The sequence below is a fragment of the Typopeltis vanoorti genome, chromosome 22 (assembly GCF_054136105.1).
Source record: "Typopeltis vanoorti isolate ZY-2024b chromosome 22, IOZ_Tvanoo_1.0, whole genome shotgun sequence".
Classification (NCBI taxonomy): domain Eukaryota; kingdom Metazoa; phylum Arthropoda; class Arachnida; order Uropygi; family Thelyphonidae; genus Typopeltis; species Typopeltis vanoorti.
In genome coordinates this window covers 45,973,338-46,261,695 of record NC_143570.1, presented here as the reverse complement: position 1 = coordinate 46,261,695, position 288,358 = coordinate 45,973,338, and the positions used below count along the sequence as shown (strand labels likewise).

The 288,358-nt window shown below is 34.6% G+C and overlaps 1 long non-coding RNA gene across 1 annotated transcript; it reads right to left on the bottom strand.

The window, feature by feature from the left end:
- Positions 1-122,017: 122,017 nt before the first annotated feature.
- LOC150094394 (uncharacterized) lies at positions 122,018-285,254 on the bottom strand. The gene is made up of 3 exons (XR_016550272.1): positions 285,100-285,254; positions 197,581-197,730; positions 122,018-122,075 (listed from the first exon to the last, which is right to left on the bottom strand). It is a non-coding gene; the product is annotated as an uncharacterized LOC150094394 (long non-coding RNA).
- Between the last annotated feature and the right edge of the window lie 3,104 nt (positions 285,255-288,358).

Here is a 288,358-nt window from a genome sequence, read left to right as displayed (position 1 = left end):
TATATTAAAATGCAATAAAGGGAACATCATTCTCTTTGAATTCACCATCAAATATCTATAAGTGCTTTTCCAAGATCCAAAGAATATTTATTATAAGAAATATTTCGAAAGATATTCAGTGATATATTCTTAAAAATAACTGCAAAAATAGTTTTGAGAGTGGAAACAATTCATATATTTTTAGCTTTGAATACACTGCTGTAACCTGTTTAGCTTTGTAGGTAGTACGTCAGCTAAAATCATTTATGCATCATTTATGAGAGCATCATCTTACATTTCTAAGAATAAGAAATAATTCTGTGCTAATTAGACAAGTATATGTTTTCAGTGAAACTACGTTTTCGGTAGTATGAGAAAACTAACTTCTGACATGAGCATCATTCACACTTCAAAATGACACTTACTTTGCCGATACTCCGTATATTATTTTTTATTAATATTTGCATTGTATTCCAGACTGCTAGGGTATCTGAACCTTAGGCAACTTGAAAAATTCGTGTCAAATTTATGTCTCTATGAATGAAATAATTAACGGTATGGGAATCTGAATAGAAAACAAGTATCTTAAAGATTTTGAAATTGTTATTTCGCATTATACATATTTAGAATTAAATTCTCCTAATCAACATATGTAATATGTGATAAGGTTTATTCCCAGTAGAAGTAATATATGTTGGTAGATCAGTCATATCTAACAATAACTTCCATTGTATTTAGTTAATCATCAGAACTATTTTGGAAAACACACACAAAACATCATCCACAACCATCTTCAGCAAACCGTATAGAAATATTCCTTTTGTTTTAGTTAATGCTTTTACTAGGCAGATTTAATGATCACATGACATGATTTCATCAAAAATGAATTCATTTCTAGAAACAGACGGATTTTATACAACATACCATGTTCCAATATTCGGGAACAATCCTCTTATATGTTCTGTCATGACTTAAGAATTCTAGAAAATATCCAAAAGCGATGCAGTTGAAGAATTGCTAGCTTTGAATTTTAGTATTTTTTCGAGTGAGAGAATTTCTGATTAGACTATCTCCATATAATTACTACTTTCTCTAATTTGTTGCAGGAAAGATTGATTTCTTAGAGTTTTTTAGCAGTTTTTTTCCTTTGAAATATAAATTTTCAAAGTGCAATACCTTACTTCAGGTTTTGTTTATCAACATTTCTCAACTAGAGTAGCGTGTAATTACTTATTTTTCCAAGACATTTCTATTCCCTTCACAAGATCTACAAGTGAATCTCATCCAAGTTATATAAGAAATGTATAATTCAAGAGTAGTGACACACCACAAATCCCTGGTGTAATCCCCTATAAGAAAAATTGAAGCTCTCAAAAACCCTAAATGTATACCCACTGTAGCACTATACTGCTAAGGAGAAATTAATTTATTTTCGACAAACTTCATGGTGGCACGCTCTCCGAAACAGTGCACTGCTTTTGTCATCTATATCCGTTATCTATACCGGGTTACTTGATACAAGCCTCCATATTCTCAAGGTAGTCTCAACAATAACAACATTCGGACCATTCACTCACGCAACAACAGGTTGTTTATAAACAGCAGATATTAAATTCTAAACAGAGATAGAATGGACATTCCGAAAACTTAAAAATACAATGCAGAAAGAAATTTGAGACTGTGGTAGCTAAGAATCTAATAAGTAAAGGAACTAATAGCAGTGTGTGAATTTCTTTTTGGTAGTAAAAATGAAGCCAACGGAATGAAATTTTAATGGACTTTCCTTATTTTTGTTCAAGATTAACATCTCTAAACTTCGAAATGTAAAAGAATAGTATGATAGAAATAGAATTTCATTAATCAGAAAATATTGAGCTCTTATCTGAAATTATGCGGAAAATGTATTATTTCCGTTACCACAGCAAATATCACGCATGTGTAACTAGCAAATGAGGTAATAAAGTAAATAGAAGCGTGCAAACGAAGAATTCATTGACATTGGCCGGTTTATTAAGTTTAAAATGATGAAGAGCTCCGGATTAATATCAGAACGTTTAAAGGTGGGGAAAATTAAGCATGTTTTTTATTTATTGCATGTAAATTACATACAATAAATAAAATTTATTAATTATTACATGCAATTACCGGTAAAAATATAATTTACCGATAATCTCATGTAAATTACATGCAATTTACATTTATAACGTGCTTTGGGACGTATGAATACCAACTGCGTTTAGGTGCTCTTATTTCCTTTAAATATACATTACAGTACCATGGGAGCAATATCAATAATTATAGAGCTTAATCTATTCGCTATGACTCATTTCTAATAAATTTGTCATCTGTCGGTACTTGAAAATTTGTGTACGATTGACCCATCTGTTTATGAGGTCCATAATGTTCGCGATAAACGAATATCTGTGTAAATGTTTAGTCCTTTCAGCTGCTATTCTTCATATTTACATAATTTGTATTATTAAATGATAAATATTACCCTTCTATACAAGTAGACTCAGGAAATATGTCAAAACAAGAAACTAACCCGGACATCTTTGTGGGAGGATGAAATGGTTGATTGACATACGCTAAGAAATCTGTAGATAAAAAATAGAAAAACGTATTTCAATAATGCATATACTACTTTCTTAAGCTACTTCCGAGGAGAAATTTTGAAAATTTCTTATCTCGTAGACCATGATGGCATGAATAATGCTGCCTTTGATGGAGTATTTATATGCAATTATATTTTAAAAAACGTCCAAAGAACAATAATTGCTGTTCTGAGCAAGACTATAAAAGAATAATTGTAATAGTTTTGCTGTCATACAACGAACAGTGGCCATTTTAAATATTAAGACAGAATCAAAGTCCCTCCTCAATTGATTTAAAAAATAACTAAACCAATAAAGTAGTATTGAAACATGACTATTAATCCACATAATAATGACGCATATCATGCTACGATGGTTATAATTAAGCACTTGATCTTAGTGGGTACGTTTTTCAAGAGCATACTCATATTAAATAAGAACTTTCTATGTAGGTCTGTTTAATGTTTTTTTTTTCCCCCTCGCTCAACAACATCCTGCTACACATACATTCACATCTATTGTTGTGATAGAAAGCTTTAAACCTACCAACGAGGCAAATAATTAACATCAGAATCACGTTCTTCAGTTGAACGCGACTATCTAACTAATCTCCAAGAGCGCGGCACGAACACAACAATCGAAGCAAGAGTATTGTTGAAGTGATCGAATAAGCTTCTGTAGTCTCACGCTTATGAGGTTCTGCCGTCTCGAAATGAGAAAACTGTGCAACCACCCCGAAAGATTTAGAATTAAGTAGTGACAAGTTCATAAATCAGTATACTTTCCCCCTTTTACAGGCGCCCTTTTGTCCTCCTCGCAGACATCCGTAAGCCTCTTATTCGTGATTGAAACTAATCATGAAGAATAAGGAGAGAATATACGATAACAACAATAACATGGCGTAACTATGCTTCAGCTGTTTGGAGATGAATCCGTGTTTGCCAAAAATCTTAAAGTCTGAGAAATACTTGGGCATAGTATTTACATTTCTTTATCGTAAATGCGCGCTTGCAGTGAAATGCATACAATAAAGTGGAATCCACATAGAGAGATGCTTTATGCTCTCTTATTACTGTCATGTTTATCCCTGGATACGCCATTTCAGGAAAAGATTTATTTATGGGTTTTATTCAAAACTATAAACTTACTCGATGGGAAAACAATGCAGCAATAAACTTTTGTATTACTTATGTTATCACTACAATATTCCAGGTAGTCTTCAAATCTGTGACTAGATATAACAGCTCAAGATTGGAACTATTTGCCATAGGTTTCAGTTAATGGTTCAGTGATAAGTTTTGGATCTGATTGGATTTTACCATTAACTTGCGAAAATATGCCTTTTTACGTATGATCATTATAGAAATTTAAAGCACTTTTGAATTGAGAGAAATACTTAATACCGCAGTGAAAGAAATTTAAATACGGTTTATCACAAGCATTGATATTACACTAAAAAATAATTGTCTGTGAGTATGAGCATATCAATGATGAAGGAGAAGGGGGTGAGTAAATTAGGTTCGTAATGCTTTAATAAAAATCCATTGGATGCAAAATAAATGCATCTTTTGTTTTAAAGAATGTTTAATTTAGCTAGTTTTTATATTTCTAGGAATATATCGTTCTCGATATATATTTCTTATTGTTGCCTATTTACACTAAGAAATCACTGCTCGCAAACAGAAGATATTAAACTGGTATCGGCGTTAGTGAGGCGAAAACTTGCTCCAGAAAAGTGATTCAGTTATTAATAAGGTAACTCTCAAAATATTTTGGAATCAAATTTCTTGGATCGCTTCAATTATCAAGTACTGAATTCAGTGTTTACAGATATCGTGAAAGCGCAAACTAGGAGTAGCAAAAAACACTTTACTTTAGGAGCATATTCCACTCGGTAGCGACGATATAAGGAAATATACATTAAGAAAAGCTCAAGTAAATCTAAGTCTACTTTGAAGACAGGAAGTTTAGCTTAAAGATCCAAAATGCAATTAGAAAGATATCATTTTAATGACGTTCTTGACAGTAATATGCCATGTTGGAATAAATAATTGAACCTGAATGCACTTAAGAAACTTCACATATTTAACTATGCAGTCATTTAGACTTAATTACCTCTTTTATACGCATACCCTCATTCAGTTTGATAACTGTATTTTAAATCTCTTTAATGTGTACACAAGTCCATTCATCGTTGTTGGATGTACTAGCCGCACACGCGATTGCTGTTCATACCAAAGGATGTCTCATCGGGTAAGGATTGGGATCTAGGACAGTCAAGTCACTAGGTCATAACAAAGAGCAACAAAGGTCATAGAAATCTCTTGACTAAGAGTTTTTACATCGTATTACATATATTTTATACTACTTTTCACACTGTATCACTTAACGTTTGAATATTCTATGCATTTCCTGATTGAAAATCTTCTCATTACTCACTAGGCGGTTGTTTCTGCAGATGATTTGAATAATGTAGCCTTTAATCAATATGAGAACCTCCTACGATAGGACAGTACAAAGCCCACTAGACGTATATCTGTTTGCTTTATACAGCTGTATATGAGTGCAAGGAAAAGAATATATATATTTAGTTTATTTTAAAAACAGGGCTATCCATACGAATTTTTAGGTAGGTTATATCATAAATGATCTTACTTGCATATTGTCTGTTTACAGTACCCGGAACGAAGGTTCGCTGCATTCTAATTAATCTGAAAATAGGATATATTACTGTCGTCTGTCTATTGACTAATCTAGGAATGAAGCTGCTATTTGTCTTTCAGGGGATGATTAACGATCATGCGCAAGTAATCCTCTGTTTGACAGAATCACATTCTAGCAAATCAATTTTCGAAGTAGAATGAAGAATAATAAAAAAGTCTTTGCAAGAATAAGCTAATCCATCCAGATACTACTTCCATTTAATGGTGGTCAGTAGAGTAGAATAAACTTCAGTTTAGATTCAGTTTATTAATCGCCTAAGAAGTAAAAAAATTCAGTCGCTAAACAAACAAGTTTCGCATTAAACAGTGGAAATTTAAAAAAGTCAGAATACTAATTTTTGATATATAACTTAAAACATTCTGTAATCTTAAATGGATTTAGAAAGTATGTATTAATCTTAAAAAAAAGTATATCTTTCAGTTTCATTTGAACTATAGTAAGCTACCATTCTGAATGTCAAAGTAAATATAATTAGGATAACAATTAAATATGCCATTTGGTCAGCTCTAAGAAACAAAATATTTAATATACAATAAAATAAAATATAAATATCTATAATAATAAATATACGAATGCCATATGTAATGCCTCACCTGATACCTATAGAGAAATAAACGACGACTGCGGATTTATATTTTTATGCGATAATAATGCGATTTGGTCAGCACGAACAACTATGAAAATCTCAAGTGACTTATGGTCAATCACAATTAAAAATATTCTGCTGAAATTATTTGTTAACTACGGAGTACGCAAGGATTTCTTTAAAAACTTTTCTTGTGTTAGCTTTGTATTTGCATTATCTTTGAAGTAGAAATGAGCGTCGTCAGTCAACCAGAATCGGTGAATATCAAATGCCAGAATATCATTTCAGAAATTCAATTTTTATGGTGCTGGCCCTCAGACACCACTCCTAGTGATCAGATGTCGTTAGAGAGCAGAACACAGCGAATAGGTCAAAAGATATTCATTATTTATTCCTATTTTACTCTTGTTGCCGTGCTTATAGCAATAACATGCTTTCTTTATTATGATCTTTCGGTTGAATCTAGTTTTTTGTTTATATGCATCTGGCTTTTCTATTTGATCAATGTTCTCTGTCAACATCTAGAGATTCGGTTCGAAATTATATTGGCTAATATGTTTATTGTTCCTCGTATAGTTTCATACTTCCTAAAGCTCTTAAATGCACAAAATGCTTATAAAGTTTGTATTACGTTTAATCTAGGCAACGCTAAAACCTCACTTATTTTGAATGCAACGCAATGCACACCAGCGGATAAGATATATTTCAAAAATAAACGTTTCACAAATATATGCAATGAACAGTTATCTTCCTGTAAATGTCAGAATTTGTTAGTTGAGGAAACATGGTTTTTAGAGCATTCGCATGCGCATTAGCTTGCGCATTCCCAGCTAATTATGGACACATCTAAACGTTATGCAATTGTATATACACAACGTAATTGAGGAACAGTTGCAGTAGTTGCTGGTTTTTTCAAAATGAAAGAGTTGCATATTTGCGTTTTTTAAAAAGCAATAGTCGCACATTTGCTTTTTTTTAATGCAATAATCGCACATTTTTCCTGCAGTTCGCTATTTTTTATCATGTTGAAATTAACAGTGCGATATGAATTTAAGGAAACAAAAATAGAAAAGTAATTGAAATATATTGTTAAGAAACCTACATGCTCGCTCAAGTGATATGACGACATTGCGTTCAATTCCTCAGCTGATGGATTTCAAGAGGGTTTAAGAAAACAGAAAAATGTTAAATTATCTGGGAAAGTCAATGCCTGTTTTGGTTAGTCAAGATACAGATTTTGTAGTCGCACACCTCTAGCTGCTATAGAGTTATTCTAAAGGATACCGAGTTTTTTGTTTCCTAGTTAATAGACCCCACATATCTGTATTTCCTGGTAATAGAGAGAAATATGTATAGCATATAATAGATGTACAGGGATGCGAAAAATGTTTATCAAATGGCACATTACTCTGTATAATATAAAGTAGCTTAGCTTGTTAATGACAAGGATGGATGTGACAATGCTTAAATTATCTTATGTCCTTAAAACTGAAGGCTTTCCTTCAGTTTTAAGGAGATAAGAGGGCTAAGGGCTAATATTATGGTCAAGTGTTATTCTAAATTGAGAATAGAAGGCATTTTAAACACTATTTGATTATATAAATTAATTTTAATTAAACTCACCGAAGTTAAGACACTTCGAACAGAGTTCGCATTTTGCACATTCTCGCGGGTTGCACATTTATCAAATGTGCAACCTGCGAGAGTTGAAATGCCTGCAGAATTGAATCGGGTCTACTTGATCGAGTTTTTCCAACAATAAATAGCTCTACAGTATGGGAAAAAGGAACAGTAGCTGTCAAGATGCGATTATTTCGTATAAAGTGACTAAAAGGTTTCCACAAAGTTGGCATAACCTGAAAGACAGCATTATTTATAGAATATCTTAAGTATGCATTCTATCGAACAGTTAATGTCTTTTGAATATGATCCCGCAATAAGCTGCAGCAAGTCGTGTAGGCTAAATAAAACAGAAGAAAGTGCACTAAAAGAGCATTAGGAGCATGGAAGAATTCAAGTCGAAAAATTAGCAAAAAAAACAGCCTCAAATTTCTTCATTTGAAGAGATATTTGACCTTTTAAAGTGATCTTGAAATCCAAGAAAAGATACAATTTTCATTTATGCGACTACATAAACCTCGCATCTTTTCTTTTGATTCTTTTGTGCATTTATCTATGCTGTGCTGTCTTAAGTTGAATTAGCTTTACGATTTGATGAAACACTTTAACAAAAATACTTTCGTTTTAAAACAAAAAAATGAAATATTATAGTCTAATATCAATTAATCAACTGTGAATAGTATAGAAGGAGTTTTTACAGCTTATCTTCCCGTTAGTCGTACTGGAAGGCCAATAAAATTGTTAGCTATAACAGAACATCTTCTGATTAAGAACATTGGATTTTATCCTAAATATGACTATCTCTTCATAACAATGAGAGAGAAGATGCGTGCAGAATATGATGAACATAATAGTCCGGATATTAACTACATCGTCGTATTTGTTAAATGAACTGTACTAATCTCTGATTTGTCCATAAAGAACAAATGACTACAGTACATCTATGCTTGAATGTTGTTGATGAAAATCTGCAAGAGGATTTTGGATAGTTTTGTCTATTACTTGTTTCACTCAGTTAATATTTTTCTGCTTTTACACTCTATTTTTCTAGAACTATATCAACATTGAACTGAGTGAAATAATATAAACATTATTCGAAAAAGCATTTCAGTACCTAATATTCCTGAATAAAGAAACTGATCAATAATAACGAGACGGCATACAAATGATCGACTGACCGAAATAATTAAAGAAAATCCTTGTTTTTGTTATTTTTACAATTCCATCAGCAATATTTTATTGAAAAGCATTCCTGATGACAGAAATATTCAAAAATAATGCTGCACAATGATGCACGCAAGAAGTTGAATTTATATTGGACTAGCGTCTGAATAATGGCGAAATCATTTTAATACTTTATACGCATACGTGCCTTAAATGGAATCATGTTAAAACAAGCATACTTGGATGATAGAAGAATCTCCATTACAATAAAAACCTTATCGCAATCTTTTAACATTCCTACACCATTCAAGAATCCTCAAGAAAATGAATATGCAGAGAACGATAAATCTACCAGAAAAAAATTGATTAATATGGATTGGTTTGCTGTCTTCTGCTTTCACATGCATAACGTTTTTTTTTTCTTGAAAGCTTTTCGTCCTAATATCGTCTCGAGAGTTCGCTATAAGAACGTGACGATAATATCTCTAGTGTCTCACGACTATGTCTACACATCTTATTTTCCCAGGAAACTGCAAGGTGTGGGACGATATGTGCCTGTCAGAAATGTCATCTGCAAATGCTATCGTCGATCCAAGCTGTTCTGCCAATACGGAGTCGAATATCAATACAACATACGGAAAACCAGACAAGTTTATCTGCCTCCATCGCAAAAAACAGCTAGAAAAATGTTTTGCGTTCGAGTCAGCAAAACGTTTGAAAAAGAAAAATGAATAATCTTTGCTGCCTTGCCTTGTAGGGAACAATGTTAAAAACTTCATTGATGACGTGTTGCTGTAAAGTGACGAGGTAGATAAGCTGGTGTACTTGGTGATGAATTTTGGAAAATGATGCTGTAAAAGTGTTACAAATATCGCACAGGTTCCTTTTAAAGTAAGAAATAATTGTTTTTTCTTTTCATTGATGAAATAAATACCATATCTGTTGTAACGTGTTAGACATACAACTCTAATTACATATGGTATTAATTTAGTCCATGTATGTTGCTAGTTTTTCCAGGTTACTTTTCTGGAAATATAAAAGTAAATATATTAATGGGGTATTTTTCACTCAGGTTTTTACGCTTCTTTATTTCCTTTCATTTTGAAAAGATCAACTATCTTTTCTGTTCATTAAAATAGTTCTATTCATTAAATTTAAATACTCGTTTAGTTATATAAATCGCTCACTTGAAGAAGCAGTTCATAATCATAGATGAAGTTTAGTTGCGTAATTTTGATAGATGATTATCCGTTTCGGTAATCTTTCTTTGCAATGATAATTAATTTACAGATATGACTATATACATTATAAAAAAGCAAGACAAACTTTAATTTTCAGGATAGGAATGATTCGAAAAAGAAAACCGAAAGGTTAAATTGGGAAAAAAAATGTCAAAATATGAAATACTTGAGAAACTAGAGAGAAGATAAGTTTATATAACACAAAGATAAGAGAGGAAGGATTCGAAAGAAATCCTCAGTGTTACTGAGAAGAATAAATTGCAATTGGCATTACCGTTATCAAAGCTTAACAATACTCAAGTATTACGAACAGTATCAACAACATTGAACACTATACTCTATAAAAGGGGTGGCCACAACGTAGCTCGCGAGCCGCACGCGGCTCTTCATGCTCTACCAGGAAAAAAGAAAAAGAAAAAGGGGAGGACACAACAAAATGGAGGAACAAAATTAAAAAAAATTGAAGAGGGAGAGAAAAACAGGGTTGATAAAAATTACCAATAAAAAAGTTTAATTCTAAGCATATCAAATGAAGTTTACTTTGACCAATTAGACTAATTTTAAAATAAGTAACAATAATTTTAGTTACTTATTTACTACTAAAGGCCTTCCTTGTATCCATTTCCTTAGTAAACTCCTTAAAGTTAGGTGTGTAACTAGTCAAAGCAGTTCTTACAAGTTCGTTGAAATATTCATCATTTAAACGATCTATATTTAGATTTAATAAATTGTAACGTATTGTAGCAGGCAGGCATAGCTTCTGCATCTCCACCTTGCCATGCGCATACTCACTTTTCCGTACAATCTCATCGGTCAAAGGTCGTGGCTCTTCAAAGTCTTACCTGAATTATTTTGGCTCCAAAACGTAGCTGGCCACCCCTGCTCTACAAGTTACTTACTGGGTGAATATCAGATTAGATTTGTGTGATTAATTCAATGAATTATCTCCGTTTACATGGTATTTTGTAGGGCTGACTAATAGTCTAATCTAAATATTGAACTTCATATTAGGCTTACGTTTTGTGTGTTATTTACTGATTTTAGAGTTGGCAAGTTTGTCATTTACCAGTAGTGAGAAAAAAGAATATTCTCATTCGATTTAGCAGAGATTTAAAATTTATATTTTCTTGGAAATAGAGTTGTACCTATACAATGCTTATTTGTAACAGGTACAAATTTGCTGATTTTTATTATTTTAACGAAATATCAAAGTGCTTGTTAATTAGTGAAACTCAAATCGACCGGAACAACAACAACACTACGGCTGTTGGTGTTCAAGAGCAATTACTTCAATGTGGTGGCATAACATTTTTTTAAAATCAAAATGTGTTTTTTTTTATATTTTGGCAAAACGTTAGTATATCAAATGGAATTCTTATGGTATGCAAGATAGATCACAGAAAAGAGGGAGTCAATTTATGTTAAAAACATCGTTTGATTACTTCTAATTAATATACACCAATCGCATTTTATTCAGGCATTTATAATAGTTGTTGCCAGACATTTTACTAACTAAGTAAACTGTGTAAAATTACCAACGTTTCCACCTATACATTCAAAAATTTGAGCAGGCATTTGAATTTGGGTGAATAATTCAAATTTTTAAAAAGGTCCAACAAGATAATGTACGAAAGTAAGGATGTGAATTCTGAAATTGGTTAATTCATTTTAAACCGCAATATTTTTAATTTTCAGTTATTGTTTAGAATGAGAAATACTGACGTCTTCTAGAATGATTTGAATGATATTTTAAATATCGTTATAGTGTTGCCAAATGAAAATTACTAAAAACAGCTAAATCTTAAAAACAAAGAGCTAAAAAGGAGTTAAAAATAAAAATTTGAAGCTAAAATTTTAAAAGTAGTAGCTGATACTTTTAAGTTACTTTATTCACGTTGAAGTGATACTTGCATATAAGTAGCAATACATCTTCCACGTGGTCTTCTGCGCTTAATTCACCTTCTTTTTCACTTGGATTTTCAGCTTTATTATGTGTGGCCATCGTTCCAATATTACGCAGTGTAGATGCTGGTAAATGATAGTCTGTACAGCACTTGTTGTTACGCCTGAGCCCACACTTGACTGACAAAATAGATGTCAGCATGGGCAATTCCATCTTGTTTCTTAATTTCGTTTTAACTACATTCTTGGAACTAAAAATTCCTTCAATTTCCGCATTAGAATTTGGCAGTATTAATAAATTTAATACACACTGAGCAATTTCTTTAAATGGATTCATTCCAAATGCATCTTTATATTCTCCTACTTCAGTCCAGAATAGCTCAGTGTTTTCTATATTTGTCCATTTATTTAAGTGGATATTATTGTACTAGTATTCAGCAGCAACATCTTTTTCTGTTTTCAGCATTATTTCTAAGAGAGATTCTTTTATAAGTTTTAGGATATTGTCAACATAAAAAGAAGACATCATTCTTAAAATATTCAAGTTTTCAGGCAATCGTTGGTTAAGCTGTTTGAAGAGACCAAGAAGAAACTGTCTTGCTCTACTTCTAAGATTTCGCTCATCATTTTGCATTATTTTCTTTTGTATCATCAACTCTGAAATTTTTCTTTCAAATCTGTAACCAAGAATTGGACTGCGATTCAAATAGGCATCAATCTCTGACTGTAGAGGGTCGACTGTGGATGATGGTAGCACTAACATATTAGCAATAGAGCGAATCAAACTAGAAAGGTCTTTATCCGCACTGTTAGATGAGAAAAGTTTGTTGATGAGAAAACTTGCTGAACTTTAACTGGAACAGGATGTAAAAATAAACGTTACAACAGATTCCTTTCATCTTTGTGCATCTCCCACAAAAATTGAGCTTTGTAACATTTCTCAGTCACACTCACGACTTCGAAGTGAGTTTTTAATTCCAACCACTGGCTGAGAATTCTGTCTACTGCAGGTTCAATGGAGAGCCACCTTATTGCACAATTGCTTACAAATTTCAGAGGAGTGTCATTTTCGTTGATAGTTTGATACAGCTCTTTGTATGCTGCTTGTCTTGAAGAAGAATGTGAAAACCACTTATACGTTTCTGCAACTAAAAATTCTAATTTTCTTGGGAGAGATTCTGCACAAGTGTGAGACATTGCCAGTTGTAATGAATGGCATAGACATCTAATTAAAATTAAGGAGAGAATATATGCCTTCAGTTGTCCATAAACGCCATTATTGACACCAACCATAACACTTGCATTGTCTGTACCGATTACAATGAGATTTTTAATGTCCATTTTCTTGCTCAAAAGCTCTTTTTTCAGTGCAGCCACAATACCAATAGCGTCACACTTTTCTAGAATCACCATGCTCAGATATGTATGCATAATTTTGTTGAATTTCTGCTATAATAAATGATGGCCATTCCTAAAATCTTATTCACTGTGATATCATTCGATTCGTCAATTAGCAAGCTGAAATTTCCATCTCCAATGTCCGCAATTAGATCATCTTCAAAATCTCACTTAGAATATTCTTTACAATTGCAGGGCACTTAGTTCGGTGCATTTTTACCTTTGGCATAATTTGACTGTCTGGGATGATATTTTTTGCAAAGATCTACTAAGTGATCGCAACTGTTGAATGATGAGTGACAACAACTAAATAATGCTAACCAACCATCAAAGTTCGCGGTCTCATCAGACATTTTTTTACAAGCATATTTGTAATAGGAACAGCCCTATATGGAACTGCAGCAAGATGTTTCTTAGTTTCGCTATGCTTTACAAGCTGACAATATTTAGCAGCTATATCACATCTGTAAAACTTACAGTGGCCTTTTGTAGCGTTACCAGGAAATTCACACAGCTATTTACTAAACATTCCCATTTGTAATCACTCCCTCCTAAATTTTTGCTTGTAAGCTTGATTTTTCTCTTTGCTCATTTTTGAAGAAGGGTATACAACTATTTACTGCAACGAATTACGATCAGTCTTTGAAAACTTTCCTATCGCTATCGCTAACCAGAACACTGTGCAAAGACTAACTTGTAGCGGTGCTATCAACTTTAAAACAAGAAAATGGCAGACTGTTGGGCCACGTGACTGACTAACGTCATCATGCATTTGAAACGTGTACGATGCTCGTACCAAACTTACCATACAATTCCTTATCAAATGCGAACATCTAGAAAACCTTTAAAACAATTTCTTTAACGGTAAGTTATAAAAACAACTAAAATGAGCTGAAACTAGTTCTAAAGGAGCTAGATTTGGAGCTAGGTACTAGATTAACATTTTTGGAGCTAGGGAAGAAAAAAAAAAGAGCTAGATCTAGCTCCAAAAGAGTGGCAACACTAGTTATTTAACAATGAACTTTCCCCATTCTGCTTATTGTTTTTCAGAAGATAAAAAACGGTGAATATTTTCGGGAAAAATGTCCATTTTAGGAATTATTTCATTGTTCACAAGTTTCCTTAATCATGAATACAAAATATATTTTATATAATGTTCTATTATATGAAATTTCCCTCTATATTATAATCTACTGTAAGCATAATTCACATAAGTAGAAACAGATTCACTTATCTTAGCAACTATGATACAAATTTATTAATTTCTGCTTTAAAAATCGAATACTTCGAGAAATAAATATATACACACACACAAGAGTACATTCCTGAATCAAACATTTTATTGTACTGCTGGTGATCTTCTATTACTCTAGAAATGGATCTTAAAGAAATTCATTGTAAAATATTGACGTTATCTAAGGAATTGAAAGAATGAAATTCAGAGGGAAATTAGAATGGCCAAAAAATTACAAGGGAAATCCAAATGATTAAAAAAAAAATTCGATGCACTCTTAATTTCAGCATGAATAATGTAACTGATGTAACATTAGACAACATTGGTATTCTCATTTTTCAGTTAAAAAACTTTCGCGTAATAATTTTTAGTAACTTAATATGTGTATTAATTACATGTAAATTATCTAAGTAGAAATATGATATTTCCATAGAAAATAAAAAAAATATTGAATTATTCATCGATGGCCCAATAACATAATTATGAAAGTGACTTCTGCAATTGATTAATGTATTTAATGTATTAAATACATTTAGAATTTTTGTATACATTACGTTCATTGTATACATTAATGCACGTAATGTATACAATGTTAATGGATATAATTACATGTAAATTATCTAAGTAGAAATATGATATCTAATACCGTGTATAATCTGCAACGAGTGAGATCGCTCGAATAGTCCCCTAAGATGCTATTCCATCAAGAGTATGTACGTGTGTGTGTGTGTGTGTGTATTAAAAAAGAATTGAATGACTTAAACTGAGAGAATTGGAAATAAAGTTTATTAGTACTACACAACTAGTTTCAGATTTTTGATAACCTTCTTAAGGTGCACATTATAAAAGAAATAACCATTAAACATGGAAGAAAAACTGTAAACATCACGGAAAGTAAATGTATATATTTAACGTTAAACCGTTGAAGTCAATCTATTCAAAGCTGTTGGCCACATTGTTAGACGTGTGCGTGAGTATAGCATCTCGTGAGGCCAGTATTTGATCACAGCAGAATGACACATATATATATATATATATATATATATATATATATATATATATATATATATATATATATATATTAACTTTTTTTCGAACCAACTAACTGTTGTTACGGTATGGCACGTGCATTAATCTAGTTGTGAAATTTTTTTCGCCTTAAAAAGTTTGAATCTATTCACTCATTTGACATTCCATTGTATACGAAATGTCTAACCCTTATTATATAATCGCACGATTTTCATAACGTTCCCTCTTCCTCTAAATTTTAAGGCTTTATTACTGCACGTCTGTAAATCAATCAAATCCTGACATGTCATCCGTTCTAACTATTAAATCGGCAGGTTGTTTCTGGTAAAAATTCAAATGAAGACCTTCATGCATCATTGTCATCAGGCTTATAGTACTGTAAAAATACGTCAAAAGAGAATAAAACTCATCTTCACCAAGAGTTTGCTTTATTTGTTCGTTTCTGTATACTATTCCAATGCTTTCCAATACTCATGCAAATTTTTGGAAGTGTTTAGCCTACGTTTTTCAGTGTGATAGTTAAGACAACTGCAATCTTTAGTTGAATGAGTTTCTAAATCATTCTATAAACGTGTCAAGTATAATCGCAGCCATTTCCTTCCACTGTAAGCTTCACTCCAGTAGAAACAGAAAAGTCTTCTCATTATAAGATTGTAGTTTTAAGTATATCATGCTTACAACTTTGACTCAAATAAGGCATTAATAAAAAAAACCCAGATTATAAAAAATTCTCGTAGTGAAATTTTATTCTAATATATCTTTTTCGTTATATGGTACATAATAATATATTAATGTCTTCGAAAGAAAAGCACAAAATATTTCCAGTTAAATTCTTATTTTTACTGTAAATTAACGTGAAAAAGGCAGATTCAATGAAGGTATGCTTATTAAAGTTATTTAAAAATAGTTAATCCTCTAGACTGGTCGTATTGCATTGTTGGCAAAAGGGTTAGAGTTATCAGGAAACAATTGAAGAGATATGGTCACATTAAGACAGACCAGGAGATGAAATATTATAAAAGACATCAAATGACTAGAGAAAACAATAATATAAGCTTATAGATGCAGCTAAATCTGGATTAAAAGGTTACATTTATCTTTAATGTTCTCTAATGTGTATTTGAGAACAATAAATGGAAAGATAACATTGGAAGGAAATTGATATAAATTAGTCATTACTCTCACAACAGTGACATGACTCCTATTAATTACAACATCATACTGTCATTGTCAGGAAACGATTACGGCAATGCATTTAGCTACCTCCACTAAATAAATGTCAAAACGTGAAACGACGAGTAAAAATATCGTCTCGTGAGAGAAAATTTTTATTCGCGTTATTTTTAATCAATGCTGCCTGGAAATTTTTCGAAATACAATTCAATGCTGTTAGTTCCATTAAATTCTGCATACGTAATTTGCTTATTTGCAGTGATGCTCTTATGGCAAATAAAGATTCACGTCCGAGTTAGATATTCCTATGAATCTCTATAGTACACAAATGTATATTTTATTACTATAGAAATCAAAAGGATGGATTCTGTTTTTCTATTCTAAGCCAACCGTTTTGAAATAATTCTGGAATACTTGTAAGAGGGGTTTTTGAAACCACAATTTTGCTTTCGCTGTATTTCTAATAATGATTAACTATATAGTGATGGACGTATTTAATAGTATGAATAAATGTATAATAGAAAACTTAATTCCATAGAGATCGTTGTACGCTAACTGAGGGAAACTGAACTTTATAGAAAATAAACGTAATTAATATGATGATCAGTTCAATTCGAAATATATTAGAATAGAAGTTTTGCTAACAGCAACTTCACCAAGTGTATTGAAATCAAATGTCTATAAATTTTCTTTATTGCACTCTTTCATTGAAATTGAACTGCAATAGACATGATGTATTGCTTTGGATAAGAAACGTTATAAACCGGAAAGTAAATAGTCTTCCGTTCAATCGATCAAATAGTTCTGGTTATAGCATTCCACAATAACAAACATTTCTAAATTAATTAGATCGAACCGAACTCGTGGTTCGGTTCGATCTAATTTATTTAACGTTAATTATCTAAGGATTAGATAATTAACGTTAAAGAACTGAATTCACAAGTATTCTCTCTCAAGTAAAGTCAAACATTAAGTTCCTAATATTGTCAGATCCTCGCGTACACAAAGTGACTGTACAGTACATTTCTATAGAACACACTGTCTCTGAGAATATTGCAAATTTTTTTTCTAACCATTTCTGGAGATCCTCAAGTAAACCCATTAATTTCACGTTTCTACCCAAAGTCAGTTTTCATCCGGTCTCGTGCTTTTAAATATTCCCATCAAAACCTACTTTTTATTACTGAATCACAGACCCGATTTAGTAGCCTCTGGCAATGTAACATCTTCTCAAAACGCATCAAGATCGGATAAAATACGCTTCGTTTGAGGTTGTCAGTTCTCGAGTGCAGTGCAATGTTAAGGTTACTAGCGCACTTTTACCTATTTCGCAAGTAATCCACAAGAGATATGTCGTATCCACTTTATCTAAAAATATATATAAATATGAACAATAATTTTTTACTTGATAAATTGACGAGGGTTCTGTTTAAAAAATCAGTTATGCAATAAACAGCTATGAAAATAGAAATTTTAATTAACTTTGTGTATTAATTTTTTCATATTTAATCCACTCTTTCACTCTTAAGTAGTTAATGTAGCTCATATTTTTAAGTGTTATATATTAATTACATATTAACTCTTAAAGTGGGATACTCAATGAAGAAATTGAAACTGCTTGTGTTTTTTTTTCCCTCAGGCAAACTATGCATATTTACTAGATAACTTTCATGTACCGAAACATTTAAAGCAGATTTGCTAAACCTGTGATTCTCACCCTATGGGGGGGGGGGGGAGCAAAGACAGTGGAAATGAAAGCAAAATCTGAAAAACTACTTTACTGAAACAAAAGCATTTAAGTAAATTATTTATTGACACAAAAACAATATAAAAAACCCATAAAAATGCACTCCGAAAATAAATAAGTATGTATAAAATAAACTGTATTGAATACACTTGTTACTCTTACGGGAACATATCAATATTGCAAAATATACCGAGCAACAAATTAAAACTAAACAATAACAATGAATCTAAAAATTAATAGCTTGCTTTGGCCTGTGTTATATCTGTCTTATATATCGCTAATTCGCCGAGCAACAGTGTCATTTGATAGAGGTATGCACTGTAGTTGTTTAGTAAAACTTTATCCAAACATAGTTTCCACATATTAATCGCAGCTGACAGAATTAAGTCTTCTCCGATAGTGTGGGGTTTTGCACCTAGCTATTTTATATGCAACTTTGCAAGAAGCTAGTAATGCTTTTTCATTTCCAGACAAAGCTTTTTAATGCTAGATTTTTGCTTTTCAAAACATTTCAGTTTGGCAGCAAAGATCTCTCGAGATTTAACACTCCTTATGAAGTGTTTCCTATTCGGTTTTCATGCTATCAGCCCAAACGTTTTGATCGAATAACACACTTTTTGTAAAACCGAACTCTAAATATTCTGCTGCATACTTTCGGTGTGATATACTGTGAACCTGAGTCTGTTGAGTCGACCCTCCACAATCGTCAGATCCCCGCTTACGTCCAATTAAAACTTATCAACTTTTCTACACTATAAAATACTGCTTTTATACTGTGTATCACAGTAGTTGCGAATAGGAGTAAAATAACGCCGACCATCAACTTCTCACTGTTTCTGCTATCTTTCCATTTCAAGCCTTATTTATACTCGCAGAGACATTTTCAGAACATTCGAGACTTCCCATGATGAAATCTCGAATGTTTTCAAATGGCTGATGCGATTCAATACGATTCTGTGGAGTGATGCCAGATTTATACAATTTTTGAAATATTTTATGACGTATTTAAATTTCTATGAATATTTAAAAAAATTATTAATTCCTAGTTTTTTGTTTTGCTCATTTTTGTAATGAACAAAAGAAGGTTTCTCAACCTTCTTTCACATATGAAAGAAGTTGAGAAACACTGTACTAAACTAATTTTTACCAATGAAACAGCAGAATCATTTAACTAGATTTTGGTAGTTAATTTTCTCATATGCAGTGGGTGGAGTGAAATCTCACTACGTTTGAATAAATCTCGCAAACAAAATTATATATACTTTTATATTTTTCCTTAATATTCGGTAATTATGTTTCCACTATAACACAACAGAGATTGACAAGTTGTGTGTGCATTATGTATAAACAGATTCCAGGTTGCACTTGGAAAAAGAGCAAACCAAAGCGAAAGCGATTCTGAAGATAATCTACAAGTGTGATTAAACCGACATAATCGAAATTATGAAACTAGCAGAAAGGAAAAAAATAGGGGTGTAGTAGGATCCTTTTCTGAAGGAATATTCGGTGCAGAACGATATTTGAATCTGTTTTAGGTATTGTTTGTTCAAGCTCATCGATAAGAAAAACTTTATTTTATATAAACTTTGTAAAACAAAAATAAAAATTTGGTATCTAGTTTAAACAGTTTCGAAATTAAATAAAAATCAGCTGTTTTGGCAAGAAACTCCGAAGAATAATTAGAGTCAGCAACGTGTCCAATGCTTTGTATTTCGAATCATGTTCTTCGCGTTAATGCTACTGGAAAATTCTTCTGTTCCTTTCAGGAACAATAGTTTGGATAATTGTCATGCTCACCCAATATTCCATACTTTAGAGGTGGAAATGGGTGCCTCCCGTTCCATGTTGAAGTCTACCGCGAGCTTCGTTTAATGTTTGTTGTCAACAGGCGTCGCCTGGGAGGAAGTCGTTTCTAAACCTATAAGCTCGTCTACGGGGAAAAAATGGAGACGTATGGAATTCGGTAGACAATATTTTGTTTTTTATATTAAGAGCAGGCTACTCGTGAATGAGCTAGTGGGGGAGTGTAAAAAAAAAAAGGGGGGTGAGCTAACACTCACTTCAGAAAATATATCAGAGGTTTTAGGGTTTATATAAAATGGTTTTTTTTTTTTTATATAAACAAAATTTTATATATACAAAATTTTTTTTTCTGTGAATCAGCTTATATTTGGGATGAATTGGCTATCATAAAAGATATTTTCTTTGTCCATGTGTTTCATAAAATTAATGCTCGAATCCTTAAGAGGATTTGGCTTACCAAATTTTATGCATAATATTGAAGCCTTCTTATTTTTTCATATGCCATATTTTTAGCTGATTTGGAACAGTTATTCATTTGCCAGTTTACATTCACTAAAATAAAACATGACATGTTATTAAGATGAAAAGGCAAATGGCTATTTTTTTCTGGCGAGGTTGATATTTGGCTTTTCATCTTAGTTATAATATGTTATAATATAATATAGTGACACACCTTTCTGGTAATCGTATAGCAAAAGTATGTAAGTTCTTTTCACTTAAACTCTGATATTCTAGGTCTTGCTACTCACTGATGAGACCTCAAAAAAAAAAAAGGTTGAAACCGGTCTGGGTAGTGACCTCTCCTCATAATGTAAAGCACTACTACATCTCGTAGGAGCTGTGTGTTTTTACATTATGAGAAAATATCAAGAATAGTGAGGGAACTTGCTCCACCTTTGCAACGAGTTGCCTGGTGTGGCACTACCAAGTGGTCACGTACTCTTGGATCCGCCGACAGTTCGTCGGCATGAAACGTTCAGATCGTAGTTTTCGATCTTAGTTTTCCTTACTGGCTGAAAAACAATAAGGGATTTTTATCCCCTTAACTCATGACATGTTATTCATGTCATTTACGTTAACCACGCTACCGGCCAAGACATCTATAGACGTCGAGGTTATCATGGATGCGAAGTGCATATTAAAATTGTAATACCATTGATATTACATTGAAATATAAGATGGATACGAAGCGTATGAGGATGCGTATTTGATCCATAATGTCCGCGAAGGTGGTTTTAACACGTGTATGTCGCATAGAAAAAATGGGTTTGACTGCTGTTTAGAAACGGTTACTTAGTTGCCAGTTTTCATTGGTGAGAATGTATGTAACGGAACAAATAGGCTTTAGTGTGGATAGGCAACAATTTCATCCAAATAACCTCAGTTAGTTGCTTGCACTTCAGAACTGCAAACAACTCACCTTAATATTTGGCTGCATTTTTTGCAGACAGATATTTTTCGGATACAGTACATACTCATACGACACATTAGTACTTCAGATGTACATTCTTCATATCGAAGATTCACGTAGTATCTTTATTCCAAGAAGAGAAGCCTCATTCGTGTAGGATTACACCGCAGATCAGACTATTTTTTGAAAGAGTAACAAATCAGGATTTGGAGAAAATGAAGTGGGCTAATTTCTTTTTTCCAGCCTGTTGCACTTTACATAGTTCATGATTTCTGTAATTATAAGGTAAAATAATTAGCAAAACTATAAATCAGGTTTTCAATCTGTAAGATAATAGTATTAATGAACGGAAGAATTCGCCAATGTGGAACTTCAAATAAACTAGCAGCGATATTCTTGTATTCCCTCCTAAAGAAAGGATGGTTGTTTATAAGATTTGTGTTCAAAACTAAATCAGATGCCATGGAAATACTACGAATAACTTTAGATATGCGCTTTTCTGTACGTTGTCAAGAGAGCGTTATAGTCAATTTCGCCTGTTGAAAGATTGCGTCGGAATCTATACTAATATCGCTGATCTAACGCAAATTCAGAAGTGTTGATAATAAATATCTCCACTATTTTAGAAAAAAATGAAATGATAACAATTATGCATAATACATACGAGCTTGGTTCATTTTAAGAAATAATAAGCGATATCTGGAATGGAGATTATAAGTGGATGGTAACCATTTTAATGAAGCAAATTTGCATAAGTAACTCTTTTCGTAAGAGAATTTCCTCATAACTTCATGAATTACTCCAAGCAATCCAGTCATGTATGATGATTTATGACTTGCTATTCCTCAGTTATTAAAAATAAAACCATATTATTGTTGAAGATATAAATGCTGAGATACTTATGTTTAATGTTTTGTCTGTAGATAATTTATTTTCATGATTTGTTAACTGAGAAGTGAAGCATGGTCCTATCACCCTAAGGACGTCATTATTAAGAACATAAAAAAAATAGGACTGAAAAATCAACGTTTATATTTTATCAAGAATAAAGATCTGCTGTATGTAGACAGAAATATTGATTACCCAAATGCGAAGTCAGGAAGTCCAAGAGAGAGATCTTCCATAGCAGATAACCAATTCCATTATAAACTTTAAAGTTTATAAACAATTGCCTACATTTATTGAGAATTTTCTAGAGTAAAATATTCCCCATCTAGGAATAAAGATGTATTTACTGTGAAATCTATAGTTAATAAAATATACCAAGACAAAGAACGCTTGCAAAATATTACCTTACTTTCCAGGTTAGTGCCTCAATAAATACACGTAATGGAAGTGTGTGAAAAATAAAACCCGCGGGTCCCGCATGAATATAAATTCAATGTATGGCAGAAAACATCGGTTGATCATATCAGAAAATAAACTTATTCCAGTGTGCAATACTAAATATCTAAAAAGAAAGATTAAAATCAAACAAAGGTTAACGTGAAGAACATTATGCATTTCAAAACTGTTTAGATTATTCAAGAAATAACCTAGATTGTGGCTAATTCAGTAAAAATCCAGAGAACAATTTCACATAAAAAAGATCCGAAATGTTTAAAAAAATTTCGAAGTGTTAAAAATGTTGCTATAATTTATGGCCTTTCTCTCGAGAACTCACGAACATTACAGTTGGAATACCTCAGTCTGCGGAAGAGTTATTGAGTGCTCGCTGATTATGTCCACAAATATTGCAGCTAAGACTATTTATGGAATTAACTAACGAGAGTATGAAATGATATAAAAAATGGTCAGTTGACTGAATTTATGATTTGCCCTACTACTAAATTTAAGAAGTGAGTATAGTTTTTCTGTGACCGAGTTCTGATAGATTTGTCTGTGGTGCTGAGAGAAAAACTAGTTTGGGGGAAGGATAAAATGGGCAAATACGAACTATTTTATTCACGATTTCAACTGGTCATGAAAACAGATACAGAAATACTAAAGATCAGCGATATTTGTCATTCGTAGACTTAAGGCTAAGAATAACTGTAGGGACCGAAACGGTATTCTCAATTCGTATCTTTTAGTGGTTAATGTTATCTTTCAAAGATGCTTTGTTAGGTGGTTTTTCATTCTGTTACAATAAACTCACTATTATTTTTGAACTAATTTCGTATATTTGCTAATAACTACTGTTTCACACTCAAAGTTAGTATGGAAAAAATATTTTAATTAAATTTTAAAAAAATTATAATTGGTGTATTACATTTGCACTTAAAACATTGAAACTCATGCAATGAAATATTGAGAAATTCGAATGAGAAACCCGCCATTAAAAAATAAACCAGAAAGAAACAATGTGTGTAGATACACTGCTGCGTTTAATTATTCGTGTGTGTATCTGAGAGTGAGAGAGAAAAAGAAATGGGTTAATAGCTACAGTGCAAATATATTGTTAGCATTCTTGTGTTTGGGTTTTAACAATGGGAAAATACCGTGAATTTGTGTTATTACGTGACCAAACGAATACCAGAAACAGGTTCCCTCGTCTGAAAAATAATCAGTGGAATGACGTAGTCTATTGCAATGAATTCAAGTTCGAACAGAAAGGTTCGTGCAATCACAAGAGAAAAAGCCTATCAAAGGTTCTTCTTTAATTCAACTATTCCGCTATCCGTTAATCAAAGCAAGCTTTACGTTGTCAACTTATGGAACTAATATTATACGAGTTGTATAGATACAGACCTTTACGTACTAACTAGTTTAATAAATGAAATAGTTTACTTCTGTCTAATAATTTGTTTGGTATGCATTTCTTGTTGTACCAGTTAGGGAAAAAACTGCAGTACTACATTATCAAGCAACAGTGCACATTTAAATTTGACTTATGTCAAATTTAAGATATTAAAGTATTATATTACAGAGGAGGAAACCTTTCCATCTCCATATGTTATCTCGGGTTTAACCGAGAAGCATTTTAAAGGTTCCTTGAAGTCTTAAAAGGGATTCGAACTTAAATCTTTCCGAAAAAAGGAATGTGGATTATTCAACTATTCTGCAAAGTGGGAGCAGAAGGGATCTGCAGATTCATATTTGAATTTTCCCATTACATCATCCTTTGCATAAAACAGGAACGACAATTCCTTTCAAATTAATCCGTAGAGCTTTACCTAGTCTCCAACAAGCCTCTCAACGACTGCTGTATTTTCACGGCTTAGCAATCTGTTGGCAGCCCATCTGACCATCGATGTAACCTTTCAGTATCCACGTACTGCAGTAGCGTGCACTCTGATGTGACGTCATGATTTTCTTCTTACTCAATTGCTAATTTTAGTTAAGTATCAAAAGTGGAGTCAACCATTCTAGACACTTCATTAAGCAAATATTATCCATTAATTCAACTTATTTGAAAATACGTAAAATGACTTTATTTCACGTGAGTATTCATCCCTGATACTAGTCTTACAGCCAATGCATTGCAGTATTCCATGCGAGAATTTCTCGCCATAAACTCCTGAACACTCCTAGAAATTTCAGACATAACACTTGTTATTCATTTAATAAAACGATAAAATGAACAGCTTTAACTTATTTAACTAAATCTGTTAATCAGCATTATAAATCCTGTTGTTGTTTACGATGGACAATCCTAACCACATAAATATAGCAACTTATGGTATCCAACCTCGGCACTATACATAATACCGCCACCACTCCGATGTGATCAAGTTACGTAAGAAAATTACAGAGAAAATCCAGCTATAGAGAAGGTTCTTTTCATGCCAGTGAGAGTTGAAAGGGTGCTTACGGTAAAGCACAGATACATGATATATGGTACACGACGTTTCAGACTTTTAAATTTTCATTCAGATATATTCAAAGTATTCTTAAAGTGAACATTCTTAGTATTCGCTTCAATGTTTAATTCTCTGGAAGCTTATTTTTGTGCTATTATATAATTCCTTTAATTCTTAAGTATTTCATCTTCATCCATAATATCACCACCAAAATAAATTACTCAACTACAACAATCTCATCTGCTGTCAAGAAATTTGCATAAAATCAGCTCAGTTTTCTTTATCACTATTATTCGGTTCACTTCCTCTTTTTATTTATTCAAAATTTTATCTTTTTATCTTTGGACAATTCCATTGTAGTTTTCGCAAACTATTTTAGTTCACAGAGAATCCTATATTATTCACTGACAGCTTCTTTTTTTTTTCACATTTATCTTCAAGATGTTTAACCGTTTTAGGGAGATGGGGGACTATAATAGCGGCCCTTAATCTTGTATTTCCTATTTCTTTGATTTATGTTTCTTTTAGTAAACAACCAGCAGAAGGCAGTTTATTTCCATTCATCGAAACATTTCTTCTTACCTTTCTTTATATACGTCAGACATCTTTGAAAAATAATATTTCTAGACTCTGTTTAACGAAATCTGTGTTTTTCTTCATTGTTTTAGTATGAAGGAATAGATAGATAGATAGATATTCAGGTTCATTATGACGACATATTGCTGTTGCTTATAAAATAAAACCAATGCGGGGCATTTTATAATGCAATCAACTTGAAAACAAAAAAGAAAGAAAAACTGATTTGCTAGGCTCCGAGCTTGAACATCACTGACATTCCGTTACAATTACCATATTCACTCATTGCATATTCTCAAAAATAACATTCATTGAAAACTTTCAACAATATATTGTTTTCATGCTGGAAGATGACAATCGTCTACTCCCTAAATTGTGTTTTTGAAGCATTTACGTCTACTGCGTAAATGCTTAAATGGGGTTCGGATGCAGATTTATTTCATTTGAAAGTGGAGATGCTATCCGTTATGCTAACTAGAAATATAACGATAATATGAGCGAGCATTTTGTCAATTCTTAATGTATTATTCGGGAAGAGAATAATACATTAAGATAAAATACATTATTTTATTTATTTATTTATTTATTTATTAAATAAAATAATAAAATGTATTATTTTATTTCTTTTTTATTTAAGAAGTACAGCTGAGAATAATGAAAAAGTCATGGATATTTTAATTTTCTATTAAATGTTATTAATATGAGCAATATTTACTTATTTACTGAAGAAAAAGAAACCATCTTTATTTCAATCTGATCTCTAGAAATCAAATGCTTCTAAGTGCTAGACACATTTACTGATATTTTTATCTTTAAAACAGACTCTTCTATTTCAATTTAACCAGAACATATTCCAAGTCAATTGAAAACATACAATTTTTGGTGGCGTTATTAGAACAAAAAGCAATTAGCGAAAGTAGTACAATGCGCAGCTGTAAGATATATCGAGTAATGTTCGCCATGAGTTCAAAGACATGACGTATGAAGCAAAGCAGTCCATTAGCGGATGTTAAGCGTAGTTCCAGCAAAAAAGAGCAGGAAATTAATGTGGTGTGAAATGCTACTATAGGCGAAGGAGGAAGCATAGTGAGAAAGTTCAGATGGATTCGATGTGCATAGATTTTCATTCAGCTCTTAATATATTTTGTTTGTTTACGAGTTTCCTTGACAATGTCAGAGCCGACAGAAAGCTTACGATAATGGAAGAAATACTCATGTTTCTTCTTAATTCAAAAGCACGTCAACGGCATTAAAAAAAAAAACAGGTATACGTTTATCTTTTATAAGAAATAAGACAACTTTCCGCTACGATGATTTCTTGAAAAACACGTTACTCTAAAAAATGTTTCGTAAACTAGAAAAGCGGCACAGAAATCAAAACTTCTGCCAATTAAACATGTATTGAGTTGTAAGGAAGTTTGATCGAAACAGAGTTATTCATACTATTTTATACTTTTTTTTATAGATACATCATTTTTCTTGAAATTACGTTAACTTACATTTAAATAATAAGTAAAGTAAAATATACAATTAAATGTTTTCTAATATATTGAAAATATCAATTCCGCCTTTAATTATTTAAATCATGATATTATATTAATAAATGTGCTGTGAATATGAAATCAAAATGCCAATGACTGTGACTTTTTCAATATCTGGATTGTCATTTGGATTCTACAGGGTCCTCCAGGATTATTAAAGCTTGAAAATTTCAGAATGTTGCAAAGACAATATTAAGATTATCGTTGGTTATTGTGAATAAGCTCAACCAATTCTCATAAGAATTAATTTTTTGCTGAATGATATACCTAACAAAGTTCAAAATGGATTATAAAATACTCTGAAGACATTAAAAAATGGGAAGGACGTACAAACGCAAAATATTATTTCAGACTACATTTAGAGGATAGGGGAACATATATTAATCATTTTTATATCAATTGCCAATCCACAGAAGCTCCGTGGGTTGGCAACGTAATATTGTGGATAACTATAACCTTCCTAAAACTTCATTCTGTTTTGCAATAAGAAACATTTTATAAATAAAATTGGAGAATTTTATATTTTTTTGTTTTTGTCCATTAGATATTCATTGTTATACCACTATGAACAATGACAAGGAGATAACAATTCATCTGTAATAACGGATTAATTAAGCTTCTCTAATGTAAATTTGAAGTGAAATTCACAAGGTATTAAAATACGTCATTTTCCATATATTCCAGTAATAATGTTTTGTATAACGTGTTACTGAATTAACTAAGGATAATTGGATTTTAATGATTACTTATATTTATGATTAATTGTACATGACTAAACGAAAGCAAAACTGAGGAGCAAGAGAGAGATGTTAGAAACGAGTCTCTCTTATAATGTTATCTTCAGCTCTAGGACAAGTCAACGAGTAGCCAAGAAGTTTATACCAACTGGTTTCCATTCAACCAGGAATTAACTGCAGTAGGCAATTCTCTTAAATTATCTTTTGTGGTTGCTCACTGGAATAAACATAATTTAGATCATGCTCTATTTCGAGTCTGAAAGAATTTCCTAATACTCCTAACGCATGCACACAAAGGCGAACTGTAGTTCATATCAAAAGCGAAAGACAGTTTGATAAACAGCATGTTTAGGACTGCATAAATTTAAGTTTTGAAATATTATATTAGTCTTAATAATTGCTCTGAAAGCCAATTATAGATAAGCTGCATAAAATACAATTAAAAAAATTCGAATAAAATTTGGCACCTAATAAAAATGAAAATGAATTTGACATTAAGCCAAACTCTTCATACGTACAGTTATAGTTTCATCAAAAAAGTCTTCCACATTTCTTTACGTAGTTCTGTTAAAACGTTTTTCAAATCATTCTCGGCATATTCCTAAAGTACTTAACGTTTAACACATTTCAAAGAATATAAACAAACCATCTTTCCCAAGACAGTTATCGAACATTATGCCAATGCGAAGCTGACAGCAAAGGGACGAAGAGCAGTCAAGTATGTAGAATGCGTTAGGAGATGATGGAAGAAAAAAAACTGATTTTCTTCATGTATCATTTCCTGCAAAATAACTTTAAGCTGATTAAATAATTAAGTTATTAATTAAATAATTAATACAGAAAATGATTATAACCCTTCAATGTCAATAAATATAGCTGGAATAAATTATTAGTTCAATACTTTTACTATTTAACTTAATATATATTTTGATTTGTTGGATTGACAATCGAAGGAATATATATATATATATATATATATTGTTGAAATTAGGATTTACTCGGGATGTATACATTTATAAAAATAAATTTAACTGACTAGAACCCGAGAAAGTATAACAAAAACCTTTAATACATCACAACTAGTTTCATCGGTGATCCGACTTCTTCAGGTGAGAAATAAAAACATAAGACATAAAATAACACGGTAAAAAATGAACTTTACAGCTTAATAAAAAGCAGAATAATAACAGTCATATTTGAATAGGTGACCGCGTGCTACCGTTGGCATGAGTAGAATGTGTGCGACAGCTAATTTTTGAGCGCCAGTACTGGATTACTGCGCTATGGGAATCGGGTAAATTGTAGCTAAGATTATTGTTTAAATGTGAAGGGTCCAGAACTATTTCTTTTGATTCGATGATTCTTCTTTCGAATTCATCCTTGCAAATATATAAATTAGTAGTGCGTTCCCAATCAACTTGATGTGGCTGTTCTTCAAGGTTAGAGTTTGCCGAGAAAAGGACATGACTGGAAAGGGCGCTCGCTCGTGCTCTACTGTAGGAGATGTCACGTCTATGTTCCTCAAGACGAAGTGAAACAGATTTGTCTGTCTGGCCAAAATAAGGTCGACCACAGTTGCACAAAACTTCCCATAGCGCAGTAATCCAGTACTGGCGCTCAAAAATTAGCTGTCGCACACATTCTACTCATGCCAACGGTAGCACGCGGTCACCTATTCAAATATGACTGTTATTATTCTGCTTTTTATTAAGCTGTAAAGTTCATTTTTTACCGTGTTATTTTATGTCTTATGTTTTTATTTCTCACCTGAAGAAGTCGGATCACCGATGAAACTAGTTGTGATGTATTAAAGGTTTTTGTTATACTTTCTCGGGTTCTAGTCAGTTAAATTTATTTTTATAAATATATATATATATATATATAAATATTCGATTTAAACTGAATATTCAACAGGAAAACTGAATTGACAAGTAAATGAACATTCAACTAAACGTTAATTTTTACATATAAAATTTCTTCCGGTGAGTTCGATAAGAAATGCTCAATCATTACGTTACTTTAAATGACTATAATCAACTCGCCACCTGTTTCCTGTTTAAGGCTGTGCAATCACTTTCGCGTTGACAACAATCGAAATGCTCTTTTGTCTCGAGGGAAATCCTGCACGCTAATACTTGCAAAAATTCAATTGTCTTTTGGTCGATGCAGCGACTTCTGCTAGAAGGGTGTGTTTAATTCAATATTAAGGCCGTCAGCCTTTCTTTTCCTCCCCCCCCTTTTTTTTTTGTCTTCCATAGCAAAAATGTTTCGGGAAATTACTTGCCTGCAAGTGATCAACGACTTTGCCTCCGGCAAAGAATTTTTACAAGTGTAACATAGGAATTGGACAAATATCAAGAAGAAAATAACGATTGCTAATGCTAGTGTGCATCCTAAATTCTTAAGAATTTTACCTTAAGACAACTAAAACATTTCCTGTTTTTATTTAGGGAAAAATGCACAACTTTTTGAGAGTAAGGATTTAAAGAGAAAAATACAAAGATAGCGAAGTGCAGTTAGTGTGAGATATGACGCAAATGCTAGGAAAGATTGCGGGGTGTGTATATATATATAACAACATCAATAAATGCTGTGCGAAGAATTTCCAGACTAGCCAAAATGAATAATTTGAAATTTACGTTAGACCGAGAATGATTGGCAAAATGCCACTTAGTAACAAGTATGCCTGAGGGATGTTTTGTGATTATATTTCTCCTCGTCTATAATTTATTGCAAGAGTTTGAAATAAAACTGAATAATACATGTATTTTACATTTGCAAATATTTCCGTTAAACATACTTCGAGAAGAGTTACCTGGAAATCGAAGTTAAATTACTTTTACAACTGATTTGTTCTTAAAATTCTACTCCATAAATGCAATTTGGGAAGTTATGCATTCAGCTTCTAGTACTTCTGCCTATTCTTCGAACTTTAGCTAACATCCAGTTTGTATTAATTCTCTAACTGAACTCTCCAACGTAAAAGGCTATCTATTTAAGATGAAAATGCTACTCACAGTGAAACTGACGCAAATGTATTGAACATGCATTTGCACAATAATATTTGAATTTATTTTGAATTTGAAATCATTTGCACAAACACAAAGCAGACAAACATTGTTATCTACCCTATATATATAAAATGTTTTTGTGACAGGTTTTTTGTCAAGTTATTTGAAACGTTTTGAAACTCAGGGGCTACCCTGATTGTCGAGTCTTCAAAATTCGAGTCATCAGAATTCAAGGAGAACCGGGCTACCAGTCCGGAACACAGGGGGTTGGGCGCCATAGGCGCCAAGCCCCCTAGTTCAACTATGAATTTTTGACGCTTAGAGAAATATATGTGCGCCACATTGTTTAAAAGAAGCGCGTGAAAAACAGAGATCTAACAGCAAGCGGAAAAATTATGTGGCTTCGAAAAATGGTAAGGAATTCTTAACAGCCCGATATGCAAACAAACAGTCTAGTTTGACTTGAGTTATAGGACACTAAAGAGCAGCATAGGTGATTTCTACAGCAGGGCTGCTGCACATCAGCAACGTCAAATATTGGTTCAGAATGCACTGTGTAAAGAACATTGAGATTGGTCTGTAGAGAGTAAGCAGTTCAATTGAAAATTATTGTACACCCTTTTTAAGCGTATCAATTATAAATTATTCTACCCTTTTTTATGCAGTTCAATTACAAATTATTCTATACCCTTTTACCCAATCTCATGGCAAGTATGGGTATTACTGATACGATGCCTAAAAAACCGTATGTCAAAGTGTGGTATCCTATGTATGAAGCTGACCTACCGATAATGGTCTGGAGCTTTCTTCTTGAATGAACTCGGATGTTTGTTGTAGTATTTGTAAGGATGAATAGTTACAGATATGTAGTACTGCTAGATAATGCAATCCCAACTTAAAGCAGTTTTACTGAACAGACTTCGCTATGTGTCCTTCAACATGACAAGGTATCAGTTGGAGCTATTATGACAAAATTAATCTGGCCTGTGCAGAATGGGCTGAACTGGAATTTCGGGTGCATGTGGGCTCTGCAGTAGTAGTCACACTGTAGAACGAACCTTCCAAAATAACTTTTAAAAAGGAACTTCAAAAGAACGTTACGTACGTTCTGCTTCTTGTGGATTCGTCATAGAAAAAACTTCTGAACAGTCTATCTTCCCACTACAAGAACAAATTATTGTTGAAAAAAATTAATGGGTCAGTGAACCCATTAATTTTTCTTCCTAAAACATTTCCTTCGGATATGTCTACTGTGCATACAGTAGACTTGTGTGATATGTCACAGATTGGACACTGTATAGATATTAATCCCCGACAAATGTTTGTTTTCCTGCCACTTGAAAAAAAAAATCGTTTCACTATAACTCTAGTGAAACGATTTTTTAACGCGCAAACAGCCATTTTGGAGTGGCAGTAGTTGCTATCCCTCCAATTGGTCATTGTCGGAGCTAAATGAACAACGTTGCGTATATTTCCATTTGTCTGTGTCTAGTAAGCAAACACACACGCAGGGTTGAACCATCTTTATTTTGTATGAATTCGAACAGTCATTCGTTTAGAGGTCAAGGTCTTAATTAGATAATTCCAGAATTTATGTGTTTCCATTATCATGATATTTTTTCATTGATTTCATTGATTCAGTGTCCATTGAATAGTTTCTACTATGTTCTCATTTACTGTCCGGAGAAAAAATACCCGGAGTATGTTTTCTGAATGAAATTTAAATGGAAATTTAAATAACACAATATTAAAATTCTTTTCCATCACATGAAATAACATGTAAAAGAATTATAAATTACTTCGGTACACTGTTCGTGTTGATTGAAGAATAAAATTGTTTGCAAGCAGTGGAATAATATTGACTTAAAAGATGATTGTCCTGGGATGACTAAGAATTTAAGTTCAACTAATTGATTTATTGATTCTTAATTTCGATTTTAAGGGCATTTTAAATAAACATGACTTATAATTTTTAATTTAGCTTGTATGACATTTCCTGCTCAAACTTTTTCCTGAGTATTTGTCATTTTTTTTAAGAATAAGATTCCGAAGACGATTAAAACATCGTCAAACTGACTTTTTCCCAATTTTCTTGACTTCATTGAAAATAATTCACGAAGTAAGGAGAAAAAAACATGCTTCGTAAATACTTCTTAATAATATAAGCCATTCCCCTTTATAAATATGCCTTAGAGGCGGCGAGAGTCAAGTATAGCCATCAATCTTAAAGCGTGTGACATTCTTAAAAATGTTGATGGAACAGATTCCCCTCCAACAAGATACCTATCGGAATTCAATATTTGTGGTCATACAAACAGAAGTCCGAGGTCAAACCAGGATCATGCACACAACACTATCTTAGCATTTCATGGTTCGGGTTACGCACTGTGGAAAGAGATTCATCAGCAATCCGCCACACTCGTCCATCTACTCAGTACAGGGTGTAGCGTCATTTCTCGTTCCATAACACAGCTTTCACCTCGCACAGTACATGCTATTTGTACCACTGAAGACGACGTTTCATGTTGGTTCGGGTAATGTGGAGCTTGCATGTTGCAGTCCTCCCATGGAAACTCATTTTGTGAAGATTCGTATTCCATCCGTATTCGTTGAGTGTGGTGAGTCATGCACGCCTCTTTCAGTTCCCTTCTCGTTGTCATTTAATCCGGACACAGCTGCACTGACTTGGGTGTATCGTATTACCTCAATTTATACCGCCTATACATACGTGCAGCCGGTATAAATACGTGGCTCGTTAAATGTCACGATGCACCTTGTTCATAGGGTGTCGGTGGACTCCTTTCCAAGCAGTATACGTAAATAGCGAATTTAAGTGATCAGTTAGTAGAATTTTTTCCTGATACATTCGAGTGCTAATTGTTTCAAATGATAACTTCTTAAACATTAATATCTCTACTAAACAAATTTTATTCGTAACGAATAAAAATAATATATTAGTATGCGAGATCATTTACAGCCTGTTAACAGAATATACGCAATTAGGGAATATGATCGCTATTGCCACTCCCTGATGCGTACCTCTGTTTCCTAATGCTGCTATCATTAGGAAACAGAGGTACGCATCAGGGAGTAATTAAGTCTTTAATCTGAAGTAATTGTGCAGTGTGGATAGTGGTAAATGATACATTTGCTCCTATTAAAGGAGAAAAAATATCCTTAGTGTTCAATATTAGAATCTGTTTAAGAAATGTAAGAGAAGCAACAAGTTTAAGAATTTCATCTCTTTAGAAACAAAATGGGGCTACACAATAATGAAAAAAAATCAACGATGAAAATATCAATTTATTACAATTAAGGTGATATGGTGATTGTTACCAAACAACAATTAAAAAATCATTTTACGCACTTTCGTAAGCATAATTAAGTGAAACAATAAGTTGCCCTCTGTCAGTCCGTAAGCTTAAACCAGTATGTTGTGTTTATTTTTTTTCTTTTATTCATCGATTTCATTACGAAAAGAATGAAACTTTGAAAAAGAAAACCATATTTGCAACAAAAAAAGGTTTTGTCCATTTTGAGAGGGTTTTAATTCTCTTCCCAAGTGTGCACACCGCTTGTCGCAATGCTGCGAAGTAAGCGACTCCTCATATAACTGCTTTTGAAGTTCATTTGTCTATACAAAACACAGTAAAAACTGTGGAAGTATCACTAGATCATTTTTCCAAAATATTATTTAAAAACATTCTTAAGATTTTCCCTTAAAATTACTCGAATTTCGATACTGTCAGTGTATGTATGTAGAACACACCATGCAGCACGAGATGCCAAAGTTTTCGTTTTGAGATTTTTCATTCAAAATAACTTAAAAGCGACAACGATATTATGACAAGAGACTAATATAGTTAAGAACCGCTTTTAACCAAGAACCTAAATGATAATACCAATCCTAATATTTAATTGGATAATACTTATTCACACTGTCAACGATTGTTGACATAAAAAGTAAAATGAGATTCGCAATTCGCTTCATATATTTTTTCTGTTATATTTATTTCCGTTTAAAGCATAACACATTTACCACTGTTTTCCAAACGTAAGCTGAGTCGAACTGCGCATTGTGTAACGATTAAATAGTTCGTTATCCTGATTTTTTTCCGATCCAGAACTTACGATTTTTTTCACTTTTTCTAGTTCATGAAGATGTTCCTCCATACAACCAAATACAGTACATACAACCAGTGTAAATATGGCATAACGTTTATGTCATCTGTATTCCAGCGTTAAGTGCATGTTAAACAGCCCTATATATATATATATATATATATATATATATATATATATATATATATATATAGTCTACACTTAGCTGTTTTTTCACTACACTTGCTTATTCACGAAATAAAAAATATTGCGCTAAATATTTTTACATCAAAATCAAATCAGAAACACATGCAAATTTCGATTATAAATAATACATTTGTAAAGAGCTTATTCGGGGAGTATTGATCTTTAACATGACCTTCACATACAACCAACACCTTAAATTGAATTCGAGGGTTTTTTCACCTTTCTCTTGAGAAGGTGGGAATTTTATTTTAAGCTCCTTTAAGTTCTCTGCCCCTCCTTGAATCCTTAGGGACACCAAAGCTTTAGTAGGAGTGATGGTTATCAGACTTGTCGAACTGGCCTATTACTGAAGGTCAAGTTTCCGTCACTATCGAACACAGCCTTTAACATTGCACTTGCCAGATTTTCTTTTTCACTGCTAGGCGATCACTTGTCATTTATAGCGAGAAGCTACATGTCAGCATCCATCACATTGACAGTGGAACTGGTAATCTAAGATGCACATTTGCTAAGATTTCACGCGGAAATGGGATGATGTCGTTTATCTTGTTCCTGAATACTGATAACGTTAGGGACGACTGAAGAGAAGGCAATCCATTTAGGTCCATTAATACATCCACTCCCGGATGGCCGAAAGTGTTGTGTGATGAACTACATCTTACTTCCCTTTCTGGATTTGAAATCGATGAATTGAGTGGCAAGAATATAGGTTTTTTTGACGATTGAACGCAGTGAGTGGCCATTAAAATACCCTCGTTATCAAGGGGTAGAATTCCTGAATTACAGTCTAGACTCCATCCGCTGAAGCTGTTATTTCCCCTTAGTACTAAAAGTTACAATTATTTTCCTAAATTTAAAATTATTCAATTTCATTCCTTTGGCTCAAAAAACTCCAGATTCATAGTGAAAGTATCATCCGAAGAAGATCGTACTTCTTTCCTGTTTTTCCTATGTTTATTTAGAGAGTATATGTATCGTTGAATTTTAGCACACACTATCCTCTTTAATCTTGGCTGGCTGGTAGAGAAGGTGTGGTGTATTCAAGAGACCGGTTAACATGTTCGCAAGAGGAAAAAAATATGGGAAGGAATACTTCATGGCTTCATATAAAACTGTAATACTGTGTTATTTTATTAGAAAAGATCTCGTAAAAGTTGTTTTAATACCGCCAAGGGAATCTTATACTCTCTTCTCAGTCTTCAATCGAAGAAATCACAAAGGCCAGCAATTATCAAACTTTATTAAACTATTATTTTAAACTGTTTCATTTTTTTTAACTGAAGAACTCTAGTTCATTAGTATTCTGCTCAAAAATAGTCGTTATAGTTGCTTCAACTATTTCGTTCTTACTTTGAATCTGCATTGTCATCGTGGAACTTTTAATTTTCCTTACTGCACTATAATCTAGTCTATCAGCTATTCTGTACTGGATTCTGGTATATGGACAAGTATGCCTGTAGCACCATTGCACGTAATGGATCCTCAGTCCATGTATTTTTCGTTCTTATAAGATTCGAGTTGCTGCTCGTAAAATGGAATTTAATACTGAGTACAAGGCAGTGCACACATCACACTTTCATTCAACGAACACAAACAAGCAAATTACAAGAGATATACGATTAGAAGTTCGGAAGGAAAAGAGGCTTAAAGGGACAAGAGACAATAGAATGTAATTGATTCTGCTTCCAATTTAGCTAATCATTGATGTCGTGAGCATCCACCCCCCAAACACACACACACACACACACACACACACACACACACACACAGTGGAAGAACACAACATGAATAATTGGTGACATTTAGCATGATATGCTGGAGGAAGAGTGGGGCACGCTCTGCTAACAATGGACACACAGTAGTCAATTGTTTGAGTTTTCTCTTACGGAGGTTTCAAAAATCTAACAATTAATAGCAGTCTGATATATTTGACCTCTACGCTTAAATCTGACCTAATATTCATTTCGACTTTGAATCCTGCACTAATTCTGACATATTGAACTTCCTACTTAGCAAATTCAATCATAATTATAAAAAGATAAGGTTTCCTGAAAGCTCTATCGAGAATGGAATGTTAATTGGATGTGATTGAATAGATTATCAAATGCTTATAACGGGATATCCAATATTCATCTCTCTCTCTATCTTAGTTTGTAGACTACTTCAATAAATCAAATCACGTCTCAAGACATTCTGAAAATTTTGAGTATTTTAATACTTAGGCAAACGGTTAATTCCTTATCAACTACGCAATATTAAACTTGACATTAATAATGTTGAGCGATATGCTAATGCTCTTTATGCAGTCTCTAAAGCTTTACAGTTCTGATGATTTATACAGAAAGTAGGAAAATCAAAAGAAGGTTCGCATCACTGATAGTTAATTCTTCACATATTGTAAAAATGCAATGCACTAAAGTTTAGTTCAAGCTTAGTTAGGAGCTGGAAAGGGTAAACTTTTGGGAGAACTGAAAGGATGAGCAAACTATTATCATATAATTAATCTTAAGAAATATGAAATTGATTATTTCTTCAATAGAGTGGGGATCATTATTTATAGTAATACTAGCATCATAAGCGTGTTAGATTTGGTAAGAAAGCTTACTGACATTTATCTTAAATAACCAACTATTGTGTCCTTCAGGAAGTATTGAACAGAAAGAACTTTTCAGAATCATAACACACACAATATATATACATATATATGGGGACTACATTTGGATATTAATTGGATTTCATCAGACGTTTTCATCTCGAAAATGCTTACTGGTCAGTATACTAGCTGCGTAACCATCAGACGTAGTTTGAATTCCGCCACATAGATGATTCTGATGGTCTTTAGATGAGCGACGAATTTCGTTGCCGGGTGCGAGTTCATGCGAAGATAATATTTCCATAAGATATAACTAAACGGTTTATCCCCTCCCCAGGCTCTTCCGATAAAGATGAGCAAGTCCGTATTTAAGACACATTATTGGGAAATTCTGACAGCATTGATTTTTGAGCACTGGAAAACTGTTACAAATAAGACGTAGTTCGTATTTTGATTAACGAAACCAGCTACGAGTTTCCATTATTTACGGCATTAGTCTGTTAAGACATGGTATAGTTCTTATCTAGTGGATAAAGTGCTGCAGAAGATGAGAATAATATTGAATAATCGTTGCTTCATAATACAAATAATTAACTAATAATTAGCAATAGCGAAATGAATAAAGAATGTATTAGTTGACATAAATGGCAGCAAATAAATGGGACACGAAAATAAGAAAAAACCGAAAGAGATGAAAAGTTAAAATATCTTCTATAACTAAAAGAAAAACATCCCCACTACGGAATTTCATGCGTCAGAAGTCCTTTCACAGTCTGTTTATTCGTGATTTACTAAACTGTCGAGGAGAATACCTCGACAATTTAGTACATGGCACAGTCCATTTGTTTGATTCGGGCATATTAAATTACCAGAATATCTTTAATCTACGCTTCAAGCTACAGTTGTTTTCTACCAAAACCTTCTCGATAATTAGCGTTTTCCAGAAAGTGCTAAGATGAAGAAATGTCACTTCTGTAAGAGGATGAATTGCCTTAGCAATTACTGCAGACGAGACTGATTTATATTTAATTAAAGGATGACATGGAAGAAACAAAAGAATTAAAAGTCCCACTAAATTTATTCTACATTTTCCATAATGATTTCAGAAAGAATAACCAATTTAAATGCGAAGCTAGCAATCTGTTGCACAATATCAGGTGGCTGTCACCTTGGCAACCGCTTAGATTACAATTAAGCGAAGGCAGTGAAGCATTAGAAACAAGTCGATATATTAGCTTAGAGGGAAAAATCATCGCTCTGAGCTAATATATCGGGATATTTATCTGGGTATTTATTCTACATTTATGAGGATTTATATACGTTTAGCTAGATTTCCCTGTGCTATTCACCGATAAAATTGGCTTTGTCTTTATAAAACGTAACAGCTTTCTTTTTATGAGTTATTCTCGATTTATAAGTCTATACTTTAATAGTTTGGTGACGGTACAGAAATCCATGTACATTAAAGCATTTCTTAAGTGAAGAGCTGACTGCATAAACAAAGCGCACCATCCTGTAAAGAAAGATAAGAGACAATTAGCAGTGGATTATAAAAGACGGATTAAAAAGGACAGATTAAAGAGGATCATAACACACTTTCACTCTTAAATAAAGAGCCATATTGTTCGATGAACGTTAGAATTTTTTGTAGACTGGAAAATTGTTAAAAAATGATTTTCTATTAAAAAGAAATTTATTAACGTTTAATTATGCTTTAATTTGAACCCTGATATTAAAAACGTGAGGCGGTGCAGTCTACGGTAAAACAAAAACTAACGCGTAATTACGCGTCTAGAAATAGCTTCTCCAATGATTAAGTAAAAAAAAAAAAAAAATCAACGATTTTTTTTAACCATGCACAGCCTTGTGGCATGTCACCATGTAATGTGATCATCCTCTTGGTTGTATGCAGCGGGATTAACTTATCCAAGATGGCTGATGCGGGAAGACTGTTCAAAGTAATGATAACTGCTATGGCTCGTTGGGCAGGGCACTAAGGAGCTTTTGGAGACTAACTGGCAAGCGTGACACTTTCTGATTTAGCGCATTTTGTCCACATCAAAAGTTTTCTAAAAGTTGCTCAAAATAATATTATCGCTATAATATAATATATTCTCTGATGGCAGACATGTTGCTTACAAATTTTAATGATAACATGGTACTTTTTTCTACGAAGGTACATATTACCCTTTGCTTCTTATTTTCAGAATCAGTCGCTGTATCGGTTTAAAAAAGCAATATGATTCATTTGTGCAAATACACACACAGCCTGTTGGCATTATTGATTTATCGATCTTTTCCCCTGTAAATATTGCGTGTGGGTCTTCTTCCTCATAAGTTACTCTTCTAAGCAAAAGCGCACGTCAGAAACATCTTAAAATATTACAGAAGGATAAGCTTTTCTTCATGTATGCTAATAGCTTGAAGATTATAATTAAGTACGTTGGAGTTTTTTTTTTTTTTTTTATCCCCTTCAGAAAGCATTTTTGTTGTCTTAAAAGTAAAGCATGAAGGATTCTTTTAATTAAAGAAAATTACAGTACAGAAAACGAATGAATTATGAAATGTAAATTTGGTAGAATAATTGCAATTAGGAAAAAGAATATACGACACAATGTAAAAGTCATGAGCTTTCCAACTAATTGTTACGTAGTTTGTTTTCATATCAGTGTTTGAAAGGTAAAATAACGTTTCGCCTGCTGTCAAGATAATTTATGGAATAATTAATCAGGATGTGAAGCTGTCCATATAAACATCTGAAGCAGAATGACATCTAATGTTCTATGTATTTTTCAAGGAAACAAAACGTCTAAAGTAAAACTATGTTGTTTGTCAGGCTGAAAGTTTTGAATTGTTACCCATATGTAGTAATATTCTTACAATAAAAAAGCAAAAGCACTTCTGCATATTTACGCGCAATATTAACGGAAATGGTAATGCTCTTTTGAAATTACGAACTTCATTTTCTCAATGAGAAGTGACAATATTTTAATAACAGAGTACCATACGTTATTCCATCAAGATTAGGTTATCGTAGATGTAAATTACATGCACAATGTAAATATGTAAATTCTGATCGCATTTTCTCTTGAATACAAAAATATACTAAAATGTTCTATTTCTTCATATTCTTCATACTAAAAATTAAATATATATAAAAATATGTATAGTGATTAATTATTATTAAAGATATTCTAGACTACATCGCTACATCTTTTTTTTTTTTTTTTTTCCAAAAGCATTCGATAATATCAGGTCAATATATTCTGCTAAACTTCCCACCGCCCAGGATACCTAACTCTAAGAGAGCGTAAATAGATTATCCAGGACGTTATCTGATTAAAAATAAGAGAAGAACAGTAAATAAATAATGACAAGAATTTTCACTGTTTTTAAAAACTCTGTTTGCAGAAGCTGATGGAATGTTCCAAAATCTGTTCGATAGTATTGGATTCCTGTAGCAGATGTCAAAAGAGTGCGAAAGAAGAAAATAAAATTACTGACAAGGGGGTTATTAGCGATACGAAGCTAATAACCCTTGAGGAGGAATCAACGATGGAAATTTTAAAACAAACAGTAATTCCATTTTTGGGAATCTACACCATTACATGGCTTAGAGCTGATCTTGAGAAAATGTATGGATTTTATTGGAAAACTTCGCCAGCTTTCTGAACTTCCTATTTGATTAGTTGTTTTTTTTTTGGGGGGGGGGGGACAGTATTTTTAGCACTGCTTTCTTAGAAAGAAAATTGCGCGTGATGTGTGTGCTAATCGATACAATGCAATCTTCTCCAGCAGAAATGCTGGAGGTGTTGCCGGATTTTTCAAAAAAGAAAGAAAACATTATTATTCGTGAAATCCGAAAGAAAAGTCCGACTTTTATGCTAAAAGGACGAATACGTTTCAATAATGCACTTTGCCGCATCAACTGTGTACACTTTTCCGGAGAAAAGATTAATACAAAAATTAGCAAAAAAAAAAAACACAACGTTAGATAAGCGTTTTTTTGAATAGAATGTTCATACAAGAAAAGCTAATCTTCCAATGTAATAATAAACAAACCCCATCGCACAACACTGATTACCTATTATCGGAATGGATTCTCCTTTTTCTACCATGCGCAAAAGTGTCGAGGGGTCCCGCATCTGTAGTCAAACTATACCAAGCATCTGAGATATGAATGATTAACTGCTCGGAACCGAATTTTCTTATTTCAAATGTACAAAAAAAACGGGTTTGTTAACATTATTGAAGAAATATAATTTCTCCAACAGTCTCTGGGAATTACAGAGGAAATGTTTGCTATTAAAGTAATCGCTTTATAAAACAATAAAATGATCGATAAAATAGTATAGTCGAAACGGACCGCACCCCGTCAACCCGGCCCCTCTAAAAATCAGTCGCTGTTTTCAACCCCTTTCACCCTTTCCCCAACACCCAGTAAAAATGCTCCGCCCATCCCTAACAATATAATATATATGTACATCTATACATCTACAATGCCCGAAGAATACGTAACTAAAAAGCCAATGACATTTAAACGTGGGCACTTCTAAACAGAAGCAGGCAAAATAGCCGTAAATATAATAGTTTGTTAAGAGGAGTAACATGGGAGTGTTCCCAGAAATAATATCCATAATAAAATGATCTATATCCGAAAGTGTTGAGACATAAGGCTAAAATTCACAATGTTATTTATGATATGCTAAGTCAAATGCAGAGAAATGTTTTCATATTTATTGGACACCCAGTAGGGATCTTCAAAATTTTATATTTGTTTTAATTTTGCACTATAGTTATTCTTCACCAAAACTGTATCTTCGACTAGCAAAGAGGCATTTAACACAGAGTTTTTTGAATGCATGTATGTCTAGAAATCAGTATATCTAGAAATCATTCAAGAACAAAGTAGCCGTTATTCAATGCAATTCTTAAGCATTTGCTATGAAAGTTGATGGTACACAGAGAAGTAAATTTTAGAATACTCACCCATAATTTAGGCAGCACCCTTATTATATATGCAGTATGTAATGTGAAACTTATCGAGAATTATTTTGTCCTCTTTCCACCGCCTTGGAACTCCAGAGCTGAATCATATTAAAGAGCCCACTCAAAGGCACTGCCAGTACCTTTGCACATTCTCGCAAAACGCGCGCTGATATCCCATCTAATCCCAAGCTCTATTTACATTAAGATTTCTGCAATATCCTAAGACCCTCCAGTTCATCCACCTCTGTTCCCAAATTAGTATTTGTCACATGTTAATGCGTAATCTCACTAGGATTATGTACCCTTGCGAAGTGGTCACTCAGTAAGTTGACTATTTTATCTGCTTCTCTCAATTCGTGACCATCATCACGCATTAAGTTGATCTTCCATAATTATTCCTCTTACTTTTCCACATAACGAAAGAACTCTTTGGGATTTTCTTTGGCCTGCTTGGCTAGATTCTTCTCATAATCTTCTTTTGCCTTGCTGGTCACTTTCTTGCCTGAGCCATATACTGTTAATGAATTTGCTGGTCACATTTCTCTTTATATAACCTACACAGCATTTTCTTCTTCAGCAGCTCGTGCTTAATGAAACTGCTCATCCATCTAACTCCTACCTGATTAACTTTCCTTACTTTAGATATACAATTTAATACTGCTTCCTCTAGATTAGTGGTTCCCAACCTTTTTCCACTTGTGTACCCCTTTTCAACCCATTTCTATAAATTGTACCCCTTGATGTTAAATACTGACACTTTTGTTCAGTGCCTATTTTAATATAAAATCCTGGAAATGATGTAATGAGTTGGGAAAGGAAAATTACTACATAAAAGCGCAAACGGTGGTAAGCGTACCCCCGGGGGTACGCTTACCACCGCTTGGGAACCGATGCTCTAAATATCCCTGCACTACTAACATCCTTACCCTGCAGTTCCTTATGCCATGGCACAGATTTGAGTTTCTTCCTAAGCTTGTCCTAATCACCTGCCTTGTAGTTTCACATATCCCCCTTCTTGAAGAAATATTCTTCATGTTTTACAACTCCCAACTCAGGACTGCATAATTACTTTCCCTAATCTGAAACAATGTGGCGACCTTAGTTATGGATAGCTCTTCTGATCCTATGACAAGGTACAATACTCCTGCCCCTAGTCCACTCCATCCCATGCTGCCATAAGTAATTATCTCTTTGCGAGGTATATAAATTCTACATCCTTCCTGCCGTATGATCGTTCTTCTTTCCAGTCTATATCTCCATATTTGAAGTCCGCAATAACAATCACTCGACCTGTAGTAATTTGCGATGCATGTCTTCCAGATCATCCGCAGAACACTCTGGCCTATATCAATTGTATATTGTGTCTCACTGGCCTTATTTTCGCACTATATTACTTAAAATTAACAGCCACCCTCCCGCCTATCTTTTTTCGTTTTGTCTGCAATTCATCCGCTATACCCCTTCCCCATCCTATCTCCTCTGAAAATACTAAACTCTTTACATTCTAACCTTGTAATTTCATCTATTGTTAGCCAAGCCCCACTAATGCCTATAACTTTTGGTGTGGGTTCAATAAACTCCTGTATCTTGTTCCTGATACTACACACATTAGTACATAGAAACTGCAGCATATCCTTGTGGACCTCACCCACTTTTACTCCCTTAATTGACTATCCTATTAAATATTTTTACTTGATATTGGATTCTGCACTTGATCATTCTCACACTCACTATCTTCATGGATGCCTTCCCACAAACTCACCTGCTTCCACCATAATTGCTTACGTTTTCTGAATTTGCGCTTCAACATCTACACGCCTAACACAAAAACCATTTAGATGCAGTCCATCAGCAATGTGCAAATCTTTCTTTTCGTGAAATACCCACTACAGATCTACAAATCCTACATCATTCTTTCTGCAAAAATATTTCGCTGATGTTTGCAGATTCAATTTTATGTATTATCTTTAATTTTAATGGTGTCAAAAATCTATTTCTATGTGATCAGAGTATTATTCCACTTTTTTCAGGATAAAATGATAAAATTAAAATATAGTTCCTCTTAGCATTACGAGTTTTATGTTTCATAAAACTGTAACTTTCATTACTGCTGTAACTTTTTTAAAAGACGATACAGCAATGATATTTCCTGCAGTAATACCTGACAGTCTATCTCTCATTGTCCACTTCTGGGCAATGAGAGATAGAAAGTGAAAAGGGGGGGGGGCTTACTTTTCGTCATAAAGGAAAACTTATTTTGGTTACTGATTAATAGCTTTTAGGAGTAAAAATTCCCAGCTAATAAATATGCGAAAACTTTTAAGACTACAAAGTTTTGATGTAACTCAATAAATAATACATTTCACTAAAAACGATAAAATTGGGAAGATATTCGCACGAACACTACTTTGAAGTAGGTAAGTTTGGCGTGCAATAAAGAAGCACTTGGATACAAAATAGGTTTTCAACTACAGAAAACACTGCAGTTATTTTTTTAAGATTCCTTTGCAGCAGTGACGGCACGCACGTACACGATGGAGACACAAAAAAGAGCATTCAAATGAAAAAAAAAAATTCTCTTCACATGAATTCTAGCACGTCAACATAATTTATTTTGATCATGACAGGTTTCAGTCTTTTAGATCCTGTAATCTAATTCTTAAAAGGAAACTTATCATTCTGAAATAAGGCTTCTGAGTAACGTATTTCTTCTAGTTTATATTCCACTCCAATAAATGATACCTAAAAACTTCATAGCGAAACAAAGATTTCAGTGTGGTACGAAATGTGTGTCTGGACATATCTCCACTTAGATAGAAAAACTCCTTGTAATTCTCTCAGATATGGTGAGTGAAAAGAATGACTAATCCTTTACCGTCATTTATGTCTGAAGATAGCCACGAACCTCTTCAGAAATCTTCCGAAAACAACCACAAAACAGTCTTCATGATGACACTGCATTGAATTTCTTCTTTGCATCTTTTTTTCTTAGGCAAATTGATAATAAATGTGAAGATAAGTTTATTTCTACACTGTTGATCTGTGAAATCGAAAATTGCTGAAATGAGCAGGACAATCACCTTTCACAGGATAGGCCTTCGTATATGATACCTTTCATACATCATTTGTAATGTTTTTTCACGTATAGGTCAATGCAATGCACTAGGCACCCACAACATCCAATCGTAGAAAACGGCAGATCAGATTGAAAAGTTCAAAGACCGATACTACAATACTCTGTGCAATATCATTGGTATGACATCCATAACCAGTTGAATATTTGAATGATTTATTTTCCTTCCATGGTTATTACTAATTTACTCTGTGAATGTGTCCTTTTGGCTTTTATATTTCCAGGAAGAAATCCCCTAAAATCTTGTAAAAAAAAAGGTTCTTCGTGTCGTAGAAAGTATACACATACGCCATTTCCTCTAGAATATCTATGATCTGAGACAATTCAGTAAATAATCAACAGTCACAGTTAAAATATGAGAACGAAGATTAATGTATTATCTCATGGCTCGAGTTTAACACATCCTAATAAATTAAAATGCAGCTGTCTGAATTAAAACGAAAGGCCAATCGCTGTCTATTAAGAAAGCAAACTGTAGATCAGTTCAAATATTTCCTAATTCAGTTAATATTTCAAATATTCATCACTTTTCGTTTAACAATTACCAACCTGAGTCTTTCCCCTTGTCAACTTCAATCTCAGAATGAGAATCACGTAGAAGCTATTGCAAATTAAAAAAAAAATTATAAAAATAAATAAATACTACGTTACAATTACGGCAGCGAAGGTAATATATATTTTTATGAGATACGGAAAAAAAGTTGTTTTTTTGCTTTCGTAATGTTTGTGTGCTTTAAACTTGTTTTATGATCATCTCCGCTATGCTTTCAACGTCCCGTGTCTTTTTTATTTATTTATTTTGAAAGTACTGCAACGATTACACGTAATTCTTGGGCTTCTCTTGAAATCCTGAAGGCTATTTGATCTGAATAATTTACGGTAGGGCAAATACACTTCGAAAAATACACATGTGCCTGCTAAATAATGAATGTTAAGAGTGAATAGCGAATGGGGTGAGCCCGTTTGATTTTTATGTTGCTTAAATCAATCCAATCGAGACATTTTTATTAGCAGAGGAGGCGAGTTGTCTCGCAGTGTACGTCAGATTTTTTCCCCTTTGAATACGAAGATATAATACATTGCCAAAGCGAGTTCAAAAGGAAGATGTTGTTCAAAGAGTGTTATTGAAATAATATGAAGTTAGTTCGAATATGAATGCGAAGAAATACAGAATTTCGTAAGTTGAACTGACCATGAACGTAAAATATATAGGAAAGCGATAGCAATTTAAAATTAATGTTTAAATTGTTTTAAAGAGCTTAGTCATTAAAAATGGTGACTTAAGATAGATCCAGCAACTGATGTCTAGCTAAATTCCCGAGTTCAAGATGTGTATTAGCATCACAGCCGTGCATGAAGGTGTTTATTCATCCTCAAAAATTTTAAATTTGGCTGGTTATTATTATGAAAAGAAGAAATCGAGCTTTCTAATACAATTTAAAGAATTATCCGAAAAAAGCAGAGCTTAGTAGCAAACAGAACTTCCTCAATCTGCGTTTAGAAAGTTTTGTTTGAAGCCGCTGATAGAATGTTTTCCGATAGATAATTTAAGGTTAAGTATACTCTAACACTTCTAAATGTCCTTCAAGTATAAAATTTTTAAAATAAATAAAATATATAATTGGAGATAATTTTTCGGGTTTCACATATCAGTGCTAGTTCTTTATAAGTAGTTTACATTTAAAATAGGTCATTCGTAATCAGTTTTGAAATCAGATTGTATGTTATTTAATACATGACGAATACATAGCACATACTTAAATTATTTAAGAATAAATATGCGATGCGTTCGGTCCCCCGGAGTTTGTAGAAGCTGACTGGTTGAGTTTTGACTGCGCTGAAAGCTAGGTCCTGGCCAAATATTTACTCCACCAAAACGGTCAATTTGAAGAAAGCTAGGTCCTGGCCAAATATTTACTCCACCAAAACGGTCAATTTGAAAACTAAATATGTCTCAACCTACTTTAGCAGTCATTCCAACCAGTAGCGATTTATAGGGGGATGTAATGGTTCCTTCATTCGTTGGTTTGGATTTCAGAAGCAACCGAGTCTATGAATTATGTATAGAATGTGAGTAAATTCTTTGCGTTCTTCTAGTGGATTTGCCTGGTTTGCGATCATGAAAATACGGATATATTCGGAGAGGACCACCTTACACTCCTGTGTGAATGGGCTGACGATTTTCAGATGAAAATCCCTTATAAGATTTCTTCTTGTCAACTTCCTGAATAAAATATATAATAAATCATGCAAAAATGAAAAATGATATAATTAATAAAAATGTTTAGACAATCCAAGGCGCGAATTCAGCGTAAGTTAACACCTTTTTGTGTATGATAGTTCCATCAATATACTAGGTAAAAACCTCATGCTGGGATTGAAATCTCCTTATGAAAAGTAACACTACCTAGCAGCGATTGAGCAAACTGGCTCATATAACCTCTACAGATTACTCACCTTTCCTGAAAAGAAGCTGTAGGAGCATGTCTGGATGGATTAATATCATTAGTATAAACTTAATTTTTCTTAGTTAATTTTATACTAATAGGATTATTAAGAAATTATTTGCGTTAATGTGTTCGACCCTACTGCATTTATAATTTCATTTTCTCTAATACTCGTTCATTGTTCATAATTTTATTATTTCTTCAATTTTTATTGAAGATGACATTTACTGGAGATATTTTATTGTTGATATCAGATTAACTATTTCACTAAATTTTATGGTGCTGCTGCTTTGATAAACACGCTGTGAATTATTTCATTTGAATGTAATAAACGTGATTTCATGGTAGCATTTTAATTTTCTGTTTAATGATACAAACTCAACAGGAATTTAACAGTTTTAAATATTCCTTAAACGCTCACATTATGTACAGACATTAGCGCATTCACACCGTTCGCCCTCAAACAAAAGGAAAAACTTACATTTTATGACTTAATTTGTAATTTACGTTATACTGTTTAATGCTAAATGTTTTCTGATTTCTGTATAAGATGATATACGTTGAATAAAAAACCACATTTAACGACAGTTTTATCACTTTTAGATAGAAAGGAGGGAAGATGAGGAAACGAAGAAAAAGAATTACGAAAGTAGCATAGCTTGCAATATTTTCAGAAAAGGAAGCAAAAAATATATATCCATCTCGCAATACGGCATTAAAGTTAAATACATCGTCAGCGAGCTTTTAGTTATATAAACGAGAGACTGCTTTTTCAATTAATGTTGACATTAATGTTGATATCTATGCAAAAAAAAATAATAATAAACAGCCAGTTGGCGTTCTTACTCACATAAGTTTACTTTGTTTAATGCTATATAAAACAACGTAACGAGAGGGGAAAAAAATCAGTCTGTCTTCTTCAATGAGAGCTATACCAAAGTTGGGATAGAAATTTCATTGGAATATTTTTCGAATTTTTCTCCAATTTTCTCATTCGTTGTCCAAACAATGCTTTTGTCTTATAACTTTCTAAGATCAAGTCATTGGCTTTCTTAAGTTAATTTTTTAAAGAATTGCTTTTGAGTTATTATAATAAAGCAATATTTTATCCTAATTAAGATAAAATATTTATCACAGAAATATAAAAATGTGAGTTATGTTAAATGAGCAACTGCGCTTAAATTTAAATTACTTTGAAACTAAAGGCATGGTTTGAGAAAAAAAAAATCTTAAATACAAACTGTTATGAAAGATTTTTTTTCATGTAGGGCATGCTGACTTCACGGTTATGTCCAAGTTTTCTCATTTTATATAAGCAATCATAGGGCAGCTGGGAGGTTTCAACTGCACACTTCTTTTAATAATAAGTACGGAAATTTAATATTCAGAAGTCGTGGTAGAAAGCCAAACAGAAGAGCATGGACATAGGATTTGGGAATTCTTCCCTTTAAAAATTATATTAAGAGTAACGGTAAGTGTGTATGTGTGATATACCGTATATAATAGAGGCTGTTTACTGAAGACTTCCATTATGCTAACAAATGTTTTTGTGGTGCTAACAAATGAAATACTGAATTTAAACAGAGTCAGTGCTTAGAGAAGTTTAATAATCATCCTAACAAAACACAAGTCCTTGAGTTGTTTAAAATAAAACTAAGAAACACACCAAATTTAGCTGAACGCTAGATTTGATAGGTCCAGTTCGTTTCAGGATGAGTTTATCAATACAAATAAGAAAATATTAAAGACAATCAAAAATTATACACTCCAAAACATTGATGGAATACCAAACAATTCTTTCTTCTGCCTTTATAGTGCTTTCAGATTTAATCACTTAACCAAACATAGATAAAATTAAGCCAAAGAGTTCTCTTTAAATATTCTTATTTCACGTAAAGAAATCTCTACTTTACAAAAATGCCATATTTGATAGTTTATCATGAAATGCTTACATATTTGCCATCTTTCGCTAATTAACTTTAATTCAAAATATATAAAAGAAATTCACAACGATAGTTCTTTCCATTGCGTCATCAAAAATCAAGTGTAGAAGTGAAGTTGGAAAAGTCCAAAAATGATATTTAATTTTAGAATGAAAATTTCCAAATGCAGTGTGAAGTGGAAATGCGAAGTAAAGAGGCTTAATGAAACCTCGCTAGTCTTCTGAATAACAAATTAACCCACCTTCGCCCATAGGAATAGAAAAGTTTGCGAAAGTCCAAAGATAAATTATGATTTAACCATTCAAAACGATGTCCCTAAGTCTATGGAAATTTACTTTGCATATTTGTTTATTTTAGCAAGGATGTTTCTTTTGTTATCCTCGAGGTACGTGGAGCGTGAGCAGCAGTCTTTATACAATATTCAAAAGACGCCGAACATATTCATATTTCTTCATAATGTCCCAGTTACTTTCTTTTCTAAAGCATGTTTGGAACAGCAGACTAAAATGAAAAAAAATATATAAATTTAATTAAAATTTGTGCTTCTAAAAGCAAGTCTCTTTGAACCTTTTGATGAATGTCTACTCCAATGATGAATAAGAAATTATATTTCATCAACGATAAATTTCTGGTAGGTTTTAACGTCTCGTCCGAACACATAAAACTGCCATAATACTATTTCTTAATGATATTAAGGTTTGTTCTGGTAGCTACAGGATATGGCATCTGTAACAAAGCATATATATATCTGATGCACAACTAAAACAAACATTCTCGCAGATGGCTTCCAATAATGCTTTCCTAGATGGTTAAATATGGCAGTTAGCAGCGAAATAATATTCTACATTTCCGTTCTCAAATGATGTAATAAGGTAGACGTTTATGTCCAGATTTTCCACTACTGCTTTGAGTTTGGTGATCAGCGCAGGAACCCAATGAATACATACAAAACACTGATAATATAAATACGATTTAGGGGGAATAAATGTGTACTCACAACCATTCTTTTGAACATTAAATAATGAAAACTGGAAGTACACAATAATAATCCAATAGAAAACGGAAATGTCTTAATATTCGATTATTTTGGCGCTAAAATCAACTGTTCGTCTGAAATTACAACTTTGTAACAATTATTGCTATATTTATAAATGCTTATATATAAAGAGTAGGCTCATAGGAATCATCCATCCTCTGCATAACTACAAAGAAAATAAATCAAGAAGTTCTCTGCTTAAACCCCTTAAACCGGAGCGAACCTCAATCTTGTTTCCCCAACAGAAGTAATTTTAGCCACTTATCAATTCACTTGTAAAGAAAAATAGTTAAAACAACCAGAAATTAATAGTGCGCAAAGGCTTTATTAGATAGTTAAAAATTAAGTTAAAGTTACTATTGTTGCCAGCACTATGCCTGGCAACAATAGTAACAGTCGATTCAAAAACTTTAAACCAAAAGGACCGATTGAGGGTAAGAATCAGGGCAATGAAACATTTAGAATCTTCCATTTGAGAATATAAATATTTTTTTCATTTACATTTAAACAATAAATGTAAATTTACATTTTATTGTAAAATGAATTGACACATCCTTTTTACGCGTAATAACATGGCATTCTCGCCCTAAGCAAATAAGTAAATAAATTGACAAGGGATATTTATCATTCTAATTTTTTTCTTATTACTAAATAAAATTTATCTAATACAAAAAATAAAACCTAATCGAATTACATATTCTACAATAAGAAATTAAATAGATTTTAATGATGCCGATTATAGATTAAATTACATGGGCAAAGTTGATTTTCAAATGAACTCTCTAATATCAACACAACGATGTATTATGGCAAAACTCTGGAAAAAATGGTGAATTCTCCGTAACGAAGAAATCGTAAATAGAGTTGGGAGAAATAAAAAGAAAACAAATGTTTTTTTTTTTTTTGGAGGTGGGGCTCTTGACTGGGGTTCTGACATTCATGAGATGGAAAGGCATAATTGCTAGCTACGCTGATCAACCGACTGAAAGTAGTAGTCTGTAGACAAAAACAGCTCCATGAAATGCAGTGATTTTCTTGCATAAAAAACTTGGATGGTATGAATCAGCTATTCTGTAATATTCTGTAAATGGGGTATAAATAAATGAAATTCGAATGATTAAATCATCAACTTTAGATCGGAAACAATATTGCAATTCATTCTTTAAATTTCGTACAGGTTGATTATTAAAACTGGCATAATAAAAGTTCAAAAAAATGCAATGCTTCTCTAAAATAACGTTTTTTTCCTGATTTCATGGATGATGAAAATCTTAAATTAGTAACGTAATATTGCCATACAGAAGTGGATTTGCAATTAGTTAAAGAGAAAATGCTTTAATATTCTTCGTAATGTTTTTTTTTTTTTGGAGAAGAATTTATGAAATTAATTAATGTTTACTTTTTTGAAAAATAATATTGATCCCTATATTCATTTTCACTGTCTAAAAACCGTCTTCGAAAGAAAGCTATGCTTGAGTTACGAGCACAAAAATTCCAAATTTAATAGTTTTATGTTAGCACTAAGCGTTCAAACTTATGGCGATAATTTACGGTACAAGTTTGCACATGGAAATACACGCAGAAATGTAAACTACGACAGTACCCTAATTTAGGGCAAAAGTGTAGGCAATCCGTTTCAGGCGGAGCAAAGTCGGGGCACGATTAATTCTAAAATTTACTAACAAAACATAAAAGCACGTCAGGTAGTTATACTCCCGTAACATGTTATCGTCAAATTCGTGTCAAGACCAAGAAATCCGACTTATTAGCCCAATTAATGTTCTCATAAGTCACGTAATCCCTATGTACGTTATTTTTGTTAACTGCATATATTAACAACCAAATTTGTGGGTATAATACATCCTATTGCTTTCGTATAAAAGCTGCTAACTCCCTTCAAGTTGGGGGGAAAAAAGCTGTTCTTTCTGTAGAAAAGCCCTTATAGAGTTCGCTAAAGTTCAAGATGGATTTGAACCTAATTAAGATTCTAATAGGACATCGTTGATAGTGAGCGAGTTAAAAATTAAAAAAAAAGGTTAAGTTTAAACGTAACCTTTTTTAGTTTTTAAATATTACTAAAATTGTTCTAAATAGTTTCTCTGATTACGTTGGCTTGTTTAACTTATTAATTTAAAATTATAAAAAAAATAAATGTAAATGAGTATATTTTATTCAAAAATGCACGAAACTAAAACCATAGCTCACAGTTCTTCAAGATTAGTCGTTTTTCTGTATTAAAACAGAGAAAGAACTACCACAACTATTATAATGGTTCAAAAAATTCGATATATTTTTAGCCGAGGGATGTATTTCTGTATAAAATTACTATTCTTAAAAAAAGCTGAATCGAAGGCATCTGGCATGTGATAAATTCATGCCGCCTTAAAAAGAAATGCTTCCTTTTTAGTTTTCGTGTTTTCAATGAATTGGTCTCAGCTGGGATGAGCTTCTGTGGTACGATATTTAATGCAATTTTCAGTTTCAACGAAAAAAAAAAAAAAAAGGTCGGATGGCTTAATTAGGTTGGATTGGGTAGAAGGCTTATAGGGCTATTCGTCTTGCGATTCTTTCGATAGTATCCAGATCACGCAACTTACGAGACAAACCCCGCTGAAGTGGTTTATTGCTACTACATCGCTTTCGTATTCTGACACTGGTTTGGTGAAAAGACGCTCCAGTTTCCTTGATAGCCTCTGGACAATTTATGGCACAACACTTCGGCGCGGCCTTCTTCGATGTACATTTTGAAGCAAGGCATCAATTTTAGCTCTAAAAAAAAGTGTCTGAGAGGAGCTTTCAGGGTATGATAGCTTTCTCTTGCTGTCTTACCCTTTACTTCATCTTTGATCACTCAAGTATTATGCAGAATCTACACAATAAGACGCCGAATCTTGAGGGAATGTATAGATATGTAAATGATGTATTTTTTCTACAACTATTCTCCTTATTCTCCCTGAAAAAAATACTACAGCGTTTCAGATCTTCCATAATCGTTTTCCTCATTTAAATAAAGTGAGGAATATGACAAAGTTCTAAAGTTCTGAGTTTCCGGGAGAAGAAACCCCTCCACCTCCATATGAGACCGGTTAACAAACCTTTAGTCGAAAGAGACCAGATAATTGCAGCACATAACTAAATAAGGACGCAATATTTTTAGTTAAGGGAGGCGTGCTAGGGTGAATTTTCTTAAGATATTGGATTTAATGTTATTTTCTTCCGGTCTAGAATAAAGTAATTTTATCTTTTAGATATTTCATGAGTGCGCTACAAAGCCTATTGACCATCGCGGAAAAATTCCTCTCATATATTACTTAACTTCATAAATTAATTACTATGATCAATACTATTATGGTTCGTGTCATATTTCAGTCCAGTATTAGCGTTGAAACTTAGTGACAAAGAAGTCGTTTTTTTTTTTTTTTTTTTTTTAGTGTGCTGAATAACGTGTGAGTTGTGAAGAAACTATTTTATACTATCTCGCTCTCTTCACCCCAGTGGTTTATAAATCTCTACTGGGCACTGTATCTGAAGTTTCAACGAGTGCCTATGATAGAAATTTTAACAAAACTACACAACTGAAATTCAGTAGTGTTGGATGACAATACGATTTTCATTCCAAAACATAACAGTATGGCTAAAGCTTTTGTTTGAGGAGAAGGTTAAGACTAAAAGAGATTAGTTAATGTTGATGTATTAAAATTTTACTTTTAGGATCTTATTTTTTTTTTTATTTCACTGACTTCAGAATAAACAATGGAAATAAGAACAATTGATAATAGAAATAGAGGGAAGAATTAAAAAGCAGTTTAAAAGATTATTAATCCATTTATAATATTAAAAACTACAAATCAGATTTGTTTTAATCCACACTTGTGCAAATTAAATATCCACATTATTCAGAAATAAAAAATCAGTTTGTGTTGTTTTTTTTAAATACACGTAAGCAGTTTTTAAAATACAACTGTTACACAAATTACTTTTTTTTATTAAACTTCTGTACTAAATACCATTAATAAAAAGACGATAGTTTTGAAGTTTAGACCTTAAATATAGTTTTAGAAAGGAACAGTAGAAATGAATTCTTTTGCTGTTAACAGGAAATGCCACTTAAATAGCTGGTTGGTATGTACATTAGATAACATGAGCAATGCGTTCTCTACAATCAAAAATTTCACTAGAAAAGGCAAGACCTTAACAATGGGGCACGAGTATTACAAAGATATCAATTGCATTGATCACCGTTTGTATCACGAGCAACTTCATGTCACGTGTATTCCATTATTGGATATTCTGCAATAGCGTATACTTCGAATGATACAATTTTTAATGGAAACAAAAAAGCAGTCATTTTCATTGACGTGTTTTACACGAGTAAATAAACGATACCATATGTTGTTTATTTCTACTGGAAGGTAACTCAACTAAAATTTTTCAAGGAGGATTTAATAATTTTAGCAGTTGAAATGTACTAAATATTCAATGATGTTGATAACTATTCATGTATTTTCTGTAATATTCAGAGCCTTCCATCTAAAATTTACTTTCTGATATTTTTCACATTTTATGAGCATGTGTTGGAAGGCATCGAATGTTTCCTTAGATTATTTTAATTGCCATATAATCGGATATCAAGGTATGCTTCTTACAGTGCGTTTCTAACTGACTGAAGCAACTTTCCCAAACATGAATGAACCTTTAATATTTAATCAGTTCTTTGAAGGAAATGCTATTGTACAAATAAAGAAGCGACATTAACCTTTGGTGTTTAAACAATAAATTATAATTGTGGCTTTCTTTAGTTGTCAATGAGGTGGATGTTAAAAGACTAAAACACATTCAATTAGGCAATAATTCTATCCAGTTGACACCGTACAAATCCACGGGGTTAAATTCTACTTTTCTTAAAAGGGAAAATACTTCTCAAATCCTTTCATATAAATTATTCACTAACCTGCCCATACACAACTACGATTAGACAAGCATAATCCTCATGGAAATTTATGTTACTTTCTGCACAGTAAATTTATCAGTCTTGTTCTTCTGACACATAAATGTCACACTTTCGCACACAAATTTAGCAAATGCGTTTACTGTCGTACATTCAAACACAGCAGCTGCGCTAGTTCATCCCAGCATGCAACTTGACAATTCGTATTTGCTCCTGCTGACAGGATTCTTCCCTTTGTTTACCCATTCTACATCGTGTATGATTCAACTAAGTATGTGTGCTAATACTTTTTTCCCTTACCTATTATATTTCTGACATATAGATCATTAATATTGAAAAATTGTAATTAAGATATACACCATGTACAAAACCAAACAATGAACACTATTTCTAAAGATTACAACCGAAAATTTAGACAAGTCAGCGTGTGGAAATTTGCATAACTGACAATTTCTAGTGAAAGCGCATGCTCATTCAAATTTTCGAATCGCGCGCAAAGGAATCATGTGGTAGCACTCACCAGGACAAAAGGCTGCACTAAGCGCATTGCTTGAATGAATAAAGATAAAGACTTAGACATACTGTAATGCCCGAAAAACACCATGTAGAGGAGAAGCATTGCATCTAGGCGGCTCTGGGCAGCGTATCAAACTAATGGAATATCCCAGATGTTTACTAAGAGATTGCTTTCGCTCTAGCCCAGAGCATGAAGGTGGATTTTGGTTATAAAAGCAAAACTTAATCGACACCCACCACGGCAGGCCAACTTAGAAGTCGGCCTCATATAAGTACACTGTAACTAGATAACTCTAGCAAGACGTCTGCGACAAAGAGGCCAAGGGTCTGTTGTCTGCGTCCCTTGATCCAGAGCTCATCGTAGGAAACGTTCTCAATGCTGTTGTATCCATATAAAAAAAAAAAAACGGACAAGACGCCAATAGGACTAATCTTCTCTTTAGAGATGAGTCGTTTCAGTCTGCAGATTCTGCTGACGGTTGCTCTGGCGTGAAAGGTGGTACTACGAGAATATGTTCTTGAGATAGATACAGCGGCCCTAGGGTCACGGTCGGGGAAGAAATGATGCTTAACGGACGCACCGAGCTACAAGTGCTGGGAAAAAGGGACTGACTGACGAACGATATTGCAACGAAGTTCGATATTAGTTTCGATTGTTCCTACAGTGGTACTGTAGGTGAATAATTCATTTTAATGGATGACAATGCCTTACCACATCGTGCAAGAACACTAAAAAAAAACTTGCGGACGGAGGATGTTAAGTGAGTCGTGTGGCCAGCACGCTCCGTAGATCGTGCACAACTCCATAGAACGTTTCGGACGCAATAGGAATGCATTGCTGCTCGAAATTCCCCTACAGGAAGGCTTTATCGTTCCTGTGAAGGAGGTATGGGACAAGTTTCTTCCAAGACTCCTAAATCACTTGGTGCTAAACATGCTACGATCTCAGTTCAGGCTCAATATATTCCATGTTGAAATGTCTCTCCGCATAATTTTCTGCAAGAACTATACTCTATTCCTTAACTGATTCTTAGGAAATTTGTAACTTTTGTCAAAACGCGTATTGGAATTTGATTTGTACGAAATTTATGACTTGTGTAATAACTTATGCTGGCAATAAATTTGTCCACATCCGGCTGTAGTCAGGATTTTGTTTTCCATATGCAGGTAAGTGTTAACTTAGAATTGTTTCTGAGAGGAACAAAACGTTTTTAAACCGCAGTTCTTGGTCGGTTGTTGTTTGCATGTCCTCTCTGCAGCCAAGAGGCTGCAGATAAAAATTCCGTCAGACATGGATGTATGGAATTGGTATCTACGACTTGACCATTTCTTCTAGCATAAAGTCTACTCCCAAGAGATCCCCTCCCCCCCGATGTACTGGACTACTTTACGGCGTCTTGTGCCATCACATGTGATAGCACTAGGTGCTATTACATTTTATGTACAGCTTTCGTCGGTACATTTTTCCTTCACAAAATGAATTGCAATATCCTCTTGACGATTTTTTGACTTTGGTGTATTTTATTTATATTTACCTATTTTTCCTGTAGATAGAAAAACTAACTCATTGAGAAATATGTGACATACGTATTCTATTTACTGTAAGGATTGGCTCGCTACTTTCTATTTCGTATAACGAAGTCTCAACCTTTATCCTTAAAGGCTGAGACTTCCCTATAGTCGCCAAAAAGATAATGTTGGCACTCAAACACCACGATGAATATATCAGCCAGTCACTAATGGTACTGTATACATATCTCGCTACATAAAGTATTAAGAAACCAAGTCTTAAAAGATTTTAGAGATACTTTGTGCCCTATAATGAATTTGCGTCTAATCTCTCTATTGATTGATACTAGGAGACATAAAATTATTAAAAGCTTACAAAACCATTAAATAAAATTATCCAAATGCCCAACATTAAAAGCTTACAAAACCAATAAAGAAGCATAAGCGCGTAGATCTTTTATCCCCCATGGAGTTGAATGTATTCCATTCTGCTGTGTTGAAAAAATTCAATATATAATTTCCTAACATCCCATTAGTCAAACAACGCTTTTTTTTTCGCGAAGAGGGTTTAAGATAACCTGTAAAAATATCTTGGCTACTTAGAAGAAATATGCTTAAGATATTAAATGGAAGTATTTCTATCTCCGATTATGTTGTATTAGCTTTTCCTGGTCTTCCAAATGTTGGTGCATTTAGAATGTCTAATAATGAAACGTATCCTGTCGATTTATCAGATGTGTGAATAGTTAACAAAATCTTCTTTTCAGATCAGATATATAACTGGTGCGGATTCTCATGAGGACATTAAACGTGGCTCATTTCCAAAGCTAGTTAAAACATAAATTGATTTAATTTCCTAGCTACAGTGTATTTAAAGTGTTGCATTTGTGTAATGCATCGAAGCATCTCGAGCTTCAATATAGCTTAAATGCCTGTTTATATATATAGAGAGAGAGAGATCAAAGTGTAATATTCCTGGGTTTCATTGATATAGTACGGAAAAGATGCTGACTAATCTGAAGGTCAAGTGTACGTATTGTAACGGTAGACGAATCTGATTCTATGGGTATGGCTCAAAAAAAAAAAAAAAAAAAACTTCGACACCTCCTCGTGTAGAGTGTCGGCCGAGCTTACGATATATTGGAGCAGTTTGTTTTCCGTAAACTTGACCCCAGTAATAGTATCATTGCCTTAATTCGTTCTCATTTTTTAACACAAATTAGAATCATGGGGGAGGGGGGGGTCTGTCTGACCGCAGTCAACACCGAACAGCGGTAAAACCTGGGATACCGATTCAGCATATAATTTAACCATCTTCCTAGAATATATTCTTGAAAATAGTTTACAAACATCCCATTTAGTTATATTGTCAGAAGCTTTAATGGCGCAGACGGCCATAGATCTGAACTTCGAAGTATCAAAAATAACGAATATTCTCTCCAGCTGGCGTGGGAAACTGTATCCTGGCCATAGTAGAATGATCGTTTTGCACTAATCGTGGTGCCATGATCCTGAAAGTTCATTAAGAATGCGAGATTGGATCTGACCAATCTCGCATTCAGTCTCAATCCAGTCTAAGTGGTTCGCGTATACGCTCAACCAATAGGACGTGAGTTGAAAATTTACAGTGGGCATGGATGTTTGCGAATGTTTTAGGTATGAGAAAACTTTTATCTCCAGGTGTGAGACCGCGACTACGCTTATAAAATAAACGAAATGGCTTGAAAAAGTTAAGATTGACCTCTAGGGAATTCCTGATTAACTAATGCTTAGTCAGATTGCGATACTGACCTACCACAGGCTAAAAATCTTTGGTGAGTTGGATTCATAGAAAAGGAAATAGTATTATTATTTGAAGTAATGTAAACTTCTAACATTTTATTCTCACTGGGACTTCTCTAGAGTAAATAAAAATTGGAATCTTTTTATTCCTGGATTTTGTAATAGATAAGAAACCAGCCTTTGAACATGCCGTTGTTGAATGGGTTTTAGGTCAGGTGCTAGATTGAAGATTGAGGAAATACTAAAACTATCAAGTTCGAGGGCTTAATTTTGATTAGTATTAAGGGTATTTATTTATTTATATCCGATTGTTCGTGGGTAGATTTTTGAGAGAAAGCGGGGTCGTTGATAAACCTGTTTCTGGATTAATTTTCATTCAGGAAACGTCTAAAGGAGTTTTAATTCAAACACCTTTAGTTATTTAGTCATCAATGTTATTGGTGACTCATTTAGTCATCAATGTTTTTGGTTAAAACGTCTTTAGGACCTTTAACCCATATACGAATTATATTGCAGTTCTTCAAGAGAGAAGTTATGTTTGAAACAAAGAATATAAATTTATCGCTAGTAAAACCGAAATCGAAGAATGATGGCAAAGTTTTAAATTCGGAAAGCAAGTCATATTATTTATTCAATACGAAGCGAAAATGTGAAGAAATTCTTCAAAGGAAGCAGGGTCATGTGGATCTCAAAGTATTTCATGCGCAGTTTTTTCTTGAAAAACCTTGGGGAAAAATGAACGATTGGAGTTATTTCTTTATATACTGTGTTTATATATATATATATATATATATATATATTAACGCACAATATCGGATAGATGGATAAAAATTAATAATTAAAACTATATTAACGCACAATATCGGATAGATGGATAAAAATTAATAATTAATTAAAACTAGCAATCGTGATTCCCAAGCGACTAAAAAAAGGAGAAAAAAGAGACTGGGGAGGGATTGGCAAACAGTGAAGGAGGATGGAGTTTATAACGCCTTTCCCTCTTATTTATATATTTTGTTTCTGTTATTAATAAACTAAATTACTCTATTAAAATGTGAATTTCTAGGGAAAAAGGGTGTAAACTATGGCAACAGAGAAATTAATTTCTAGGAAAAAAAGACAAAGATATTTAGTAGTGTAAAGAAAAGGTCTACTACGGTCTCAATTTTCAGGAGACGGAAGTTAGTATGAACAGCATCTTTGCTCTCCCAATACCTTCCATCGCCTACTGTGGACAAGAAAATCATCCTCCTCATGGGAAGGCTTAAAGTAGCTTAGAGAAGTTTGATTTCCAGAACTGGATCGCAGATTATTTAACTCTCATCTTTCATTCCCCACGTTAACAAATGTGATTCAGATGACCAATCTTTCGTTGATGAAATCGACATAAAATGAAACTAAAATAGTCACAATACATTAAAACAAGACATACGTAGTTATTGCAGCAAGGTCGTGATAATTCAGTATCGTGATGATAACAATGTATAGAAATGTCATTGGCTATATTAACAGAAAAATTAATATTGAAATATAGTTCGAAGTAAACTTTTCATTATGATATAAAATTAACTCCTTTGTCCTCTTACATCACACCGTGGATATCGGATATCGTGATTGTTGAGAAAATAGAGGCTTACTTCACCATTATAAAATGATATTCTCATTAATTACTAGAAGTGAGACAGATGCTCTTTTCTACAGCTTCCAGTACTCTATTCCTCGAAGTATTCCGAAAGAATTACAACTTGACGCTCTCCAAGAGAAGAAAATAAAACTTCAATAAACTTCTATCTCAGTCCTCATCTGCACCCCAAAAGCAAGTGATATGAAGTCATTAGCCTCTATGTACAAGTAGCTCAGACGTGAATATATTTCACGCGCAAAACTTTGTTTTGCTGACTTGGGAAAATGATTAAAACCAAGTATAAAATTTCTTGGTGTGTATATATATATATATATATATATATATATATATATATACACACACACACACAGACATAAACATACCATTTTTCCACTTCTTTTGTTCTCTTTAGTTGCCTTTAAAGAAAACAGGCATGCTGAAGTCATCAAATACCGTCGCCTAAGTAGCACTTTTTATGTCATTGAGATAAGCCAATAAAAATTTAAGAATACCTCTATAATGAAAACAGGCATGATTGGTTACGTCATATTCCAACAATCACTTCGAGCAAAGAACTAACCAATTCTCGTCACACATATTTACGGGTTAATTAAAAAAAATCCTATCTGGGTAGGAAAATGCAGCAATAATCCACACACTGGTGTTTGGATAATTACTTCCATTCCTTCCGCTTCAGTTTTCAATAATTACTTTACAACTTAAGTAAAGCATATACACACAATGATTCAAGAGCCTTAATATAAAGCTCCTGTGACAGCGGGTGGAAAGGTTCCATTAATGAATTACCTCTGAACCAAAAGAAAACTTATTTTCAAATATAAAATGGTTTTCCGACCATTTTCGTACAGTTTATTAAGTCTTGCATTGTCATCTATTTTCGTGTTGTGTTTCGTGAGATTTTTTCTTCTTTTTTCTTACTTTTTTTTCATATAAACAAGCAACAACAACAACAAAAAGACATTCCCACTTCAAAGAATTTAGTCATCATATTGGTATAGATAGTCTTTGAAATGAAATAATTAAGTATTTACAATAAATGCAGAGTAGCTTATTATATAACGTTTTAATCTCCAAGTTCCTATATTGTTATGGTTTGCAATAATCGACTTTAGAGAAATGAAAATATAAAACCACTTCAATACAGTCATTCTGCTGTTAGAAGAAGCTATAACTGATGTTTTTAAAACAAATGAATTATTTACGTAGTAATTAAAATGTCTGATTCAAGTAAATATTTAAAGAAATATTATTACACGGGAACAGGTAAGTTTAAAGTTAATTAGCATAATATTTTCGCACAAAGTATCAAAAGCATCTTCAGAAATATGAATTCAAAATTTATAACAGAACAATTAACAATAAGAACGCGTCAATCAAGTAGAGTTGCACGTTTCAAACTTAACTCTTAACAATGTATTTATATATGTTTAAAAATTAACTAGCGTGAGCTATATGAATAAGAACAATTTTCCACAATGGGGATAACTTGACGTAATCAGAACTAATCAGACTGGGACGCTGTAACAAGTTTCACAGTTTTCTTTATACAATCGCTCCATAATAAAACGGTGTAAGTCACTGCAAATATGCCATATTGGCAGGACATACAAAAGACTATCTGAGAAGAATATTTTAATAGAGTATATTTCTTGTGCTAGTAAAACCTCTAGTTTTACTGACCATAAAACCTTTTATGCTCAGTACAGCATAAAAGACCCGGATGATCAGGGCATATTTTTGACAGGGATAGCGAAGGATGAAGTGACAGAGCGGAGATATATGGCCTAGTGTAAGTTTTCTTTATTTTTGTAGACAGAATACTGACGTCTTCAGTCTGTATGACGAAGAGTAATCTGGCCTAGGAAGAAAATAGGTTGATTATTTCAATTTTAAGAGTAAATTGTATCCGAAGGTGGATAACAGCAAACGTTCAATGTCCTTCACGTTCAAATGGGGAATTCTTCCCTATTGCAAAATACCACTCAAATATATGTACCGTAAGGCGGGTCTTATTCCGAATGATACTTTAATTATTCTCAACATTTTCTATCTTAAAAATAATATTTTTTGTGAATGAGACAACAGTTACTCCGACGAGACCTTCCTGCAGATATTTTTCCTGTTTTCCATTTTGACATCTCTTCGGCTACTTCGCATGTCAGAATAAATTTACCCACAAATGTTGTATACTACCATAAGATCCTTGATCTCTTACTGAACAGTTTGAAGCGACTTCTATATAAGATTTTTTAAATAAAGGTGGGTTAGCTCGTTTTATATGATATGGCAGAGGATAGCTTTTTCCCTGCAAAAACTTCGATTTCTCCTTCACCAAAACTAGAAAAGTCTGTAAACACGCTTAAATAACATTGGGAACTCTGTTCGATTCTTTGTTATGGTTTTTATTTTCACCGAGACTACTAGAAACAGCGCGATAATCAACAAGACACCATAAAATACATGTAAACTGTTTTCTTGCCAATTCCTGATCACATCGTCTGCTTAAACGCACACAGGATATCTTAGATGTCAGTATTGACATCTAAGACAGATTATGTCGCCTATTCTCTCTTTCGCCTCATGTGTTCAGCAGATATTTACCGATATACTGTATTACGAACAGTATGCATTGCTATTGACAAAGGAAAAATATAAAACTAAGAAAACATATGTTGCGAACACTTAAAATGCTAATAAGAAATTAAATTTTTCCATTTTCATTCTTAGTTTATCTACCAAAATATTTTTTGTACTAAACATTTTTTCAAAATTAAATGATATTGATAGAATCGATATCGTAAGCAAATATATCATGTAAGTAGCAAAGCACGCAAATAGAAAGAATACACTTTATTTACGCTATTTTCGCAATAACGTCACTACTTAGGAATATCTATATGTACAAATACCTATCGATAACACATCATCCCATAGTTTTCGTTTACCTAACACAAACAAATTAGATTACATTCATGCATTCAATCTTCATGGTAGCCTCAATGCGGTAATAAAATTGGTTGGTGAAACGAATATAACTCAAATTTAGATGCTGCTTAAGAGCTTGGAACTAGGAAGGAGTCTGCATTGAATAGAAGACTAGTTAGTTATTAAAGCAACTAACAAATGCACAATGAATTTTATGTTCTTTGGAAGACAAAAATATCTGGATAGGAAATTTATTGCAATAAATAATTAAGCCAACCAAAACATTGCGCAAAATACGTCTTCTGAGAGAAATATTTCGCATTATGTCTGAAACTTTGGTATTAGTGTTGTCCCATATGGCCCACTAATGCATTCCGATCGAAATTAAAGTATAAAACACAAAGAGAATAGGAAAAAAGGAAAGAAGAGAACGTGAATTACACACAAATATGCAACAAATATTATGAACTGCTAATGGAGTCGTGAACAAATCTTTAATCTGGATGGGGAGACAGGGAAACAACACATTCATGTTTCTTTGCGCATTAAGTAATCTTAAGTAACTTTTAAAGAACTTCGCATCTCAATGTTTTATATTTTAATAGGAGATAATGTATCGCAAAACATAGGAAATATTATGCTCACTCTCGTGTCATTTCTTGCTTTTTATAAAAACTTAGGTGGAATAAACTCATTCTGGAAAAAAAAATCTTGTGAAAGTTGAAATCATTTATATAGACGTGTTTCAATTTCTCAAAGAAACACTTATTAACAAATGATCAATGTGACCAGCACATAAGCTACCAGACTATATGCTGGTAGTCATAAGAAGTATATTGGTTTATTTTCCTGTCACTTATACGCACTGTAGTTTGTTTTAAATAAATAATTTTAAGGTTTGATTTAACGTTAATTCTTTAATACAACAAAGGATTGTGATAATAATTTTTATCTTTATCTTGATAGATACTATTATTACGCAACAGTATCTTCATGCAGTCCAATGACTTATCAATCATTGACATATATATATGATTTTGACAATGTTTTTTCAAAGAATTACAATACGTCTGGAGAATTATGAAAATAAAGATGTTTCAGCACATCATCAGTTAACCGAATGCAGAAGGATATAATTCCTTGAAAGTACATGAGATGGAAATGTATTAGTATTATTATTATTTTGCTTTTAATTAAATTTCCTACCTTTGGTGGTTAAAATTGGAAGATCCATTTTGCATCTTACAGTTGACCGCTGTTTGTAGAATTAATAATCCTACTATTAACAAGTACCAGCATAAATATTTGTTATCCTTTCGCGATATTATTGTGCTATAGGTTTGCAATTTTTCATGGATGAGAGACACATAAAAGAAATCGAAATGAAAAACAGGCCGACGAAAAGCTACGGGTCCGATATGTTAAATGTCTGATATTCACAGATTCCATTAAAATTCTAGATCGTGAATACATAAATAAAAGAAATAAAACGAAAGAATAAAATTTTCTTTGGCATCCTATTTATAATAAAAGAAAGTAAAAATTCTGATAATGAAAGAAATGAATGTCGAAAAAAAAATGTTAAAACATTTTAAATCACATGAACAACACCGAGATTGCAACATTAAGTGCCAGTTGAAAAGATTAAATTAAAACTTCTTCAGAGGACAGATTTGATTTGCTTTACTAAGACAACTCGATTTCTTTTTTCAAAATAGAAATCTCCAAAATTGCTTATTACTTCAATAAACTATTTCTTGATATTGTAATGTGAGAATAATTAGCCGCTCTTTTTTGGTCTTCTTAGATCTTCGATGTCGCATGGGCGTTTTATCAGTCGATTATCCCCCGGGAGGTTATATGATTATCAACATCAGAATGAGTTTCTTGGTTCACTGCGAATCAGAGAGATAATGTTATTACCCTTGCTTGAGACATCATGAGAAGTTAAAGAGGAAATTGCAAGAGTATGTATTGTCTATGGTAAACATCGTTTCCGTTCAGGGTAGGCGTCGTTTTTTCGAATTTGATTTCGTTGTACTATGAGAGTGTAAAAGTCAGCAATAAATGCAGCCATGCGAGATTACTTTCAATGCACAAGCAACATCGTAGAGAAGAATAAATTAAAAAGAACTTAATACGATTACTTTACTCCTCCCATGTGAAGGAAATGGTACAGGAAGAAACTAGATTAGGAGCACCTAAGCACATGTTTGCAATGTTCTGCGAGGATTATGGCATATCTGGATTGCACATAACGCGCGATCTTTTATAGGAACAATTAATTCCTATACAAATAATTTTGTAAGAATTTCGCTCATTAGTTTGAGTATAGTTTTGCATCAATGACGTTTACTTCACACATCAACAATATTTATTCTTTCTGGATGATATTTAACAGCAATCGAACATATGTTCTCAACATGTGCAAGGTCCTCGATTCCAAGGAGAAAACATTTTTTTTTCTCTCTCCTTTATGCGAATGATCCATTAAAACAAATTCTAGAAATATTTATAATTTGTGGGCAGAAATCATGCAGAATGGGTTTAGCACTAAAACGTGCAGGAACGTGTTTCATTATAATTTAGAAAAATTCTTTTGGTTCTTCTTTCATTATTATTATTATTATTATTATATTATATAACTGATTGAATAAAATATAAATGCAGATTTCAAACTTTCTCTGTTTTTTTTTTTTTTTTTTTTTTTTTTTTCATGTGTGTGTTTTGAATTGGTGGAACTTTACATGCGCCGACAATGATAGAGAAAATTAACTTTTAAAGAATGGATCTAGAGCTATAAAAATTAATTTCAAGAATTAACTACAGTTAATAATGGGAATTACTAGATGTATAAAATTATTCTCCTTTGATTATTGAGCGACGGCACTTCCTTCCAAAATGTAGTGTATGTTGTCTAATTAATGAACCAATTTTCATACAATTAATTATTTTTGTTGTTAATTTTAGCTCTTAAAAGGCAAAAGTTAATTCCGCTACTTCTAATTTAGTTACGTTCATCAGAGCTATTCTTTTCCTACTAATGGAAAATTCAATTACTTCATGCATTCTCACAATAGACAACAGAAAATATTCCCCTCTTTTGAATTTTCCTTCTTCTGTCCTCCAACGTGTCGCGTGGACTGAATTTTAATGTTATCTTAATAATAAAACAAATAAATCATGTAAGTTAAAATATGAGTCAACTGGATTCTCCAGTCTGTATAGCATATTCGCAAATCAAAAACGATTTTATAGGATTTCATTCCAATACATAGAAGTATCAGCATTTTCTACGATCATCTATTTTGGTGAAGTGATACAGTTAATCTGATCCTTCGGGAGGGTCACGCATAGCTACTAACTGATTAATTAGCGGAGAAGAGTCGGAAGAATTTGTTCTAAATTCATCGATGCAAACTCCATATTGCTCTTCCGTGGTTATCTGCGTTGTGTGAAAGCGGTTTAATTAATTATTTTGTTCTTCTGCTATAATATAAACCATTTATATAAACCATATATAAAAATCACTATATTAAGTTGTATATAAATCATTTCTTTGTTTCTTCATTAAATACAATCCTAATAGCTGTCAAAAATTACTGTTGCTTTTATTAATGACTCGCAGAATCTTTCTAAAGTGGCAACCCAGGAAACCACAAAGAGAGAGAGAGAGAGAGAGAAAGAGTTTGTGTGTGTGTGTGTGTGTGTGTGTGTGTGTGTGTGTTTCTTTAAAAGTAAATGAGTCTTATTTTTTATTTCATCAATTTTTTATTTGATCTCTTAATTTTTAACTCATCACCCTATTATTTATATAGAAGTAGATTATTTACTTATTTACTTCTTTCTTTATAGCAAATGGCACAGCAGGTAAAATGTCATGGATAATTAAGGAGATTACGCTGCTGAGAAGTTACGCGCTTGGAAGATGATAGAGATCTAAATACCGTCAGCAAACAATTATTTTAAGCGTAATCAAACGTTTTCCAGTTCCTCTAATTAACTGACATCATGTAATGTTGAAACCCAAACTCTAATGAATAGGATAATAGTCTGCTTTCATCCATAAGTTAGTTTAGTTATTTATTGCAAAAACCTAAATCACACAAGCGTATATAAGATAGTGATGTTTGTTGTAAACATCTCAATAAACTATTCCTCCTACCCAACCCAAGAATTTATTCTATACAGGTTGCATTGTTCTAATTTTTCTTAAATTAGCTATAAATAGAACGACTTCACTCTAACGGAAACTGTGAAACAGAAAATTTCAGAATTTATTTATCCAAATGCTAGATGTATGGATACAGAGAATAGGACAACTGATTTCTCTCCCAACAGTTGCATTTTACATTTAATTTCAGTTCATAAATTCTCTCTAAAAGTTACCAAAACACAGATTCTGTGCTGGAGTTTTACATAATGTGTTAAGGTTCAAACTGCGTGTTTTCTAGAATAGCACCTAACAGACTTCGTGGTCACGCCGTATTTGTTATTAAGTTGTTTGGAATCCAGCTTATCAGAAATCTACATCTGCAATCGAAGCATCTAAAACCTGTTTGATAAAGAGTAATCTAGATGTCTGTATCTCAAACTAATATTATAATTGCTATCTAACGAACTCTATATTACATTTTCTCAACTAGATTTTAAAATGTTCATTATAAAATATTCAATTAGATAAGTAGAAATATTTTATAATTCAACGAATGCAATAATCAATATTATAAACTTATACTTACAATGAAATCCGACATTGATACCATTTCTTTATTTTCCTCTACGAGTACTAATTATAGTCAAATTACTTTTCTTTTAAACTTTAAAGAGAAACTGTAATATAATCTTCCGTATTCAACGAATACGGAATAGGTTGCGTGCACTTTTAATAACTTAAATTGCGCTTGTAAACTGAATTTAAAAAGAAGTAAAATTATAACAACTTATCCAGATCAAAGAACTACATGTCATCATTGTTTTATATAAAGCATTGAATTTGGTTTGAACATCATTATTTTTTGCAGTTCAAAACTGCTTAAATATAGGGATACATGATAGTCTATTGCGACTAGATCCGAGCTGTTTTCATTATTTAAATTCTCCCTCTCTCAATCATAAACACACACACACGTGGCGCATCACAAACACGTGGCGCATCTCAAAAGAAAATGTTATCCAAATATCAACAATGGTTTGATACCATAAATGTGAATTATATAAGCTAGCTCACATTATATTTCAAAGATAAAAAAAAATAAAAAGCCTACATTTTAATTGCATCAAACGTATAGAATTTATAAAACATTTTTAAGGAGCCCAAGTTTAGAGGCTACCTTAAGAGCTAATATAAAGTGATTTCTCTACAGCGAGCACATAGCCTAGGGTCTCCGCTTTTAAGTTTTATAAACAGGAATTTATTTATATTATATATATCTAAATGTTTGAATTCAACAACACTCTTGAAGTTTGCAAAGGCATATTTCTTTTTTTCATATGATCCTCGTCTCTGATTGCTACATCGTACACGGACAGCCTTTTTATGTACCATAGTGTTTTTTTTTTTCGCTCAGTTTCATTAAACACACGCTGTATGTCACTGCATAACTATTTTCTTTTCAAGAGGGCACTTATGTCTTTCAAAAAGCAAAAATCGAGGAAAACGTAAACTCCTGGTAACTATTTTTAGACGTAATTTTTCTTTTTTTTAAAAGAGAATTAAATCACCCTATCTTTAGTTTAACCTTTCAACTATTTTTAAGTAACATGTAATATCTTTAGCATGTTTAAGTAAAACATTTTGTCTAAATCGAAGAATAAGAACGAAATAAATTTTCATTAACTTAAGTATATTCTTATTGCGCATTACTGAATTAATTTCCATCTAATAATAGAATAATCATACCAGCAGGACACTAAACAATCTTTAGACATTTGATAAGTCAAACAAATATCTGACAGTGCAAGAGAGTATATTTTATTAGTCATTTTCCAGGAATACGGGATGATATGCTTCAACGATTTCAATAAAGCGAATTTATCAGAATACAACGATTTTTGTTTACCTTTTCTAGACTCTTTCAATAGAAATGGAAATTGAAACATGCACTCCTATAATTCCTCTCCCCCTGTGTTTCTATCTTTCCTTATTTTCCCTTCTACCTCATAACGTAGTTTCAAAATTTCTATTGTCCCATCTCTCCAAAGCACACAACGTTATGTACGCATTCAAACAATCTGCGAGAAAATCAACAAAAAAAGTAACCCTTATCTCCAGATAAGTTTTCTGTTTGTGCCCTCTGCTTCAATATATAACATGATTATATTTCTTCGGAACCAGTCATTCGCCAAGAATATGAAAACGAAGACTAAAATAAGACAGACAGAAACAAAGAACATAACTGAATCTATAGTTGACCCACCAGCGAAAAGGCGTTATGTATTTCGGCTATTTCATTTTCAAATTGGTCCACTCCTGCTAAATGTTTATTTTCTCTATCATTTTATCTTGATGTGTCGTGAAACAATTCTTAGTAGACTTCCCGAATTTTTTTCTTTCTTGATTAAAGATGAATAACTGTTCTTTGCAAAACCCTATATAGATATATAGGAAGTTATTCAAGTTTAGGATTTACTGTTATATAATGCAACGATGGATATAATGGAGAAAGGATTAATAGCCGTTGTTTTCGTTAAATATACGTGTTAAGGCTGCACATATTGGATAACAAATACGTAATGTTTGGATCGTATTAGAGTCAGTTGTTGCTCATCAACTTTAACTAAAGTTAGAGAGTTTACTACATTGAAATGAAAATAGTCAAAGACTTCTTCTTTCTTCATTTATAGTTGGTGAGCGTGTATTTAGACAGATTTCTTCTATTTTGAGAAAAAAAATCACCATGAAATATAAATATAGATGCATAATCCTTAACAAGTATTCATCATATGATTACGAAAGGACAATGTAAATGAAGAATACTAACTGACAGATGAAGAAAGGTCTACTGCATTGTTTACTTATATAAATAACTAATTATTTTAACATTTATTTGAGACACGTTGAGATGAACTAATGGACGCAGCTCCGCCTATAAGAACATCTCCAAATTTATAAAATATCTGGTAGCAAATACCTGAATCACAGTAGATGTATAAAATACTTGGTATTTATCTATTTGTATGTATGAATTCCATCCTTGAAATGTTATAATAGTATAGTATATTTATAACATGTGTGAGTGATCTAAGAATATTTTTTGTATTTTTATTAATTTTATATCTCTATTTATTATTATATAATAATCCAGAAATCCTGCTCGTTAGCAATACATGAACGTTTAAAACAAAAACTCAATAAGCGGGCAGTTTTTAAATTGACCTGTTTTATATCAACATTCCTCTCAGAGAAAAAATACTAGTCATTTTGAATTGATCCATTTCTCTTAGAAATACAAGAAGTTTTTTTTTAATACAATTTCCTGCAATTAAGCCGTGTCCGGTGCCCTAAGTCTAAACAAGCACGTATGAAGTGCCGAGTTCTTTAATATCACTTGTAGTGATGCCTCATTTTATCATTAATTCTGGAAACGTGCAAACACCGCACAACAATTTAACCTTCATGAACTGACGGCTGTTGTGTCATCTCTCTTTCTTTCTTTGTGGCGGCGTGTAATTTGAAGGTTCCATATCGTGGATGGAAGCTGATTGCAGGTGCGTTAAGTTGTGTCAGCTTAGCTAAGCGTCAGTGTGCGACTTCATATGCTAGTCAGCACTGATCTCTCTGCTAATGAGTGGTGTCACTCTAACAACCCACATGCAAAGCTACTCGGAGAAAATGGAACAGTTGATGCAGGTGCCAAAATTTCTAAGAAATGGTATTCGGCTGCTCTCGTTCCATGCGCTGTAATAAAAAACAAACAAAAAAGATGGCGTCAGAGTGCAGTATTAATGTAGTGGAACGCATAGTTGTTTAAACAAGTATTATATTATTTGTGTAATGATTTCATATGGTGAAACCTGACATTTATTACTGGGGAATATTAATTATCAACAGTAAAGCAAACTTTGCATTTGTGGTGCAGAGGTGCTCTTTAGTTGTACATGGATCGATATTTTTGCCGGGCAATGAAGAATATAAATTCCTTGAAAAACATCGATGGTCTATGGTGATAAACTTCGCGAATCGCGTGTTCTATTTTCTCTTCATCATGCAAAAAATTTAAAATATATCTTAATGTATTCTTCTTTATGGATTAACAAGGGGAAGAGGGGTTTATATATATATATACATATATATATATATATATATATATATATATATATATATATATATATATATATATATAATGTGTGTGTGTGTGTGTGTGTGTGTGTGTGTGTGTGTGTAGAAAATATTTCACCTTGGGTATAATAAATGTTAAAGATACCAAGCTATTTTAAACCTGGTTTTTACTCCATTTCCCAAGTAAGCAAACAGACAAACAAGTCAAGTTTGCGCCCGCATGTATTGGAAGTCTAGCTAATCCTCAAAGTAGTGCAAGTCAAGGTAACTCATGGTAAAAGTAGAATAAGCTCTGATCACTATTCTTAATATTTACCCTTAATGTACAGTAATGAGGAGATGTATGATGCTATATATTAAAGGCAAGGGGCCACTATCCAGACCTGTTTCGACCTTATGAATAAATAAATAAAGCCGTCTCTAAAAATTCGGACGATCCCTAGGCCACTAGATTGTGCGCCAAAGACCGTCCATCTCAGCGTTGGCTCGACTTAGTGATGGCCTTCCACCCACACACCACCACCGAGCAGAACCGCTCATATTCCGAAGAAAAGCATTCACCGACAAAGCCCCTCAGCGGGCCGTGCCGGAGAACACTTTCCCCGGAGACTCAAATTGCTCCCTTAAGGCAAAAACCTTAAGAGAGCGAACTCATAATAGTCACGCACCGGTTTCGACCTTTATTGAGTTGTATTTAAGTAAAGACCTCTCTAAAAATTAGGACGTTCCCTAGACCACTCCATAGTGGCCAAAAGACCGTCCAACTCAGCGTTGTTCTACTCAGTGACAGGCTCAATCCGTCACCGAGAAGAACTTCTCAGCGTTGGCTCAACCCAGTGGTAGGCTCACCTCCACCACCACCACCACCAGCCAGAGCTATAATCTCAGCGGTGGCCCTACTCTAAGACAGGCAAAAACCTATCCCCAAGCAGAGCCTCTCAAAGCCAGCCCCCACCAGTTCCGACCCCTATCGAGGTGGGTGAGAGTAAAGAATAAACCCATCATCGGCCTATTGAAAAATAAAGGGATCAGAGTATCTCCGAAGAGAAGTAAAAGAGGGGTAAGGAAGTGACAGAAAGGTCAAGGTGGGGTACTGGGGAGGGGGAGAAGAGGAGAGGAAGTGGAATAGGATGGGAAGGGCAGGTGGGGAGGTAGGGAAAAAGAAGAAAAATAGGCCTCAGCTCATTATTCGCATCTTGCTAGCTTAAAGATATCAAATGATATCTCTTCACCCTCCTCGAAGATCTGCCTCAAGAAATCAAAAGGACCACGGAGGTAGCCGGTGTCCAGGTGACTCGCCCCTTCAGGGCAGCCCGCCTCGAGTAGGCCTGGGCTGCCTGGGTTTTTCCTCCGAACTACCTCCGTGGGAGACCAGGGAACAAAACAGACCTCGGGGGGGGGACGCAGAGACCAAGGAAATGACTCGGAGTGGAGCTGCTGCTGCAGATGGAGAACTTAATGCAGCAGCAGGCAGAACTTGATGGTGTTGTTTCTGACATTACACAGGATTGGAGGTGGACACCACTTGTTGTTAAATCTGGTGTCACCCAAAATCTCTCTCTCGAGATGTAAATACCTCCTTAAGGAACCATAGAACATGTAGAAGACGATCCGAGAGAGATCCAACAGACTTTGAGGATTAGCATAGTTGGAAAATTTTTTTCTAACCTTCTAGATGTGATATTTAAATTCGTTGATGATAAATATTAGTAACTTCTGCCTGTTGGTGGCTGGTGGAGCGAACTGCAGGAAGATCACTTGATCCTGCAGTAGGAGGGGGGATGCGGAGCACGTCGCTTAGCCTCCTCCAGATGAAGATGGAAATGGGACACACGTAGAAAGCGTGCTTTACGGTGTCCGGGCTCCGGCAGAAGCTACATAATGGGTTCCAGTTGTTGTTGAACCACCACTTATTCACAATGACTGGAAAGTGTCCATAGGCTATCCTCCAGGCTAGGTCCTTTCTCGACGGGTAACCTCGATGTTTAGAGAGGTGGCCGAAGAGGATGTCGTTGTTGTTGATTCCTAGATCCGAAACGTCAGATGTTAAGGAGATGATCGTACCATATCTTGCTGTTCCGGATCCCGGCAGTGTTGACACCCGACGAGCGGAGTTGTTGTACTAGCTGCCAAAGTATGTTGTAATCCTCTGGAACAATATCCGCCTTGGGACCCTGGTGGGCTGGGATCCCAAAAAGGGAAAGCTTAAAGCCTAAGAAATACCGCACAGGATAGCTGCAGGGATGGTTGGTCTGTAGTATCCTGCTAAGATGGAAGGCGGTATTGCTTAGGTATTTGATGTTAAGGACGGGGAGGCCAAAGCCCCCCAGCTTCTTCGGAAGTTGAAGGATCTTCATGTCAACCTCCTGGCGTAGACTACCACAGAAGAACTTCAAGGGTTTCCTGTAAATCCGGAGTTCTTGATCCTCGCTGATGTTTGTTATATTCACGACGTGCTGGTACATAGGGCACAAGATGGTCTTGATGACAGTAGCCCTGGAGGAGAGCGACAGCTGTCCGTTTGTCCAGTCCTTGACACGCTCGACTGTGGTGTTGATAAGTTGTTGAACGTCGAGCACGGCCTCTGCTACAAATGGGACCTCCAGGATGGCGAGGGGTCTCCTGTAGGGACGAGACCCATGGGGATGTTGTTTAGGTCCCAGACTCCATACGTCTTGATCTTAGTTTTGTCGGGGTTGGGTGTTAACCCCGACACTTTGAACCTCTCTAAGATGTTGAAGAAGTTCTCTGTGGAGTCATTGTCCCTGAGGGTGCACACCACGTCGTCCGATTATGCAATTACTTTGGAGTCATCCGTGGTGAGCGGTAGTGGAATCCCTCTCACAGCACGTGAGCTGTTGACTGCCCGTAGAAATGGCTCAAGGGCTAGTGCAAAGAGCAGCGGATTGAGGGGACACCCTTGTTTGACCCCTTTCTGGATGTTGGTGGGGTTAGAAAGGTGTCCGTTGACGAGGAGGCAGATGGAGCTGTTCATGTAGCTTCCTCTGATGATGGAAAGCAGTCCACTGCTGACCCCGACTTTCTGCAGGATGTTAAACAGAAAGGAGTGCTGCACGCTGTCGAACGCTCGGTTGAGATCGATGTCAACAGTGCCATTGAGTACATCTTAAGGTTGACCCGACGTAGCATTTCTCGGATTAGGATGAGATTAAACTCCATCGATCGGCCAGGAACACCATACACTTGTGTGCTGTTGATGATGTACCTCATCTCCAGCTTCAGTCTGTCACTGAGAACACGGGCGAGGATCTTGTAGTCCGTGTTCGACAGACTGATGGGCCTCCAGTTTTTGGATGTTGGCTGGATCCCTGTTGGCTTTGGGGATGAATACTGTGTGGCATTCCACGAATTCTCGAGGCACGTTCTCTGTGTTGAGAAAGTTGTTGAATAGTGCCACGAGAATGGGGAGGATGTAGTCCCACGCTTCTCCATAGAGTTCTGTGCTTAGTCCGTCTGGCCCAGGCGCTTTCTTCGTACGGCACTGTTTGAAGGCTGATGTTATTTCGGTCGCTGTTATAGGTTGATCCGACCCTGCTTGGATGTGCACAGGGAAGGGGTCAATATTCAAACAGGAGTAATCCTGGGGGGGGTACTATTGTCCTGGTAGAGGTTGTTGTAGTACCCCCCAGAAGGCTTTCAGGATGTCGGGTGTTGTGGTGTAGGTACACCCGCCTTCAGTGATGGTTCGCTCCTGTCGAAAATTGATGTAGCGCCTGTTGTAGAAAGCAGCCGATTTCCTGTCTTCCGAGCGGAGGTGGAGTCGGATCTTGGTGTTCTTTTCTTCCACCTGCTTCTGCCTCTCCGCTTCAATGTCGAGATTAATGTTACGGATAGCGTTGTGACATGGAAAGCCTTGGCGTTGGCTGGCCACGAACCAGCTTCTTTCCTTGTATAGATCACGAAGCCGAGATCTTCTGAGGAAGGCACGTTCTAGGCCCCATTTTATGATGTTTTCTTTGATGTTAGATTTTAGTTGTGCACACGCGTCCCGGTCCCAGCCAGCGGTGCTCCAAGTGGAGCACAGTTGATTAAGCTTACCCGAGAACAAGGACGGGAAGTCTGGTGGTAACTTCCAGGGGCCCGGACCAACTTCTTCTAGTGGACGATACGTGAGCACAACCATTTTGTGGTGCGAGATGGTATAATTAATTTGAACGTGCCTTATAGCTTCGGATCTGGAGACAAGGGAGGGTGACAAGTAGAACCGGTCGAGCCGTATGCCGATACCTTGGCCTGTCCACGTATAATCCCGACAGTAGGGGTTCTGAGCCCTCCAGATATCCGTCAGCTTGAGATTCCTGAGGTGAATTCCCAGTTGCCTGTAGCCAGCAGTACCTGTGTTGGGATTACTCCCCACTTTATCGTAGGCCAGGTCCGCCACACAGTTAAAGTCCCCTATCAGGATGACGTGATGGGCGCCATATAAGTAAGTGTAAAGTGACTGGAAGAAAGTCGATCCTGATGTTGGATCTGCCGGGGCGTAGATGTTAATATACCTAGTAGTACAGCCTCGGTACTTCCAGTTGATGGCGAGAACTCTCCCTTCTGCGTTCCTCTGGATGTTATGGAAGGCTCCGAGGAGGGGGGCTAGCATAAGTACCCCGACCCCGGCGCTGTTTCTGTTTCCGAAGCTCCAAAATTATGTTACGGGGTACTTATGGCTTAGTTCCTGCATGTCCTTGTAATGGAAAAAGTGTGTTTCCTGCAGGAACAAAAGCCGGATGTTGAAGGCTAGCATGCGCTTCCACACCTCCTCTTGTTTAGATGGTGAGCGGAGCCCTCTGATGTTGAGCGAGGCAACACAAAAAGGGGGTGGCGGCATTATGATGTTTTACGTTATTATACCCGGCCTAGATCCTTGATTCGCAGTTGCTTGACATATTTTCTTAAGGCTTCAATTTGTGGGGGGGTAGTATATCCCGCACCCTGCACACTGGCTTCCGGTTCTGCACACGAGCTCGAGAGGACCTCGAACTTGTGAGGACTGTTCTTAATCTTGAAGCTTGCTAATTGATTGTTCACTATTTGATGGTCAAAGCAGTTGAACTGGGAGCCGGTGTGTTTGCTAATTTTAAAGTTAATGCTCTCCTGATGGAGGGATGGGGTTTCCACCTCCATTTTGGACTCAGATGTTGTTGAGTCCGTGCTTTTTCTGGAGCGGCTTCGGTGTTTTTTCCCCATTTTAGGGGAAGCCTGCTCCTTCCTTTTCTTAGGAGATTCTTTGGGTGGTGGAAGTTGGTGATTCCCTTCCTCTGTCTTCTGCAGGGTGGACGCTGACTATTACAGGGGAAATCTTAGAAGCGTCTACAGACGAAGCCTCCTCCGATGTTGTTGAGGGGGGGGGATAGCTGGTGGAGTGTTATCCTTGGCTTCATCTGTACCCTCGGTTGTTCGTTGTTCCTCCGTCGCTTGAAGTGGTATGGTGGAAACGACCGAGGGGGGACTGTTTCCTCAGCTGATGTTGTTGCTGGGGGGGACAGTATCTTCTGCTGTTGATGGTGTAGGACGTTTCTTAATTTTCCCTAGAACTGTTTGAGAGAATGTTTTCTCCCCGATGGTGTTGGGGAGTACCGGAAATTCACCGGCGTCTCGAGCAGGCTGCGGATTAATAGGTTCAATTGGCGCCCCTGCCCTCTCTGCAAATGTGCGCAGAGAGTATGATGTTATGGTGTGTTCTGTACTTGCGCACTTTCGGCAGGGGTGTGGGCACTGGTTGGAGATGTGCCCGACGCCAACGCAGTTGAAACACTTGGCTCGGGGGCAGTCACTACCCAGATGTTCATTCGAGCCATCGCAGATACTGTCTTTGTACCCCGGGATAATTAACCATGACACGCGACGTGCCGATGGTAACGAGGTTGGGCACTGGCTGTCGCATGTCCATGGTAAAGGTGACCTCGCCGGAGTACCAGGCGGGGTCCTCTTTAGAGACGCTCTTCTTTATATTACTCACTTTCCCCCATTTACTGAAAGTTTGTACGAGCACGTCATCTCCGCCTTCTAAATATTCCATAGGGAAGCGGTCGATCTTAATTTGACGTACTTGCGACCTCACCATGGTAGGGGTCACCTGCTTCCCTTGGACGGGGAAACCCTTCAGAAGTTGATCTCTCGAAGCTAAGTTGTTTACCACAATAAGAAATCCTCCTCCTCCATACGGGGTGAAGAAGTAGATGTTAGAAACTCCTATTAGCTCCTTAAGGGCTGTAGTTAAGACTCTAGGATTCTCCATTCCTGGAATCTCCATTCCTAATGTCCGGGTCCTGGGGGGGACGGGAATTACTCTGCTCATGATTGGTCTCTGCGTTCTAAAAAAAAGAGAAAAATTAAGAGTCCTAAGACTCTGAAAGAAAATCCCGTAGAGGGTATAAACGCACTACTAGCAAGTTAGTAGAGTTAGTACTAAAAATGCAAAAGGTTAGTACAACAAACTAAATAACAAATACAAATAACAAAATATTAGTAACAAATCCAACAATGAATAAATATTATCCGGGGTGAAAGTGAGGGGAATCCCATCATTGGCCTACGAAAAAAGGCGGGGTCAGAGTGCCCCTAGTAGGAAAGAAAAAGAAGGGAGGGGAAGTGACAGTGAAGTTGAGGTGGGGAAATGAGGGGGATGGGAGAGGGGAAAAGGAGAGGAGAGGGAATAGGATAGGAAGGGCGGGTGGGGAGGTAGGGAGTAGGAATAAGGAAATGTAGGCCTCAGCTCATGTCTCACATCTATCTAGTTCCTCACTATTAGATGACAACTTTTCACCTCGGACGGTTTCCTGGCTCACAAGATGGAATGGACCACGGAGGTAGCCGGTGCCCAGGTGACCTGCCCCTTCAGGGCAGCCCGCCTTGAGTAAGCCTTCGCTGCCTGGGTTTTTCCTCCGAACTACCTCCGTGGGAGACCAGGGAACAGAACAGACCTCAGGGGGGACGCAGAGACCAAGGAAATGACTCAGAGTGGAGCCGCTGCTGCAGATGGAGATGTTAAAGCAGGCAGAACTTGATGTTGTTGTGTCTGACATTACACAGATGGGCAGGTGGGGAGGTAGGGAAAAAGAAGAAAAATAGGCCTCAGCTCATTATTCGCATCTTGCTAGCTTAAAGATATCAAATGATATCTCTTCACCCTCCTCGAAGATCTGCCTCAAGAAATCAAAAGGACCACGGAGGTAGCCGGTGTCCAGGTGACTCGCCCCTTCAGGGCAGCCCGCCTCGAGTAGGCCTGGGCTGCCTGGGTTTTTCCTCCGAACTACCTCCGTGGGAGACCAGGGAACAAAACAGACCTCGGGGGGGGGGGACGCAGAGACCAAGGAAATGACTCGGAGTGGAGCTGCTGCTGCAGATGGAGAACTTAAAGCAGCAGCAGGCAGAACTTGATGTTGTTGTGTCTGACATTACACAGGATTGGAAGTGAACACCACTTGATCTTAAATGTGGTGTCCCCCAGAGCCTCTCTTTCAAGATGTAAGAATCTCCTTAAGGAACCGTAGAACATGTAAAGAACGATCCGGGAGAGAGCCAACAAACTGGGAGGATTAGTCGGATTAGAAAATTTCTTTCTTACCTTCCAGATGTGGTATTTGAGCTCGTTAATAATGAATACCACTAACTTCTGCTTGTTGTTGGCTGGGGGAGCGAACTGCAGGAAGATGACTTGCTCCTGCAGCAGGAGGGGGATGCGGAGCTCGACGCTTAACCTCCTCCAGATGTTGATGGAAATGGGACACCGGTAGAAGGCGTGCTCCACGGTGTCCAGGCTCCCGCAGAAGTCACACATGGGGTTCCGGGTGGTGTTGAACCGCCAGATGTTGCTGTTGACTGGAAGGTGTCCGTACGCAATCCTCCATGCCAGGTCCTTTCTCGACGGGTAGCCTCGATGTTTGGAGAGGTGGCCGAAGAGGATCTCGTTGTGTTTGGGGTTGATCCCCAGATCCGGAACATCGGTATGAAGGATGTTGAAGAGGTGTTCGTACCAGGTGGAACTGTTCCGGATCGCGGCGATGTTCACACCCGACGAGCGGAGTTGTTGCATTAGCTGGCACAGTCTGTTGTATTCCTCTGGAACAATGTCCGCCTTGGGACGCTGATGGACTGGGATCCCAAAAAGGGGAAGCTTGTGACCTAAGAAATACCGCACAGGGTAACTACAGGGATGTGTAGTCTGCAGCACCCTGTTTAGATGGAACGCGGTATTACTTAGGTACCTGATGTGAAAGGAGGGGAGGCCAAAGCCCCCCCCGCTTCTCCGGAAGTTGAAAGATGTTAAGACCAACTTCCTGGCGTAGATTGCCCCAGAAGAACTTCAGGGGCTTCCTGTAGAGCCGGCTTTCCTGATCCTCGCTGATGTTTGTGTTATTCAGGACGTGCTGGAGCTCAGGGCAAATGATGGTCTTGATGACGGTGGCCCTGGAGGAGAGTGACAGCTGTCCATTTTTCCAGTCCTTGGGTTTCTCGACGGTGTTGTTGTCGAGATGTTCGATGTTTAGCACGGGCTGTTCTTCAAACAGGACCCCAAGGATGGTGAGGGGGTCGGCAGTAGGGACGAGACCTGCAGGGATGTTGTGCAGATCCCAGACCCCGTACAACTTGATCTTGGTTTTGTCGGGGTTAAATGTTAGCCCCGACACTTTAAACTTCTTATGGATGTTGAAGTTCAGTAAGGAGTCGTTGTCCCTGAGAGTGCCCACCACGTCATCCGCGTAGGTGATCACCTTGGAATCATCCGTGGTGAGAGGAAGTGGAATTCCTCTAACCATTTGAGAGTTGTTCACAGCCCGCAGGAACGGTTCAAGGACTAGAGCAAAGAGCAGCGGACTGAGGGGACACCCTTGTTTGACCCCTTTCTGGATGGTAATGGGGTCAGATAGGTGTCCGTTGATGAGGCGAGTAGTGCTGTTGTTGTAGCCTCCTCTGATGATGTTAAGAAGTCCACTGCTGACCCCGACTTTCTCTAGGATGTTGAAGAGAAAGCAATGCCGGACGCTGTCGAACGTTTGGTTGAGATCAATTGTCAACAATGCCATAGAGTACTGTTTGATGTTAACCAGACGTAGCACTTCTCTGATGAGGATTGAACTCCATCGATCGACCAGGAACACCATACACTTGTGTACTTTTGATGATATACCTCATCCCGATTTTCAGTCTGTTGTTGAGAACACGGGCGAGGATCTTGTAGTCCGTGTTCAGACTGATGGGGCGCCAGTTTTTGATGACCGAAGGATCCCTGTTGGTTTTCGGGATGAAGGCGGTATGGCATTCCAGAAATTCTCGCGGCAGGTTCCCGGTAGTAAGGAAGATGTTGAAGACTGCCACGAGAATGGGGAGGATGTGGTCCCAGGCCTCTCGGTAGAGTTCCGTGCTAAGGCCGTCTGGCCCAGGCGCTTTCTTATTACGGCACTGTTTGAAGGCTGATGTAATTTCGGCCGCTGTAAATGGTGCATCCAACCCTGCTTGGATGTGCGCAGGGAAGGAGTCAATGTTCCAACAGGAGTAATCCTGGGGGGTACTGTTGTCTGAGTAGAGTTGACTGTAGTACCCCCAAAAGGCGTTCATGATGTCAGGTGTTGTGGTGTGATCACACCCGCCTTCACTGATGGTGGTGATGGTTCACTCCTGCCGGAAGTTGACGTAACGCCTTTTATAAAAAGCGGCCGATTGCCTGTCTTCCGAGCGGAGGTGGAGACGGATCTTGATGTTCTTTTCTTCCACCTGTTTTTGCTTCTCCAAATCAATGTCGAGATTAATGTCACGGATGGTGTTGTGACATGGAAAGCCTTGGTGTTGGCTGGCCACGAACCAGCTCCTCTCCTTGTAGAGGTCACGGAGCCGAGCTCTTCTGAGGAAGACACGTTCCTGGCCCCATTTTTTCATGTCTTCTTTGATGTTGTTCTTGAGTCGTGCCCAGGCGTCCCAGTCAGCGGTGCTCCAGGTGGAGGACAGTTGGTTAAGCTTGGCCGAGAACAGGGACGGGAAGTTTGATGGTAACTTCCAGGGGCCCGGACCAACATCTACAGCTTCTAAGGAATGGTACCTGAGCACGACTAATTCGTGGTCCGAGATGGAATTGTTAACTGGAACGTGCCTTATTGTCTCGGCTCTGGAGACAAGGGATGATGTTAAGTAGAGGCGGTCGATCCGTGTGCCGATGCCTCTGCCCATCCAAGTGTAATCCGGACGGTAGGGGTTATGAGCCCTCCAGATATCCGTCGTCTGGAGATTCTTGAGGTGAATTTCCAAGTCTTTATAGCCAGCTGTACCTGAGTTTGGATTTCCCCCTACTTTATCGTAGGCCGGGTCCGCCACACAGTTGAAGTCCCCCATCAAGATGAAGTAGTTGTGAAGCGACTGGAAGAAAGCAGGCCTAGATGGTCGGTCTGCCTTGGCGTAGATGTTAATGTACCTGGTGGTACAGCCCCTGTACTTCCAGTCGAAGGCAAGGACTCTCCCTTCTGTATCCCTCTGGATGTTATGGAAGGCTCCGAGGAGGGGGGGGCTAGCATAAGTACCCCGACCCCGGCACGTTGACTTGTGCCGAAGCTCCAGAATGATGTAACGGGGTACTTATGGCTCAGTTCCTGCATGTCCCGGAAGTGGAAAAAGTGGGTCTCCTGCAGGAACAAGAGCCGGATGTTATGGGCTAACATCAGATTCCACACCTCCTGTTGTTTTGATGGTGAACGGAGCCCTCGGATGTTAAGAGAGGCGACACCAACGTGGGTTGGCGACACTACGATGTTTTCGGTTATTAAACCCGGCCTAGATCTTTGATGCGTAGCCTCTTCACATACTTGCTGAGGTCGTCGATCTGTAGGGATGAGGTAGTGTATCCCGCGTCCTGCAGACCGGCTTCCAGTTTGAGCGCGAGTTCGAAAGGACCTCGAACTCGTGCTGGGTGTTAGAGATCTTGAAGCTTGTGATCTTGTTGTCTTTGATTTTATAGCTGTAAAGATTAAACTGGGAGCAGGATAGTCTTTGGATCTTGGAGTTGATACTTTCCCTACGGGAAGAGGAGGTTTCTACCTCCATCTCGGACTCCGATGTTGTGGAGTCCAAACCTCCCTTGGGGCGACTTCGGTGGTGTTTTTTCTCTATTTTAGGGGAAGCCGCCTCTTTCCTCTTCTTAGGGAGGTCTTGTGGGGGTAGAAGGTGTTGGTCCCCCTCTTCGGTGGTCAACTCTACTGCAGGGGGGATGCTGGCTGCTGCAGGGGTGTCTTGTGGAGCGTCCACAGACGACGCTTCCTCTGATGTTGTTGAGGGGGGGGATAGCTGTTGTTGTGCTATCCATTGCGTCGTCTGTTCCCTCGGCTGTGTGGTTTTCTGCTTCCGACGGTGGTGGAGGAATGTCGGAAGTGGCCGAGGGGGGAACTGGTTCCTCAGTAGATGTTATCACTGGGGGGGGGGAAACCGTCTCTTCTGCTGATGTTGTTGCAGTAACTGGACGCTTCTTTATTTTCCCTAAGATGGTCTGGGAAAATGTTTTGTCCCCTGCGGCGGTGGTGGTGGTGGTGAGGTAGGTGGTGCTGGAAACTCACCCGCGTCTATTACAGGCTGCGGGTTCAACGGTTCTATGGGCGCCCCTGCCCTCTCTGCAAATGTGCGCAGAGAGCATGATGTCACTGTGTGTTCAGTGCTTGCGCACTTACGGCAGGGGTGTGTGCACTGATGGGAAATGTGCCCAACGCCGGAACAGTTGAAACACCTGGCTCGGGGGAAGTCACTACCCAGATGTTCCACCGAGCCACATCGCAGACACTGTCTTTGAACTCCAGGATAATTCACTAGTACACGCGCTGTGCCGATGTTAACCAGATTAGGCACTGGTTGGCGCATGTCCATGGTGAAGGTGACTTCTCCAGAGTACCAGGCGGGGTCTTCCTGGGAGACGCTCTTTTTGATGTTGCTCACTTTTCCCCATTTTGAAAATGTCTGTATCAGCACGTCATTGCCGGCTTCTAAGTACTCCATGGGGAAGCGGCTGATGGTCAACTGGCGCACTTAGGACCCAACCATGGAAGGGGTCACCTGCTTCCCTTGGACTAGGAAGCCTTCTAACAGTCTATCTCTCGTTGAAACGTTCTTCACAACTATCAGAAATCTTCCCCCTCCATAGAAGGTGAAGGAGAAGATGTTCTGAGCTCCTACTAGCTCCTTTAGGACTTTAGAAAGAATCCGGGGGTCCTCCAGCCCTGGTATCTCCACTCCTAGAGTCCGGGTCCTGGGGGGGGACGAGGATCGTTTTACTCATCTTGATCTCTGCGTTCTAGAAAGAAAAAAAAAGAAAAGAATTAGAGTCCGTAGACTCTGAATTAATCCCGTAGTGCGTTAAACGCACTACCAGCAAGTTAGTACAGTTAGTAAATAAAGCAAAATGTTAGTACAACAAAATAAATAAATAGCAAACACTATATTAGTAAAAAATCCAACAATAAGAAAGGATATCCGGATCTCGCAAGGGCTTCTGAGAAGTAGAAAAATCTCGTCAGTGGGAGCCAGGCTAGAAATATCAAGATTTTAGTAATATAGAGCTTATAAGTATTTTACCAGAACAAGTTACCATAAGGTGTTTTAACCTTATTAAATAAAAATCTCTGGATGAGATATAAATGTAGAAAATATTTTACCTTGGGTATAATAAATGTTAAAGACACAAAGCTATTTTAAACCTGGTTTTTACTCTATTTCCCTAGTAAGCAAACAGACAAACAGGTCAAGTTTGCGCCTGCACGAATAAGTATTATGCAGTGATATACATGACATGCATTAGCATTCGATGCTAATACACGTTATTATTCTGGACGTCTTACAAACTGACGTCCAAAATTGTTCGATTCTCTGCATATGTTAAAATATGCAGAAATCTTATTTCATAATAATAATAATATGGAATAAAACATTACTTACTAAATTAATATATTAGCAAATAGAAAATTTAATTAGTATACCGATATTGTTAGTAAGCTACATGTCGCAGACATCCTTTACTAAACTTAATCTAATCTCGTAATTACATCCCTAAGTTAAACCTGACATCTCTCGAGAGGTTTCATATCTTTTGCCAGTTCTGAAAAGTTGATTAACGAGTATGTGCTTAAGGGGAAGAAGCTATGAGAGGGTATTAGATACAGTGCTCGGAAAGTCTTTGATTGAAGAACATCCTATGTCTATTAATCATACTATTAATAATCCGTCTTGGCCAAATTAATGACCAGCTATCGGAGATCTGTCATAAACACTTCGATCGGAGACCTCATATGTTTATGAAATTTTACAAAAAAAAAAAAGAAATTTTGGAATTTAAAGGAACAAATTAATTACTTACCTCAGCTGCATTTCTAGACAAATGAAAGCGAATTGATATCGGTAAGCTAACTCCCGTTTAAGAGACCAGAGTACAGTCCATATCTCATGAGCACACTTAGAGTACGTGAAAGAAAAAATCTTCAACACTACTTCACAATCTTAAACAGTACGTGCAGAGCATTATGCAAATAGCATTAATAACGAAAACAAACAAAAACAAATTTGACTTTTACTGCATATTTAAACCATAATACATACATAATAAATAAGGTGATTAAATTATTTTGTCAAAACACCTATTAGCATGCGGCAAGAACAATGTCCAAGTGAATGTACAACATATATAAATCTCCTCCCACATACTTCCCCCTCCTACATGCTCAGACTAAATTTTACTTGGAAGCGGTCCACCAGCAAACTGAAAACACCCAACTTATTATGTTATCGGGAGGGAGGGGTGTCACAGGTGAAAACAGATGAATTTCTTTTGCATAAGCTAATATCTACTTGCATTGACGATTTGCACACTGAAAAGGAGTCGCAGAGGTTCCACACAGTTTAAACGAAATTCTTTAATCACAAAGCCGCAAACAATTTGATTGATTAGTTTCCTTTCATCCATACGGATGGTAGGGGCAGCTATGCTACCATACTAGGGAAATTATTATGAGCAAGGTGGTTTCCCGTTGCCTTCCTTGCCGTATTATATGCTATGGCTGTAGCCTGTGTGTTCACCGGTCCCGTTTGCTTGTTTGTGGGATGAAAACCCCCAGGATAAACTGGGGAAAAACCCTACTGTCCACGCCCAAGACCGGCTAACTTAGCTATGGCTGAGAAAGATCCTTTAGCTCCTCGCGTCGTCGACGGGAATCGAACCTAGGACACTCCTTCCCCACGTTGCGAAGCGCACAGTCACTAGGCTAACCGCGCGGACCGCAAACACTTAAAAGTGACAAATCAACAGAAGGATTTGTTGACAAATCAACAAAGCGAATGCATTATTTAGGAGTATTCCTAAATACAGTCATCCATCATTTTTTTTTCTAAATCTTGTAAGGATGTTTTATGAAAAGATGCCCCACTTAAATTATTCAGCTGGAATCGCGTAGTGTGAGTTAGTTTCCACCGTCTGCAAAATAAATACAAATGTTATAATAATGTAAAATGTTCATGTAGTATTATCATAGTATTCTATATTTCATTAAGATGAAAAATTTTATTAAAATGAAAAAATAAAATTGCTGTCCTTACATGGATCTCGAACGTAGTTATTTTGCAAGGAATGTTTTTTTTTTGTTTGTTTAATTAATCTCTGTATTCCTTATCATTTTAAGAGATCGTAATTGTTGAGCATAGTGGAAATAATATGAACATATGTAATATTTACTACTAGCCAATATTTACTACTTTGCCAGCGACTCCTGTGTAATTCAATGGTGTTAGAGAAACTATACGCGGCAATACTCAAAGTTCAAATTTCGCTTCATTTCATAGCAGATAATCGGTTTTAAGAACGCACATTAAATAAATACAGACCGTTTAAGTTAGCCAATATATTCCTATGTGACTAAATAACCGTATATCCACTGCTGTTAATTTACATGGCTTAATTATGAATGTTATCGTATAATTTAACTAAATATTTAAGTATCCGTTTCAATGATTACCAGCAATGTCGTAGTTTCTTCAATACTTACAAAAATTGATTGAAATGTCCCGGCTGTTCGATTAGCCTCTTTGCAGATTTTTTCATGCGGAGTGCTTCAGTATGCTTATTATTTAATCTCTAACGAGGCAAGTAGTAGACATATTTCTCTCCATAAGAACATAACTTTCTAATTCAACTCCTTGCTTTAAAAATAAAAAATTGTTTCATTTATTTTTGCCGGAACACAGGCACCTCAACTACTTTTATGTCGTTTACTGATAGCTGCCAGTTGTGTTAAGCCTGTCGTAGAGCAACGGAACATATTTTGTAAGCATGTCTTATCTTATTACCTCAAGACATTCCAGGCACTTCCATTATCTTATTTTCTCTTCGGAGCAGATTCTGAGAACTTCTTGCGCTACCTTGGTGGTGATGGTGAGAGAGAGAGAGAGAGAGAGAGATGAGGCTTCCGCAGGTAGCGAAATACTTATGAACTGTCGTTTGAAGTGGTTTTGACATCTGATGAGAATGAAAGAAAGAATACCCAGAAAATGGTATGAAATAAATTTCGCGGAAGAGAACAAGACCTGCCTACTCTGGGAAGACCTCGGAAAAGGTTAGGAGACAAGAATAAAGGAAGACTGAGAAAAGAGAAACCTGCACTGACGGTCTTTTCTTGTTTGTGTCCATCTTTCTAAAGTTCCATGTCTCCATAAGTTAAAATATACATTCGTATTACGTTTTGAGTAACCTTTGTTAATTAAAAGCTTGCACTTGAGTGGGATTATACTCATTTTCCATATCCATTTTCCTTTCGAATGTATGTGATCATGGATCAGTTTACATATATTGATTGGGTTCCCATGTGTCCTCTCTCTCTTTTTTTGATCAGAGAGAATGCACGTTATGAGAAACTGAAATTTCATTTACCCTCGCTATCTGCTCTCTGAATATTTTTCATTCATAACAACAAAGATTTTCACAGATGAATCTAATCATGGTCGGCTTCATATCTAGAAAAAGAAGATTTAAATATAGATAATTTTTAAATTCCGGTATCAAATAATTTCCAATGTTGTTAGGAATCATTCATATTTATCTTTAAGTTCCACTTTTTTTCGAATTCATCATGTGGTTTTTAAAAGTGATTTGGAAAGATTTTAGACATTTATATGCCTGATAGTCAGATGACCACATGAATTTTCACAAAATATAAAAGGAAAGTATTCTAAATTAACACCGGATAGTTTAGAATTCAAGAATAAACAGCGAAAGTGAACAACATAAAAACGTGAGACCAGTTCGTTTCCTATAGCAGGAACAAAATAATCAATTTTTATTCATAAAAATATTTGCAATGCACTTCAAAAGCACCGGATGCATCCTGACATCTCTGAGTAGAAGTGCATGTTTATATACTAGCTATGTTAGTACCCTGTTTCTGCAGAATATAAAACTTCTGTAGTATGCGATGTAAAATTCTAATTTAAAAATTGAGAAGCCTAAGAATATTAAATGCATCCGGTTTAAACTCTTTTTACAGAAGAAACTACGGATAGTGTACTATGTTGCATTTTAAATGAACTTTCGTATTTTTCTAGCTCTTAATATGTAAAGACAATATTTTAAACATATATACTGTATTCTTGTTTTTTTTTTCTATTAAATCGATTAAGCCTCAAACTGACCTCAGACTTTCTTTTTTAAACTTTTTCAAACTTTTTTAAAATCTTTACTTATTCTATTATTAATTATATTTTTTACTATAAAGAGTAATCCCTAATTGCAACTTACGTATGCGTAAACATTTGACAATTTCACATTCTTCATGCTTTCGAAATGCAATTATTACATAATGCAAAACACTGCTCAATGATCATAGCTTTCAACTATACTTTCAAGTGTATCACTAGAAGTCCACGACGTTTAATAGTTACAAGTCTGACGGTCGTTTTAATGCGTCATTTTTTTCAAAAACATGACTTTTGTTATCTTCTTTGGGTCTTCATTATTCATGATGTTCTCTTAGCCTTTCACAATTGACAGTTTCCTCCACCACAGAAATTAATATATTGTATAAATCCTCATATCTAAAGTGTAAATATCTGCTTTCCGAAAATCCCATGATATCCACATATGAAAAACACGTGGTTTTCATTGCTTACTACATAAAAATATACAGTATATCTGCTGAACTAGATACATTCGTATCTAGTTCAGCGTATTTTGTAAATTTAAAAGGTGAACACCTTTTAAATTTACCTAGTATGGAAGAATGAAGATTAGGGTGATTTCTCAAATTCTATTAATGTATATCTAAACCAGTTTTTTTTTTTTTTTTGCATATATGTTTTCTTCCAATGCGATTTTGGAAGGTAACTTGCTCAGTTGTAGTGATGTATTCACTTCCGCTGACCATATCCCGAACAACGTACATTGTCGTGTTACAATCCTAATGGATATCTCTTCCCATTCAAGGAATATACTTAATTAAAAAAAAGGAAAATAATAGCTGCAGTAATATCTTAAAATAACTGACTCTTAATGACCGACTCATAGCTATGAAAGGCATCTGGAGAACTAATAATCTTCGCTCCTCTTAGTCCCCAGATTGTCAGTTTTCTCTGCTTGAAGGAAATAGTTTTTTAATGGAATCATGGAAGAAGCAGCATCCATGGCATCAACCTTTGCGTGTTCTTTCCGCATAATAAAAATGATTCTCGCTTCTGTCACGAAAGCAATTGCGCTGTAAGAAGTGCAATAGTGCAATAATACGACAGTGCAATAGCAGCATCACATCACTTATGCACTGCTATTTATACTTGTCACATCTGGAAGTTTTATGACGTCTGCGTTTTTACTTATTCCTGCTTTGTATATGTGTAAGTACAAAGTATCTGCATTTCTAAGCGCTTAGTGTTTGCTTTCCATTTTGATTTCCAAAAATGCAATGAAAGGACTCATCCATTTGCTCTTGTTACATTTGATGACTTTAGAACTGAGTGGGTCAACAATACCAGCTCTCTCTCTCACGCACGATCTGTCTGCATGTGCATGTAAAGTGTGAGAACACCTAACGAGGTGGTACTCTTGATAAACCTTAGTACCGTTCCTTTCTGATTGAAGAAACAATTTCGCTGTATAATTCCTCTCATTATTACTGGTTTAGAATCTAGATTTCAAATCTGGCTGTGTTCTGTCTCTTAACTGAGTTTTGAGTATACGATGATGCGATAATCAAATAATATTAATGTTCTTAGAGGACATAAGTGCCTAATGAATCCCTACACTAAATGCAAACGTATCGAGGTCGATTGATATTCCCTTCCAAACGATTCTTGACTAAGCCGTTTACATACAATTTTAAAGCATTTGCCAGTTTCCTTTAAGATCAACGACAGTATTGAATCAGCATATGGACAGATTCAGCCGAAAAGGTCACTGTGAAAACAGAAGTTAATAAAAATGGGGTTTACCCTATGACGATTATTTTAATACAACTTAAAAAGTTAATGTAAGAAGAATGACTAATTTATTTTATCTTTCCAGCGACTCTGATATCTCCAAAATTTTCCATTAGGAACGCATTACAACATGATGATGACTGAACAACAGAACACTACATTGGAGTTTGGTTTAAATATCGTGAGTTTTATCTGTGATCATTGTTTATAGAACGTTGACATGAAACTCCTCTAGATCTCAATTTATTTGTGATATAACCCATTTAAGGAGAAAGATTACGGAAAGATGGATACCCTTAGTACAGGTGAAGGACCATTGTAAAGTTTTGATTCTAAAAATTAGAATGTTTAATAACCATTTATATTTTCAGAACGCATCAAATGTAGTTTGTGTGTATATAACAACTATGTTTTGACTTGGCTCATTTTGACATGTGTAGTTTGCGATCGTCATTGAAATCGAGTTCTTTCAATTTAAATTATAATATTCTTATATAATTAGAACTTGCTATTATAAATCGTGAAGAAAACTTTTTATTGAACAATTTTATATTTTTCATATAAAATTGTTCAATAAAAGTTTTTTATTGAACAATTTTTTGAATAGAATATGACAAAATTCGTCATCTGATTCATAGTGTTATCTTGTTCGAGAGTTTCGCATCGGTAATCAACAGAATCAGTAATGAAAAATATTAATATTAATTATAAACGTATTTACACACATGAACTGGAGGAAATATCATCCTAACTTAGGACTAAGGAAAGCAATTTAAGGAAGAAATAATCGGATCAACCTTATTAATGTAGTTTGGACCATAATTTTATAACAATGAATAATCACACAACTTAGAAATTATCCCAGGAGAACTATGTTCTATAATTACATAGTGTATGTCCACAACTATGTTCAGCCAAGATATCCATCTGACTGCGCCTGGAATGACAAAACTATAACTGAATTAAATATTTCGATTAATTGTATTTTGCAGCTATTTCAGTGACACAGAACCCCGCCAATAATTGCAATATGCTTAGGTAATGAAGACAAATGTATTTAAAGCAACTGTTAATAAGTTACTTTACTAATTCATCGCGATTGTTTCATCAGTGGAAGTTAAAGACCTTCTAATTGTGTTATTTATACTGCTCTGAAATATTGTTAATCTATAAACTGTTAAGGTTCTAGCGAGAGAACACAATGATTCTATAAGATTAGGGTGATTAGTTTACAGTCCTTGACAAATTATCATTGTTCTTACACCTGAAACACTTTACCGTTTTGCTCAGCCTCATTCTTGGTGAAACTAAACACTTCATAAAACCAGATCCTCGCAAACTCGGCTTCAATCTTTGTCAACATGCACCAATTATGTAGGCTCAACCTCATTCTTGAGCAGTTGAATGCAAGATTCATATGAGTTAATTCTTTCGCACCACTTAAAACGTCCATAAGACATAGGTTTTCCTAGGTAGTTGGATTTCCTTTTAAAAAGTTATGCAAGAAAGATTTTCCGAGTCATCCCATTTCTTAAACTATGCTGTTCAAATTGAAGGTATCACTACTAAAGACTCTGCCACTACTAAAGATATTCAACGAAGGTGATATAAATTGGTCTGTTACGTGGGTGTTCTGAAATGTTTTCGGTCTCGACCATAGATGGCAAGCATCCATGGCAAAATGCAAGTCATTGTATCAAGTAGTTTGTTTTATACAGCTGTCGAAAGGTAAATTGTCTGTATCCCTTGAAATGGATAAAATTGAGTATCGTGCCTTATAAAATTCTTTCTAAAAGAAGATTTAACGCCAAAAGAAATTCACTCGAAGTTCACAAAAGTTTATGGGCACTCTTCTCCTTCGTTTTCGACAATTACGAAATGGGCTGCCGAGTTTAAATGCGGCCGTACCAGCCTTGAAGATGAGCTACGTGAAGGACGTCCAAAAAGTGTAACAACACCAGAAATCGTTGATCGGTGCATGATATGGTGTTAAATGATCGGTGATTCAAAGTGCGTTTGATTCAATGTGCTATCAATGCGCTTCAAAATATCTGAAGCGCATTGATAGCACATTGTTTCCATTGCAAGGAGAGACTGAAACATAATGTTGTATGCATCTTAGTCGGAATCAATAATCCGAACTGTTTTGTCAAAGATTGAGACAGAAATCTGTTCCATTTTAAATGTTTTAAAAAATAAACAAAACCAGTAAAATCGTATTGATGGATCAAAATATTCTAATCCACGTAACAGTAATGCCTGTCATACCATAGTGATTGTGACATCAATCACCTGATACCAGCTAAGCAAGGTTTCCAACACACATTTTAAAATTATTCGTTTTATTCTTAACATTTCTTCCCTTAGTTCCTTCGGTAACTAAGCTAATATATTTATTCATACTCGATTTATATAGCTTCATTTATATGCTATTCATATTTATAAGCTTCATTTATTCATGTAACTGCTTTATGTGCAGGTCTCCTTTATGCCAACTGTATTTATCTGTTTGTTTGTTTTTTTTCACTCGCTCAACGACATGCTGCTACTCGCGCGCACGCACACTTCTTCTGCTGTCGTTGTTGTGACCGAACGCGGTGTTCCGCTTAGGCAAATAATTAACATGAGAATCGCGTTCTTTGGTTGCATGCAACTATCTCACTAATCTCCAAGCGCAGCACGATCGCAGACTTCCTTATGAAGTCTGCCGTCTCCAAATGGGAAAATAAACTGCGCAACCAAGACGAAAGATTTAAAATACAATTGGGTAGCGACAACTTCATAAATCACTATACTTGATCTGTTTTGCGGGCGTCCTTTTGTCCTTCTTACAGACATCCGTAAACCTCTTTATTCGTGATCAAACTCATCCCGTACTGGAGAATAAGGAGTGAATATACACGATAATAGCGCCTACTAGAGACGTCAGTCTGCTTTAGCTGTTTTGAGTGACGTCCCTTTGCGAAAAATCATTGAACTAAAAGTCTGGCAATACATTGACATTTTATCTACACTTTTTTATCGTAAGTGTTCATTTTTTGTGAACTTAATACAAAGAATGGAACGCGAAAAATATTTTAAGACCTCATATTAATCATATTACTTTCCATCGACACCCCACTTCTAGAGAACCACTGGCGATGATATTTTAATGGACTTAGAACTGTAAAGTTACCCGATGGAAATAAAATGCAGCAATAAACTTTCATTTTACCTTTGTTCTCTATTCACGGTCTTCAAATCTGTGAGCGAACGTGATAACTCGATATCTTCGCTATTTATTAAATACTTAATAATGTAGTTAAATCATTTAAATACGTTTTATGGTAAGTATTGGTATAACAGTTAAAAAATAGAAAAAAAAATTAAGGTTACTTTGCTTAAGCAATATACTCATATCAATGAGTGAAAATTAAAAATGAGGTTCGTAATGCTTTAATAGAACTTAAAAAAAATTATTGAATTCAAATATAAATGCATGTTTTGATTTAATTTGTTCAAAACACGGTTTCGCAATAAGCTGCAGCCAAGACAAGAACGCTAAGCAAAAGTGAATAACTTGAACAGGAAGAATAAAAGGCGTAGATTATCTAAGTAGGAAAAACGATTGCAAATAAATCTCAAAACGTCTTCATTTAAAGAAATAATTGACCTTTGAAAAGTGATCTATGAAATAAAACAAAATTTTGATTTCACTGATTAAGTTAATACAATCTAAATCCCTAAAATAGTCGCCAGTTTTAAGCAACAAATATCAGTTTTAATTTCCAATTTAATGAATTTATATCACGAATCTCAACTAACTTCAGCTGCGTTGTTGCGGTTCGAGGTTAACAATTAGTATGAATAACTCAAAAAGGTGGTAATATTAGTAAATTCAGTTTATAGTTTTATGTGAAATATCGTTATGCAGACTATAACTGAAATAAGCAGAAAATAGAAATGAACATACTAATCCATTTATAAGAAATGGATTAGTATGTTCATTTATATGAAAGAAAATATCCGTGAATTTGATCACTTGTTCCATTTCCATAAAAATATTCTGCTAATTATTAATTTGGAGGAGGCAAAGAAAGGATCGGTACCCCGCAGTAAAAGAAAGTAAATGAATTTATTGGATTTAATCTGGTATCAGTATCATTTTGTGGAAAAGAATTCCTAATGACATAAAACACCCATAAATATTTTAAAAAAAGGCTGTAGGAAAGAACGTAAATTCTTTTTACATCCATATGAAGGCGGACTAGCGTCTAAATAATGAACTATTGAAATCAGCAACACACAATCATGGATCCAGAACTATTACATACAAACTATTAAAATTACTTTCAGAATCGAAGTAATTTTAATCATTTACACGCATACGCCACATTAGCTATATTGTTATATTCATGTTAAAAATAAATAGATGTGCTCGGTTGGCAGAATAATTTCCATTACAATAAAAGTATTATCATAAAAATGCGATACTCTTAAAATTGAAAGTTGCAGCTAGAAAAAGAATAAGAAAAGACCAATAAATCTATCGGTGGAAGCTGTTTAATATGGGATGGCTTGCATATTTTCTATTCACACATACGTATCACTTTATTCTTTAAAGCTTTTTTCGTAACATCTTTTCGAGAGTTTGGTATAAGCACGTGACTAGTACATCTGTCTCACGAGGATGTTTACACGCCTTATTCTCCCTGTATTCTGCAAAGGGGGGAAAAAGCTGATATTCCCAGTCAAGTAATGTCACCTGCAAATGTTCTCCCAGATCCAAGAAATTCTGTCAATACGAAGTTGAATTTCAATGCAAAATATTTAAGACTAGGTGAGTTTCTCTGCCTCCCTCGCAGAAAACATAATACTTCGAAAGATATTTTGCGTTTAAGTAAACAAATCCTTTGAAAAATCTGTACTTCCTGCGAGGAGAAAGAAAATGTTTAAAGATTGGATACTTTTACACTTATTCGCCCATTCAATTATCTAGATTGGCATGTCTCTAACGGTAGGGTGGTGCTGAAAGGTGATAACCGGCAAAGCTTGTTGATTTGGTGTCAGGATTTAGCAAATGTTATCGTTCAAGTGTTGCAAATATCACATAATCTCTGTTTAAAATTGCGAATGACGAAAGTACAATTTGCAGTGTGAGATAAATAATGGTGTCAGGTGTTACTAATATACGTTATATGTATTATGTGTGTCATATATGTATTTTATATACTGTATTTTATCCATTTCTGTTGTTGAATTGTATAGGCTACTTTTCCCGGAATTGTAATCCAAGACACCAATAGATGATTTTTCACTCAAGGTTTTCACCTTCATTTTCTTTTACTTCTGAAAAAATTCGCTGCGTGTTCCATATACAGATAAATTATCCTTTTCCATAAAAAATGGCTCTGTTTGAATTTGTATATCGGATTAAGTAGAAAGATACACTGCTTACAGAAGTACTGATTAATCACATATTAACCGAAGTAGTTACAATAGTTTGGATAAATCATCAATTTTCACCATCTTTCTAATGATAATATAATTATCTAATAAGGATAATTATTTATAGACACTTTATCAAAAAGAAAGGTGAACTTAGATTGTCAGGATAGCGTTACACGAAAGAAAAGTAACAAGAGGTAATACCTGAGAAAGTAATCGGAAGACAAAAGTTTATATAACACGGATAGGGTGAAGGAATAATTGTCAGATCCTATGTTACAGCGAAGAATAACAAACTGAAATCGACATTACATTGAAGGCCAATAGAATAAACTAAAGCTACATCAACCATCATGGAATACCACATTTAGCTGAAGAAAATCATACGTGAATCTATCATAAAGTAATATGATTTTTCGAGTAATTTTCTGAATGAGAGTGGCATTCATAGTAACTGAAATGCTTATAACAGAAACATCACATCCCTCAGAGACCAATTCGGCACATATTTTACAAGGTGTTTGCTTTTCAATCTGCTTCATTGAAATCTTAACATTAAGATTTCGTGATGGATCTCCACATTCCACTTATTATCACTAATTAAAGAACTCATTTAGATCAAACTATCGGGGATATCATTGTCTACGTTTATATCAATTTATGCCCAGTTTTGGAATAATACAGTTAATGCATCGAGAGAAGAAAGCGAATATCAATAACGATTTTTTTCTTATTCCCTTGCTCTTCAGAAATGGAAAATATCTAGCGAAAGTAGGAAATATGTCAATATTTCTCAACCATAAAATTGATATTTGATTATTAAAATATCTTTTTAAAAATACTCCTTTAAAGGCTACTTCTTTACAAAATTTACTTTTTTAAATTTTACTTTCTCTCCCTTCCAATACATCAACCGTACATTTAGATAAGAGAGAGAAAGAGAGAAGTGGCTTGAACAGGGAATATAAACAAGAGATATATAATGGTATCCCCCTCCTCCCATTGTGGAATTTCAATTCCAAATACCTTGGGATATGACGTGTGTCACAGGGACCCATTGGCAACAAATTTGATGCAACGTAAGCAACAATTTCTATCCATTCAAAGATGTTTCATTTTATTATGACATTGCGTTGATTTTCGTAGTTATCTGAACCGAAGCGATTTATATGTGAGGTTTATCGTTCCAGTTCACAGAGAATCTTAAGCGAGGGTATTTTATAAATTTAGTTAAATGTACCCAACGTATTGTTCACATTTTCTAGCTCATCATGAATGCAATATGATTAATATAGCAAACGTTTTTAAGATATTCAGCAACAGCATCTTGTATTTGTACGAAATAGATATCCAACATATCCTTAATAAATCTCTACATGGCTATCGAAGTGAACTTTAATTACATCACCTGTAACACCAGATTTTAGTTATGATCTCATCTTAAACTCACCTTCTACCTCCTTATTACAGTGGAAAACGATCAGGTTCATAACTCAGTGTAGCCTCTTCCTAATAGAATGAAATGAGCGAATTTCTGATATCAACTAAAGATTTATGTTATTAATTCAGTGGATGATCTCTAATTAATAATCTTACCTACATAATAGGTAACTATGTTTAAGGTTAACTAACGAACTTGTGGCATAATATTTAAAGCAAACTATCTTCGGAATTGTTGCAGAATGCTAGTTTATTCAAATGGAATTCTTGCAATACGAGAGAAATAACTGGAGAAAGAGAGAGACTATTTTATTACCCACACAAGTCTCATAAGAATAAAAGGATTTATTATATTAAAAAATAATATAAAATATATTTTGTCTAATATTCTGTCATGTAAAATAAAATGACAAACAATAATCAGAACCCAATTTTCCATTTGAAAATATCTATTTGCATTAGCAACTGGAACCTATTTTTCAATATGCTTGGTTTACTGAACAAAACATTCAACTGTCAACTGGTTGTATTCTGTCACGCTAGTACTCGGTTTCAAAGAATTTCAATACGTACGTGTTGAAGTTTACTAAGCAATGGGATTCTAAGGAACTGAAAGAATGAATGTCAGAGAGAAATGAGTACGAGATAAAATACAGAAGGTAAATTTACCTTAATTCTTTCGATGCACTGAGTGTCATTACAGTAACTGGCATGACATAACATTATTCTGTTACGAATATCTCAAGCTATATTTCCCCATTTTTCATGGATGCTGTGTTTGTGTTTGACTTCCTGTTATTATTTATGCTAATTTTATATCTGGGTGTAATTTTTAAGTAAATTATTGAACTGGCAGAATTCGTTCTCTTATGGTTTGTTATAATCTGCAATGTATCAGATGCATCACGCAAGAAATGAATATATTCTAACGTACAATTAGTGTTACGGGCGAAAAAAAGGTTTTTGCATTATAATTTTGGATCCACTCATACGCCAGGCACTTCACATGCGAACCGTCGGTTCTTGTTATATATTCAAACGGTCTTGATAGATTTCTGGCGCCTAAATTTTAAGGCCTTATTACTGCACGTCCGTCAATATAATCTTGACATGTCATGTCGTTCATTCTAACTCGAGAATTAAATCTCATGGTTATGTTTGGCAAAAAATCAAATGAAGACGTATCACTTTCATCTAGATTAGAATTATAAAAACCCCAGCATGTCAAATAAATTGGAATTCATCTCGGTGGACATTCTGCTTAATTTGTTTCCATGTACTCTTTCAATGATTCCTAATACTCATGCAAATTTTTGTACGTGTTTAGCGTACTTTTGTCGCAGTGTGACAGTTGAGATAAGTGGAATCTTTACTTGTACGAGTTCCTAAATTTCTCTCCCTAAACATGTCATAGTTACGATCCCGTACGTCGCTCTCCAAGTAAGCAACACAGGAGAGGATTCGTTTCTACCTAAGATTCTATCTTCTTTCTTCATAAAATGCGTACGAAACAAATAACACAGATTTCTCATAATAATAATAATAATAATAACAAGTTGGTGACATTTTATTCCAATGCATTAATTATATGGTATATGAACCCTATATTAACCTATTTAAAAGAAAATAATTTATAGAAATATAAATTAACCATTACGAATATAATTGGATTTAATATAACTTGTTTAAATAGCTGACGTTCTAGAAATCTGAATTTAATATATTTAAAAGTGAAGGTAGATTTTTTCCATATCAGGTTACTAAAATTATTCAAATTAAGTACAAAATTTTAATTGGAAATTGTCAATAGGTAGTTGTAACAAGTCATGATTGTTTTCTAGTAGATTGTTTTTTTTAGGTCTCTCTTTCTCTCTCACTCAAAACTCTTAGTTTACAAAGAATCATTTGTCGCTTTACCTAACTACACGACATTATTGAATAGTAATTGTCCAAGGATTTAATTTAATATTTTTCTTCTTTTTCGTTTTGTTAAGTTAAACATCTAAATGAAAATACGACTTGGTTACTCCATAAACGGATAGTAGACTGATGGGGTATTTAGAATTGTGTTAAAAGTACGAGAATACTTCCAGCAGTTTTTGCTTTTTCTATATATTTTCATAGAAAATTACAATAATAATAAACTGATTCCAAGATCGTCTACTTAAGACCAGTTATCGGGTTACTACATCAGAGCTTGTATAACTAAGAGGATGAATGCATGCCTTTTAATTCTCGATCGCAATAAATCATAAAAATAAATCATAAATATTTATAAATAGCTGCTTTTAATGAATATGAGTAAAATAAGTACAAAATAGATATCGGGAATGGCAAGAATAATATGATAGGAATTAAATAAAATTAAATAAATTACAGGTTACCCCAAAAGTAAGCCAATATATACTGTACTTAATCTTATAGAATTAGTTAATTTGAAGATGGATTTTATTTTTCTATTCTAAGCAAAAAAAATTCTTAAGTAAGATCATTCTGAACTAAACGATTTTGCTCGTAGTAGTTGGGTATTTCAGAATGACCATTTTACTTGCAAGGCATTACAGGCTCTGAACAAATGCAAATAGAAAATGTCATTCAGTCAAGAAATCGAAGTTTACTGAGGAGTATATTCTTAACGGCAAACTTTAGACCGATTTTGATGAAACAATATTCAGTAATCTGAAAATATTAGCTCATTCCATTGACGGAAGCTTTGATGCATATTTTTAAAGAAAAAAACTTGGATAATGAGATAAATATTAGTTCCAAACACAATTGAGAAACTTTGCTTATAGCATCTTCAAAAGGGTATTCAAATTAAATGAACTATAGATGGTATTTCATTCTTTAACAGGAAATTAAATGCTGCAACTGATGCAATATACTACTGTGAAAACATAGCAGTATGAAACGGAAGGCAACCGTTTTGCATAAATCGATCTGATGGCTCTCGTTACAGCATTCCACAACAAACTTTCCAAATATTTCTAAATTAACTTCGTCGAACAGAACGCGTGGCATCTTAACAGGAGGAGGAAATTACATGTAATTGTTCATTGAACAGACTTCACTCATCTCCTGATATAAATTGCAAGTGCTTTCTCTCTCAAGTAAATTGAAACATTAATAAGCCTATGTGCTATCGTCAATATGTATATTACTTCTGTACAAACCCGCTCGACCGAGCATTTCAACACCTTTTCTGTTCGATAATACACATTTCTGGAAATCCGCAGTAGTAGCTATTCCATTAACTTCGCGTTTTCAACCAAAATTAGCTTTCAGCATAGCCTCGTGCTTTTATTTATTCCTATCAAAACTTTCTATCACTGTCGTCGTGGCAGATTTGTACATGAGGATTCTATTTAGTAGCTTTTCCCACTGTAACATTATTTCGCCAAACGAACATTCTGGTGTTCCTTTCAATATAATAACAGTCTCCAAATCAACATGAGAGTAACATCAAATTTAACTTTTGTTACCAAATTTAATGAGTTTTAATATAACATGAAAAAATAAATAAGAAAACAAGAGCGATGTTTTAATATGTACTAAAATGTAATTGATATTTTATGAATATCGTGTGTTACTTTTCCGGATTACGGTTGATTTGTTTGTACTAAAATAAAAGAATCTGTAAAGTCTTAAAATCATGATAAGAGAAAATAGTCATAAATGAAGAAATTGGCTTCGGATAAATAAGAATTCCTATAAGATCGTAAATGAAATTTAAAAAAAAAAGTAAAATTAATTCAACTATCAAAGATTTAAATCTTACCCCGACACACATTTAAAGAAAATCGAAACACCAGTTTTATTTATATAATAACGTGATCTCTATGAATGCTTATAATAGCAAACCAAAAAAATTTCATTTTTTGGTTATATTTTTAAAACATTTGTTTTTAAAAATATATCGTTTTATTTCTGTTTAAAAAAGACATAAAATTCAACCAATTTATTTAAAAGAGTGTAGTTAACAGTCGGATTTTTAGAATAAAAGTACATGCGAAAACTACTGTTCTCTTTAACACAATGCGCAGTGGCAAGATAGTATATCGAGTAATGTTAGTATATGTTCTAAGAAAAGAGGTATGAAGCAAAGAAGACTGTCTTTTCTAACCCGAGGAATGAAACAAAGAAGGAAGTAAATTAATGGGATGCTTACTTCAAGCAAAGAGTAAGAAATTAATGTGACGTCAAATGCTACTATAGGCGCAGGCCAATGAGAAAGTGCAGATGATTCATTCATTGTGGGAAACATCTATCATACCTTGCAAGAGCGACGACTAACAAGGCTGCTGAATAGATTTTTGTCCAGCATTTAATACGTTTTTACTATTTCTTTGAGAATCTTCGACAACGTTTCATGATAATGCAAGAATCACTTATATCGTTTTCATAATTCAGAAAGATGTCAATGATACTAAAGAGAAAACAATAGATTTCTGATTACCTTTCATTAAAATACATTTCCATTACTTCAGATTCTTGAAGAAATAAAAGACTACTCTAAAAAGTTACCTAAAATTGAAATGACGAAAAGCATAGTTATCCACGCTCCTGTTCATTAAGAAAAGTATTTTAAGTCGTAAGGTATTTGATTGAAAATAAAGTTATTCAATATTATTGCTATACATTTTCTTATATAGTTATAAAATTAATTATATGTTATCACTAATTTTATAGAATAATATAACTTAATTAAATAATAAATTATTCCAAATAATGAAGAAATTAACTGCTTCGATGCTTCAAAAAACTACAAACCCACTTCAACTTTATTCGCGGGTTATTGCGAATAATTGAGCTTCCGTAGCTCAGTCAGTATCGACGAAGCCCTTTGGTTGGAAAGACTTGGGTTCGATTCGCGGCAGTGCCGTGAGGAACCACGAAGGTAGGGAGTGGGAGTGTTCACCCGGAAACTCGAGTTTTCCGTCCACCAGAACAGGTAAACCGGCCCCTTAACACACATGGATTACAGTCATGAATGCGTCCCAGCCATATGCCGGTCCTGAGCCTTGATAAAACTAAGGGGTTGGAAAAAAGCAATGGTGAACTACCTTGTAAAAATCTCACCAGGAATACTTTATTAGGAATGCCTACAAATTTATCTACTGTCGTAAAACGACTGAAAGGAAATCGCTACCACCACATTGTGAATCTTCTTCTACAGCTTCTCCCACTTAAGTGGGGTCACAGTTTGTTATGGGTCTCCTCCGCACCTTCCCGTCTTGGGCTGTCACCACATCCAAGTTCTTCATCTTCAAGTCCTCTTCTACCAGCTCCCTCCATCTCTTCTTTGGCCGCCCACGCTGCTGCCTTCCTTGCACATCCATCTGCATGACCCTTCTTCCCACATATTCGTCCTCCCTCCTCATCACATGACCAAACCATCTCAACCTTGCCTCCTGTATTTTCGCTCCTAAGTTCGTAACTTTCACTGTTCCCCTGACATAGTCATTTCTCAGATGATCCTTTCTGGTCACACCGCACATCCACCTAAGCATTCTCATCTCTGCTACTTCCATCCTTCTGATGTTATTTTTCCTCAGGGCCACAGTTTCTATAGCATATGTCATAGCTGGCCTCACTACTGTCCTATACATTTTGCCTTTCAGATTGATCGGCACCCTCTTATCGCATAACACTCCAGCCATCTCCCTCCAGTTCCTCCAACCCACTTGTATCCTGCATCCCACTTCCTTCTCAGCTCCTCCATCTTCTTCCACTGTTGAACCTAAGTATCTAAAGTCTCTCACCTTCCTGATGACATTTCTTTCCAGCTCCAGATCTGTTTCCTGGCCACCGCCCACTGCGCAACACATATACTCTGTCTTACTTCTGCTCAGTCTCATACCTCTCTCTTCCAGTACTTTTCTCCATCTTTCCAGTTTAGTTTCCGCTTCTTCTCTTGAATCTACACACAGCAAGATGTCATCTGCATACAACATTGTCCAAGGTGCATCTTCTCTCACCTCCTCTGTTACCACCTCCATCACAATATTAAACAGAAACGGACTTAATGCTGACCCTTGATGCAAGCCAACTGTTACTTGAAAACTTTCTGTCTGTCCCAAACAGGTCCGAACACTTGTCTTCACATGTCTGTACATTTCCCGCACCAACCTGACATATTTCTCCGGCACCTTCTTCTCCCTCAGACACCTCCAGACTTCTTGCCTTGGCACTCTATCGTATGCTTTCTCCAGATCAATAAATACCAGATGTAGCTCCCTTTGTTTCTCTCGATATTTTTCCATCATCTGTCGTAACCCAAAGATAGCATCTGTTGTTCATCTACCAGGCATGAAGCGAAATTGTTCCTTTGCAATCTCCACCTCCTCCCTCAATCTACCAACAAGAACCCTTTCTAGGATCTTCATTGTATGGAACATCAACTTTATTCCTCTGTAATTTTTACAGTCTTGTGCATCCCCTTTACCCTTGTAGATGGGAACAAGAGTACTCTCCCTCCATTCCGCGGGTATATTTTCCTGTTGGCAAACTTTCATGAACAGGTCCCACAGCAGGTCAATTCCCTCTTCCCCCAGTGCCTTCCATGCCTCCACTGGAATTCTGTCGGGGCCCACCGCTTTTCCATTCCTCATCCTCTTCATGGCCTCCGTCACTTCCACATTGTGAATAACTAGGTGAAATAATTCTCAAAGAATATATGTATTATCATTTCTGTGAAAATCACTTTTTCTTATGAATGATATAACCGTCATTCATAAGAAAAAGTCAAAATGGAATGTGAAATGTTCTCAAGACATCCCAAAAAGTAGCATAATAAAAATCACGCATAGGAAGGACATGTAAACGTAAACTATTATTTCATGATTAGAGGGAGAGGAGAAAAGATTTTAACTGTTTTGGATCACGTCCATATATGAAAGGCTAGAAAACCTACACATAACTCAGTAGTGCCGCGATTGGGAAACTCAGTTGAAAACTTAATTGTTCTGTAATAATAAATATTTAAAAACTTAAGTCACCGATTTTTATTTATCATAAGATATTGATTATTGCACTATATTCACTGTAACAACGAGATAATAAATCATCTGTAATAATGCATAGGTTACTTGAAGCCCTTTCTCATTTGTTCATGTTGACGTGAAATTCACGAAGGTATCACGTACGTGATTTACAATCTATTCTAGTAAGAACGTGCTCTAAGGCAAATACATGTTGTTGAATTAGCTATTCCTAACTGGAGTTCGATAATTACTTTAATTATACAATACTTAATGAAAGAAACTGGAGAGATGTTAGAAGCGATGAGTACTATATCATAAGGTCTAAGATAAGGAGCAGCAATGATTATGATTGATGAGTCGTAATTATTTGAAGGAAGTCAAAAGTCTGAAAGTTATACCAACAGGTAAAACTCCAGATAGGAATTAAGTGGAGTAAGCAATTCTCTTAAATTATCTTTCATGGTTGCTCGTTGGGATAAACATATTTTAGAGAATGATCCATTTCGAATCTGAAAGAACTTCCTGGTATTCCTTTCGCATGCGCACAAAAGTGAACTGTAGAAATTTATTTCTGAAAATTTATAGTATTCGTTATCATTGCTCTGAATCCCAATTTTTGGTAAGCAACACGAAATAAAAATTGGAACCTAAGAAAAATAACGAGGACTTTTGGAATCAAGCCAAAAGAGTGACACTTATGGTTATGTTTGTCAAAAAAGGCTTTCAGTAACTTCTTTATGCAGATCTGTTAAAATCAGTTTTCAAAGCATTCTCCGAATACTCTTAATACACTTGAAACTTCAACGCATTCAGAAGAATAAAAATAGCCCGAGGATAGTCACCGAACATTAGGACAATCACAAAGATTTATGAGTGACCAGCGTTTGAAAGTCTCATGACAAATGTCCCTCATTCAAGGCGATTGATGGTTCACACTCTGAATTTCAGTTCTCACACTGTGCTGCCTTCCAGACGAAAAAATTCGCAATTAGTTATATGCGATTTAATTCGACACGAAAATAAAACAAGAAATTGGAATTCCTAGCATAATTATATAAAACACAAACACACCCTGCTGATCAAGCGATAATAAATTTTAAAAAATAAGATAAAATACCCCTAGATACTTTCGCTGCCACCAGTAAAACTGTGTAATATTTAAATTAGAGTAATAGTTTTATGATGAAATAAAAATACTAATATATATATTCTATTTGAGATTCTAGAATTAGCTTATGAATATAAGTAACTTTTGCTTTCACAGACGTTAATACCATAGAATAAAATACACTATACAAAATTTCCGCTCATTGAATATAAATGAATATTATATTAGTACATTGCAGTTTCTCCAAGATTATTAACTTAAAGACCTGCCGGTACAAAAGTTGTAAGGAATAAAAAGCGATGCAAAAAGAATGTACTTTAATGTATCTCAATTCCACATATAAAAGGTTGTAGCCCAGCATATTTTGCAATTAGAAAGTGTGTAAAATTCCTGGTACGGTAGTGGCATCCTTAAGAAATAAACAAACATAATAAAAAACGAATACACGGAGATCATTTTTTGGTCGTGCAGTATTAGGATTACGTACGTTGAGTCTTAAGTGGTTCTAGTTTCCGGAATAAAAAAAACAAATTGTTAGAATCGTATGAGAATGACTAACTGACCTGATTAGAAATGTTTTTCGCTTCTTAAAATGAGATTTGAATCCACGTCTTACTTACAACCAAAGAAGGCACCGTTAATTTATTATAGACTTTTTTCAGTCAGGTAAGCTTATCCATGTAAATAAACCCACGTATGGTGGGTTTATTTATATGGATTTACCATGCTTCTGTGTTTCCATCATGGATGAATGGTACATGGGTTTTCTAGAAAGTGACAGTTTACATACAGTAGACCGAATCAAACTGGCGACATTCCTTACCTCAGTGGAAACACAGAGCCTTCTACTATTTCAAGTTTCATGTTCAAGTCCAACATTACTAACCACGGGAGGTAAAGTTCCTCGTTTTAGACAGCAAACCGAAAGCATATTAATTCGGGGGTGCCAAACCCAGAGTTATCCCTCCCTGTTTAAACGGCGAATTCTGAATTAATTCATAGTAAATATTCCAGCTCGTGGTTAAATAAAGAAGAAAATCTTGTGTATTTAATACTTATATTTAGCCACTTGATCCCAAGCATTACTTTCGCCATAGAGCATCTCAGTTTTGTGTATACTTGAAATTTTATAGTTAAGCTGGGTTGTGAGCAACCCGTCTTCTTTAAGAAGCATTTAATGAGATTGGACAACGCAATTTATAATCTTCTTAAGTCAACGAATAGAATTGACTAAATCAAAACGCTCACAAATGGTACATCGTCTCATCTATTAGCTTGTTGATCCTTAGAGGCACCAATTATGTTATGTTTGCATATTGGTTGTCTAATATGATGACCTTAACCTGAGTTGGATATAAGTTATTCCAACTTATCAATTACTCAATGGCTACGTATGTAGCTAGTGAACTAATTTCGTACATAGTGCGAGCGTATGAAAGGAATAATGAAGGCTTCAAACTCAACTAATAAGAGTCACTTATTCCCATTGTCTCGCTCTCTCAATAGTTATTGGGCTTGAGTATTGTCCTCGGACATCCAAATGTTAGGCGTGCGGCATACTGATCAAACAATTAGCCTTTTCAGAGCACTGTTACTGCCATTGTTACCTGTTTTCTATGTGCGAGGCCACGGATGTATTACTTAGTCTAATCACGTTCTTTCAGACTGTTCTCTCTGGCAATTGAGCCAGTTCCTCGCATGTTAATTGCGTAAATATCGGCACGTATCTATTAATGACCCTGCTGTTCTTTGTTAATGTAGAAACCTTTACCTGTTTTCTTTATCATTCGATGCACTGCGCCTATTTTGATGTTCTTTTACGCTATTGTTAGTTTGTGTTTGTCATGTTGCTAAGCATTAGAAGGAACAGTTTTAATTTAATTGGACTCCTCAGGGCCACTAACTAGAGATTAATAGATCACGAATACAGAAATATCAATGCCATAAATAATATCAATCATAGTACGGTATTGAAGAATAATTAATTCAGAAAATAATGCCTAATTTTAGTAAAACACATTTGCTGCAGAGGCTCTTAGCTCTGATAATCCCAACTAACAATGCTGTTCACGACAAAACTCAACAGTTCCACAACCAATTTTTCAAGCCCATAATAAGCTTCGAAGTTCAAGAAAATTTAGCTTAACGAATCTCATAGTGAATTTAGTAGGGATACTCTTAGCACGTTTGTTCACAAGTTGTAATTAACGTTGCTGAATAAAGTGACAGAAACCTTTCATTCTGGCTAAATAGGAACTAATTAGTTATTTCCTAAGCACTGCTACATATTTTCACAAATAACAAATGAAACATAATTCTGCGCAGTATCAGTTAAACAGATATTCGGTTCTTTCCAGGCATGTAAGGACAACTTATACTTATTATAGCCTATATTTACTATGAGCCATAATAGATTTAAGTATAGAAAATAGTCATTTGCTGACTTATATATCCGATGTATAAGAAATAACGTATATCTTTAGTTAAATTTTTCTTTAAGTTACTTTCCCCATACCATAATACTGCATTATTCAAAGACTTGTGGTTTTATGAGGGGTGTAATTTATTTATGAGGATTAGAAAAATCATATGTCGAATAAATTTTTCTTTTTGTGTCAAAGCAAGTAAAGGATATGCGACTAGTAATCTCCGTTTTCATCCTATAAAATGCAAACTATTGAAGAACACAAAAACGTATTCTTCAGCAGTTATTGTTTAAAATAAACAATATTTAGATATCAAGGACAGCTCAATCCCTTGGACTTTCTATTGAAAAGGAATTTATGAAATTACGATTTGTCTTTATTTAAGCAAAGTTCTTTCAGATAACAAGCATGCATCAAAGATTTAAAATATTAAGGTTGCTAATTTTAAACTAATTTTGGAGGTGGTGAAACTCACACTTACGATCATGTAGTTCGTATAGTCGTTTTAAAAAGTCAACAAATTTTACTCAAAATAAAAAAAAAGGAATTTTATGATTTACTTGTTATATTGGTATGATTTCATCTTTAAAAGATGTCCACTTCAATTGCAGTATATTGAATATAGTTTGATATAAGAAATTGCTTTTAGCATAGCATTTCGCCTATGGAATTTTGGTCAGAACTTTTCATTGATTTGTTAGAGTGATTGCATGTTTTGTTGTGAATACTGACTGTGTATATAATAAGTAGTTTCTGGAGCAGGAATGGAGATATACATACGCATACTTTTTTTTGAATGATTTTTTTTACTGATGTGTTTATATAAGCGATGTGTTTGTATCACAAAAGGTTATAGTCGTTTCAAAAAGTCTAAACATTCTACTCAAAATAAAAAAAAGGAATTTTAAGATTTACTCGTTATATTAGCATGTTCTGCATGTTTTTATCTTTATAAGACCGCTTCAGTTGTAGTATTTTATATAGTCATCAAAAGTCATTATTTCTTCCTAGTTACTAGATATAAATAGTTTATTAACGGGAAGAAATAAGCGAGACAATCGGGTTTTAAAATTTAAATTACAAATTAAATAAGTTTTAAAAATTATTTATTTATTTTTTTTTTATTATTTTTTATTTTTTTTTGAAAATAGTCAGTTCACTTAGTGTTTTCCTGGGGTAGAAAATGATATTATAGAATATCAATATTCTCAGAGGTTTTAAGAATTATAATAAAAAATATATCTTTAGTAAGTAGATGATTAATTGATGCTGAGAAGTTCCATTTGGTCTCTAAAGGCATCCGGATCTTTTATAATTTAATGTTGAGTCCATTTGATATGCAATACACTATGTGCACTTCCAACCTTTTGTGGGTGGACCATAGAAATTATGATGCACTTGATTAATATGATACCTTCTTCTTCTTAAGCTTTCGCGAATCATTAAGGTTCTTAGCTGTGGACTTCTTAACCGAGACCGTCTCGAGGATAAGGTTGTTGGTCCTATGCCTCCCGGTGTCCTACGTCTGTAGATGCGTGTGTTACGGGGCCGTTTCGCCTGTTCTGTGGGATGAAAAAACCGAGTTGCCTGGTGAAAAAAAGGTTCCTCAAGGATAAAGGTTCCTCACGTCTTGGACGGGAATTGAACCCAGGTCTTTCCCACCAAAGGGATTCGACTATATCGACTGAGGCTCGATTAACAGGATATACAGAATAAAAATTGTCAGTGTAGAATATTGATGAAGTAATAGGTCTAAAGTAACTATGACAATCTGCTACCTATTATAAAAATTCAAATCAACTCAATTATAGCATTAATTAATCAACGAATGAAAATATCACGGATTTCAAGAATTATATGGGCAGTACATCTTATTAAACTAACATACTGGTATTGGTAGTAATATAATGTGGTTTGGTCTGTAAATCGCGTGCATCTGTACTCTCTGGTCGGGTTGTATTTTTGGGGACAAATCAACTGAAAATCCCTAAAGATTCTTGCATCCTAGATGAGATTCAGATTCAGGCCTTTCAAAACCAAAGGGCATTATTTTTACCTACTCGACTACTGAGGATCAGAGCATTACTGCTGGTGACTCATTTACACATTTCACTGGTGAACTACAATTGCATCTGAAGTACAAAAATATATGTTTACGAAGACCATTAGTAGGTGGAGATATATTTCACAGCAATGCATATTTAATGAGAAACAGGCATAAAAACTACTAATTGAAATCCATAAACCAAACGCGCAGATACTTTTAATGAAAATTAAATTCATGGATTGTCGATGCATTTCACGTGACAATGTTTCAAATTCTTTGCATTTCAGTGTGCCTTCTTTCCCTTCGTACGATTGATGTTTCCTAAAAGATGATAAACCTTTAAGGAAACTTACTTATAACTTACTTCTTTTTTTTAATATTAGCTATTCTTGGACATCCTTACTTTTCTGCATACAACACATAGAAGAATACAATTATATTTAATGGAAAAGGTTCTACAGAAGTCTGAACAATTCTTTCTACAACATAAAAAAATTGGTAAGCAAACTTCCACCAGAAGAGTAACAAAGGAATTGGACAAAAGCCAAGAAACGAATAAAGATTGCTAATGTTAGAGAATATCTAAAATTCTTAAGAAATAACCATCAACATTTTTTCTTATTTTCTTTTTCTGAAAAAGATCTTACAATAGGATAACTAAACATGTTTTCTCACTGTTATTAAATAAAAAAGAACATAGGTTCTACAGTAATTACTGGACACACTCTGAAGGATAAAAAAATGATGTACACAGCAAAAAAAACATTTGTTTTAAGAATCTTTCAGATCAGAAACTACTAGACAAATGTATCATTTGGAAGGTATAATCGATCCCCGAGTTTGAAATAGATATGAATAATATATCTCTTATTTTCCTATAGATTTCCGTTAGCACTCCGGGACAGCATTGTAAATTAACTTTGCTAAATGAAATTCATTGAAGAAATTATATATTACAGTTGCAGTATTTCAGCCTACTCTTTGTACCTTGCGACGTTTAATATGATCTATTTAAAATAAAAGTGCGACGTCCATGGAAACGTTGCAAATAATATATTGTATAATACCGCATATTTTAGATCACATAAATACAAAAAATCCTATTTCAGACAAAGTAATTTTCTACTCTTTCGTTTTATTTCTTTTTTTTTTCCCTTCATCTTTTTCCGCAAAAATCCTCTCAGTGAAGAAATATTCTGATTTTCCTAATTTATCTATGAGCAGAGAAATCTCCTAGCTTCAAGAGTACAAACAGTGTGTACAGAGAACAATGAATCTATTGTTGATTTTTTTTCAATCTTCTCCATTAGACTTAAATTGGTTCAAATCATAGTTCACATAAGCTATGTTTCGCCTTCAAATGTGCTTCGAGACGACAACATTTTTTCATTGATTCGTTGGTTAAACAGTGTTCGTATAATATACAGAATGGTGACCTTTCAAACCGAACTTCAAATACTCATCTGAATACTGATGAACTTTTCTTTCTTACACTACTCATTTTATGCATGGGGTTAGCAACTGAGAGGAAACAAAATAGGTTTATAAAGTATACTGTACGCAAATGTGGATTACACAAGGAAATAAATGGCGTATAACATGTATTTATACTACTTCAACAAATATAATAACAACAGCATATGACAACAAATATAATAAATAAAAAGTTAAAATAATAAAGTAATATTTATTATTTTAACTTTTTATTTACAGAAATATTACTTTACAGAAATATTATTTTAAATTTATTATTACAGAAAAAAAGAAAGAAAAAAATATGAGAGATTATGTTTATGTTTTCAACTTTAAACGAACATAATACAATTGTGGCAAAGTGTTAATTTTATTTAAATTGATTGAAGTGCAAGTTTTGGGTAACCAGAAAACTAACATGTAAAAATGTTACATAAAAAAACGCCTGCTAGCATTGGCAGTACATAACAAATTAAACAAACTTGCCTCGTTTCTACAACAGAAACTGCACAAAGTTAAATTGACACTGCTTACTTTTCAAAAGTGAAAGATGCTTTGATCTAACCTTAACAAACATACGACGCCAAGTATCTATATTGACTGCTGTACTAGTGTTGCCAGCTTTTTTTTCCTTGGGAAGTGAGGGTTGCAACATCGAAAATTTTCGTCGACAATGCGACAATGGTGATTTTTTTTCATTACATCAGTGATGAGGTGACGAATGCAACATCATTTTCTAATTGCCCCTTAAAACATTCAAACCTCCCCCTACCCTGTTGGGCTTACTCCCGACGTTGGGAAACACTGCTATAAAGAAATAAAAAGGTTAACGTTAGCTGATTTTTAAACAAACGGCTGGGGGGGGAGGGAACCGTGTAGTTCAGTGGAAGTGGCATTTATTTCCTCAGTGCTAGGCTGCCCAGAGAAAATCATAAGATTAATTCTAGTCTACTACTGGAATAACTTTTTTTATATACCGATCTTGGACCGGTTCCCAAGTTAGTCGATCCCTTGCATGTGCAAGCTGGTTTTTTTTCTCCAGTAAACTCTGATTTTTTGTCCCGTAAACTCAAGAAAATCGACAGTAAAACCCATACCATTTCAGAAAATAAGATATCATGTTAGGGTCACGAGATGGTAACACTTGTTTGAGAGTCTCTTAACACGATGTAGCTTAAAGTAGTGATAGCCTTGAAAAGCTATCTCTGAGTGACTACCAGTGGAGACTGAACTGCCCACTTTGTCTCTAAAAGTCGGATAGGGCTAAACATCCTCATATTCCCTATCAAGGGAATAAAAGGCTTTAGCTGATTTTTATTTTTCTTGAAAATCTAATATTAAATGTTCATCAAATTCGATTCATCTGTGATCGAGTTTCACGAGGGAGTATAGTGGGACAGAAATTACAGTGCCAACAGGTGTTTTTCTGTGGACAAGAATGTTTTGATGACAAGACAACATTTGACCGCGTAAACTTCCCGATAGTTACTATCTCCAGAAAATTTTAAGACGTACAAATGTCACCGCTGTAAAAGAATGATTTTAAGTTATCTAAAATTGCAGCCCACACAGAGGGGAGAGTGATTTATAATTAACTAAAGGACGAAAGGGGAAAAACAATAGAAGCAAAATCCTCAATAAATTTGTGCGTCGCTTGTCATAATGAGTTCAGAAAGAATAAAGTATTTTAAGTGAAGCTTTGCACGATATTAGATGGAAGTTTCCTTGGTAACCGTTTAGATCACAATTAAGTGAAGGTAGTGAAGTATTAAAAAGTAAGTCGATATAATATTAGATTACATTGAAAATAAAAAAACATTTTAATCAACATTTCTTGAGCCCGATATTTGTTCTAAATTTGTTATAGATGTTCATCTCTGTTTTCATGTAGGACTACATTGTTTTCTATGTTACTTAAAAATGGTTTGCATTTAGAAAACGTACCTACTTCATTTACCCTCGACCTATAGGGAATATTTTAATATATACTCTGGTAATGCTACTGAAGAAATCCCGTAATTGAAGAGCTGATAGCATAAACAAATAACCCATTATGAAGTGAAAGATAGGAGACAACTAGGAATCTTGGGAAAGGGATTATAAAGTAGGATTAAAACTAAACCTATCACACCTATCACTGTTAAATGAAGCCCCAATTGTGTCATTTAATCTTCGAAACTGTTTATAAATTATAAAGTATAAAGAAAGTAATTTCCTCTAAATAGAATGGTATTAGCATCGAAACCCACTATTAAATTAAAACGATGAACACGATGAGAAAATTGAACACGGTACAGTGTATTCTGGGATAAAACAAAAGCGCAGACTTTAGCGTGTAGCAATAGCTTGTCGAATGATAAAAAAGGGAACGGGTATTTTTAAGTAACGGGTATTTTTAAGGTATCCACAACCTTGCAGTATTTCTTCATGGTTGTGTGCAGGCGGAATGATCACCTTATGCAAGATGGCTAATGCGGGAAGCCTGTTCACCACCATTGCCAAGTAATGGTGACCGCTACGGCTGTTTGGTTAGAGTACTAAGAGGAACTGGAGGAGTAACAAGCGTAACATTCTGATTAAGCCAAATGTTGCCCATATCAGAAGTATTCCAAAAGTCATTTAAGATTACCATTGTAATGTGTTCTCCGAGATGGCAGACATCCCCCCCCCCCTACCAAATGTCGCTTAAAATTTTTAATGATATGGGCAACTTCCTTTTCCGAAAAGTATTACCTGCCTTCTTTCGTAATTTTTTTTATTATTTTTGATAATTCGTTGCTGGTTCTGTTAGAAAAAGCTTCATGTGCATACACATCTATTATCGCTTTATCGATTTTTTCCATTCTATGCATTGCATGCGAGTCCTCTTCTTCGGTAATTTACTCTTCATACTAAGCATAAGCGCTCTTCATAAACATCTTAAAATGTTACAGAAAGCTAAAAACATTCCTTGGTGTAGGCTATAGCTTGATTATTATTTAATTACGATTGCGTGTCTTTCACCTCATTCAAAAATGCATTTGCTATCTTCCACAGAGATACTGGTGTTGTGTCTGAATGGAACGAAATTATGAACGAATTACTTTGAATATGGGTTTAACTTAAAACTGAAGTAATCCTGCATATTTGCATGCAACTTTTGCAAAAGAAAGGCTTTTGATTGAGATTCACAAATAAGTTGCAAATAATCCATAAGTTACTCCTGAGTTCCTCCACATTAGGATTACATTATCGTGAATGAAAATATGCACCATGTAGTAAATGGCCGTATTTTCGCCAACAATATAAAAACATACCAAAATGTTCCATTTCTTCATATTTACTGTGGGAATCAGACGGTTAGAGCTCATACTTGGAAAATGTATTAATTTTATTGAAAAACTAATTTTGTGAATTTCCTGTTTGATTATTTCGACGACATCATTTTTAACAGTGCATTGTTAGGAAAGAGAGTTTGATGTGTTTTCTAATTAATACAATGCAATCTTTGCCAACAGAAATGCGGAAGGTTTTGCCAAAAAGATGTTTCAAAAGAGGAAGAAGATATTATTCAGAAAATCTTAAAAAAATAAAAGCTTGAGTATCATACAAAAAAGTATCAAGTTTTAGTAACGCACATTTTCACGACAATCGTCTACAATGAACGTTGGAAGAAGAATTTAAACGAATACAAACAATCCTAAAATCAGATTTCAATATTAAGTTAGTATAAAATTAGCAGAAACTGCTAATCAAATATTGAAGACGGCAATGTATGTCATTATTACGAAGTTATTTTCTCCTGTGTTAAATCACTGTTTCACTTCGATTCTCGGTGGGAACAAACAAGGAAATGAAATAAGCTGAAATGACAATCCAGAACTGAAAATTCTTATTCCGTTTGTTCACAAAAAATGTTTGTTAGTACTAATGAAAAATATTTTCTCAATAGCCCTTTGGTATTAGTATCAGTTATCAGAGTATTTTGTGATCATTTTACAAAGCATAAAAAATAAAATGGTGCATTCATAGAATTTCAATATATTCTAGAAACCTCACAATAGCTAGAATGGTTTTGAAAAAATTACGAGTGTAATTAGTATTGAACAAATAACTGTATTATTTGTTCTAGCAAACTATCTTCTAGCATCAATATTGTTCAAACCATATCTAGAGATCAGTCATTTTACTGATGTGATCTCGATAAATGATTTACTCCTGGAAGCGACTATGATGCAAGCCGGTGCGTAATTTCTAAGCAAAATATATCTGTATTCAATGCAACACAATCATAGTGAAAATTTTCTTACGAAATTTGATTGTACAAGTATTTTTAGAATACCAATTTTATATACTCAACGAATAATTGGAAAAGGTGTAGAGTGAAATAAAACTTTATTCCTATTAATGTTTGTACTAAGAAAAATGTTTATTTTTAAATATAAATTCGAATTGAATTTATACTGGGAATTCTAGAGAGCCCAATCAAAAGGATATCAGCAAACCCTCATTTGCTACAAATGACTCGTTTGCTACAAAAAATTATTACTAAACAAAAGAGGGAGAAACAAAAGCCAATTATATCCTATTAAAACGGGCTTTTGTCCGGTTATTTAAAAAAAATCATTTCGCACTTTTTTATTGCTGCTTCAAATGAAGTTTTTTTTCCCCAACATAAAATTCCCGTCAGCTTCTTTCGCAGTGTAAATGGGTATATATCTTTATAAAATGTAGCTAACCCAGCTTCTTTAATTACAAGAATAAACGGAAAAGAGCACCTGTACATGCCTGAAGATTATCTCAGATACCACTGCCCTTACACCTATTAACTTGAGTAGTTTGTAGACGATGCTGCTGTGATCGACTTATTTTAAATTCTCCATTACCAAGACTAAAAATCCTTTAAGTACACTTCGCGTTTCTAATAATCCATTACTTCCTATAACCCACACATAAAGACACCGAAGTTCTCTATAATATCGTATATATACCTAAAACATTAACGTCTATTCTGTTTCCATATATTCTGCGATTAAAATCGTGTTTTCATGCAAGTAAAAAGCAATTAATCCAGTCTGATTCGTCGAGGTGTCGGGGCACTATCAACGGAAATGTCTTTTCCTACTTGGACGTGCCACTTATGCCGACTTTTTAATGTTTTGTAGGAGAAAAAAAAATAGCCTTATTTTTTAACCTTATTTTATAATTTAGAAACAGATTTCTCTCAGCTGTCTAAAGTTTTTTCAAATTATAAAAGAAATAAAATTATTTTATTTCATAAGATAACCACATTTCTAGTAGAAATGTGGTTATCTTATGTGCTGTCATATTTCTACTAGAAATATGACAGCACATTTTCACTTGAAAAACAGGAATGTTATTGATATTGTAATCGATCAACAAAAAGGTACACTGCTGCCATTTAGGGTAATTTTTTTAATTATATATTTAATATTTCATAAACGATACATGGTGTGGGAAGTAAAGTGAAAGAGTCTTCGAAGAAAATTGCTGATATTTAGAAAGGCATATGAAAATATTTATTTTACATGTTCACTGAAAATACGGATCAATTTATTTTTAAGAAAACTTGAAGTTAGTTACAATAGTAACAAATAGCTCAAATCGTAGGTGTTATTTAGAAGAGATCGTTGAATTAAAATATGAATTTAAAATCCAAATAAAACCAAACAAAAAAAACAGGGGAACTCCACGAAAGTTTGTAAACCTATAGCAATTTAGTACCGTGGGGAGGGCTAAAGTTTTTATTTGATAAGGCTTTCTACATTTTTAAATAATTCAGAAATATTATTGTATAGACCAAATATGGACGTTTGTGAAGCCACGTCAGGAATCCCATAAGCGAGATGGTTGATATTCATGAACATTCTATGGGAAAACTAACTAAGGAGCATAACGCAGAAGGAATTATACAAAAGTATAAGTACAACAGCACATCATAAGAATTACCGAACAAAAGATTAAAACAGTTAAATAGGAGGGGTTTCCGAAATGAAGGCAACAAGCGTTTTCTTTCTTCTCTCGAGAATGTTTAATAATAGGAAAGTTGAAATAAGTGAAGCAAGAAATAAGTGAACATGCGATATTTCTCCACAAAATCTACAAATTTATTCATGCAATTGTCTCAAAGTTAGATCGGTTTATCAACACCAGTACTGAAGAAATAAGTGAACATGCAATATTTCTTCACAAAATCTACAAATTTATTCATGCAACTGTCTCAAAGTTAGATCGGTTTATCAACACCAGTACTGAAGGAGCCTTGCCCACACACTGTAACCAACATCGCACCGTATGATGATCTTCCTTATTTGTAGTGAAATGCTTTCCTGAAAACATTTTGAGGGAGCCGAACACATGAAATTCTAAAGCGTTAAGGGGATATTGGGGAAGATATCACGCCGCTTGTCAGAAGTCCTGATTGTTTGCATCGAATGATGGCTTTCAGTTACTTCAATGTTGCAGAGTAAAGTTCTACAATGATTGTTGCTTCCTTCAGCAAGAAGTCCAACAGTACGCTTTAGCATTTCCGGAACACTGTGGCCATGGATGTTTTTGACAGTGGGAACATTTTTGAATTTCTTGAGCACAGGAGATTGTGAATGCTTCCAGGACATGGAGTCTTGTTTGCTTTTTAAGATAAAGTGATTAACCCATGTTTTACCTCCTACGAGCGAGAAAATACTCGCTTTTGTCGCTGTATCGTGAAAAATTCTTCAGACATCCTTATGATGCGTGTTGTCGTGTGCTCCTCTGTCGGGCACTCAGTGGCCATCGTGAACAATTTCGTAAATAGTGGACTTTCTGAAGTCACCATTTACGCAGTTTCATTGGCTGGTCTTCAAGACCGATGCGAGAAATGTCTTGCTTAATGAAAGCCTGCCAGTCCGATGTTGATCTTCAATGTCCCACTGCCAGCTTTAAATTCATTGCGCCAAAAAAAAAAAACCCACCAGCTTCCTTGACATCCCTTTTCGGCACAAACAGCAACCACTTCACAGTGAATGTCACCTTAAGCCCCTTTTACTTAGAAAAAAAAACGAATAACTTCATGGACAACACCTATTTGGGACTCACATGGTACCGCCTTCTTGTAACTGGAATTAGCTATGAGGCGACAGTAGGGCTACACAGCAATGGCGGTCTTTTTGAACAGTATTAAGGGTTTGTCTGTCCACCGTGTTTTATTTCATACCCTTCCATCATTAGGGAAAAAATGTGTTAACTTTACTTTTCGGAAACTCCTCGTTAAAGCTGTTGCTCAATAAATACAAATTTTATTCACACACACGCACACACCATGAAATACTTGATTAGATAAAAAAGAAAAAAATTGGTCGTTTAGATAAAAACATTGAAATTTGGAGATTGCAGAAATGAGTTCTTGAAAAAGAGAATTCAGAGCATTAAAGCCAAGCACGAAACACTTAGTCAAAACATGACTATTTCCCAATCGGCTCTTATATCCCGCCTTTCTACCTTTGTCATGGTGAGGCATACTGTTACCTCGAAGTTGTAAATCGATGTGAGGAAGAGATCTGATCTGATGGACTTCTGGGCGAGTGATTATAGAATAATAGCTAAAGGGGATGGGTATACAATATTGTAGGATATGCGCGGAGCGTTGTATTTCACGTGTTCTAGAGGTAGAAGATGCTGGGCAGAAGCAGTTGTTGGGCGAATACCACGCCTTATCAATTGCTCGTGATGAAATAGAGGGTGAACGATAATGTTTTCCACAGCACTGTCTTCCAACATAGCCTTCTTATGGGCCTCCGAGGTAGACGCCCTGTTAAGATACTGAGAACTTACACCTAATCATCAATGACTAGGTCTAAAGTTGGAAACTAACAGACGTCATATGGACCACCTCTTTGGCTAAAACTCGCTTTCAGCTATGCTATGGAAGGTTTAGGTGAAAATCTACGGAGATTATTCACAGAGTTATGGCAGCGGAAATATAGGAGGAAGACGTGTTAGGATGCGGGATATTTTTCTTGAGAATCTCTCTGAGAATTGGCACCTGTAGATCACTATACAGTAAATTCCAAAAAAGTGCCTACCGACTGTGGCTGATAAGGTACACCTCCCCATTCTCCTTTATGGAGACCGTCTTGCAAATGATGCAAGTGTGTTCTAGCGGTATAATACGTCGATATCATTGGAGAGCTATTTGCCGAACAGACTACTAGGTATTACCATGATGCCAAATTCTCTGGAATTGAATCCCGTAGAATATCTGTAGGTATTCAGGTAACGTCTCCTCGATTTGGAAGTTTGAAAATAATTCTTGTCTACATGGTATAAAATTAATGGTGCTAGAAAACTATTTCAATGTTATCTGCATATTATTCCAGTTTGTTTTTCAGGAGAAATTGTATAAAATAGTGATGTTCCTTCTAAGTGTTTAATAGTTAACATCCCTGTCTTATTTTTCATAGACTATAAAGACACATTCTCTAAAGACACAGTTGAAAGCATTTTCATAGTCTCTGTATATACCGATACTGTATACACATATTGAGAGCAACGTGTGATACAATCAACGTATACACATATTGAGAGCAACGTGTGATACAATTCACGTATACACATATTGAGAGCACGACATCACACCTTAAGGAAATAAAGGTGACGTACGTCATTTCCTAGCCATAGAATAAAAATAAAAAATAATCCGCAATCGTCTAGGCATTACCAGTTTACTACATTAAATCCGTTTAAAATTCTTTCTTTAATAAACATGAAAGAAATACTAAGGCCAGAGATTTAAAACAGTAATAATTTCACACAAAAACAGTATTGAAAGACGCAGAAAAACTGCATTCCATAGGACGATTAGAGCACCTCTTGAGCAGGAAAACAGATCTTTCGATTGGGACATACTCTTTGTAGTAAAAACTGAAATTTCTTGGTCATATTTCAGAATACCCGTAGATGTACTTATATCGGACGGAGAAATTTCATTTGCTACTACAGACAGCTGTGACGCATACAGCAAAAATGCTGGAGAGTTCACTTTTAGATTGATATAGCATCGAGAGAGAGAGCTTATTTGTTTACTATAATGAAAAGTTTATTTGGTTATGTCATTAACACTAGCAGCTTACGACAGGAATTCAGATTACCCAGGCAAGAAATGCAAGAACTATGAAAGAGCGTACTGTCTTTATGAATAAATTGGAGAAGAGAAGATCATGACACATACCACTTATTAGTCGCGAACATCCGTCCGGGAAATTACACTCATCAAAGACTATCGGTCTTGAATATATCCGATATAGATCGTTTCAAAAATCATTAAAATTAAATTGACAAAGAAAAATAAATGATTACATGATTATGCAAGTGTCAACAGTTATTTAACAAAAACTTTAACTTACTTTTGTTTTGTTTTCATGGCTTTTTTTATGATTCTTTAAACAGAATGAACTAAAAAAAAAGGGATATGCACATTAGTCTGAATTAAACATAGAAATTAAAAAATATAAGATTCGTTTGAAAAAAAAAGGAAATCTATTTTAAAATTAAATTAAACTTTGAGTGATATAATGTGTTTTACTATAAACGATATGAGCCTCTGTAGCTCAGTCAGTATTGACGATGCCCTTTGGTCGGAAAGACCTGGGTTCAATTCCAGTCAGTGACTTGAGGAACCTTTATCTGCTCTCTTTCGACAAAAGATGAGTTAGCCACTCTCATACGGAGAAAGAGGGATTTTTTTCGTCCCCCATAACAGGTAAACCAGCCCGTGAACACACGCATCTACAGACATAGGACACACAGGGAAGCATAGGGCTAACCGCCTTATCCTCGATACGGTTGCAGTAAAATGTAGAAAACAAATCCTCGACACCGCAAGGTAAAAGAGGAGGGAAGGAATAATAATAAAAAATAATACATTATTATTGACGGGAACCTCCATGGAGTGGAAAACTCATCGAGGGAGACCAAAACTATCCACACAATCTATCATAACCCTCCGTGAATCCATTAACAGATATATAAATCGCTCACAGCTGACTGCCAATACATTCCTCTCATTCAGAACTCTCCAAACAAAAGGCTAGTCCTCATCACCCTACTAACTACTCCTTTATTCAGCTTCCACTATGACTCCTTGTTTTGGCCTCTCCATGCCAAGTGCTAAAACATTTTCCCTGCAGCAATCCTACACCGAAACTTATAAATGGAGGAAAGAGTACTGTAAATGGATATCAAAGATAATAAAGGTGAACTATCAACTTTAAACAACTTAAATGTTCTATCATATCCCTTTTTGTTTTCTGATATCGACAAACTTCTGCAATCCACACGCACCCACAATCTATCTTCATAGAGAACATTCAATAGATCATTCACCATCTTGGTCTCTCGACTCTGATTATTCACACTTTCACATCCCCAAGAAATCCAGAAGACCAGATTTGAGCGCAGTAATCCAGATGTGGACGTATAAAGGCTCTGTAAAGAATAACTTCCTAGTAGAGAGATGAGGAATTACTTCTTTTATTTCTACTTATTAGTGTGTTCTTCAATAGTCATGCTGTATATATCATTGCTGGCACTGTACTCCACGAAATAGATAAAGACAGATTTAGGGTTGGTGGTAAACAGTTAGAAATATGTCCTTTAAATTTTCACCCTCTCTACTACCACCCTAAATCTCTAGCTTCATCTATAAGTATCTACATCATCATCTATATCTCATATTTCGTGTAGAAATAGATATACAGTTGTATATCTATTAGCTAAATAGATATACAGTTGTAATCTATTTAGCTAAAACGCATATCTTTACATTTTTCTACAATGAACTGATACTATTATCTTTTGCCCATACTTACAGCCTATTTAAAAGACTTGGAAGCGTGCCACAACGCCTTGAATAACTATTACTCTACCTAATTTCTCGTCGTCAAACTGAATATTTCGTTTCAGATTATTTCCTATATCATTCATGTACAAATTAAACAGCAATGGTCCCAGCACCGAACCTTGCAGCACACCATTAGTCACCTGTTTTCGCTTCAATTCTGCCCCTTCATATACCATTTTTTGTTATCTCTCAAGTAGGCAGGTTCTTATCCACTACCAGCATCATATCCATCCCAGTTGTTCTAATTTGCATAAGAGTTTTGTGTGGTATTCTGTCGAATGCCTTTGCAAAATCATCGTATAGCCATTTCCTTTACCCAATTCAGCTGTTACTCTATAACAAAAGTTAGTAAATTACTGAGGCATGATTAAATCTTCACAAAGCCATGTTAACCCTCATGAAGTATCATAATTTTTATCCATACATTCTCGAATTCTTATTTTGAATAATTTTTCCAGTACTTTTACCACCATGCCTGAAATACGGATTGGTCTAATTTTCTACTGCAGTCTTAGAACCTATCTTATGCAAGAAAACCCATTTTCTTGCATAATGGAGGTTCTTATGTTCGCGTGCATAAGAAAACATAAGAACCCTTATGCAAAGACTCTTTCTACTCCTTTGGAACTGCTAGTTCCCTTGAATTAGAGTTCCAAGCATTTTCTTCTTCTGCAGCTCGTGCTTAATGCTATTACTCATTCAATTCCTACCTGATTAACCCTCCTTCCTTTAGGTATAACATTTAGTATTGCTTCATCTAGATGAACTTTATATCTCCCATACACTACTAATATCCTTATTCTGAAGGGTTTTATGGCATGGCACAAATTTAAGCGTCTTACTAAGCTCGTCATAATGACCTGCCTTGTACTTCCACATATACCCCTTCTTGACCAAGTATTCCACGTGACTTACAATCTCCAATTCAAGACCGCATGCTCACTTTCACCAATTGGAGAAAATATGGTCAACTTGGTTACGAGTAGCTCTTCTTTTCCTATGGACTAAGTCCAGTACTCTCCCACACCGAGTCCCTTCCATTACATCCAAGACTTTATACACCCTTAATAGGTGTATAAAGTCCATTTCCTTCCTGGCATGTGATCTTTCTTGCTTCCAATATACACCTCCTTAGTTGAAGCCTCCCATAATAATCACTCGACTTCTCGTAATTTGCCGATACATGTCCTCCAGATCATCCATGCCCCCCTCCCTCCGGTTTATAGTAACAACTAACTGTACATTGTCGTAATTACTGGCCTTGATCTCACACTAGACAGCTTCAAATGAACAGCCACCCTCCCGTCTATCTCATTCTTTTTGGCTGCAATTTATTTTTCCCTATCATCAATAGTGTCCGCATCATCTTGTCTTCTCTATCTTCCCTGAAAATACTAAACCTTTCACAATCCCTGAAACTACATCATCTGCTCTTATCTAAATCTCACTAATACCTATAATGTTTGGCGAGGTTGCACTAATCAATGCTAAAAACAGCTCGCTCATCCTGATGCTTCTAGCATAAGTATTTGACCACACCCACCATTAGTATATAGACCGCTACAGGCCCCCGACCCACTTTTACTTCCTGGACGTATAAATTCCATTTCCTTCCTACCATGTGGGCGTTCTTCTACCCATATAGAAGAAATATAGTGTATATTCTATAGTCTATATATCCGTATCTGAAGTCTCCCATAATAATCACTCGACCTGTATACTCATTTAATGCTACATCGTAAAGCCAATGAGTTTAAGAGACGACCTCCTTATCAAGTTTTTAATACTGTTATCTAGAAAAAGTGCCTGCGTAGCTCAGTCGGTACAAACGAAACGGGTTTGATTCCTGTTCATGAGGTGAGGAACATTTATCTGGTCTTATACGGAGGTAGGGAGGCTCGGGTTTTCTGTCCCTCAGAAGAGGCAAATCGGCCCCGTGAGCACACCTATTTACAGCTATGAATACTTACGACAGTGTGTGGAAGAGATTGGATCCTTACACACGTCGTTACGCCGTAGTTAAAAGTCACATCATGATGGTCATCCTCCTAGATAGGGGACAGCACATGAATCGCATCTAGAAAAGTCATTTAAGTATACATTCTAAGAGGTTATAAACATTGAGCATAAAATCCGCATTTTACGACAGTTTTTATCATCACTTTTTATAAAGAAAAAAAATGGTAAGAAAATGAGTAACGAGGAAGAGTTGTGGAAACTAACATGGCTTGCACCATTTTCACAAAAGAAAAAAGGCAAAAAAGAAAACTGATCTCACAATAAAGAATCGTCAGCAAGTTTATAGCTGTAAAAACGAGCGACAGCACTTTTTTTTTCAATTAACACTGATAACATTTATGACAAAAAGCCAGATATCCTTCTCAGTCACGTCATAAGATCACTTAATGTTACATCATGCAAGTAATGCAACAATTGAAAAAATTTCAAAAAAAAAAAAAGTATTTTCTTTATATCTGCGATACCAAAATTAAGATAAAAATATAGTTTAAATAAGTTGCTCTACTTTTCTCAATCATTTTTAATAAAAAGAAAACCTTTATTTTTTAGTATTGAAAAAACTTCTTGGATCAAGTTCTTTGCTTTCTTACATTTAAAAAAGAATGTTTTGTTTGTTTTTATCATCCGAACACTGATATAAAAGAATTAATTATACTTTTTAACGACCTAATGTGCATTAGTCTGGCTTAAGTGATGAAGTAAGCACAAAAAAAATTAACAGACACATTAAAGGAAAAAAATTCTATGTTGAGAGGCAAAAGATACTTTACTTGGCTGTTTTGTAGTCTAGTGTTTTATTATTAGGTGGACTATCGAACCTCTTTGTTTCGGACCAACTAGGGTACACTAATAAAAACGATTCTTTAGAAAATAATAATAATCAACTGACCGAAATCGTTTACAGTAATTCAGTAATGACAAACCTAATAAAATTAAAGTCCTACGTTGTTTACAATTATATAGCTAAGAGTGGGCCTAGTTTGTATCGAACATGAGCTTATCAAGATAAATGATCGAAAATTAAATACTAATTAAAATTTAAAACAGTAAAAAAAATGGAATACTTGAACATTGTTAGTTACTTCCAGTAGAGTTTTTGTTTGCAATTTAGTAAATAAATTTTAACCAGTTTTAGTTGGAATATTCGTATTTTACCTTTATGTAAATAAATTTCTATTTTGCAAAAGTTTCATATATTTAAAATAATGTCGGTGTGAAGTGGAAATACGAAGTAAATAGATTTAATAAAACCTTCTTTAGTCTATGAATAACAAATTAACCCACCTTCCCTCATTGGAATACAAAAGTTCACGAAAGAGAAATTATCATTTAAATATTTCAAACATTGTTTTAGTCTATGAAATTCAGTTTGCATAATATTTATTTATTTATTTATTTTTTGCAGCAGCAGCATGTGTCTTGTTCGGTTCGTGAACAGCAGTCTTTATACAATATTCAAATGACGCTGAGAATTGTTAAGTCATATCTTGTTCTTCCCAATGGCTCAGTTTTTTTTTTTTTTTTTTTTTTTTTTTTTTTTTTTAATCAGGCCTTTGTTTGGAACATCACACCAACCAAAAGAGTGGAAAATGCAAATTTAATCGATTCTCTCCTTCAAAAACAGGTCTGCTCGCATCTTTTGATGACTTTCTCCTACAAACGATGAATAAAGATAAATATTTCTTGACTATAAATTTCTGGCCTCATTTTTGTTCTTTGTCTCTTGGCAGCATGCAAATTATAATTCTTCTTTGAAATATAATTTATTTTTCTTTCTGCATTGTTATATATCAATGAGATTGTTAATATTCAATTTGTTCCTATAGCTACGGAGATAGGGTATATGTAAGACTATATATATTTACTGCAAATCGGAAACAAACATTCTAGCAATTAGCCTCCGATACAGCGTTCCTACACGGCGAAAAACAGTGGACTAAATACTTCCGTTCATAAACGACGTGATATTGTAAGTTTCGGCCCGCACTTCCGCACTAAGGATTAGAATTTGGTTATTAGAGCGATAAACTAATGAATGCTGAGGAAGAATTCGATAAGTTAAATACGATGCTTATTAAAATGCATACATAATTTACACTGTTACTTTCTTTGTATTAAGAAAGAAAACTAAAAAAGACTCAAACGCTTGAATTGAGTTCTAGAATATTTATTCTAGCGCCGAGACACCGATTGCCGAAAATTGCTGTTTTTTCTTTCGTTTTTTTTTTTTACGTGTTATGCTTTGATTAAGAGCACATTCGAAACTGAAGTACAGTAATAAGTGACGTAATCCATATTCGATACAAGATATAAAAAAAACAGAAAGAAAACTAAAGTTTATAGGAATTTCCTAATCTTAGATTACGCAATTTTTTTTCCCCAAAAATTCATCTTCATCTAAAGACTATGACTCTTGCAAATGAACCTCGAAGGCAAAAATACTTTCAGTAACACCCTGTCGTTTTATTACTCTTAAAATATCTAAAGCGCTTATTTTTATTGCACTTCATCCTCTGCATAATTCTTAAGGAAGAAAGGCAAGCAGTTCCCAGCTTACACAACCAAAACGATATTTGGAGTAAGTTGCCACTGCATCCTTTTTAGTCAAAATATGCAATTTCAGCCACTTGTGAAAAAAAAGGAAAAGAAATTCGAAAACAAAAATCCTAAATGAATCGCTCTTCAAGATTTTATTACTCGTTAATTAAATGCTATGGTTGTTATTTTATTGGTGCAGCACTTGGGACAACCGATTTTAGAATATTAAAAAAGGGTAGGGTTAAGTTGTTTCAATACAGTAAGAAACTGCACCTCCTTATGAGGAGCTGTAAGGAGAATATGAAATAAGACTGCTGGGAAATAATTCAGTTTAGTAAGATCAATTATTATTCGATCTATTAAGCGAAAGAACTCGAGTTAAACTGGTGAATTTCTCTTACTGCAAAAACTCGTAAACTATAATTGATGGAAATATTAAGGGAGACTTCCACGAAGTCAGGGACTCATCGAGAGAATCTATACTATATGCACCAGCTATCATATTTATTCTTAAATTCATTCATGCTGCTTGCACGCACAACATCCAATAACAATCCCCAATCCCGCACCACTCAGAGAAAAATACCTCACCTCCTAACCCCTTTCTCAGTGGCATTCATTCTCAGCTTCCAAGGATGCCCTCTTGTCCTTTCCCCACCCTCCATAAAATTCCATCAACTGAAATCCTGTGTGACTCTTTCAAAAGTTTATAAGTTTCAATCATATCATTATTTCTTCTTCTTCTTCTTTGTAAGCTAACGCGGAGTCTTCATAATCAGTATTCCACAATCCAGATATCATTTTTACCAGACCTGGGCACAATATTCCAAGTGAGGTCTTATCAAGGCCTTGTAAAGAGACAAAATGACTTATCTTTACACTTCAACGTTCGTTTCTGCATTGCAATTAATTTTTAGTATTTGCAATCATTGCAACATGGCCTGCGATCTTCAACTTCCTATCTACTTACACTCCAAGATCCCTAGCAAGATTAGTTTCCTCCTGCATAATCCTACCACTATAATACGACATTGGATATCTAATTAAACCAAAATGATTTAACACCACAATTTCAGCCTATTCAAATCATTCTGCAAGTATTATGAGCCGCATTCTCGATTATTCTAACTATATTTGCGTCATCAGAAAATAACTATCTGCCGCCTTCAAATCCTTTCCAATGTCATTAATGTACACATTGACTAACAGTGGACCGATGACCGATCGTTATGGTACACCAGAGGTTACCTTAAATCTTACACTCACCATCCCCCATAGAGCGCATTTTAAAATGTCACTCAGCCATCCTCTTATCCACGTTAATATTTTATAATCCAATCTCATATTCTCCAAGTTATGCAAAAGTATTCCATGTTGTATTCTGTCAAAAGCCTAAGAAAAATTCAAAAGTATATTTTTTCCGTATAAACCTTGACTCTTCTATCCTGCTGCATATAATTTTCATAACGGACATCATACTTCTCCACACAGTATTCCTTCTACCTCAACAGTTTCTTACGAATCTCTTGCTTGATTACACATCCATTTATCTCCTACCCTATTTGTTTTTCGAACTCTATGAACACATTCTGTTATCGCATCATTGAAGTATTTTTAAATACTTCACACGCACTGTCCATATCCTTCCCATCCAATAACTGATACCATGGCACAGAACCCTCTCAGATGGTCATAATTTCCTGCTTCGTAGTTCAGCATGACCGCCTCGACACTTCAAGTGAGTACCGCATAATCGCTGTTACCAACTGGAGACAGAATAGTTACGTCCTCAACTGAACCCCCCCCCTCTGACACTATAATTAGACTTAACGCTCTTTGATCTTCTGTCACATGCTGCTAGATGAAGTTTTCTCGCAACAGCTCAATAAATTCAGTCTCATTCTTCTTATGCGATTTCACAGCTACCCAAACAATATTTGGAGAATTAAAGTCCACTATTATGATTACTCTTTTTTCATTCTCGCATTTATTTGTTGATGCATTTCTTCGTCCTTCGCACGGATCCCCCCGGTCTGTAAAAACATCCCATTGTGTGTTTAATCTTGTTAGCTTCCACTATATGGCTTCAAACTCACTGTCACCTGAAAAATTGCTACCAGTATTACAATCATAGGTCTCAACACTAACTGAATTCAAGTCATCCGATATCGTTAGTAGGAAGCCCTCCTTTCTCTGCTGTCTCTTCATCTTAAAAATGCTCTACCCTTTACACCCGATACCAGTTAGTATGGTTCTGACAGCTAGTCTCACTAATGCCTAAAATCTGAGGTCACAACGTATTGACCAAGACAAAAATTGTACCCTTTTGTCTCTGATACTCCTAGCATTCGTATGCAGATGGAAGCTACCTGAATGTACTTTGGTATACTTTTCTCTGTAGTCTGCGTGAAAAAGTTGGAAAACGTGCAGATCTGTTCTTCTCTAACACACACACACACACACACACACACACACACACACACACACACACACACACACACACACACACACACACAGGGTCGCCTGAAGGTTCTCGGCCTCGATCATAGACGACAACATGGCAACTTAAAAAAAATCTAGCCGATTTTTCTCTAAGTTGGTACATCTGTCATAAGCATCCATGTGAAATTGCAAGTCATTCTGTCTGAAGCAAACGCGTTGTCTACATTCCTTGAAATGGATAAAATTGAGTATCATGCGGTTATAAAATTCTTTATAAAATGTTTAATGTCAAAAGAAATTCTTTCGAACTTCATAAAATTTTATTGGCACTCTTCTCCTTCGTTTTCGCCAATTACGAAATGGGCTGCCGAGTTTAAACGTGGCCGTACTAGCCTTGAAGATGATCCACAAGAAGGACGTCCAAAACGTGAAACACCAGAAATCATTGATCAAGTGCACGATGTGGTATTGGATAACCGGCGAGTCAAATAGCGTAAAATTGTTGAGACTATAGGCATTTCAAAAGAACGTGTAGGATATATTTTGCATGAAGAATTGTAAATGAAAAAGTTTTGCGCAGAATGTGTGCCGCGCTTTCTCTATCGATCAGACTTGGATTCATCATTACATACTAGAATCCAAACAGTGGACAGAAGCTGGTTCCATCAGCTGGAAAGGTCATAGCATCGGTGCTTTGGGATGCTAAAGCATTTTGTTTATTAATTATCTTGAAAAGGGTAAAACGATAACCGGGGAATATTATTCCGATCTTTTAACCAGACTAGACGAAAAAATTCGTCGGCAGAAGAAAAGTATCATCTTTCATCAGTATTTTTACTTTCTTACAATTTTTACTTTCTCGCTCTCTTCACTCACGTTTCTTGCAATGATCTTTTCATATTCTCTCTCTCTTTCGTATTCAAGGTATCGCTAAATAAGTCGTTAGTACATACTAGAATTACGATCGCGTTTACTTTTCTGTTTTTGAATTGGTGCTATATTTTTAATTTTTGCTAAGGAAAAACGTTTTCCCTTAGCAAAAATTCTCCGTTACTTAATACCTTACCTAATTCCGTGCTTTGGTTCTTATTTTGCTGCTTAATTTACTATTTCTCTCTTTGTTCATTCAAACACTGCTAGTTTTTCTGCAATTCCCGCTTATTAGTCTAATAACCTGCTTTAACCTCGCAATTTTGGCGGTTAATTCATTTTCAATAGCCTCCATAGCTGCAAGCCTTCTTAATCTCAACTTCGCTGGTCTTCTTAGCATTAGGTTTTTGTGCGTTTTTCATGTCAATTTAAACTATATTTAATGCTGCAATATCGTAATACAAATATGTTTAAAACATTAAATACACTAAAATCTACTAAAAAACACCAATTTTTTTAAAGGAGGAAACTAATAAAAGAGATAAAAATCACCACTTTTACAAGAGCTCTGAATTCAAAGATATAAAGAGACGATCATTACATGCTAACTATAGGTCACGGAATTCACTAACGGAGGCGTGTTCCTACGCACGAAAGAAATTTAGTGAATTCAAGAAACGATGTATCTGTAAGAAGAAGCGTGACACGCTTTTTTTTTGAAAAGTAAACATTTAATGGAATTTACAGAAAATGGCATTAAAGCAACATATGATAAAAATATGAAAAAGGAAAAATATAAATCAATTAAAAAAATAAACCTTCACAACGTCTTGAAAAGGAAGATGGAAATAGAAAAATAAGAATGAGGAGAAGAACGAAAATGAAATTCCTGCAAGGTGAATACTGGTCTTCAAAAGTGAAACAAGCAAAAGGGATCTTCTCGGAGATTTTCAGAGGCAGCAGCTGAGAAGAGTGAATGATTTCCTTAAAAAGGATTTTCATATGTCGGAAATGTTGGCAGGTTAGAGGAATGGCGAGGCATTAATTGTTAGCCACGCTGATTAAAATACTAAATAAATGCAACTGTCTCTTGACAATAGAATAATACGCCTATAGATGCAAGACCCTTCGACACTTCTGCGCATGTCAAAAGAAAGAGAATACATTCAGATAATAGGGTAATCAATCCGTATTGTGGGATGAATGTTTATTATTACACGTCGGAAAATTAACTTCTCTTTTATGATCATTATAGTGTTTAAAGTGGTAACTATTTCGCTTGTATAACAGTTGGAAATTTTACGAATAAAGCACGTGATTTCGCGTGTCGGTGACCGATTTGTACATCGCCTTATTTCTTTCTCCCCTTCATCATAAATTCACTGTTCTTGGCAGTCTGCCAACGACAGCTCTCGCTTCTGTGGTCGGACTATAGTTGTTAATTATTTTTTAAAAAAAAATAATAATTATGTAAAACAAGATGGAAAGTTTGAATTAACTACTGTGACAAATTTCGTAAATATAGTATAAATAACTGAAATGAATGTGATCAAGATTTAAGCTCAGAAACAGTCAACTGCAATTCAGTCTTCTTTGAGTTTTGTTCGGGTTGTTTATTCTTATAGCAAACACTCATAGCAAAAATATGCAGTTCGTTCTTTGTAATGTCAGTTTATTTCATCATTATGACAAATGCTAAAATATTATTGAAGATCTAGAAGATTCGAACCCAGAGCTTTCGAATCAAATGATATCGTCTATCATTTATAATACCGAATGAACATCAACGATGATACTGAGTTATCAAATAATCGTTTTTGGTCAAAAAAAATTTTAAATAAAAGTTTTAAAGCGTTACCTCTACAAACCTACCATTTCCGATTTAAATAATAATAATATTATTATTATTATTATCATTATTACTACTACTACTACTACTACTACTTCGGGCAACTCCAAGGAGTCGACAGACTCATCGATGGAGGCCCTAACATCATGTCAAGAACAGCTATTCGTCTTTCACACAGTATCTATCATACCTCGCCTTAAAATCATTCATGGTCATAGCACCCACAACAGACTCTGGCAGCTTATTCCACTCATTGACCATTCTCCAAGTAAAAAACCTAGCTCTAACACCCTTGTTAACCACATTCTTGCCCAGCTTCCATGTATGCCACTAGTCCTCCCACCACTAGTCCTATTCTCAAAAATATCTTCTGGATTGATCTTATAGAAACCCTTCAGTAATTTGAATGTCTCAATCACATCACCCCTTTTCTGCTTATCAACCAATTTTTGCAACATACAAATCTTCAATCTGTTCTCATAAGGTTCATTCCATAGACCTGCTATCATCTTGGTCACTCGTCTCTGGATCCTCTCCACCTCCTCCCCATCAAGAAGAAACCCTGGCTCCCATATCTGGGCACAGTAGTCCAGATGGGGTCTTATCAGGGCTCGATATAGGGGAACAATAACTTGTTTGTCTCTGCTTGTTAAAGTATTTTTCAGTAACCAAGTGATTTGATGAGATGATTTAGCCACTTTTGCAATGTGCCCCCTAAACTTCAACTCTCTATCCACCAACACTCCCAAATCCCTGGCCTCATCAATCTCCTGGAGTACGGTTCGACCAATGTGATATACTGTTGCTAATCTTTTCACTCCAAAATGCATAACATTATACTTTGCAACATTAAATTGACATTCATTTTCCCCAGACCATTCCTCCAAACTATCCAAATCATCCTGCAATATTTGGACATCCTGTGCACGCACAATTGCTCTACCGAGCTTTGCATCATCAGCAAACAAATGAACAGTCAGTTCCTCTCAGATCCTCTCCTATACCGTTATTGAACAAATTAAATAGTAGTGGTCCAAGAACAGAACCCTGCTGCACACCAGTAGTCACAAGCCGTCTTTTGGACTACACTCCTGAATAAACCACTCTCTGGTATCCCTCCATCTACCACCCTCCTATCCATCTCACCAACCCTATATCCATCCCCATTTGCTCCAAGTTACTGATTCGAGTTCCATGTGGTATCCTGTCAAATGCCCTGGCAAGGTCCAGTAGAATCGCTGTAAACCGATTACCCTTATCCAGTTCATCTGTTTCTGTGTTATAAAATGAGCAAGTTACTGTGGCATGATCTACCCTTCACAAAACCATGTTAACTCCCGTACAGTATCCCATTTTCATCTATCCAATTCTGTATTCTTCTCTTGACTAATTTCTCCAAGACCTTGACAACGATTCCTGATATGCTAATTGGTCGGTAATTTACAACAGCAGTCTTGGAACCTCCTTTATGCAGTGGAACTATTTTCCCCCTCTTTCCACCCCCTCGGGACTAACCCAGACCCGAGACTCAGATTAGAAAAAATAAAAAACGCGTTTTTTTATTTTTTTTTCCGAAAAAGTTATCAGTATCAGTTGGAGGTGACATCACTAAAAGATATCCTCAAATTATGAGCTCGCTCATCTTCACGAGGCTGAGCAGACATCTTCTGGATTAGAGGGGGAGTATTGCAGGGAAAATCTCTGTCACTCTCTTGACTATGCTTTCACTTCCACCACCTAATGCTATTTTTTTTCCTCCAAAGTTATCAGTATCAGTTGGAAGTGACATCACTAAAAGATATCTGCAAAAGATGAGCTCTATCATCTCCACTAGGCTGAGCAGACATCTTCTGGAGGAGAGGGGGGAGAATAGGGAGTGATGGGGTTAGGTGGGAGAGCATTGCAGGGAAGACATCTGTCACCCTCTTGACGACCTTTTGACTTCCACCACCTAATGCTTTTTTTTTTCTCATCCCAACAATTTCAGACATATGAGTGAGAGCAATAGTCACATGGTCTAACATCAAAAACACTTTTTGAGGATAAAATACTTAACAAAATAAGGACAAATAATATAGAATACCCTTTAAACCACAGAGATAAGATTTTCCCCATGATGTCTCAAAGTAAGATAATCTCATATCAACATCATATCCAACAGCATGTAGAAACATGTCCATGAATCATCTGCACAAAAGTTTCATTTTGGAAGGAACGGTCAGGGTTAAGGGTCAGGTAAACAGTACTATAAGGAAAAACAAACGAGTCAAGTGTCTTTGCAGTTACGGCATTTCGTTCATCCTGTGTTGTGGCGATTGGTATCCAGGACAGTAAAGTAAAATAATGGTTGAGCCACAAAAGTCATTGAAATTTTCTTTCTTCAGGAAACTAGCACGAGACAAAACTCTTCACCTAGCTCTAAAAGGATGGAAACCACTTATTATTTTAGAAGAAACATACATTGTGATGTATTTATCCAGGACCACTTGGGAAGAGTTACGCAGGAAGTGGTCTGATATCCTCGGCTACTTGCAAAGAAGAGTCGACTATGAAATGGACCTCGGTGAGTGTTATATTCTGAAATACCAAGTTGGGGAACTAATACTTGATGATACAGGAGCTGATGGAAGTAAAGTTTTTTCTATTAGTTGTGAAGAAGCTGAGAGATTTTCACCAAAAATGTAGGACATTAATAATCATTTACTATTTTTGGAAACTGAATTACCATCTGTTCATATCATGGGGAAAATTATTGCTGATCATTTAAATTCATCAATGTAAAATTAGACTTTCAAGATTTTATCTAATTCGATAAAGATTCTTTATTTTGGGACATTTACAAACATTTTACAAAAACTGTTTGTGGATATTTGCTGACAAAAGAATACACAAAATGTTTAGGGAGGCATGGTGTCATTTCCAGACTGATACAGTATCAAATGTATGGAAGTGTGGTTACCATGGTATCTGATTTAAAAATTCTTTTGCGTGACCAGCTATTTTGATGTAATGTAACCAAGAAACAGTGAGTAACAAAACTTCATTGAACTCTTTGGAAAATGTTAAGAACCTAAACTAAATATTGTGAAATATTTTTAGGTAATTACATGTTTCAAATTTTTCTCAGTGAATATACTTGTAAATAGTATTTCAGCAAAATAAAATATGCATTTGTAAACTTAAATGAACAGAGATGTGGGCTTTAGTTGTTGTGTTTTTCCACAGTGAATTTTTTACCGAGTTATTCTGATTAGAACTTGATATTTAAATCCGCAACTTTATATCTTAATGCAATTCTGTTTAATTATTTTAAAAAAATCACAACTGTGAAATTAATGCCACGATGGGAGGAAAAAAAGTGTTGAAAACTAATATCCATGTATTGATTATTTTAGAAATTGTCTAATGCTACCTATTGACATTATTTGAGTTCTCAAAACAATTCGTTCACATAATCAAAAATCCGGACTGTTAGAATTTGGTTGTTTTACAGACAGAGAGAGAGAGCAGCTAATTAACCCAGAACATGACTTTAACTCTTAAAGTTTGGTATAGAAAAATGTTTGTACTCTCCAGATAACACATATACAAATTTTACCTTTCCCCACACAAAGTACGATAAAAACACACCGACAGTATATCCAACAGCATGCAAAAACTTGTTTTTGAGTCATCTGAGCAAAAGGTTCATTTTTGAAGGAACGGTCAGGATATGGCATATAGTAAGGGTAAACAGTACTATAAGAAAAAACCATAGAGTCGAGTGACTTTGGACTTAAGGTAATCGTTCATCCACTGCAGCAGCTGCTGTTTTGTGTTGTGGTGTTTTTTGTTTGGTAATGTAAAAATAACAAGTGAGCCGCAAAATTCTTTTAAAGTTTCTTTGTGAAAAGTTCTAATTGTTTATAATTTTGTAACAGAAAGTTAACATAAAATATAAGATCAGAGCTAATAAGCAGAAATAATAATAATAATAAATAACTATTTATTTGTGGTGCCATATGAAGTAATCTAAGAAGAAGAAGAATGAAGGGAAACGATTATAAAATATCGACAGTGGGTCAAAAAATACGAATTTGCCAATTTCTTTTGAATTAGACTTCAAATCTATTTCCTAAAGAAATTTGTATTTCTGATGGAATTATTGTAAGATATGCATTGACAAAATAACCCTGTAATTGGAAAGAATTACCTGAAAGAGTTAAAAAAAATACAGAATTCTTAGTTAATAAAATATATCGATCAGCTGAAGTGGGAAATTTGTTCACTATCTTTGGACAGACTAAGAAATTGGATGATAGAATCAACACGGAAATATCACATATTACTCGCCAAAGGAAGAGAAAAATCAAGAACATTAATGAGGTTAATAGGCAGGCCTGTTCTTGATTTAAATGAAATTGGATGCCCAAAACATGAAAACATTACACGTACTTTTAAATGCTTTTGGAAACATAACGAAAGATTCTGTGCTTTCAATAATTCTCAGAAGTATATGTATTGGTTTCAAGAAAATAAATATGCAACCCTTAATTTTACTACAGTAATAAATTCCGAACGATCACCAAATGAAAAATTAACTTTCAGATGAGAGTCACATTGCCAAAAACCACATGATGGCAATTCCACAAGCATTGGAAGAACCTTTGATGTATTTTTCAATTTATTTATTTATTTTCTGTATTGTCAGATTCAGTAAATACAATTTGTATATAATATTTCATTCAAATAAGATATGTAAATTTAAATGAAAAAATTGGGTGTCGTTGATGTGTTATACAAATTTAAGAAAGACGATAACATTTTTTTTTGACTCACTGAATTAAAAGTCTTATTTGTTCAAGTAAGCCCTCAAATATTTCAAGAAAATGTGAACTCTTGGAAGCAAAAGGTATAATCGGGTATTAAATTAATAGCCAGAAGTGTAGAAGATTTCACCTGAAAAGTTACAATACTGTAAGAATTTGGCTATTTTACAGAGCCATTTGTTAATAATATTACAGTAAAATAAAAGGTAATATATAAATTAACAAAGTATATATATTACAGCGCTAATATTCATTTGAAATATTCAACTCTTGGAAGCAAAAGGAATAATTGGGTATTAAATTAATACTCAATATTGGTTTTTAAAAAAATACATAAATGTAAGCATTAATTTACTACATCAATAATTTCCAACGGCAACGAAGAGTTCCAAAAACTAAACACATGATTGCTCTCCTACGTACAACAAATTGTCGACCGGATAAGAGAGATATCTTAAGATAACACTTAATGAGAAGTCTACAGTGTTGGAAAATAAATTCACATACACTTTATATATTTATTAATTTTGCTCAGTTATTCTGTTAGAATATGACCTTTAAAAGTAAAATACAGAAAATAACCAATCAATTTGAAAAAAAAATCAATAATAATTTCACTTGTCAGAATTCCATACTCTAACAGCAATCGGAATTCTAAACCGAAAATAGCACTTACCTTAAACTAAACAGTGCATAGACTTTCCCACCAAGCTTGGGAAATCATAGCATGAGCAACAGTGGGAAAGAATTAATACAAAGAACCAATCGGATAGTAATCTAAATTAAGCTTTTCTACTAGCTTTTCTGGTTATTTACAGAAATATCTTTCAACTCCTATGTTTTGTGTGTTTTGTGGTGTGAATATATGTTAGCCACAGTAACCTATAATGAAAAAGTGAACTGCATTTTCAGACTTGTGTTTGTGTTCTGTGAATATATATTAATAATCAAAAATGTGGAATATTCAGAAAATCTAGATAGTACCAAGATGTTCCCATTCTGGAAAGAAATGTAAGTTAATTTTTTTTTAACTTGAACATAACAATTGATAATTGCAATTTCAATAATCCCTGCTCGTATGTTTTTGGTAAGCGTAATTCTAATACTGAATAGTTTTTTTCCATAAGAATAATCATAGGGTACATATTAGAGTATCGACATGGATACATTAGCGACTTTTCATGTCTAATGTGTGTGTGTCCTTAAACACATACACACATAAATTATTCAGAAAACCTGATTACACCCGCCATCACGACATACTCTAAGAATTCCCACCCTTTAACAGGAAAGAAATACCCCATAATGTATTGGAAATTAGTACACCCATCATTAGACAACCAAACAAAACATGATGACAATGACGGATGTGTGTCACCCTGGGAAAATTCCAAGATATCTTATCTCAAAAACATCGCCCACAATTCCATAGCCAAACCAAAATACCATGCGATATCACAGAGAGATATATGTTCCCCAGAAATTTCCAAACACATAACGTAACGATTCTTATCTCTAAATATCACCAAACACACCACGTGATGTCCCCGACAGACAAGGGCCCCAGCGAAATTCCAAACTCTATAACAACCAACATTCACGTCACGATTCCTTATCTTATCTTCATCTCGATCTGGTCAGAAGTGTCCCACCAATCATGACACGATTCCTTATTCACTAATATATCTCACTTTTCCATTTAAAACAATAACGTCACTTATTTACAAATAACAAATGATGTCAATTATCTACATATCATAACAACAAACATTCACATCACGATTCCTTATCTTATCTTGATCTGGTCACAAGTGTCCCACCAATCACGACACGATTCCTTATACCCTAATATATCTCCCTTTCCATTCAACACAACAACGTCACTTATTTACAAATAACGTCACTTATCTTCGTCTGAAAACAACACACTCACGACACGATTCCTTATCTTATCTTGATCTTCATCTGATCACTAGTGTCCCACCAATCACAACACGAATCCTTATCTCTACCCTCACCCATAATTCCATATGCGAACCAAAACACAAGAACTGAAGCCATTGACACATATGCCCACAGGGAAATTCCAAACATTCCAAACTGATGACGTCACCCACAATGACATCAACCAGTGATGTCATGATTCCTTATCTTATCTTGATCTGGTCACTAGTGGCTACCCTACTACTAATCTCCTAAGCTTGTCATACTTACCAGGCCGATAATTCCACATGTACCCTGTCTTAATTTTAAATTCCACACCTTTAGCCACCTCCCAAGTCAAGACCCATGATCACTCTCACCAATTGGTGGCAACGTGGTCATATTCGTTACAGTCAAATTCTCAGATGCAATTACCAGGTCAAGCACTCTCCGACCCCTAGTATTTTCCATTAGATGCTGTCGCAGATAGTTATCCCTTAATAACCGCATAAAATCCAATTCCTTCCTCCCAATCAATGTTACCATAGTTGAAATCTCCCATAATAATTACCCTCCTTCCATTCATTTCTTCTATTTGCTTATACATACTATCTCCACCATCTATTCGATCACCTGGTTTATAGCAGCACCCAACTGTATATTTTGTTCTGCTAGTTTCAATCTCATAACAAATAGCCTCAAATGTGCTCTTTTCTCTATCCTGCAGTTCCACTTGTATTCTCCTTGGCTGTAGCTCATCCGCTATCATCAATAACACACCTTCCCCCCCCATTTTATTCTCCCTGTCTCTCCTGAACACAGTATACCCTCACATTCAATCCCACTAGTTGTGTCATCTTCTGTCAGCCATGTTTCACTAATGTCAATAACCTGTGGTCTAAAAGTGCCAACCAAGGCCAAAAATTCTTCCCTCTTGTTCTTAATACTTCTGGCATTTGTATACATGAATTGCAGAAGCCGATTTGTCCCATCCCTATTTTGATGCCTTATACTAACTATCCCATTCTGATTCGTGGTCTTTCCTACTCGCTTGGGCATATTACACACATTCACACACTGAACTGTCTCCCTAAAATCTGCATACTACTCCCCCCCCTTAATTACTCTAGTTTCCCTGGTTCTGTACATTCACTTCCACTACATTCGACAACACCTTTTCAAGTCTCCGTACACCAAATCCATTCAAATGTAAACCATCCATTTTATTTAAATCCTTTCGCCCATCGAACTCATTCCACACATCCACAAATTCCACACCACTCAAGCATAATTCACGCATAAAGTCATTGGCAATTATGGCTCTCCTATACTCTTCACTGTCATACCTCGGAAACAGACTCACCATCCTAACTCTCTCTCTCACTCTTTTCTTTTTCTACCTCAAGCAATTCCTTGACATCCTCACTCATAGCCTTTTTGTTTCCTTTCAAATCATTTGTACCCGCAACCACTATCGATTCCTTCACCCGCTGTTTTTGCATTCTAATTGACTCGCTTACATTCTTTACGTTCGCACCGGGTTGGTGCGATTTTGTTAAACTCTCAACTAACACACCTCTTACTAAGGAATCCCCATACAACACACGCTCTTTCATTTTGTTTACACTCATTTTCATACCCTTATTTTTTCTTATATATATTCTTATATATAAGATATTTTTTCTTATATTATCATACTTTTGCTGATTATTAGTTGGTACGCTTGTTAAAGATTTTTGCCAACGCTCCAGCTGCTGATTTACTTTATGTATCGCTCTGCATAATAGTGCTATTTCACTCATTGCGTCAGTGTCATCATTTTTATTCTCCGATGATTCATTCAATCGTTCTGTATGCTTAACTTCATTCTCTCTTTCAACGCCACTCTCACAGCTATCAGGTACTGCCTCGCAAATATCATCATTCTTACCTAGAATATCGCTGTTATCTAGATTCTCACTTTCGACAACGATATTACTCACATGACCTGAAACACTCTTTAAATCCTCACATTCTTTTTGCACACATTCACTCCACTGTCGTTATTTAACCAGACTCAAACCGCTCTCCGCAATGCATACATTTCGCAAACGGTACACTGAATCAAGTCTTTTTAAGTTAAGATTTTCAGTCAAATATGGCAACATGGACGCCATCTTTGTATTCCTCTTTATGGGAGCCATGTGCACAGATAATCGTATCTATCAATTTATTTATTAAAATACTCGAAAAACACACAAAAATCACGCAGACAAGTTAAAATAATAAAAGTAAACAATACTATGCAAATTCATCAATTTTTACTCAAAATATCACTTATCTGGTCAGGAGCTATCTATCCTCAGACACTACATACCATATAGCCCTCTAGTGGATATATGTTAATAACATTGATCTGAATAATTTTTCGATTACTCTGATCCTTTGTTCAGAGGTTAATTGGTTATACCAAGTCCGAATCGGATTTCTTATCCTTCAAGATATTTAAATAATTAAGTTGTCAGTTCACAATGCTTCCGAAGCAAGCTTAGTAGTTCTACCTTATGAAATCAGAGCATGAGAGAGGGCCACAACTAAGTTAACAATATTGACAAACCAATCCATATTTTTAGTAAAGTTGTGTATTTGGGTTAGGAAGTTGCCATTCTTAGCAAAAAATAGCTTCGCTCGAAGATATGTGATAAACTCATAACGTGAAAGATTTATACTGCCTTAGAAGTTTCCTTTTTTTTTTTGGTTAAAGTTTTCAGTAAATTGTTCATTCAGAACTGGAGTAAAGGTTCTGTTTACGATATTTACTGCAATTTCAAACGAACATCAGATGGATTAAGTCCTAGTTTGATGAATAGATGCGCCAGTTTCCTAGATACACACTGGAGCAATTTATGGCACAACAGTCAACCGTTCGCAGTAGAGGCCACCGCCTCCTTCGAGACAGAAGTCGAAACAAGGCATTAATTTAGTTCTCTACGGAAATACTGTTCCTGAGAGAAGCTTTCCCCCTGTCCTTCCCCCTTTACTTCAATGCATTCCTTCAAGCATTCAGCAGTATCTATGAAATAAGACGTCCAATCTTGAAGAAATGCGGAGACGGTAGTCTGTAAATGATGTCCAAACGTTTTGCGAAACTTCTTCTACAGTATTTCAGAGCCGACTCATATCAACCTTACCCCCAGTTATTTAAATCCAAGAGACAATTTTTGTTTCTTTAGAAAGTTTAAAATGTATAGTAAATAATGCTCACTCTTGTATATTAGGCGATCATGATTTCGACAACAGTTTTAACTGGTTTGTTTTAAAAATAAGAAATATTCAAGGCAATCTATAGTCAAAATTTCATCCTATCGAAATAACTGAAGGTCGTATCGTACAAAAGTTTTCTCCCTTTGGAAAAAAAGAAGAAAGATTAAAACCAATTCTAACAATTATTAATCTCAAGGATAGATCCATAATATTCAACCTCCTGAATGGAGATGACACTTGACAGGACAGGACGTGCTCCAAATATGCATTTTTCCATTTAGGTAAAAGGCATAAAAATGACAATAAATGCAAAATTGAATGAAAAAAAAATATTTAAATTCAAAATTTAACTCAGTATCCCCTCAGAAATAAGCACTAACACAGTTTTAAAGTGCGATTCTCCATCCATATTAATTAAAGACAGCACGGTTGTAAACGCATTACTTAAATTAAAATGGCCATTTAAGTGGTAAGTTATGATTCACTAGGAAATTAAATTTAGATAATTGGTAATAAATGTATCTTTCTGGTTGACATAATTCTGAATGATTTGTTTATATAATATTTACAAAATTGTTCTCTGAATTCTGATCTCACTTGACTTAGCAATAAACTTTTATCACAGCGTGTTTATAAATCACGTATTTCTTTAAGGTATTTAACTTTATGATCTTACAAGTGTGTCTTACAAACATAACTCATGCAATGATAGGATACTGTATCTTAGGCAAAAAACAATCCTAAAGATCGTATAAGCCTCTTATGAGATCGACTGTTTCATTATCCGCTGAATAGATTAATAAGTGTTCCTACTTCCTGTACTTAAACCGAGGTCTTTCAAACCGAAAATTATGATCATTATCAAACCGATAAATCAGTAATTCGTCGTCGTTTTTGCACAACGAGTCAATCAACTCTCGCTAGCGTTATGAAAACAGGGAACATGGCGGATGGTGGAGTTCTTAAACGATTAAAGTAGGCCAATATAATTAAAGGATAGAGTTGAAAAAATATGTAGTCTAGTTCATATTTTGTGAGTGCTCGTATAATATTGTCTACTATCGTATTGCAATCCTTAGAATTGCAATGCATTAAGGTTGCAGTTTATCTTCAATAGATTCTGAAAAGTACTAACAAAGCCTAGTTCTTTTTTTTACCCATAAAAATAGGACAAGTTCCTTGAAACACTAGAAGTAAGAAAGAGTTCTGATTAGCAGAGTGGATGGCGCCTCTGCTGGTTTATCAACCGGTTATGGGTTCATGTCCCACGGCTGGTATGGATGCGTGTTAATATCATATGGTTGTGTTGATTTTTATTCCCTACTTTGAGACTATCACCATGTGATTATCAATGTCTAGCTTGAACACCTGTTCATTGGGATTACGGCCGAATCAATCAATTAAGGCTATGATACCTGTGTATTATGTCTTAATTATACGAGTACTTGTAGAAAGAATCCTGCTATTACTATATTCAACAAGCTAACTTAGTTTTAGTAGGAATAAAAAGTTTTTCTCGTCTCATGATGTAGGATTTACAAGTTTCATGTGTTGTTCCTGGAGCAGGTTAAGATTGTCTTCCGTTTATTACACCACGATGCTTATACTGTATGATGCATTTACTACCTTTCGTGGGTTTCGATTCTTTTCGAAAATAGACAATCTACACGATAAGATTATTTCATTTGTTTGCCGCCTTTTCAGGACGCATGAAACTCATTTACACGGCTTTCATTATATCCACTGCTTTTTAATACAAAATCAAATCCATTATCCGGTTTGATTGGTGTGCACAGCACTAGGAATCTAGAAGGGCAACTTTTTACTTCGAAAACACGATGGAAATATTTCCCTAAATCCATTTTCGGAATGTACAAAATTTTTTAATGGTCACAATGCTCTTATTTAAATTTTAAAAAAGATCTTGCTACTCTCCAAACTCCTACTATCTGCCATTACATCGTATAAATATTTATAAACACAGTTTCAGTGCTGAACAGTACAAATGACTCTCCCTGTTATGATTACAATTCTTACACGCTTCAGCTAATGCATATTTCTTTACAACAATAATCATTATATACACAAACTCCAACAAATCCTGTCCATAATCCAAGATTACATACTGTACAGTATACTTATTGTCGAATATTTATACTCAATTATCCGAAACTATGGATTATGAAGAAAACCCAGAAACCATTCCGGGAACATTAATGAAGATTAACATCACGGAATCTTCATGTTTTTTTTTTTTTTTTCATGGTGATACAAGTTAGTCTTTGATAATTGTTTTTCTGACCTGTTTTAAAATTAGACTTCGAGTCTGTTATCAGAAATGTTAAGATCCAGTACTGTAGTAAAAATACTTCGGATATACAGTACTGTATATCCGATTCGGAACTGAACGTCAGTTATCTGAACATGAAGCAAATAAATTATGCTCATTAACTAGGGCTGTTTGGGCATGCGTGTTCAGTTGGATTGCGTATTTTGAAGGAGCAAAAAACTATTTTCGGGTATAAAATTTCATTCCATTCAAAAACCCTAAACTTCTTAATGAAGTTGTGTTGAATTCTATTATCATTTCCCTTTAATTGATAATTAAGTAGTCATCCAATTCTTTGCTTACGTTACTATAAAATAACTAGCACGAGACAACATTTTCTCTCTGATCGTAGGAATAACGCTTGCCTTTCATGGTCATGTGAGACCATTTAATTCGCACTGAGATGAAATTAAGTATCTTATCAATATGTTTCGCATCTCAAACTAGATCGAGGCTTTTCAGCTAAAATAAATAAGCTGCACGTACACACACTCATATATATATATATATATATATATATCAATGTTACGTTTTTGTATTACCATCAAAAGAAAAACTACTCAAGGTGTGACAACACTATCACAAGTAATGTGTTAAGAACCATTATGTCGATGTGGGGGATGCACAAAGACAAAAATATTGAAAGGCAATAAAGATGAATACAAGAGATATTTCTTATTCATGACTAAAGGCCCCTTTCAATGCGCTCTCTTGTGCAATGAAAACCAACTACCTTTCATTCTTAAGCTGTTTCTTCAGCAACGATGTACTTTGTATTAAAATAATAATGTAATTTGCTTCGAATACATACGCGTAGGAATCTCATCTTTGAAATGTATACGGGACAATAAATCGGAATAGTAAACACAGTTATGCCTACTGGTTCTACATGAGCAGAAGATCGGCGAATCCGAAGAACTGCACGCTCTCTCAATCACTCTCTCTAAAGACGATGTAGGTTTAACATCTGCAGAAATTTATTTACTGAATTTATTTACGTACTGAACCGCTACGAAATAATTGAAGAATTTCCCTCAGAGTGTATGTATGTATGTATATATATATATATATATATATATATACATACATACACTCTGAGGGAAATTCTTCAATTATTTCGTAGCGGTTCAGTACGTAAATAAATTCAGTAAATAAATTTCTGCAGATGTTAAACCTACATGTTTAGTTTATGCTAGTTTTAGGTATTTAGGTTTAAATAATGCTAAAACTACATGCTAGTTTTAGGTCAGAAAAAATACACCTAAACAATAATACAATGGTGCCAAAAAGTAAATTAAAATATAACAGCAATAGCATCTTTGGTATATATCGTTAAGTATTACGCTGCAACCAAACTGAATAGTTGCGTTAAACTACTACACGTTTAAATAATTAGTATATAATCAATCATTGTTTTAAAATATCTGAGGGTGATCAATTCTTCCAAAATGCTATGTTAGAAATAATACACTTCTCTAGAATATTTTAATTACTCACGTCCACCAAAGTATAGCAACCTGTAGTACATCAGGTTGAATTAGAGTTCAGTAATTCGCAAATTTTGCTCTAATTTTTTTTCAAGCAGTTTACGACCTCTCTGCTTTGCTTGCAGCCTAAGGATATTTACAAAATCACTGTCAACATGGGAATCGAACAGTAGCCAGTTACGTGCGCACAGTAGAGATAATACTCACTTACTATTAAGTCAAAGTGTATTACTTTTTCTATAATTTTGTGAACTCCAGACATTTTACATTGGTAGCACCAACATGCATAATAAAAAAAAAATAGAGCAAAATTTGCGAATTACTGAACTCTAATTCAGTAAATGGGTAAAGCATTTGTTTGAAGGTATCTTCAAACAAATGCTTTACCCATCTTTCTCTCTGGGCGTATTAACATGCAACACTTCTCGTAATTTTAGCTTTGTTGTTAAAATTGCTTGCATAAGCTACTAGTTGAAACTATATGCAGTGCTTAGTTGTAGGCTCGCACGCCTATTGAAACATTGCTAATGAAGGCAGAAATGTACTGCTACTATTCGTGAAGCTTTTACCAAGAGATACCTTCAAGGTTAAAGGGGTTGTTTAGTGTAGACGTATTCAGTTAATACATTTACACTGAAGTTTTTACTTTTAGGATCTTCAATTGAAATTACTGGGGTTGTCTGAATTGGAACAAAGTATTATTCACCCACAAATTTGGTTTCTTTGTTAACGAACATTGTATTGACTTTATTATATTTTAGTGAATCTTTAGAAAGAAATAAGGGAAATGAATTATGGCTGTGCTTGCATTCACAAACTGGCAAAATGTGTTCATTGAGAGGTGATACCATACCAGTCCTTAATGGAAGAAATGGAGAACAAAATAGAAAATGGGGAGGGTTATTGGTTTAATTAATCCCCAACTAAAAGTAGTTTTCAACTTTATAAGATGGCCATATTAACAATGCTATTCAAGGTGTTATTTAAAAGATACGCATATAATTCTGAGGTCTACCAATTTACGTTTTGATTACATAGATTTGTGTGTTTTTCAAATAGAGCGGTTAAGCCTTTCTTTTAGGCTTACACGGTGATCAGAATACATTTTGGAACATTATGGAGACAACTACCGGATTTGACGTTTCGACCTTCATATCAAGGTCATCTTCTGGAGCATATACACTATATACAGAGAAACAAGCTGCACTACAATCTATATGGTTTGCTAAAGTTACTGACCAACCGTTACAACAATTATTGGCCTGAGGAATTACATTCCTCACAGTTAGCATGCACCACTTCAGTCATCTGATTTTGTTTTATTTTTCGTAATGCCGTATAATTCCAAATGTCTTTGAGACTCATAATTTTGAACTGAGATAAAATAAAGAAAAATTGGTCATTTTATAGACATATTGCACATGAATTAAGTAATGCTGTTCGCTTATTTCAACTGGAAAGTAAGAGAACAACTAAAATCATCTTTGATGGAAGCAGAGAGGAAGGAATTTGGCAATTCTAGTGAACTTCGAAATATTCTTCGACTATTTCAGAGAACTTATGTAATATTTACTAAACTTACCTTTGCAGTTTACTTTATGTCTTTCGCGTGTTATTTGTGCATTTTCTGATTATGTTTGGAGTGGGGGATTGAATGATTCCTTCGATTATTTTGATTGCCTATTTACAGGATATCAAAGTTGTTTTCTGTACGGTTCTAACATACTTTCTAACTCACTTCCCCATTTGTTAATTTTAACTTAAAGTGTTATCGTCATGACTAAATACAGTGCATTAAAATTATAAATTTCTTCGGTTGTTTGAAGGGAAAACAAACAGCATATGTAATTATCCAATAATTCTATCTAGTAACGTAAAAACATTGTAAAATTCTATATTCTTAAGCATAAAGCTGGTGAAGCAAAATCCTTTTCAAATAACATAATTATTCTCTACATATACTGTATCTGTAGTATTCAAAATTATTCACTATCCTGTCCATATATGAACACATAACACATGAATTGACTTTATGACAATTTGTGTTCCATTCTGAAAAGTAAATCCGTCATCACCTAAACGTCACAGTTCATTCGAACTCGTCCCATATTTCAGACAGCGCTTTAGCAAATGCATTTGCTCTCGTAAATTCAATCACACCTTTGAATGTCAATCCCATCATGCACCTTGACCACTATTTTGGCCCGCTGACAGAATTTTTTCTTTTCTTCCCGCGAACACTCCAATATGTGTTAGTTATTTCTTTAGCTTATTTTATACTACTTCTGACACAAAGATCGATTTGTTCCACTAATGATATTTTCTATATAATTCCAAGAGGCTATAGAGAGAGAATTAAATACTCGTTATTCGCCAGAAAGCTAAACCCACCTGTCAAAGTTAGGAGTGACCTATACTCTCATGCGAGTATACAGAATAATTGAAGAAGGGAGGAAATGGGATTCTCAGTAACTGATAAATGCGCCGTAATTTTTTTAGCAAACTAACAGAAGGAGGGGGGTGTAGTGTAATGTTGATGGGAAATCAATTTCCATGAAGTATTTTCGATATACAGGATGAAGGCTTCATTTTTCATCGTCAGCTGCTTATGTAAAATTATCATCACTAGCTTTCCGTTTGTGCTTTTCCCTTCATGTCTCGAACTTAACGAAATCCAGCGGTTGGAATTAAATTTACGGTGCGGAAATGTACAGGTCAGATGATGTACATGCTTTTCCTCTTACACTTGATTATTATAATTTTCCACGATCAAAAATTATTGTGTTATTATTATTATTATTGCTAACTGATGTGCGTTTTCAGCCAGGTTTGTGAACACAGGGGAAAATGTCACTGCCTCCTACGAAATTAGCTCAGTCACATTCATTTGAAAAGTCGCCTATAAATCGCCTTCGATTCATGCAGTTTGAACTAGGTCACAAAATAGGCTAGGCCTATTTTGTGACAAGCAGTGACAAAAAATATGTTTAGTCATAAGTTTCTATGATCAATAGATTGGATTTGAAATAAATGTGGCCAATTGGTTAGCGTAAACGCTCTCCAACCAACACGCTGCGGATTTGATTTCCGCAGTGGGCATGTTTGTGATTGTTTTTAAGTGGGAAATGAATTTCATTTCCCGGTGTGAGATCACTACTCCCGCTAATGTATTCAAGGCATGATGGCTCTTGAAAAAGTTCCATGTTTGGACTCTAGAGTAGAGTTTCCGGACTAAGAAATAAAAATGCATAATAGGTGTACAAAAACCTTTCGTGGGTGGGAAGTTTCATGTTCTTTTTTTCTCGACACTATTTATTCCCCCTTCCCCCACTGACGTTCTCTTCCAGTCTAACATCTCCTTGGAATATGCCAGTACATGAAGTATCAGCTTTATTTAATTGTTTGCAATGCAAATGATTGCATGACTTATGTGAAAGAAAAGAGTTCTTTAGGAATAGTCACTACCATATGGGAACGATAATTCTTACTTGTTGATTACTCGCCTGAAATAAACCGCCTACTATGTAAAATACATTGCATATTGCTAAAGATATTTCTATCCTTGATTTGGATCCATTCCAAGAAATATCTAGCACAGATATATATAAATGATTTCTTGTATAAGCTAGATTGTATTGTCATATGACACTAAAATTTGTTTTCCAAGTCCTAAAACTCCCCCTCGGAGATTCCTGCTGTAAACATGTAGACATAACAGTCTGCACGCAATTGGAATGTGACGCCATTCAATAGACGAATGACAGAAGCAATAAACGTTACTCGCGTGATTAAAATCTAAATCGTTCCTTCGGGTTGTTGGATGAAGTACGACTGTGACTCCCGTCTCCTTTAAATTATGACAAGATATGCAGTTTGCATTTAATTACTTAATTAGCTGATATCAGTCTCAACCCTTCACTCCAATTTTATATATATATATGATAATTACTTAATCTGTTAATCACACAATTTCCTAGCTGAATAGTAATCTATAGCATGCTCACTATGCTATGTAATGGACATTGCATAATGCCACTTGAAGTTTAACTATATTTTAGTGCATAATACCACTTGAACTCGAATAGAAAAATGCCTAGAAACTTCAAGACGTATGAGATTAAATATATGCATTTTTATACGTCATGAAATTGCTAAAATATATTTTATGTTGATGTTTTTTTTTTATTTTTAGTAAGTAAATAACCCAACACTTCATCTATCCTGAGTTTAAAACATCAAAGTTCCTCACTATAAACACGTCCTTATTACACCCCCAGGGGGAAAACGTAAGGGTGTAAGACATTCATTCTGCGAGTTGATATGCTTGCTTTGCACCTTAAGAGCAATTCATTTGATAAGACTACTCGTCCCAGAGAGATAATGCTTCACTTTCTTTCTTTTTTTTTTTTTAATTTAGTTCTGTGCAGTAACGAAGGGAATGATCTCGTGCTTCCAGATTTAGTAGGAAAGGGCAGAAGAAAGATGCTGCCAAGATAAGAAACAACAGACTGCTATTCATCCAGTTGTTTTCTTCTGTATAAGTTCAAGTGTTTGTGCATGCGTGTATAAAGTAATGCTAAATGATGTTTAAGTTAAGGGAATTGGTAGTCTAGTTTCACGAAAGGCTTACAGGATAAACTTCCGGGTTATTTTATATGCTTATTACCGTATTAAGAATGAGAACAAGGATAATTAAAATATATTATATGTCTTAGTTCATTTACTTCTAAAGACGAAAATATACGCATGTTTGAATGTATTACTTCTTGAACTATAATATATATATATATATCTACCCTATAATATAAAATGATAAGATTTTTTTGTAACGTTTTTTGTCAAGTTATTTGAAACGTTTTGAAACTCAGGGGCTACTCTGAATGTCCAGTCATCAGAATTCAAGGAGAACCGGCCTACCAGTCCGGAACTCGGGGGTTGGGAGCAATGGGGGCGGAACCTCCTCTTTTGAGTCTTCCAAATTCTAGTCATAAGAATTCAAGGAGAACCGGCTTACCAGTCTGGGGGGGGGCTAGTATATATATATATATATATATATATATATATAACTTATCTAGTTAATTGGTTTTGTGCTGTGGTTCATTTCCTCCGGGTGCTACTGTAATCAGGAATACTGACGAAATGTGTCAGTATTCTTGATTTTACGGTATTTCGTCAGGAATACTGACGAAATACCGTATATAGACTAATTTGGTTCTGAAATTTCGCATATTACAGTTACAAAATGATGTTGAAAAATTCAGGGTGTGTGTTTTGGGAATGTATGATTAAAACATAAAACTCATTCACATAAATACTCACCCCTTGCTGAACGAATGGTGCTATGTTTCAATAAAAGAAGAAGAAAAAGATACATCATTCCAATATCATATCCATGCAAATACATGATTTACAATTGCAAATTGTAAATCAGAGAACTTTAGTTATATGCCTGATGCAAGCTTCAATATATGTGAAATGTTTGATACCCTAAAGGTATCAAAAATTTCAAAGTTCTATGAAAAAAACTGGAGCAGGAGTAAAAGCTATATCCTCGTCATGGTAGAAGTGCCCAACGTTTTGCATGTTTCGTCATTATTCTGATCCTGAAAGTTTCATTAAGAGTTGGATAGGACCAAACTTTCCGGTCTGGTTGGCCAAGTGACTAGCGTTTATCTTTTCCAACCGATACAGCGTACATTCAAATTGGTCATGAATGTTTCTGAATATCTTTAAGTGGGATGTGAAGTTCATCGCCCATTGTGAGGCCGACCACCATCCCGCTTATAAGAATACTAAAAGAGCTTGAAAAGGTTTCATAATATTTGGCCTCTAGAGCGGGCTTCACGTTTATATAACTACGATAGTGATACTAATCTACTTTAGTATAATAATCTTTGGGGAATTGGATTCACATTAAAACATCATACGAATTAATTAAAAATTAAATTAAATTAATTTAATTAAATTTTAAAAATTCGTCCTGGTAGAAGCACAACTGACCAAATCTGCACTTTAAGGCAAGTCTTTGAGAAATCTTAGGAATATGCCAAGAATGTCTACACATGTTTTGTGGAACTTGGAGAAGGCATATGACCGGGTTCCTCGGGATAGGCTTTGGCAAGTAGTACAGGAGTATGGAGTGGATGGCCAACTATTAGCTGCCATCAAGTCCCTGTATGAATGCCCAGAGTTTTGTGTCAGGGTAAACAGCACAAAGTCTGAACCTTTCACAGTCTCCGTTGGCCTCCGCCAAGGGTGTGTTCTGTCACCCCTCCTTTTCATAATATTTATGGACTGGATTGATAGGCACAGCCGAGGCAGTGAGTGTGTCAAAACTGAAAGATGTAGCATTGGACGTCTGTTTTTTGCAGATGACCTAGTTCTGCTTAGATGACTTCCAGCGGACCCTGGATAGGTTTGTAGCTGTGCAGATGCCGGAATGAAGATCAGTGTGGCCAAAACTGAAACATTTGTGGTCTTAAGACAACCATTCCAGTGCACTCTACATGTAAGTGAAGTCCCAATGAGGCAGGTGGAGAAGTTTAAATACCTTGGGTCCATATTCACGAATGATGAAAAATGGGACGTAGAGCTAGATACTAGAATTGGCTTAGCAAGCTCAATATTGCGGGAGCTTGGCCGTACCGTAGTATTTAAGCGGGAGTTAAGCGAGAAGACAAAGCTGGCTGTCTTCAATACAGTCTATGTCCCCATCCTCACCTATGATCATGAGAGTTCGATAATGAGCGAGAGAATGCGGACACGAATCCAAGCGGCTGAAATTAGGTTCCTTCGAGGGGTTGCGGGGCTGACAAGACTCGACAGAGTCAGAAGCTCTGCAATTCGGGAAGCCCTCAATACTCAACTGCTGCTTCTCCGTGTTGAGAAATCACAGTTACGTTGGTACGGGCACCTGGTCAGAATGCCACAAGAGAGGTCCTCTTTGCAAAGTCAGAGGGTGGGAGGCCACGTGGAAGGCCAAGGACTCGCTGGTTAGATTATATCCAAAACCTAGGGTGGACACGTTTGGGAATCCCACCAGAACATCTGAGCTTGGTGGCAGAGGATCGTGAACATTCGAAGTTCCTGTTGCAGCTGTTGCCCCCCCACAACCCAATTAGGAAAGGTGGGCCTTGAAGATGTATGTATGTATGTATTTAAAAATTAATTTAAATTAATTTTAAATAGATTTAATTTTTTTAAATTAATTTTTTAATTTAATTTTATTTAAATTAATTTTTTAATTTAATTTTATTTAAATTAATTTTTAAATAAATTTAAATTAATTTAAATAAAATAAAATTAAATTAATTTAAATAAAATTAATTTAAATTAATTTAAATAAAATTAATTTAAATTAATTTAAATAAAATTAATTTAAATTAATTTAAATAAAATTAATTTAAATTAATTTAAATAAAATTAATTTAAATTAATTTTAAAATAATATATATATATATATACACACACACATATACACACACTCACTCACTCTAGTAAATTGAGAACTTCAAGAGAAATTGGAAAAAAAGAATGACAATAAATAGGCCGTTCTAATTCCAAAATTTGCAAGGATATTGTTTCTCTTGTCAACCGAAGATTTATTAACTACCTCAATTTGGTGGGTCGTTTAGTAGGGTAAACAGCATCTCTGTTCTACAAATAGATTGAGTCCCATAGTAGTATAAATATTTGTAGTGGATGAATTTGAATTTCATCGTCCACTATGAGTGAGACAATAGTCCTGCTTCTTAGTCGGCCAGAAGCAGCATGCAAAATTTCGTTTCTATTAGAGGGTTCTAGATTCTCTAGCGCTTATATCCTATCCCTACCAGTTAATAATGGTAGCATGAATTAATTCATTCATTTCGTATGGTGATTCAATGGCCGTGAGCACCTTTTACGGAGAGGTTCGGCACCACCTCAATCCCCCTTATTTTTTATCGGGATGATCGGGACCGGCCAATGACATTTCAGACCTATGGCTGGAGGGAATCTTAAGTATTCCTGACTGTATCCGTGCGTGTGTTCACGGGGCCGGTTAGCCTGCTTTCAGGATGCAAAACTCCAGATTAACTGAGGGTAAAACCCTGCTGTCCACGCCCAATACCGACTAACTTGGCTATGGCTGAGGAAAATCCTTAAGCTCCTCATTTCGTCGACGGGAATCGAATCATCCATGAAAGGCAGGTAGACATTAAACGACGACGAACAATCACACTTCCAACCATATACTTAAAAATCAAGTACGAGATGGTCCAAGAAGGGGTATAAACATTTAATAACTTACTGACCATTTTTTGGTATAATAAAATACAGAACCTGGAGATTTTTTATTAGTCATGAATAAAACGACATCACATAAATGCCTTCTATTTTTGTCATCATAAAGATGAGCCCTTTCTACTTCATATTCCATGATAAGTATTAATGTTTCTAGCTGCAGTGCCCTTATTTCTGTACGAATGTTCTCCTTCAGCTATTGGATTGTCTGAGACTTGTTCGCATACACCCTTTCTTTCAAGTAACCACAGAGGAGAACATTCGTTCAGAATTTAGGACTCTGCAGCCAAAAACATTAAGTGTTGTCCAGCAATACGCAGTAGAAAGGGCCAGTTTTTATAAAGCTGAAAATGGACGGCATTTACATGATGTAGTTTTTATGACTAATAAAAAATTCTCCAGGTTCGCTATTTCAGCATACAAAGAAAATACAATAAAAATAAATTAATTAATAAATAAAATAAAAATAATTAGTTAAATATGATTAAATGTTTAAACTCCTTCGTGATTTATGGACCACCCTTTATACGTAGTTAATGCGCCATGGTCTTACATGTTACATGGTATTACAATAGTGACAAAATTTCATTGGCCATAATAATAGACAAATACCCATTACGGTACAGTTCAGATCAAAGTAAAGCTGTCAGTGAAATGTAACATAAACGTTCTATGCTTGTTCTCCTACATCATGAATATGATGATTCTCTCCCCTCCACCTTCTATAAGAAAGTAAAGCCTACTGGACAATGTTACAAGTAATCGCCTCATTAATGAGTATTAATCAAAGTCCTATAGTTTAAAGCAAAGGAGTATGACCAAGATGCTCTTCTCTCCATCCTGAATTCCAGTTATGTCGAGCCTCCTGGTGGGATAATCAGAGCATATATATAAATTAGTGTTCAAGTTCTGTGCTGTGCCCAGCTGATTTTTCTATCAAATGTCTCTGTATGATTGTGATATCACAGTACTCACCACACGAAAAACTAAATTAATGTAAAACAATAATTAACCATTTTAGTTAGTTGTTGGATGGGGGGAGAAGAACTGATAAACACGGAAACATTAACGAAACTTTCTTTGCTTATTTCAATAACGACAAGTCCATTGCTCGCGTTTCAGAGGGTCCTACTACATAGGTTGAACGAATCACCTCTAAACCATCTGATCCCACATAATGGTTATTTAAAGCGAATATTCAAGTTGTTCAACATATTATTGCCGTCATATATTATGGGGCATTTTTCACTTTCTACCAGATAAGAAGCTACATAAGATACTAGAAGGCGATTGTCTTCTATGCATGGAAAGATAGCTTCAAACTCAACTGGCAAAACAGACAGAAGATAAAGTTTAACGATGGTAACTTACCAAACATATTAGGGAAAGCAGCATATCGAAATGTAGTATACACCCGGAGAGTTCTTACATATTTCAATCATCTTTGTTTGTGCTCTCATCACAGGTAATATAAATCCCCCTACGAAGCTGTCATACAATTTAGTACTACGAAGAGTTAAATGTTTTATTAAGTTATTTCCTCAGCTCTAGAGGTCAAAATATTGTGTTTTCTTCAAGCTACTTCCGACGACCTTCAATCAGTAGGGCTGCTGACGAATGACGTCAAAAATAAGCCACTACCTAAAATGTTCATAAGCATATATGCCGTAAAAATTGGAACCGACAGCCTCATAGAAATTACAGACAGTATCTACTCCGCCTACAAAATTTATGGTTCCACTGAAACTTCCTATTACTGAGTTTAGGTTTCACTTATGCGAGGTCAGGAAAGATCAGTGTTTTCGAACAAGGAAAAACGATGCCGATGATTTCTTTTCAACAGTGCTCGTGTGGTTTTTAATACTCATAACAACAACTTACCAAAATTAGAAGTGGAAACGTTTGATGCATTTGGAGTCGAAGAAGATTTTTTGCTTTCCTTGAAACAGCCCAGTGAGTCTTAAAATCTAGACTACTTGGTAAAAAATCACTAATCCTCTTACGATCCGCAATCGAACGTAAGGGGAATGCTAGTACGTGAGAAGGCTTCATCTTTTCCTTTATAACTACATTAATTACTTACCCACTTTTTTAAAATTACAATTAAATACAGTTTAGATGAATATGTTAACAGCATTTCTTAATTCATTGGAAACCATTCGGATCTAGACGGTATGTATCGGATTGATTCTATATTATATTCGATAGCCATTCAGTTGAATTTTACTTTATTAAAGCAGCGTATTTCAATAAAAAAGAAGCTATATTATGTTAAAATAATCCCAAATTACTCCATTTATCAAAAGGAATGCACATAATGCAGGAACTTCTTGATTTTTAATGCAAGTCATATCTCTTTGATTGTGACCGACTTTATTCGACATTTTTAAAATATTTTTCAAAGAAAAAAATTGCGTCCTCATTTTGCACCTCTTATAAATATCAGCAACAAAGAACTGACTAAAGGTATGATTAGATATGTGTGAATTGTGTTCCGTGGACATATCCTTCCAGAGAAGGCTTCATACCTTTCTTTGTTTACACGTTCAGAAATCTAGAATGCTTGTGGAGCTGACATTTTATTATTGTAGTTCCGTGGGCCAAATATACATCATTGAACTTTGCCATCTGCATCTTCATGGTTCTAATTCTATCCTACGGTGACATTAAACTAAACTTCTTTCACTACGCGTTATTCCCGCTTCCTATGCAGGGTCAGCATGTTACTTAGATACGACTTCTTGTTAGTACCACTCCCAACCGACCTGTCGCCTAGCCTGCCGCTGGGGGGGGGGGGTGTATTTTTGACTGTAGCAGCGTATGTTCAGGGGACAGGTTTGCCTGCTTGCGGGATGAAAAACGCCAAATAAACTGGCGGAAGAAACCCCATTGCCCACTCCCAGGACTGGCTAACTTGGCTATGGCTGAGGAAGATCCTCAAATTCCTCACGTCTCCGACGAGAATCGACCTAGGAACACCCCTTTCCAAGGCATATGGTTGAGAAGTGCAAAGCCACTAGGTTAACCGCGCGGACGGTGACAGTGAACTAAACACTTCAAGAAAAAAAAAAATCAGATGCTCTGTTTCTGCCCTCGCGCTTTATTATATGTATATTTTTATTCACAGCAATGTTCTACCATCGTTCGTTCCCTTTCCTGTAAGCATGTAAAAACACAAACAGCTGCTAGCTAACAGCCGTAAACAGTTCAGCCTCAGACTTACATAAACACGCTTATTCTCATAAACACGATATCACAAGTGCTATAAAAACGTATTAAATATCACAAGGATTATAACAAGATGTGGTAAATATAAATTTAACTAAAACCTTTTTTTTTTAGTTAAATTGTTAAAATTCAAGCTAGTCACGTACCTTACATACAGATGCTAGTTGTACGTACATGTTCCTTGAGGAATATATTTTATACAACTGCAGGATTATTAAGTTTATTTACTTATTTATTTACCACTTATTCCCCCTCCCGCTTTTGATCGCAGATGGCTATTCAATAAAAGGATATAAATGTGATTCACCCACTGTTTTCTTTTCGTTTCTGTAATTTACGCCCGCAAAGATTACAAGCGATTACTACATGAAATGCCTTTGATAATTTTTGATGTGTGTATGTGTGTGAGAGAGAGAAAGTTTGGCTTTATCAGTGGCATTTAACCTTTAGCTTGGAAATGGGCCAACGAGTCCACACTCATTGTATTCCAAAGTAGAGGAAAAGCAAATGTATTTCATCCAGCGATCGTTCTGGCTCTCACTCTAAATCTTTATAAAATAATATAGAAAACTAGTAACAATTAACTGCTAAACTAAAACGTCTAAATTTCAAACTTGCATATATCTCTCCAGTTTGGACGAAGGTAAGCTGAAAATCTCATCTCAAGCAGTGGCTTTTGCTATTTCCACAGCATGTAATCAACTTTAACTAAAATGTCGCCTACGTTCTTACAAGGAAATGAATATCATTTTATTATTAATAACAAATATCAATTAAAATAAGCCATCGTCGACATTTGAGTTACAAGTAAGGTATCGGTATACACATAAATCATATGGTCTGAAAAATATTAATATTAATTACTTTCAAAGGACATGAATTTGACCTATCTGAATATATGTGTGTGGATGTTTCCGCGAAGTCAGTACCAAATTGGCATGGCCTGAAAGCTTAAGGAGAAGACATAGATAAATAACAAGAAACTTCATCCGAAGAGAAGTGCTTAGGGAAGTGATATTTAGTGATATTACTATTAGTAACTAGTTGGGGAGACAGCAGCGATAATCATTGGGAAATCAAAACAGGATGTGGTTACTGTCGAAAGGAACAACGCTATATATGTTTCTTGCACCTGTGTTGAGTTACATTATTATTTAGGATATTGCTAGTCAGCAAACGACATAAGACGAGTGTTCCTTTGCTATGTGTTTAATGCCAAATTTAACTGTTTGTGTAAATTTTATTTCGGGGGACTTAGTTTTTACTGTCAGTTTTTCCTGCTGAAAACCCTACATTGGGTAGCCTAGTCTAAGGAGACTAGGCTACATTGAGAACACGCTGATATCGAGTTAGTGATCAATTGTGGAAGTTAGGGTAATTCGAACTAATCCATGTTGCTTCAAATAATTCTGGACTAGTATAAATCATGGTTGTTTATTTTAAAACAATCAACAATATGCCATTAATTCCTTATGCGTTTATTAAAGGAACACCTGAATAAATCTTAGGGCATAGATAAATCGCCTTATTTATAAATAAATGTTCGTACCTGCTGTTTGATAACCGTAATTTAAATATGTGATCAACTATTTATTATTTTGAGGTAAATATTGCAACAATAGAATAGTCGTTAAAAGAGTAACACGTTAATTGACCATAAAATAAAATAAAACATTAAAGAAATAAGTATCTCAAGTTAAATTAATATTGCCTTTTATTAAAGTAATTACTTTGTTCTCCATTGCTGGAGGACGGAGGTTATTCTTCTAATCCAACAGCATCAATTCTACCAGACGGTTCCTGAATTTCCTTCTACGAAGTGTTGTAATGAATTCAGTTTTAGAAATAGATATCAAATACATTAATGAAAATAAAAACTCTAGTATTCACCAATTACAGATGTTTATTCATTTTAATATTTTGTTAGGAAGCGCATCAAATATACATAGTAAGTTAGAAGGAATTCATAATGCGCTTATTAATATTAGAATACCAGTAATGAAGAATGGAATACAGTCCTGTATAGGCTTCGTCAGGGGAGGGCACACAATCTTCACATGCCCGATGATTCCATTTATGCTGGAAAAATAATGTATTTGACAAAAAACAAAACAAAACAAAACTGCGATTTATCTGCAGGTTATTTGTCAATTGAACAATACTTATACCCTTTTGTCGAGAATATGTTTGCGAGCTTTTTTTATTTCAATATTCTGATCAATCGGCATTGTGAATGGCGTCATGGTTGTTCTTCCTCAGTAACTCTTGTTCGTCCATTTACAAACTTGCTATTCTACTTGCATATGATACGATGCAAATCATATCGGTGTCCATACTTGGTTAATAAGTCCACAGTGAATGAATTTCTCTGCCTACTATATCTTGCAAAAATATCTGATCAATACACCATATTCTTTCGCACATGTGGTCAGCAGAGAGCCCATATATATATATATATATATATATATATATATATATATATGCAAGTATAATTCAGCAACATTTTGATTAGTTAGAAACAACAATAAAGAATAACAATTTACGGTTGCACACGCCATAACACCGTCGTTAATTAAAAAATAATAAATAAAAGGAAATAGAATAATATTTATAGAGGATTCCCTTTACTTCGTGAAGAACTATATCTTTCTTAAGTTGAAGGTGCCTTCAGATGAAAAGCCAGTTTTCTGTACATGTACGATAGAAAGATAGGTTTCACTGCCATCCTGATTTTGAGAAACAAGATGGATATCTTACTTCTCATAAGCAAGATTGCCAACAATAAGCAAGATACAACAATAATCATAAGAGAAGCAATCTTGCAAGATGAAAAGCCTAAACTAACTTAGAAATGCTCAGGGTAATAATGTGCAATAGGTTTCGAAGGGGGGGGGGATAAAATTATTAAAAAAAATACAGTCATCACTCGGCTTACGTCCGTTCGAAAATATGACCGTGATCCCATAAGGAAATAAATAATATTTTGGGCTATATATAGAGGACCTGAACCAAAAGTGCATACCCCTTAGCACTGTGACTATAACCGCTAAGGCACTGAGTCTCTTCAACATATTGAAGGAGAAAGCAGAACCCGATTATGACTACGAATTCAACGCTTCTTCCGGTTGGTTCATGAGATTCAAGCAGAATTTTGCGCTGCATAACGTGAAAATGCATGGGATTCTGCAAGTGCTAAGAAGGCTGCCAAGGAGTTTGTGGAAAAATTGGATAAAATTATTACGGAGGAAACTTATTTGCCACATCAATTATTTAATATGGATGAGACGTCCTTGTTTCGGAAATAAATACCTGAGCAGACATTCATCCACAAAATGCTGAAATCTATACTTAGTTTCAAAGCTCTTAATGCCCGTATTACGATTCTGTTACTGGTAATGTGGCTAGATATAAACTGAAACCATTTGTAATATGGCACAGTGAGAATCCACGAATCTTCAAAAACATTAGGGAGCATACTCCCAGTTCATTATCGGAGCAATGGGAAGTCGTGGATGACTCAAAAATTGTGTAGAATTTAAAATTTTATTAACTATAGATAACGCTCCAGGTCATCCATCTTGTAAGTCTTATTGCAGTGATCTTCATCAGGTTGAAGGTCATGTTTCTCCCTCCAAACACTACTACTTTGATCGAACTGATGGATCAGGGAGTTCTTGCATTGTTTAAGGCTTATTATCTACGACAACTTTTTCACAAGCCATTTTTGCTACTGAAGGAAATGACCAGACTCTCATGCAATTCTGGAAAACATCCAATATTTATCATGCTATGAACAATATTGCTGTGGCTTGGGACGAAGGGACCTCTTCATGTATGAGCGGCATATGGGAAAAGACATGAAAGAGGTTTGTGCATGATTTTGGAAGTTTGTAGTAGTGGGTCTAGCAAACAATCTGAATCTCGAAGTGAATGATGACCTAATTCAACTCATAGAAAGTTCCCCTGAAGAGTTGACCAACTGTTGCAGAAGAGGAAAAACGTGAAAAGGACGAGTGAAAAGAGAAACAAGGAGAGGTAGTTAAACAGTTCACAATGAAGGGTCTAGAAATGGTCTCTGCAGTTAGCTATGTGCTCAAAATGGTTGAAGACATGGACCCTAAAGTTTCAACATTGGGTTTCATGCTACTTATTAGTAGAAACGAAGGTACATACCGCGTTAGCTTGTATGAACAAATTTATGATGAAAAGAAGGAGAGGAATAAGAAAAGCACATTGGAATAGTGGCAATAACACACAGTACAGTTTTATAATAAGGTTTAATAATTAAAATGGCAGTATACTTATTACGGTTAAGTCCCTAACCCCTATAGCTCTGTTGATTTAATGTATCGACTTACGTCCAGCCGGATGGAACGGAACCCAGATGTAAGTCGAGGGATGACTATATAACAATAAGAGTCTTGCTTTTAATAACCAGTTTTTGAACAGTTTTATTATGCTTTATAATATATTAAAGCGCCACAAAACCTTGTGTTACATTTCAAATACACCGGCGTTTCTTAATCTTTTTTTATTTTAAAGAGAACAATTTTTAGTAATATTTAGAATTTAAATCAAATTAAAAGAACTTTAAATTCAATCAAATCCAATTGAAGGACTTAGATCAAATAAGGATGAACCATAACCATTCACGTTTAGTGTAGGATTTCACAAACTCTATTGTTTTAGAACACATTAGATATTTATAATAAGAAAAAAACGTTTTATATATTTTTGTAAATGTATGGAAATCTTTATTTTCAATTAAAGATTTCTACTTCTACCATTTTCTTATAATTCAATGTTAGAAATGGTCTTACGCATGACGAACAGGCAATTCATGAAAGTAGTTCCCATTATGTTTGTTCACATTGTTAGATGATGGAAAAATTAATATTATTTTCACATTTCTTCAAATTTTCGTACCCTTATTCACTGGTAAATTTTTCTCCTGAGTGTCAATCATTGTATAATAGATTTTCAAAAACAGTCTCAATGATACCGACAGCAATTGCTTGCGATTGATGGCGTATGATAGCCAGGATGATCCTGCTAAACATCAGGTGATAAAATAATCATGACTGAAATAATTATTTAGCTGCAGCTATTTTGGATTTCCAATTCTTACCTAACTTCTCCAGAACAGATAAACACGATTCGATTTTAGAGTTACCTCACTTTTGCTTGTTTAGAATTGCTACTTAATTGAAAAGCAATGATTAGGTCCGTTTACTAAAACTGTTTAGCAATACTTATTGTGGATTGTGGATAAAAGTAAATGATTATTCTAAGATGCAATGCAAATAACAATAAAAATTCAGATTGAAATAATTTCATTTAAAGGTTTTTAAAATGTGTGAACATGAAGTTTCCATTTCTTCCTTGATTATTGAAGTAGATGTTGCTACTTTCATGAAAAATTACAAATTTCAAATATAAAAGAATGTAGCAATGATATTACATTGCGCGTTTCGCATATATTTTCAGATTTTTCAGAGAGAGAGAGAGAGAGCGTGACATGTTAAAGTAAAAAATAGTATGCTTTACCAAAGCACACATTTGAAACGAACGCAAATATTGATTTGATACGACATACTCCAACAATCCCTTCAAGAAAAGAGCTAACGAATTAACCAAATCAATAATGTTTTAAGTAGCAAAATAAAGTATATCGTATCCGGATAGAAAAATACAAACAATATTCCAGACATGGATCTTTGCATAATTACTTCCGTTCCTCCTACATCAGGTTTTCTTTAATTACTTTGCAAACGTAGAAGCACAACACACTGTCTTCATTAATTGCCTATAATTAATTGCACTTATGCCAACTACACCATCGCAACCCAGTGATTAAAGAGCCATCTAACAAACCGCACATGGCCGCGTGAGAAAAGGTTCTATTAATTAATTGCAGTTAAACCAGAATAAAACTTCTTTTTTTTAAATATAATGGTTTTCGACATTCCAAAATCAGCAGCTGTACTCTATTACGTTTTGCATTGTGACTTATATCAAGACATGTTATTTTTGTTATTTATGCATATCTGCACAGATCAATAAAGTAAAATATAAATAACATACTTAGAAGAACTGCAAGCATAATTGATATATAGAGTTAGTGAAAATAAATTAATCAATCGTGAGCTATTTTAAAAGAATTGCAAAGTATCTTATTATATAATATCCGATATTGTGATTACTGTTAGATTGTTATAATGGAGTTTAAAAAATAGAGGTGAAAATATAATACATTAATAATGCATTATCTGTTTCTGTTCGAACAGAATAAAATCTATTTAAAAAAATCCCAAATGAAATAACTTTGAATTATTTATAAAATAATTAAAACATCCACGAACTGAAATGTAAGTAGGCATTTCAAAATGCAAGTAAAACAATAGGACACTTACATTAGAAGTTTAATTATATATTCGCATCACATTTCGGCCAAAGTATCAATGATATCTATAGTATGAATTCAAAAATGAAACAGATAAATTAGAGTATTATGGTCTTAACTGTTCTACAGTCATATAGATCGTTATATATATGTTTAAAAACTAACTAAGCAGAGGTATGTGAAGTAGAAGAATTTACCATGAATGGGACCTAAATTCATCAGATGTATTCAGACCGGGACGATGTAGTAAGATTTCACAGCTTTTTTTTTTATATAACCGCTGCTGAAGAAAACGAATTTTATTATGGACCGGTCCAGATCGTTTCGTGTAGTCGAATTTATTATAGTTTCGATGTTTCTTACGAAGAACAGCAGCAGATCTGAAGATTTGGTGAAAGTGTGGTATACCACAGACGCGATAATTAGATTGACACCAGGGTAGAAGAAAAGGGGTGATAAAAGCACTTTGCTGAAAAACCTATTGGAAGCAGAAGAAAAGAAAGAATTTTTCGAAAAAAATCTATTATTGTTTTACTAATGCCTCTGTAGAGCGCGGGGAGCGAATAAGAATTCTAAATGTATCACACCTTTAATAAGGATGGTGGTGGTGAACTGGCAGAGCAAGTATATAAAGTTCGGTTTGGTTTTCTTTCGATAAAGAAAACTGAAGGCTCCCATCTGAATGACTTAGAATAAGAAGGTGTAGGAAAGAACATTTTCATCATTTTTAAATTCTAGAGTAAATTTTATCCAATGATGAATAACTCAATATATGAAGTTCCTGGAGTCTCGATATATATGTTTTTTTTTTCGAGAACTCCGATTTATTCTACTCATCAAAGCAGGTTAATTACGTTATCTGCTTCCATACACGCATAATTAACATCGCGTCTTACTGCACACTTATGTACCCCCTCGCTCTGTGAAGTAAAAATAGTAGAAAATCCAGGAGAATGCAATTAGCTTAATTCATCCCATCTTTATGAGTTTCAGTCTTGGGTGAAAAGTTTAGTCTACACTGAACTATCGAAATCATATCACTCTTAACAAAAAAGGGTGAAAAAAAGAATAAAATGCATTTTAGGAATTTATGCCTCATATTCAGTAAACATTAATTTCTCTACTCTTTTTCTATCATGTTTTATGTTTCATCTTTCCTTAAATAGAACAAATTATTATTTCAATAGAAATCTTGCCGAGTCCCTCTTGGGAAAGGCGATCACATAATAAATAAACTATTCTTTCAGTTTTTAGATTTTTATTGGTACTTCTCAAAACAGCGTGATTATCAACAAGACACCATAAAAATATATGTTCGTGTTTCCATGCCTATTCCCAAAACATCTTTTCTGCTTAAGCGCATACAAGACACTTGGGAACTCACTAGACCATGACAGTAAGATAATAAATTTTTTGGCATATTATCTCTTCATTCCCCCCTCACTCCCATTTCTTCTTTCTCTGAAAGTTATGGTCTTCAGATATTTACTAGCAATACGTTTTTATTGAAAGGTAATATCATAGTAACAGTTTCCAGGGAGAGTTTACTGATACTAGTAAGTCGTTACTGGGAGGAGAACAAATACATTATCAGCTGTCGTGTGTGGCTTACATGACGACGGTGTGAGATAAATTCATCCATGTTAATGACTAATTATTATATTTCACATTGCAGTTCCTATTGAGAAAGTAAGAAGTGAATACTAGAGACTGGTTCCAAAGAGGATGGCTGAAATTGTCGCAAATAAACATACGGAAAGAAAGAGCGATGTCCATGACGGAGAGGACAAATGATAGTACTTGATTTCGCGTGTTGTAATTTGCATCTCACGTTACAGGAGGAAAACGAACACATGAAATGGAAAGAAAAGAAACAAAAAGATGCGAATCTTTTTGTTTCTTTTAGTTGCGGCTACAAACAGTAATGAAACCTCTAATGCCATATTTAAATAGAATAACATTACCGCATGGAACTAACAGTATTAAAGTTGTTGTCACTCTTAGATCAAAAGATCCCTGACAATTAAGGCATAATTGAACAAGAAGCCCGTTAACTAAATGTTTTTGCCGATGTGATTTTGTTGAGCTATCGGTTTTGGTTGAAATAAAACTATTTTGGCAAAAATGAATCAAAACTATACATCAAATTATAAGTTGCAGTGGCAAATAAATAGCTGAATTCAAACCACACTTGCCACACGTATTAACGATTTTATTTAATCATTTCCTTAGCCGCCGACTAGAGCATCCGTAGCTTAGTCGATACAGGCGAAGTCCTTTCGTCGGAAAGACCTGAGTTCGATTTCCGTCCATGACGTGATGAACCTTTAACTGACCACTTTCGACTAAAGATGAGTTAGGTGGTCTCATACGGATTAATGGGTTTGTTACCCCGAAACTCGAGTTTTTCGTCACTCAGAACAGGCACCGTGAACACACACCGATCTATCGTCATCAAATATATATACTTAGTCCCTCATTAGGTGGGCTCTACCCGTTCTAAGGGATTGGGAAGGAAGGGCGAAACCCATACGAAAGTATACTTTTTGTATCAGTTTGGTAGTTTTGAGTACTTTGGCCATTAAAATTGTTTCCGTAGTGGCCTGATTGTAGGAATTTAATTGGAAGATCAAACTTCATTTTAGACTCTGCTTAAAGCGTGGAACTATGGATGAAGTGACAATGAATTGAAGTGATCAAATAAAAGTCAAATCTGAATTTTATATGTGTGTGTCTGTGTGCGCGTGCCAAGCTGATTGGCTGCATGATTAGCATATTCGCTCTCTAATCATCGGGCTGCGGATTTGAATCCTGTCGTTGGCATGAATAGCTGCGATTGTCTTTATGTATGAAATGAATATCATCGCCCAGTGTGAGAGCAATGCTCATCGAAGATCTAATTGGTTACTTTTGAAGATTAATTATGAAACTGTCTAGAAATAAATAGAGAATGAATCCTCTGTTCTTTAGAAAACAAGAAATCGGAATATAAAAATCACCGAAAGTTAATGATGATATAAATGAATAAATGCAATAATTTAATTACAAATGCACAGCGTGCGTATTCTAAGAGAAAATTTGAAAATTACACAAGGGGCAAAACTACATTGATGTTTCTTTACCCCTTGCATAATGTTCGGATTTCTTTCATTTATTTTTATTCCTATGCTACTATCTTATGTAACTTTTAAAGCACTTCGCACATCTTCAATATGTTTCATATTTTAGAAAAAGGGAATGTATTGCAGTAAAAATGACACCGTAGAACATTGTACGTATCATTTGGTGTTATTTGAAAGGGTTGAGTAGAACATGCACACTGAGAAGAAGAAAACGTCCGTGCGAAAGTGGAAATCAGTTTCATAGAAATGTGTTTGATATTCTCGTATTTAATTATTTAATTTCATAATAATATGCATAGAAATAAGCATTTAATAATTTGATGAAAATTAAAAGTCAACACGAAATAAAAAAGTTGTATCAGCGACTCATCCACGTGCATCAGGATATTTTTCCATAGGAAAATCGGTTTTTCTTAATACTAATCATTGTATTTAAACCAAGGAGCGTCTGAAATGAGTGGTCGGAAATGAGTTTGTCGTAAACTCATTTCCGACCACTAATATTTACGAAAGTGCGATAGGAAAATAGAAACTGACGAAGAAAGTGTAAAAGGAAATCAATGACAAGGTGCTGTAGAAGGAAAGATCTTTTATCTGAGCACCACTCACGAAAGGTTGGTAGCATATAATACATTAGTATTAGTGTCATGGATGGCAAAGGAGTTAGATAATCCTGATATCCTTCTCTTTTCTAGTGATCAAACATAGACATTTATCTTTGGTAAGCGAAACAGAGCAGAGTAGTAGTGTTTTCACACAGCGCGATGAAATTTAGCTCCCACCGAAAGTCATTCACAAAATGTGGAAGCCTAAAATGGGATTCGACTCAGAGCCTGGTAACTTGGAGACAGGACAGGCTAACCATTTGAACAACTATGTTTTGTTAATCATATACTCTTTTAGGGTAGAGAACTAGAGATACTTGACACGTATCCTTGCTATTGAAAGTTGTAGGTTTAATGAACATGTCGCTTTGGGGACCTCAAGAAGATAGTTATAGATATATGATGATTTTTGATGATACTGAAATTGTATAATATTTTATATAAAACCTAATCAACAATACTCAATCCCGAGAAATGATACATTTTTCCAGCTTGCAAAAAGAACTTACCCGAACGAATGAGTTATTTTTATAACTTTATGAAAATACAACATACTTAAAAATACAAAAATAATTTTACAACCGAAAAAATAAGACCCGGAGACCAAGAATCACCTTTCTGAAATCAATAAAGAACATTTCAGGTTGTAGAACTTATGACGTTTTCGAAAAGCAAGAAATAGAGAAGACTGGAAGATCCTGCTCAATGGAAGACTCAACCCGTCTTAGACGGAAGAGAAGAAGAAGAAGAAGAAAAATAAAATATGATCCGAATTTTCCTCCCGTTCTCTATAAATGTTTTAAATCAACTCGAAAATGGATTACTATTAAAAACAGTGCTCAACATTTATCAAAACTTCCCCTTTCTATTACTGTTATCGACTAACCTTCCGTACACCAAATTTATATCCCCTCCACCTCTGTCCTTTTCCGTTCCGTACTCTGGTCCTTCCCAAAAGTAACAACGCTCTTCAGTAATCAGATTAGCACCAAAACCATGATTTAAGATAACTTCGATTAAAACGCGCTTCTTCTAAATAAAGTAAATATAGATGCTTTGAAACCGTCACTTTTTTCTGTTCTCACCAATAATAAAAAAATAAAATAAAAACATAATAAATAAAAATGTTGTAATTATATCTACTCGGTTTTTATTAATATTAATCATTCTACTTAAACGAAGGAGTGTCTGAAAACAGTTTATCGTAAACTCGTTTCCGACGACTAATAACTCATTCATAATGCATTGTCTAATACAGTGGTCGCCAAAGTGGTCGATATCGATCCCCAGGAGTCGATATAACATTGTTAGGGGTCTATTCGGGCTCAGGGGTCGATAGAAAAATATAAGACATCATTGTACGGGTAATATTTAATTCGGTTAACTGGGATTACCTGCATCCTGAATGACAACGCAATTAAGAGTGAATCGTGGGAACAGTGACATGAATAGGACCTGTAAGATGGAGCAAGGTCATGAAAATACTTACGGAGGCCAATCAAGTAGGCCAAAATGACGTATTTACCAATAAACGGATCCGTGGTTCCTGCCCGGCCGGCGCAGCGAGAGCGCAACACGTGCGCGGTTCTTATTTACTTATACTTACACGTATTCGAGCCCAGTCTAATTTTTGCGCATCGACATACAAGTGAGCGTTAATGTTCTAAAATTCATCAACATACATATTATAATTCAATCGTTATTCATTCACGAACTAAACTTTTCTATGTTGAAGAGTTGAGCAGGGCTGGTAATTTATTAATATCACTAGTAATACCAGTGATATTACTAGTGATAGTAGTAGCAATAGTAATATATACTATGTTATACATACAGTAAACACTGTAACTATAAAATAAACAATCTAAAAACTCACATAAGCGTCTTTTTTGTTTGTCCTATTATAATTACGTAATAGTAAAATAGAGGGGGGGGGTTCGATAAAAAGTCAAGAAACTCTTGAAGGGGTCGACGGACAAAGAAGTTTGGCGACCCCTGGTCTAATATAACGCGATGATTTCTATTTGAAAGCACTTTTAATCTCCTCCTCGGTGTTCACTCTCCTCGGCATGATATTTCTTTCTACGCAATATTTGGGTGTAATACTGAAGACTCTCTTGTAATCGCTTTAATGTAAATTGTTTCGAAATTCATAGTTCATTTGACATATTTGAAGAAAACATTTTTTTGCATTTTTTTTGTATGTACATAATTATAAATCACACTTAATTTATTCAACACCCGTTCCTAATTTTGTTTATTTTCCTACAGAATTTTAGCCAATGTTATTATAACGTAAATTGTAGCTGCCAACAAGTAACTTCTGGCATATGTATTCAAAAATGTCAGCTATCCGAAAATAGTCTAATGATATCTAGCACACACTCATACCCACTCGTTGAACGAGCGGGTATGAGTAAAACAGAAACATCATCTAACACCATTACATTATTCGCTACCGCATATAACTGAACAGAATTGATCTTGTTTGGAAAAGTATCTGGTTTCTCTTACTAAAAGATGAAATATTTGAATATTGTCTTAATCTACAATTGAACAACAAGCAAGCTTTTCCCGTAAGCATAACAGCTATGCAGGGAAGCGTGTTTTACACGGGCCAAATCTCTCCATCTGGAAGCGTTATGCGTTCCTTTGAACTTGGATTATGTCTACTTTTGAACTTGCATTTTTGAACTTAGATTATTAACTTAAACGTATAGACCAGTATTATATAAACAAAACTGCTTGACAAAAATTAGCTAACTTATTTTTATCACTTCTATATACGGTTGAAGTCAAAATTGAGCTAGCTTTATTTTTTATCACGCAGTTATGTTTATATGATACTGATCTATACTCCTCCTATAAAATAATGCAGAGAACTAATTTATAATATACATATTTGTGTATTAAAATAACAATGTTTCATTCTATATATTGTATGTTATGCGCTCATAATGTTACATTTCGGAAGATCGTCGACATTCGTTTTGACGATATTCAAAAATAATTAATTTTGTGCTGTAGCATCTTATGATGATTTGCTATTTTAAATTAATAAATGACAATTTATTCTTTCGATTCGAAGTTTCTATTTTATTGGATTGTAAATTAACTTCATTATTAAACAGTAGAAATAATAAATAGGTTTTAGACTAATCGATTTACATTATTGACGGTAAAGTGGTGGTACGCTTTATGTACCACGTACCATTTTGTTATTTACGAGTATATTCGTACTTGCTAAATGAAAAAAAAAAAAAAAAAAGCATGTATTTTTTTTCAAGTTTAAAATTTTATTTAACGATAGAGTGTAAAATATCAATAAATATATCAATACATAAAGACGCGATAAACAATAAAAATCAACTAAAAAACCGAAACGCAAAACAAAATCCCTTAAAACGTTTTTCTTGTTTGGCATTTCTACTTATCCAAGGAGAAATAGATCGATAGAGACAAACAATGGGAAAATAAATGTTGGTTCCAGCTGATTGTTTGTATAGTAGATCGTCATCCGAATTCGTATTTTTCGTTTTGCTCCTAGCAATGGAATGAGGGGGGGGTAAAAACTAATAGCAAGAGATAAGACAGCAAAGAGAAAGAAAATCCTTTTCGACTTCTTAGTGTCTATAAAAGATAGAACAGAACTCTAAACCTTCAGATAGAATGCCAGAAAAATACTTCTTTTTTATCTACAACATTCGGATTACTTGTTGTAATGATACAGAGATCGGAACTTATTACATAGTTGGCGAACTAATATAACAAAAGTTGTTAGTTTCCTTCTACGAATCATCTGACTTATTCATCATGTGAGCCGTTCATATGTGCTAGATTATTCTTCGAACCGGTATAAGCTAGCAGTCGAAGAGGGGGAGGGTGCTAAGAATGTTTCTTCACCACATCGGGACTTCATAACAGCGTCATTCCATTTAGGAAATCACATTATGATGCATTACCACGCATACTATCTGTAGCTCAAGAATTTTTATTTCCGTACAAATGTAGAGACGATATCTCTTACACATCAGTACCTTCATCGTGTCAATATCTTTCTCGCAATTTTTCATTTTCCCTTGCTTGAAAAAATATTAGTATTTTGAAAATATCACTTGATAACTTTGAATGGTTAAAAGAAGCAAAAACATAGAATTGGGCCCAGAGAATTTTACACACTTGTGTCAAAATTGTTACATTTTGTTGTAATCATCATATTGGGAAACTAGCATAGTTCTTCTCATTTCAAAAGTTTCGAGATGTTTCCATTTATTTTAATAAATTACATTATTCTGTGAAGTAATTATTAAATATTTCAACTTATCTTCCTTATGACTGGTGTTCACTGCTCTATCCCTGCAAGTGCCTTTGTTTAATAATAAATCTAATGAATGCAATCGCACAGATTGCTATGTATATCAAAAACTACATAGAGAGTCTGCTCTATGAATTTTAATCATATTTTTAATCGTTTATTTATTGAATTTATTGAACATTTATTGAATACCAGGCTGAAACCCTTAACATCTGAATAGGAAGTGCTGCACAGTGCTTATAAGATGGGCAATTTTCTAATATCCTCACCTCCAAAAGAGAATTAAAAGAAATCTGCACATTTCTGGGTTATGACCATTTGTGTACAACTATGCAGATCTATGATGTCGTTATTCTTATTATATTTAGTGATAATGAAAATGTCCTTATGACTTTCAAATATGTGTGCTCTTTGAGTGGTTTATCCAATTTTCTTTTTTTTGGGGGGGGGGGGGATAAAGTTCTTTGCATGAGGTTCATGAGACTCTTGTATGAATCCTGGATCAATTTAGCTTAAAACAGAGTTGCAGGCTTTCTTCGTTAATGGAAATCTAACACGATGAATAATGCTACTTCGAAATTTATGACTGTTTTTAATAGTTAACTATAATTTGAAAAAAATCATAATATCCAAACATAAATCCAAAGATCCTTCAAACTTTAGCTAGTTTTCATTTGTGCGTTTTTTAATTTCAATTGTAAAAATGTGTTACTTTGCATGCGTTGAAAAACTTTAACAAGACTAACATTTAAGAATGGATTAATTTTAGAAATGAATGTCACAGAATGACTACGACTAATGATGTGGTACATTTAGCAGATGAATCAAATTACTTTCATCTGATTATTTTATGAATGCATTTCCTTCCTAAATGTGGTGCCAATAAGCGCCTAATTAATGAAACAGCTTTTATATCATTCATTCTTTTTGATGTTAATTATATCTCTTTAAGGTGCTAAAGTTATTCGTGCTACTGTTAATTCAGTTACATTCATCAGAGCTCTTCTTTAGATGATATGAGAAAATTCATTGCTGCTTACTTGCTTATAAAACACAACAGACTATCTCCCCTCTTTTTACATCCCGTTTCCTATTTGATTATCTGTCTCGCGTATATATTGAATTTCAGTGTTATCCAAATAATAAAACCAAAGCATCGTGTAAATTTAAATATAAAGTAACTGCAATTGCCATTCTGAAGAGAATATTTATTTTATCCCCTTTTAGATAAATCAGAAAATATTTGTGCATCCAGATGATAGAAAATAGATGCGAAGCAATCATTCATCTTTGTTTCATACATTATATTTTTCCTATATAATTCCCTTTTGTAGATGAAACCATTTATCCACATATTGAGTAATTAGTCCTAAATTACACATGTACAGAAGCATTCAGATAGGCATTCACTCCAATAGACAGACCTATGTGCATTTTATATGACCGTCTGCTTTGATCCCTCAAGAGGACACTCTGAACAACTAATTGTGTAATTAGCGGAGAAAAGTCGGAGAACTTTCTCCTGTCTTTGATAGGCGGACCTCTATTATTTTTCAATTGATGAATCAATCATTCGCTTATCGATAGAGAACTTGAGAAGATTATTGACTGTCTTTATAACAAATGAGGAACATCTCTACAGCCAGTCATGAATAATTAAGGGAATTGCTTCTTATTTTCTACTAAGAAGGTAGGTGCTTGGAGCCTGGAAGTCCAGAGGTCTAAATACCTTCTAGGACCAGTAAATGTAATTAGAAGACTTTCAGTTGCTGTAATTGACCTCATCCATTGTTATAACCTAAACCGTAATAAACGAGTTGATAGTCTGCTTTTTTCGATAGTTAGTACGGATATTGCAGAAAACTAATGATTGCAAAAATGTTAATGCTCAGTTGTAAATTTGTCAATAAACTGAATATCCCCTCATTTGTTTTACCCACTTTGATTTGTTCAATTAGCAATAAACAAGCTATAAATAGAAAGACTTCGGTTAAACCGAAATTACAAACAATAAATTCGTTATCAAAATTCATCATCCTAGATGTATGCATAAACAGAACGACAGTTGGATGCACTCCAAACAGTTAATTTTCAAATTTAATTGAAGTTATAAATTATTCCTAAATTTTCCAAAAGAGAAAATCTTATCTGGAATTTTACATAACTTGTTATCCAAACTGTATGTATTCTAGAGTAGTGCCAACACCATCAGCCACATTGTTACCTTGGTTACAATGTGCCAAGGTAATAATAGCGGTAGTGAATTTGAACAGAAAGTATGCTATTAAATTGGATATAGATTAAGTTTAATAGGAATCTATATGTGAGATAGAAGCATCCAAAATCATTTAAATAAAGAGAAGGTTAGATGCACGAATCTCACAATAATAGCATACTTGCTGTCAAAACTTACGACCACTATTATTCATTTTCATTCATTTCTTACTCTATTTCATTTATTCACGTCGTTCTAATTAAACGCAGCTCTATATAAAACTGGATAGGCAGAAATATATTATTATTTAAGGAATGAAATTGCAATAGAATTTTCAACTGTGTTGTATTTTATAAGAATTACAAGGGTGGTCTGAAAAGTTCTCGGCCTACCAATGAAAAAATGATTTTATATATTCAAAACAATTTGTATTTTTCAATATAATCTTCTTTAAGACTCATATTTATTCCAGCGATGCTCGAACGCCATTATCCCGTCCTTGTAGTGGTTCTCAGTAAGATCTGCAAAATACCCCTCTACAGCTGCAATCACCTCTTGATTCGAACAAAAACGCTGAGCAACGAGAAAGAGTTTTAGTTTTAGAAAGAGATAGAAGTCACAGAGAGCCAAATCTGGGGAATAGGGTGGATGTTCCAACAGTTCATTAATTTTCCCATTGCCAAAACACCTTTGGGGGTAGGTGCATTTGTCCTGATGAAAGATGATTCTTTTCTTCTGCAAACCGGGTCTTTTCTCACGAATTTTGTCATCTAGTCTGGATAAAAGATCGGAAACATGTTCCCCCGTTATTATTTAACTCTTTTCAAGATAATTAATAAACAAAATGCAGCATCCCAAAACACCGATGCAATGATTTTTCCTGCTGATGGAACAGACTTTATCTTCTTTGGCGCTGATCAACCGGCTCTGTCCACTGTTTTGACTGCTGTTTGGACTCTGGTGTGTAATGATGAATCCAAGACTCATCCATAGTAATAAATCGACAGACAAATTCTGTTTTATTCTTGTTAAAACGCTCCAAGCACTGTTCAGAGATTTTCCAGCGAGTGCGTTTTTAAACTGCTGTGAGCAAGCGCTGCACCCATCTTCAAAAAGCTTTTTCATTTGCAATTCTTCATGCAAACTATATCCTACACGTTCTTTTGAAATGCCTAAAGTCTCAACAATTTCACTCACTTTGACTCGCCGGTCATCCAATACCATATCATGCACTGATCAATAGTTTCTGGTGTTGTTACAATTTTTGGACGTACTTCACTTGGATCATCTTCAAGGCTGGTATGGCCATGTTTAAACTCGGTAGCCCATTACTTAATTGTAGAAAACGAAGGAGAATAATGCCCAAAAACGTTTATGAACTTCGAATGACTTTCCTTTGGCGTTAAACCTTCTTTTACAAAGAAGGTTATAACCGCACGATACTTAACGTTATCCATTTCAAGGGATACAAACAACACTTTTGCTTCAGACAGCTCTATAAAACAAACAAATTCTACTTGATAGAATGACGTGCAATTTCACATGGATGCTTATGACAGATGTACCACCATACCTTGAGAAAATAAAGAATCTTGCCGATAATGTTGCTATCTATGTTCGAGGCCGAGAAAACTTTCAAAACCACCCTCGTATGTTCATAGTGAAATCAGAGATATTTGTGATAAAATTTTGCGCTTATTCTCTAAACTAAAATTTTATTTAGATCACTCTTTCCTTATAAATTTCAAAGAGAAACTAAATTTTGGAGTGTATTCCACTACAAGTCAAATTTGCATATTCAAGTAAATCGCATTCTGCCATTTTAATAACTTATGTAACATTTGTAAATTGAATTTCAACGACAAAGAAGTAAAACTGCATTCGTTTGCTTAAACATAGAGATGAAAAACTAGCAATACAGTATTTTTTATAATAATTTCGTGTCTTTCGAATCAAGTAAGGAAAAAAAAAATCGCTTGGTTCTAATCGAAATCGAGCCCGTGATCCCGCCTGTGTGAGATACATATGATAACCACTAACCACGACGAACAGTTGCCTCAAACATTCTCAAATATGGCTTTAAAATGATAGTCGAAACGATAAATAAAATTTGATGCGAATTTCAGGTTAGGTGAGCAAAAAAGGAAGTTTTACATTGAATACCGATTAAAAATTTTAACTTTGAAAGCATTAAGGAGATAATGCCAAACTCTATATGTGTTAAAGTATAAATCTTTTAACCCACCCCCACTTAGTCTTAGTCCATATTTATTAGTCCCTCTAGAATTAACAATTTTAGGATATACTCATATACTGACAATTCCATCTTTAGTAAGGTGTTTTATTGTAAAAATGTCACAGTGCTCTTAAACTCGGATCAATATTCCTTGTGTTTATATCTTAAACGAAAAGGACACGTGATCTGCCATTGTTTGCCCCAAAGTTGAAGTTATTATGACCTTACGTTGGAGATAACTAGTTCTCTTACTAGAACCGCGCACTTGAAACTAAAGTATCAAGCAGTTCTCAACGCGAATCTAGCGTTATCTGGGGTGGGAGACATAAGAGGAACAAAAAATGGATAGATCCAAGTGATATAGAAATTTGTACCATCTCCTCTGCTAGATTAAGTAGACGATAATCTAAGGAACCCATGACTTTAAAAGCCACAGTTTTCGTTCCTCGAACGTATTACCTTGTAACGTGTGAATTTTTACTGTTCCATTAAACATTAACACGCCTCAAAGAGCAACCTATATGCATACAGTTCTGATTGTCAGGCTGGAAAGACTGTTAATCACCCTTTCCAGATTTTAAAAGCTCCTTCTCTTAAAAGAAATGATCATCTCTGCATCCAAAGATGATCAAATTGTTTCAGCCTGAAGAGTATGCTGATTTTTTTTCTTTTTTAACATTCATAAAACTGTGCATTACAAATCATTTTCCATGCATCAGATATTACCAACATTTCTATGCAGACATTCTATGGCATCTTCAAAAGGTCAACAGTGAAATCTGTCAAAGTTGATCCGCGGTTGATAGCAGTTTCCCCATCACAACAATGCATCTACTCCCTCCACGTTGGTTTGGTTTTTATCAACTTGGAGGGGAACATTTCAAATTTTCCTAATATATATATAATATAATATAAGGATTCATTATATATATATATATATATATATATATATATATATATATATGTATATATATATAATATATATAATGTAATATATATATATATATATATATATATATATATATATATATATATATATATATATATAGCAATTTGTATTATTAACTCTGTATTGGGATATGTTTATATTTATATATACTGACTATAACTGAGACTTGAATAACAATTAAATTTATTCAAAACGCAACATGTTTCATCGGAATGTCCGACTTCTTCAGGCGTGGGAACATAGCAAATAAACACTATAAGAAACATTGTATCACTATACAAACGACTATTATAAAATTCAGTTAGTTTTGAACTGTAGCTACAGTCTGTGTTGAAGTTCTATTGTTAGGCAGCTGCGTGCGTCTGATTTCACGAGTGTGCCAATATCGGATAGCAGAGATGAAAGAGTCACGTAGATTATAGCTAAGGTTATTATTTATGTGATGAGGGTCTATAACAATTTCCTTAGACTTGACTATGCCGCGCTGCACCTTGTCACGGCATATATGAAGGTTTGAGGTTGTTGTCCAGTTTATCTTATGTTGACGGCCTTCATCATTTGTGTTTACTGAAAACAGTAAAAGTACATGGCTTGACAGGGCGCTTGCTCTAGTTCTTTTGTATGCGTCATCACATTACTATCCTACACAGAAAGTGGGTATCATCTCAACCCTAGCACATCGTGCCAGATCTGTACTGTCAGATGATGAAGATCTAAAAAATGAACTACAACATCTACAAAGAACCTTCACAAGTAATGGCTACTCGCCGAAAACTATTAATAAGCATCTATACCTCCGCCATCAAAACAACTCAGAAACACAAGACAATCCCAAAGGTTATATATCCTTACCATATATCAGCTCGCTCTCCACGAAACTAAGAAGAATTTTACGAAAGTTCAACATAAAAACCTGTTTCTCTACTCTTCCTAAACTAAGATCGATTGTAAGCAAATACAAACAAGCTCACAACCGTCTACAATTCTCAGGAGTGTAAAAAATCACATGTGACTGTGGGAAGCAATACTATCGCCAAACTGAAAAATCCTTCCTCCTACATCTAGAAGAACACCAGAGGGACATTGCCTACAAAAGAACTAGAGCAAATGCCCTGTCAAGTCATGTGCTGTTTACAGCCAAATGATGAAGGCCGTCAACATGAGGTAAACTGGACAGCAACCTCAAACCTTCATATATGCCGTGACGAGGTGGAGCGCCGCATAGTCGAGTCTAAGGAAATTGTTATGGACCCTCATCACATAAATAATAACCTTAGCTATAATCTACCGGACTCTTTCAGCTCTGCTATCCGATATTGGCGCACTCGTGAAATCAGACGCACGCAGTTGCTTAACAATAGAACTTCAACACGGACTGTAGCTACAGTTCGAAACTAATTGAATTTTATGATAGTCGTTTTTATAGTGATACGATGTTTCTTATAGTGTTTATTTGCTGTCTATGTTCCCACGCCTGAACAAGTTGGACAATCCGATGAAACATGTCGCGTTTTGAATAAATTTAATTGTTATTCTAGTCTCGGTTATAGTCAGTATATATAAATATATGTCTTTAACCAAGTCCAAGGCAGGAAATCAGTGAGCTGCGAAGAAATATTCTATCTTTCGTCGCTAGTTTTTCCTATCTTAGATGCCAGAATTAAGCAAAAAATTGATTTTAAATATTATTAGTCGTATTTGTAATTGAAACCTGTTGAAACGTTCACATGCATGATTGTTTTATTTGAAATTAGATTATAATAATTTAATTATTTAGATTCTCTCTCCCCCACACATAACACCAATATGTTATTTGGAATTTGTTGCAAATCAGATGAATATGGGTATTAATGTAGTTTCCTGTGAATGCAACAATGTTTCGATACAATAATTTGGTATATATCTAGTTTACATCATTGTTCCAAGATTAAAATAAATGGCCTACATTTTAACTTCATTAAAATGTTAGAATTCACATTAAAAAAAAGTAACACAGAACGATATGTCTACAGCGTGTACGGCAACTAAATCTGCTTTTAATTTTTCAGGCATGAAATTAATTAGATATATGTATTACCTACATGCCCAGAATTGCTTCGGGTCTAACAAAAAAACTTAAAGTTTGCTGAACTATATTTCTTTTCTTAATCTTCCGATAGTCTTCTCTGATTGCTACATCTTCTACATGAAACATATGCGGCAGAACTTTTTTTCATGTAACTTAATGATTTTTTCTCTCTCTTTCATTACAATCACGCTGTATGACACTACTTAACGTTTTTTTTCAAGAGTGCACTTTATGTTTTTCGTAAATAAAAATTTCAGAAAAGTGTAAAGTTCCTTTTTAAGCTTTATTTTTAAAGAAAGTTAAATCAACTAATGTCTTTGAGTAAAACAAAAAATGTCTAAATCGAAGAATAATAAAGCACTTCGAATAAGAGACTTAATCTTTATCCAATAAGGAAAATTATCATATTAGCAGGACAATGAACAATCCTAGATATTTGAAGAGGTTTAATAAAAACCTTACAGTACAAGAAAGTATATTCCATTAGGCGTTTTTCAGGAATACTGGATGGTACGCTTCAGCTATTTCAATAAGGTGTGGTTTATCAGAATACCATTATAATTTTTAACTTTTTTCAGAATATTTCAATACACATGGAAATTTAAACATGTACTCTTTCTATCTCTAGGTGTCTGCAATTTCCCTTCCATCTCATAACGTACGTTCAAGTTTACATTTTCATCTCACTCTCCAAAATACACAGTATCATGCCCTCTTCAAATAATCTGCGATAAAATCAACAAAAAAGCAACTCGTATCTGCTGATAAGTTTTTCTGTTGACGCCCTCTGCTCAAAGATAAGAACTGACTATATTTCAGCCGAATCAGTCAACCGCACTGAAAGTATGCTATACCGTTCTAAAATATGAAAACGAAAACTAAGATGATCTAAGATAGATAAAATGCAATCATTTTGTGAAAATAAAGATGAAACTCAAAGCTATACCTTGTTATCCCATTCTGCTGTTTGTTTTTCAGATTTCTCTACGCCTGTCTAAATATCTTTTTCGGCAGAGCCATCGCTCCACTCCTTCCATCTGTGGAGTTTTAACTATGTATTATTATTACGCGATACCTCCAGGGAGTCCATAGACTCATTGAGGGAGGGTACCTACTCTACAATTCTCTGTTTCCAGACAACTACTGCAAACCAACTACCATCATCAACACCAACGCCATCTATCCCCACCACCATATTTACATTCACAGACAATTACAAATATCCATGTCGGGATTTGAACCAGCAGTCTTTCGGGTGGATAGCAGATACGTAACCACTCGGCTAACCAGACGGGTATTATTAAACAATTCTTAGTTTTCTTCTGTAAGCTGTTTATTTCTTAATAAGAGATGAATTAAATAAATATATATAAACAGCAAGATATTTTATTCAAAAAAAGAGGGCTATAATTCTATAAAAAAGAATACGAAAAAACGTTTTACTAACTGAAGTGTATTCTTCCTCTTGTAAATTACTGATCTCAAGTTTAGATTCCACTGTTGAAAAATAATGTCTTTTTCAACAATGGAATCTAAACTTGATGACGATGAGGCTGCATATATGCCATAATGAATGTTTTATATTTCGGTTGTTATTGAGTTGTTGCATAGCACCTTTAGTTAAAGAAAGCATACTACATTAAAATGAAAATGGTTTTTTTTTTTGTATGCTATTAGTTGGTGAGAAGTATATACTTCGCCAATTTTCTTCTTTTTTATGGAGAAACAGAGAAAATTATTGAAATATATACAACTGTAAAAATATATTCCCTTATGTACAATGTAACATGCAACACGCATTCATAAAATTCATTCATGCAAGGACTAATTCAATTAACCATATTAAATTGGATGGTGAAGACTCCCCCCCCCCCAGTATGACACGATTTGGGGTCACTTTCATTCAAAGGCTAAATTTAACATTTTTATTTAGACTAAAATTATTCTTCGCGTCTTACAAGTTTATGTAATACAGTCAATGACGGCTCTGAACGCATTTTTTTAAAATTTCTGTTTACCATAAAAGATTTCACAAAATAAAAGTTTTCACATGTGTACATATGATAACATTAAATACATGTGAAACATGAAATCAACTACTATATAAAAGAAAATTTGAATTGATCATAAAATACGTCACCTGTACGGTATTTTGTTAACCGTGCCAGGCACTAACCGGATAATATAATTACCACAAAGTACATTATGGTAATTATGTACATACCGTCAACAGTACATACTGTCCAGGTGTTGTAGCGAGTAAGTATATTTTAATATTGGTTATATATATATATATATATAATGCATGCTTTATATGCTTGTGTGTATTACTCTCATGTTTACAGCCAAGAACGGTTTGAATCATATAATGCGTTAGCATCCTGGGTAATTCAATTTTATTTTTTCTATTTTTATTAATATTCTAAATTTGTGTATTTTTATTTATTATTTTTACATAATCCGAAAAGTCTGCTGCTGACTTAAAAACACAGAACTTTTTCAAACCACTTCAGGCTTCCAATAAGCGTGGTGGAGGTCTGACATCGGGAGCGAAAAAATTACAAGAAAAAAATATATAATGAACTACTTATTTTTGAATTGCCTCATTTCTCATTTCTCATGAAAAGTTTCCGCAATTAAACCGTGTCCGGTACTTGAAGTCTAAAGCAGCGCTAGCATGAAGAGAGGAATTCTAGTCTCTTCTAATAGGAAGTGCGTAGATGTCTGCTGTTTTCATTAAAGTTGGAAACGCGCGCACACCATACAGCAATTTGCGCCTTCCTGAGCTGACGTCTGTTGTATATGTCATCTCTCCCTTCCTTTGTAGTGGCGTGTCATTTGAAGGTTCCACATCGTGGATGGGAGCTTATTGCAATTGCTTTAAGCTGCGTAAGCTTAGCTAAACGTGAGTGTGTGTGACTTCGTGTGTTAGTTACCATTGATCTCTCGGCTAATGAGTTGTGTTATGCAAATAACCTACATACCTATCTAGTCGGTAAAAAATGGAAAAGGTGATGCTAGATGACAACATTTCTCAGAAATGCCATTGACTGTATTTTTACCCCTGTTGCATGTCGTATAAAAAATAAAGCAAACAAAATAAAAGTGAAAAATATCTGAGTGCAGTTATTGGAGTGGAAAATGCCATTGTTTCCCCGGATGTATTCTAATTCGTGTAATGTCATACCTAGTAACACGTGATTTATTACTGGGGAACGTTAATTGTCAAAAGTAAAACAAACTTTGCATTTGTGGCACCGAGTTGCTCTCTGCTGGTATACGTCTTACCAAGCAACTATTAGCTGTGAGAGTTTCCTTCCCCTCCCTAAATAGTGCATTCTACTGTACTAATGGCAGAGCAAAAGACTGTATTAATTTAAACTTTTTTCAAGATTCTTGGCAGCAATTACAATCGTGTTCCACAAACATGATCTCGTGCAACAGCACACTTGTTACGAATTAATATTTATTCATATTATTATATAACTTTAGTATTAAATTAATATAACTTTGTAGTGTATTAATTAGGTATTAATAGAACGTTTGTAGTGCAATAAAGGGAAAACTGTCCTATTTGATGGACAAAATCAATTTCATGAAATATAAATATATATAATAACATTTCCAAAGTATTTTATAAGTATATAAATTGGAAAGCATAGATTAAAGGTCATTTTCCCCAAAATATTAGTCATTAATAAAGTTATGAAGCATGTTATCGGCTAGTACCGCATTAATGTGATACCCGAGTTTGTTAATATGACATCTATCACTATTTCCCGAAGATCGGTACAACTGTATGGCACTTTGTTAGTTAGCACGTCCTCCACAAGTTATTAACTATTTTAATATGTAATATAATTTATCAAAACTAGAGTATATACTTTTATTTATAATATTATTTCTGGAGTTTATATATTACCATTATAATAATTTATTCATTATTATATACATAATTTATTCATTATTAATATCTACAGACAAACAATTATCTTGTCCGATAATTGTTTGTTTGTAGATATGGTATTCATGGGCCTGATTTGCAAACCCTGCCATCTCCATTTCTTCATTGATTCGTGTGGTGTTCCCCACTTCCTCGATCTCCCCTTAGAGCTAGTTGAGTTCTCCTAATGAGGGATTAAGTACTATATCGTACTGTAGCCTGTGTGTTCACGGTTAGCCTGCTTGCAGGATGAAAACCCTCAGATAAACTGGGGGGAAATCCTGCTGTCCATGCCATCTCCGTGTTAGGCCTGATAACTCACCTTCAGTTGAAGAGGACTAATAAAAATTATTTGCTTCGTAGATGGGACTCGACCCCAGGTTTTCCTACTTAATGAGCTTATACTGACTGAACTATGAATGCTCCATTATTATTATTATAATTACGAGTACTAATATGTGACATCAGTACAGCAATGTTTTAAAATTATTTGAAACTTTTACAAAAATTTGTCGAATCGTCCAGTTTTCAGTTCAACTATATTCTGGGCTACAAAGGAACAATTTGTCGAAATTATGCATCACAATAACTCCCTCACTTAGTGGAATTAGTAGAAACTGTCTGAGCCATTCAGTTTTTAGTTCCAACTGGAACACTTTTATCATAGCATTTTCGTAAAGAAGTTTCAAAATGTTGGCAATTTCGCTCTGGCTGAATGAAATTTAATGAATCTTTACAGTTGAATATTATATTTTTTCAATTTTAATTGAAAAAATATAATATTCAACTGTAAAGATTCATTAAAAATGACTATTGTTGTGACAAAATTAGGTAGAGAGAATTATTGATTGAACGAAAAATCACTATCTATATAGTTCGCCCACCGTTTGTAGGTCTCTCCTTGGCATATTGCCAAGAATAGTCGATTCATGCTGAAAGAAATAAAGGATGTACAAATTGGTCGCCAACATGCGAAATCACGCTAATTCACCTGACTGTACTGGATCTTTCATCCATCACTGGATGATAGATCCAGTACAGTCAACAAGTTCTGTTGTTAAAAGTTTCAGTAACTCTTGCAAAAGAATATTGAATAATGTGCTGACATTCTGCGAAAAAGTGGATTTGCGGGCGTACCGATGGTTTTTTTCAAACTTATTATACAAAGCCAATTAACTGCTGGAGATTACCATGGGCAGATGAATTCTACAATCTTTGAAAAGTGGGCAGAAGAAAAACTGATTCCAAACCTTCCTAAATATACCGTTGCTATAATTGATAACGCTTCATATCACTCTATTAGATTAAACAAATTTCCAAATTTGTCTAATAAGAAGCAAGTTCTTATGGATTGGCTCTCTGCAAATAACATTTCTCATTCCTCAGATATGCGAAAAATGGAATTGTTTAATTTGGTCCAAAGAAACTCTCCCACAACTAAACTATTTAAATTCGACACGATGCTCAAAATGTATGGATTTCTAGCTTTGAGGCTACCACCATATCATTGCGATATTAATGCTATTGAGTATGTTTGGGAAATGTCGGCAGTCTTATGGAAAATGTTGGCTGTCTAAAGAAGAATGTGGAGTGCTACAGACCGGAAATGCCTTGCAGCGAATAATAATTTTGTGTGCGAGTGGAGAAATGGGTTTTTTACCGAATTCAAACTTATTATACAAAGCCAATTAACTGCTAGAGATTACCATGGGTAGATGAATTCTACGATCTTCGAAAAGTGGGCAGAAGAAAAACTGATTCCAAACCTTCCTAAAATGCTGTTGTTATAATTGATAACGCTTTATATCACTCTATTCGATTAAACAGGTGGGCTGAATCTTATCCAGATTTAGTTGGACGTCTATAGACGTCCTAGCCGGTAGGAAGGTTAAACAAATTTCCAAATTGGTCTAATAAGAAGCAAGTTCTTATGGATTGGCTCTCTGCAAATAACATTTCTCATTCCCCAGATATGTGAAAAATTGAATTGTTTAATTGTCCAAAGAAACTCTCCCACAACTAAACTATTTAAATTCGACACGATGCTCAAAAAGCATGGATTTCTAGCTTTGAGAATACCACCATATCATTGCGATATTAATACTATTGAGTATGTTTGGGCAGAAGTGAAAAGTTTCATTTGCCATCGCAACGTAACTGGGGGATATTGAGATGTCGAAACGTTTTAAGTTTTCAGAACAGGAGATTGAAAATATTACAGTTCAAAACTGGGATAATATTGCTCTCATGTACCTCATTGGAAAATATGTATTAGGACAGAGACGGAATTTTACACGAATTATGCGAACCTTTGGTGATCAGTTTAAGTGAAAGTGATGGCGATTCGTACACCGATTCCAATGACTCTGAAGTTTAAAAGGATTTGATAATGGTATTTTTTCCCAACATTTTTTTTGCATGGGTTTGTTAAAAGTGTCACAACAAGTCATAAATAATTAATCGGTTTAGGACATTAAAGTGTCTCAGGTCTCTCAACTGTAAGTTTAGAATATCTAAGTTCATTTGAAAAAAATTTCTCTTTTTCTGTATAATTATTTTTATTTTATAGAAAACTTTCTTAAAAATAAACTTAGTTAAATTTTTGTTTTATGCTATAACTTTTTTAATTTTGTTAATACTCTACGTACATTTTTCCAGCTGTTATACAAGCAAAATAGTTATACTTTAAAAACAGCAATGTTCGTAAAAGAAAAGCTACATTTTCCGACCTGTAAAAATAAACAAACTCATCCCAGAAGACAAATTGATTACCCAATTAACGGAATGGATTCTCCTTTTTCTGACATGCGCAGAAGTGTCGAGGGATCTCTAATCGGTGGGCGAACTGTACCATGAAGTACTCTGTACACTTACATCAAATGTTCCAAAATTAAACAACATAAGTATTATGTTCCAATGACCAATTGCATATGTTGTCCGTATCTTGAGTAACGTTAGATATTTTTCCGGACACTTTTAGAAAAAGGTTTGCAAGAAAATTACTCTTGCGATGAATTATGAAGAAATTCATCGAAACATTATTGGTAAATTGTTTTTACGATCAGTTGTATTTACAACGAATTGTCGTTTGATGAATTTGTTTTTCTAGAATTTCTTTTTCGATGAATTACCATTCGGTAATTTTCGTGGAACCATGAGATGATTACATTGCTCTTTAGAGCACGAACTGTCTTGAAATTATAGCGCAGTGCGCTTCCACAGCAAGTTCTTGAATTACCAACTCCGTCGGCCTAAACAGTACTAAATTACGATAAGTTTTTAGCCCATTTTGCTGGAGGATTAAAATAAAAAAATAACATTAGGAACAACCAAAAATACCTTTGTGGATAGCATTAAGAAGCATATTCAAGTGTTTGCAAAAGCAGCGGAAATAAGTTGGAAATTTTAATAAAAACTAAATTTCCGTTGTTTCTTGGAAATCCATTGTAAAGGGTGTAAAATAATATAATAAAATGAGTGAAATATCGCTCAACGGTGATTTCCATATTGTCAATTAGGGTTCATATGCATTACGCTATCATCAGCTCCTAAATCATACATACATCAATCATAGTTTATGATTGATGACTTTCCAATTCAAATGGCTCCAAATATTTGCTTTTATTTTCAAACATTTTACTACACACATTTAAAAATTAATTTAATATTGATATAATGCTTTTTATTTCCCTATAATATATAAGGATCGTAAACGTTAGAAAATATATTTAATTGAATATTATCTAAATACAAGATAATAAATGACTAATTTTCGTCATTTAAGTATCAGGTCAAATAAAAGTCTATTTTGTATTTATCTTGTTTTTCCTTTCAGGAAAAATGCCATTATTCTTCGCACTAAAATTTTCAAAAAATATCTCAACATATTCAATAACTAAATGTAAATATTCAGTGTTCAGGAATTTTATAATTTAAAATACATAGAGTTTATTAAAATTTATACAATTTTAATTTTAATTTATACAATACACTTGATTTTATTTCTAGCAAAAACTCGAAAAATTCCAACTTAGTACAATGTCAGTCGAGATGATTACTAAAAATATTTATTTTGTACGGCAAAAATAATCCGTGTGTGTTTTTGGTCCTTTCCAGTAATTTTTGTTAAAAACAAGAACTTGAAGTTAGATCGCAATCTTCTATCTCAACTTTACACTGAACATTACTTCTTTGCCTTCTATCTAACAATTGAAAATTAAAAGTTGCAACCTCTATCTTCATATTATAGCAGACAGCATACTGCGCATTCTGTTTTCAGATTTCATAATATCATAAGAAATTACTTGGAAACATCGCCTATCATTGAAAAGCGCTAACTACTCCTTGAGTAAGATAGCAACTATCGGGTTTAAAGTGATTGCTGTATCTAAATGAGTAACCTATAGTTACTCCTTTCCGTTTAATTTTAATTGAAAATCTGATAAGGTAGAGTTCGTTTACATAAAGCTTCTACCACAGGCTATTTGTTAATTCACATCTTCTCAGGTTATTACATTTGAACCACTTCTAGAGTCTCACTTATCTCGGGAACATTCTGATTTTCAAGTATAAATCAATATGCAACCTGTATAGTTGCTCTAGGAGATGTACAAAAACTTGTGCAAATATTACCTTAAGCTCACTTCATTTAAAATCAGACAGAAGATTATTACGTCTCTCAGACCATTTTATTATATCTCAAGGTAGTGGTTTGATCAAGCAGAGAATTTAAAAAAAATGTTTTTTTCATTAAATGAAATTTATCGGTGTTTAACAACAGTATATATTCTTTTTAAGGAGGTTCTTATATTTATCTTTCAGAACTATCAATTTTAGTAATTTCGCATCCCATATGACGTATCTTAAAGAAATAAGCTAAAACCGATTATTTTCTAAATAAAACATAGTGCTATTTTGTGCATAGTGCTAACAATAGTGCACAGGTGTGTTCAAAATATTAAAATAAATTACTGAATTAGAAAAACGTGTTTTTCATTAATTACATTCAATATTATTAAAATATTTGAATAATATATCAGAAATACAATTAATGAGTTAAAAAATAAATTCAGAAAAAAATAACTTACTTGGAATTAAAAATTGAGAGTAATTTAAGCTGGAAACTGCATATTACCGATGTCGTAAATAAAGTAAAGATTATGTTAAACAGACTTTACTACCTAAACAGATTCGTAAATTTAAATATGCTAAAAATATTACATTCTGCTTGGATTAAAAGTACACTACAATATGGTATATTAAGTTCGGGAGGAATCTATTGCACTACGCTGAAACCTTAAGTCTCTACTCAGAATAAAGTAATTAAAATCTTAACTAGAAACAAATATAAGGATACTGCAATGTGTAATAAATACACCAAACTAAACATACTATCCATTGGATATTTATACGTTTATAGAGTGCTATTATTCATATTCATAGTGGGTTGGAGGGGAAGGAAGATTAGACCCTTGGAGAGTAATGGACGGCAATACTGTAGCCAATGAAGTTCTAACTGAGGCTCAGCTATTGCTGTTACCCTTCTGCCATGATCAGAGCTTTAATAACTCAATAATACCCAATCCCTACACTGTGCTCTACAGATAACGGGGATTATGAAAAGCATTCTTGCTTCGCCCCTTTACGCCAGTCCTTATAAGGACTATAAGGATTATTCATAGAATTGAGTGGAGTCTCTTGAGGGAAAAAGATGGCGGCTTGCATAGTAGTCTCGCGTTTTTGATTAAGTGTGATAGTTTCTGGATTCTCCAATGATAAATATAGAGGTAAGGGGTCTTCGTTTTGTCCATTTTTGTGATTACTCATTTCTTAGCTGGTAGCCTCTTGAGTGAGTCTAAGGGATTTGTCACTAGACCACCCACCTAGAACGTCAGGAATAAGACTTTGGAAGCTTCCTCCATTGTACACAAGGATGGAGAATGTAAAAGATATCAAGGACGCCATACAACTTTTAAACAAAGATATGTCACTTGACATTCTCAAATTCATCCTAAAGAAATTTGAAACGGATTATCCTGGTTACTTGAATCTCTTCACTCAAATAAATGACACTGAAGATGATCATTTGGACATAGAAAAGGACATTACACCTGTTCCACTTACAAAGACTCCCCGACAGTTCGATTGTTCACAGGAAGAACAATCTAATAAAAGACGCAGAACAGTGGAAGATGGAATGGAAGATGATGTAACAACTCTCCAAAATCAGGCCACCCAAGATAGAAACGAAAAGGTCCCTCCAGTTATCCTTCGAGATAAAGATAAATGGACCTCAGTCTCAAGATACCTAGGGGAACAAAATATCAATTTCTCCTGGGCAAGAAATACTGAAGAGGGTGTAAAGATTCATTCTACCACTGTCACAAATTGCCGCATGATGACGAAAATGGTGGACAACTCTAAATTGCCCTTCCACACCTTTGCACTAGCAAGCGAGAAGAACTTAAAGGTGTTCTAAGAGGAGTGACTGAGGGCATCACAACTGATGAGATCACAGCTGACCTCATCAGTCAAGGATTGATCCCAAACAAATTCAGTAGAATGTTGAGGTCAGATAAAACTCCAATGGCACTGGTATTGGTCGAAATCTCCAATACACAAAAAAGAATCTATGAAGTTACTGACATTTGCAAGCTCAAATCTCACATCAGCTTTAACCTCGTCACTTGCAATAATGCTGCATGAATTCAGCAAAGCAAGCACCTCACCATCTTCTAGGAAGAGATTCTATCTAGAAACCCAATCCATATTAACAGCTCTCTATAATGTTTAAAACATTTAAACCGAATTCCCTCACGATAACAGCATGGAATGCCAATGGCTTAATAAACAAAATTCTAGAGCTGCAAGAATTCGCAAAAGATACAATCCAGACATAATCTTGATCAGTGAATCCCACCTCAGACCATCAAACAACCCAAAACTAAGAGGTTATATTTTGTATAGGAGAGACAGACTTAACTCTAGCGGAGCGTACAATCCTCCCAGCATTCCACTATTGACAGAAGACTTAGACTCCATTCTCGGCTCCAAGGATTCCATAATTATAGCAGGAGACCTTAACTCCAAATATATACTGCTTGGTTCAGTTCGTCAATAACTCCAAAGGCCGTACCTTATTTAACTACACGTTACTCAACTCTTCAATAGTAACTGGACCCACTGAGCCCACCCACTACAGCCCATTCAGGAAGTTCTGATGTATTAGACATAGTTATCCTCAGAAACATCAAATATCAATACCAGCCGGAGACAGTAGAAGAGCTTAACCCAGATCATAATCCCATCCTGCTCAGGTTAGGACTTCAAGATCAGCTTTCTCCCTATCATTCTTTCTTGGCATGGGACAAGTTCTCTAAGGTTCTCCCAATCCACATCGGTCCACCCCCTGTCATTCGTAAAAAAGAAGAAATAGACCAAGCTGTAAGCAATTTAACTAGGCAAATCAACACAGCAATAGCATCAGTCACTCAAACCACTGTCTTCCACGCTCCTACTGGATCCCAGAAGAGATAATGGACCTGATTAGGGCCAAAACTAAAGCCACAAAGCGATATCACAACACCAGAGCCCCGCAGGACAAATTAACCTTAAACACCTTGAACAGACAGATTCGAGAAGCCCTCCAGACGCACAGGAATTCCAAATGGGAATCCAAACTCATGGAAATCAACCCAGAAGATAACTCCATGTGGAAGTTTGTAAAATCTCTTCGTACCAAAAGACAACCACTTTCCCCTTTGAAGACCAACCTTGGAATTGCACACTCAGATGAAGAAAAAGTAGAAGCCCTAATTGACAATCTGGAAAATCAATGCAGCCCATCTTACGCAAACTTAAATATCAATCTTATTTACAAAGTTCATCGTAAAGTTAGAAATGCACTAAGACAGCCTAAGGATGATTCAGAAACCATCAACCCCACATCTCCAACAGAAATAATAAATATGATTTCCCACCTGAAGAATAAAAAGGCTCCTGGTCCTGACGGCATTACCAATTGAATAATAAAGCTACTCCCACGGAAGCCATAATTCATCTAGTTAATATTACCAGTTCCATTTTAAGATTCCAGTACTTTCCCACAGATTAGAAAATCGCGGACATTATACCTCTGAAAACGTCTGGTAATAACCCACAACTTCCCCAAAGCTACAGTTCCATCAGTCTTCTTTCCTGTCTTGGCAAAGTAATAGAAAAGGTCATCCTCTCAAGATTACAATCAGCAGTGGACAAACAGGAAATAATCCCAAATGAGCAATTTGGGTTTCGCAAAGCTCACAGCACAGTGCAGCAAATTCACCGACTAACAGAACATATCACTCATAGTTTTAACTGGAACCTTCACACTGCTGCTGTATTTTTGGATGTTGCCAACGCCTTTGATAAGGTCTGGCATCATGGTCTTATCTTCAACCTAATTGAAAACAATATCTCAATTAAACTAGTGAAACTCATATATTCATATCTTAATGAAAGATACATGCAAGTAAAACTCAATGGAATTGTGTCATCAAGGTGCAAAATTCTGGTGGGAGTACCTCAGGGTTCTCTTCTGGTCCCAATACTTTTCACAACTTACATGGCAGATATTCCTCTCAATTCAAGAACAACTACTAAGGCCCTTTATGCCGACGACACCGCTATTCTAGCTAGATCGCTGCCCTCTCCTAGCTATCACTAGACTCCAAGGAAGTATCAGTGAGCTAGAAAACTGGTTCACCAACTGGAGGATTCAAGTGAACCCCCTCAAAAGCTCACCCATGGTGTTTTCAAGAAGAAAGGTCTACATTAAAGAAGACATCCTGCTCTCTGGTCATAAGATCCCATGGCAATCAGAGACTAAATATCTTGAGGTATTAATGGATAAAAAACTCCTTTTTAACAAGTACATCAATCTCGTTGGCTCCAAATCTTCCAAAGTAATAGCACAGCTCTACCCATTGATCAACCGCAACAGCAAATTGAACCTACACAATAAATTGCTTCTTTACTGGATAGTAATACGTCCAGTCATAACCTATGCCTCACCAGCATGGAATCACACTTCAAGATCAAACATCTCCAAATTGCAGAGAATCCAAAACAAATTCCTTAGGATGATCCTGGATGCACCGTGGTTCATAAGAAATTCATAGATTCACCGAGAAACCGGCATTCCATACATCTCCTCCTTTCTTCGTAATTTTGCAGATAAAATTCTTCGTGAAGTCAAGTTCACATTCAAACCCACTAATCGTACAAGCTGTCAGTTACAATGAGACTGATTACTACAAACACAAAAGACCGAAGGCTATTCTTCTCTCAACTGATCATAACTAAACACAACTGCCCTCAGAGGGAAAGCTTAATTGTTCACAATTCTCCCATTCCCAAACAACTCTCATTACAGATAAAGGGGAATATGAAAAGCACTAGTGCTTCACCCATCCTGCCAGTAATGTTAATGGTTAATGGTTATTATTCATAAAAATCGACAAAGAAACGAAAACGACAATGTAAATATCAAACAAGATGCTTTCCTTAATAGACATAGGAGCCTAAAATATATAGTTCCAAAAGCAAATAAAGAGGCAATACACAAACGTTATACTTATTTAGCGCAAAAGTATTCAACACACTACTTTTAACAATAAGAAATGAAACTAACGCAAACAAATACCAAACTGTAATCAAAGAGTATTTATTTTCCCATAGAAATGAGGAAGCTCTCTTCAAAATAATTGTATAAATTATTGGTTTTTAGGATATTTGAATAAAAATTTATTCAAAGATCCAGTCTCATGTGTGAACCTTAAATTTAAATGCTATTTAACTGCATAATTTTGTTCCTAGTTAATGTTATGTAATTTTCAGTAAGGAAATACCGTGAGTAGACATATTACTAACTATTATAATAACGGAATTATCTCAGATCCGGTTAGAAGAACACCAGTCGTACATCCAGTACCTTGAACCCGAATAGTTTGGAATTGCAGAACATGCCATCAACACCAGACATAGAGATAAGTGGAACAAGACAAAAGTCATTCACAAAAGTCGGTTCCTAATGGAACGGCTATACAAAGAAACATGTGAAACTTTACTTCACTCCCCTAACCTAAACAGATCCGATGGTCTAATTCTTTCTTTGTGGGAGATAGTACTTTATAAAGCAGCAAATCTTTTCTAACATTTAATTGTATACACACATATATATATTTATAATAAAAAATTATTATTATAATTGAATAATTAAATAATTATTTAATAATTAAATAAATAATTAAATTTAAAATACTAAAAATAAATAAAATAAATAAATAAATAATAATAATTAAATAAATTTAGGAAATTTAACTTTAGCTACTTAGGTGGCGTTTTGTGAATATAACAGTTATTGTCTAATTAGCCTTGTACCTGTACTGATGATGCCTGTGATACTCAGGTGAAAATTCTACGAACAAAGAATAATTTACGTGAGTTAATCCGCTATTATAATAGTTAGTGTTATGTAATTTTCTCTGTACATATTCGCATGGAGACATGCTAATATGTGCAGAGAATATGTACGATGTCTCCAGAGATCTTATCATGTAATTATATTATAATAATATGTAATATGTATATTATATGAATGTGAGTAGTAGAGTGGGCTGTTTGAACCAGATCAAGATAAGATAAAGAATCGTGACATCTTTGGTTGATAAGGTGATGACGTCCTTGTGCGTGACGTTATGAGTTTGGAATGTTTGGAATTTACCTGGGGTATATGTGCCAATGGCTTCAGTTCTCGTGTTTTGGTAAGCGTATGGAATTATGGGTGATGGTAGAGATAAGGATTCGTGTTGTGATTGGCGGGTCACTTTTAACCAGATCAAGACCAAGATAAGATGAGGAATCGTGTCATGGGTGTGTGTTGTTTTCAGATGTAGATAAGTGACGTCATTTGTTAGTTGTAAATAAGTGACGTTATTGTTTTGAATGGAAAAGGAAGATATTAGTGAATAAGGATTCTTGTCGTAATTGGTGGGACACTTAACCAGATCAAGATAAGGTAAGGAATCGTGACGTGATTGGTTGTTCAGATGAAGACGTCATTGTGTGTGTGTGACGTTATGAGTTTGGAATGTTTAAAATTTCCCTGGGGGCATATGTGTCAATGGCTTCAGTTCTTGTGTTTTGGTTCGTGTATGGAATTATGGGTGATGGTAGAGATAAGGATTCGTGTTGTGATTGGTGGGGCACGTCTGACCAGATCAAGACAAGATAAGGAATCGTGTCGTGGGTGTGTGTTGTTATCAGATGTAGTTAAGTGACGTCATTTGTTGTTGTAAATAAGTGACGTTATTGTTTTGAATGGAAAAGGGAGATATATTTGGGGATAAGGATTCGTGTCGTGATTGGTGGGAGACTTTGAACAAGATCAAGATAAGATAAGGAATCGTGACGTGAATGTTTGTTATTATCAGATGCGGATAAGTGACGTCATTTGTTAGTTGTAATTAAGTGACGTTATTGTTTTGAATGGAAAAGGAAGATATATTAGTGGATAAGGATTCGTGGCGTGATTGGTGGGACACTATGTACAAAATAGGGGTAGGGGGAAGCGACGTCAGTGTCTTGGATGTGTATTGTTATGAGTTGTAGATAAGTAAATGGTTTGCGTATGGCATTATGGGTGATGGATAGTGATAAGATAAAGTTAGTTTGGAATTTCGCTGCAGACCCTCATCTGTCAGGGACATCATGTGGTGTGTTTGGGTCGCAAAAAAAGCATTGTGGGTGATATTTAGAGATAAGCAATCATGATGTTTTGTGTTTGGAAATTTCTGGGGAACATATGTCTCTCTGTGATATCACATGGTGTTTTGGTTTGCCTATGGAATTATCGGTGATGTTTTTGAGATACGATATCTTGGAATATTCCCAAAGTGACACACATCCTTCATTGTCGTCATATTTTTTTCTTTCGTTGTCTATAGATGGCTGTACTAATTTTCCAATACATTTTGGGGTATTTCTTTCCTGTTAAAGTGTGGGAATTCTTAGAGTAGAGTTCTTAGAAATGGCGGCAGCGTTATGAAAAAAAAAAGAACTATCCAGTATTAGAATTGCGCTTACCACAAACAGACGACCAGCAGTTATTGTTATAAATAAATAAATTATTAGAATAATTAAAATGAGTAAAAAAAAAGATTACCTTACATTTCTTTTCAGAACGTGACATCTTGAAACTATGGAGGTTTTCTAAATATTCCAAATTGCTGATTGTAACATATATTCACAGCACAAAACACAAGATCTGAAATGCAGTTGACTCTTTTTTCATTATAGGTTACTAGGGCTAACATATATTCACAGCACAAAAACACACAAAACAAAGGAGTTGAAAGATATTTCTGTAAATAAACAGAAAGGCTAGTTGACTACTTAATTTAGATGACTATCCGATTGGTTCTCTTTATTAATTCCTTCTCACAGTTGCTCATGCTATGTTTTCCCAAGCTTGGTGGGAAAGTCTATGCGCCGTTTTGTTGAGGGCATGTGTTATTTCCTGTTTCGAATTCAGAGTGCTGTTAGAGTATGGAATTCTGACAAGTGAAATGATTTTTTTTCAAATTGTTCGGTTATTTTCTCTATTTTAATTTTAAAATCCAGTTCAACTACATATTCTAACAGAATAATTAAGCAAAATTAATAAATAAATAAAACGTATGTGAATTTTTTTTCCAACACTGTAGATTTCTCATTAAGTCTTATCTTAAAGATATCTCTCTTATCCGGTCGCCATTTGTTGTACGTAGGTGAGAAATCGTGTTTTCAGATTGGAACTATTCGGATTTGAGACAAACAAGGTTTTGAACTCTCCGTAGCGTTTTCTTTTAGAAACTTCTTTTACCAGCACAAAAAATAAATAGTTATTTCTTATTATTTCAAATGAATATTAGCTCTGTAATATATACTTTGTTAATTTCTATGTTACCTTTTAGTTGACTGTAATATTATTAACAAATTGTATCTAACATACAGAAATTAAATAAAGTGAAAAACAGAGTATTTGTTTTCTTATTCTTCTGATTTAACATTTGCACTGATGTTCATAGTCCATTATTTGTCACTGGTGTTTATGTGTAAATCTAACTCCAGTCCATCTTCCAGTAGCCTAATTATATTTGCTTACCTGACGCTGATGAACGTATTACACGCACGGGCGACATTCGATAGATTTGCTTGCTCGTCAGGAAAATGACCGTCATTGGGAGAGAATGTTCGTCTTAAGGTTTCAGGCGGGCATTCAAAGCGTAATCTGCATCGTATCTCACGAAGAACCCTGAAAGAAAGTTAAACACAAGTCTTGAATCGACTGGAAATCATAAGGGAAGTTCCTGTTGAAGTGGAACGCCAAATTATACGCCTATCACGTACCTGTCAAATATTCTTTGCCTCTCCCATTAATACATGTAGTAACAGAATATCACTTTTAAGTTCATAATTAAAATTAGGACGTTTTAGACACTAGGAAAACAAAGCAATTTACATTTATAACTAAGGGCAGTGGTACTGAATATGGATACACAAATATACAATACTCTAGCACTGAACACGTTTCTAACAAAAGTATGAACATGAGTCTGAAAATATTGGTTTCCCGCACAACGATTAGTTAGTGGTAGACTTCGAAATTCAAGATAACAATGAATAAGCATTGAAGTTGTGAATTATGTCAATTTTTACAAAGTATATATTAGCTGTCATAATAATGGCAGTATATCTATAATCGTAATACAGTGTAATATAATATAATATCAAAGTTTTTGAAATTAAAATTTTAAAAACTTTCATAAGTTTACAGAATTTATAAATAATTGCAAACTATTTAAATTTTGATATATTTATTTTAAGTAAGTTGTAAGTTACACATTTTTTTCGGACAGAAGCAAAGTACTAATAAACTTTGCTTCTCTCTGAATTGGGAAACAGTAACGTAAACAGCATTATCACGGATTAAACGGCATCCTTCCATTTCAATTCCTGCCAAAAAGTCATCATCGTCTAACCGTCTCCTATATTGCGACAATTTTGGGGCCAACAAACTATGTGGTTCCCACCAACGAAAGATTAATTGTAAATCTATAGCACATGTGTACTATGAGTGGGTTAAGGATTGGTTTCTTTATTAATTTTATGTATTTATTTATTTAAAAGACCAAACATGGAAGCTTTCCAAGCCACTTTAGGACATAAGGCGGTGGTCTCTATTTTAAAACTTTATTAACATTTACTGTAAATGAAACAAAATTAAACCATATTGAGAAAAACGACATGCATGACATGATGTAAACTCCAACCAACGAATAGTCCGAACGGGAGTAGGACAGGTTTCATGTTTTGGGACTTCGACGGTGCAACTATCTTTTTCTGTCTTATATATATATATATATATATATATATACACATACACACTTTACTCAGCTACACTTAGCAACGCAGTCTTGAACAGCAATCTTTTTCATGCTTTATCTGCATCAAATTGTTAGATCCATTTTCAGTAGGCCATATACGTAGGTGTAACGTAATAATGTATGTGTATTTGAATTTATTGCTTTAGTATGAAGTCCAGGTGTTCTTATATGTGATAAAGGGCATATTAATACACACTATATTTATGCAGAAAAATAACGATTAGAGGTTTATTTTGACTTTCCACGACGTTTCTTTTTTCTCAATATCTGAAATGCAGATTTTTAACTCGGCATTACTTTTCTTCTGGACAAAACAATAAATACGCTGTTTACATTGTATAAATTGTAAATTTGTCTTTCCTTATAATAATAATCCCATAATCCAAGTTTGGTTTAATAGTAACCAAACTTAGCTATAGTAAGTTACAAACAATAGCATTGCTGATCTGATTTATCATTCACTTTCTTCTAAAATGGAAATATGCCACTTTTTCCAGTAAGATAAAAAATCATATTACAGGGCCATGAAAAACATTTTTATATGGCCAAAAATGTGTCATTTTGCAGAACGTTAGTGAAGATGAAAAAAATAAAAGATGCAACGGATTAATTTTAGTAATAATCAACACACGTTTCATACCTTCAGCATGACTGTTCTGAAACTACTAGTAATTACTTTGCGCATTGTCTAATGTTCTAAGACAATGAATCTTCTCAGAACCTTACTCGGTGCATGAATATGACAGCAAGAAAGTATCCCAGAAGATTTCCTGCTACTATCACCTTTTTTTCTGAATGGCTTTTCTCTCCTTCCTACATAACCCATCTAATGTGACCCTTGTGTTTTCTTTTATCTTTTTTAAAACTCACAAGTTGGCACTGGGATGACAGCCGCCTTGCTTGGTTACTGGCAAACCTGAAGTGGCTTGGAAAAAGATCATTATTTGGTCTCGAAGGCAGAGTTTGCGAATAACTCTGCCTTCGAGACCAAATCGCCCCCATCTATCCCAGGTATTAATGTGCTCTGTGTTAGTAACGTTACAAGAATGAAATTATCAGAGAAAAGTCTGACGAAGTCAAATATAAAAGAGAATGCTAGCCGATATCAAATGGAAATTTATATATCTGAATCTAATACCTGAGCAGTTGATGTGATTATTTGTTGGCAACCCTGCATGTATTATTCTATAACAAAAGCAGTGCTTTAGCCTAACAACTCTCATGCAGAATGAAATATCACTACTCAGATGAGATAGTGCATAACTTTCATGTATTCATTACATTTAATTGGTGAAATGTGTTACAATTCCTGGGAAAAATAGCTGGAAGCCTTTTCTCTTCTTTGCGAATTACTGCACTTAACTCAGGCAGACTGGTTTATGGAGGCACTCAAAAGTCGGATAGGCCATGCATGTTAACATGCATGGCCTATCTTAACTCTTTTAGAACGAGCAATCCAAGTTACGTTCAAATATTAATGCAACGAATAGAATTGAGTGCTTTTCTGCAGGTAACAGCATCACGTAAACACAAAGTATTTTGGGAATCAATAATTTGCACACAGTACACCAACGGTCTCAGCATGCTCTAGATACAACTCTATACTGAATCACTAAGTCTCTTTCTCCCTCCCTCTCTCTCATGTATGTGCTGTATGTAGTGCAAGTGATTATATACTTATAGAAGTATAATCACTTACAGTCGGAGTATAAGAAAATACTCCGAGTGTATAGTGGGGTATGGAAGAGTAATGTGGTGTAAATTATTTTTAACAAATATTGCGCTTGAGAATAAGTTTTCTCAAAATGGATATACGAGTTTAACCGAATTTAAAATTCTTGTTAAACTATTTATTCAGGGGATGGGAAGGACATCAAAGACTACTCAAAAAAAAAACTTTAAGTCTGAAACAAGGCACTCAAAGAAGCGTAGTCATGTGAGACTGGAACAACCAAGAGTAAAATAACATTCGGCTAATGCAATGGGATAACGATATGTAATTTTGAATAGATGCTCCTAAAATCCATAGAAATGAAGTGAGCACGTTTGTACCTATCTCTATGTGGAGGCTACGATGCATGCAATTCCAATTTATCACTCTTCCGGTTGCTGTTTTTAGCAAAAGTAGTTTTTCTTTAGAGACATTGTTCGCCAATGATGTAACAAGATAATGTAATCTCATTACAATTCATTCACCAAACAGAAATGACAGTGTGCCAGCTGATGTCTTTTATTATTCTTCCAGAGAAAACGAAAGCTGAGGTTTATCAAATTATTATGTAAATTTTACTTAACTGAGCTTTTAGGTATTTAGTTATTCAGTTTAGAAATCAGTCACATGTACAGTATGCGTGCAATCTTTGTATTACCTTGCTTTATGCAACAGCTAGTTTTATCGGAAGTAATATTTAAAATAACACTCAAAAGCAACATAAGTTCTTTCTACAACACGAAAGAAGACTGAACTTCAGTAATGTTAAATTTCAGCTATGTGCACGAAATACCTTCTAAAAGTTTTATTTCGTATGAATTTTCAAAATTGTTTTTCATTATAATTACATATTTGCGTATATTGGAATAAAATAGTTTAATTAAACCTTTCTTTTCTGCATACATACTTTTTAACCCCTCAAAAGTTCAATTATCAGTGCAACTTTGTTCCCATTAAGGATTTGTTTTTTTGTTCAGCTGCGGTATGATAATAAAAATTAGAATAAAGCCTGATTCCACTTATATGAACACATGCAGATCTTTCCCCAAAGCAATATTTTTGTGAGGCGAGGGATGATTCCTTCTTACCTAATTGTAAGAAAAGAAACGGCATTATTAATTGATCTCGGTAAGTAATTATTTGCAGAAATAAGCTTTCTTGGCTGAAATCAATTTTTGTTAAGAAACAAAAACTTGAGTTTTGTAGAGCCCCATCGTATCATTTTCAAGTACAGCTATCACCTGTTTAGCCATTAATTCGTGTGACAAAAATTTCTGAATTACTATATCTAGCCTGGTTTACAAATATTACTGTAACATTCGTGATCAGTCATTTTTATTTTATTATTACCTTTTAACTTTCCCAGATATGTCTTGGTTGAATTCGAGAGCTTTTTCAAATTAAAAAATGCGAGATATTTTACACACTTCTTGTATTTCTCTATTTTCCCCTTTACAATAAAAATAATTGACTTTCTTTCTAAAAACAGTTTGGTTTCTCTTAGGTGTTCCTTTAGTTTTATATCTTATCCTTCATGTTGTTATCTTTCATAAATATTTGTACAATGTCACAATATTGTTTATTCCTCTATAATTTATTACATTCCCTACTTGAGCATCCTCTGTATATTGGATAATTATCTTTATTACAAGCATTAATGCTATCCATCATAAATCATTATTCATCTTCCGAGACTGAAAGATATCATGTATCTAAAGGTCAGTCTAAAAGATATGACCCATGCTCAATTTAATACGCAAATCATTTAAATGCAAATATCCTAATGGTAAATGGGAGAATAATCCTCCATAGCATATTTGGTATTGATGACGCGTTCTAGTTGGATATACTATCTCAAGATTCTGAACACGAAAACTTTTATCACGCCTTCTCAAATGAAGGCGAGATGACCTGTCTCATACGGATTTGGAAGGTTTTTTTTTATGTAGAGATTTTGTGGAGTTTTAGTCAAAAAAATCTGAGTTAACTCAGATTTTACATCCGACAGAATAGGCAAACTACCCAACTAAGAAAATACGCAACTGACAAGCATTAGACACCATGCGGACAGAATTAACTGCCCTCTCAAAGCATTAAGGTTTCAAGCAACCCGTTATTTGGATCTGACAGGTCATCGACCTTCAAGAAGGGAAAATGGTAAAATACTGTAACAGAAGAGAAAATGGAATTTCTATAGAGGACAATGGATCCCAATATGAAATGACAAACTTTTTACGAATTTGTTTACAAGAAAAATATAAATCGGTAACTTTTAAATATCACTGATCCAGTAATAATTTTACGTAGCGTAAAAATTAATTTTTACGCATTAATCTGAAATTATAATTCAAGTGATGTAGCAAATTTCTAAACTTAACATGCTATAGGCAATTTCAAAAGAAATCCAAAAAAAGTCTATATTCTTAACTATCCGGGGAAAAAGCTAGATATCAAACTCGTGTTTATAACATTACTATTAACAACTGGTATATGACCTTGTAACATGCTTTCAGCTGCTGTTTCGTAAGGTATACCACCACCTAATTCAAGAATATATAAATAACTTAATATCTCAATAAGGAGATTATACTCATGAATTGCATGTGGGAAAAGATAAAATATGATAGGCAATGAATTAGCATGTTGATTATGGAAAATCTTATAAATTCCAAGCCAACAGAATGCGAATCATATTAACAAGTCGCTTTTGTAGGAACCAATACTATTCAAAATATGCAGTCGAATAGCAAATCATACAAACCTAACAAAGCAAAATGTTGTAGACTGCAAACCACCAGTGTAAAATCAAGTAATATTCAAAGAACTGACATTAACTTGCAAGTTAAATTTGCACGAAATATATCCGTCAATATTCGCGTCTAAAAGTTTTCGATTCGCGTCTAAAACATGGAATTTATCAAACAACAGTTTTGATTAAAAATAAAGTATTACGCAATAAGCTATAATCGAATTTTACTTGCCTCAATGGATGGCAAGTAAAATTTCCCCTCTCTTATCAACCTCTGAGTGCTGAGATTGAAATTGGCGGTGACTACGCTGCCACCACTGTAGCTACACTTGTCGCAGTACGCCTTCATTAATTTGAGACATTCAAATTACTGAAGAGTTTCTATAAAATTAATTCCGAAGATATTTTTGAGAATAGGACTGGTAGTGGGGCCATCAATGGTTGGAGGACTAGGAGACATCCATGGTAGCTTGGTAAGAGTGTGGTTAGCAAGGGTGTTAGAGCTAGGTTTTTTTACTTGGAGAGTGGTAAATGATTGGAATAAGCTGCTAGAGTCTGTTGCGGGTGCCATGACTGTAAATGAGTTCAAGGAGAAGTATGATAGATACTGTGTGAATGCTGAATAGTTGTTCTTGACATGATGTTGGGGCTCTCTCGATGACTCTAATGACTCCTTGGAGCTGCCCGTAATGATAATAATAATAATAATAATAATAATAACATAAAGAGAACTTATCCCCCCCCTCTATAGGGAGGTCGCCATATCTGTAAGTGTGCGTTATTTTGCAAACAAGAACTTTAGGCACGTATACAAATGCACTGTACTAGAAGTAAAATAATATAGATATATTACTACAGATTAACCCAATAGGGAAAAATTTTAAAGGATAAATGCACTTACATTGAAGAGTATATAGTATTTTGTTATATAATATCGAAGAAGTCATGAGGTGGATTTTTTATTAAATCCACGTCATGTTCTGCGAGATTATTTTAGCAATATTCGATAAGAAAAACAAGTGTTCTTATTAATTAAATTTCTTATACGAATTTTAACCAAAATTTCAATAATAAATTGTAAAATTTCTACTTAATTATAACGAAGTTCTTAACAATATGTCATATTTATTTTATGATAGATATAACTGAATTATTCCATTTCGTTACCAATTACCTGAAACCTGCAATTTGAACATATTATTACAACAAATAAAACTAGTCAGAATTAATTTTTTTTAAAAAGGTGCTTTACGAAATAGTTGGAGTTTTTTATAATCGTTTTAAGAAATAAAAAAATGGATGAAGAATAAATTTAAACTGTTTAAAAAGCTTTAGTAATAAATTAAGAGTTTTACAGATTCAGTTCCTACACCAAATGATAAATTAAAAAATTTGTAACTTAAAATGACGAGAATTTTATTACTGAATGCTTAGATCTCGAAGTATGAATCCCTGGAAGGGTAATTGATGGCAATTCTGTAGCCAATGAAGTTCTAACTGAGGCTCGGCTATTGCTTTTATCCTCCTGCCATGATCAGATCTTTAATAGCTCAATAACACTTTATCCCCACACTGTCCTCTACAGATAACGGGGAAGATGAAAAGCATTCTTGCTTCGCCCCTTTAAGCCAGTCCTTTTAAGGACTGAATGCTTAGTAATATACTATAGTTTGTCGCAATTATTTTATTCAAATTGCTCCTTAAAATAAAGACACAGCAAAGTTTGTTAATTAGGTATGTTATACCATTCGCATTCACGAGATACTGGAAGCATACAGAACACTAGTAATACTATGAAAGACCACATACGAGTTTGATAATCCGAAAGTTTTTCTCTGCACCTTATGCCATATCATATGGAGACAAAGGATAAATCGAAAACAGAGGATAAACACCAAATCAAAATGATGACTTTGTTGAGTTCAAACGATATGAGTATTTGAAATAATTCAATGAAGGATAAATTTTTTGCAAAACAGAATATCAGCAACCACAATTCAGCATCTTTTGAAAATCGACAAACCCAGCATATGTAGAAACTAAGATTAATGCACATATACAAAAATGCAAACAGTAGGAAAATGTCTGGAATGACTCGGACATCAGAATTAAATTGTTGGAAGAACGAAATCGTAAAATATTCAATACTAAAGCAATAGTGATAGTAAAAATGTGAAATAGTTTTCCTATTAGAAAGAGAAAGAACTGGAGGATCATGTGGAGATCGAAGATAAAAGAACCAGAAAAGGTGCAATAGCTTATGCTAGGATGAACTTTTGACTGCATGATATAAAATCATCTTCAGGTAGAGAATAATTTGAGAGTAATTTTTCTTTACAAAGACGTACATTCAAGGTAATTTAACCAAGGAAACATGTAGACATATTTCGCTGTCAACAACAACTGACATGTTAGTTAGCTTGTGGAGAACACAAGCTAACATATCGCACATGACAATAAATCTTAAGGCAGTTTGCAATTTCTTAATTTTCTTATAAATCTGATGGAACAAGTGCAGCATCAAATTATTCCTTTCCCTGTTAAAATTCAAAATCATTGCCCCAACTTTTCATTTTAGCTCAATTCAGTATGCTAGACTATTCTTCTCCTTCTCCATATTTACTACATTTTTTTACCTTAATGGAATTTCAAACAGAGATATGAATAAAGAAAACCCGAATAACCAAAAAGGAACAAAAAATGATATTTATTTTAAATCATATTTCAACAAAAATGTATTAACAGGCACCTCTCCCCCCAACACAGTTATTCCAATTAATTTCTAAAGATTCGACTACGAGATTAATTAAACTGTTATAATATGAGGCTTCAGAAAAAGGCTTTACAAATCGCATTGGCAAGGGTAAGAAATTTATTCCATTGTGAGGAAGGAAACTAAAGCAAATTTACAGAGAGAAAGGATGAAACTATTATCTTAACAAAGACGATAAACGACTCTTTTATCATAAATAAGTAACTTTATTAGAAAGCAACTTCGTTTCGCTCCGTGTAAATTATGAAACGCTGCTATCGCAGTGTTTCCCTTAACAGAAGGTAAACCGTATTAACATTACTTATAAATTAATTTCTTTTCTCTATTCTGTATTTAAAGTTTAAGTAGATGTGCGAGTTGGTTTGCCTTCATTGTGGAAAGCGAGAAAGAATTCATTTAGTGAAATTGCATATAATCGTCATTTTCATCTTCCATTGAAATTGTTTAAAATTAATTTTCCAGAAAGTGTAAGAAGAAAATTGCATTATACTTCAGAATTGGCCTGTCAAGTTTGAAACTTATCTCACAGTTTCGAGATGTTTCTTACTTGGCTTTAAACTCCAAAAATATTTCGTCCTCATACATGTTCATAACTCACTTCAAAATGTTCCTTATATCGAAATCTGATAACGATAAGATCAGAACCATGTGAAGTTCAGTGACGGCTTTTGGGAACATGTTAAGAATAACCTTTCATCACTCCATCGCTCAAAAATGCAGTTAGGGAATAGCTTGTTTTCATCATTTTCTCCAGCGCGAATTCTACGCAATGCTCTGTCTGTCTCAAGAGCGAAAGAGTGTTGCGATTTTTTCCTTTTGGTCATCAAAATGATCGATTGGAAAGAAACTAGCAATTCGTGCGTCACTTATGGTCTATGTCCTCCTGGAAAACAGGTTCCACTCGTAATGATTACGTAAGTGTTCTTATTCAGCTGTTCTTTTCCAGAAATGTATACAAATGAGTACGGTTTTTATATAAAAAAACATCCTCACTGCGTTGGGATAGTCCTAATTTAAGTGGCTATCCCAAAGTTCTGATAAAAAAAAGTTTTCGAAATATTCCTATAATCATAAATACTTTGAAAAAAAAATTTTTTTTCCCCGATTTATGTAATTTGCGATAACTGCAAGTGGTTATCCATTAGTTTTTTTTTTCACTTTATCCACTAACTATATTGAATAGAATTCTATCACTCAATATTTTAAAGTGTACTATAATAAAGACTATAGCAAAAAAATTTAAGTACGCCACTGAAGGAAAAATATCGTTTATATCTGGGTAATGCTTCCATTATCAACCTAATGATTATCTACGCTGCTTTTTGTAGATCCTTGGAATATACTCACGCTACTTTATTCCATATATACGATTACACTTTGGTAAACTTTCATTTTGAGACTAAAGCAATGGAATGGGTACTTCAAAATACGTAATATCATCAGATGGGTTGATAATATTCGAGTGTGATGCACGGGTAGTACCTCATTTTTTGGCTTTGGGCGTTTGGGTTGAAATATTCGCAAGGAGTGATGTGCGTAACATATTACTGCATTATTTAGCTTCGCATCAAAACAGGAAAGTATTTAATTATAAACTCCACATCATAAATATATAAAATAATAAATAAATAAAATGACATATAAAGCATTTATAGTGTTTGTTTTTTAAATTCAAGATTCCCAGTGTATTTTGAAGGATTATAAGACAAAGAAATTTAGACAAGTAGAATTAATGACTTTTGAAAAAAACGTAAATGCATTGCAGATAAAAGAAGCTAATTAAATTCCCGTTTCTTCCACGTATAATGAGACCTGTGGGTTTCCATATAATGAGACCTGTGGGTTTCCATAAATATTTACAAATATTTCGTATTTATAAAATGTTACAAATGTTAAATTTGTAAAACACAAATACAAAATATTTGTGTTTTAATGTATTACGTTATGCATCTTACATATCGTAATACATCATGAGAGAATGTAGAACAATGGTAAGGAATTCAACAATAAAATAGCACAGATCATGTGCCAAATTTTTATATTATTTGTAAAATATCTTTTGTGAAATATTTGTAAACTAAATATTTTTTACTGTTGCACACGTGTGAATGTTTAATTATACATTCTCCTGTTTTGACTTTTCCAATACCTACTGGTATATCTTCTATTACATTGAAGCAATTTTAACGAAGAAAAGAGGGTTCTTTTCATATAATTGAAGAAATAGTAAAAGGGGAAGGAATGTGTTTGAATGGTTGACAGGAAAATAATGCTATCAGATCCCCATGTGTTTATCGTAGATATCCATGGGTTTTGTCCGTTGGAATGTGGACTCAGTCCAGTTTCTTTCCAAGATGATAAACCTCGATCTACGATCACTTTAATTAGAAAGATCTACACATGTTCCTTCATCAGTTAATACCACGAAAAACAAAGAAAGAAACGCATCGTTTCCTTCTAAGAGTGACTTAGCCAGGTCAGAAATTTCTAGGTCCTGTCTGTAAGGATAGAAGTTGGAAACTTCTCTCCTTACAGACAGGATTTAGCTTATTTCTCGTGCAAATGAGACCACGCAGGATAAAACTACACCTTAAACCTGGAGAAGTTATAATATTTCCATATAATAAGAGTTCACGTGTTTTCCTTTCATACATAATTATATCGGAGAATATTTGGATTAAAGAGCAATAATAGAGGGCTCTGAAAATACGATCGTGCCAATAGCTGAAGACTGTACAAAACGCAATATTCAATAAAAAAATTTTTTTGAAGAAAATGCTTTTTAATTTTAATAAAACACAGAAGAATATGCGTACTATTAAATATAAGAATAAAATATATCTGATTTTTTCCAAAAATTATCAATGCTTTTAGTGTTGAGTCCTCGGTCTTGGAATGTTTCTCACACAAAGGAAATGTTTTCGAAACAACAACAAAGCACCAATCAATCTACAGAACTCCTACTAGACTTGTTCAGACATCATTAAATTAACAAAAAGGGGGTGTCATAGGCAAATGTGTATGTATGTACACATATGTATGTATTTCTTACCTAGTAAGTAATCTGCTTTGCAATTCTTGTCTGGCACATTTAATCAACTTTTCATAAGAAATATCTAAAATATAATTCTGTATCTTCAAACAGTATAATTTAAAAAATAAACAATGATTCAGCTTATATTTTATCGACATTGCGACTGGAAGGCTTTTCAAGTTTTCTCGAAGTTATTTGCGTATTTTTAAAGAACGAAATTTTATAAATTACATCACACAGATTAAAAATGCACACTGAATTTCGTATAATTTTTAATAGTCTTATAAACATTTGAGAAATATACAGTATAAGCAACAATTCAAGCAAGCATAGTAATAACTGACAGAATGCTGGATTAATATAAAGTTCATCTACACTGTTATTATATAGACTAATTATTTAATAGAGATTTGATCGTAATAATCGTTTTGCCATTGTTAAGATATTCACTCTGGAAAATATTGAAATCAATTTATAAAAAATTGGACCACAATTTGAAACGTGTCTGTAGATGTATGACGGCATCAATGCTTTCCGCAATGCTACTGATTGGAATATCAAATTATTAAGAATTTTAAATTTGTTTTTTTATATTAAAAAAAAGCTAATTTTAAAGGATTGCAAAATAAAAATTTCGAAGTGCTAATTTTTGATGGCGCGTTTTGAACATGCGCAATACATTAAAATGTATGTATGCTATCAACTATCACGTTTTCTGAACAGAGTTATTACTAAAACACCTAATGGTGGAAACGTTTCACAGAGGATTAAAAACTTGGAAATAAATGTAAAACAAAAATTTGCAAAAACGTTGTCTTGGGTAATTTCTTTTAATCAATGTTTTCATTTTTATACGTGGATGCCAAGTCACTTTAAACATAATCCAACTTTAATAACAACTCCAACTCAACTTTAAACTTGGGAATGCAGGATCATCTCAAAGTAAAATGTAATCCTATTATTGAAATATGTTTAATTTAACAGTGTCTTAAAACTACTTGATTCATTTAGGTGTATGTTAAAGAAAGAAAAGATTTTCAGTTGGGTGAGTAGAAGCCTTCCATATTCATGTACGGTCAAGAATTCCAGCACCTTACACAACCTATTATAATTAAACAAATTCAAAAGAATATTAGAAAATATTTCTGCTGTAATAATTCAACGATGTCAGTTGGAAAACGGAACCCCCATCCCCATAATTATCCAATAAAATTTAAAGCCCATGAGGCGATTATTTGTCAATGACAAGTTCTCCAGCCAGTCTAGTTTATCTGTTTTAAGGACAAGAATGGCTTGATACAATCTTATGAAATCAGCTAATTCCCCTGCATTTCATAGTCTGTCTAAATGTTTCTCTTGCCTTCTAGGCTAGTTTCGTTATTTTTAACGAAAGGGATAGTTGTGATCCTTTTGAGTGCACAAAGAAAACATCTCAATTGTGGAGAAGTGCACTGGATGCGGAGATTCCATTTTGGAGCCAAAATATGATTTACCAGCTCCAATTTTCAAAGAAATATAAAGAAACGTGCAGATGCTATTGTTGCATCAGTTGAACGGATAAAAAAAATATCGATAGCTACCATTACATTTATTTCCGAATACCATCAAATACGGGTTAAAGAAAAGAATCAAATGGAAATTTAGAATTAATGGAATATATTTAAAAAGTTCAAAATCCTCATCGAAATGAAATCAGTTTCATATAATTAAAATATGAACTGGAATATGCAAGTTTTCTTTTGGGATCGTGTTATTTAATGCATAGAACAATATAGGAAACTATCAAGCGATATTCATCACAAAGTTACCAGAAAGGCTTGATTTTTTTTTCTATAGAAATTTTATGATTCCAATATGTGTTGACTGACATTTTGCATTCAAATTCTTGTTCTCATTGTAACATCTGAATTCTTCAATATGAAATCAATGTAGCAAATACCTTCCGAACGTGTTAACATAACTGAAAAGCGATTAGGTAGAATATATAAAATTATGTATATCAGAGTAAACTGAACTATGCAATTTAGTATATAGAAACTATGAACGGAGAGAGTTAATTTTCAGAAATATAAAATGCAAAAAAGGAAAATTGATTCCACATTATAGGATGGTTGATTTGCGAGTCATATTTTTTTAAAGTCAATTCAACACTATCAGTTTTACGGTTGAGTTTATTATATTTCATCTATCACTCAAATGTTTGTCTTAGTGCTGTATTTTGGTGTAACTTGGTTGGGTTCTGATACTTCATAAAAATGAAACACCTAAAATTGCCAAAAAGTTAATGTACATTATAGAAAGAATCAATAATGTGTTGGATAGAAAACTGATTGAATTAATAAGCTACCAAGCAAATGAATTTTGGTTTTCTACTATTGTAATGAAAACACAAAATGTTACCAATCCTTTATATGAAAATGTCAGACGGACAGGCTAATATCTTTTTTTGGTTAACGATAGTGGAAACAAAAGGGCACACAAAGAACGAATAGAACAAAAAAGTCTTTTAAATTGATTATTTTTCAATTAAATAACGTAATATTTCTGCTGGGAAAATTTGTATTTCTAAGTGCACCAGCAATAATAGGAAAGATTTAAAGATTCAATTTAGATATTTCTTTTAATATTAATAAAAACTTTCCATGTTCCATAAATCAAACGCAAATTATTTCCTACCATATTAAAGAAATGATAGAATCAACGTAACTCTCGCATACGGGCACGGAACATCAGCCCTCCTTGCCTGTAAGAATCTAGACAGGTCGACAGAATTAATTTGTGACATGATAAATGTCTCAATAAACAAGATAGAAAGAAAAACATAATTGTCCTTTGTCAACGGCGTCTGTGTAATTCAATGATGTTAGAGAAACTAAAACAGTTATAAAATCTGAAGATCAAAATTTCACTTACTTTATAAAAGCATGCGATGAGTTTTAAAAGTGCACACTAAATAAATACGGAAAATTAAGATGATAATAACAATTATTATTATTTAACAGGGGCGAAATTCCAGGTGTGTGATGCTAATACACCGAATAGCACTGTCACCGATATTATATTTTTGCATTTATTCTTCCCCTTAAAAACTCCCCTAATGGTTTCCAGACTTTGCGTGTTTCCAAAAACCAACCACGATATACTAATGTTTCATGAAGAGGACACTTTTCGACGCGTAAACATCACATTCAAGCTAATAGCACGGGTTTACGTTCAAAATACATACACCTTTGAAAAGATGTGCAGATGGCGCAATGGGTCACATTCTTAACGTTCTAGTAGCTTTAAACGACCCAGAAGCCGAGGCATGGTGAGCTCTGAGACAATAGCACCTAAAGGTTGTGACAACCAATCCAACTGAACGATGTCATTAGTGCTATTTTGTTTTCTGAGTTTCTTCTGTTTTGGTGCGTGAAGTGATGTGGCAGTCAAGTTTTTATATACACTAGTGGCCAAAATTGTGGAAACCGTTTGGAAAAAGTGTATTTCTGAGGTTTGATCGCTTATAACACTCTTTTTTTTTGAGAAATACCATAAAATTATATATCAATGGAAAGATAATTTAATCAAGAATGTAATGCAATAACTTTTATGGAGGATTTGTTTATTAGAACAGCAGTTATAAAGAAGAAAAGTGAAACACATAGAAAAAATGAGATATACAAAAAATCTTACAATGTGAGTTAATACTTAGTTCGGTAATCTTTAGCGTTAATTATGGCCTTGCAATGCCTTCCCATGGAGTGAACTAAGTTTTTTAGTTCTGCAGCTGTTGTAACGTGAAACTTGAATTATTGCTTCTATTAATTGGGTTTTATTGGTTTGTTACTTCTGACTAACAAGTTTCTTTAGTCGGCTCCTTAGATTTTCGCTTGGGTTAAGGTCTGGGCTATTCCCAGGCCATTCCAGCAGTGGAATATGTTTATCTTGAAACCGCTTGAAATCACGTGCGGAAGGCTTCAGTTTAGGCTCAAGTATTTCTTTTATGTATTTTGGGGCATTTATATTCCCATTAATCACGCAAATTCTGCCCACACCTTTTGATGTCATGCAACCTCAGATCATAACACTAAGTGGGTGTTTCACGGTAGGTGTAATGCAAATCTTCTCCGATTCTTTTTTTTACGTATTTTATGCCATCACTACCAAACAGGGAGATTTTGGTCTCATCACTCCAAATAACACTGTCTCATTGTTCCGCTGTCCAGTTAACATGGGTTTTAGCCCAGTTTAATCTTTTCAACCTTTGTTTCAGAGATAAAAATGGCTTTTTTTCGTGGAATTCTAGCATTTAGACCAAATTCCTGCAGTCTGCGCTGAACAGTCCTTGAACTCAACTTCACATTGTATGGCACCATTTCATCTTGTATACACCCAGATGATTTTCTTCTGTCACGTACACACAGTCTCTCAATTCTTCTATCATCACTTGCTGTTGTGCACCTTTTCCTGCCTACCAGTCTGGTTTTGTAGTGACTGACTCTCCTTACATCTCTTCAAAAATTTAGAAATGCCACCTTTGGTTAAGTTTCCACCAGTTTTTCTTCTAATTTCTTCATAACTGTTGTTCACTTAATAGTATTATTTTACATCGCTCTGGGTGACCAGTCAACTCTTTGCGGCATTTCTTTAATTTTATTAAGTTTTACAAGCTCACTAAACAAAAAAAACCAACCAACTTGATAGCAATCACATAACACACTGACAAATGTCCTGCTCTCAGCTCCAGTACATGACATCAATAGCTGAATCCTACTGTGACCTTATTGGCTCATTGCCAAAACAAGGTGACACTTGATTGGCTTTCTAAACACTCATGTTCATTGGCTATATTCAAATGAAAGAAAGCTACTTCATATCAACCTAAACAAGTTGTGCTTCTTTTTTCTAGTTATTTGGCTATAACCTTTCATAGAATACAGATAATTGAAGAAACTTTGTTGCGTTACATTCGTGATTAAATTATCTTTCCATTGGTGTATAATTTTATGATATTACACCAAATAAAATGGTATTATGAGCCATCAAACCTCAAACATACACTTTTTTCAAAAGATTTCCACAATTTCGGCCAGTAGTGTATAATATAGAGAAGTCATTAACAAACATTTTCGAAAAGTTTATACCTTTTTTGCCATATTTACAATGGGAAACAGTATTGGGATCGAATAACGTAAGCCACGTCCTCCTCTTCCAAAGTTTACACCTTTGAGTAATTCAAATAAAACAACCAACGAAAGCGTTCTCTTTCATTATTGTTTTCTAATATACAGTATCTTAAAACAAACACATTGTTCCCCACTCTGTGCAGATTTGGTTACAATTAATTGATAAATTAAAGAATTCAAAGTTATCCTACAATTAATTGCATTACACCAATTACAGATTGGTCTAAAGGTCATCTTACATTAGACCAATGTAAGATGATCGCTGATGTGCTATACACTCTTAAAGCTTACATACATCATCGATATATATGCAATCATACGGTCTAACTGACGTGAATTGTGTAGCGCGTTTGGCATAAGCCACGATAGCACAGACTAAAATGGGCACGCGACGCGACTGATATTTATATAGATTGCAGAGATCTAGTGCAGTTAAAATACATGCTTTAAGTTTTGTATATCGTCGTAATTTAATTAAATATTTCTAAGTATTCGTTTCCATGACAACAAAGCAGAAGCATTTTTATATAATTGTATTGTTTGAATTACTGAACATTCTAGTAAAAAATGCCTGAACGTTTCTCCAATACATACGAAAATTAGAAATTAGTCAAAATGAAAATTAGTCAAAATGTCCCGAATTAGTTTTTTTACGATTCCGCCACACATTCTACATTCTGATCAAGCAGTTTGATGAAACACGGAGGCCTCAACTTCCCTTCAATTACTTTTATATCGTTTACTTACGGACGTAAATTGTGTTAAGCCTACCATAGAACAATGAAGCACATTTAAAAGCATGTGTTGCCTTAGCCGTAGCCATTCATTTAAACCTTGCCCGCTTACCTTATTTTCTCTTTAGGTCAGGTGCACAAGGATTCTTGCTCAGCCTCGTGTGCGTGTGTGTGAGGTATAGACGGCTTCTCTAGACATTTATCTTAGCTTAGAACACTGCGTAGATATGTGAAGTGAGACGGGTTTTTTTTTTTTTCAATTTAGAGATGAACACTGAACAGGCTGCATAATTTTCATCCTATTCATCTGCGTTCTCTTACTTTTAGTGTTTGTTAATAAATTCTGGCATTACTTAACTCCAAAAATGCTTCAAAAATTATATCGCAACGTACTTTAACAGAAAACAATTCTTAATCTTCTTATTCTAATCTCTACGAAGTTCCGCAGGATTTCTGATTAGGTTATTTCATACGAGTGCTACAGTAACCAGACAGTCTAAGTAAACACATCTACCAGAAATGAAGGAAATAATTCATTTAAATTATTTTTTGTTATTTGTTTTCATGAGAGGTTGAAAACGTATAAAGAGAATCTGTATTTAAAATTTTATTTGCATACACAGTGTTAAAGTTTAGCATATGTTTTCTGTCCCGTAAAACAAGGAGAGAAGAGTTCTTTGAGTGTAACAGTAAGAATTCAAAGTGAGTGATTTTTTTTTTTTCATCTGCAGTCATAATGGCTAAAAGGTTTTGGAAATGTTGCAATTTCTTTACGGTCTCGTGGAAAAGTTTTATTTATTAGCAGGTTAAGTAACATTACTTAAACAGTTGAATTTATATTGAACTAAATTTTTATTCAAGAATTTAGATTTGAAAAAGTTAGTAACCTGAAATATTTAAGGAAAATAATCTTACATGGCTTTTTTTAGAATGAATTATAAATCAAAATCTAAATGTTATCAGGCAATGAAATTGATCTCAACATGACACATTAGAACTGGAACCCAAACTCTACCGAATAGGAAATACACACATTGTAGATTCCCATCTCCACGTCTCTGATTCATTCTAGGTAATTTCTTATAAATCGGTATTTAGAATCGCGGCTGTTTAGAATATGGAGGAGACTGAATAAAACCATCTCCAAACATAAGCACATTTCAGATATTACGAATGATGTCATTCATAATCTCGTATTTGAAATCCTCACCACGTAATTTCATCACATAGAGTTTGTTACCATAGTAACTCCATTTCTGCATGAAAATTGTCTTCTTTTACGTCAGAACAGTTGTCTGTAATTTACTTTTATCCTCCATACTTGAAAGTTCCATTATACCCAAATTATTAAGTTTAAAATCGGCTCTTACGGGAATGGTGAAAGTGGTTTTTACGGAGGTTAACTTTTTTGTAATTTTGTGATATACACTTAGAAGTTTTAATAAGCAAATGTCACTTAATATAAAATAAATCTGCAAGGTTAATGATAGATATTAAACATCACTGATTTGCTCACCAGATAGCATTCCTTTTATTGCCAAAACGCCTCCAGTTCTAAATCAATATTCGGAATTATACGAAATAACGTCATTTTTCGCAAAACTTATTAAATTCTAGATTGATCATAATGATCGTTCCTTGGTTGAACCAAGAAAATGTCGACAGCAACTGTCTTCTTTAATTTTGGATGCCGAAATTAAAAAGATGGAAGCAATGTGCGGTCGTATTGAAGAATGACGAATTAAATAGAATTCGTAGGAACACTTTCTGAAAAGGCATACTTTTTACTGTTCTTATAATAATCTCCGTTATTAAAAATTGATGCAAATATATTAATACTCATTTTTTTCCCTTATATAAATGATATCAGTGGCTTACGTTTAAGTTAATGTTGGTTTCAATTACGGCCAAAGCATGACGCATGTGCATTTATGCCTGATAACTGCCTGTTGTTATTCCCGGATGGCTTGCTTGTTTTATGGTTGAGAAACAAACTCGAGTTTCCGGAAGAAAATCTTGGCCACAGATCATGAACAATCTGTGTTTGAAGACGATAAATATTTGCATAATAAAGAGCTGCAATGTCCCTGGAACTTACAAAGAAGCTCAACGACATCCTTGGGGGAAAAAAAACACCGTCGTCGATGTCCGACTTGGGTCAATATACGCAGATTTCGAATTGCGAAGAAAATCGGTCTTAAGGGACAATGAGTTGCTTTACAGTGTGAGATTTTATTCTTGTGGTACAGACCAAGTCTACTTTTGTCATACTGAATGAAATTTTAAGTTGGAAAATTGTACGTAGACTACGTTAGGATTAACTTTGTCATAGCAGTCCTGACACCTTCCAAACTTTTAAACATACCATATCAAATAACAATGATCTACGCACTGAAGAGTGAACGGAAGAACATCAGAACACTGCAGTCGCCAGCACAGACTTTTGATACGAACTCAATACGGAATTATGGTATATCAAAACAGTTTTTTCAATAATGCTTGCTTCCTAACGCATGAAAGGAAGAGTGGAGTGTTATTTACAACTTCAAATAATTCTGTCGCCATTTTATGCCCCTAAATAGAAGAAGGAACTGTATCAGCCCACCTAAACTGTTGTAAATTGGTAGACAGCTGGCCTCTACTATTAGACATCACTGATAGTTGAGATAATTACTACCGATGATTTTAGAGATTTCATGGAAGAATACTGTAAGGGAACTACTGTAATCACCTTAAACCACCTCGTATTCTGTCTGAAACAGGGCGAATTATGTAGAGGATAATTTAGTTCCAGAATTTAAATCTTGGCTATGGGAGGAAAACAATCTCTGTGTCAAACATCGATTACCTCAGTAAAGTTTTTTAAAAAATAAAGGAATGGTTCTAATATTCGGCGAATAGAATCTAACATAGCGGTTTTTCTTCTGACGTCTAGCATACTGAACCAGAAACGTTTACTAAATGGTTATACATCCATCTATTTGCCATGAAAGTAATTTTACGCCTAACTTCAAATTTTGACGTTTGAATTTCGTTGTTAAACTAGAATTAACGTAACGAATACAAGAAGACTAAAGTATAGTCTAGTAATGTATTTTATTTTGATGAAATTCTGTTCTTTATATTTATTAATTATCATTGTACATTTTACCTTGAAATTTATCTGGCTAAATTTAGTCTCCATGCTTGTGACAACTTCAGTATACAATAAATGTTTTATTTGTCAGAAAATGGCATTATGAAATGACATAAAAAGACAGTTGTTCGAGATTAGTTTTCACTAACAGAAAAACGTTTCTCTTTTATACACTTTTCAATTTGGAAACTCAGCAGTAAAACCTGGTGATCAAATCTAAAACTTCAGATAACAAGCACTGCTGTGATGCCATGAAGTTTTTTTATTGCTTTTAATTGAATAATAATGCACTTTTGTCTATATTTCTTGCGTTCCCATAAAGCGCAGGCAAAAAAAAATATCTTTTCCACTACCATTTCTACAGCTCTAAAAGAAAATAAAACTTCAAAGGTATATAATTAAGATAGCAACCTACATCTGTCATTAGCTTTCAGGTAATTGTCAATAGATGTCAACATGTGTTCCTGTCATCATCACTTGAGTGTATTTTTTCCCTTTTCTCAAAAATGTCATGACAGCTTATGGTAGAAAAAGAGTATCTTGACTGCTTTTTCTAACTTCGTTTCGATAGTATTTTGTATCCTTTTTTTTTTGGTTTCTAATTCATATGTTGTGCGGAAGTATTTCTTTTTGTTGCCATGTTTCCTTTTTCATCAAATTACTGTAATGTCATCTAGGTTTATTATGTTTACTTCGTTTCGTTCTGTGAGAGGAAGAGCAGGTTTAATATCTTACGAAAAAATAGTATAATTTTAATGATTATTGCTAGTAATAAAAATAGTACGTCAAGGAGTTCAAGATTTCTAACTCTTAAAATATGCAACAAATAAGTTATTTTCAAGTGTACTGTGCACGGCTGTAGAGGATGAAAATCCTCCATAAATCCCATTCTCGTCTTAGATATGATTCTAACCATAACGCAGGGTCGTTTCACCAAAACGCATGAAAGTATTAGTAAGGTACTAAGGTTTTCAACTTTTTTTTAGGTGCGATTCTCGTTGAAAATATTCCACGAAGCAAAATTTATAACTCAAGTTAAGAAATACAGCAACTTTGATGATTAAGTATATTAATCCTCTTAAATAATTTACATATTTCTATGGGGATTAAATAGTGTATATCATCTGCCATGGATAACAGTATTTTTCGTGGCGGAGAAGATACATGTTTGCACTTCCTCTAGTGATCTCGCCGTTAATATCATTTTTCAAGCATTCCGTTATTGTGTCTTTTAGCCAACTTAAGTGTTCGTTTTCGAAAGGTCTTTTCTGCAAGAAGCGTGTAATTGCCGTTTTTTTTATTACTCATTGTTCTATCAAATGCATCTGATCAAGGGCCAGTTTATCTCCAGGATGAACCTTCTAGTTGCTCCTTTACATAACAGGGAATAAACAGTGAAAAAAGCAAACTGAGGCAGGCAGGCACCTTATGACAGATTTCCTTTACGATCTCAGAAGAAAGAGCTGAGTTTCATACCCTCACATAAAAATAAAGGTTTGCAGATATATCGATACAGGTACACTCAAATATGTGCACTATTATCATTAATTTTTTTAAAAAATTAAAATTTTCATTCGCTCCCCATCCCTCTTTGAATGTTTTTCTTTCGTAAGAGAAAAGGGTTGCTCACGTGAATCTAGACATAATCGTTTTCTGCGTAAATGGCGAGATTTAAATATAATTTTGAAATTCAGATATCAAGCTTTTTATACGTATTCACGATATTTTAAACAAATTCATATTTTGCTATTAAATAATCTATTAAACATTCTGTTAAATGCTATTAAACATCCCTTTCGAATGCATTCGAATGAATTCAAACCTCCTTTGAACGGTTTAAATTATGTAAGAGGTTTAGTTATTCTTTCTAACTTTACATACTAGAAGGATACTCCCTCGGCTGGCCAACTTGCTTAAATCGGTACCGTGTACAATTCCACACGATCACTGCTTGCTTTTAAAGTGCAATTATTACATAATGAAAATATTTTTCAACGATCATATGATTATAATGAATTTCAAAGTGCATCATTTGAAATAATAGTATCATTACGTTAACGCAGTGGTTTTTTTTTTTTTTTTGAAAAAAAAAAAGTTTTAGTGACTTCTCTGGAAGAGTTAAGTGAGAAAAAGAATTATCGAAATTTAAATTTTATCGCAAAAGTCTGCTTTATATATTATGCAGACATTTTGGTCTAATTTCAAAGTATTTATGAATTTTTAAATTAAGAAAGAAAATATTTTCAGTACATGAACAGAAATAAGCGATCTTAAAAATATATCCTTATTTCATAGAATAAATACAAACTATGAAATTTCGAAACTTGACTAAAGACTTACGAGGATACGATCCTCAGCATCGAAGTTGCTTTAATTTACGCTTAAAAGACTGAGCTCTGCCCAAGCTTCCGTTTTCGTCTTTCACTAGCTCTTTTTGATTCACGTTTCATTGCTTTTGATAATTAATATTAAGTACATTTTCCTAGAATAAGATTTCGAAAGCGATCAAAAATATTTTCATATAACAGGACTCTTTTTAGCATAGGTTACCTAAAAATGACAGTATTTCGTTATACAAGCCCAAACCAGCCGATTTCCAGAATCCAGATCTGTCTTTATCTCGGTAATTACTGCTTCCAACCAGCATGCATTTCTTACCAGACACACTGAAATATTAGGTCTCAAATATTTAACACTGCGTGCCAGAAAGAATTAGTGATCTGTTCACTTCTCTGGCTATATCCCAGAACAACGGGCTATTTTGATGTTTTGGCCCTTACTGCAATCACTTCAAATTTATTGAAAGTTCCTGAATAAAATAATAATCGACTCTCAATGTGGAATCCATAATAACTATAGCCATGAATGACATTTTGGGAATAATCTTCCTAATAATCTTCCTTCTCCGACACTCCAGACATTGTGAGTTTACTCCGTCTAAAGAAAATAGTTCCGTAATAGAAGCAGGCAAGAAGCAGCCATGACATCAGCCTTTACGTGTTATAATAAAAATGATTTTCTCTTCTGTCATCAGAGCAACTGAGCTGTCAGAAGCAGAACATAAGATAATTTATGACTGCAACGGCAGGAAGCATCACATCCCTTTATACTCTATTTATACTTGTCACGTCTAGAAGTTTATGACCTCTACTCTCTTTACTTCTTCCTACCTTCTGTATTGTACAAATTATTTTTAAGTGTTCTGGGCAGTTTTAATTGACAGTGCACGAACACCCATTATGCCTAAATTACAAAGAGGAATGAGTAGTTATTATGCCTGGAATATTAAGAGAGTAATAGTGATAATGAAATGAAAAGATAGGCTTAGTCTTCAGTTGCATTTTCTCTTTTATTTCCGGGTTAATTGGTGGAGTGCAGTGAGAGAACTAATTCATTTGACCTTGTTACGTTTGATGACGTCAGTAGTTCATTTCAGAGTGAATAAACAAATAGTACATTGACCAGTTTGCATCTCTCTTTCTCTCTCTGGCACAAATGCAGTCTATGTGTAGGCGCGTGCAAGTATAAGATAACCTATAGAAGAGGTATTGTTCATGCAGCTTGGTATTGTATATTTCTAAAATAAAATTTAAAAAACTTTGCTGTATTGATTTCTCGCACCACCAGTTTATAATCAGGCTATGTTCTGGCTAGAGGTTTCAGTCTAAGAATGAAGTGATATTCTAGTTTTCATTCCTCAACCTTATGGTTGATAGGATAGCAATATGCTACTTTAATAGAGAATATCGATTATGGTACAAGGTAGTTTCCTGTTGCCTTCCTTTCTCTACCGTAAATATTTTTGTCTGTATGTTCACGGACCGATTTGCCAGTTTTAACGGATGAAAAATCGAATTTTTCTTCAGGGAGAAAAAACCCTCAACCACCGTATGAGACCAACAATTTATCAGGTCGAAAAGACCTGATAAATCTTCCTCACGTCATAGGCGGGAATCGAACCCAGTCGTCTATACCGACTAAGCTACGGAGGCCGTGATAATCTAACAATATTATTAATATTCAGTAATGGGGGGAATAAGTGCTCAATCAATCCCTACGCTGAATAAAAACAAACTATGAAAGACAATTATTATTCACTCCAAAGCCATTCTTGATAAAGCGGTTTTTTGACTATTTTAAAGAAAATGACCGATTTTTGTTTAATATTAAGGATAATATTGAAACAGCCAAATTTGACAAATTCAGGTGCAAGTTAACCACAAAATTAGGAGTTATTACAAATGTTGTTTACGCTGTAAAATACGTATTTTAATACACCTCAAAACTTTAATGATATTAAAAACGGAGGAGTGAATGGTTTAGTTTTGCCGCGAGAGCTGAGGGAACTCCAAAATTTCCCCTAGCTCCGCTCGTTACATAATAGTGCTTGAGCGATCACATTTGCAGTTTCGTGACTTCTATCAGTGACTACTGTTTAAAGAAAGTTAATAGGAACTGCTTCTAGATCCCATTTATTTCTGATATTTTTGGTTTAAGGAGAAAGATTATGAAAAGATGGACACGCCCCAATAACAGTATATCATGGACAAATTCATCTATACGATCCTCAACTAAATGTCTCAAACAAAACAGATAGTTGCTTTTAATTTTCACCTTTCTGAATGTTTTTCTTAATTAAAGTGTTCACGAATGTCTATATATCATTCTTCATGTACAGAAACTTAACTAAACCTAGTCACACAGAACAGCAACATTTATCATAAGTTAATTATGTTTGCAATATCAACCGTTCTGTTTTAAGTATCTTGCGTAAACGTGCATAAGTGTATTAGCCGTCAATATGTATAATCGATATTTTGTCTTAGCTAATATTGCAGAAATGGGTTATTTGTGCCCTTTACTGAAATCGAGCTATTTAAATTTAGATTTAAACTAGGCTGTATTATATTACTAGAGCTTTCTATTATAGGTAATGGGGAATGTTACTAGCAAATGGTTTTATCTTTGCACTTCTCTGAATAGAATATATCGACGTTCAGAGTCTGACTCAGAGTGTTATATTTTTAGATTGATTTATATTTTATTCCATAACTGGAATTTCCTTAAGCACGTTAAATTTGCTTTCTGCGTATGACGAAAATAAAATAAGGAACACGATATACTACATTTGGTTCTACTTAAGTGTACACTTTAAACATCCGGTAGACACTTTCTTCCATAAATCTGGTTCTCCTGTTGCCATTTGTGTCAGCTAAAAAAAAAAAAAAAATCAGCTAACGCCTTTTTATTCCCGTATACGGGGAGTAGGGGAGGCCATTTAGCCCTATCTAACTTTTGGAGACTGAGTGGGCAGTTCAATCTCCACTGGTACCAATCAGAGATAGATGGCCCAAGGCTATCACAAATTAAGCGGTACTCAGTGAAGAGAGACGGCTCAAATGTGTCGCCATCTCGTGGTCCCTAACCCTAACACAATATATTTAATGTCTGAAATATGTGGGTTCTACGGTCGATTTTCTTGAGTTTACAGGACGAAAAACCCGAGTTTCCGGGAGGAAAAACCTGCTTGCCCGTGCCAGAGATCGACTAACTCGGGAACCGGTCGAAAAAAGGCTTAGAAAAATTTCCTCTAGTCGCCGACTAGACTCGAAACCAAGTCGTCTTTGGTGCGGCCAAGCGCCGTGGTTGGTAAACGCCACATCCACTGAGCTCGTCAAAATAATGTATACTTGCTGTTAACGTATACTAAATAACGTATGTACAAATCGAATCATCATGACAATCCTAATCAAAATCAAGGATACTAATCTATTTGCATGTTCGTCATATATAAATAAAGATATACATGGACTGAATTTTTATGACAACATTAATAACAAATCTGATAATACAGTAAACAAGGACTCAGTAATAAGTAAAAACCTCATTATTATTGCCATCCCTCCTGTCCACAAATGGCAAGGATTAAATATGAAATATTTAATCTCATCTCATTTCATCTTTCCTCTTTTACCTTCCGGTGTCGAGGGTTAGTTAATCATCGGACCTCAAACCGTTCACAGGATAAGGTGGTCAGCCTTACAGCCCGGGGTATCTCATGTCCGTTGAGTTCTCAAGGCCGGTTGGCCTGCATTGCGGGATTAAAACCTCCCAGCATAAACTGGGGAAAAAACCTCTGTCCACGCCCAAGACCGACTAACTTGGCTATGGCTAAGGACGATCCTTCAGCTTCTCACTTACCGACGGGAATCGAACCTAGCACATTCCCTCCCCAGGTTTATGGTTGCGAAGCCCACAGTCACTAGGCTAACCATGCGGACAAAATGTTTAATAATCAAATGATAATTTTTCAGTCTTGTTTAGAAAAACACTAGACACAGATGTGAGACACAGTTTGCATAAAAGGTTATAGGCATACTATTGAATATTTATGGAATTCTGAATATTTTAAAATCCTTGAAGAGACTTTTTAGCAAATCCACATGTACATTTTCCTAACAATAGAATTCGATATAATTAAAAATAGTAACTTAATAACGATGAACAACACACAAATTACAAGTCATCCTTGGAGAACCAGATTCTAATTTAATTACCTAGTGTGACTACAATTATTTGCAAGATAACCAGCTGGAGTACTGCCCACAAAATTACTGCGATTGCAAGGACTAAACTATAACATCAGATTAATTATTTCAATTTATTATAATCTGCAGGAATTTCAGTGACACAAAACTAAACAATTTATTGGAATATTTCGAAATGATGGCTATAGAATATGAAGGTAAATATATTCAAAGCAACTATTAATTAGTTACTTTACGAATTTCTGACTGAATCATCAGTGGAAGTTAATTAATTCTTGTAATTTATTTGCTTATACTAATATAAAAGCTGCGAAATGTCCTTTCAGTTCTAAACTCTGTGTTCTAGCTAGAGAACAGAAACATTCTATAGGTCATGAAGGGACTCAGGCTCATTTTTTGTTCTGCTGATCACAATGGTTCTGTCTTTTGCATCACATTTATAAAGTTATATTTTATGGAGTAAGTTTTTTTTTCAATTTTTGATAACAAAAATGAAATCATAAAAAATTTACAAAAGAAGGAAATATTTATTTATCACCAATGAGACATGCTTTCCTAGGCAGAGGACTCCGCATTAAGTAAAACATTTTTAATGTGATCCCGCCTCTTCAACTAAAATTTTCAACCAAATTGAAAGTATCAATCTTCTTGGGGACGTCTCTACTATCACCGAAAGATATTCAACGAAGGTGATATCAAATGGCAGTTTTATCTTCTAGAAAAAGTGGGGCTCGAAGGATGACAGGCTATATGTCATTTTTTAAAGAAACATTCGATGTTGTCGGAATGTTTTCCACATGGAATTTAATAACTTTTTCCGCATAAGAAAATATTTTCGATTTATCATTTCTGAGAAAACTTATTATAAAGAGTATACAAGAAACTAGAGTGAGCTACTAGGATGCTTTTTGCTCAGATAGAAGAGAAATTTGATAAATTATGAATATGTTCTTTGAACCTCTTTGCAATAATATAATTCATGCAGCGATTTCCACCTCGACAGAATTGAGAGAAAACATTGGCATAACTTTATCGAAACACCTTCTTTTATTAATTTCCATGTATAAAGAAACAGGCGAATGGATTGTGCATAATTTTGTTGCTTCACTCCGTGTATTTACAGTAGCCTGTTGTTCACATCAGCCCCGCTGCAATATCTTTCATCTTTCTATGTTTGTTACTATGCGCGTCTAACTGTATATATAAGGAAATTTATTAAAACTCCCAAATACAATTTTATAATAACAGGAATTTGAATTTAAGAGCGAAATAGGGTCCATAACATTTCCATTTGCATTACTCTTGGGCTAAACGAAGTCATACAAATGATAGTTAATACAAAAACTTCATTATTATTATTATTATTACTATGCAATTGTTCGCCTGAATACATTATCAGCAAGCGCTATGTACATTCATCCCACTATCCCTCCTTTTTTCTGTTTTTCTCACAAGATTTATTTCTTGTATTAACTCCCGTCAGATCTGAATATATCGTACACAAATCAAAGCATTCTTAGATTTCGTAAGCGCAATTCTAATAAGTTAACTACTTACAAATACAATATAAATTACTTGTGCTTTCTCCCTTTACCTCTTATACTGATGAAAACGGGTTTTATTTAAAAAAATAAAAAACTACCATCACCGATACGACTGGCTCCACTTGAAGGGCTGTGAAAAAGATTTCGTTCAATCTATCCGAGTCAAAAACTCGCCAAGAGCAAATATATTGCTTTGTTCGTGAATATTTACTTAATTGTAATGAAAAATATTAATATTTTCTGTTTAATTATAAAGTTTGTTTTATTTCTTATATTTACAACAACAAAAAAAAAAAAATCACTGAAATATCTTTTTTTTTTCGAAAAAAATTCTGAACTCACTCCCTCATTTTGCTTAATATTAAAGACAAAAAAGCTAAGCCATATGTTAAATGAAAACACCACTGCAACAATTTTCAGTGGCAGTACTGCGAAATGTCAAATAAACTGCTCTAAAAGAAAACAACAGACACCACTATGGGCAAGGTGCATCGAGCCATGTAAAGAGTCGGGTGTTTGCAGCCAGTATGAATTGGAGAATTAGGATGCTATCAGATCAGTGCAAGCATGTCCGGGTGAAATGCCTGCGAGAAGGGAACTGACAGTTTGAAAGAGGCGTAGTGATAAGATACCATGCTGTAGGCCTATCTGTTCGTCAAATTGTTGAAAAATGGGCTATCCCAGGTCAACAATTAGTGATACCATACTGAGATGGTATCAAGTAGCATCATACTCACAGAACTTGACCGAAGGGCGCTATAAATGATAATATGTAAAATCCACCTTTCTTCGGACGACACGTTGAATGCTTTGTTCCACTGAAGATAACGTGCAGGATCGTCTTCAATGGTGAATAGAGCGACTACAATGGGATGCGGAATCTTGGAAAGCTGTTTTATGGAACGTTGAATCAGGTGATGACACCCTCTACCGAGAAGATTTTCTTTTACCTCTACCGGTGAATTTCTTTTACCAAAGTGCTTAACCCTAACTATAAAATTCGTAGGTGGCAGTGTAATGGTATGGTCCTGTGTTTTTCTGGTTTGGTCTCGGATCTATTTATGAAGCCACTAATCATTGAACTCCTAGAGGTATCTGAACATTCTGTACAATGCAGTGCATCCAACTTTGTGTTCTACGGGACTGACCACTGTCTCTTTCAGCAATGCACTGTGTCATAAGGCTGGTGCTTTTACTGCGTGGTTTATGGACAAAAGTCACCACACTTGACCAGCCTCCACTGAACATCTGTGGGGTGAACTGGTGGGTCGTGCGAAGTCAAGGGAAATATGCACCACTTGTGGAAAATATGCCCCATAGGATTGCTACAGTCATTACAGCGAAAGGCGGTTCTACATCTTAAGGTGTGCGCCACTTCTGTTTGTTCCTCACTCTATGGTGTCTGTTGACTTCTTGCCAAGCAGTGTATATTTACGTATTTATATTATGGTTTTTACATTACTGCATTTGAGTCATTTGCAATAGATTCTTGACGGGAGAAACTATTATTTCCAAAGCGACAAAGTACAGGGTGGCCATAAAATAACTTTCCCTCTTTGGAGGCATCTGTAGCTAAAACCAATAAACGAATGAGACCAAATTTTATATTGAGACTTTTGAAGGCACGGCGAGATGATATCCGCGAAAAATATATTTAGTACCAAAAGTCGCCGATAGGGAAATGTTGGCGCTGGCGGAGCCGAAATGATAGCGGATAATTACATTAAAGGCAGATAAAATGGAATAATAACATTTCAACGGTGTAAGCGACAACCGAATCACTCATTCCAGTTGGTATTTGGCAGGTTAGTGTCTCTTCTTGCACTGCTTTCCGTCCTCTGCCAGGTATACCTCTTAGTGATCCAGTTTCTTCAAACTTCTTAATCATAGCACTCAGTGCTACAGCTGACGTAGGGCTTGCATGCAGGTTATGAAGCCTTCTAAATTCCCGTAGGCATTTCACTGTTTCAGATAAAACAACTTAACAAGTAAAGCACGCTGAGGCAAGGTAGGACGCATATTGAGCACAATTCGTCAGTCATTCGAATAACTGCCTGAACGTTCCCAATCCCATTTTAAGTGGAATTGCTGGCGCTGCTGTCACGTACGCACAGTAAAATTTGCATAATCCTTTTTATCTGCGATTATTGCAAATATCTGACTGCTTTCAGCTCCGTCAGCGCCAAAATTTCCCCTATCGTCGACTTTTGGTACTAAATCTTTTTTTTTTTTCGCGGAATTCATTTCCCCATGGCTACGAAAGTCTCAATATAAAATGTGGTTTCATTCGTGTATTAGTTTTAGCTACAGATACCTCCAAAGAGGGAAAGTTCATTCATGGCCACGCTGTGCTATCAGGCAGTAAATGCCCTGAGTGAAAAAAAAATCTAGAATAATCTTTTAAAAGACTGAAGTAATACGTTTTTGAAGCAGATAATCAAAGAAAATACGAACAACATCAAAGCCTAATTCAACATCGAACAAAACAGATTCCGATTTTTTTAATATTCAGGAAATATTAGATTATTAACATGTAAATGGCATGTAATCCTTATAGCTGAAAGTTGAAAAATCAAAATATATATCCTGAAAAGCAATTTAAAAAAGGAAAAGATAGTTCTCGAATGAAGTCTCAGTATACCAATTTTTCCAGTATATTTTCCTGTCATAGATGAAGAGAAGGAAATAGATGGAAAGTCTCATCCAGTGTTGATCATAATAGTTTATTTCTATATTTATTATTTTAGCTCTTATATGGTGATTTATTTTAGATATTTACATATTTTGTTATATACTGCTGTATATAAAATATAATAGCAAATATTCACGAAATATATTATGCTCTAATGAATGCTACTTCAACTCGACAATTTTAATATTAGTTATGTCTAAGTCCACGCGGTTAGCCTAGTGGCTTTGAGCTTCGCAACCATGTGCCTGGGGAAGGAGTGTCCTGGGTTGGATTCTCATCGCCGACGTGAGGAGCTTAAGGATCTTCCTCGGCCATAGCCAAGTTAGCCGGTCTTGGGCGTAGACAGCAGGGTTTTTCCCCCAGTTTATCTGGGGTTTTTCATCCCGCAAGCAGGCAAACCGGCCCCTTGAACACACAGGATCAACAGCCATAAATACTTAACCCCCATGAGGGGGGCTGAACTCTCCCCAATAGGGACGGGGGAGAAAAGGGAGGAAACTCCATAGGAATAAATATAAATAAAAGTTATGTCTACGAAAAATATCAAATAAAAATAGTTAAAATATTGTTAAAGTTCTTCGGAAAATATTAAAGTTCTTCATACGTATTCTGATCTATCTCTGTACAGCACGCATTCCCGTTTCTGACTCGAACTACGTCTAACATTCAACGTTTCGGAAACAATTTGGGAGGATAAGGGCACATTCTCTCTTCGCAGTTCATTAGGAAGGAGACGCTTAGTCTTTTTTCAGTCATCTCATTTTGTTAGATTCTGTACTAAGTTTCCAAAAAATATAAATAACTGCGTTGAGATACAGTTTCATTAGTTGCAATATTTTAAAACTGGAAGAGTCGTTTATTATAGCCAGAGAAAATCTCAATTCTGGAGAAGCTAAAGTTTCAACAGTAATAGGAAGGTAAAGGGAGCTGATAACATGAAGTACGAATTGGCACAGTTAATCAGCAGAGATCCCTTTGTGAAAAGTTCGTTGCACCTCATTGGGATTTATTTCCAGAGGAAGTAATCTTAACGATGGATAAAAGAATCTAACATTTCTGTGAGTCTTACGTATTTCACTCCTGGCCATTTTTCATCCTGATGATACACTTTAAAGAAGGCTAGAAGTGGGTACTCGAAAAGAAGCAGTCTTATTGATTTAGCAATTCATCTTACTGTTCGGAACAAAAGAGAAAAGAATGAATATATTCAAAGTGGCTACAAAAATGTTTTAAACATATGGTAATATGACAGAGAATTTACATTGTGATGAAACTAATCTTGCATTTAGCCATTTACACTGTTTTACTGTCACTCAAATATCGAGTTTTATCACCAAGTCAGTAATGTTACTTTTGTTGCATTTTGTAACTCTTGATCAGATCCGTAGAAAGAAGGAATCAAGAATAAAATCTGTAAACAAACAAAAAAAAGTTGAGGAAAAAACCATAAGTGGCTTAGAGAAAGAAATTTCCTACAGTAAATATTTTGTTTAAGTAGTGCTGTAAATATATAGAAAAGAAAAAATATATAGAAAGAAAGTTTGCTCAGAAGCACTTTTAAATACTTTTCTACTTAATAGAAAAATTTAAACATTAATAATTAAAATAATTAAATGGAATTTCAAGAAGTTATCTTCGTAAATTTATAAAAATTATCCGACACATTCACGTATCTGCATTGCTATATGTTAATGTAATTTAATTATCCTTTCATTTATTTCCATTAAATATTAGAATCTCTTAAGAAGCAATGGTTCACAATTTAAATAAACCAAAAGCCAGTTTAACTCAATTCTCGTCTTCATGCTGTGCGTCACTAAATCTAATCAACATCCTCTTTTACTCAAAGAAGGAAAAGTGGTTAAAATTTCAGTACTAAGACATTTCAGTTACTTAGATATAACTTAATTATGTTTTATTTTCAGCCGAAAAGTAAACTCACTGTCATGTAATTCATAAATATTAATGTCTAAATTACATATGGGAACCTTTTGGTTCAAGACGACTGGCTGTTTTCTTTGAAGAAATGAAAAATCAACTACCGAAATAACCTCAAGAGAACTGAAAGCGTATAATACATCAGTGAGAAAGGAAGTAGCTAGCCAAGAAGAAATATTACGTGGAAACAGAAAATTAGAAACTGGGCAATACACATTGTATTCAATATTCAAAAGGGTGGACTGAAATGGTAAGTTTTTAAAACAGAAACGTGGAATATAATACGATACACTCAGTAAGTAGCATCATTACTACCGTAAATTTAAGGGCACATTAAGACGATAAATTCCACTTGACTGTTTCTCGAGGAGCACTATTTTTTGTTATATATGATAACGGTTATTAGCAACACTTTTTAAACTCTTCTATTTAATGAATATTTAAAATTTAATAATTAAAGACAAATTTCAAGATGATATTAAAGGCAAGAGTGCAATTTCAGAGCATTCAAGGCTCATTTAGGAATTGATTCAAACATTCTTTTGCACGCTTTTATCCTGAATGAGATTATTATTATTATTATTATTCGTGGCACCTCCAAGGAGTCCGAAAACTCATTGCAGGAGGACACCTATTGTACAACTCTTCGTCTCCACCAGTACACCGAACCTCTACTACCAATCATCTACATCAGCGCCAACTACTGCCGCCACCACCACAACTAATATTTCTTGTCCGTAAATTGCGTGTGTTCTGACGGACCGATTTGTCTGTATGCGGGATGAAAAACCCAAGTTTCCGGGAGAAAAAACCCTGCTACCACCATATGAGATCCTCTAACTCACCTTCGATTGAAAACGTCCATATAAAGATCCCTGCCGTCATGACGAGACTCGAGCTTAAGCCTTTTCCAATTGAAGGGCGCAAAGTACCGTCGTTCTTCCAATTACGCTACGAGGCAAAAAATTATCTGACTCCAATTATGTGCGTCCATGACACAACAATAAGTTCACAAAACTACAAAATCATGAGATGTCATATCAAATTCGACAGATTTTTTAGCCGCCTTTCATCCACATCGGCCATCTAATTTTTTCCCCTGCTTATCAGTATTGGAAACGCACCACAGATCAGGAGTATGGGAACGTTTCTCCCTCGCAAAATAAGCGGAGATGTTTTGAAGTCCATCTTCAAGCAACTAAACAAAATCATCTAAGAACTTCACGTGATGAAACGACATACTTTCTCTTAGAGAGAATGTTCCTTACAGAAAGGGAGGCAGTGTTCGAGTAAACTCTGCTTTTACATAGATGGAGGGGTAGGTAGAACAAATTGCCAAAGAAAACTTTTTTTTCGTTACAATGTAAACCTTTAATTTCTTTTATGAAAATATAATGGATATCGTTAGATTAAAAGTATTTTTCGGCAATTTAGTATTTTTTTTTTCATTTCAGTTAAGTTTTTTTTTTCCTCATATTTTTCAGCTTAAGAGAAGGTAAGCGCTCTGCATAATATGTGGCATGTGTTTTTTTTTTTTAAATCGAAAACTAAACTTCAATGCTTTCTTAACTCAGCTTTCCCATAACCTTTCATAGAAATATCACTCGAATCAAAAATATCATCTGACAGAATTCGTCGCATGATTTTAGTAATGAACGACATCTACAGTATAGCAATTCAATACAAGATGAAATCCATACAAACGTGGACAAATTAAAGATGACAAAGAAAGAATACAACTTAACATTCGATTTTAATGAAGAATTCTTCCAAGGGACATTTGTAAAACTAGATACTTTCAGGGAAGGTAGAAGAATGAAAAATAATTTATTAATGGTCCATGAATAGTTTTTGTTTAGTTTTCTAAATTATCACACATATTAGTTATTTATTTTTATTATTTTAAAGCGTTAGAAACTAATTACGTTACTATTTTTTTTTAATCTTTTATACATAGTTTATTCTAGATATTATATAGCAATGTCTTCATATAATCACTGAAATTTGTTCTTTTCAGGAAGCATTCTTAATTTCTACCTGACCATTACGATTATTTCAGTAACACTCGAAATGACGCTTGTCTTTAAAAAGTTACAATGTAAGGCTAAAATATTGTGCACTCTTCTAGATATACTGAAGATATGCTGGCATATTGAAGTCCTGATAAAGGTACTCAACTGACTTCGTTTTTTATTTTCACAACAGAAATGAATTTCCCATCAATACTGTTTATCTTTCTGTATAATGAACATCAGTAACAATTGCTGAAAAACTGAAATATCTGTCATGATATTCGAAATAGTTGTGGTGTTCGGATATTTGCATCCTACAAATGTTTTTTTTTACCTGCTACTTTTAAAAACATTCTCGATTAGCATCGCAATTAATGAAATATTGCTTCTTAATTGAAAGAAATAGCATTTTTTATATACCGTAATATAACCTTTCTTGTAGAATTTTCAGTGTATAAACAAAGAACAGGCATGCTATTTTTATTTATCAAAAAGGACTGAATTCACTTTTCAGAATAACCTGCATAATTTCTTAAGTGTAATTAACTTGAAAGTTGCAAAAGATCTTTTTTTCTTGCAGGGCTGATCTTAGAACCATTTTAAATAGGAAGTATGTATTTGATTTCTTACATATATTCAAGTGCTCCTGCTTTATTCTTTGAGAAGGCACTAAAGGAACGTAATACAGCATTTCAATATCTTAAGCCTTTCCCCTTCTCTTATATGAACGATGTTAATGTTTTATGGTATTCCGTATACTCAAAATTAAAACAACATACAATTCTTCATCTTTTCTTAAGGAAAAGATGTAAAGAAACTTTTATACAGGCATTATTGCCCATGCAACAGATAAACACATTCATTTGGGCTGAAATTTAAAACTGCATTGACTATGTGAAAAAGGCTCGTAAGGCATATCCACGTTGATATGAAGATCCACTTTGCTCACAAAAGTTTTCGTATTGAATATCATGTTATGCTATTCGGATTCGTCAGTAAATTCTGAATTGCTTGGAACGAAAGTTCGTGCATTGATAACGAGTCCGCAACAATCCGGTTTCGGTAGAATGGAATTGGATTCATTGGAAAAAGCAAAATCTTTTTTGTGTTCACCTTTTGAATATTTTTATTCAAAAATTGAAACTATTATTTAATATCACCTGAGAAGAGATGATTAGAAGAACCTTTTGACCTACAAACGATCATTTAATTTATCTGAAATTCTCATTAGAATATACTGGTAAATTCTGCAATAACGTAGCACTTTTCAGTTTCTTTCCATCCATCAGTAAACTATTTCGCGATTGTCACTTGAAGTATTCTATTGATAAATTTGACAAAATAAAAACAGACCTCAACAGTACTTTATTAAAAATTGTCTAATATTTGGACGCCTTCGGCAGATTTATACACTTCTGCTAAAAACAAGTGTCCCATGAAGAAAGTAAATTTGTCGCGAATGTGATAATTCTCAAAGACAGCAGAAATATGAAGTGAACTGAGAACAAATGCAAACTGTGGGAGCTAACAATGCTTGCTTACCTACCTAATGACGCAGCGCACTAATTTTTGTCTACATTTTGTTTACAAAAATAGCGCTTTTAGAATAGTACAATCTGGAAAACTTGGCCAAGTCTTTTCGCATATCTCTTCCAAGAGTGAACCAATGAAAACATACTAAATATCTAACAATAAGATCACTCCTCAGATAAAGTATTTTTATAATCAAAAAGGTTTTTATATTAGAGAAATTTCTCCCCAAAGTATTATTAATTAAACATACAACCAGACACCTGTCGTTCGTTGAATAAACAAAGTAATAGTTTTATCTGTTTCTAAATTTACATTGCAAAGATCTAAAACTTCATCTTCATACTCGCAAGGTGAGTCCGATCAATAACACTATTCAGACCATTCACAGTCAAGCATCAACAAGTTATTTAAAAGCAGCAAATATCAATTCCTAGATGGGATAAAACCAGTAGAAAGAAAACTATGATATGACTGATTAAATATTGTAGTTTAAAAATCTAAAAAATGAAAGAATTAATGTGAATGGGAATTTCTGTTAGATAGTAGCTATGAAGATACAGGAATTTAAAATTGCGTTGAGTTTCCTTATTTGTGTTAAAGATTGAAAACTCAGAACTAATTTCATTTGCATTGTAGAAATTTAGCAATATACTCTCATTGAAATTTTCTGCCGAGAGACAGAGATGCAGATCGTAATACATGGATTTCTTTATTCGGGATATAAACGAATATTATGATGAGAATATTTTTAAACTATAAGAAATCATATGGGTGTTTACTTCATGTTAGTAATTATCATGAACATGTGCGTAGATTGTAAAGTTATAAAGTAATTAGATAGCAAGCAGACAATAATCTGTGTGGTCAATTAGGTTTATAATGATAAATGCAATTTCTGCCTTTAAGCAAGTCCTCGTTCTGTTCATAAACACCTAACTGCATTCCGAAGAGAACTAAATACTTGACTGAAGAGTCACGTACCAAGAAAGGGAATTTATTCTGGATATTACAACAGAAAGAGTTTGAGTCGAATACGAATTTGCGAAGTTGCAACGCAAACAAAATGTTAGGAACTATCGGTTGAAGAATAACTAAAGCACTTGAAGCTGAAATTCAGTTCGTTCAATTTCTGAAACCAAACCAAATTAACCGAATTATTTACGCTTATAATTTTCAGGTTTCTAGATTCAGCACTGATGGCTTGGCAACAATAACGTTTACTACTCCTGCTAAATTAAGCTAAATATATTTCAGTCATCCGTATACTGGAATTGGTAATCATCAGATTCGTTGACTGTTTCGTATTTCGCAGAAGGTCTTAGAATGGAAATACACGGATTAAACTAAAATGTTTAAAAGATAACCACGTCTCTTTGCAGCTACATGCAAATAAGATTTTTCTTTATGATGAGATAATTATAGTAAGGAAAAATACCGCCAGAAGAGCAAAGACTGCATTACGAAATGTAGACAGTTGACTGCTAATAACGCAATTCAGTTTCGCCTGTAATGTAAAAAATAAAAATAAAATAAAATAAAATACCGTAGCGCTAATATTGCTTTTGATTGTACTGGCCTTTGTTTTATATTAATTTAAATTTATATAAACTTATGACAAACATACGTGTAAATAAAGCAGTTTGATACCAATGATCTTTAATGTGTTGATGCAAAAATGATTGACTGTAGCAATTTCGTTGCCTGGTTGCATATCAAGGATAGTATTTCCCATCTCCATTCAAACCAAGTCAGCGAGTTTATTATTATTATTATTAATAATAGTAGTAGTATAATTTACCATCTGAATAATTGTTTAAAACACCCATTCAATAGTCCATATTGTACTTAAAGCATCAGCATCATGCCTATTCATCGCTAAGCTAAAACAAAACAAACTTAAAGCATATTTAAGATATATTAATGAAATTTGGTGTCTGCTTAAAATTACTAAAAATATTGTTGGTCAGTAAGTTTCTAAAATTTCAACAATGTCGAAAGCTGGCATATTGTTGAAATATGTCTCGTCTGTTTCGTAATGTTTCCTAAAATCCTTTGTTTCAGTTATGTGAAAATTATTACTTCCAAAGTTGTGACTGAAAAGTATGTACACTACTGAGATTTTTTTCAGTTCTGAGTTAAGCCACTTATTCATAACAACGATGAAATGTTTTTCAGGTTCGGGGGTGGGGGGGGTATTAATATAACTCTTAAGAAATACGTAGATGATTGTTCATAAACACCTAACTGCATTTATGATTGTTCATAAACACCTAACTGCATTTATGATTGTTCATAAACACCAATGTAAACTAGTACTAGTGTAAACTAATAACTAATAATACTAATAAACTAATATTATTCATAAACTGGAGTTTTTCAGAATAACAGACTAATACTGTTTTAAACAGTACACTCTATGCGTTAAACTCGCTACTAAGGAGGAATTTTGAAAATCGTAGTTACCTTGTAAACCGTGAAAGTATGAATAATGCAGTTTGAGAGTAATTAGATGCAGTTTTCTTTAAGAAAGTGGGTATGTGTGTAGCGAGATAAACAATATGTCATGAGTAATAGCATATTAAAAAATACTTTGTTAAACGTTTCACTGTCATACAATAAATAGAAGAGCACAAATGCCTTTGCTTTTGGAAACTATTACCGTTTGTCGTTCTTGTAAACGTAGAAAACATTTTTGGCCTAAATTCGACTTAAATATTCTGTGCTATTACCAAACATCTTAGCACAAAACTGCAAATAATTGCATATTTCGTTCTCGACAACGTTCTTAGATGGCACCTGTTAAACATAAGCAAACCTTGTTTCCCAAGTCTCCATTTACATGAATTCAATTATATGGTTTTCTTTCCAATCTCTCCACAACAAGCTGCGCGAAAACATCCCTTTCATTTCGCATCTGCTGCTAAGACCGAACATTATATGCGCTCCATTCAGGCAAATAACTAACATGGGAATCACGTTCTTTGGTTGCACGGAACTATCCAACTAATCTCTAAACACGCAGCACGAACACAAGTAGAAGCAAAAGTATTGTTAAGATGATAGTGGAATCTGTAGTCTATGTTCACCAGTAATCTCACGCTTATAAGTTCTGCCGTCTCGAAATGAGAAAATAAACTGTGCAACCAAGCCGAAAGATTTAGAACACAATTGGGTAGCGACAACTTCATAAATCTTTCCTCGTTTTGCAGGCGTCCCTTTGTCCTTCTTAAAGACATCCATAAGCCTCTTTATTAGTGACTCAAACTAATTCCCTACTGGAGAATAAGCAGCGAATATACGATAATAGCCCTACTAGAGACATCCATGTGTTTCTTCTGTTTAGAGGTGACTCCAGCTTTGTCAAAAATAGTTCAACTAAAAGTCTGAGTAATACTTTGACATCCTATTTACACTTCTCTATCTTAAATGCTTGCTTGTTGTAAAATGAATACAGTGGAACGCGAAATGCATTTGAACACTCAGATTAGAGAGATACTTTATGCGCTCATAATGTTGCCATGTTTATCCATGAATACATCACTCAAGGAGAATTAATGGGGGAAGTCGATTTATTTATGGAATTTAGTAAAACTTATGTCCGCGCGGTTAGTCGAGTGGCTATGCGCTTCTCAACCATATACCTAGAAAAGAAGTGTCCTGGGTTCGATTCCCGTCGCCGACGTTAGGTGCTTAAGGATATTTTTCAGACATAGCCAAGTTAGCCGGTCTTGGGGGTGAACAGCGGGGTTTTTCCTCCCGCAAGTAGGCAAACCGGCCCCATGAACACACGCAACTATAGCCACCTTATCCTCGGGAGGGGTACCGCTTAGAAGAGCTAAGGATAGCTCCGTAACAGGCCACTAGGCCTGATACCTGAAGGGAAGAAGAAGAAGAAGAAGTAAAACTTATCAAGTTAGCTGATGGTAATACAATGCAGAAATAAAGTCATTACTTCATTTTCATAGTCTTCAAATTTGTGGACGATAAAACTAGCTAGAGACAAGGGCTATTTGGCTTTAAGTTTTCTTAATATTTCTTAAGTTTAATGTGTAATAGGCACACTAATATACTTTTTTTTGTTAAAGCTGATGAGATTGAAAGGATTACAAAAGATTAGTATAATTTTCTCATCACCCAAAATAGCATTAGATAGTGTCAATGTATCCGATGTATGAAGCAATTCTAAAAACTTGAACAGCAACTATATCGTCAGTGGTTCTAAAAAGCACTTAAGCACCCACGACCTTTCCAAGTATTCTTGGACTTCACAACCGCAACTCGAGGATAAGGTGGTTAACCTTAGCCTTCTGCTCTGTCCTATGTCTGTAGATGCTGTCCACCGGGCCGGTTTGCCTGTTCTGGGAGACGAAAATCCCGAGTTTCCAGGCGGGGGAAAAAACCCTACTTCCATATGAGACCAACTAACTCACCATTGGTCGAAAGAGACCACATAAAGGTTCCTCACGTCTTGGACAGGAATCGAACCCAGGTCTTTCCGACAAAGGCTTTGTCTATAATGACTGAGCTAAGGAGGACTTGAACAATAAGGGCATTCCAAAATCCCACATTTATGGGTGGGAGGTCAAGGGATTACACTGAGAAGAATCTGAAACGTTATTACTCAAGAACGATAAGTATAACAAAATTAAAGAAGTTATTCTAACTATGTGAACTCAACAAAAAATAAGATGCTTTTTTAGCTGCTGCCAATATACTCTAATAAAATATTTATTCACAAACTCATTCAGGAAAAGTGGTTCCGTTATTAAATTACGAAAGGATCATTGGAATCAAATAGCTTACGATTGCTTTAATTACGTAGTTCTGAATTAAGAGTTTAAATATCGAATATATTCTTTATTTCGATTGCACATTTTATATCGTCGCTAGCACACTCATTAAAATATTTTGAAGCAAGGAAGTTTTGCTAAGAAAATCCAAATTTCAATTAGAAGAAACTCATTTTTAATAAGATTATTGAGAACTTTTGTTTGTCAAGATGTTTGCGTTGAACTGGAGCGTCAGGAAACTTGACTCTCCAATTTTTCCCACAATAGGGTTGAGATCAGGGCTCTGTGGAAGCTAGTCAAGTGTGGTGACGATCATGCCCACAAACTCGTACTAGGAAGTGTTATGACATGGTGCATTGTCTTACTGAAATAGACAATAGTCAGTTCTGTGGAAACACCTCAAAGTAGGAAGCATTGCACTGTGCAGAATGTTCAACTCTCAGAATTGTGTTCGTGGCACCACCACCACCAACAGAGATCAGAGGCCAAACCAGGAAAAACAGTTCAATATCATCACACCGCCACCACCAGGGCATCCCAAGATAAAATCTCGAAGCACTCAAGTTCTTTACACGTGTCCATGACATTACCGTGGACTTCGAGTATGTTTGTAGTATGCTGGGTACCCATACGACCACTGCTGGTGGCACTTGCAGTTGAATCCCTACGCATCCCTTTCAGTATGGTATAGTATGCAGCGGTATATGCATGCAGTGTCAATAATACCACATCTTAAATATGTTTCGTTTCAAAACGAAACTTATTTCAAACATATTGAGCACAGCTGCACAATGTGACTTACTTATTCCTCGTTTAAAATAAACAGAATGAAGTCTCTATGCATTGTAAGCCATCTCGAAAGACAATCAGCGTTGTCTTCCCATTGATTATTCCAGGAAAGCAGGCAGCACAGGCCTTCCAGGAGATTAATGATTGTTACACGCAAGTAATCCTTCGTTTTGGCTGAATCATATCCGGCTAATCGAAGCTCGATGAAGAGTCTGTTGAAGAATATGCAACCCCATCCAGACATTACTTCTAATCATTAATTAAAATAGTCAGAAGACTTACCTAACCTGGCGTTTATACAGGCGAAGAGTAATCAGTTTAAGTCACTAAACAAAGAACGTTTCATAATGAATACTGAAAATAGAACAATTCATTACTTAATAATTAATGTTGTAGTTTATGTCCGTTCAAACTAAATTCAAAAAATTTAAATACTCAAATTGGATGTCATAACTTATAAGAATTCTTCTCTAAATTTGAAATGATTGAAAATTACTGTATTAATCTTAAAGACATTTGAACTTTTTACAAGTTAAATGGAACGACATTAAATAACCATGTTGAACGTAACAAAACCTTATTAGAATATTATTAAAAAGCAACTGCTTGAACTCGAACAAGTAAATTTATTTATATGAATAATTTCAATAAATATCTCAGGAAAATATATGATCAGTCAGAAATAACTACACAGTAAATATTATTTTCGAAATATTATTATTATAGACACCTCCAAGGAGTCCAAAGACTCATCGAGGGAGGGCACCTGCTCTACAGCTCTATCCCCATTCACTCCACCAACTGACCGCAACTACATCTACCGCCGACCACTACCAGTATTTCCACAGACAATCACGAACATCTATGTCCACGGCAGGATTCGATCCGGCAGCCTCTTGGGTGGAGAGTGGATACGCTAACTACTCAGCCAACGACGCTGGCATATGAAAAGCTTTTGTTCAAATAACTACCTTAACTGTGAGTCAGTAAACCAAAATCAGTGAATAGGAGTATGAAAGCAAATCCTAAAGGTAAAAACTGATTTCAGAATTCAATTTTTTTTGTCTTGCACTAAGCTGGAGTATTATTGTATGGCGTTTAGATACGGTTTCCCATCATTTTAATCATTATCAATTTAAAATCGAGAAAGAATAGAAAGCAAATCGGATGTTCTTTTAGATATATACATTGGCCAATGCCATAACGACTCTTTACTATTCCTCTAATCTAATCTGATATTCATGATTTTTAATCCGTTTTAAAGAGCAACAGATTTTTAAAAAAATGCTAATTTTTAAAACAAGTCGCTACATAAACGCTATTCTACGTTCATAGTTTTTACTATCGTCAGAATATGTTAGTATCAGCATGATATAAGTTTAAAAGTAACATTATGCTTGCAATATTAGATACATTGAGCTCTACCTAGAGTTACCCTCCGCAATTCTATCAGAATTCAATACTCATGATATTAATAAGACGTAAATTAACTCGTATTTTAGAATAGTATGTACGTTTCAAGGCAATTAATTAATCTCTGGGATCCTTAATGTGATCTTAAAGTTTCGTTCTTGGTGCATCTTCTGTAAAGCAAATATCTTAACAGAGCAGGTGTCTGAGAGTGGGTCAAAGAAGTACTCTTGTACTACTATACTCACAGTTGTAACAGAGTATGTTATGCTCTTTCCCATTGCTTGCAGTATTTAATCAAGTACAATTTATGGCTTGCACACGCAGTCTGTGATCATCAGTTGGGTGTCCAGTTATTTTGAATATGTTGAGCTTCAATTTCATGGATTCTTGCAAGGAATTTAAAAACGTGTACTCATACTTGTATTAGTACGACTTATATTATCTATGAGACAAGACCACATTTTATAAATAGCATTTAACTCACACTGAAAAAAAGCAGCTCTACAAAAAAGGTAGGCATTAGCGGGATACATCAGTAGTCGAGATGCGAATTATTTCTTATAAATTGCTTAGATATCCAAAAGGTTGGTATTGTAGCATTAAAACCAAAATATATCGAACAATTAATGGTTTTAAATTGTCGTGCCATAATAAGCTGCAGCCAGCACTGGTACTCTATTCAACATCCTCTATTTAAACAGGAGGGAACAACGTGAATTTATTACATTATATTTAAAGTACATGTGATGTCTGCGCGAAAACAAATAAATCTCAAGTTGTTTTAAGTAGTTGTTGGAAGTTTTTCCATTTGGTTATACTATAAATTAAAGACACCAAGAAATTATATACTTGGTTTAATCCTTTATCCAAGTGTAAGCAAACAAAGTTTGTGCCTGAAGTATTTTCAGGAGTGGTATATGGAGGCTAATGACTTCACATCACTTGCCTTAGTATCCCGTAATGCAAAGCACATATTTTTGCATTATATATGTCCGCAAAGATATGTGTTTTGCATTATGAGATACTAAGGCAAGTAATGTGAAGTCATTAGCCTCCATAGTTCTCGAAATTGTGCAGTCCACCAAAGCTGTTCGGCTGGAAAACTAATTTCCAGTGCAGCATTGCATTGAGTATACGTATGACTATTACTGAACGTGAAAGGTTTGAAGTCATTTTAGGCTTTGATAAACATGGCGATGAAATTAATCTCCCACAAGGTAATCTCAACATTGTTGCTCACGTCAGGATCAAATCCAGAGCTTGACTGTTGACTGGAGCTTATAGTCAAGGATCTTAATAGCTTTCCCCTTAGCTTTCCCCCGAAAGGAGGAAAAAAAGGAGGGGGAAGAATTCTAATATTTGGTGTCGTCGTCTGTGAATGAGCATAAGTTTATACTCTAAGTCGTCGTAAATCATGTGATTTCCGACGGCTAGGCTCCATTCTTAATTTGATGAACACAGTCCAATCATGATCTTAAATGCATTAACTGCATTTGATAAAAGGGTACTATACTTATCCATTTATTGGCCTATAAAGAATAAACCTGTGAATCGCCCATTTTACGTTTTGACTAATTCCAGCTGGTTCTTTTATTGTTAAATAATATAATTCTTATATTACTCAGTTCATTATTTCTCCCATTATATTTCCCCACTAGAAAAGTATAAACATCACGCTAAGTGAAACGAGAAAATAGTCAATTTATGTGAAAGGTGTTACAGTGCCGAACATGCCTGGATAAAGAAGCTGATCAACAATGTTGAGATGCAAACAAATGATCGTTCGATCGAAATAAAATAAAGTAAAACTGATTTTTTGTTGGTTTTATTTTGGTATCAGTAATATTTTATGGAAAATGCATTCCTGATGACGGCAATATCCATAACCAATGCTACAAAATGTCAGTAGGAGTCCATATCATTATGGTGGCTTGGGATAAAGGACGACTAGCGTCTGAATAATGTACAACTGAAATCAGCCAACACATGATCATGAAAAAAGCACCATTATATATACCTGTCTGCGATATAAGTGCATTTATTTACTGATGTTTTGCTAAAAAATAAGTCAAGGAAGATGATAGAAGAACTTGCATTACAAGGGAAACATTACCGTTGAATGCGATATTCCTAGAATTGCAAGATTCGTCTAGAAAATGAATAAGCAAAGAACGATAAATCAAGCAGTAAAAGTTGTTAAATACGGTTGGCCTGCTTGTCTTCTGTTTCTCCCCCCCCCCTCCACACACACGTGCCACTTTTCTTTTTTGCTGCTAATATCGTCTCGAGGGGTCGGTATAAGCACGTGACTGCGATACATCTCGTGTCGCACCAGTATGTCTGCACGTCTTATTCTTCCTGGAAACTGAAAGGGAAAAATAAGCTGATGTGCCTGTCAGGAATGTCACCGGCGATGCTGTTCGTCTATTCCAGCAGCTCTGCCAATACGGGAGTCGAATTTCAATACAACATAATGAAGACCAGACGACTTTCTCTGCCTCCTTCGTAGAAAACAGATTGATTCGAAAGATATTTTGCGTTCAACTCAGCAAAACCTTTTGAAAAAGAAAAATGAATAATCTCTCCTGCTTCCGAGGAGAAAAATGTTTAAGACGAAGATAATTTTACACTTTCTCTTTCGTTAAATTCTCTAGACTAGTATGCCTTTGAGAGCAGAGTGTTATTGCAATGTGATAGCTGGCTAAGCTTGATGATTCGGTGTTCGGAATTGGCAAATGCTGTCCCTATAATTTTTCAAATACTACACACAATTCGATTTAGCAGTGTAAATGAAAAAATAACGAAGAAATTGTAAGTGATGAAATAAATAATGAGGCATTTGTTACGTGTCTGATATATAATTTAAACTAACTACGTAATGTATTACTTATCGCCCATCAACGTTGTTGACTTTTCTATGTTAATAGTTTTTGAAGTCTGTTTTCTTTGATTGATGTTCAATAAGAGATAAATTATTCTTTCTGTTCGACTACACTATTAAATAGGAATTGTGTGTGATATTTGAAAAACTACAACATTTGCCAATATTTTGTGTAAAGGTAGTAATTTATCACAGATCAAGGTCATTAGTTACAGTAGGTTTTGCTAAATTTTTCTAATGATTATTTAGAGATGTTATACCCATTGTAGTGAAAAATAACACGAACTTTGTTTGTCAGGTTTATCTCTTCAAAGACTCTTCGAAGCAACTCTTCGAAGAGATAAAACTAAAGACAATACCTGAGAAACTTGAGGGAAGAGAACTGTTTATATAATACAGAGATAAGAATGAAACAAGAAAGAAATCCTCCTATGTTACAGCGAACAACAAACTGACATTTTCCTTATCGACCAGTTCAGTACATCTTTCACTAGGGGTTTGCTTCTCAAACTTCATTAAAATTCTAAATATTGAAAATCAAGATGGATCTATACATTAAACTTCTTATCGTACATTAGATTGATGTAAATCAAGCTATGGGAAGTTGTTGCTTTCACATTATTATTCGCATGAGTTTTAGGTATGAGAATTTCCACAAAGGGCTCTTTTAGAACTATTTCATTCTTCACAAGTTTCGTAAAATATAAGGAATTAAATAAAATAAAGAGCCAAAAGGCTTTACTTCGGCAAAACAAAATTTATATAAATTAAGTCCATTATTAAGTGAATAAAATGAAGGTACGGCTAGAACAACTCGCAAATATTGGCGAGCTATTCCCGTAAGCTCTCTGGTCAAAATTCACACGAAACTTTTATAGTTTCTATATTCAGCTTTGAAATAATTCTGGATTTAATATCCACTTAATTTTTATAAATTTTGCATCGCCTAAGTGAAGCCTTTTACCTCTTTATTTTAGTAAATACTTTTACGCACCGTCGAGAGTTCTCTTAAGGAAAATACACCTCTTCGATGTTTCAAGTTTCTTAGTACTGAGAGTTTTTGCTCTCTTAGATTTCTTCCGAATCTGGTTCCTGGTGAGCGGGATTAGATTTAGGGGGTTTGGCTTCAGTGCATTTTGAGTCTCCGGGGAAAATGTTTTCCGACGTTGCCCGTGAGAGGCTTTGTGGGTGGATGCTTTTCGCTCTATTAAACCTGAAGGTTGTTTCTGGCAAAAATTCGACTTAAGGCAGTCATTATATTTGTAGAAAAACCAAGTTTGTCAAAAAAAAAAAAGTGAAAAAATCATCGGTGGAGACTACTTTATTTGTTCGTGTGTATGTACTTTTCCAATACTTATGTAAATTTCGGACGTGTCTAGCCTACTTTGTCACAGTGTGACAGTTGAGAGAACTGCACTCTTTAGTTGCACGAGTTTCTAAACTGCTTTCTATAAACATGTCACGTATAACCAGTCATTTCCTCCCACCCACGCTACTGTCCAGTTCGCAGGGGAAAGATTTTTTTATATAAAAGTGTGGGTATCTTCTTTATTCATAGCATGAATACTACTTTGCAGTAATCATGCTTTGTAGTAATCAAATTCAAAGCAGCATTCATGCTATGAATAAAGAATAATTTCTAAAGCAAAGAAATATTACCAAAAATTTCATATTTCACATAAAAAAATATTTATTCAGTAAAGAGTTTCATTACATATTTTTCAAATGGCACTTACTAGTATATGAACCATATATTACTGTTTTCGAGGGAAAACAGTATTTCTTTAAAACTTAATTATTATAAATGCAATTTTATTTTAGTAGAATTTTAATTATTTATTTAGTTGATCTCAAAATATGAATTTGATATATTCAGAAACCTAGATAAATAAAAGTTCGATTTTTCTATACGAAAATTATTTAAATGAAGTATAAAAATTTAATGATTAAGTCAATTTAATAAAATTAGGTTGTGACTAGTCAAATGTTTTCTAGCGGTTCATTTTTCTTAAGTCTTTCTCTTTAATTTACTTTTACACGGTAAAACATTCACTTTACTGGAATAGAAGATAGAACCAACAGTATCTTGGGTATTATAATTTTTTCCCTTTATTTGATTAATAGTCCGCGCGGTTAGCCTAGTGGCTGTGCGCTTCGCAACCACATAAGGTAAATTTACGTCTGAATTCTATGTTCTATATTCTATGATCACTGAAAATGCAACAATATATAGTATGCAAATACATACTTCAATCCCGCAGAATTGAATTAAATATATTTTTTTTAATTCTATAAAAGCATAAATAACTGTCAAGTGAGAATTCTGAAATGGTCTTGAGAAGTGCTTCTTAAATGTCAACTTTAAGAACAAAATTAGAGAAGTATTGTTTTTATAGAAACAATACTTCTCTAATTCAAAGAACAGCGCAGGAGAGAAACACGTAAGGAGAGAAATGTTAATAACAGCTTCAACAAGAATATTGATATCAAATGACTATACATTTCCCTTATTGCATTATTTCATAAACCAGAAGTTGATTACAATAGATCCGATATACTTCCTTTGAATACTTAATAGCATGAAACAGAAGGTAATAACAGTTTTACATACATCAATCCGATGTCTCTCGTTATAGCATTCCACAATAGCAAACTTCCCGAACATTTCTAAATTAACTTCGTTGACCAGAACGCGTGGCATCTTAACAGGAGTAGGAAATTACATATAATTGCATAACGAATAGACATTTATCATTTTCTGATACAATTCACCAGTGTTCGTTCGTTCTCTCTCTCTCTCTCAAGAGAAGTGAAATTATGCCTCACGTGTCCACAATCATTCTATATATTCTACTATACAGTTTCTTCTCGGAGGAGAATTGTACCATCTTTCCTGTTCAATATTATCTCCATTTCGTGATCCGCAAGTAATTCCATTAACGTCACGTTACCACTCAAAATTAGTTTTAGGTCCCTTCTCTCGCATTTTTAAATATTCCCATTAAAACTTACTTTTATCACTGCTATAGTAGCAAATTTTATGCTACTATTTTTTTGGCAAATTTAAAAGTAATTTTTTGGCAAATTAAATAATTGTTTTCCAACATAACACAAACTGGGGATGAAAAGCAGGATAATATAAAAAAAGCAATAAAGGAAGGTAAGCTTCCATACAATTATGTACATTTACCAAACAACTGTCGTCGTGCTCATTTTATACCATATATTTTATTCTATCGGTTATTATTCCAATGTATAATGACCAATAGATAATTTAGCTGGTTTTTGGAAGTTACCAATATTTATTTCACGCAGAAGAGAGAATGAAGTCAATTAATAGGCATGTTTGAATAAATATCGCGTACTCGAAATCTCGAATAAACCCAGGATGTGCATCAATACCAGAAACATATTTACAACAAACAAAGCAGGTCCTGTGATCATCTGCAAGTCTGAAATCGGTGTCCTTCAAAATATGAACGGAGCCATGACGGATGATGGAATCCTTACTACAGGGGAGGGACTGACCTATCACTAAATATTTATTGAGATATTCAGTGTGCAATCTAAGATGCTACAGATATCGACTGGTCAATTTTATCGATGAAAAAAATTTTCACCGATGGCTGGAACGAAACTTCCTTGAAAGAGGAACTGTTCAGAGGCCAAATCCAGGTTTCTCCACGTTTATCTAATTTGACTCCGTGAAGTTTTTATGGAGCATAATAAATCATTATAAGTGACAAAAAAATTGAGAACTTCAAAACATATGACCGCTTTTACCTGAATTATTCTTGATTATGCTCACTATAATAGAAAGAAGATGCTTCCATTGGGCATCTACCAGGACGGCAGACATTGAACACCTCACATGAGATTCAATATTATGCTAGTCTTTTCGTCTGAATGTGCTTCTCAAAAATAAAAAAATTCTTAGAATTAGGTTTATTTTCTGGAAATGTTTATTTCAATGCACATGTGTTTGTAATTTTTGTTTCGATACAAATAACTTTTGTTTATTTGTATCAAAACTCTGTTCAAATAAAAACTTGTCATAGACCATTTAACTCTTATAAAGATTCCCTCTCTCTCTCTCTCTCTCTGACATATATGAGATCATTTATAGGATCTTCTCCTTTCACTACGCGTTATTTCCGCTTCCTATGCAGGTTAGTACCACTCCCAACCGACCTATCGCCTAGTCTGCCGCTGGGGCGAGGGGGGGATATATTTTTGGCTATAGAAGCGTATGTTCACAGGGCCGGTTTGCGGTATGAAAAACGCGAGATAAACTGGCGGAAAAAACCTACTGCCCAAGACCGGCTAACTTGGCTATGCCTGAGGAAGATCCTCAAGTTCCTCACGTCTTCGCAAAGCCACTAGGCTAACCGCGCGGACAGATCATTCATAGGATAATGATTTTAAAATATATATAATTGACAGTTGAATGAGGATTTAACTGACAGTTTTTGCTATCGACTCGGGAAGTTTTTAATTAGACTCTAAATGTTTCAAAAACCATTGATTCCCATTGAATCAAATTATGTTACCAGGATTCTTCCATAATATCACTTTGATGTGTTAAACGACGATTCACAAGAACTATAGAAACCTGTACAAGGTGAGTCGAAACGATATGAGAGATTAGAAGTGTGAGGATAAAAAAAGTATTCAGCACAAAAATATGATAACTGGGTAGTGACCTTATCTCATAATGTAGAACAGTAATACAGCTCCTAGGAGCTGGGTTTCACATTATGAGTAAATACCAAGAACAGTGATAGGAACTTGCTCCACCCTTGCTATGAGTTGCCTCAGTGTTGCACTACCAAATGGGTTATGTGTTGCACTATCCAGGTATTTGCTTACGCTTGGACTCGCCGAACTTTATATATAGTTTCTATATTCGGCTATGAAACAATATGGGATGTAATATCCCTTAACTTAAATGATGACTTCGACAATTCAGAACAGCAACTCAGCTGTTCCTAATTCAATTGTTTGGCGAAACGATTCTTCACGTCGTCCACATTTTAGCAAGAGGTACATGCAGAGTATCTTTTATATAACTAGAGAAACATCAAGGAGTTAGATTCCAGTGAGCCTGCAAGATAGGTATGTTCATGCGTATATTTGAAAGAGTTATCACAACATGAATGTGAAGAGGAGTGCTCCAGTTTGTTGGAACACCGCCTTTAGTTTTTCCTCAGAGTTGCTGCTGTAGCAATCATAGCTTCAGCATTACAGTCCACACTTTTGGCTACCGTTTTTACAAGAAAAACTAGTTCAGAGATTTTGCTATATGTAACGGTACCAAACTTTAGGACAATCCTTCCCCTCGATAGTTCAACATCCAAGTATTTAGCATCATAATCCTATATACCGATGCTATGTTAACATTTTCGGACATGTGAAATGCTATTTTGTTGCTAAAATATACTGCTGACAGGAATATTAGTCCCTTCTTGACTGCGGCCGTTATGTCCATGCTAAAAGCGTAGTTGACCGCAGTGTCGTTCTGTTTAATGACCTGCAGAAAGTGCAAACGGTACGGCTGGGGTGTGAAGCGTTTTCGCCACACACAATTTACTGTAATATATTATCCCGGCAACACTGCCGTGTCGCTCTTCGCGGGGGCTATGCATAAACAGCTATTACACACGATCAGCTGTTTCCCCAACATGGGTGTTCGGCAGGGACTCTTCCCTTCACAGATGAAGTTAATCTTCTGAAATCTGATATCACTGACGAATGAAATGTGCGGTTTCAAGACCTTTCAATAGTTCTTTTAGATATTCAAGCCTTCCATAATGAGTGTGGTGATCATGCACCAAACGATGTTATTTGCTACCTTTCTGCAAACTTTATTTTAATGGAAATTCACCAAAGGTTCTAAATGTGTAGGACAGTAGTGCAATAAATAAATAAGGATTAGATAATCGAAAACTCTGGAAAAACCCTTCCACAACGGCTAACTCACATCATAGTAAGGTGTGATCTATCACTATGCAATGAAAATATTATATGCGTGCACATTTTAATATCATGATAAAATGAATTGAAAATGAAACTAACACAGAAATATACAAAAAAAGATAAACTTTCCCCACAGGTGCTAATTATATTCAAAATTAGCCATAAATACTTACCCCCCTCATGGGGGTTAAGTATTTATGGCTAATTAAGAATACTAATTATGAATACAGCCATAAATACTTACCCCTCCTCATGGGGGGGAGTATTTATGGCTGTAGATTCGTGTGTGTTTACGGGGCCGGTTTGCCTGCTTGGGGAATGAAAAATCCTACATAAACTGGGGAGGAACCCTGCTGTCCACGCCCAAGATCGGCTAACTTGGCTATGGCTGATCCATAAGAGCCTCAAGTCGGCGACGGGAATCGAACCCAGGACACTCATTTCCCAGACATGTGGTTGCGAAGCGCACAGCTACTAGGCTAACTGCGCGGACAACTAGTCAGTGCTCTTAGTGAATGGCGAATATTGGGTCTGTGGGAGATCAAATGATACGCTTATTGTTTAAGTTTTGTAGAAAAATTATCTGTAGTGCATAGTTAAGTAAAACTATTATTATCATTCTTTTTTTATTTGAAATAATGCGACGCCTAAAATGTGATTATATATTTTGCGATAATTAACTTTATATTTAAAAACTCAAATTAAAATCATTTATTTTCAAATCAAATAACACTAAGTCAACATAAGTAAATTATTGTACACATTCAGAATGATAACTCACATTATTACAATTAAACCTGGAGCTATTTCTGGCAGATTTTGACAATTTATCCCCCCCCCTTACACGAAAATGCAAGGGTTTATAAATGGCTACCTGATTGCCTTTGAGATCCTCTAAAGAATGTGTGTAACGTAACAACCATAGGATGGATACGAATCAATTTCCACCAAATAACCACTTCTAAAGTGTAAGCAATTTTATTTCTCTCTGCTTGGCTCCATTTTTTTTAGAAATATTTTCGGATACAGTACATATAGCTAGAGAACTTAGGTGTACACTACATTCCAAAGTATTCAGGCATATTACTCCATTAAGAGAAATCTCATTGAGAACCATACCATGGAACATGGTATGGTTCTAAATGAACCATACGTTGCTGTTTTTTGAATAGGATTTGGATAAATTGAAGCACAGTTTCTCATTTCTTTGAGATTCTCTTGCACTAAATATATTGCATGATTTCTGCAATGAAAAGGGAAATACAGAGCATTGTCATTAGCAAAAGTACACAAAGTTTGTAATCTATAAAATATTATTAATAGAGACAAATCACCAATAAAGAACGTGAGCCTTTTTATTTGTTTTTTATATGTGATACACAAACAAAAGGCCACAAGACCTACAAGCACACTAGTGCCGTGTGTGGTCAATAGTAATAGAAGAAAGGAGTCTGTTCACATTTTGCTTGAAGTAATCTGATATGCCATTCTTAGAATGAACATTTGTTCATACTAGTTCTGTGCAAAGATTAAATTGAACAACTTCAGTTGTTACTCTCCAAAAGTATCAAGCGGACAATATAAATAATATTTCCTGTGGAACAACTCTCAGAATACTTAATAAATTAACTCAACTCTTTAAAAACCAGAAGTTAAATAGTTGCTGTTATTTTAGAAAATACTGAGTTTATCATAATTAAGTTTTATAAACATAAATTTAGTCATCATAAATAATGAGTAATGAAAAATTAAAAAGGACACACATTTTAATAAAGAAAATTTTCATGCCTGTGTCTTTTCGTAAGAGACATTTTCTCAAATATCACTCAAAATTATCGAATGATTTATGATATTAGGGCCTTTGATATTCCTCAATCATTAAAAATACCTAAAATAATTTGTAAAAAAAAACGGATTTTAATGAAATTTAAGATAAAGGTAATGTTAAAATACACTGTCTGATCAAAAGTATCCGGACATACATCAGTAATATGTAAACTGACGTCTAATGTCACTACGACCTCACTTACCGGTATAAAAGGAGGCAAGAGGCTGTGTGTGTTGTTCAGTGATAAGAAGTACGAGCAGAATGGATAGGTCAAGGGAGCTTATTGACTTCGAACGTGAACTAGTTATTAGTTGCCACATCAGTAAGAAATCTGTCTGAGACATTTCAACCCTCCTCAAATTGCCCAAGTCAACAGTGGGTGACGTGATAGTGAAGTGGAAACGTGAAGGCACAACCACAGCAAAACCACGATCGGGTGGGCCGCGTTTAATGACAGACAGGAACCATTGAGCATTGAAGAAGGTGGTTCGTGGAAATCGCCAGACATCAAGTGAAACAATCACCCGGGTGTTTCGCAGTGCTACTTACTGTTCAGCCAGCACCATAACTGTTCATCGAGAGTTAAGAGGAATGGGGTTCCATTTACAGCAGCTGCTCATAAACCAAACGTTTCTCCTGTAATCGCTAAGCGCCGTCAGCAGTGGTATAAAGACCAACGCCACTGGACAGTGGCAATTGGAAACATGTGATTTGGAGTGATGAATCAGACTTTATCATGTGGCAGTCCGATGGGAGTATCTTTGTGCGGCTAATGCCTGGAGACCGATTTCTGCAAGTGTATGTAGTGCCAACAGTGAAATTTGGAGGAGCCTTAGTGTAAGGGGTATTTGTCATGTAATGGATTTTGCCCTCTCATAAAACTAAACGGAAATGTAAATGCGGAAGGTACAAGGATATTTTGACCCGCTGCCTACTGTCTACGGCAGTAAATCAATTTGGTGATGACTGTTGTCTTTACCAGATGACAATGCTGCCTGCCATAAAGCAAGGTCTGTGAGGGGAATGGTTTGTGGACAATAACGTTCAAGAAATGGACTGGCCTGCCCAGAGTCCCCTGACTTGAATCCCATTGCCGACTTGCTTATTGAAGGATACCATTAGGAAGAACAAACAAAATTCCTTTGGGATGAATTAGAACGCTGACTTCGTTCCAGACACCATGGACCCACATCACGAACTGCTCTGGTTACAGCTCTTCAGGAAGAATGAGCTGCCATTTCTCCAGTGACGTTCCGACACTTGGTAGAAAATCTCCCTGGCAGAGTTATAGTTGTCATAGAAGCAAAGGATGAACCCCTCCGTATTAATTTCCATTACTGGAAAGTGTGTTACAGGAAAGTCTGATTACAGTTTCGAGTAGGTGTCCGGATACTTTTGATCAGAGAGTGTATTTATGATCAATGTTGTTTGGAATTTTTTGCACAAATTGTCAACCTAATTTAGTGAAGCGCAAGCTTCTTATTTGAAGGATACCATTAGGAAGAATAAACAAAATAGGGGAAGAATCTTTTACATGTGTGGAGGATACCCGACAATCTTAAATTTATGAGAGCCCTCAGTGGATAAAACAGAGTAAGACAGAACAGCAAATGAGACCACACTTCCAGTTAAGTGCCACAGTCAATATAGATAACGGAATTGTGCAATAAATAAAATCCTCAGATCCCACATACGTTTAAACAATCCAATATAAAATGAACGCAAGACACAGCGCTCCTGTTGGTAATTTCAGAAAGTAAATTTTTTACAGTGTACACTACTAAATATTTACTGCAAAAATGCACACATTAAAATCAGACAAAATAGAAAATTAGTAATTACAACATTTGTTTAGATAGATTACTAAAATAATCTGAAACTGTGGGGAGGGGGGGATATCATGATATAAATTGTGAAAGCAGTTTATTTCCATTCATCAAATCAGATAGTTCCCTTGTTTCTTTGTATATACTTCAAATATCGTTGAAAAACGAGATTTCTAAACCCTATTTTTTTTCAAACTCTATAGTTTATTATCCATGTTTTAATCATAGAAAGTAATGAATATTCTCTTTCATTATGACAAAACTTGAGTCTCTTTAAAATAAAGCAAAATAGCTACATTTTTATATTAACGAAATTATCGCTTTAATTAAAAACAATTGTATTTGCTGCGCGTAACATGACTAACACTATAATTGTTGCAGTTATTTATAGTTGCCTCAATTGGCATAATCACTTGTCGCTTATTTTCAACAGTAACATACTTTCCAACAATATTCAATCAATCCTACATCTTAGTGAGATGTTAAACAGCAAACTTCTTTAAACTGAATAATTAAATACCTTATCTTACAGTGTATATAATTTCTTTAGTAAACTTAGATATAATTTTAGAGTAGGAAATTAATGTAACGTAAAATGCCACTATAGGCACATGCCAATGAGAAAGTGCAGATGATTCAGTGGGGTCATATCTTCCATATCTTGCTAGGGTGGTGAACAACTGGGCTCCTGAATGGATTTTCATCCACTTTATAATACGTTTTGTGCACGAGTTTTCTTGACAGTATCTTCAAGAGGAGGAACAGAAAATCTCATGAAAATGGAAGAAACGTTTTTTTTTTCTATTTTAGAAAATTGTCAAATGTTTTCTCCTTAGAGACTACATTTACCTACAAGAAAAAAGACAAATGCCACCTGTGACAATACAATTTCTTGAAAAACAAAAGTACCGTTGTCTAAAGTGCTACTACTTAAACAAACTGAAATGGCTAAAAAGGCTTAGAAATAGAAAGCCTGTGTATCTTAAAATGCATTACAAATATTGTAATGTAAATTGAGCAACCTATATTTTATAATGATGAATTTTTATTCTAAATTGTTGAAACCATTGTTATCGTTAAATATCTGATATCGTGATAAGTACTATAGAGCAGAAGTGTAAGATTTAAAAGCTGAGGACGAGAAAAAATGGTCATATGAGGTTTGAAAAATATTAGAATATAACCGACACCCTAATTTATTTCCAAAGAATAATGTTCTTTAAATCATTTGTAAAAATATACAATATTAAAGTAACTGTAAAAGACATTTGTCATGAAAAGTTCAAAATGGAATATTAAAAAAAAATAAATAAAAAAACCTCAAGACATCTTAAAATATGGAGTTTAAAAACGAGAAATTTTGGGGAAAAGAAAAAGAAATATATATTATATTTCTGTCTTTTTATTCATATTTTATTATATTTATATTATCCCTATAAAGGGAGAGCAGAAAACCGATATATAGCACACAGTAGTGAGGTACGTGGAAAACTTGATAAAGAGATCCACGCGCAGAAACTTATGTCATGTAATAATAAATACTTCAGGAATAGAAAATCCACAAAGGCTTTTTTATTTTGTGTTTAATCTTAAGATATTCATTGTTGAATCAACGGCGTCATGACAACGAGACAGTAATAAATCTCCAATAATGGATAGGTTACCTCAAGCCTTACCTCTTATGCATGTTGATATGGAATACACAGTATTAAGTTCTTAATCTATTCTAGTAGAAACGTGCTGTAATCCAAATACATGTTGCTGAATTAGCTACTGGAGTTTGATAATTACTTTCTTAAACTGTAGAAGACTTAATGAAATGAGAGAGACAGAGCGAGTCAGAAGCGATGGTGCCTCTTATAATTATATCTTAAGATCAAGGACACGTCAAGGAGTAGCCACGATCATGATTGATGAGTCGCAATTATCTGAAGGCAACCAAGAGTCTGAAACTTATACCAACAATATTTTCATCCATCTAGGAATTAAGTGGAGTAAGCAATTCTGTTAAATCATCTTTTGTGGTTGCTCATTGAGATAATTTAGATCCTTTTGTGCGCATGCCTAAAGAATACTTCCTAGTGTTCTTTAGGCATGCGCACAAAGGAGAACTGTAATTCATGAAAAAAATTAAAAATAGTTCGAAAAGCACAATCTGTTAATTATTACAGAAATTTAGTTTAGAAAATTATAATATTTTTATTATAATTATCTATCATTACTCTGAAGACCAATTCGTGGTAAGCCGCACAACATGCATTTAATAAAATAAAATAAAATTTGGCACCTAAGACAAAAAAAAAATAAAGAATTTGGAATTTATCCGAAAAAGTAAAAAATTGTTAAAAAATTCTTCTACAACTCTTAAAAAATCGGTTTTGAATGTTTTAGTTCTTCGAATATTCCTAACCTGCTTAAAACTTCAAGCATCTTAAAGAATATGAGATTCTGTAGACCGTTATCGAACATTGCGACAATCGTCAAGATATGACAGTAGCCTCCTGAATGATACATGAGAAATGACCCATTCAAGTAATTGATGGCACTCAGAATTGTAATTCACACAAATTGCTGCCTGAGCATGCGGCATCCTTGTCGTTTTCCTATCGATGAGAATAAAAAAGCAAGTCCATGAGGACGTGCTTTTTTATGGAAAAACTCTAAGGCGAGAAAACGAACGACTGCACACTTCGATTATAAATGAAATTTATATGTGAAGCCGACACAAGGAACACATATTTAGTCAAGTCTGCGTAGTTCGTAAAGAAATAGGGATAAAAGAAAATCTGATTTTCCTAGAATACCTTTTCCTGAGAAAAACTTTACGTTGATATAAATTAAATAAATGAGAATTTAATGAGAAAAAGATAACCAATGTAAGTCCATAAATATTTAGTTTAATGAACACGAAAGAAGAGGTAGACAACAACAACAGTTTCGGTACAAAGCAAACTTCTTGAAGATGCTCATGAACTACCTGGCATTCACTATTAGAGAGAAATCAAGGTAAATCAGCTCACTTTTAATTATTTTAATAGACCGTCTCCGTGAGTTTGTTATAACTCATAGAGATGGTATGTGTGTGTGTGTGTGTGTGTGTGTGTGTGTGTGTATATATATATATATATATTTTTTTTTTTTTTAAATATATTTTTCAAAATTCTTGAAATGTTTGAAATTTCTGATTTACTTAAGATTAATTCTATGAATAAATTGTTATGGAATAATAATTTACTTCAATTATCACCACGTAGCTAATAACAATGAGGCACGTGGCATGCAAAACTAATATCATTGAATTAAAATTCCATTTGGAAGAGTTTTAAACTAAATAAGCATTCAAGTAAAGGACAATTTTTTTGTATAATTTCTTTCAGCCAGTTTGAAATGAAATAAGCCACTATACAGCTACAGACGGTTACAATCACGGAGCCACCTGTTTGTTGTCATCCTTCGAGACGCTTCTGCCCGATTAATGTTTTGCAATCACTTTCCCTGGGCCATAATCTTCTGTCTCGAGTGCTGAACATCCCTGCTAATATCTCCCTAAAAATCAATAGCCTATGGTCTTTGCGAGAAATGATGCGCGGTTAATTCGATATTAAGGCCGTCAAGGCCTTATTTTTCCCTTGGTTTTTTCTTCCACAGCAAGAATGTTCCGCAAAATTACTTGATTATTGCAGATTACCAGTTTGCCTTCGGGCACACGAGTCTGACATTCTATAAGAAAATCCAATCGTAAATACACAGGGAACACAGTCAGAAGACAAACTATTTGGTTAGAAAGCTGAGATTCCAACTTGTCACATGGAAGACACATTAGGACATTTTCGACTAGAAAGGAATGGCTGTTTCGCGCATGTGTGGGAATTTTTTTTTTTTTTTGCTTCTCCTAGAATTTGTTTTTCTTCCCATGGATGTAAAGAAAATACACGCAGCTGACATACGACGACACTCGTCTCATGGCCTTGATTACTTTGTCGTCATCTAACCAGTCGATAAATAGCTTCAGAACATTACCGTGGTTACGGCGTTTAATAATATCCTATAATTCTAAACGCTTTGATTTTCGAATAGATAACGTACAGCGGATAGCCAACTAGCATGTTGTGTTTCGGATCCCACTGTGCCATGGATGCTTGCGAACACCTTTACGTGGGTGAATTCCATTGCCAAATGAAAAACTGCCAATCTGCTTATTGGACGCCTGAAATGTTTGGTCTGTAGAGCAGGTTTTCTGGTTTATCCAGTTATCTCCTACGGCTCTAATATTAATATGCAAAAGGCATTAAATCTTTCAAGAGCGAGAAACATCCAAAAAACTCCCACTTCTTTGGAACCACTAAGGATTGATTTATATCAACGTCTATTCTCTAAACTAAGTAAAACGGTGAAGACAATTTTATAAGCATCAATGCCGTGATGGAATAGGAACTACCTTGGTTGGCAGCAAAGCGATACATTACCCACTAAGGCCTTATTTATAAATAAGGTGGATTAGAGGAAATTTAAATAGCAAATTTTATATTATATTGAATATTAGTGAAATAATTTGAAAGCAAACGATTATTTAAATGCAAATCAGTTATGACTGCATTCATAGTATTTATTAGTGAACCCAATGGGTCTTGTCTACCCTGAAAAACCTACAGTTGTTAGTTCGAATCTCACTGCGACAAGGATATTTGTGGCATTACCAGTTACGCAATGCTTGACCAACCCTATGCTTACTAGATACTTGTGTTTGCTGAAATAAGCTTTTGCAACCTGAGCTGTAGATAAATGAATGTCTAATAAAATATAACAATTTTTGTCAAGTAAAGCTAACAAGGCCTGCAACACCATAATAAAAACGTTCAAGTTGTTACTGATTTTTAGGAAAGTATAAATATTAAAAGATTAAAAATATAATTTCACAAATATGTTTTATTTTAGTTGGGTATATTTTTATGAATAAAAAAAAATCAAAAACGAAAGCAGTAAAGAAAGCATCGTGAAACTAAAATAAATCCATTATATTTAATACTTATATACCCGCAGCATTACTTGTGTCATAAAGCATCCCCACGACGTGGATATTTACAATTTTATATTTATTAAGCTTGACATCACGAGCCCTTCCACTTCCTTAAGTAATTTATGGCAATTAAGCGTTGGAAAAGACGACATGTAAACGCGTTTTTTTGCTTAAATTTACAGCAAGAAAATAATATCCATTTTAATACAAACCTTCTAATACAAATAAATCCGTTCCCAAATTATTCACTGTCTCCTTTATTCTCTTGCTGAACCTTACAGGCCTTATTTTATTCTGTTCGGATTTTGGATGTCTAATATGATGACCTTAATCTAAGCTGAAGATGCATATTATTCTAACTCATTAATTATTCAATGACTCTGTATGTATGAAAGGAATAATGAAGGCTTCAAACTCAACTGGTACGTAGATTAAACCACTTAGCCCCATTGTCTCGCTCTATCAATAGCTTAACTTGAGTATTGTCCTCGGGCATCCAAATAGGCGCACGGTATTAGTAATCAAGCAGTTAGTCTCTCTAGAGCACTCTTTCTGCCATTATTTCCGCGTTTTCTGTGCTCGAGCCAACAAATGCATTACTCAGTCGAATAGCGATCTTTCTCTCAGACTAAATGGTATTCTTCGCAGGTGATCCAATTCCTCACAGGTTAATGGCGTAAACATCGACATGCGTCTATTAATTATTCTCCTTTTTATTAATCTAGAAACTCTGCCTGTTTTTCTTTATCATTTGGCAAAGTGGGTATATTTTTCAAGATTTTCTTTTAGCTTATTGTTACTTTGTATTTGTTATGTCTTTCAGCCATTTTCTCTCTTGTTAAATAACAGAAAGGTGGAGCAAACTTCCTAAGGATTCTTCAGGGGCACTGTGGATAAATGTCAAATAATCCTTTGAATTATAACCGGGTAATAGTGAATTAAAAGATAAAGAAAATAGCCTCTATTTGAGTAAATAGAGGCTATCATATACATAGGATTGTCAGAGCTGGTAACATTCATGATTTTTAACTACTAGTGGTCTCTAGGATAAAACCCTGGCTTCAACAGTTCAACTGATTTTTCGAACCTATAAGGTTTAATTAGGCTATGCAACCTTGGACGAGTACTCAATCGTCGGACATTGTTCATTATACTACTTCTGGAAGAATAATTTGTTGATTTTATTTATTTATTCATGTGGAGTTTCCTCCCTTCCCTATAGGGACGAGTTGAGCCCCCTCATGGGGGATTAAGTATTTATGGCTGTAGATCCGTGTGTTCAAGGGGCCGGTTTACCTTCTTGCGGGATGAAAAAGCCAGATAAACTGGGGAAAAAACCCTGCTGTCCACGTCCAAGACCGTCTAATTTGGCTATGGCTGAGGAAAATCCTTAAGCTCCTCACGTCGGCGACGGGAATCGAACCCAGGACACTCCTTCCCCAGGCATATGGTTACGTAGCGCAAAGCCACTAGGCTAACCGCGCGGACATTTGTTGATTGATTTTAGCCTTTGACATCTAAGATGTAATGGCATTTATGGTCAATATTCTTTAATTTATTTTTTCTATATCGTATTACTGCTTTATTCAGGGGCCGGAGTCTTTATGCCGAGTACCATTTGTTAAGTATCATAAGGAGAAAAGCACACGCTGAATTAAATTAAAAATGATTAAAAAGTATGCATGGGATTATACCTCAGTTTCTGCTGTAATTCTTTCAAAATAATACATTAATACATTATCGAAATAGCCTACTATAGAAAACACTCGTTTTAATTAGACTAAAAAGTAAATATTTTATTGGATAAAATACAAAGCGTTATACTTCTTATCTACAATCCCAGATGTTAACACGAAGGCATCTTCGCTACCAGATACACTATAAAAGAGGATGATATGAGTGTTTAAAATCTTGAAGTAATATAATAAAGGAATGTTTTTTACATAACACTTTACGCCTTACTTGAAAATATTTCTGCTTTTCTAATTGTTATCCTTAATTTTGAAAGGCATCCCCCTATCACTATAAAAATGCAATAACTTTCACAAAGTGTAACAAGGAAAAACTAACAAAATAATTACATATATTTGTTGGTTTCTTAAAAAATTGCTATGAGCTGTATGCAATTTGTTTTTCCCATTTGACTTCTGAGTAGGTTCTTTTTCAATGATACTTGAGATTTTATTCGACTATCAAGAATTTCTTTGCACAAAGATTAATCAACTAAAAAAAATACAGTAATGCTGAAGTAGTTGAGTATTTTTGGTTCAGGAGACAAACGGCTTCTACAGATTAAAAGAAAAGCTGAAATAGAGTATAACTTGACAACAAATCAGATTAAATTATATATATATATATATATATATATATATATATAAGTATAAAAAACCGATTAAGTGTGATTCTGTTTAAAGTACATAATCCAAAAAGGACTGCTATTAACCCACTTCGCTTGAGTAAGGAAAATGAAGAGCTTATGAGATTAAAACCATTTTTTTTCTTAACAAAACACTGTCAGAACAACCATACTTAAAAAAAAAATTAAAACATTACATGCTAATTTAAAAATTCATTTCGGAGGCAGTAAAACGTCCACAGTTGACACAGAACACTCCTATTCTTCTTGCTCACACACGGCACTAGTGTACTATAGGTCTTGTGGCCTTTCGTGTGTGGACCAGATTTAAAAAAAATACAATAGCGCAGTCCTATAATCGTGTTACCATGAACGTAAGCTGAGCTTTCGTAGCTCAGTGTATAAACGAAGCCCTTTAGTTGGAAAGACCTGGGTTCGATTCCAGTCATAACCTGAGGAACCTTTATCTGGTGTCTTTCGACTAAAGATGAGTTAGTCGGTCTAATACGGTAATAGATAAGAGGGTTTTTCCACCTGGAAACTCAGGTTTTTCATCCCTCAGAACAAGCAAACCCGCCTGGTAAACATTATTGCGTGAACCCTTCAGGGAGTCCAAAGACTCATCGAGGAAGGGCACCTACTCTACAACTATCTCCACTACTCTATCTACCAACTACGACGAACCGCAACTACCATAATCTACACCATCGCCATCTACCGACAGCCACCACTAGTATTTTCACAGAAAATCGCAAACATTCCGTGCCCATGGCGGGATTTGAACCTAGAGCCTTTTGACTGGAGAGCGGATATTTTAATCAAATCATATTTTAATCAAAAATGCAACTGTAGAACAACAAATAAAACAATCTCGACAATATAAACGAGCTTGTGCGTTGATGGCTAAAATGTAAGTTTTATATCTCAATTTCGTCTGCTCTGATTAGGATAGACCGATATCAGAATGCGATCATCAATGTCTGTCTTTAGATGGTAGATTTTTTTAACTCTAGGCGCGGAACTAGCCTTTTAAAGGGCTACAATGGCCTGAAAAATATCTAGTTTTATCTATAGAGGTATCAGGATGCTTTATTCCAACCCTTGAGCCGATTCAACACTATATATACCATGTAGCTTTACAGCCTTTCTTGGTTCTGTGAATTAAGCGTATCTCTGTTTTCGCGATGCATCCTCCCACGATACTTCTTTATGAGACCGACAAGTAACTCGTCTTCACTCAAAAAGCACTTACAGTATATTCTCCATATCCTAAATCAGATTCAAACCTTGATCTTTCGAAATAAAGAACATCGTCGTTACCGACTCAGCTAAGGAAGTCAAAGCATTAATTACACAGCACTTATTTACATATACCATCGGTGAAGTGTAGGATATCTGTAATATATTATCAATGCGGAAAGCTATATAAATGACGTCTGTTGTGATTGCTGTTCGAAACGTAATGACTAAAAAGGAAAGTAGGGCTATATATCACGATTATTTGAATATTTAATCAACATCAGTTACGAAATTACTGCTTATGAGATCTATAAATATTTTTAGTAAACGCACGTGCGTTTAATGAAAATTAAATTGACAAACTGTCGTTGTTTTACATCACAATATTTCCAACTCATTGCATTTCACTGCTTACTTTTTCTCGTCATGGATGTCTGCAGCAAAAATATGGAACATAAAAATCAAAAAATAACTACAGAGCATTAAGGAAGAAAAACAGAAAATTATTTCCGTTTATATTGATTTGCTCTACAGCTTCGGAGAGGTCAAGTATTTTTAAAGTAATATCAGCTATTCTCGTTAATCCTTTCTTTTCTGTATATACAATACGAAAGGCACTTAAATGAATAGAAACGTTTTATAAAGGTTTGAACAATTCTCTCTACGCTATAACCTTAAAAGAATTTGCAAACACAAATTCGTGCAAGAAAATTAACAAAGGAATTGGACAAAAGCCAATAAACGAATAACGGTTGCTAGTGAATATCTGAAATTCTTAAGAATAACCAACAATATTTTTCATCTGAAATAAATTTTGCCTAAAGATAACTAAAATGTTTTCTTTTTCTCGTTACATTTTGGGAAAAAAAATGCATAAGGAAGAAACTAAAAGAAACCTACACATACGTACAGTTGATGCGGGATGTGATGCAGATTGTAGAGCACATTGCGAGATATATACACTGCTCAAAACAATTAAGGGATATTTTAGTTTCTTTCGGATAATTATAAATTTCAGCAAATAATTATAACTATTGGGTACTTTATACATGAATAAATATTTCATACTTATGGACAAGGTGTAATTGATGAGGTATTGTTTAAATAATCGATATTTATTAAAATTTAACAAATTAAAAATTTTAGCGTGAAATAATTTTCACAAGAATAACAAGAATACGCAAAAACACTTAATTTTTAATAAGGCGTATGGTCTCCATTAACTGCGGTACATCTTGATTGCATGGACCGGATAAGATGATCAAACACTTTTGTGGGATATTTCCCCACTCTTCTGTGACAGAAATTTCGAGCTCTTGAAGCGATCGTGATGGTACCAGTCGAGCAGAAACGCGCCTGTATAAAACATCCCGGGTATGTTCGATTGGATTACAATCCGGTGAACAGACAGGCCAGTCCATTCGTTCAATTAGGCTTCCTCAAACCACTCTTGTACCAATTGCAGCAGCATAGACGAACTATAGGTTCCAAAATCTCATCGCGATGTCTTTGGGCTGTTAAGGAACCGTTTCTTATAAAATAGAGATCAGTATTCATCTCTATTTTTTTGATGTTGGGGGTCTTTCACGAACAAACTGTAGATATTTCTTGTTCCACTTTCACGCCATATCAAGATACGTCGGTTACTTGGTTGCAGACTGAACCTGGACTCGTCGCTAAAAAGTACACGAGCCCAATCCTCATTGGTCCAAATGCGGTATTCCTGTGCCCAAATTCTTCGGACTCTTTTGGGATTTGCCTATAGAATGAATACGATTTCGAACATTTCCCGTATCCAGAAAGCAAATTCCAATGTCTCGAAATGAAGCTTTCAGATACACGACACGCTCGAGCAACAACTTGCTGCGTTTGTCCTGCTTCTAATCGACCAATGGTTCTCCAAGCCATGGATTCCGGGATATAGTTGCTCTGTCATTTTTAACAAAATAATGGGTGGTAGGTGACACAAGTTTACAATCGAAGTGATTGGTGTGAATCGGACGCAATCTATTTGTACATAAGTAATAATACTATTTTACTTAACCGGGAATTATCTAAAACAGGGATCACTCTAAAAAAGTGACCTTATAGTTAATGAGCGCTGACAAATACACTAACTACCAATAATTATTTGGACAACGGTGATAATTGAAGTTATGTAACATTCGGGGTTTGTTAGTAATATAAAAACCAGTGTACAGATAGTATAAAGCAGTATTTCATCGTAGTAGTTGAATACAGGTGGAATAGCAACACGAGGTGAACTCTGACTTCGAGAGAGGTGTCATCGTGAGTTGTCACATTTGTTGCATGTCCATACGTGCCATTTCCGCTCAACTGGAGCATCCAAACTCAAAGGTTTGTGATGTGGTCAAAAATGAAAACATTCTGGCATCACTAGTTAAGGAAAACACTCGGGGCGTCCGCCAAAATTACTGAGAATCGGAGGATATTAAAACGGGTGACAGGGAAAAATCAGCTACAATCGGCATAAATCATCCGTTATGAGTTCCAGAGCAGCGGTAACATCATATTGACCACTTATACTGCACAAAAATAACTCCATTTACTGAGATTCCAAGGAAGATCAGCGGCACACAAGCTAAACATTACAACAACGAACAAGGCGGCTTGTCTGGCCTAGTGCAAAGAGCATGTGAACTGAACAATTAACCAGTGGAAAACGATATTCTGGAGCAATGAATCAAGGTTCACCTGCTTCCAATATGATGACAGAGTGTGGGTGTGAGGCAGCTTGGTGAACACTTGTTACCACAATGTGTTGTCCCCACAGTAAAGCTTGGTTTGGTGGAGGAGCAATGGCGTGTGGTGCATTCAGCTGGTTTGGAGTCGTTGTCTGTGGTTCCATGAAGTCAGCTCAGTTCTTTGATATTCTGGATAATCAGGTGCTGCCTACACTGTGGAGGTTTTATGGAATGGACCCTTGTTACTATCAAGACGACAATGTCCCATGCCACAAAGTTCTTATGGAATGGTATGACGCTATGGGTGTTAATCGACTGCCCTGACCTGCGAAGAGTCCTGACCTAAACCCCATCGAACACCTGTGAGACGAATTGGGACGGCGATTGAGGTCCACATTAGCAAGTCCTCGATCGGTCGCTAAACTCAGTACTGCTTTGAAGGACGAATGGAGACAAATACCACCTGATGTCTGCCGCACGTTGGTGGAACTCCCTCAAAGGGTGCAGGAGGTGATTGAAGCCAAAGGTGGACATACTCGATATTTGGGTTCGCCTGCTGGAATCAGTTGTAAATTGCTAAAGAATCCGGACAATTTTTGGTAGATAGCGTACCTGCGTATGCGAAAGGGTACCAGTATCTTATAAACAGCACGCTCTCGGTAACATTGGACTAACACCCGTTATGAAAGGTATGAATATCATGATTTTCTAAGATTATTATTAATTGTGTTGTTACATAACTATTACAAATCTCTGTAGGCTAAGTTTCTAAAAATGAAAAAAAAAAAAAAAAAAAACAGGTCACAGATCCAACAAAAATCTACTTTTTCAGTTAGGTTAGTTTTGTAGTAGCACGTTGTCCCAATCTTGTGTAAATTCTAGCATCAATATAGCTTTATACTGCAACAGAAATTGTTTATTTTTTAACGTGATACTGGTATTTAAAACAATGGAATGGGTGTTAGATAAATAGTATTTCCAAAAGCCAACGCCTATTACCAACTCACTTAAACTCGTCAATTAAAATAAATAAATAAAGGATCCGTTACAACTCAATGTCACTCGATGTTCTGTATTTTGCAATACAAATATTTGTATTGCAAAATACAAATCCTGACTTACTTCATTACCTTGTTTATTGGAGTATTTGCGACGAGATTCAAGGCTGTGGTTAAATTAAAAAAACACGCACGGAAGCAGCAAGAAATGCGGATCTTAATAAAGCCGACTCTTATTGCTGAATTTAGGAAGTAATTTAATGATTTTTCCCATTATTACAAAATATTTACGATCTATTTCTTTCTGTTCTATCACACGATAAACTTCTGAAAAATACAATGTTCCTATCAAGAACAAAATATTGGAATATTATACCAAATAACTTAAGTTTAGGGTAGACTTCCTTCTAATTATACTATATCGTAGACCATATCCCCGTCGGTGTGCACTTATTGTCAGTGAACCCATTATCCCTTTCTTTCTGATTTTTTTTTTCGATATGGTCTGTTACGTATTCAAAGTTGAACACCATTTTATCACACAAATACTACAATAAATAAAGTATAAATATAAATGACAAAAGTGCTTTGGGCCTGTTAAATGATGTTTAGCTAGGCGATTTCAGTACGGGAACCATTTGTCACATCGCTAACATCAAGAAGGTATTTATGCGTTACTTGACTACTGTGTTAGGTGTGACAGCTTTGACACCATGCAGACATCAAATCCGCAGTAACAATTGATTTTGTCTCAGTAAAAAATCAGTCAAGATTATTTTAACCCAAGCAGTCATTTTGCACTGCCGGCTTCATCTCTGCTTGGTCATTATCTGAGTGCAATGAATATTATTACGTATTTATCAATGTTCGTAACTTCGAGTCATTATTGGCATGCGCATTGATTGGTTATTTTGTAACTTATTCCGTCTGTCTGAATGTGGCAGATTTATCAATCCAAGTCAACTCTCACGTCTTTTAGCCAAAACACATAGAGCATGACCTTTCTAAACACACACACACACACACACACACACACACACACACACACACACAAATGACCTTTCTAAAAAGAAGAGAGGGCACTTTGTAAACAGCAGCTAGTCCAGGTGAACTGCGGACCCGATTCTAAATGTATGTGCGCGCGCGCGCCCACCCACACACACGCACAGCTAATGTATTCCATTAGGAAACATTTTTAAAGAGCTGATTAAAAACCATTCACCTTTTCAAACTATCTTCAGCCACCACCAACACAGTAAATTGAATACGAGTGGTACTTCAGTTTTTCTCTTGAGAAAAGACGAATTTAATCCGACTTGTTTAAGATCTCCCATCCTCCCAGTTCCAAATCCTTAGGGAGTTCAAAGATTTAATAGAAGTGATGGTTATCAGACTTGTAGAACTAGCCAATTACGGAAGGTCAATTTTCGTCACCATCGCAGACAACCTTTAACATTGCGCTTGCCAGGTGTTGTTTGTCACCGCTGGTCGACCGCTTGTCATTTGTAACGAGAAGCGACATGTCAACATCCATCACTTTGACAGCGGAACTGGTAATCTGAGATGCACATTTCCTAAGATTTCTTTCATTCGGAAATGGGATGTTGGAAAGAGATGTCGTTTATCTTGATCCTGCATACTGACAGCGTTGGGGGTGGGGGTGTATCAACAGATACAAATGGATTGCGTGATAAACTCCATTTATCTATTGATTGTAGTAGGTGACCATTAAAATACTAAAGGCCATCATCATTGTAGGTCTAGAATCATTGAATTATAGTTTGGACTCATTTTCCTGAAGCCGTTTTTTGCTAGTACAACAAGGTATCATTCGGTTCCTATTAAGTCTTAAATTCTACTTTATTCTTTTGGCGTCAAAAATCTTGAGATTCATAGGTTATAGATTTAACTTTGTAATGTTTTTTCTATGACTAAGGAGCTAACTGCCGAAAATTAGTGATTGCATATGCCTAAAATGCTTCGTTCTTACTTTGAATCTACACTGTCATCGTGGTAGTTTAATATTCATTACTGCACTATAATCTAGTCAGTCAGCTATGCGACGCCATACTGAGAAGTGTGACTGTATGAGCCGTGGTAGTTGATGAATCCTCATCCGTGTATTTTTCACTCGTACAAGTAGAGATGCAACTCACAAATAGGATTTAACACTAAGTAGAAGGCATTGGAGACATCAGGCTTTCCGCCAACGAACATGAGCCAGCAAATCACAGGAAATATCCTATTAGCAGTTCGGAAGGAAAAGAGGCTCAAACCGACAACAGAAATATGGAGTTAATGAAGCGTTTAATCACCACGTAGCTTACAGGTCTTCATGCGGAGTTTGAGAATAGCCCGGCGTAATTGATTTCTCTTTAAATTCAGCTAATCATTTATGTTGTAAACATTTCACACAAACACATATCAGACAGAGAAACAACTCTATGTGAGTAATTTTGGCACAGCAACTGACATGAGATGCCGGAGGAAGCATGGGGCACTCTCTGTTATAACAGTAGACGCGCACATATCACAGTGTTCAATTTGTTTGAGCCGTTCTTTGGTCGATAATACATTCATAAATTATTATTATATTATGATTATTACGTAACACTTCCAGGGAGTCCAAAGACTCATCGAGGGAGAGTATCTACTCTAGAAATCTCCGTCTCCACCAACGCGATCTACCGCCGACCAGCCCACCACTAGTATTTTCAGAGACAATCATAAACATGCATGTCCACGGCGGGATTCGAACCCGCAGTCTTTTGACTGGAGAGCGGATACGCTAACCACTCGCCCACCAGACCGCCTAATTAATATATTAATAATCCCTTTTTTTTTTGAAGAAACTAAGCTTTTACATAGATTCCTTATAGAGCGCTTATATGAAGATTTGTGAAATTTTATCTACACTAATAAAACTTCAGTTTTATCTACACTGATAAAACTGAAGCCGATATGAACGCCTTCGGTTATCCTCTTTACTTGAAATATTACATTTTTATGCAAATGCTTGATTTCATTATTGCAATTTTTATAATTGTCCTATTGACGCTATAGTGGCGCTTTAAAAAAAAATACATTATGTTCCGTTTTCAATGTACTGAAGATGCCTATGATTTATAGCGAAGCATTTACAAATATTAAAATTTCTTTCACTTAAGTTTGTTCGTTATTGAATTTTTCTAAGTATGTCAACTTATGTACTGATATTAAATTGCATTCATAAGGTAAGAAGGAGAAATCAAGTAGGAATTAAATGAATGAGTAATATCATTAATCATGAGCTTCAGGAAAAAGAAATTGTGGAGGGTATATAAGGTGAAAGGTAACCAGCAAGCTCAATGAACGGTACAAGGGTCAACCAGAAAGGAGATTAGCATGGTAAGGAAGGCAAAATCAGATTATAAGAAGAAAACTGACCGAGTAAGTCAAAGAGTTATTTTGTGACGTGGAAAATAAGAGGAAGGATGACCTTAATGAGTTCTGATCGTGATAAACATATATTTGAGTTACTGAATAATTGCATATTTTATTCCAGTAAAGTTAATGCGGTGATGTATGTGACAGACTAATGTGGGAACATAAGTGGATGAATTGGAAGTTCTTAAGATATTTAAGAATCTCAAAGTAAATAAAGCTATTGAGATAAGATGGGACATCAGCTCGCGTTATGCGAGAATGTGCAATAGAAGTAGCACTGCCTCTGATTAGGGTCTCAGTTCTGGTAAAGTTCCAATAGATTGGAAAGAGATTTAAATAATTCCTTTGCATAAGGGAGGTTCTAAGACTGCAGTAACAAATTATAGGCCGTTATTATCTCAGGAGTGGCGGAAAAGTTGGTCGAAAAAAAATTGAATGGGTGGATGGATAAAAATACTCTATGAGGGGCAATATGGCTTTGTAAATGGTTGGTCATGCCTTGGTAATTTACTAACTTTTTATAATAGTGACAACCGAGTTGGATAAAGGAAATGACTAGTTATGTAGTTAAGAGGATGTCAGCTAGACTGATATCAAAAAGTGGCATATGGAGGAGCAGAATACAGCAGAAAGCAGATTAAAAATGGTAGCGCCACTATGTTTAATCTATACATAAATGATATAGGAAATAATCTGAGTGTAAATATTCAGTTTTTTCCTGCTGATGCAAAATTAGTGTAATATTTAATCAAGAGGATTTGGAGAATTTCAGGGTGATTTAAACAGGCTGTCAATATGGGAGGAAGATAATGGATGTCAGATTAATGTGGAGAAATGTAAATTTTTGCATTTTGGGATAAATAGATTACATGTTGAGTGATGGAACTGTACTACAGTTAATAGATGAAGGTACGAATTTACGGGTGGTGGTAGAAAGTGTTGAAGTTTAGAAGGCATTGTCAAGGTAGCTGATAAGATAACTTGGCTGTTAAACAACACGGTAACAAGTAGAGAATGAAGTTATCCTCATTTTAAGGTCTTGATATGTCGACATCTCAGGTGTGGTTTCCTGGGTTTATTGGGGAGGATAAGGTGGTGGAGAAGATTCAGAGGCGAGCAAACATTATGGCGAGTGGTTTATAGATGTTCCCTATGAGGACAAATTAAGGACTGCAGAAGTAGGTTGATAGGCGAAGAAGTGTAGGATATGATAGAAACATTAAATCACTTAAACAACTTTGTAGGGTTGCAGGAGAAATGTTTCGGCACTTGGCTAGATGAGTGTAGAACAAGAGGGCAACCCTGGAATTTCAGTAAAGACATGGTTCATATGGATGTGAATTCTATATTTATCTCTTGGGGATTTCTAAATGAATGGAATGGGTCTCCAGTCTCAGTTAAGAGCGCTTTGTCTGTTAATGAGTTCAAAGAGAGGTATGATAGATTATGTGGATACTTTTAGGTCTACTACAATGAACCCTCGGACTTCAAAACCTTTCTTGGGTGTGAAATTATAGTGCATTATTACCGTATGGGTGGGATAATGATTAACCCCTTATTTTATTAATATTTTTATTATATATTATTGTACGAGCACTTCAATGAAGTCTACAGACTCATCACGGAAGACCAAAACTATCCACACAATCTATAATACCTCTCCTTGAACCTATGTTATTTGGAATTCACTCATTTTATGAATACAATCCAGTGCTTAATATTGGTTTTAAAGGTAGTTGCTGAAATGCGGAAGGTTTTTTAATTTCAACAAGGTAAGGTCTGAAGCTAAACAAAAAATATGGATTGTTCAAATTTGCGTAGAAGTAATTATTTTAAAGACTTCCAAGTGTTATTAAATTGTTATTTATCCTTACTATTTCGAATAGTTTTGTGCCTTTTGAAGAGGAATATAACAAATTTTTGAAGAAAACTATACTAATAATTCAGCTGATGAAAATACATAAAAAGAATCCCGCACAACATTTAATAAATTCACATCTGTTTTTCTGAAATTGGCAGAACAGAAGGCAGCTGTCGACTATATGTCAGAAAGGAAGACATGGATAGCAGTTGAAGAAAGACCTGAACTTTGTCTATCCTAGTTAATGGAAGTTTTTTTTTGTTATAGCATAACAGTGTTTCAGGAGTAATACGAGTAATTGGCATTGGCTTATTTGATCACAGATTCTCCACTAAAGATGAAAAAGCCCGTTAAATACAACTTGAGACACATTAGAAAATGCTGGAAGCATTGATTTTTGCGAAGTGCAAGGTTTGTCAAATTAAAAAAAAAAAAATGTGCATTTTAATCATTTATTCAAAGCATTAAGTACTTGTTTAGTAGATGGAGCTCCACTAGATATGATCGTAATGTTAAATACTCGCAGATTAATAATACAAACAATTAAATATTCAATTCATGATTATTACTATTCAAATGATTATGCAGTTAGTTAAATGATAATGGAATCTGATACTGTAGTGTGTCACTTTTAGGCACTGAACAACAAGCAGGAGAATGTCCTTAAATTAAAGACAGCAAACAAAACTTCTGGAATTCCTAGAAAATGTGATCCCATTGATGTCAATTGAATTAGTAAACATCACGAAGTATTATATCTGACAGCTTCATATGTTCTTTGGCTGGTTTGTCATCTTTATGAAAGGAAAGGCAGTGCCGTCTCATCGTTAATTCCAAAAATCCTTTTGAATATTTTCCAGACGGAATTCGAAAATAAGACAAAATACAAAAGATCTGAAAAGTTCAACCATCTTCAATAGATAAGATTTCCGTTTCGAAATTTCCTGCGGCATTTGTCTTGCTTCGTCTTAATTCTTAAAATCTCATTAAATATTTTCAATAAAAAGAACTCTTCGTTACTTGGTAAGTCCCTTAACAATATTAATTCGTCGTCATTTACCGAACTGGGAACGTAGTCTCCGGCTAAGTCCATTTATTTCATTCAAACATATTGTTCCCCAGAATTGCTATAACATACGCTTCATGCAACAGTTGTCCACCGGAGACTTATCGATAATTAGCGTCTTCCAGAATATTGTAAGAAGCAGAGATGTCATCGCTGTAAGCGGATGAATTTCAATTAGCTCCAATTTCAGCCCACGGAGGAGACAGTGATTTATAATTAATTACGGAACAAAGCGAAGAAACAATAGAAGAAAAATGCAGGCTCGATTAGTGCGTTGTTTCTCATAATGAGAAACAGTTTTAATGAGAAGCCAGCAATTTTCATCGCATAACATTAGGTGGCAAGAGGTACTTTGGAAACCGCTTCGATTACATTGAAACGAATGTAGTTTAGCATTAGAAAGAAAAGTTGATATATTATAATACGCTGAAAATAACTCATTTCGTTTATCATTCTTTTAACAGGGCATTCATTCTAAATGTCTCGAATCTTTTATCGAGATCTGCTTATTTAAGTGGAACAACATGGTTTGTTTTCACGGCTAAAACTAGATTTGTTTTTATAAAATATAGCTTTTTTTATGATTTATTATCCGCCTATAGGGCATATTTTAGTAATCTTATAATGGTACTCAAGTAATCCATGTAGCATTAAAGTATTACGGTAATGAAATGTTGACAGCATAAACAATATGCAACTTCATGCGAAGAAAGATAACAGCAATTGAGAATGTTGGAAGCAGGATTATAAGCGAGAATTAAAGAGGATCACAGTACACTTTTAACTCTTACATAAAGACCATTGTGTTCGTCAAACTTTGAAAGTGCTTAGAGATTGGAAAAAAAAACATATTTCCTTGAAGAGCGTATTAGTATTTAAGGGTTTTTAACACACCGTAGCGAGTTCTGAGATAAACATTTATGCTTACGTGTCTAGAAATACATACCGTAGATTCTCAAATGATATACAACACAGCAAATATATAAAATGTAATATATATATATATATACACACACACACACTCCTATATGTATATATATATATGTATGTATATATATATATACACACACACACACACTCCTATATGTATATATATATATAGTGTATGTGTGTGTGTGTGTGTGTGTGTGTGTGTGTGTGTGAATAGATACAATGTAATGTTCTCCAGCCGAAATGCTGAAGGCGTTGAGAAATGGATCTACCAAAAAAAAAAGATAATAATAATTAATATTTTTTTTAAAATTTAAATATGTAAATTAAATATATAATTTTAAATTTAAATATATAACTGAAGTATTACTATCACATTTTCTGTTCACTACAAGTATTCGTTACAGAATGTTAAGTAAATAATGTTAGATAAATACTACTATTAGGATGCAATGTCTCCACTGCATCCTCGAAGTTTGTAATTAGCTTATCTGAGGATGACACTGGTTTTATATATATATATATTGTTTTGATTTGGTTGCTGTGTTGGAAGTAGGGAGGTCAAATGAATGATCTGAAAGGTCTGATCAAAGTGAAATTGCCGATATATCCTGTGTTATTGCATCTGTCTTGATGGTTCAGATTCTTTTTTATTGTGCATTTCTTTTGGAGCTAATTAGGCTTTTTTCCACAGTGGCTACCTTTCTATGTCTTCTGAGCTTTTAATTTGTATCGGCTTTGAAGTTTGTGACTTCCTTATGAATATCTTGGCATCTCTGGTCCAGAAAAATTGGTAATATGTATCCATTTTTGCTTTTCTTACTTGGTACAACAGATTCTGGTTGAATGATGTTAAATATTCGGATAGGAAGTTTGGTGCATTGTCTTGCTGTGCGTTCAAGTCGTTGGCAACTGTTTTTTTCTGCCTGCTGGCTTTTATGAGATTGTCTCTTGTGGACTTTCTTGTAAGACGAATTATGACTGGTGCAGCTCGTGGCAAGCCTTGGTTTTTGCTCTTCCTTGGAATCCGATTTACGGTCTGAATGTCGTTAAGCTGTAGGGGGATATCAATTACATGGCCTAATTTTAAATCCACGTCTCTGAGGTTTTCTATAGGTGCAGTTTCAGGAAGACCGTTTGTGACAAGATCTTCTTTATGTTGTTGCTGATTTAAACGTTCGTATTGTAGTTTTAGAGAATGAAGTTCTTGACGGAGTTCGGATGTCTCTTTCATCAAATTGTGCTACCTGTCATTTAGTGCGTTAATGCTCATTTTAATGTCTTTTACCGTTTGCAACACTTCTGTAACTGCTAAATTATTGTTTTTACCAAATCTTCATATTCGCTAGTTTTTTTATTATTTGTTCGTTCTGTTTATTAAAGAGTTCTTGCACAACGTCCAGTAAGCCGGCCTTTATGGTCTGTAGACGGTTTCCTATTAGTATATTTCAAGAGATGAAATTATAGGACTCACCTGCATTTTTTTGTCTGTTCAGTTCGTCGTCTGATTTTGCCTCCGGTATAATCGGCTGCTTCGTAGGTGGCTGCTTTAGGTGCGTTTCTTCGTTCTTCCTACAGAGTACGCACTTCCATTCCTCGCGTGTTACTTATGTTGCCCGGTTGTTTCTGAAAAGCCGGCATATTTTAAGTGTAGAATCCTACTGCATTTCGTACAAGTTGTATTATTTCCTTTGGACGATAAATCCTCCAGGCATTTGATACACTTCATGACTCACCTTTCTTCCCTTAGGCAGTATGACGTGATTGAAAAGATGGCGACGTCCTTGGTTCTTCCCTCGTTGTTGACCACGGTCCTCTCTGTTCGCTTTTCAACACTTCAAAATTTGGTTTCTTCTTAGTTGATCTCGTTGAATTTTATATCACTGTCTTCGGCGTGATAAGTAGGGTTACTTGGGAACACTTTCAACTTAAACCAGGAGTTGGAACCACTTTAAAACTATAAAAAACTGGAGCAGCGATATCACCGTGCGCCCGTTCGTATGCCTACACAGCGCCCTCTAATAATAATATTAATAACAATATAATTAAAAAAGTAAGTTATTTTTTATTTCACTGAAAACTTTTTCCCAAATAACATTCTCGCTATTCTTGTTCGTAGAGCAATGAGTATATTCTTTATAAAAAATAAAAGTAACCAAGCTTCGTTGATTATAACAAGGAACGCGGAATGATCACCTGTCGATGTATGCAGATTTTTAGATGCCGCTTGCTGCCTTACACTTAAACTTACGTAGTTCGAAGGGTGTTGCTGTGAATGGCTGGGAGCGGCTCACTCAGTCACCATGGACGAAAATTCTTTTAAAATATTTCGGGTTTCAACAATCCATCGCTGTCCATAAACTGTACACGCCAAACGTCTGTATAAAAAAGTATGAGCACTTAAAAACACCATTCTTGTTCCGTACGTTCTTCAATTAAGACAGCATTTAATAAGTAAATACTGATCCATCACACATCCGCTGTCATGTTGGTCAATTCATACCTACTTCTTAATAATTTGTTAGAAGAAAAAACCTTACACAATCTTAATCGACCGTTTGTAAACTAAGGAAAATCTTTCAGTGAAAAATTAACACTCCATCTACGGTTTATAATCACTGCAATTTAAAGTGCACTGTTTATGACACCATATATATACACATCCTATCCATGCGATTTTATTTATACAAGGCATAAACAGTATCGATTAGGATATCAGAATGTTATCCTTTCTTATTGTTTATGTGAGCGAGTCGATTCAAGTAAAGTTCATTAAAAACGAATTAGTGAGGAAATAAGGTTTTAAACCTATAGTAAAGTCATACCGTTAGCAGGCCGTTTTGTTGTTTAATTTATTTTGCTATTTATATTTTACGTAATCCGGAAACTAATCTCTAGAGACCAAAGATAACTTTGTGAAGCCCTTCATCCACGTCCTTAATGGCATTCGAACCCACGACCTCTTAGTGTGAAATCGGTGACCGAAGAAATTAACATAGAGAGAAATGAATGATATGAAAGTAAGTAAACAGCATATCATGTAGGATTAAACCAGCTAAAGAAAAGAGGCTGTTCACTAAGTAAATAGGAACAGAAAAAAAAATTAAGGCACAACTCTCCTTCACACACAGTTAAAGATAAAATATATAAATACGTATAATATAACAAACAAGGTCATGTTCATATGGAAAAGTAAAAGACGAAAAGAATGAAGAAAATTATTATTTTAAAATGGCCCGCTATCAACTAAATAATTCTGCGCATTAAGTTTTTTTTTTTTTTTTTTAATAATCATTTGCAGCCACGATACTCTGAAAACTTATGGCATTTTAGCTTACTTCAGTGAGCTAAGCGATAGATGATGTTGCGTCTTCTTGATACCAAAACGTGGAGGGGGGTGGTTATAGTTATCCCCGTCATTAAACAGCAAGGTGGTCTTACATTAAGTGGTGATACGTATGGTATTCAGTACCTTGAAAGAAGCCAAAAAAGGCAATAAACTATGCTGGGAAGGAATTTATCTTTATAGAGTGATAATAAAAGATTTTTGTCCATAATGCTATTAAGAACAAACATGACTTCTTGATGTCCAGTCAAAACATGACCACTCCTGTTATCTCCCAATGGGCCATTCTACTCATACGTAGTGTTAATCCTGTTGTTCATTCTAAGTTGATGATCAGCATGATCAATGGGCGTGATCTAATGGACTTCAAAAAAGACATGACTGTATAATACAGGTCGAAGGGTGTATCCAATATCCAGGAAATTGCTAATACTATAGCGTGTTCACGAAATAGTGAACAGGCTATAATATTAGGGTGTTGAGGTGATGGATAAACCTGGCAGAACAGCAGCCTCTTGGCCTAATAGTGGGTGCCCATATATCATCGACGCTCGTCGTGGAAATAATGCGTAGTAATTAGGCTTAATAAAATCATTGGTAATCTTCGGAATAACAAATTAGCCACTTATCCATTGGAATTGAAAAGTTTGCGAAAGTCTAAATAGAAATCATTATTTAAATATATTCAACGCTGTTTTGAAATCTATAAATTCACTTTGCATAATATTCATTTTCTTTAGAAGTAGTGTCTCTTTTGTTGGGTTCGATAAACGTGAAATGTGAACAGAAATCATTATACAATATTCAAATGACGCCGAGTATTGCTGAATCATCTCTTGTTCTTCAATGGCACTGTTATTTTATTTATTGCATGTTCGGAATAGGAAGGATGGAAAAATTTAAAAACTACTCATTTAATTAACTATGCTTTGAAAGTAAGTCTATTCGAACCTCCTTTTGATGATAGCCTGCTCTACCAACGATGAATGCCAAATGATATATTGCATCAGCATTCATTTCTGTCCTCTTTTTGCCTCTTGCCAACATGCGTATCATTTGTATTTTCCTGTTGAAATATCATTCTCAATTTCCTGCCTTGTGCAATTCTACGCACAGAAAACTGTAGAACAGCTGCCCACAGAATTTAACTAGGAGACAAAATGCGGTGTCTCCTATAGCAAAGCACCCTCCTTCATATGTGTATTCCAAGGTAGGCGCCCAGTAAAGATACTCAATGCTTAGGCCTAATTCGGCCGCTATGGTATTACCATAGCGGCCGAATTCTCCGGATATGAATATCATAGAGTGATATAGGTGGCCAACAGCAGGCCCGAGGGCCGCATGCGACCAGTAAGGTGATTTTGTGCGGCCCGCGGCAGAATAAAAACTATATTAAATTATATGTATTATCAATTTAGATATTAGTTTCGACCGCAGATTTTCTGATTGATATACTATTCATATTCATTATTTCTGATGATGGAAACAATTTATATTCTTAACACGGAATCAAAATTGCTTTAAAAGATTACTCAATTTATAAAATCTACTGCTTCTCTCTCCTAATTGTAGTAGTGAGAGTGGTAGAGTAAGTGATCTATCACCTAATGAGCCCGAATACAAATAGTCTATTTTCTTCCTTTTTTTAATTCTAATTTAATACTTAAATTTCTTTTATATAGTAACTTAACTTCAAGCGCTTAAGCAATCTTCATTGCCTAAAATAATCAATCCTAGGGCTGTGTGGAATTACAGCGGTAGCAACTAAAGCTATAAACACCGTATGTCTGTTAATGGCGTGTATTTGTGGGGCATATTTATCTGTTTTGCGGGAAGGAAAACTGATGTATCCAATGAAGAAACTCAAAGAATTCATCGTCAAAGGACGCTGGGAACACGTCAGTTCTAGAATGCTCTCAAGAAAATTCCGAGCCAGCTCAGCAATAAATCAATATGACAGTCAAAATACTACAATTGAGTATTTTAGATGTCAATAACTGTCATATGGTAATCTCTGCATGAAAAAAAGTTCTGGTAGAACACGTATGCCACTAAAAGGGTCCAAAGTGCAACAATCTGGATTGTACAATAGACCAGTCTGTCCACAAAAGAAACCATCAACAACTCATACCAATAAACTCGTTATCCAAAGCTATTGAATGAAGATTTTTTGTGCATACTATGCTACATACTGCAATCCAAATTCTATCGTGACTTATAGGTTACACGAGTTTATGAAAATATACTAATCATGCATATTTTAAACAAAGTATTTTGATGTGCATTCTGTCCTCTTAAGTTTGATAAATCTATGGCTAAAGGTTAGATAATATGGAAACTCTTGCTCAATAGATCAAACGTGGAACTTTTCCCTCCAAACCGCAAGATGAGGGGGGGGGGTCTCGCACCAGGCGATGAAATTCAAATCTACCTGCCTCCTAAGATTATAATGTGGTTTTGTTCGAGATGGCAAAAGAAGATAAAATATGTTCTGCTTCCATTGTAGAACATATTTTGCCTCGAAGAAAAAGTCAGTTCTCTATAAGCACTCAATACTCTTTGGAGACTGTTCGCCAAATATGTGGGCTGCATTCTATGATTTCAAGAACCTCCTGTGAAATTTATTGTTATTTATATTGAAAAATAAACTGACATAGCTATATCCGGTTGAGTCCCCATAACAATTTTACACAGTAGTGATGATGGACAAGTTTAGTTCAATTAAAGTTATTTTCTGACACAGTTAATATCAGAAAATAACTGTTCCTCTCCTTTCTAAACTTCTAAAGTCATTGTGATACTCAAGTTTTCTGAGTAAGATGAAACTCATCGATATATAATTAAACTGTTTCTATTATAATACGGAAAGTTGAACTCTTTAATTTAGCGCACAGTCCTAATCAGCTAGCCAAATAATTGTTCTATATTTGGTTCGTATTACCTTACCAGCGTATAAATCAATAACGTTTTCAACCTTTCAAAGTTTGCATAAAATCTGAAAAAAAAGAAAAAAAAAAAGATTTAGCTGCCATAATTTTGGCGATGCTTGAGCTGGAATGTTTTAATATTCTTTAAAAAAAATACACAAAGTGTCCCATTTAAATTGCATATTACTTATATATGCGCAGTTCTGTTATGTTTTCACAATGTCTACTGTGTCTCGTTTGTATTCCTATTTGTATCCAGCCCAATGAATCTCGAAAATTCAGTAACAGGCCTTTATCTTCCAACTTTTGATTCTTATTTTGATATTGATTGCCTAGTTTGCTCTTAGGCTAAAGTGCCTTAATATTCATCGAAAGTCACGTGACTGCTATAAGGGAAGTCAGCATGATTTTATCTAGCTTAAAATTAACCTGCACGAGACATCTTTCTTATCATCACAGGGGGACGTGCCTAGTTTGCTCTTAGGCTAAAGTGCCTTAATATTCATCGAAAGTCGCGTGACTGCTATAAGGGGAGTCACGTGTTTATTATCACAGGGGGACGTGCCTAGATGGAGGATATTCGTCAGAATCTCTTCCCTCCCTCCCCTCATTACGGAGATAAGTTTGTTTCTAAATGAGTTGTAAAGTAAATGCTGGTCAAAGCATTACTTCTCGAATGTTAAACTTTATATTAACTACATGAATGCGAAGAAATACAGAATTTGATAAGCTGAACTGGTTAATCGTTTAAAATATAGGATGCGATAGGTTAAATTCTGAAGAAATATCTAGCATCCTGTTGAAATCTAGCGTAAGTAACAGGAAAGTCATTAACATCACAATTTAGAAAAGATAGAACTATAAAACATAGAAGAAAGATAAAAAAAAATAAAAAGAACTAGCCCCTCTGTAATGGTCAATGAGGAAAACTATGCATTAGCACAACCTTTCAAGTCAGAGCCATTACTACACTAAATATTAATATGCAAAGCTTTCCAGTAATGTGTAAATAATTATCCAAAAAAGTAATACTTAGAACTGTTCATAAATGTCTTAAAGTTTCGCCTGAGGGGAGCAGGCGTGATGATGTAATCTTTCCCACTATAACAACAGAGTGATAAAGCATTCGTCACCACTTCTAGATGCTCTTCATCCAGCCCAAATGCACAACAAAAGTGCTTTTAAAAAATAATAATTAATAAAACGAAATGGACGATATTGTGATGAGCTACACATGAAGTGTTACTTCTCATAATAGGTTTGCACCTAAAACAAGTTATTTCTGACATAATTTAAATTGGAGAATATATTCGTTAATACATTACATTAATATAGAAATTCAATTCGTTAACAACAAATATGCGATTTGGTCTATAGGTAATTGCAGATGGTGTATTTTAACAAAGTACTTTAGCCTTTTCACTGGCGTTGGCTGCAATTACAGTCGAATTTTCATTTTTATAGTAATGTTAACAGGGATATAGTGGGGGTCGATGAATTGGTTATTTTGGAATTTAGGGCCAAAGCAACTAAGGCTATGAAGAAGTTTATATGTCATGCGTTTGAAACGTCTGAAGCAATTAAGACCTTCATAAGAAAAGACCTTATAATAGTTCTAAGAGTCATTGAAAGATTCTAATTCAGGTCTTTCCAACTATGAGGAGTGACAACTGAGAAAGGGAAGAGTCATCTACCTCAATGTAATGTAGGGAAGGAAGTACCTAAAACCATCACATAACCATTATTAAAATAATTTGCCTTTTTAGAAAGATTAAAAAACATAGCCAAGAAACCGTATGTCAGTTACAACGTTTAATTTGCGCATACTGCAAATTCGCATCGAATAAACTAAATAAAGTCTTAACTTTTTCAAATGGTTTCTGTTGGGAAAAAAAACTGTCTCAGGGAAAACAAAAAAATTATGTTGTCGCTATTTCCCTTAGGATAATGATTTTTATTTCTGCATTATTTAACTGTATACTTTCGTTTTTTTATTATGAAATGTATATAAAAATATTTGTAAACATAAGTGGTATGAGGTTGTAATTCTAAATTTAATTTAGAATTAGATAAAACTCCATATCGTATTGAGAATGAAGCATCCATAGGGAAGAATTTGATACTATTTAGAGCCAACTCTGGTCATGCAACTTCGGCAGATAATTTACTAGTCATGAAAAGAGGTTTTCTTAGAGAAATTTCTTTGATCGATGAAGTAATTACACTGGGAAATACTTTTTTTTGTTGGTCTTTTTTATATACTTCATCTCTCTCCGAAATTAAACTCTTACAATTTAGTATTCTCTCTTCGTGAACAGATAAAGCTATCATTGCATAGACAAGTCTATCAGTATCTTACTAATTACACGACTATAATTAATCAAACTTCCCTCTACGTGCAAATATAGTTCGTACTCATACGTCACAGAAATGTTTGCTTCTGGTGTATCATTAATAGTGCCTCGAGCATCAATTTATTGTTAATTGAGCAACAATTACACTTTAAAAGCAGCAAGCAGAAGGAAAATTTAGAAAATATTTCAAATATAAAACTCGTTTTATTTATATCAGTCATGGCGATGTCATAAAAAATAGCAACTTGCATATTAATCTGGACGTTAGTAGTATTAAGCTAATACTACTAACGCATATGCCAATGAAGTAAAGTAATCATCTCCATGTTCCCCAAACTTGTACAACGTTAAAGAAGATAAAGCGGGGGGGGGGGGGAGTGCAGTCTTTCAGCCATCATAATCATGCGTTTCTATAATTTTATCCTATTACCCTTATAACAAGAATATTAAACGTTTAATTTACGTGTTCTAAACCAGTTTATTTATTTAAGTTTCAAGAACAGAATATATTAAGTCACCTAGTTTTCGTTATTCGGAAATTTTCATATTTAAATTCTTTAATCTTCAAATACAAACAGGTATCCTAAATTAGAATTGTTGTAAAATTACTTCAACAATTTCATTGTTAAATATGGAGGACGGATGGCGTATGTGCATATTGCAATAAGTTTGTTTAGTGCTTGCTTAGTCAGTTCATTTAACAAATATTGGGATCATTAATGATCAAGGAATTATTTAATCGAAAAGTTGGTCGATGATTATTAAGCAACTTTATTGTAGCGTTTGCTGTTTTATATGTCTGAAGTTCTCTCTTAAGTATACTTCTGTTTTGATTGTATTAAGGGCATTTCGCCAAGATAGAATTTCTGTCGAAGGAAATAAATTCACGTAACTAAATCTAGAAAAAAAAAAAAAAAAAAAAAAAAAAAAAACGCAAGTATTAAGTGAAATTTGCCTCCAACCACTTTGCTCCCAACCAAAGCTAAACTCACAATTTATGATTTAATTTGCAATTGCTGTTAAAATATTTAATGTTTGCTAAACTAAATCAGAAGTATAACTACTAAGAGATTTTGAACATCGAGCACAAAATCGAATTTAACAATAGTTTTTACCGATCTTTATATATAGAGAGAAGGGGATGGGTAAGATGAGGAACGTGGAAGGAAAGTAGCAGAGTTTGCAGTACCTTCACAAAATGAAAGCGGAAAAAATATCAATCTGAATAGCCTATTACGGTTAGAGACATCGTCAGAAAGTTTTTAGTTGTAAAAACAAGAGACCGCTTTTTCCAATTAATATTTATGACATTCATGTAAAAAAGTGCCAGATAGCGTTCTCAACTCACATAATAAAATTACTTTCATGCTACATCAAGCAAGCTAAGCTAAAGCTGTTTTTTTGATGGGGAAAAAAAATCAGCCCTTCTTAAAACAGCAGCTATACCCAAGCTAAAAATCTTTTTTTTTTTTTTACTTTACAATTTTCTCATTCATTGTCCGTTCAAGCAAACTATTTTTTTATTTTTTTTGACGTAAAAACTTCTAGGATCAAGTCCTTTGCCTTCTTACATTTAAAAAAGCATTTATTTATTTTTCGCCATTCGGAATAGTGCTATCGGAGAATTAATTATCCTTATGAACGAGTCAGATGGGCATTAGTCTGTTGACTTAAGTGATTAATGTAAGCACAGAAAACTAATGGGTTGCACTTTTCTGAAGAAAAAAAAAGCAAAGATTTGTGTTGATAGGTAAAAGATACTTGACTTGGATGTTATGGAATATTCCAGCGTTTCATTATTGCTCAGTGAATACGACTTACGTGAACCACACGAAAATTCTTCTTTTTTTTTTTTTTATCTTCCTACAGCTTTCTTTTGTATCTTCTAACTTTTTTTTAAATTTTAATTAATAACAAACTTAATTTAAAGAGAATTTTTTTGATATCAGCAGATGTGTAAAAAAATCATTCCGAAAATCTATTGAGCTCCTAATTTTTGCAAAAACTGTTGCAGGAAACACTGGGTGAGGAAAAAAGATTTTTTTCACGTAACACTTTCAGACTTCAAAGTTTTCTCATTGTAAGCGATCATAGAGCTCCATGGCGTTACGAAGTGTACACTTACTTTTGTGATGCATATCAAGATTTCTGATCTAGTCCGAAGTCGCAAGTAGAAAGCCAAATGAGAAATGCAAGGATGCATAATTCCGAAGGTTATAGGGAGTTGAAAATACGAATACGGAAGTTTATAATAAAACTTTGTAAAATAAACAAAAATGTTCGCAAAGTGAATCTAAAAGATCAAATACAGTTTCAAAATATAGTTCACATTAAGTAAACTATACTAAAGTATAGTTTAAGTAAAGTTTACTTAATATATAGTAAAAACTATATATTAAGTAAACTAAATTTTTGCCCAGCATTGAAAAGTGCTTTAGTTTCTGAGAAACTTCCTTCAAAAGTAGTAGTAAAAAAAAAAAAAACTAAATGTACATTTAGTTTAAGTTTAATTCAGTTTTATGACAAAATTTGGTACGCTAACGAAAAGATATTTCTATGGCGGAAAAAAAAAAAAAAGAAAAGGGATACGGACTGCAATCAAGCATACAGTAATGCAATAATGAAACCTAATATCAAAACCAAAGTCCGCACGTTATAGTTAAAATAACGTGTAGCTAATGGCCTACATTTGGCGGACTCAATTCTTGCCCTTCAGGATGAACCTATCAAGGTAAACGAACGAAAATTAAACACTAATCACAATTTACAACTACAAAATGTTTCTGGAATACCCACATATTGGCTACTAGCAATTTAACAACGAACATTAAAGCAATTAGTTCAGTTTAAGTTTGAATGCTCATTTTAATTTTGTAAATTAATTTATACTTTACACAAGTTTCATATATTTAAAATAATTAAACAGGAAATACTTACATAACCGCGACCTTTTCGCTAGTTAAATCAATTTTCATAATTCAGAAATGTATCTAAGAAATTCACAACGAGAGTTCTTTCTACTCAAACAAGATGAACGGCAAAACTAGCGTTAGAAAATCTGAAAATAATATTTAACTTCAGAAAGGAAATTCCAAAATGTCAGTGTAGAGTGAGAATACGAAGTAAATAGGCTTAATAAAATTCTCGGCAGTCTGTGGAATAACAAATTAACCCACTTTTCCTCCATAGAATATAGAAGCGTTTGCCAAAACCTGAAGAGAAATTTTCATTCAAATATTTAAAACGTACTGTTGATAAGTCTATGGAAATTCACTTTGCATAATATTCGTTTATTTTATGGCAGCAGAGCATGCCTCTTTTGTTCGACGTGGAACGTGAACTGCAGTTTTTATACAATTTCAAAGGACGCCGAGCATTGTTGAACCATATCTTGTTGTTTATAATGGCACAGTTATTTTTTACTGCATGTTCGGAGCAGGAGGTGCAGTTAAAAATACAAATTTAATTAACTGTTCTTCAAAAAGTAATTATCTTATAAGCTTTTGACGATTAACTCCTCTAACAACGATGGATAAAAAATGATATTGCATCAGCAGAGATTTATGGACTGTTATTTCCCTCTTATCTTTATGCTTATTGCCATCATGCGTAAAATTATAATTGTTTAAATATTCGTATTTTTTGCAGCACTCTTTCATAATGATATTGATAATGTTCTATTTGTTACGCAAGTTGCCGTAGTATGGTGTCTGTAACAGACTGCATATATATTTAATATATATATAGTCAGTTCGCTTCCATAAATCTTTCTTAGATTTCGAAATATGAACGGCTAAAAGCGAAAGAAATGCTTCCGTTCATAAACGACGTGATATCGGTTCTGGATCAGCCCTACGGCTTCGTATTTGGTTATTGCCCAATGAATGCACAGGAAATACTGATAATTTAAATATGACGTTCGCGGGGGGGTGAAAATTTATTTTCAAAAATACTTTCGTGTGAAGAAATTGTCACCGGTTCTTGTTGTTAGATCGAAAACACTTTCATTGCTATCCATGTTCATCATAATTATAAAGAAAATAAGTGAAACTGTTCGCAGCTGATACAATCGAAACGCTATTAATCTGGTGAAAGCAGCGAGTGCATACTGTTTCCTCAAAATACGGAATTTCAACCCCTTCTCTTGAAGAAATAAAATGCGAAAATCGTAAACAAGGAATTTATTGCACGGAATGTTTTATTACTCATTGTTAATTAAGCGTGAACATTTATGGCATTGTGTGGTACTATAACAATGCAACAATTGATTTTAAGAATTAAAACAATTGAAAGGAAATATTTAGTACAAGAATGGATAATAAAGCACAGAATTTATCTTTTATCTGAATTAATTTTTCTTTTGTATTTAAACAAATAATGAACTGATTATAAGAAAAATTTAATATAAAATGTTCAATATCCATAATAGCATATAAAACTGCTATTATATATATATATATATATATATATATATATATATATATTTTTTTTTTTTTTTTTTTTTTTTTTTTTAAAAGCTAAAACATCGAGGTAAGTGAATTTTGTATCGATGCGTTATGAACTTTTACAATGTAAAATACAGATGAACAAAACATATCTGGGTTAAAATTGTAATTCGGTATATTAAAAGTAATGAAATTTGTTCTATGCGAAAAATTAAAATGAATCAAATTACATATTTTAAAATGCAAAATTAAGTCGGTACAACCATTGGCGGTAAAAATAATTAAAAATTGAATAAACTATTAAATATTAGTGAAATGAAGAGTTATTGAAATTTCAGTGCAGTAAAGGAAACTGTAGTAGTCGTTACCTCGTATGAATAACGGTAAAGAATAGGAAATAAAACCGCTGCAAAAGAAATCGAATCCAGCCCAATGATATGAAATATTCGACCTGTTATGTCTTATGCCTCTAGTTCAAAAGGTGAGTTCTCTTTACGAATAAATCGTAAATTATAATCATTTACGATGGGATCAGTTACAGAAACAACATTACAGGTAAGTAACGTTGTAAAAAGGACGTTATTTGGTTTGGCGACTATCATCATAAAACATGCAGTTGATGAGCGAGTTATAGCGTTAAGTTTTCCAGGAGCTAAAGATTATAGTAGGTAACAACGACTTACCTAGTGATAAGTTTAATATGAGAGAAGACATGAAAGGGTTGTTGGAAGAGGCGGGAGTACAGAGTCAGAAAATGAAAATAGTTAGTGTATTACCGCGATATGATACAAATGAATTAAGAAGGGCTGATGACAAGCGATTCGATGTGCAGGCTGTGTAGAATAAATGGATGCGTTTTTTTTTTTTTTTTTTTTTTGTGGATATGCGGAGTGAGTTTGAGCGGAAGACTGGATTTCTATAAGGGATACGGATATTACACTTCAATCAGGAGTTTTGAAAAACTAATAACTGGCAGCAAATCTAACACAGAGTCTGGGAAACTAAATTACAAATGGAGAAGTGTTAGCAATGTGAGTGAGAGCGACAATGTTATATAACTTAGTTCATAATGGGAATGGGTATTATGATGGTAAAGATAGTAGATTATTGTCTACACATGAATGATAGTTGTATCAGAAACAAAGCGGTAGAGCTTGTTGCCATGAACAATATGTTGGGATCTCAGATAGTAGATATTAGTGAGACCTGGCTATCAGAATCAGACTTGATAAGATTACTGGTATTGAATGTCAAGGGTACAGTATTTTTAGGAAGGATAAACAGGACAGAAGAGGAAGGGTATTGCTAATGATATCGGATGACTTGAATCCAGTCAGAGTTGAGACATGTTAGTGCAGTACTAGTAACAGTATTTCAAGTGACAGTGAGTTTGACGTCCTCTAGTGTGAGGTGGAATCTAACAAGATCAATTACATAGTGCGGGTTTTTTTTTTTTTTTTTTTTTTTTTTTTTTTTTTTTTTTACAGAACTGGTAAATCGGTTGCTAGTCATAAAGAAATTCAATACCAAATAAAGGTGATGGGCGAGAAAAACGTAATCATAATGGTAGATTTTAATTATCCAAACAGCGATTGGATAGCAGTAAAATCTCAAGAGAAGAATGAAACTGAATTTATTGAACTATTGCGAGACAAAGTCCTCAATCAGCATGTGACAGAAGGACCTCGAGGTCAAAGAATTTTAAATTTAATTATGGTGTCAGAGAGCATTTCAGTTAAAGACTTAAGAAT